This window comes from Stegodyphus dumicola, chromosome 7 (assembly GCF_044657685.1).
Source record: "Stegodyphus dumicola isolate Sdum_Otavi_A_Nest chromosome 7, ASM4465768v1".
Classification (NCBI taxonomy): Eukaryota; Metazoa; Arthropoda; class Arachnida; order Araneae; family Eresidae; genus Stegodyphus; species Stegodyphus dumicola.
In genome coordinates this window covers 50,808,604-51,096,961 of record NC_140774.1, presented here as the reverse complement: position 1 = coordinate 51,096,961, position 288,358 = coordinate 50,808,604, and the positions used below count along the sequence as shown (strand labels likewise).

The 288,358-nt window shown below is 33.7% G+C and overlaps 1 protein-coding gene across 2 annotated transcripts; it reads left to right on the top strand.

The window, feature by feature from the left end:
• The first annotated feature begins 108,709 nt into the window (after nt 1-108,709).
• On the top strand, nt 108,710-219,135 carry LOC118184438 (phagosome assembly factor 1). 2 transcript variants are annotated; one of them, XM_035354105.2, is made up of 13 exons: nt 108,710-108,926; nt 116,076-116,158; nt 116,249-116,332; nt 126,164-126,207; nt 130,830-130,909; nt 152,785-152,864; nt 155,909-156,006; nt 164,189-164,301; nt 164,391-164,467; nt 188,543-188,683; nt 199,228-199,425; nt 210,573-210,704; nt 218,298-219,135. In XM_035354105.2, exons 1-13 carry the CDS (start codon nt 108,863-108,865, stop codon nt 218,370-218,372), a joined length of 1,269 nt encoding a protein of 422 aa, XP_035209996.1. In that variant the 5' UTR covers nt 108,710-108,862; the 3' UTR covers nt 218,373-219,135. The 2 variants fall into 2 exon arrangements, with proteins under 2 accessions (XP_035209996.1, XP_085676311.1); XM_085820185.1 differs by lacking the exon at nt 108,710-108,926 and adding an exon at nt 110,570-110,724.
• Nucleotides 219,136-288,358: the final 69,223 nt, after the last annotated feature.

Here is a 288,358-nt window from a genome sequence, read left to right as displayed (position 1 = left end):
TGGCCTTTCAGAACTCCGTTGAGGCGGAGAAACAGGAAGAAGTCCGCGGGAGCCAGATCTGGAGAATATGGAGGGTGATCCAAAACTGGAACCTGGTGCCTGTCGAGGAATTGGGTTACATGGATCGCAGTGTGCGGCCGGGCGTTGTCATGGAGCAGATTCCACTGTCCATTCCGGTACTGTGGCCGAATCCGGCATATGCGTAGTAGCAGACGTTTCAAAATCCCCTCGTAGTACTTGTATTCCGCATTCACGGTTGTAGCCGCGGGTACAAATTCACGATGGATCAAACCCTTACCGTCGAAAAAGACGATCAACAACGTCTTGATCCTGGATTGTGTCAAACGACTTTTTTTGGGAGGGGGTGACGACGTTGAACACCATGCCATGGATTGCCGCTTGGTCTCCGGATCGTATTGATAGCACTGCGACTCATCCCCTGTAATTATTGTTTCCAAGAATTGCGGATTCCGGTCACACATGTCGATAAAATCTCCAGAGGTTTCCATCCGGTATTGCTTTTGCTCGTCTGACAGCGATTGCGGTACAAACCGGGCGCATATCTTACGTTTATGCAAATGTTTGCAACAATGGTGCTCACACTGTCTAGGCTTATCTGCAATTCGCCAGCTATCATTCTTAAAGATAGTCGTCGATCTGCCGCATCCATCGAACTCGTTCCACATTGTCTGGAGTTGTGCTTGTTGTAGGGCGCCCCGACCGCGGCTCATCTTTGACATCCTCCTTTCCGTTTGTAAAGCGTTTAAACCATTCATAAACACCCTTTTTACTCACTGCTTCCTGACCGTAAACTTTCACTAACATGTCATGTGTCTCCGTCGCCGTTTTGCCTAACTTGAAGCAAAATTTTATGTTTATGCGTTGCTCCATGTCACACTGACAATCTTTCTCACACTGACTGTGTTAAACTGCTCATAGCGTGCGTTTCCTCTTATCAGTCGTAAAATGGCCGTTAGATGGCTCTAGGTGACATTTCTCTCACTGCGTCTGCGTGAGTGCAAGATCCTAACCGGCGCGGTTTTTTAATTATGAGACCAGTCACCGAACTTTTCGAACACACCTTGTATTACCGGTAATGCATGAAAGGAAGCATTTATTAAATGCCTGGGCAACATAGACAGACCTGCACCTGATCGCCCCACAGCAATACCTCCTACATACATGTATGTAGGAGGTACTGCCCAGAGACGTAGTTAGGATTTTCAGCGTCCAGGGACAACTTCAGATTTCGCGCCTCCTCCTATTTGCCAAAATCATGGATGGCTAAAATGCAATGGGAATGCAGCGCCCGGGGCATATAAGCATTCTGCACTGCGCCACGTTCATCGGGGAAAACCCGTACCTGTGATTGGGCATACTTTCAGATGGCATCATTTTCTATTGGGGGATTCCGAGGATGGACGGCAAGAGTGACGGTCGCTCGTTTGACGAGCTCCCGCCAACTCAGCTTAATTCGGGGAATTTTAATGTGAATAATGATGTTATTGACGAAAATATGAGTGATACTAGGGATCAGGCTCCCTCTGTGCAATCTGCGTCGCCAGATGATGAGCGAATGAATTTGATTATACAGTTCTACGACTTGAAGCAGCAGTTTGAGGCCATTCAACGCCAAAAGAACTTCATGAAAAGGACGCCTTCACCCCTGGATTCAAGTGGATACGAGCAACTCGACCAGGCGGGTAAGACTCTCTTCCATAAAATTAACGACATCGCAAACATCTTAGATATCCCGATTTTTCACCTTCCCTCGAGCAGAGAGGAATTTCTTAATATTCTTGAGACCGAGCGTTTAACCAAGATGGCCGCCGCTCAATCAGCAGATCGTCGTAAGCAAGAGGCATCCAAACCCACCGGTCCAGTCGACGTCATCGCGGAAGGTAGCTCAAAAAATGCTACTCCTAAAAAGGAGAGGATTACTAATAAATATGAAAGAATTAGAAACTCTATAATTAATGATGGAACCAATGAAACAGAAATGGCTACTGAGAGTACCACTGAGGGAGAAAATTCCGAACAGGCACGGAACGTACCCCCCCCCCCCCCCACCGCAGCCAGAGATTCCGGCTATTCATCTCAAGAGCAGCAAAAACTGGAAGACACAAGTGTCTTTCATGAGAGAAATTGCCCCAAATTTACGGAGCATCTTGACTGGACCATATCTCAAAATTTTTGTACAAAAGAGTGGAGTTCAGGGAGGTCACCCGCTGGATGAAACAAGCCGGCATCCAGTTCAAAACTTTCGACCTAAAGCAGGACCGGCCAGTCAAAATTGTCATCAGAGGCCTCCCTGTTGAAACAGACGTCGGAAACATCAAAGAGGAAGCTGAGGCGATGGGATTTATAGTGCATCGCATCGTTCGGCTTACTCAGCCTGGCTCCAGACATCCTATGACACTTGTATATTTACAAGTTATCCCTCACCCCTTCCTCGATCATCTGTTCGCCGTCACTGACATGTGGGGCACAGAGATCAGCATTGAGCGTTACCGCGGCCGCAAGGGCCCTACTCAATACTTTCGGTGCCAGGGCTTTTTCCATTCTTCGGAACTCTGCACCTTTCCAATCCGTTGTGTCAGATGCTCTGGACCCCATTGGGCACGTGAGTGTACCAAAGGATTAGACGTACCTGCCACATGCTGCAACTGCGGTGGAGATCATCCTGCTTCGTATAAATCTTGTCTTTGTTACCCAGGTAATAAACGGGCTCGTGGTAAAAATTCCACGCTTAAGAATAGGGCAGCTGAACAGACAGCCCCCCGCAGGGTTCTTCTAAGCCCACAGCAACCGCTGAGACAAGACGTCCCATGCCTGCTCCCCCAAGCAACGTCAGTTCACCATCTTATGCACAGATGGTGAAGAACACCACCGAGCACGGATTCAAATCCACAAATCCAAGACTGCCGGTTGCAGAAGCCCCTGCAGCCCCAGCAGTATCAGCCACAGCAGAGTGTAGCAATGATTCCGACGATGTCTTTTCATCTACACTAAAATAAGCATATTCTGCTTCTTGCCTTCAAAAAAGCAATGCCTAAACTCAGGCAAGCAGATGCTTTAATGAGGGCATTTTATTTGTATGAAAGCTATGTTGAGCTTTCAACTTAATTTCGGCATTTTTAGACCCATGTCTTCTGTTTATCAGTGATGAACCCTTTTTAACGGCCTAAAATTCAATTATATGAATAACAGTTCAAACACCATTAGAGAATTGACCATTGGCACATGGAACGCTAATGGATTAACATCAAAAATTCACGAAGTTCGTGATTTTATAGTAGAGCATGATATTGACATGCTATTAGTCCAAGAGACTCACCTTATCCCAGGGAATACTCCCAAAATTGGGAATTATGACATTTACTGTACTGACAGGGTGTCACAGAGCAGAAATCTCAGTGGTGGCACTTGTTTCTATGTGAAGCGTTCCTTAAAGCATCACATATGATACCGTCCCCTGATTTAAATATTCTGGAAGCGACTATCATCAATATTTTCCTTCAAAATTCCTCCCCGCTGATAATAGTCTCAGCCTATTTACCTCCACAATCAACAGCACGTGAAGGCCAACGTTTCCTGTCAGTGATTTTGATAAACTCTTGAATGTTTCAAATCACCTAATTATTGCTGGTGATCTAAATTCACGCCATACCGCATGGTTTTGTCCAAATAGGAACAGGTATGGTATTAGTCTAAATTCATGGTGCCAGAGTAACCATGTACAGATCATAGCTCCTACCCTCCCGACTTTTTACCCTGTTAGAGGGTCCCCTGAAGTTCTTGATCTGGCTGCCTTTTATAATATATTTTTTCGGCATGAGATAAAAGTGATTCAGGAATTGGACTCTGATCACTAGCCCGTTTTGATAACCCTAGATATTCAAAATCGATACTCAAAATTAGAGGAGCAAGTCTCAACAAATTGGGAAGACTTTAGATTTATTTTGGAAAAAACTGCACTCCCTCCCATCAAAATTTCCAGCAATTCGGACTTTGACAGCCATATTAAAAGTCTGGAGTCTTTACTTAAAGAAGCGAGAGCTGCGGCTTCAAAACCACTTAAACACCCAGGTACTAGGCTTCCACCTGAAACCAAATACAAAATTAAACAGCGGAACTACTTGCGAAGAATTTGGCAAAGGTCACGAGATCCAAATATCCGTGCCCAGTTTCGCAAGATACAGAACGAGATAAGGACCGAAACCCGCTTATTAAAACAAGCGGATTGGAAAACATACATTGAGTCCCTAACGACTGAAGACAAATCGATTTGGCGCGCAGCCGCCCGATTACGCAAACATAAAACACCCATTCCGCCCCTTCAAACGGCCGATGGCGCACAGATGGCCTACACTGACTCAGAAAAGGCTGAAGTCATAGCTGACAGCCTTGCAACTCAATTCACACCAAGTCACGACTCCTACTGTAACCGCCCGGTTACACAGGGGCGCATACAAGCACGGGTTAAAGATTTTTTTAACACAACCCATCTCAACTGAACTCCGACCTACGGACCCTACTGAAGTTATGGTTTTCATTGACAAATTGAAACCTAATAAGGCTCCTGGCATAGATTCTATTTCGAATCGCATGATCAAAAACTTCCCTCCAATGTTTATCGTCTGGATCACGGTACTTATAAATTTAATGCTCATGAGAAGCTATTTCCCTGACTGTTGGAAAATTGCAGCAGTCGTCCCCATTCCAAAACCGGGACAAAATTTAAACTTCCCCGTCAATTACAGACCTATAAGTCTGTTATCCTCTCTCTCAAAGATCTATGAGTTTGTCTTACTTAATCGCCTGAATGAATTCTGTCGGGATCAAAATTTATTAATCCCGGAACAATTCGGCTTCCGACCTAAACACTCCACAGTACACCAGTTACTACGTGTAGTGGAATTCATTCATGAAGGCTTTCGTAAGCGAGAGAAAACTGGTATTGTCTATTTAGACGTTGCCAAAGCCTTTGGCAGGACTTGGCATGACGGAATTATTTACAAGTTCATGCGGCTTGGTTTTTCGGCTCATCTCATTAAAATTATTAACTCGTATTTGACTGGACGCAGTTTCCGCGTGCGAGTTAACCACGAATTCTCCTCTCCCCGCCCAATCAATGCCGGCGTAGCTCAAGGTAGTCTCCTTGGACCTTCAATCTTTAACCTTTATGTAAATGATATTCCTAAGGCCCCAAATATCGATCTTGCATTATACGCAGACGATACAGCCATCATTTCACAACATTCCAACACCCTCCAGGTAATCTCCCAATTGCAGAGTTACCTTTTGGCCCTTAGAACTCTGGCTCGGTCTGTATAAAATCAAAATTAATGTCGCAAAATGTGCCGCCACTATGTTCATCCGAAGAAATATCCCTAGTTTACCTAATTTAATGCTCTTCGGTGAACCCATTCCCTGGGTTTCTTCTTATAAATATCTAGGTGTTTTACTAGATTCAAAATTAACTTGGCAGCCTCACATTCGCAGAATCATAGCGAGTGCAACAGCTGTCAAAACCACCTTACGCTCCTTTTTCGCTACAAATAGCGACTTGTCACTTGATAACAAAATCCTGCTCTACAAATCTATGATAAGGCCTGTTCTTACATATGCGTGTCTCATCTGGGGCCCATCTGCACTGACTAACAGAAAACATGTTCAAATTTTTCAATCCAAATTGCTTCGGCAAATATTAAAAGCTCCGTGTGGTTCGTACGGAACAAAGAGATTCATAATGACCTCAAAATTATGCCCATTAATCGCTTTATACAGCGACTTTCGGAAAAAATTTTTCAAGAATATTCAACATGTTGCTAATCCTGTGCTTCATATGCTACCCATATATGATCCTGCTGTTGCTTCTTCCCGGAAAAGACCCCGAGCGGTTCTTAACCCGGAATATTCAGCTCTCCCATTTAAACGGGCTAGGTATGAGCGCACTGACGGCCATGTGAATAACTACCTCTCGTTCCTTAATCCCCCCCGCCTATAAAGTTCTTTAATGCACACAGCATTAACCTGAGGAACCCACTTTAACGTTTCTTTAATAAGAAACATCACAGCCTAAAAGGGCGGAATTAAATTATTTTAACTTTTGAAATGCCTTAAACTCAAAAAGATTTTTAAATACAGCTCTTTCCTTCCTTTAAAAAGGAACTTTCTCAGGCGTTTAACAACGTCATTTTCGGCCTTTAAATACCGCATTGAATAGCGGTCAAAAATGAAACTTCTCCCTCCCAGCTGATCACTGGCAGAACTACTTTTTCGACCTGTAACCAGGTTCCCCCTCCCTCCTACCCCTGAAGAAAGCGCATGGAGGTAGGAAGTCCTCCATGAGGTCCTTTCCTACCTCCATGAGAAAGCGCATCGGAAACGATTGCTCTCCCCTGCGTATTCTTCGCTTCTGACGTATGCAAAACACGATTATCAAGGTTCAAGGAAACTTCACCTTTTATTTATCTAGTGAAACTTTTTTAATGACTGCCCCTATCTAAATTATTTCTGGCCCTTTTTCGGCACAAAATTAAGACCTTCTGAGTTTTTTGCCTGTCTCAGTGAGAAGGCACTTATTCCAAATCATTCGGCTTCTCAAAATTTTTACCCTATTAGACAAACCCGTCTTTTTGATGATCTAAATTCCTTTGAAGATGTGGAGGTAAAGGCGTAATTGCCTATGAACTCCGTAAATTGCACTTCCTTGATCCTTGATCCTTGATTTTTCTATTGGCATAATGACATTTAGGCGGGATTCTTAGTGTTTTGTTTTCGTTGAATGACGCGCATAAGTGGCGCGGAAGCGGGAAAATTATCGTTTGTTTCCTTCTGTTTCATGGAATAATAAAATTATAAAAACTTTCAAAGGTGCTGTTAAAATCAGAAGCAATATTAAGGGCTTAGATTTTATAAATAGGCGAGTTCATGAATTTAGAGCAAAACCAGAACACGATGATCTCGATCCAACTATAAATGCATTCTGCGCTAGTAAGTATTTTATTATTATTGCAATTTTGTTGCATTCTGTTCCTTTCATATTGCAGAAAATAATTCCTTTGCAAATGTTATGTTGTTACCATGTTAATGTCCACGGCTTTCACATTTCTAGCATTCTATATTAAATCAAAGAAAAATGTGCGTTCAGTATTGTCCCTGAATTAAATACACGTGTATAAAAAAAAGAAACTTCCTTCTCTGACTAACATTATTTTTATGTAAAGGTATAGAAGACGTTACACATTAAAATATGGGCAATATTCATAAAATAATATTATTCAATTTAAAATACGTATCTCTATTTCTCTGTTCCAAATCTACTATATTAGTCTAAATTCAAAAATAAATTTAATTTTTTCAGACATTATAAATATTGTGAATTTGCTGTGTACTATGTTAGCTCCCAATATCGTTTTTGCTATTTGTGAAAACTGACTTGTCTCATGTTTTGGAGATTGCATCTGCAGAGAAGGGTATATAGTGAACATGAAATAATGTATTAATAATCATAACACCTTAAATATGGGGGATTTTAAACTAAGAATACATTTATTAAAAATCTGTGCAATTAATACACATTTACGGAGCTAGCACATAAAGAAATAATACTTTTTTACTCTAGGGGGGGAATTGCTACATTTTTTTTATATATATTTAGATCACCACACTATATAAAAAGTGTAATCTCATAGCAACAAAAATACAACGCACGTAATAATCTTTTCGGTACTGCTATCAAAATATAAACAAACGGTAGGTACCCTCGAGCCCAAGCAAAGTCAAGGCATTCCTAAGCGTAGAAGAAATAATGTCATCGGAAGCCAAATCCAATCATGAGGAGGGATTTTTTTCACCATGTGCGTGGCGCGGTACAGAATGCTTATATGCGGGCGGGAGACAGATGTCCTTCCCCCAGCTATGCCACTGGATCGTCCTCGATATCGATAGATTTTGACAAAACCTATGCCAAAATAAAGTTCATTTTTTGTCTAATTTTTAAAATAGATTCATATTTTATTTTATATTGTTTTCTCGTGTTTATTAGCCCAAAGAGGCAATTTGCCGAGAAGGGCTATTAATTTCGTTTTGGCATTTTGCGTCGTCCACAATAACGGCGGTTCACTTCCCTGGATTTTATTTAAAGAAATTAAGTAATGAAGAATCTGCATGAATGTAAGTATGTTTCTCGCATTGTGAAAAAACAACGATACCTGGAAGACATCAGATTTTGAATAACGTAGTCCACCACTCGAATATAGGCGTATTATCTATTTCATATTTTGTAAAATTTTAATGAATTTTTGATTAACAAACTCAACGATTTCAAAGCGAGCAATGGCAACATTGCACGGAGAAAAAAAATTATCTCCAGCGCGCGAGACTCTGTATCAGAAATTCTAAATATATGCTGTTTTAAAATATTTTATGATATTGCTATTTAATTGAATTTTATGGTTTATGGGCGACGAAAATGTTATTTAATGAATAAAGGTAACACACAAAAAGTTAAAAAAAGCCTCTTTGAGCGTAATATAAAATCTGAAAGCTTTCAGATTATTTACTTTTTTCTTTAACTTTGATTAACTTCATTTCAATAAAAGTCTTTTCATGACCTTCTTTTATTATTTTGTCTAAATAGTATTAATCATTGCTCAGAATGCACTTGTTTTCATTGAAAACCTTTTCAAGACTGTCTTTTAGTACTTTGCTATAATAGCATTTATTTTTCTATGCTAAACATTATATATAATCCTCTGAAAAATATGTATAACATTTTTTAAATAAACCTTTTATTTCATATTTTGCTCCCAAACGCCAAGTATCCTACCTACTACCCAGATATTCTATAAACTGCCTGCTTCTCATATATTGCAAGTAATCTTTTTGGAACGCTTTGCGTTTTTTGTCAAATTTTGTTTAAGATTACATAAAGATCCAAGAGTTTTAATTGTATACTTCATTATTAACCTTAATTTGTGTCTTTATTGTAAATACTCGTATAGGTGTAGTCTTGTAAACCAGTGTTTCTCAACCGTCGGTCCGCGAAATATCCAGCTATCTATCCAAAACCCAAAGTGTCATCGGCCGATAACCGATATTACAGCAGCACCCTGCATTACCTGCATATAACAATAGTTTTCTAGTTTAGAAAATAATATGATCGATGATGAAAAATGTAACAAACTGGCAACTATGTACACTGCTCAAAAAAAAGAGGGGGGCAGTTCTATATCTCCCGTTTCACTGGGAAAATTGAGGAAATTCAAATTGCGTTCTTCATGTTTCGAAAGAGCGACTCAGGATATATATTAGATTTATATATAGATCTACTCTAACATAGTTATTTTGACACGAAATCGGACTTTTTCTGAAATAACATACCACATTTTTTCCATATTTCGATTCCACGACTCAAATTATGCCTAAATATTAAATTTTGTAAAATTCGGTGCGAAATTTACGGAGAAATTCAAGAATTTATGTGGGCGTATTTTATTCAGTTTGCGCCAAAATTAGTTCACTTGGCGAACTTCTTAATATGTGGCAATCTATTTTCATTTCCATTTTTACATAGTGCGTGAGAAGAAAAAAAGACTCAATCGTTCCTTCTTTCAAATAATGTTCTTTATATTATAATTTTAATGGTAATTGTTATTAATTTTAAGCAATTTTTTCTTTTTTGAATTTCATTTTAATTGTTCAAGTTGCATGGTTTCTTTCGAATAACTGTTTTAAAAATTTCTATTTACTCATTCGAACTGCGTAGTTTAAATCAAAGGTGCATCGTTTATTTTAATTATTTATTTATTTTTTTTTTCAAATAGTTTTCTTTATAGTATATTTTTAGTCACAGTTACTATTTTAGGTAATTTTTAAATTTTTAGACTTTTATTTTAATTGTTAGTGCTGCATTGTCTCTTCAGATAATTATTTTAATATTTTCTATTTATTCGTTCGAACTGAGCATTTTAAATATATTTATTAATTTTAATTTTAATTTGATTTTATTTATTTGAATTGTGTTTCTTTCGGAAGAATACTTTGTAACCCAGACTACGAAGCATTTGAAAACTGCATATATTAAAAGAGAAAACACAGTAAAGCACAGTTAACACGCCTTTCAATGTTCCGTTCAGAAAAGATATACAGTCAAAAGTCGTTAATCCGGACTCGCCGGGACTTCGACGATTCCAGATTATCGATTTTTCGGGATTATAGATCATCAGTTTAAATTTGTTAAGATAGCATGCAGAAATTATAAAATTAGAAATATGAAACCGTAATTTATGAAATAAAGAACAATTATGATCTAAAGGGTATCAAAATTTCAAAAAGAAAAGCTTAATATTTATTTGTTTACTTTATTAAACATTTCTTTCAATGAAAGTTGTTTAAGTTGCTTCGTTTTATGTGATAATACTTTCTCTTTAATTCTATAAACAGACATAATTTCTTCTTCAGTTACAAAGTTCGGCTGTTCAAGTCCTATAATTGCTGTATCGAGACTACGAAGCGTTTGAAAACTGCATATATTAAAAGAGAAAATACAGTAAAGCACAGTTAACACGCCTTTCAATGTTCCGTTCAGAAAAGATATACAGTCAAAAGTCGTTAATCCGGACTCGCCGGGACTTCGACGATTCCAGATTATCGATTTTTCGGGATTATAGATCATCAGTTTAAATTTGTTAAGATAGCATGCAGAAATTATAAAATTAGAAATATGAAACCGTAATTTATGAAATAAAGAACAATTATGATCTAAAGGGTATCAAAATTTCAAAAAGAAAAGCTTAATATTTATTTGTTTACTTTATTAAACATTTCTTTCAATGAAAGTTGTTTAAGTTGCTTCGTTTTATGTGATAATACTTTCTCTTTAATTCTATAAACAGACATAATTTCTTCTTCAGTTACAAAGTTCGGCTGTTCAAGTCCTATAATTGCTGTGTCGAGACTACGAAGCGTTTGAAAACTGCATATATTAAAAGAGAAAATACAGTAAAGCACAGTTAACATGCCTTTCAATGTTCCGTGCAGAAAAGATATACAGTCAAAAGTCGTTAATCCGGACTCGCCGGGACTTCGACGATTCCAGATTATCGATTTTTCGGGATTATAGATCATCAGTTTAAATTTGTTAAGATAGCATGCAGAAATTATAAAATTAAAAATATGAAACCGTAATTTATGAAATAAAGAACAATTATGATCTAAAGGGTATCAAAATTTCAAAAAGAAAAGCTTAATATTTATTTGTTTACTTTATTAAACATTTCTTTCAATGTAAGTTGTTTAAGTTGCTATAATTTGTCAAACGAAATTTTTTCGTTTTCAATAACCTCTGTGTCACTTTCTTCACTATCGGAAGCGAATTATAATGACGAGGAATTTGATTTAAATCATATCAAAGACGGAGTACATCGAGATGAAATACTACATTTAGTAAGGAATTATAAGCCAAATAAAATAAAAACATCTGCCCTGAAGATAAGGATAGTGCTGACAGATCAACTTCCAATTCATTGCGGGCCGCGGCGTTTCCCCCCGCCCTCGCCGCAGAGCAGCGTGAAATTGATAAACAGATTTCGGAATGGTTAGATAAACGAAGGATATGCCTTTATCCATTTTTTGCAGCAATTCCACTTTTTTGTTTAATGGACTTCGAAACATACTTTCGCTTTGTAGATCCTTTACATATTAGTAAATATATATCGGAAATTCTATTTGACATAATCGAAAGTTCAAGCTTACTTTTATAAAATTGCTCTAACAGTCTGTGGTGATGGCGATAAGGAGCGCGCCTTGCGCCCTCCGATAAGTGTGGCAACCCTAGAGGAGAAGTTTCTTACGAGTAGCGAGCAGAGCGAAACAGGCAGGCTGTCGGGCAGTGTGCGCGAAGTTCCTAAATAAAGCTTAATTTTTATTGTGCACTATGTCTTGTTAATATTATATTAATGCAGTAAGAACATAATCTGTGATATGGAATTCGAGGATTGGTGGTAAAAACATAACAGGAAATCACTATAATGGTAACCCGGACTGTGTTAAATCGTATGAACAGTTCTCAAGCACTTTCGGTTTTGACTACAAGCCATCACTCAAGATCTCCAAACCAGAAGTAATGGATTACATCGATTTTCGTCCTCCGGATCACAGATGAGTACTAATTATAGATCATTTTATAATTCTGTTTTCTACTTATCATTTAATTTCATTTTCTTTAGTTAAATTTTTGCTTTTATTTTGGCTTAAAAACCTTGCACAATGTCTGATGTTCATGCCGTATTACTAAATATAATTATGTAGTTTCTCATCTTCCTCCAGATATCGCATCACTAGTACGGGATTTACTTATGAAACCAGACCCTATTGATCCATATGCAAAGCTTAAAACTGAGTTAATAAATCGTTCAGGAGAATCTTCTCAGCAAGAAATTCGCCAATTATTATCTGGAGAAGAATTAGGTTCTCGAAAACCTTCCGATTTGCTTAGAAATATGAAACGTCGAGCAGAATCTTTAAATGTTCCTGATAACTTAATGTTAGAATTATTCCTTCAACGTTTGCCTTCGACTGTTCAGTCTATTTTGGCAGCGGTTTCCAATTTAACTGTAGATAAAGCTGCAGAAATTGCCGACAGAATTTTAGAAGTAAATCCAACCCCAGGGACTTGTGCCGTTTCTCGCACAGTCGATCAGTCTCTTGAGGATAAATTATTTAAACAAATAGAAAAATTAAACAAACGTATTGATCGCATTTCTCTTTCTCGTGGTCGCTCGCCAAATCGCGGAGATCGCAATAAGGAGAGAAGCAATTCCAAAAGGAGAGATTATTCTGTTTGCTGGTATCATAGACGTTTTGGGAAAAAGTGTAGAGATGACAAATGTACAAAACCTTGTTCATGGCAGGGAAACGAAACCAGCAAAGAATAGAGGCGACTTATTCTTTGCCTCAAGTTTCACGTCGCCTGTTCGTTCGTGACCGTAGAACAAACCTTTCATTCTTGGTCGATACCGGCTCTGACGTGTCCTTACTTCCAGCAAATAATTCTCAAAAACGGAATTCGTCCCAACAAACACTTTTCGCTGCTAATTCTTCTACTATTCATGTTTATGGTCAAAAAACACTTTCTTTGGATTTCAAATTAAGACGACAGTTTACATGGACTTTTCTTATAGCAAATGTTAGTACACCCATTCTTGGAGCAGATTTTCTCCATTTCTTTGAATTGGTGCCTGATCTCAGAAACAAATGTCTCAAAGATTTAAAAACGCATTTTAAAACCGTCGGTTGCGTGAAAAATGCAAGCATTTATTCAGTAAAAACTGTATTTAGTGATACACCATATCACAAAATTTTAAAAGAATTTCCTTCAGTTACTAGATTACCAGATCCTAACCAACCTGTTAAACATAACACCGTTCATTATATCATAACTAAAGGTCCACCTGTGGTTGCAAAACCTCGTCGGTTAGCTCCAGATCGCTTAAAAATAGCAAAACAAGAATTTCAAACTATGATGCAATTGGGGCATTTGAGACCTTCGAGCAGCAAATTATGCATCCCCACTTCACATGGTTCCAAAAAAGGGAAGTCTGGAATGGAGACCTGTAGGAGATTATCGAGCATTGAACGCTCAAACGATAAAAGACAAATACCCTATTCCATGCTTAGCCGATTTTACTGCTGCATTGCACGGTACTAAAATTTTTAGTCATGTCGACCTGATTAAGGCATACCATCAAATACCAATTAACCCAGCCGACATCCACAAAACCGCCATATGCACACCATTCGGTTTATTCGAAAGTACCCGTATGCAATGCATCCGCGACTTTTCAACGTTTTATAGATGAAGTCACGCGGGATTTAGAAGGTGTTTACGCTTTCGTCGATGACTTGCTCATAGCCTCTAAAGATTCTGAGGAACATTGCAGGCATTTGAAAGCTTTATTTTCCAAACTTCAGGAATATGGACTTTGCATAAATGTTTCAAAATGCACCTTTGGTCAAACATCTATTGATTTCTTAGGTTTTCACCTTAGTGAAAACGGAATTGAACCTCTTCCTGACAAAGTCAAATGTATTTTAGAATTTCCTCAACCTACCACTCTCACTCAGCTTCGCCGATTTCTAGGCATGTTTAACTTTTATAGATGTTTCATACCTAAAGCAGCACATATTCTTTCTCCTTTAATAAAATTGTTAGAAGGCTATATGAATAAAAAGAAATCTCGTTCTCGTGTTTAGGATTCATCCCCACAATTAAATTGGAACGAGAATGCTGAACAAGCCTTTATTGCTGCCAAAAATGCCATTGCTCAGGCTACCCTTTTGAGACACCCTATTCCCGGAGCCCAGCTAAGCATCTGGGTAGATGCCTCAGACGTCGCAATAGGCGGCACACTTATGCAGTTGTCTCAACAAACATGGGAACCTATAGCATTTTTCTCTATGAAACTCAGTAAAAGTCAACAGAAATGGTCCGCGTACGATAGGGAATTATTTTCTATTTATTCTGCAATTAAGAAATTCCGACACATGTTAGAGGGCAGAAATTTTATAATTTATACGGATCAAAAACCGTTAATATACGCTTTTAAACAGAACCCTCATAAATGTTCACCTCGACAATTGCGCCATTTAGATTTTATTTCTCAGTACTCTACTGATATTAGGCATGTGCAAGGTTCAAAAAACGTCGTTGCTGACGCTCTTTCAAGAATCGAAATTGATTCCATAACAAAATCTCCATTTTTGGATTTTAAAAAATTTTCGGAAGCTCAACGGCATGATCCGGAGGTACAAGACCTTCTCAAAAACAACACATCATCTTTGAAACTGGAATTTAAACCGTGCCAATATTCTGATGGTAATATTCTGTGTGACATATCAACAGACATTCCTCGTCCATTTGTTCCGAATTCCTTTCGTAGACTCATCTTTAATCATCTGCATAATCTGTCACATCCAGGAATTGCAGCTACTACGAAGCTTATTTGTTCTCGTTATGTATGGCCCGATATGAAACGTCATATCAAAAATTGGGTGAAATCCTGTGAATCTTGCCAAAAATCGAAAATTACTAGGCATACTAAAGCACCACTGGGCACATTCTCTCTTCCTGATGCACGTTTTTCAGAAATCCATATGGATATCGTCGGACCGTTACCTCCATCAGAAGGCAACGTGTACCTTTTGACTCTAATAGATAGATTCTCCAAATGGCCTGAAGCCATTCCCATCCCGGATATGAAAACGGAAACCATTTGCAGAGCCATCTTCAACTGTTGGATATCTCGTTTTGGATGCCCATCGATCATAACAACAGACCAAGGTTCTCAAATGAGATCCGCACTTTTTGCAGAATTCACGCGCATTTTGGGTACGAACAGAATCACAACAACAGCCTATCATCCAATGTCAAACGGCATTGTTGAACGATTTCATCGACATTTAAAATCTTCTCTCAAGGCTCACGAGACCAATAACTGGACTGAAACACTACCAGTTGTTATGCTTGGTATTCGGACAGCCGTAAAGGAAGATCTACAGTCATCTTGTGCTGACCTGGTGTACGGCACAACTCTCAAGCTGCCTAGTGATATGATAACGTCATCTAAGATATCTCCGTATGACACACAATTTATCACGAATCTTCGGCATAGAATGCAACAGTTGAATCCAATAGCAACATCTGCACATTGCCAAGAAAAATGTTACGTAAGTGCTACCTTAAAGTCGTGTACGCATGTATACTTACGTGTCGATCGAGTAAAGCCACCTCTGTGCCAACCATATACAGGTCCACATAAAGTTCTTTCTAGAACGGACAAAACTTTCACAATTGATATTAACGGTCTGAAATCTACTGTGTCTATAGACCGTGTGAAACCAGCCTATTTGCTTTCGGACTCTAATTTGCCTGAACTAAAAACAAATAAAGACTTAAAGACAGTTCAGCAGAATAAATCTGCAAACGAACTCTCTAAGACACAAACTGTCACCAGGTCGGGAAGACATGTTCACTTCCCTAAGAAACTTGCTTCTTACATAACAATTTAAAACACTTTTTTAAAATTCATATCTTAACATATTTCTTGTTATTTCATGTTTATTATATGTGTCAATACCTTGTTATATATTGAATTGCATTTTGATCTTTTCTAATTTTATATTCTAATTTTGTAATCATAAAAAAAATACCCGACAACACGGATACTCTGAGATAATTTCATAACCTATGTCGTTCCTTTGAATAGCCATTAAAGGAACTGGGGGGAAACTCTGTGGTGATGGCGATAAGGAGCGCGCCTTGCGCCCTCCGATAAGTGTGGCAACCCTAGAGGAGAAGTTTCTTACGAGTAGCGAGCAGAGCGAAACAGGCAGGCTGTCGGGCAGTGTGCGCGAAGTTCCTAAATAAAGCTTAATTTTTATTGTGCACTATGTCTTGTTAATATTATATTAATGCAGTAAGAACATAATCTGTGATATGGAATTCGAGGATTGGTGGTAAAAACATAACAGGAAATCACCATAAGTCTGCAAAAAATAATAAGCCGGATCCAATTCGAAGAGTAAGAACAACGCAATCTGCAACATTAACTGAATTAGATAATTTTAGCTTAGCTTATACCGTCTATTATACATTAAAAGCGCATGCGTAAACGTATTATGCGCATGCGCACACGCATATTCGCAGCCGTAAAGGTCTTACGCGCATGCGCAGAAAATTTGTAGCTTTGAGGTCCGGATTTTGGGTGTCCGAATTAACGACTTTTGACTGTATATATATATAAATAAGAGGGATGTATAACCGACATTTTAACTTAAGATGACTTGCATGCACTGCTTTAAACAGTTTTATCATTGTGCCCATTGCTCTACACAATTTTATCCTACATTTGGTTTCTGAAAATGTTATTCATATTTCAGTCAAATATGTTATTTTTGAAATCGCAAGAATCAAATATCATAAGATTAAAAAGTTTAAAATTAAAAAAAATACAAATACTAAATTTTACTTTTTCTTCTCTTTTTCTTCATGCATTCTGAAAGTATATTAAAAGCATCCAACTTTTCGAAACATCTTGGTATTTCTGACAATCATTGTATATATAAGTATTGCCTTCCATTTCATAAAGGCCCACAAACCGCCGAACGGTAAAGTCGCTGAACACTGGTAGTTCACTCTGGGTTCCGAATACCGGTAAACGGGCTGGTTGCATGGGCGTTTTCGTGGATTTTCTCATGTATTTCCCTTAGAAAGTTCTTCACGAAAGCATCCTTCCTTTTAGGCAGATAGCCCTGCTTTGCCGTAACTTAGTAATCCAATTCAATCCATTTCATCAGTATTTGGTCAGAGCCTTTATCCTTCTTTAGAGGCTAAGCATTTTGAAGGTATGATATGAAAGGAAAGACAGGTTTCATCAAGAGGTTTGAGTTTATTTAATTATGACAAAGCACACTAGGGCTATCTGCCTAACGCGAAGGATGCCTTCGTGGAGGACATTCTAAGGGAAACTGGCTCCTATATACTTTACACATGGGGAAAGCTAAGGAAACGTCGATGCAGCCAGCCCGTTCGACGGATTCGAAACTCGGACCGAAAATACCAGTTTTTAGCGACTTTACCGCTCGGCCGCTGTTTCATCAGGAGGGGAAAAAAAAAACGTCTTTAGGTGACATTCACATACATCACTGGATAAACTCCTGAATCTTCAAATAATTCGACTGAGAAATCACGGGATTCTCCGTTTATGATACGATTGATGTTCTATAACGTAAATTAAATTTATACAACCTTATAGTCTAAAACCATTTGCTCTTCACTTTAATCTGCAATGATATCGTTTTGTCTTTTCTGTTAGCCCCCCCCCCCACAAGCTCAATTGATGGTATTTTCTGGTGTACACGTTCAAGTGTTTTCTCTTTGAACACCTAAATTCTTTGAAGTATCCTGAAAGTATATTCAAAAGCGTCCAACTTTTTGAAACATCTTGGTATGTCTGACAGCCAAATTTCCTTGCAAATTGTTGCTTACTTTTCTCCCTAAATTTCTTCTTTCCTTCTACAGCTATTTTCAGTGCTCAGACAAGAAAATTAAGATTTTTCGATTGCTAGACTTCCATAAATTTTGCATTCTTGACAATTTTCTTAAAATATCAATTACATGAATTGCGTTTCAGGTGAAGACAGCTTTTCATTTTCTAGTCATTTTAACTATAAATAAAGTTTAAAGCGAAGTCCAAAGGATAAATATTTTTATTAAAAGATTTTTTGCTGAATGACTGTAAAAAGAAATAAAACTGTCCAGCAGTCTTTATTCTGTACCACCGAGTGACCCGATTCTTATATCGGCTGAAACAATCCAAATCATATTAAATATCATGTTTTTTTTTATACAATCTGTAACGCGAGAGAAAAATTAACTTCTTAAAACATTCTTTCTAAGAGGATTAATATAAAAATTTATATTTATGTATATATTTTTTAAAGCTGGGACATGAACCAAACTGTCACACTTTTAAAGTTTAATTTACATGGTGGTTATAATTAAAGTTCCACTTTGAAATGGTCATAAAAGGAAAACTACCGGACCAAATGTTATCAAACTTGGGAATCGTGTAAAGGAGGTTATGGGAATTTATTTTCCGCGGGAAAAAAAAAGAGTTCAAAAACTCAAAACCAGGAGAAAAATGGCGCTGTATGCAACATTGTTAAATTAAATAAGACATGAAAACATCGGTTTAAAAAGTGTTTAATCGTTTCCGAAACGTGTTAAAAAACATGTTTAATGTAGCGTACAACATTTTCCGAAAGCAAGTTAAATCCTGTTACTGCATTCTCAACAGCAGCTCTTAGCATATCAGGAGGAATTTTACGGACATGTCGGTGTATCACATTTTGTATTTCTGCCAAATTGTTTAGATTATCACCATAAACAGTGCTTTTGAGATAAAAAAACCATAGCCAAAAGTAACAGAGGTTGAGGTCTGGTGGGAAGTGTCGGCCTATAAGACGTTTCATTCGTGAAATGTTGCCTAAGTAACTGTGCGACACATGTGAGTTGGGACCCAACCCTGCATAAAAATCGTAGTATCTAAAATGCCACGTTACTGCAGTTCATGTATCACAAAACATTTTAACATTGACTCTAAGCGAGCTGCAATCACAGTGGTCCAGCTGTCGACTGCTCTTCAGAGAAAAATAGTTCAGTTATGACTAGCTGTCATTCCACACCAAACGGTGTTTGGTGTGGAATGACTGCTATGTGCTATATAATCGAATGCAGTAGGAGAATGCTATGGAACTAGGTAGATAACATGAGGGATTTCTTTGGCCCAAATCGATTAAAAGCGTTTTGAATCAGTATCTTCATGTTTTAGGGCCGAATTCAGGCTTCAAAAATTATAAATTAACGATCTGTAAGAAAACGATTTCCAGACTGAACGCACTTGTGCGAGTGATTTGCGATCTCACATTTTTTAATCGCTAATTCGTGGTTTTCATGGACGAATTTCTCCCTTACACGGATGCGCACTCGACTTTTGTCGAATTTAACGCCTATAAATGATAATTTGCTTACTTCGAAGTTTCTTAAGGGTATACAACATATTAAACCCGTGTAAAATAAGGTTAAGTTAGATTCCGACTTATATTTCGTGTAGCAATATTGCATACAGCGCCATTTGCCTCCCAGTGGTGAGGTTTCGAACTTTTTTTTTTTTTTTTTTCCGCGGAAAATAAATTTCCATGACTTCTTTTACACGGTTACCAAGTTTGATAACATTTGATCCAGTAGTTTTCTTTTTATGACCATTTCAAAGTGGATCTTTAATTATCATCATCATCATATAAATATACAGATATTATTAAATTTTAATTTGAAGCTATGCGTTATATGTATTACCATGGTAAGATTTTCGCTTTTATGGATAAAATAAAGAATCGAAGCAAATATACTTAGGGTAATGGACCAAAACTGAAAAAATTTCCCCTCCCTCCGAAAATAAAATATTGAAACTTCGACCTTGAATTTAGTGAATTATCGAAATATTCAATTTGACTTATTTTCTAAGTCCTGGTTCCGACAACAATTCCGTCAAAAATTCCGAATTACTGAAGCTGAAATAAAAGGCTTAAAATATATTCACTGTATGTTAATAAAGTAATCAGAGTGTAATAAAAATAGATTATAGAATTTACGCTGATGCAACTTTTTGTCTGAATGCACAACATGTAATGGAAGAGAAGTTTTGTAGAGATCTGTTTTTGACATGCCTCTAAAAGTAGATGTCATACTCCTTTTGTCGCTTCAATGTCAAAAACTTTCCTTTGAGAGAAACTTTAGTTTTTGGGGAAGAAAAATAATCACAAGACAAATTTGAAGAACATGCAGGACTATCGAGTACACATACTTATTTTCGGAACACAAGTGGTTCTCCGGTTGGTTATTGAATAATGAAGAGATGTATTGCCATGCAATACAAAACATTTGGAATACGTTTTCTGACTGAATAAGGTAAGATTAAAAGTCATCTGCTTAATTCACAGCCATTTACAAGTCAACTACTCGGGCAATTGCAGAATCGTTTTGATCCTGAACTTGTAAGACAAACCTAATATCACTGGATTTAAACACTTCTTTAATCTTTCGAGAACATTCCTTCTTTAGCTCATATTCCAAGAATATTAAGTGAATACAATTATTGCAAAAGAAATTGAATATTCATTTGCGTTACGGCTTGGTAAATTACTAACGAGTTAGCAAAACTTAAATTCTGCTTTTTGTGTCTAAGAATACAACAATATTTTAAATATTTACAAATAAAATATTAAATTGGAGATTTAATTGGAGCCTCACCAGTTGCCTAGCATTTGAAGATTGTTAAAATACTAATTATTTGTTTCAAAGTCTAACCCAAGGCTTGCATGGTTGGTTTTCGTAGTTTTCTAGGTTCTCTTTACAAAGTTTCTCTATGAAAGCACCTTAACCAAATAGCTCCCATGTTCTTTCTATGTTCAAATAACCAACTAACCTAGTTTAAGCGCGATTTCCAAGTGAAGTTACTAGCAAAACCCGAATACTCATTAAAAATCATGTAGCTTGCCAATCGGGAGTAACATGAAAGAATAATTGAATTGCTGTTACGGTACGCTGTTTCTAAACTTAGATTGTCATTCCTTAATTAAATATAATTGATTTTTAACTTCTACTAAAGCTGACGGTAAGAATTGAAGTGTAAATAAATAATATCGTTTGCAATCTTGATTAATATAAAATTAGAAATATTTGGAGAGAAAAATATTTCCATTCAGACAGAAAGTTTTTTGAAATATCTGCAATTACGTTATAAGAAGGATTTATTAATAACCGAAATAATTACTTATTATATTACTGATGATTAGAATTCAGTTCTTGACAATTACATTCTAAATTAGAATTTTAAGGGTATAATGAAAATACGCTACGCATAAAAAAACATTTTAGGATAAAAAATGAGTCGATTTTTTATGTTTAAAAACCTCTTAAATTCATTTAATAAACATCGTACCCTCGTTGTTAATAGAATCCTGAATGCTGGTTGTCGTTTATATAATTATTCTTACTTGTCCACAGAATCTGCTGACTTATCCAGCCATTAAGTACCTGCAGGTCATTTCTACATAACCATTGAACTTCCATTAATTCGGTCTCTGGAGGGTGTATGTTTATATCATAATTTGACTTTTATAAAAATGATTATTCTAAATCTTATGTTTCTATAAAAATATACTGTGCTTTAAAAATATGGATGATAGTATCGGCCGCTCTTTCAACCACTTCATAAGCAACAGCTTGTTTATAAATAAATTATGCAGTTAATGTCATAAAATATTTTCATAAAATTCAAATAAACATAAAACGAAAGTTCTCAGTTTTGGACAATTCGATTTAAACGAAGTTAAAGTAAAGTAGCAGACGATAAAACGCCGAAGATAAAAATTTACTCTTACAAATATTTTTTTAAAAAATCTGATGTGTACACCACATGACTTCCTTGTACGGAATATTAAATTATACGCATTTTTTCTTGCATTTCGTTTAAACTTATTGGATTGAATTAAACCTACTTTGCCGACAGCGCATAAACCACAATAGAATAAATGCATTCTTTAAAATTCACTCTATTTGTTTACCATAGCGACACTCTGGCACTAGGTTCACTTAACAGTATTATATTTCGTTCATATTATAACTCAGAATGCACAAAATTTATATCATTTAAAGAATTATCTAATCGTTGCCACATGCTCTATTCAAATACTATAATAAAGCTAGAACGACATATAAAAGAAATTAAGCAAACAAAACAAAAAGAAACAGTTTTTCACAGACGATTGAATATTTCTCATTCAATTAATTCAGTTCACACTTGGCGACAAGGCAAAAATACATAAAAACTCAAAATATGTGTATTAAAAATTACGAAGTAAATCTTAAACATTTATTTCCTCGAAAAAATTCCAGAAAGCATTAAGCATGATTTAAATCGCAATAATAAGTAAGGGCGTTATCTTTGTTGTTACGAAGCTAAGTTTTTCTAGATTGGCAACAAATTCACTACTTTGCTGTTTCAAATATAAACAAGTAATGACCGCCATTAAAAATATTATTAGGCTTAGCGGCACTTAAACACCTTTAAAATTGTTGATAATTCTACAACTATAACATGCAGGCTAACTAAAGGCATAAATACCTTAACCGGAAGATAAGAACAACACAATTCAATCATTTTTAAAGCAAAAAATGTACAATTTACAAACATATAAGCGTAAAGAATTTGAGATCACTGAGCCGGTGACAGAGTGGATATATATATAAATATTTTAACAAACATGTATACACGTGAAAAAGCAAATTAAAGTTAAAATAATGTGCAAACATATAAAAGAATTAATTTTCGAACTAATCTACAATATCATTTAAATTTAGATAGCATAAATGTGAGAAAGGGATTTAATTGAAGGTAAAGTAAAATTGAAGGTATGTTATTTAGTAGTGGATCTAATTGCAAATGTAGCTTGTAACAATGTCATGACATATTGGTATGTGAAATGAATATGATCAAATGATAAAAGTAGCTAAGTAATTAAATAGTGAACGTGATTCTAAAATGTAAAGAATGAGATAATGTAAACAAAGGTAAACAATGGTTAAGAGGAGTAACATCAAATTGATAATGCAATATCATTAGTAGGTGATAAATTGAATTTTATCACATGTGAGTTATAAATTATATATGTCAAAATTTGTTTTATGGAATCACATCTGTAGTGATATCTTAGGTAAGAGTAAACCTGCATGAGTACGTAAAAGAATAATACTAATTTAGGAATGTAAAAAATGTGTATCACAAAATGTTTAAAGTGCTGTGTTTTCTCAAGTAATGTGAAATATGTGGATAATGCAACCGAAATGCATAGAGTGCAGTTATTTTCAAGGAATATAAAATATGGAGGTAGTGCTCAGTTGTGTTCAGTTTTGGACAGTGATGTCATGTGTGCAGTGACGGGACTCTTTTTTTTTTCTTCGGGGGGGAGGGAATGTGAGAACACAGATTTCTCACGGTGAATAGTATATCATCATCGATACTTGAATCGTTATCGCGCGCTGCCACGTGCGTCGCATGCTTATTCACAAAGCCTACAGACCGTTTCTTCTGCTGTTTTCTCCGATTGGTTAAAACAGAAAACGTAGAGTTACAGAATCTAGTGCTTGGCGACTTTTGGTTCATCGCCTTTACAATTTGTATCTAACCGTCGTGTAACAAAAGGTGTGCATAACCCGCCGGAAAAACCGCAGCTCAGCAGTAACGAGCGTGGGAAAGATTCTCAGGCTTCTAGATTGCCGGTTCTATCCCCGCTCGTAGCTTACGTAAACTCTGCTCTGCATGGATTTATTTTTATTTTAACTTTATTGAATGACTTTGTCATTATTTGTCTTTTCACCTTCGGGTGCGGTGTTAAAAATTAAACGCTTTTTATTTTCTCTATTTTTGTTAATGTTAATTTTTCTTATTTTTGTTTACTGGTTTGTACTCTTTGTAGTAGGTACCAGTAGCAAGATTACGATCCAAGATCCCGAAAAGCATTTCAATAGAAATAGCGCATAATTGAATAAAATATAATTTTAGTTATACTTACTCATAATTTAGGTAAAAGAATAGGCATCCGACGCCCTTAAATGTTTACTGAATGTTTTCATTTGGTTTATTTTTTAATATTCCTTTATTTATATAAATTGCTCTATGGAAATTTACACAATAGACTCTTTCTAACAGAAATGACGAAAAAGTGCATATGCCATGGACCTTATAAGAGATAGACTAACCCAGTAGGCGGGGGGCGCGTCACCGACATGTCGGCAAGAAAGAGTAGGGACGATCTGGTTTACTTTAACATTGAAACCTATGGCGTTTGTATCACAAAACTCTTTTTAACTATTAAATGTGATACGTTGTATAGTGATGAGATTATGAAAGCCACAGTTTTTTTCCAAATAGAATTTAATATATCTCATTAAAGCACTTTTTACTCATTTCGTGCATTTTTTTTTCACGCGTAATTCTTGTACAAACATCTTTACTTTGGTAAAAACTCAAAGCACAAAATTTATGAACTTAATTTTGCATAAAAATAAAGTAAAATTAAATAAGATTGATAGTACGTGATACTTTGAAATAAATAAGGTAAAATTAAACAAGATCTGAATATTTTTTTTTTAATTTAATGAACATTTTCAGGCAGTGATTTTCCAAACTATAATAACATTCAAAACGATCATATTTATTTGATTATATGATCATTAAATTATTAACATTAAAGTGGATTAGTTATTTTAATAATTCTTAAAATTCGGAACATAAAATTTTCTGAGCGTAATGAAGGAAAAAAAAAAAAGATAAAATAAAATTTAGAAGCACTCAGATTTTATATTATGCCCAAAGGCAACCTTTTTTTAAAGTTTTGTGTGTTACCTATATTTATTGAATATCATGTTCTTCGCCCGTAAACCACATACATTTGAAAACAGCATATCTTTAGAATTTCCGCTCTGGAGATAAAACTGTTATTTTCCGTACAGTGCTCGCTCTGAACTCGTTGAGTTTGTCAATCAAGAATTCGTTAAAGTTTTACAAAATATGAAATATATTGAAAGAAATTCGAAATTCGGCAGTCCAGATGCCCATGTTGGGGTGGAGGATTACATTATTAAAAATTTGATGGCTCTAGATACCGTCGTTTTTGTCACAGTGCGAGAAACATACATGTATTTATGTAGATTCTTCATTATTTAATTTCTTTACATATAATACAGGGCGATAATATTTGGTAACAACAATTTGCAAGGAGACACGGACATTTATAGCAAAACAGCGCAAAATGCCGCTTCGAAACTAACAGCCTTTCTAGGCTACCGCAGCTTTGGGCAAATAAATTAAATGAACAGTAAATAAAAAAATCTTATGCAAAACTAAAAATAAATTAAAAAAATAATAACTATAAAATAAAAGCAAAATTAATTATTACGGTTAAATACAATTTTAATATTAGAATTATTTGTATAAAAAGTTTTAAGGAGTCAAAGGTGTTTATCACTATGATGTATTATGAAATATAATTGAAATAAAATTCCTTTATAGAAATTGTGCTATAATACTCATCTATAATTTTAAAAAAGCAGCACAATTTAGAATTTTAAACAAAACTTTCAAAAATTCGTTTTTAAATATTTTAGTATTTTTTACTTATTTACACCAATAAAAAGCATAAAAATTGCAAGAGAAAATTGCTTCTTTGAAATTTTCTATTAGTTCAGATTTAAAATATTATTTTCTAAAAGAAGAAGTTACAAATTTCCTTACGGCATAGGAAAAGCTAAAAAAATATCCAGCCCTGAAAGCATGCAATAGCTTCATAATTATTTGGAACGTTAATTATGCTTGACAAATATGCGAAATTTTTTAAATCAATCTCAGTTTCAAAAATAAAAATATGTAGAAATTCTAATTTGTGAAATGAGGCGCTACAACCAGATTTTTCTCGACAATTATACACGCTGCCATAGGCAACCAATGTTAAATTTCTGCAAGTCGTCCCTACTCCTCCTTATGTGATCAAGGTGACAGCCGGCAACGCCTCAGACGAGGGAGAAAACCCGTTTGGGTTAGTCTATTTCTTATAAGGTCCATGGCATATGCTATCTCCATGTAAACACCTTCTTTTTGTAAAAGAATTACGTACTTTTAAAAGTTTAAATTCAAATACAAATAAACTATTAATAAGATACGTAGGTTATTTAAAATATATTCCACACAATTCCTCTAAGCTTTCATTCATAAACTAAAAGAATATCGAATGAAATAAACGCTGTTTCCGTTTGTTTGGCGTTAATTACCACGCCTACAAGGCGATAACTCGCCATTCCAAATATGACCGTCAAGCAGATGTTTCATCCAATGAGAGCAGACCGTAGAGAAATGGTCTGTTGGCTTTGTGAATATGCGCATCGCATTGGATAAAAAATGGAAGGATTGGTTTGTCTTTCTCTTCTTCTGCCTGACGTCGTATTAACGAGTGTGTGGGCCTTCGGGCCACACACAGCTCTCGCTATCGTTCTCTGTAAAACATCGTGTAATCGAGCTGATATTCCTTTGCATAAGATAGAGGAAAAAACGTGTCCTTGTACGAAGAAAGCTGCATAAATGAGAATAAGAACTCAGGTAAACTTTACTGGTTATGCTGCGAGTTAAAATTGTTCCTGTGCTGTGATTCAATGTGTATAATCCTGATAAATGGATTTTTCGAAGTGACGACCATGTGCGTCAAATTCAAGTATTTGTACAAGAAATGTTCCCTCTTCTCTCGCGAATAAGTGCACCGCCTATTAAGCTTTTTGCAAGAAGCTGATAAGTAGTGTGTCATCGATGCTTTAGGATTGAAAATTTTAGTATACAGTAAGAAATAAACGCTGTGAGAGTCCCGTAGGACTAACAAGTAGGACATGCTGAAAAGCGTTCATGAATGGTTTTTTTTTTTTTTTTTTTTTGTAACGTATATAATCTAGGCTAATCAAGAAAAGTTTGTTTTGTGATTTAATAAATGTATATTTAAAAGAGAGCTACTGACTCATGCATGCCTTATTGGGTAAGTCATTTTATTCTTATTAAAGATCATGCAATGTACTAACCACTAAATTTTAGTTTAACTATTTACGCGGAATTAATTTGTATTTGATACTATTAGTATCGTTACATTTAGGCAGTCACACCAACAACACCACAATAAGTAAATCAAGTGCAAAACCAAAACATGAAAATAAATCCACCAATTTAGCAAATTAAAATTAATCTAAATTTTTTTTAAAAATGCATAAGTGAATGACTGTTGAGCAGGCAGGAGACAGACTTATCAAGGGAAAGTTGCCTCCAAACCTAACTCTTCAATCATTCAATTCGTGTTTCGTCATTCATGCAAGAAAGGATAAAAGTCAAAACCAAAAGTAGTGAAGAATATCCAAAAAGAAATACCAACTAAGTGGTACCTTGAGTAATTAGCAATTAAAAATTAAAGGTCTAAAGGAAAATACCAATAAGGAAGTATTTTGAGAAATAAGCAAAGTAAAGTGTAGTATTAAATTAAACTTTTTAAAAAATTAAATTTTCCAGAAAAATTAATTTAGAAACCAATGCATTTTAGAAACCCTTGTCTACAGAACCTCCCCGACACGAATATGCATATTAATGAAAGAGGAACTAGACAAATTAATATAAACCAATAAGAAACTAAAAAGAACTCATTCATAATTTATAAAAACAAATATATACTTAAAAATATAATTACATATCTAGAAAATACTTAAATACTACATAAAAAATGCTTAAAAAATACTTAAAAGCAAGTAAATAGTATTTAATTCTAACTTACCTACCATATAAGCGTTGGGGTCTGCAAAAGTATTTCCTAAGTGATGTAAGTGTGTTCTGCAAATTATATAGATGGCGCTAATGTAAGTAAAGTTGAGTAGCTAATCTATATGCTTTCCCAAAATTTCATAAATCACCAATCAAATTTATATTTATTGCTAATGGTTCAAATAATTATAAAAAGAATATAGATTACGTATTTGCAATTAAACTTAAAAAGATCTGTAATTTAATCCAACAACTCGTTAACAAACAACACAACTATAGTTGGATTATTTATAATAATGCTCCAGTTCTCAGCAGATTTAAAAGTTTAGAAATCAAGAACATTAACTGCTATGACTTTGAAAACCTTTATACTTCTCTACCATTAGAAGAAATTTTTACTAGTTTAATGCAACTCCCACAACTTTTTCCTGACATACTTGACATCCTTTGTATTGAAAAATGGAATACTTATCTGAATTGTGCATTATTTAATAACTCCATTAAATTCAATAATAAGATCTTTCAGCAAGTGAGAGGAATTACTATGGGAGGAAACAGTTCTACACAAATATGTAACCTATTTCTTTTTACTTATGCATCTAAATTCCAACTAAGTTTAAATAAGAATGAATTAAAGCTATTTGCACATACATGTAGATACATCGATGATATTATAACTTTCAATAATAATTCTGCTTTTGAACAATTCAAAATTTACCCAAATAGTTTAACACTTAAAACTGATACGAATCAAGATACTATTGAATACCTAGACCTGCTAATTATTAAACACAGCAAAATTAAATTATATGATAAAAGAAGGAATTTCCATTTTCATACTATTAAGCTAATTAATTGGAACTCTAATATCTCTAGAAAAGTAATAGAAAACACATTTCATAGCCAAATAATCAGAATAAAAAATATATGTACTGAAATAGAGGATTTAAAGGAAGAAATAATAAAGCTAATTAATGTTCAAGTTGATAACCAAGTACCACCAAAATTTATTAATTTATATATTAAAAAGGCAGGCATTAACTTTACTTTATAATTTTTTAGCTCTTTATGGTATGATAACATTACCTTAAACCTTAGCTGGAGGGTAATGGAGGATATACAAGAGTAAAGGAATTATCTTCTAAATTTTTATTGTAAATAAATTTGTAAATATGTATATTTAATCAATACTGGATTCTTTCCTTTTACTAATAAAGGGCCAACTCTTTTCAAAAGTCTCAATTATAGCCCGAATTGAGTGAAGATTTTAATCTTCTTCTAATTTTCCATACTTTAGCCAGTATTTAGTAAAGTTTTGATATACCAGTTGGAATCAAGATTATTAAAACTTTCAATATTTTCTTTCTTTAAATTTAGCTTTTAATAAACATTTTTTAAGGAATTTTTGGGAAATTTCTGGGAATTTTCTTTTTTAACTTACTTTTTCTTTCTTTAAATTAAAATTTTTTTAGGGATTTCTTTTCAAAATTTGAATTTTACTTGAAAAAATTTGGGGAAATTTTTTAAGACATTTTAAATTTTTTAATTAAAATTTAAATTTAAATTTTACTTTAAACCTTTTTTATAATTTTAAACATTTAAATTTACTTAATTACTTTATAATTATTACTTTTTAATTTGCAATTTTCACAAAAAAATAATTTTTTCACTTAACGTTATTTGCATTATTTACACAATTTTGCAACAGAACACACATTTAGCATTACAAACAAGTTTACATTGATTAATTCACAATAACCATTTGATTGGCTCAGCTACTAAACTCCCTACCCATAAATAGTTGGTCAGTTAAAATTAAAACTTGAATTACATACTTTTAGGATATTCTTTGATTTTTTCTAGATTTATATTATTTAAATATTTTAATATTAAAGATTGCAACTTGGCACTCAACTTTACTTACATTAGCGTCATCTATATAATTTGCAGAACACTTACATCACTTGGGAAATACTTTTGCAGACCCTAACGCTTATATGGTAGGTAAGTTAGAATTAAAACTTACTATTTACTTACTTTTAAGTATTTTTTAAGTATATTTTATGTAGTATTTAAGTATTTTCTAGATATGTAATTATATTTTTTTTTATAAATTATGAATTAGTTCTTTTTAGTTTCTTATTGGTTTATATTAATTTGTCTAGTTCCTTTTTAGTTTCTTTTTGATTAATATGCATATTCGTGTTGGGGAGGTTCTGTAGACAAGGTTTTCTAAAATGCATTGGTTTCTAAATTAATTTTTCTGGAAAACTTAATTTTTAAAAAAGTTTAATTTAATACTAATTTTCACTTTGCTTATTTCTCAAAATACTTCATTTATTAACTATACTTCTTTATTACTATTATACTTCTTTTATTGCTAATTACTCAAGGTACCACTTACTTGGTATTTCTTTTTGGACATTCTTCACTATTTTTTTTATCATTATTATTATTATTATTATTATTATTATTATTATTTTATTTTTTATTTATTTATTTATTTATTTATTTATTTATTTGTTTATTTTTTTTTTTTTTTTTTTTTTTTTTTTTTTTTTTTTTTTTTGACTTTTACCCTTGCTTGCATGAATGACGAAACACGAATTGAATGATTGAAGAGTTAGGTTTGGAGGCAACTTCCCCTTGATAAGTCTGTCTCCTGCCTGCTCAACAGTCATTCACTTATGCATTTTTTAAAAAAAATGTTAGATTAATTTTAATTTGCTAAATTGGTGAATTTATTTTCATGTTTTAGTTTTGCACTTGATTTACTTATGCTATCTGAATTTAAATGATATTGTAGATTAGTTCGAAAATTAATTCTTTTATATGTTTGCACATTATTTTAACTTTAAATTTGCTTTTTTACGTATATACATGTTTGTCAAAATTTAAATTTCATTCCTTGCAGCAATGGCGCAAAGAATTAATTAAATTTGTATTTATTCAATATATATATAAATATATATTATAAATATATATATACGTTTGGCGCGGCCGATTGCAACCAAAATTCGCGGTGCACATCTACATGTTATAGTAGTAATATATACAAAATTTCAACGTTCTGAGGCTACTCGTTTTTGAGTTATGCGAGATACGAACGTACATACGTTCGTACAGACGCCACGAAAAATTCTCTTCAGAATTCATTTTAAAGCAGTTTTATAATTTTTTGGAGGAAAAGAGTCTTTTCTTCTGTCCTTACGTACAGATATCACGCAAATACATCGTTAAATTGCATTCGAAAGCGGTCAAAATGGATATTTTCGTTGAAATATGCTACCTGAAATTTTTCGCGATTACAATACTTCCTTTTTACTTCGTACAAGGAAGTAAAAAGAAGAAAGAGAGAAACTTGAAAAAATAGTTAAAAATGTGAATAATATCATCTATAATTTTAAAAAATAGCTTTTCATATAGTATTAATAAATATTTATTACGCATCATTGAGGAACAAAATTTCATATAATTAATTCTCCGTAAAATTTTATTTGAAATTTAAAGTTAAAAATAGCTGTGGCAATTCACTGTAACAAAAATCCATAAACCACTTTTGGCGTTTTTATCGCTCAAAAAAAAGATGCCAAATTTCAAAACGCGAAAATAAGTAAATTCGTGTATATCTTAGAAAATTCTGAACAAAAAAAGTCTAATTTTTTGCAGGTATGCTTAGAAATACACCTACTTTAAGAAGATGGTAAAAATTTTATAGGTTATATTTCAAAAAATGTTTTGAAAAATTTATAAAAATTATTTAAAAATAGAAATTTTAAAATTAAAACACAAAAAAATGGGGGAATTTTATTTGGAATGAACTTAAATTTCGGAATGTGAAAGGAAAAATCAAAAATGTTTTATAAAAAAGAGATATTAATAAATATTTTCCAAATTCAATTAACATTGAGGAGCTAAAATTTTGAGAGCTAATTTTTTAAAAACTACACGTACGATTTTTTACAAAACTTGGCAGTGTGGCATAATTTGAGTCGTAAAATTGAAATATGGGAAAAAATTGGTATGTTATTTCAGAAAAAGTCCGATTTTGTGTCAAAATACCTAAGCTAGAATAGGGCTATATATAAATCTAGTATATATCTAAGTCACGCTTTCGAGACATGAAAAACGCAATTTGAATTTTGTCAATCAGCCCAGTAGAACGAGAAATATAGAACTGTCTTTTTTTTTTTTTTTTTTTTTTTTTTTTTTTTTTCCAGTGTACATGTAAATATATTATCCACAAAGTGATATTTTTCAAGCAGGCCATATAATATAGGTTTTGATGTACACTGCTCAAAAAAAAAAAAAAAAAAAAAAAGGGACAGTGCATTTGGTGTATTTAATTATGGCAAAGCACACGAGGGCTATCTGCCTAAAGGGAGGGATGCCTTTCGTGGAGGACTTTCTAAGGGAAACTGGCTCGTATACACGTTACACATGGGGAAAACCACGAAAACGCCCATGCAGCCAGCCCGTTCGCGAGATTCGAACCTCAGACCGAACTACCAGTGTTCAGCGTCTTTACCGCTCGGCCGCTGGTGGGCCAAGGGACAGTGCAATATCTCCCGTTCTACTGGGCCGATTGACAAAATTCAAACTGCGTTTTTCATGTCTCGAAAGCGCGACTTAGGATATATATTAGATTTATATATAGCACTATTCAAACATAAGTATTTTGACACAAAATCGGACTTTTTCTGAAATAACATACCAATTTTTTTACATATTTCGATTCTACGACTCAAATTATGCCAGAATACCAAGTTTTGTAAAAATCGTACGAATAGTTTTTAAAATATTAGCTCTCAAAATTTTAGCTCCTCAGTGTTAATTGAATTTGGCAAATATTTATTAATATCTCTTTTTTTATTAAACTTTTTTGATTTTTTCTCTCACATTTCGAAATTTTGGTTCATTCCAAATAAAATTTACCCATTTTTTGCGTTTTTTTTTAAATTTCTATTTTTAAATAATTTCTATAGATTTTTCGAAAAAATTTTGAATTATAACCTATAAAATTTTTACCATCATCTTAAAGTAGGTGTATTTTTAAGCATATCTGCAAAAAATTAGACTTTTTTATTCTAAATTTTCTAAGATATACACGAATTTACATAATTTCGCGTTTTGAAATTTGGCACCTTTTTTTTATGAGCGATAATAACGCCAAATGTGGTCTATAGATTTTTGTTACACTGTATTGCCACAGCTATTTTTAACCTCAAACTTCAAGTAAAATTTTACGGAGAATTAATTATATGACATTTTTTCCCTCAATGATGCGTAATAAATATTTATTAATACTATATGAAAGGCTATTTTTTAAATTATAGATGATATTATTCAAATTTTTAACTATTTTTTTTTAAATTTCTCTCGTATCTTTTCTTTTTTTAAAAAATTTAAGAGTAAGTTTTTGTAAGAGTAAATTTTTACCTTCGGCGTTTTATCGTCTGCTACTTTACTTCGTTTAAATCGAATTGTCTAAAACTGAGAATTTTCGTTTGATATTTATTTGAATTTTATGACATTAACTGCACAATTTATTTCTAAACAAACTGTTGCTTTTAAAGTGGCTGAAAGAGCGGCTGATACTGTCATCCATATTTTTAAAGCACAATATATTTTTATCGAAACATAATATTTAGAATAATCACTTTTTATAAAAGTCAAATTATGATATAAACATACAACCCTCTAGAGACTGAATTAATGGAAGTTCAATGGTTATGTAGAAATGATCTGCAGCTACTTAATGGCTGGATAAGTCAGCAGATTCTGTGGACAAGTAAGAATAATTATATAAACGACACCAACATTCTGGATTCAATAAACAATGAGGATACGATGTTTACTAAATGAATTTAAGAAGTTTTAAAACATAAAAAAATCAACTCATTTTTTTTTCCTAAAATGTATTTTTGTGAGTAGCGTATTTTCATTATATCCTTAAAATTCTAATTTAGAATGTAATTGTCAAGAACTGAATCCTAATCATCAGTAATATAATAAGTAATTATTACTGTTATTAATAAATCCTTCTTATAAAGTAATTGCAAATATTTCAAAAAAACTTTCTGTCTGAATGCAAACATTTTTCTATGCAAATATTTTTAATTTTATATTAATCAAGATTGCACACCATATCACTTATTTCCACTTCAATTCTTACCGTCAGTTCTAGTAGAATTTACAAATCAATTATATTTAATTAAGGATTGGATTGGATTATTTAATTATGGCAAAGCACACGAGGGCTATCTGCCTAAAGGGAGAGATGACTTCGTGGAGGACTTTCTAAGGGAAACTGGCTCGTATACACGTTACACATGGGGAAAACACGAAACCGCCCATGCGTCCAGCCCGTTCGCGGGATTCGAACCTCGGACTGAACTACCAGTGTTCAGCGTCTTTACCGCTCGGCCGTTGGTGGGCTATTTAATTAAGGAATGATCATCTAAGTTAAGAAACAGCGTACCGTAACAACATTTCAATTATTGGCGCCGTATCTTTCATGTTACTCCCGATTGGCCAGCTACATGATTTTTAATGAGTATTCGGATTTTACTACTAACTTCACTTGGAAATCGCGCTTAAACTAGGTTAGTTGGTTATTTGAACATAGAAAGAACATGGGAGCTATTTGATTAAGATGCTTTCATAGAGAATCTTTGTAAAGAGGACCTAAAAAACTACGAAAACCAACCATGCAGCCTGGGTTAGACTGAGCAGTAAACAATCAGTATTTAACAATCTTTTTTTTTCAAATGCTAGGCAACTGATGAGGCTCCAATTAAATCTCCAATTGAATATTTTATTTGTAAATATTTAAAATATTGTTGTATTCTTAGACACAAAAAGCAGAATTTAAGTTTTGTTAACTCGTTAGTAAACTACCAAGCCGTAGTGCAAATGAATATTCAATTTCTTTGGCAATAATTGTATTCACTTAATATTCTTGGAATATGAGCTAAAGAAGGAACGTTCTCGGAAGATTAAAGAAGTGTTTAAATCCAGTGATATTAGGTTTGTCTTACAAGCTCAGGATCAAAACGATTCTGCAATTGCCCGAGTAGTTGACTTGTAAATGGATGTGAATTAAGCAGATGACTTTTAATCTTACGTTATTCAGCCAGAAAACGTATTCCAAATGTTTTGTATTGCATGACAATGCAAAGCATTTGGATTTCATTTTTCAATAACCTGTCGAAGAACCGCTTGTGTTCCGAAAATAAGTATGTGTACTCAATCGTCCTGCATGTTCTTCAAATTTGTCTTCTTGTGATTTTTTTTTTCTTTTCCCAAAAACTAATGTTGCCTCTCAAAAAAAAGTTTTTGACATTGAAGAGACAAAATTAATATGACATCTACTTTTAGAGGCAAAAACTGATCTCTACAAACCTTCTCTTCCATTACATGTTGTGCAGTCAGACAAAAAGTTACATCAGCGTAAATTCTATAATCTATTTTTATTACACTTTGATTACTTTATTAACATACAGTGAATATATACTAAATCTTTTACTTTAGCTTAAGTAATTCGGAATTTTTGACGGAATTGTTGTCGGAACTAGGACTTAGAAGATAAGTCAAATTAAATATTTCGATAACCCAATAAATTCAAGTTCGAAATTTCAATATTTTATTTTCGGAGGGAGGGAAAATGTTTTCAGTTTTGGTCCATTATACTAAGTATATTTGCTTCGATTCTTTAATTTTTCCATAAAAGCGAAAATCTTACGCATGGTATACATATAACGCATAGCTTCAAATTAAAATTTAATAATATACAGAGTGGTTATAATTAAAGTTCCACATTGAAACGGTCATAAAAGGTAAACTACTGGATCAAATGTTATCAAACTTGGAAATTGTGTAAAGGAGGTCATGGGAATTTATTTTCCGCGAAAAAAAGGAAGTTAGAAACCTCACCACCACGGGGGGGGGGGGAAATGGCGCTGTATGCAATATTGTTAAACGAAATATGGGTCGGAATCTAACTTAACCTTTTGTTAAACGGGTTTAATATGTTGTATACCCTTAAGAAACTTTGAAGTTGGCAAATTACCATTTAAAGACGTTAAATTCGATAAAAGTCGAGTGCGCCATCCCTGTAAGTGAGAATTTCGTCCGTGAAAACCACGAATTAGCGATTAGAAAATGTGAGATCGCAAATCACTCTCACAAGTGCGTACAATCTGGAAATCGTTTTCTTACAGATCGTAATTTGTAATTTTTTAAGCCTGAATTCGGCACTAAAGCATGAAGATACTGATTCAAAACGCTTTTAATCGATTAGGGCCAAAGAAATCTCTCATGTTATCTATCTAGTTCAATTGCATTCTCCTACTGTATTCGATTGCATAACAGTCATTTCACACCGTTTACTGTTGAATGACAGCTAGTTTTATAACAGAGCCATTTTTTTCTGAAGAGCAGTCGACAGCTGGATCACTGCGATTGCAGCTCACTTAGAGTCAATATTAAAATGTTTCGTGATACATGAACTGCAGTAACGTGGCATTTTAGATACTACGATTTTTATGCAGGGCTGGGCACCACCTCAAGAGTGTCGCATAGTTACTTAGGCAACATTTCACGAATGAACGTCTTATAAGCCAACACTTCCCCTCTTCCCACCAGACCTCAACCACTGTGACTTTTGTCTATGAGGTTATCTCAAAAGCACTGTTTATGGTGATAATATAAGCAATTTGGCAGAAATGAAAAATGTGATACACTGATAACATTCCTCCTGATATGCTATGTGTAACGTGTATACGAGTCAGTTTCCCTTAAAAAGTCCTCCACGAAAGCATCCCTTCCTTAAGGCAGATAGCCCTCGAGTGCTTTGCCGTAATCTAATAAACCAAACCAAAACCAAACCTGATATGCTAAGAGCTGCTGTTGAGAATGCAGTTACATGATTTAACTTGCTTTCGGAAAATGCTGGACGCTACGTTGAACATGCTTTGTAACACGTTTCGGAAAATATTAAACACATTTTAAACAGATGTTTTCGTGTCTTATTTCCTTTAACAATATTGTATACAGCGCCATTTTTCCCCTGATGGTGAGTTTTTGAACTCTTTTTTTTCCGCCGAAAATAAATTCCCATAACCCCCTTTACACGATTCCCAAGTTTGATAACATTTGGTCCGGTAGTTTTCCTTTTATGACCATTTCAAATTGAAACTTTAATTATAACCACCATGTAAATTAAACTTAAAGTTTAATTTAAGTTTGACAGTTTGGTTCAAGTCCCAGCTTTAAAAATATATATATAAATATAAACTTTTATATTAATCCTCTTAGAAAGAATGTTTTAAGAAGCTAATTTTTCTCTCGCGTTATAGACTGTATAAAAGAAACATGATCTTTAGTATGATTTAGATTGTTTCAGCCGATATAAGAATCGGGTCACTCGGTGGTACAGAATAAACCCTGCTGGACTGCTTTATTTCTTTGTCATTTAGCAAAAATATTTTAATTAAAATATTTATCCTTTGGACTTCGCTTTAAACTTTATTTATAGCTAAAATGACTAGAAAATGAAAAGCTGTCTTTAGCTGAAACGCAATTCATATAATTGATATTTTAAAAAATTGACAAGAATGCAAAATGGAAGTCTAGTAGTCGAAAAATCTTAATTTTCTTGTGTGAGCACTGAAAACAACTGCACAAGGAAAGAAGAAAATTAGCGAGAAAAGTAAGCAAACATTTGCAGGGAAATTTGGCTGTCAGACATATCAAGATGTTTCAAAAAGTTGGACGCTTTTGAATATACTTTCAGGATACTTCAAAGAATTTATTCGTTCAAAGAGAAAACAGTTGGACGTGTACACCAGCAAATACCATCAATTGAGCTTGTGTTAGCAGAAAAGACAAAAACGATATCATTGCAGAATAAAGTGAAGAGCGACTGGTTTTAGACTAGTATATGGTTGTATAAATTTAAATTACGTTATAGAACATCATATCGTATCATAAACGGAGAATCACATGATTTTCTCAGTCGAATTATTTGAAGATTCAGGAGTTTATCCAGTGATGTATGTGGATGTCACCTAAAGATGTTTTTTTTTCCCTCCTGATGAGACAGCGGCCGAGCGGTAAAGTCGCTGAACACCGGTAGTTCGGTCCGAGGTTCGAATCCCGCGAACGTCCTGGCTGCATGGGCGTTTTCGTGGTTTTCCCCATGTGTAACGTGTATGCGAGCCAGTTTCCCTTAGAAAGTCCTCCAGGAAGGCATCCCTCCCCTTAGGCAGATAGCCGTAGTGTGCTTTGTCATAATAAAATAAACCAAAACCTTTGGATGAAACCAGTCTTTCCTTTCATCTCATACCTTCAAAATGTTTAGCCTCTAAAGACTGATAAAGGCTCTGACGAAATACTTCGTGAAGAACTTTCTAAGGGAAACGAGCTGTCATACGCGGTACACATGAGAAAATCCACGAAAATGCCCATGCAACCAGCCCGTTTACCGGTGTTCGAACCCCGGAGTGAACTACCAGTGTTCAGCAACTTTACCGCTCGGCCGTTTGTGGGCCTTTATGAAATGGAAGGCGATAACTTTATTTAAAATGATTGTCAGAAATACCAAAATGTTTCGAAAAGTTGGATACTTTTCAATATACTTTCAGAATGCTTAAAGAAAAAGAGAAGAAAAATAAATTTTTTCTTAAAATTTAGTATTCGTATTTTTTTTTTTTTTTTTTAAATTTAAAACTTTTCAATCTTATGATACTTGATTCTTGCGATTTCAAAAATAAAATATTTGACTAAAATATGAATAACATTTTAAGAAACCAAATGTAGGATAAAATTGTGTAAAGCAATGGGCACAATGATAAAACGGTTTAAAGCAGTGTATGCAAGTCATCCTAAGTTAAAATATCGGTTATACATCTCTCTTATTTATATATATTTTTTCTGAACGGAACATTGAAAGGCGTGTAAAACTGTGCTTTACTGTATTTTCTCTTTTAATATAGTATGCAGTTTTCAAACGCATCGTAGTCTGGGTTACAAAGTATTCTTCCGAAAGAAACGCAGTTCAAATAAATAAAATCAAATTCTGGAAAATTGATATTAATAAATATATTCAAAATGCTCAGTTCGAAGGAATAAATAGAAAATTTTAAAACAATTATCTGAAGAGACAATGCAACACAAACAATTAAAATAAAAGTATAAAAATTTAAAAACGACCTAAAATAATAACTATGAAGAAAAATATATATAAAGAAAACTATTTGAAAAAAAAAAATAAATAAATAAACGCTGCACCTTTATTTACGCAGTTCGAATAGGTAAATAGAAATTTTTAAAACAGTTATTCGAAAAAAAAAAAAAAAAAAACGTGCAACTTAAACAATTAAAATGAAATTCGAAAAAGAAAAAATTACTTAAAATAATAAGTTATAATTAAAAATATAATATTGTTCCGTCTTTTTGGTAGATAGGTGGCGCTCTTGATGCGCGCCGATGAAAAATATATCACTTGACGCTTGAACATGAAGAATGACGCATGTCATATTTATTTGATGCTTGATTATGTTTCATGGCCGCTATAGGCGGAAGTAATATAAGTAATATAAGTTTATCGTTAATAAATGTTATTTCTATGTTCTGTGAACTCTTGAAATTTTGATTTGAAATTCTAATGCTCTCCCAACCTTGACTCCTGAAACGAAACGATCTTTGAATTTATGACTCATGAAGAGAGACACCACACATTTTTTTGGTGCCGAAACCCGGGAAAAGGGGAATTACCTTTTGAAAGGTAAGACTTTTGATTCATTTGTTCTTGGTATCGATCTTTGAAAAAGAAACATAATGGATGATTTAGCAAAAGAGAAAAAGAAACGTGCTATTGTACGTAGTAAAGTTACTACACTTCTAAATAAACTTGAGAAATTATTATCGGAAGAATTAAGTAAAGAACATCTAGAAGATCTAAATTCATCATATGAATTGTTAATTGAATACCATGATAAACTTAAAACTCTTGACTCAAAGATCGATGCTCTCATAATTGATGAAAAAGAATATGATAACGAACTACTTGTATGTGAAGAGTATGATGAAAAAATTATAACGTTTAAAGCTAAGATTGTTAGTAAAGTAAATAAAATTAACAGTAATGAAGTTGTTGAAAGAAGGATAATTACAACTAGTAATGGTATTAGTAGTACTCTAAATGGTAATAATGTTGTTACAAGTAGTGCTTCAGTAAAGTTACCTAAATTAAATATTGAAAAATTTGCTGGTGATCCCAGTAAATGGCTCGAATTCTTTAATTCGTATGATAATGCTATTCATTCTAATCCAAGTTTATCTAAAATAGATAAGTTTACATATTTGAAGAGTTTATTATCTGGTTCAGCATATAATTGTGTTTCTGGTTATGCTTTATCTGAAGAAAATTATGATCTATGCATTAAAAGTTTAGAAGAGAAGTTTGGTCGTAAAGATGTTATTATATCAAAATTCATGCAGATGTTGTTACAGTTAGAACCAGTTAAAAGTTCTTCAAATGTTTTTGAGTTAAGAAAGCTCTATGATCAATTACAAATCTGCGTTAGAAATTTAAGTAGTTTAGATGTTACTAGCGGTTCATACGGATATAGAATTATTGAACCCAATAATTCTTAAATTGTTACCTGAAGATTTAGCTCTTGAATTCCATAGAAAAAGAACATCTAACCAAAATATAGAGGTAAGTGAATTAATAGAATTCATTAAAATAGAAACTGAATGCCGAGAAGCAAGTATTTTGATTAATAGCTCAAAAGGTAATAAATACACAAGGGTTAATCCTAAACAAGGGTTAAAAAATTATAAAGTCAAATCACAAGCTTCTGCTTTTAACACATCGGTAAAAATGTTTTGCATATTCTGCAAATCAAACGAACATACATCTGCCGGATGTTTGAAATTTTCCGACGAACAAAAACGAAAGAAATTGAAACATGAAGGTCACTGTTACAGATGCTTTCTAAAACATTTGTCGGCGTTTTGTCAATCAAAAATACAACCATGCGAAAATTGTAACGAGAAAAATCATAATAAACTTTTCTGCCGTTTGAAATCGAAAGAAATGGAAGATGTTAACTCCGCAGATACGCAAAATAAAACTTTAGTATCTACTTCCCACTGTAACACTCTAAAACCTGAAAATAGTGTGCTTTTACAGACATGTTCTGTTATTGCTCAAAGCAAAAATAAATCGAGAATCGTAAGATTATTAATTGATTCAGGTAGTAAACGAAACTTCATCACCCACAAGTTAGCGCGCGATTTGGAATTGCAAGTCATTAGAAAAGAATTTCTAACAATTTATTCGTTTGGAAATCAGCGCGGTAACTCGCAAGAATTTGATGTATATAGTCTAAAAATAAAAAATAAAAACGATGATCGCTGCCTTGTTGTAGAAGCTATAGAGATAGAATTAATATCATTAATAGAATTCCAGCCGCCATCAACATGTCAAAACATTAAAGAATTTATGACTAAAAAAGGTTTGGAACTTTCGGATACAAGTCCCGTTAATGAGAACATAAATATTCTGCTTGGCGCGGAGCATTTCTGGTATATACAAACAGGAAGTAATTCAATGATAAATGATGGTTTGTTTATAGTACCGACCATATTTGGATACACAGTGATGGGTAAAGTAAAAAATAATAATAATCGAATTAATGCGTTGTTTTTATCTGCCGTTGAAGGAAGCACATTTGATTTGCAGTCATTTTGGAAATTGGATTCGATAGGAATTGAAAATGAAAACAAAACATTTTAGGAAACTGATTTGGATACTATTAAGCATTTTAACGACAGTTTAAAATTTAATAACGGCAGATACGAAACAAAACTCTTTTGGAAGGACAATAAATCACAACTCGCTGATAATTTTTTCGTTGCTAAACAACGATTTCTAGGATTAAAGCATAAATTAAAGGGAAATGATTTCCTATATAATGAATATGATAATATAATTAGAGAACAAGTTGAAAGGAGGATTGTTGAACAATGTAAGTTTGTTGAAAATGAACCTAACTGTTATTATATGCCTCATAGGCCCGTTATACGTGAAGGAAAAGTAACAATAAGAATAAGAATAGTTTATGATGCCTCTTCTAAGTCTGAAGGAGCTAAATCGTTAAATGAATGTTTGATATCAGGCCCTAATTTAAATCCTAACTTGTTGGATATAATTTTAAAATTTCGCGTACATAAAGTTGCATTTTGTGCAGACATAGAGAAGGCTTTTCACCAAATTCAAATTGATAGTGAAGATAGAAATTTTTTAAGGTTCTTGTGGTTTGATCATTCTTACGACGATAGTGACAATAGTTTAGGCTTTAAGGTTTTCCGAATGTGCCGAGTGCCGTTTGGAATGACAACAAGTCCGTTTATTTTGTCCGCCACTATCAAACATCATATTAAGGGTTATGAAAAGAAATATAGCAAAGCTGTTGACATGTTAAATAAGTTCTTATATGTTGATGACCTTATCCATGGAGCAGACTCCGTTGAAGAAGTTTTCTCATTATCAACTGATGCAGTTAAAATTCTTCAAGACGCTGGTATGAACTTAAGAAAATTTGAATCAAATTCCGTATCTTTAAAAAATCATTGGCAAGATATTGGTTTAATTAATAAGGAAGATAATTTGGATAAGAAAACGTTAAAGGTGCTGGGAATAATTTGGGATTTGGATGAGGACACATTGAAATTAGATGTACAAAAACTTTTACAACCAGTTGACTGGAAACACGTTACGAAGCGAAAGGTACTACAGATTGTGGCAAAAATTTATGACCCAGTTGGATTCATTGCACCCTTTGTTATCAGAATAAAATTCTTATTACAAGAATTATGGGAATTGGGTATTGATTGGGACACAATTTTGCCCAGTTATTTGAGTGAAAAATTTAAAACTTGGTACTTTGAACTTGAAGTTATTCTCAACTTGTGTATTCCTAGAAAATACATATTAAATGATGAATGTGTAAATTTCGATAAAATAGAGCTTTTTTTTTTTGTGACGCCAGCCTCAAGGGATATGGAACTGTTGCATATTTTCGTTATCCTGATTCTTGCTGTACGTCTTTTGTTCTTTCAAAGAGCCGTGTATCCCCACTTAAAAAATTAACCTTGCCTCGTTTAGAACTTATGGGAGCCATTATTGCCGCAAGAATAGTTAAATATTTAAGGAAATTGTTTAATATCCAAGAAGATAATGTATTTTGTTTTAGTGACTCTAAAATTGTTCTTCACTGGATCAGGGGTACCGCTAATAAATGGAAACCCTTTGTTGCTAATCGTGTACGTGAAATACAAGATGTTGTATCACCTTCGCAATGGAAATACTGTAAGGGAAATGACAATCCGGCTGACATAGTTTCACGTGGATTAAGAGCTTCTGATCTAGTGGAAAATAAACTTTGGTTCAATGGACCAGTGTGGTTAAAAGAGAAAATTTTACCTTCATCATCTTTTGATCCTTTGATCGAGCCTATGGTGGAAGAGGTACAGGTAGAACAGCGTCAAACTACTGTATGTTCTGTTATTAGCCAAGAGGCTGAATTTGAATTAACATCCAGGTTTTCATCCTGGAAAAAATTGAAACGCGTAACTGCATGGTGTTTAAGATTCTGCCACAATATTAAACCTACATCTTTAAAACTCAAGGGTTTTTTAACAGTTCAAGAATTGGATAAGGCAAGCAATTTGATTTTTAAAATCATGCAAAATTCCGAATTTAGAGAAGAAATTAGACTTTTGAAAGCAGTGAAGAAATTGAATCTCAGCAGTAAAATCCTGAAATTAAATCCTTTTCTTGATAGAGAAGAAATTCTTAGAGTCGGTGGTAGACTCTGTAACTCGAATCTTTCAGAAAACACAAAGTATTCAATCATTCTTCCCAAAAGTCACCAAGTTACTGAATTGATAGTCAAACACTTTCACGAAATGAACCTTCACGGAGGAGCCACATTAACATTATCTGCTCTGCGACAGAAATATTGGATCTTTAATGGCCGAGAAATAGTAAGAAAAATAATTTGGAAATGTATAAAATGTTTTAAAAATCGAACAAGCACATCCAGTCAGATAATGGGCGACCTACCTGCTTCTCGCGTATTGCCGGATAGAACATTCTCGAATACAGGACTAGATTTTGCAGGCCCCTTTTTAATTGAAGCTAGGAAAGGAAGAGGAGGAACGAGATATAAATGTTACGTTTGCCTTTACATATGTTTCACCACAAAGGCCATTCACCTAGAAGTGGTGATCTAACAACTGAAGCATTCCTAGCATCTCTGAAAAGATTTGTGTCACGCAGAGGAAAACCCAAGAAAATCTTTTCCGATAGAGGAACCAACTTTGTTGGGGTTGATCGAGAATTAAGAAGATACATAGCTACACTTTCCTCTGACGAAGCATTTCAAAACTACCTGAGCGGTGAAAATATTCAATGGATCTTCAATCCTCCTGCTGCCCCTCACTTTGGAGGCCTTTGGGAGGCTGGAGTGAAACAAATGAAGATTCACTTAAAGCGGACTATTGGTACCCAGGTTCCAATAGTCCGCTTTAAGTTCCAATATTCCGCTTTAAGAATTTCACACCTTAATTACACAGATCGAGGCGTGTTTGAATTCCAGGCCAATAGTTTCCATCTCATCTGACCCTGAAGATTTTAATCCTTTAACACCTGGACATTTCCTGATTGGGACTACATTAATAGCAATTCCTGAACCTGATCTTACAAATAATAAGCTAACCCCTGCTGAAAGATGGAAATTGACACAGCAAATTTTCCAGAGCTTTTGGAAACGTTGGTCTAGAGATTATCTTTCACAATTACAAGGGCGTACCAAATGGTTGAGGGATAAACCAAATTTAGCCCTCAATGACTTAGTCTTGATAAAGGACGAAAATTTGCCTCCATTAAAGTGGCGACTTGGACGAGTAATTGAACTATATCCTGGTGCTGATGGAAAAGTTCGTGTTGTGAAACTAAAAACTTTATTGGGCGAAATGAAGCGTCCTATACATAAACTTTCCCGCTTACCATTGAGTGAATAAGACTCTAAAAGAAAAACAACATTAATTGTATATTCATAATTTGTGTCTTTATTATTATTATTAATTCAATTATGTTTCAGATTCAGAGAATGGACCACAATTGTGGATTATGGTAATTTAGTAGTTTCATTATTTTGTTTTCCTTCTGGAGATTGTAAGTATGTTTTATTTGTAAAATTTTGTGCTAAATTTAATGTTGTTATTCAATTTAAATTTGTCATTATGCATTTTTATTTTATATGATATACTGTTGAACTTTTGGAAAACTTGTTTAAATCTAAAATTGAAGATCTTTATAATAATGTTGTAATGAACCAATGTTCATCGGGGCGGAGTATGTTCCGTCTTTTTGGTAGATAGGTGGCGCTCTTGATGCGCGCCGATGAAAAATATATCACTTGACGCTTGAACATGAAGAATGACGCATGTCATATTTATTTGATGCTTGATTATGTTTCATGGCCGCTATAGGCGGAAGTAATATAAGTAATATAAGTTTATCGTTAATAAATGTTATTTCTATGTTCTGTGAACTCTTGAAATTTTGATTTGAAATTCTAATGCTTTCCCAACCTTGACTCCTGAAACGAAACGATCTTTGAATTTATGACTCATGAAGAGAGACACCACACAAATATAAAGAATATTATTTTGAAAAAAGGGACGATGGTGACTTTTTTCCCTCTCACGGGAAAGGAAACTAGGTTGCCATATATTAAGAAGTTCGCCAAGTGAAGTATTCTTGGCGCAAACTGACAAAAAAGTGCCAACATAAATTTGTGAATTTCTCCGTAAATTTCGCTCCAAATTTTACAAAATTTCATATTTAGGCGTAATTTGAGTCGTAGAATCGAAATATGTAAAAAAATTGGTATGTTATTTCAGAAAAAGTCCGATTTTGTGTCAAAATACCTATGTTAGAATAGTGCTATATATAAATCTAATATATATCCTAAGTCGCGCTTTCGAGACATGAAGAACGCAATTTGAATTTCGTGAATCGCCCCAGTAGATCGGGAGATATAGGACTGTCCCCTTTTTTTTTTTTTTTTTTTTGAGCAGTGTACATGCTTGCACAGATATCCAGTTTCTCAACGTATTGGGGCAGTGCTCCGCAACCTTTTCTCACCTGCGACGCACAAAAAATCTTTCTGGAGTTTCGTGGCACACCAAAGAGTTCCGAGTTATCAAGGAAGTGCCGAAAAAATTCAAATGCTGACACACTTACAATCACACACACAAACACACAACAGTGAAATATATAAAAACATTTAAAATAGACATTATTAAGGAAAAAAAATTGTCATTGTGTATTAAATACATGTTACAAAATTGCAAAATGTCAAATACATGTATTTGATTGCGGCACACCTATATCCTACTCATGGCACACAGGTTGCGGAGCACTGTATTAGGGGATATGCCATTCAATAATTAAGATGCTGAACTTTGAGAAAAAATAATCAGCAAGAACCTTAAAAACACCTTTAAGAACCTTCCTGCTAAATTTCAAAATTTTCAGAAATCTGAAACAAAGAAATTACTTAAGTATAACTTTACTTATCAATACTCAAATTCGTATGAAGTCTCTAGCTCAAGAAACAGTATCAATTACATTTGATAGACAGAAATAATTCATATTTAAACCAACAGTTCCCAACTTGCATTAAGAAAAAAAAAGGGGACAATAAAATCTCAAACCCTTCAGATTTTATATTACACACAAAGGGACCTTTCTTAATGTTTTGTGTGTTACCTTTATTTATCATATTCTTCACACTTAAACTATATAAAATTCAATTCAACTGCAATATCACAAGGATATTTAAAAATAACATATTTTTAGAATTTCGGATAGACAGTCTCTTACGCTGGAGATAATTTTTTTTCGCACAGTGTTGCCACTGCTTGCTTTCAAATCGTTGAGTTTATTAATCAAAAATTCAGTAAAGTTTTACGAAATATGAAATAGATAATAAAACAAATTCAAAATGCCCAATTCCAGTGCCCAAGGAAGATTACATTATTCAACATTTGATGGCTGTAGGTACCATTGTTTTGTTACAATGCGAAAGACACACATACATTCATGCAGATTCTTCGTTATTTACACTCATGTCCATAAATTAAGAATAATGCAAAATCAGGCAAAGGAAGAGTTAGAAGCAAAACAAATTTGACTTATTTGTAAAGCTTATTTATGAAACAAAAGGTAAAGAGCAAAAAAAGATTCTATATGTTTGATATTATTAAAAAAAAAATAGCGATTTTTTTTCTCCCTGGAGCAAATTACAAAAAAAACCTATTTATAAAAAACCAATATTACATGGTTGGTATGGTTCTTAATACATTGTATGTCTCCCAGACGATGCAATACAGTCCGTACAACGCCTAGGCATGCTGAGTATCAAATTATCGATCTGATCTTAGGGGATATTACACCACTCAAAAAGCAATGCTCTCCGAAGTTCCGGTAGACATGTAGGAGGAGATTGACGGGTTGCAACTCGTCGGCCAAGCATATCCCACACGTGCTGTACTGGATTCAAGTCCGGTGAGAATGCTGGCCAGTTCATACGGGTGATATCCTCCGATTGAAGGCATTCGCTTACGATGTTTGCACGGTGAGGACGGGCGGTGTCATCCATAAACACAAATTGTGCGCCCATGGCGCCTCGAAACAAACGTACATGTTGTTCCAGAATGACGTCCTGATAGATTTGGCTTGTTATGGTTCCAATTTGAACATGCAGGCCAGTTCTGGAACCCAGAATAATTCCACCCCAAACGAGCACTCCTGCACCACCGTAACGGTGTCGTTCAATGATGTTTTCTTGGTGGTAACGGGTATCTGGAGCTCTCCATATGAAAGTCCAGCGAAACTCAGACTGCAAGCTAAACCTGGACTCGTCGGAAAACATCACACAAGCCCAGTGTTGCGGTGTCCACAATGCATGCTCTCTACTCCAGGCTAACCGCAGGCGACAGTGAGTTGCAGTAAGTGGAACGCATCTGACAGGTCTACGAGCATATTGACCAATCTGCCCTAATGGCTGAAGATAGCTGACGAGACAGGTCTGAGGCTGTGCTCCGCCTGTTTCTTTTGGCAGTATCTGCCAAATACCGGTCCTCATTCGGCGTTGTAACTCTGGGGCGACCTGTGTTGTAACGTCTACTGACATTACCATCATCTTGGAATCGTTGCCAAAGCCTGGAGATGACACTCTGGGCAATTCCAAGTTCGTCTGATACTTCCAGTTGGGTACGCCCACATTCCAGACGGCCGATAATTTTACCACGTAAAAAATCATCCAAATGCGTCCTTTATGTCATAACTATTCGGTTATTGCACTGAAATGCTTATAAAGCGCCTGCGAACAATTTTACTTCTTTGCCTTATTCCTTATATATAACTCTCTTACACTCTCGTCATAGTGACGTACCATCGGTGTCATCTGGTTACTTCCTTAAATTTACATATGATTCTTGATGTGTGTAGTGATTTTACAGGTGATATATTCATTTTAGAGTTCGATTTCCGCGTGACTCCGAATTATTTAATTATTAATAATCTTAATTTATGGACATGGAGTGTAATTTCTTTAAATATAATACAGAAATAATATTTGGTGTCAACAATTTAAAAAGTGATACACCATTTATAGTGAAATGCCACAGAATGGTGTTTTGAGACTAATAGCCCTTCTGAGCTACTGCCCCTTTGGGCTAAAAACTGATGTATTTTTATTAAAACATAAAACACAAAATTGAGTCAATTTAATTTGGAATGAACCTAAATTTCGAAATGTGAAAGGAAAAATCAAAAAAGTTAAATAAAAAAAGAGATATTAATAAATATTTGCCAAATTCAATTAACATTGAGGAGCTAAAATTTTCAGAGCTAATATTTTAAAAACTACTCGTACGATTTTTTACGAAACTTGGCATTCTGGCATAATTTGAGTCGTAGAATCGTAATATGGAAAAGAATTGGTATGTTATTTCATAAAAAGTCTGATTTTGTGTCAAACTAAGTATGTTAGAATAGTGTTATATATATAAATCTAATATATATCCTAAGTCGCGCTTTCGAGACATGAAAAAAAAAAACGCAGTTTGAATTTTGTCAATCGGCTCAGTAGAACGGATAGCACTGCCCCCCCCCTTTTTTTTTTTTTTTTTTTTTCAGTGTACCTAATCGCCTTTCATAAATTGCCCATGCCGTACACTTAGTACACCAGTTAGTGTGCCCCTGTCTGCTTTGAGTATAGCTGAATATCTATCGTAGTGTTTATGGCGTCTTAGGTTAGGTTTCGCTTTTTATCTTGCTTATATTCTTCTGCACGCTTGGACAACTGAAAACTATACATCAGCGTAAGTTTTTAATAACCACTGGATTTAATACTGTGCTATAACAACTATTTCTTTAACTTTAGGTAGATTAAAAATCAATAACTAGGACGAGTAAAAAGGAAACGAAAGGCACATTGCTAAATTTCGTGCAATGAAAGGATTCTCTAAAACCAAATACGTCGTCCGCCCCTTCGAATAAAGATGAAAGTGAATATGGTCCACAAAAAAAAAAAAAAAAAAAAGAAAAGAAAAGAAAAAGAAACAGCTTTGTAAGGCACTATATCACAGACTATTTGAAATATGGTTTTGTCCTTTGGCCACAATCAGAAGAAAATTGTCCAAAACCTGAATGTGTTGTTTGTAAAGATATTCTTTCCAAGGAAGCATTATTATAAATTCCGATTATTTCAGTTATTGCTACTTGAGGGCGAGGACAAGTGGCGCTTCAAGCGTGGTAGATAAGGGATTCTTATTCGTTTGTCAAGAGACCGTCACTGATCTGTTTTTATATGCAAAGGTTTTTGCGATTTTTTTTTTTTTTTTTTTTTTTTTTTTTTTGTAATAGTATGTGATTTTTCTCAATTAATTATATATGATAATTATACTGATGTGTAATAATTACAATATTTACTTATCTTTATATTTAAATATGATTGTAGGCAAATGGTAATAAGAATATTATAATAAATTTATGTAGTAATTCTTGAATACCTTGTAAAGGTTTTGGGGGGATTGGGGGGGAGGAACCACCGGTACGCGAAATTTTTTCGGAAGTTTTACCGGTCCGCGGACCAAAAAAGGTTGAGAAGCATTGTTGTTATGTTCTCAAATTTGTTTTCATTAAATACAAATTTCATGAAACTTTTTAATTATCCACTTTAAGGGTAAAACATTAAGGATTAATAATACTTTATTAATATTAAGGGTAATTTTTGAGTTAGGGAGAAAAAAGGAAAGTTTTCCCCCTTACTATTAAAAAATAAAAAAAAAAAAAATTCTTCCTTTTATTATTCTTAAACTGACAATTCGAGAATATTCTAGAACTCGGAAATGGGATAAAAAAATGTAAGATTCGTTCCTTCTCTAATTATAACAATTAAGATGTCTGAAGAGTGATGAATTGTTTTGTTTTTAATTCCCGAGAGGTATAATTTTTTTTTTTTTTTTTTTTTTTTTTTTTTTTTTTTTTTTTTTTGTTAGCGGTAAAATTATCTCAATTTCAAATAAAGGTAAGAAACAGGCCGTACGTTATTACCAGTCGACGATGTATCAGATCTTTTATTCCTTTTTAATGTTACAATCGGCATTTGCTGTAACTACCGCCATTGTAGCCACTGTTACCAGAGTTTCTACATTTACGCTATGTTATTTTTTTACCTCATATATGATCGGCCAGAGCTAGAAAAAAATTTAGGTAATTAAAATTTAATTTGATGTATAACGGGTAAATAATATGTGCTAATTATATTTGCTTACTATGTAGGAAAATGTAATGCAAGTGTTTGAATGTGTAGCAATTTTGCTACGTAACAGGATAATTCTTTTTTATTTACTATGTATAATGCTACAAGTAAATCACTTTCAGGTATATTACGTTGAAATCTAAAGCTTCTAAAGCTTCTTCCCCGCTCAAATCTCTAGCCCTCTCTAAAGCTTCTCCCCGTCCAAATAATCTCTATCCCTCTTTCTCTCTTTTTTTTTTTTTTTTTTTTTTTTGTAGCCCAAACGGCGTTAGCCCAGAAGGGTATTGATTTCGTTTTGGTGTTTTGCGTTGGTTCACTGTAAATGCCATTTCACTTTTCAAATTGTTGCCACCAAACATTAGAGCCCTGTGTTAAATTTAAAGAAATTAAATAATGAAGAATCTCCATAAATGTAGATATGTTTCTCGCATTGTGATAAAACAACCCAGAGCCTTAAAATTTTGAATAACGTAACGTTCCACCGAATATGGGCATCTGGAAGCCCTAATTTGGAATTTGAAATTCGTTTTATTATCCATTTAATATTTTGTAACACTTTAATGAATTTTTGAGTAACAAACTCAACGACTTCAAAGCGACAAATGAAAAACTGTACGGGCAAAAACAAAGAAAAAAAATTATCTCCAGCGTGCGAGACTGTGTATCGGAAATTCTAGAGATATGTTCATTTTAAAATTATTGTGCGATATTGCTGTTGCATTGAATTTTATGCTTTAAGTGCAAAGAACATGATATTTAATAAATAAAGGTAACACACTAGAGTTTAAAAAAAGTCCCTTTGGGCATAATTTAAAACCTGAAAACTTTTAGTTTTTTTTTTTTTTTTTTTTTTTTTTTTTTAAGTCAATGAAAATACGCAAATTGAGTAACCTTCGCTCCATGAACTGATAAAATCACATTTGTTTACCCGATTGCATTCAATTCATTTATTTATTTACATAATGATAAGTAATCAAGCAGCCGGCTGCTATGTCTTCTAGCTTGAAAAAACAATCATGTTTTTACTTAGAAATTTGGCAAGAAAAGCTCTCATTTCCATCTTTCAGCAGAAATTTTTTTTTTTTTTTTCTTATTTTTAGCGCAACAGCGAGAAGTGTTACGCATTTTCTTTATCAGGTGTTTTCCATTGCAAAGTGACGTAATACCAGCTGGATCATTCTAGCGTAAAACAGATGTTTGTTTTGACAGAGGACATTGAATTTATTGCTCGGATGAATTAATGGCGATATGTTTTTCGCACTTGAGGGTGTTTCCTTATCAGTTCTTTGGCGTTTGCACAAAAGCAAATTAAAGCATATAGTGTTGTGGTTCGGCTATGTTTTGTATCCGCGCCTTTAAAAAAATCTTTTGAAAAACAGAAAAAGTGCCTTTTTCTGTTCTATAAAAACACCGCCTAAGACTCTGACAGAGCAGAATATTTTTTAAAAGATATCTACAATATTTAATTCTTTTGATTAATAAAAGTTCAGTGAAATGTTTTTATAATTATTTTTCGCTATACATTCTGTAAATTAATTAATAAAACTGAATGTCTATATGCTGGAGATACAAAACTGAAATTTGTTAGAAAATTTCCTCAAATAATTTTTCATTGTATCAATAGGTGACAGTTATCACAAATATCTTCTTTGTCAGCAGCTGCAAAAGAAACCCGCTGGTCAGAATTTTCAATTTAGAGAATCTTCAACTTTTGACTGACATTGGTTTTATACATAGAAAAGTACTATATGTTTCAAAGGAAACGGTATAGGTTTCTCTTCTTCAAGGGCCAAATAAATACATTCTGCTTGTAATTCTGCTGCATAATGAGATCGCAGGAATGGTTTAAGAGATTCCTTGTCCTCTCGCAAGGATGCCTATATAAGTTCCTCTCATCGATACTTCTTCGGAATTCTGTTCATGAGATTCCCTTTAGAAGTATGTTTTGAATATTCTTGCCATCGACCATTTCGTTTCAAAAAGAAAAGTTTTAGGTGCAATAATTTCGTATAAATACAGTTTTCAAAATGGTTTAGTTTTTGCTAACGAAATAAATAATAATCATATATTAAAAGGTGTAATGCAACATTTGTGCAATAAAGTACATATAATGGTTTAAATTAAACAAATCTAAAATATGTGCCACATTTTCACCTAATTTAAATGCAACGCATATCTTAATATCAGCATACAGAAATTTTAAACATGTGAAAAAAGAGCCGATACCAGTTATTTTGCCATACATTTCTGGTCTAATATTTTCTTGATTTTACAGTTTTGTAGTGCAACAGGTTGTAAATGTTTTGTTAAAAACTATATAATACCATTGGTTTTGAAAATTACTTTTGCTCAATTTAAATAAAATATACCTTCAATAATGTGTCACGAACTTAAAATCACATAATTTTTACTTTTCTTGGGTAATGTTTTTCTTAATCAAACTTCATTAAATCAACTTATTTCTTGCTTTTTGAGCGGTAAACACAGTAACTTATTTCTCCAATGTGCATTCTGCCCTTCTGTTGCTACTATAGAAATACCATCTAGGTTCTCCTTCACTTCTAAAATCGTAAGTAATTTATTATTAGCTTTAGCATTGGAAAGCTGTGTTCTTCCTGTAAATAATTATATGCGCAAACAGTTTAAGTACAACTAACACATCATGAAAATGTCTTTAAAATTCTTTTCATAACTGCAGGACCGGATTTAGATTTGACGAGATTCTAAGCTACTATTCGAGATATGGGGCTCTTTATGAGAGACATGAGTCAATTTTTTTTTTAAATTTATTTTATGGGATACGCTACAATTTTTCTGGGGCAAGAAAGTGGGGGCCCTAAGCCCTATTTACGTATAAGCTTCGGCACTGCATAGCTGTACTGCTGTACTATTAGACAGTTCTTGGTATTTCATTGTAACAAGGGGAATACATTTTTCATTCAACAACAATATCTGATACTCTCAAACTTACAGGTTTGTTTCACGTCTTTGAGAGCATTCGCAAGCTTCTTAAAATGTTATTTAAATATTTCTTTTAAAGAAGAAAAGGTGGTGTCTATTAGACATCGAAAATATTGATTCTCTGATAATTTTGCTTTCCTAAAATCAGCTCATGATTAATTTCATAAAGAATTACATTTTTAAAAGCTCTGTATGTCATACGTAAGATATTTGAATGGAATGGGATACAATCAATTATCTTTTTTTCCTCCCTTAAACATTTTTAAAAACATATGATTCAGAGATCTTCAGGAATATCTTGAATTGCGTTTATAAGATTCATTTCGATATCTAATTGCACAATCTTTTACTGAATGCATTATTAATTTTATTAGCTTTAAGAAATTGTACCATATCAGGAAGCTCAAAGAAAACTTAAACATTGTCATCTCTTTCAGCAGACTTGGTATCTCACATCTCAATAAAACTAATGAGACCGTAAATTTTTTTAAACTTACCTTAAATTTGTAATGATGTTCAGGTCGGTACACTTTACAGATTATGTACAGCTTCAACACTTTAAATCCTCACACTTTATCTTGTTCAACAAAGTGGTTTCAGTGTCAAATATGGATGACGTATCAGAATTTGAAAGTGCGTCAAAGAGCAAAAAACGTAGTAAACAATCTTTTTATTATATTAAAGAATTTTAATACATTTTTTGAAGATTTTTATTACTTCAATTAGAGCAGTGCCTAGCGTTTTTTTAACCTGAGGCATAAAGTTAAATACGCGCCGTTAAATTCAATCAAATTAATTGTATCTCTATACTTTTATATTCCATTAAATTGGCTATTCTAAATTTTATCATAACTCGTAGCGCTATTTGCAACCATAACTTCATGTGTTCAGAAATTTAATGCGTGTAAATTTTTAAATTAAAGCATTAAAACTTACATTTTTGATTAAAATAAAAAAAAAAAGAAAAAAAAAAAAAAAAAAAACTGAAATGTTTCATATTTTAAATTACGTCCAAAGGGGCGTTTTTTAACATTTTGTGTGTTACCTTTCTTTATTAAATATCATGTTCCTCGCATTTAAACCATAAGATCCAGTGCAACAGCAATATCGCAAAATAGTTTTAAAACGAGCATATCTTTAGAATTTCCGATACAGAGACTCACGCGCTGGAGATAAAAATGTTTTTTCTGCACAACGTTGCCATTGCTCGCTTTGAAATCCTTGAGTTTGTTAATCAAAAATTCGTCAAAGTTTTAAAAAATAGGAAATCGATCATAAAACAAATTTCAAATTTCAAATTTGGTCTTCCACATGCTCATATTCGTTGGAGGATTACGTTATTCAAAATTCGATGACTCTATGTACCGTTGTTTTATCACAATACGAGAAATATACATACATTTATGCAGATTTTTCATTATTTAATTTCTTCAAATATAATGCAGGACTCTAACATTTTGTGGCAACAGTTTGAAAAGTGAACCGACATTTATGAGTCCGACGCAAAATGCCAAAACGAAACTAATAGTCCTTCGGGATTCAAATCCCTTTGGACTAAAAAATCTGAAATGTTTCAGATTTTAAATTACGTCCAAAGGGGCGTTTTTTTAACGTTTTGACTGTTACCTTTATTTATTAAATATCATGTTCTTTGCACTTAAACCATAAAATTCAGTTCAAGAGCAATATCGCAAAATAATGTTAAATTAAGCATATCTTTAGAATTTCCGATATACACAGTCTCGCGAGCTGGAGATAAAAGTATTTTTTTTTTCTATATAACGTTGCCATTTCTCGCTTTTAAAGCATTGAGTTTGGAAATCAAAAATTCTTTAAAGTTTTACAAAATATAAAATCTATAATAAAACAAATTCCAAATTTGGGATTTCACATGCCCATATTCGCAGTAGGATTTCGTCATTCAAAATTCGATGGCTCTATGTACCATTGTTTTATCACAATGCGAGAAATAGACAATCATTTATGCAGATTTTTCATTATTTAATTTCTTCAAATATAATGCAGGACTCTAACATTTTGTGGCAACAGTTTGAAAAGTGAACCGACGTTTATGAGTCCGACGCAAAATCGCAAAACGAAAACAATAGTCCTTCAGGGACAAAGCCCCTTTGGACTAAAAAGACGCACAAAAAAGCGTTATCCCGAATGGGAGAAAACTATGTATGCCCATACCTTACAATAGAAATATGTAAACTATTAACTTTTAGCACCTAGTGATTGACTAGCTGGAGCTCCAACGCATTGCAACAGGGCATGCGAATGGTATATAAAACAGAAAACATTCCAATGCCAAGACAAAGTTACCATGCGATAATGGCTCCGTCAACCCACGTAGACTATATCAGTGCCTCGCGGACGTTTGGGCGAACAGCGTGAGCAAATGTCACCATTTGAGACAGGATGTGCAACTGAATTTAAGTAAGAGGGTCAAATCGCAAGATCTTTAGATATTTGGCTACAGTTCAAAAATGTTAGCAGGAATAGGTGAACCATGACCATACAGAGTGTCAAGAAATAGCGATCGACCATGGAGGGAAGAAAGTTCCAACCTCCATGTTACTTCCTACGTCCGTACGATCAACCGAGAGAGCAACGATAGAGAGCGAGAACAGTGATAGTTCGATCGACATTCACCTTATTCTAAAGAACCTTGGACATTCACAGGTCCTGATGCGTGACTATCAACGTTTGGACGTGTTACCGAGACACTTGTGACTGCAGTCAAAGAACTTAAAGGTCAGAACCTAGGAGCTATTTGCTGCGATGACCATTCATAGCTGCGATGACCATTCATAGACAAATGGGGGGGGCTGAGGTAACGGATGGGACGGGAACCATTGCGGATGTATGATGCATTTGACCTGAGATCCCAGGGACTATAGTAGAACTGCATTCAGCACTGACTCTCGCTTCGAAGTGAGCCACGATAACGCTTCTGGAGACGTGTCAGGCCAGTGGTGAGATGCGAACTTGACTGTCTTCAGCTACACTGGTGAGCAGCTGGGCTGACATGAAGAGTTTTAGCTTTATTGCTCACTCAGTGGAATCATGTTTATGTGAATTTTTATGATATTCCAATAAAAATTTGATTTTTATATCTACACTGCGAAAAAAAAAAGACTGGGACAGTTCTATATCTCCCGTTCTACTGGGCCGATTAACGAAATTCAACTTGCGTTTTTTATGTCTCGAAAGCGCGACTTAGGCTATGTATTAGATTTATATATAGCATTGTTCTGAAATAGGTATTTTGAAACAAAATCAGACTATTCCTGAAATAACATAGCAATTGTTTTCCACATTTCAATTATACGATTCAAATTACACCAAACTACCGATTTTTGCAAAATTGTTTTTAAAAAATTAGATCTCAAAATTTTAGCTCCTCAGTGTTAATTGAGTTTGGTATATATTTATTAATCTCTCTTTTTTTTATTAAACTTTTTTTATTCTTCCTTTTATTTCGAAATTTAGGTTCATTGCAAATAACATTCGTCCATTTTTTATGATTTATATTAAAAATTCGTATTTTAAAATAATTTTTATAAATTTCGAATTATAATGTATAAAATTTTTACCATCATTTTAAAGTAGATGTATTTCTTAACATACCTGCAAAAAACTAGAGTTTTTATTCAAAATTTCCGAAGGTATACGTGAATTTATATATTGGCGTGTCTTGAAATTTGGAGTTAACAACATCAAATGTGGTTTAGGTACTTTGTTAAAATTATTTGAAAATAGAAAGGAAGTGACATTTTTTCGCTCATGCACAATGTAAAATGCTAGGAACACTGTGACATTTTTCCCACTCCTGCACAATGGAAGGGGAAAGAAAATCGGTTGCCATTGTGGTGAAGTGGCCGAAACCGCTAGGCAAACCCTGGGTTGTGACACAGGGTTGGAATGGACTTCAAACTCAAGTTTTAACAATAACATGAATTTTAATAAGATGAATACCTTAACAGTTGCATATTTTGACAATATGGGACTTGAATATATTTAGTCCCATAATTTCAGAATTTTGTTACAGGAAAAATGCTCTAACTCATTATACACGAGGAATGATCGTTCTTAGCAGGCCCACATGCCCATAGTTCTAAACAGGAAAGTTTTCTCTCTTTTCAGAAAACTACCTTATATATCTCCCTGTGTTTACTTGCGCTGAACTGCCGGGGGGCAAGATTCTTTCACTCATACATAACAAAGTGTCATCTCGAGACCCTGATAAAAAGATTTCTTTTACCTCTTTGTCCACTGGAGCGACCTTCCAGGCTGCAACCGGAATCGTCAACAAAGGCATAGGATTTCACCACGAATATGAAAACTATCGCACTTTGAAAACTCATCCTAGACAAAGAACCTTTATGCCACCTTATCACGCAATATATTAAGAAGTTCGGTAAGTGAAACTTGGTGCAAACTTAAAAAAAATGCGCCAAATTAAATTTTTTAATTTCTCCGTAAATTTCGCACCAAATTTTAAAATTTTACAAATTTAATATTTAAGCATAATTTGAGTCGTAGAATCGAAATATGGAAAAAAATTGGTATGTTATCTCAGAAAAAGTCCCAGTTTGAGTCAAAATACCTATGGTAGAATAATGCTGTATGTAAATCTATTATACGTCCTAAGTAGCGTTTTCGAGATATGAAAAACGCAAGTTGAATTTAGTCAACTGGCCCAGTAGATCGGGCGATATATGACTGTCCCATTTTCTTTCTCTCTTTTCTTTCTTTCTTTCTTTTTTTTTTTTTTTTTTTTTTTTTGAGCAGTGTACATGCTTGCACAGATATCCAGTTTCTCAACGTATTGGGGCAGTGCTCCGCAACCTTTTCTCACCTGCGACGCACAAAAAATCTTTCTGGAGTTTCGTGGCACACCAAAGAGTTCCGAGTTATCAAGGAAGTGCCGAAAAAATTCAAATGCTGACACACTTACAATCACACACACAACCACACAACAGTGAAATATATAAAAACATTTAAAATAGACATTATTAAGGAAAAAAAATTGTCATTGTGTATTAAATACATGTTACAAAATTGCAAAATGTCAAATACATGTATTTGATTGCGGCACACCTATATCCTACTCATGGCACACAGGTTGCGGAGCACTGTATTAGGGGATATGCCATTCAATAATTAAGATGCTGAACTTTGAGAAAAAATAATCAGCAAGAACCTTAAAAACACCTTTAAGAACCTTCCTGCTAAATTTCAAAATTTTCAGAAATCTGAAACAAAGAAATTACTTAAGTATAACTTTACTTATCAATACTCAAATTCGTATGAAGTCTCTAGCTCAAGAAACAGTATCAATTACATTTGATAGACAGAAATGATTCATATTTAAACCAACAGTTCCCAACTTGCATTAAGAAAAAAAAAAGGGGGGCAATAAAATCTCAAACCCTTCAGATTTTATATTACACACAAAGGGACCTTTTTTAATGTTTTGTGTGTTACCTTTATTTATCATGTTCTTCACACTTAAACCATATAAAATTCAATTCAACTGCAATATCACAAGGATATTTAAAAACAACATATTTTTAGAATTTCGGATAGACAGTCTCTTACGCTGGAGATAATATTTTTTCGCACAGTGTTGCCACTGCTCGCTTTCAAACCATTGAGTTTATTAATCAAAAATTCATTAAAGTTTTACGAAATATGAAATACATAATAAAACAAATTCAAAATGCCCAATTCCAGTGCCCAAGGAAGATTACATTATTCAACATTTGATGGCTGTAGGTACCATTGTTAGTTATAGAACTGTCTTTTTTTATTTTTATACTTTTTCCGCAGTGTACACAATTTTTGTATATACTTGACACACATACATGATATACTTGACAGAATGTCATATAAATATTAGCAGAAGTTTTGATGATACGTACACAGAATATAGAATGCAAAATGTGGAATACAAATGAAGAGTTTTATCAGGTTCAATGTTCTGCCTTACTTGCTTTGGGAACATTCAAAAACCTGACTCGGAACAGGGAGCTTACTAAAGCTATGTTCAATAAATGTGGGAAGTAGACAAGATACACAGGAAGGGTATACGAAGCCCTTTATTTTTCACTCTTTACAATGATACAATGATTTCCGGACTTCGGAATACAGAAACCAACCACTTGTGGTCTAAACGTAAGAATATAAAAATATTAACTAAACTCTAACTTAACTTTGGAATAACAAACAAGGGCCTCCGAGAAGATTGGCCGTATATTAACAGGAAGACGTATGTAGTACAGAGCACTGTTAACACTACAATACGTTTAAAATTATTAAGAGGATTAAACCTCTGGCCTGGAAGGCAACCAGCAACCGAGTAAAACTGCTAAGGCAAGCGGCCTGCTTCTACTAACTCCTTCCTCTCTCTCGCTTGGCAAAAAGCCACAACTTAAGTACTTGGCGTTCGCCAGACAAATTTGCATAAATAAGTTAAAGCTTTTAATTCTGGCCGGAAGTAGAAAATAAGAAGTGACAGTAAAGATTTAAAATAAAATAAACGTTAGTAAAACTTATGATCCTTACATACTTCCCGCCAGAGTTAATTAGTTTGAAACTGAGGTCTAAAACGACCTTGTTGAAAACTTTTAGCTCTAGAATCTAACGCGAGGCCAATCTTTTACAAACATTTCTCACTAGAAACTAGAAATTTAAAAAAAAAAAATTGTTTTTATATTATCAGCTCCATGGACAATTACTTTTCATCTGTATTGCATCTAAACAGGAGCTATTAGTTGAAATCTGTTCCTTCCAGAGACTAGTTTAATGAAATGTTACACAATTAAATGGCAAGTCACATGAATATTTATATTTCTCTTAACATTCTTATTTCATTCATGACTTTATTTAATTATCTCTCCCCGTGCTCTCTGACATGTGTTGTAAAAGAAAACACCAAACACGAATGTGTTTATGTACAAGTGTTCAACACTGCCGCCTACAATCAAAACACTAACGTGTTAAAATTCAACATAACAAGACCTCGTAACACACCTTATCTTCATCTCTAAACCCTGAAAGTGGCTAACTCTGAAGTGTAGCGTCAGAGAGCCTAACTACATTCATTCAACCTTTAACACATATTCACAATAATTTGGCTCTTTTTACAGTCACACGAATAAGTTTAAAATTTTTTTGGCATTACTTTCACTTTTAACATATCACAGTATTTCTTAACGCTTAAAATAACAGTTCACATTGTATATAAGAACATATTAACATGCCGTTAATTTTACGCATTTTAAAACATACATTAGTAGTACATTGTTAACTTCTATTCTTTTCCAAGCAAGTGCCAATTCTTCTACATTGAAATACTACATTTCAAAAGTCTTTCAGACTAAAACTTCTTCCTTGCCAGAATGTTTTAAATAAAATTTATACAATAACTTTTACAATATTCAAGTATTTACACATTCCTATTATACATCAACTTTAGTTTTACTCGCGAGTAATTGAAAAACATAATACCAAAATAGGTAACAACTCATTTCTCGCCTTTTTGGCGATAAAGGTAGACCTCACATGAGGTAAAACGTCTTGAAATCTGCCACTTGCAGTAAGAATGAAAGATTAACTTAAGTTTGCAAAGTAACATAAAATTTTACTTATCTTTGTGATATTCGGACATTCTTTTCTCTGCCCAGTCCTGGAAGGTAGCGAAGATTCGTGTTTGATTTATCCTCCTTCTTGTGCGGGCTCGCCCTTCAGTTTCTTCCTCTAGGAGCTTTCTTTTCCCTTCAGTTCGGTCACCCTTGAATACCTTCTTTTTCGCCTCTGCCTGTGGTCTTGGCCGTTTGATGGCTGCTGGTCTTGGCGGAACCGGGGCACTTCTCTCCCGTTCCTGCTTGGATCTCGTTGCTGGCCGTTCAAATTTTCCTTGTATCTTTTCCTCCGCCGCTGGTGGTCCTTCCGCAATTCGGCGACATTTGCTGCGTAGAGTCCTGTCCGATGAGTAGATCTTCCGTTTGGGAGCCGGGTTATAGTTGCCGTTATTTCTCCTGGCTTTCTTTGCATTCGTCGTACTTCTCCCTTCTTCATTCTGGGGGTGGTCGTGCGCTCTCTTTTCTGGTCGGTGGAACGGCTTCTTTTTCTTGTTACCTTCAATTTTCCAACGGGGAAACTTTCTTTTGCTCCTGCCTCCTAATGTCTTGCCCTTGTGCTTGTCGTTGTTCCACCTCTGGAGCTTGTGCCTGCCGTGCCTGCCGTGCCGGATCCTGCAAAAGATCTTTAAATATTTGCATTTTATTACGGTCATAGTATGGTTTTATCTGGTCAGTGTTTGCGGAGCATGTTTCACCATTCCTGCCTTTTAACACCACTACAGCCTGAGTTATTTTTTCTATGATATATGGTCCTTCAAATCGTGGAAAAAATTTGGCGGTTTTATCTTCTGGTGCTGAAGAAAGTGAATGCTTAATTTTTAATACTTCATCTCCTACTTTATAAGTTACTCCCCGTCGTTTCAAATCGTAATAGAGTTTTTGTTTTCTCTGTGCTACTTCAGTGGTCTTTTTTGCTTCTTTAATTAATTTTTCTATATCACCCATTTTAAATTCTGGGGCTCTTTGTTGAACATAAAATAATTTATCTAACGGCGTTATAATCTTTCTGCCTAAAAATAACTCAGCAGGAGTTTTGCCCGTTGTATCATGTTTTGCGGTCCTAAAGGCGAAAGCAAATTCATTGACATAGCTATCCCAGCTTTTATGAAAACTTTTAACATAACTACGGATAATTTTCACTATATTTCTATTGACCCGTTCCGCTATATTTGATTGCGGCCGATACGGGACCATTTTTAAATGACGTATGCCCAGTTTTTTGCACGTCTTCAAATATATTACTTAAAAATTGAGGACCATTATCCGATATAACTTTTAGCGGCGCCCCGTATTTTAAAATATATTTATTTAAAATAGAATCAGTAACTAATTTCGCGGAGGCTCGTTTTAAGGGAACAATTTCGGTCCACTTACTAAAATGATCAATCATAACAAGGAGATAGCGACTTTTATTTAACTGACTTTTTGGGAAAGGGCCCAATAAATCGATGCCAATTATTTCATTTGGAAAATCGGATTTAATACTATTTAGAAACCCGGCCGGGCGGAAATTAATATAATTAACTGCTTGACATGTTGGGCAGGACTGGACATACGCCCTTGTTAACTTTTGCAGTTCAGGAAAATAGACTGCCTCGCGTACGCGTAGGATAGTTTTTCGAATACCAGCATGAGAAGCTAATGGGCTGTCGTGTAACTCCTGCAGGATATTTAATCTAAGACTAGCTGGGATAACAGGTCGAAAATCATTGTTGGAATTTGTAGTTTTTGTATAGAATAATAGACCATCTATTAGTTCGTAATGGGCCGCCCTATTTTTTATCGCCACAATATCTTGGTGGCTAAAATTTTCAGGATCCTTTAAATACTCATAAATGTTTCTAAACTCAGGATCCTTACCCAGTTCGGTTATTACAGTTTCTCGGGAATTTATTGTACATGCTGTGAGCATTGCCACTTTTACAGTATTACCTTCTTCATCTATTTTTATTCTGGATAGGGCATCTGCTACGATATTTTCCATTCCGGGGGTATGCTTGATTACCAGATTATATTCTTGTAGCTTGAGTGCCCATCTTATTAACCTTGGGGATAAGTTTTTCCCTGAGTACAATCTAGTTACCGCCGCATGATAAGAATACACTGTTATTGGCGCCCTTCCAAAATAGACTCGGAACTTTTGCACTGCTAACAGAACTGCAAGTGCCTCTCTCTCGGTCGCGGAATAATTTATTTGTGTTTGATTTAAAGTTCGACTAAAAAATGCCACGGGCTGCTGATTTTGCGAAAGTACCGCTCCTACCGCATAATCCGAAGCATCCGCTGAAATTTCTAAATTCTCATCCTTTTCAGGAAATTTCGAAACAGGGGCTTGCGTTAATGCTTGCTTTAATTTTTCGAAAGCACTATTGGCTTCGGCCGTCCACGAGAATCTTGCCTTTTTCTTTTTAATTTTAACAATGGTTCAGCAATAGCTGCAAAATCTTTTATAAAGGACCTATAATATGAGCAAAGTCCTAGAAAAGAAGAGAGCTTCTTCGCCGTATTTGGCGGTGGATACTTTTGCACAGCGATTATCTTTGATTCGTCTGTCTCGATTCCTTTCTGAGATATTTTGTAACCTAAATATTTTAATTCAGGGGCTGCAAATTTGCACTTTTCGACATTAACTTTTAGACCGGCCTCAGTTAATAATGAAAACACCTGTCTTAAATCCTGTACATGTTGGTCCAGATTATCACTAGTAATAATGATATCGTCTAAATAGATAAATGTGGACTTTCCAAGAACAGGCCTTATCACAATGTCCATACATCGCTGAAATGTTGCCGGTGCCCCTGAAAGGCCAAACGGCATACGCAGGAATGCATAAGTGCCAAACTTGGTTATAAAAGCAGTCTTAGGCACGTCCTCCGGTCTAACCCCTATTTGAAAATAACCAGTCGTTAAGTCTAAAGTCGTCATGTATTTGGTAGACGTTATGTTCCTTAGAATTTCTTCAATAATAGGTAACGGATATACCGGATATTTAGTTATGGAGTTTAATTTACGATAGTCAATCGCTAAACGCCACCTTTTTGGATGTGTTAATGGATAGTCATTGTTTTTCTTACATAAAACCACCGGGCTAGCATAACTACTTGAGATGGGCTTTATGATCTTTTTCCGTAACATATCTCTAATGTGCCATTCTATATTTTTTTCTTTATTCTTATCATACCGGTATGCTTTGTGGCGAACTGGCAGTGAATCTCCGGTGTCGATACTATGGTTAGTAACTTGAGTAAATCCTGGAATATCACTAAATAACGAAGCAAATTCACTTACCACTTGTCGGATTCTTTGTTGCTCTTCCTTAGGCAGGTGGTCAAGGTTTAACATTGGCGGTTCCGTTTTTTCTTCTCGAACTGGTTTCATCGTCAGCTTAAGGGACGCTTCATTAAAATCCAGCGTTGCTTCTGCCTCTGAAAGAAAATCTATCCCTAAGATAATATGTGCTTGCAGATTCTTTACTATAAAAAACATAACCTTTACTTGTTCGTCCTTGATACGGACGTATAGCGGTAATTTACCTATGCACTTGCATCTTTCTCCTTGCGCAGCTAACACTGTCGTATTATCCGAATTATATATGCGGTATTTCCGAAAATACTTCCTAAAAAAATCTTCTGCCGCACAGGAACACTGCGCGCCTGTATCCAGGAGTGCGGTGGCTGCGATGTTATTCACCAACACTTCAATCTTTGGAAGAGTCAAATTTTTCACCATCACTGTATTTAACTTGAAGGAAGAGGGCTTTTCTTGGCCTTCGGATTTCCGCACCCTCCTGTCAGCAGAAATCCGTTTTAGTTTAAATCTTTTTTCCTTTCCATGCTTTCCTTCTTTTTCCACTGGCCTTGAGACTTTTTTCCTGGATTGCTATTGAACTGTCGACGTTCGCCGGCTGTTTTTGAATGCTCGGGTTTCCTTGCCCACTGATTCGCTTTGCTTCCGTAGCCGTGTGCTTGCCTTTGCTGTGGTCTTGGCTCACCAAACTGGTTTCGTTGTTGATATTGGCGTCTTCTTTCAATGTCCGCCGTTCTTCGACTTTCAAACTGGATTGCTAGCTCAAATAACATTTCCAGTGTAGTCGGATTCCTTAATTCAATAAAGTCTTGTACTAGGGGAAGTAACCTCGGCAAAATCACTTGAATTATCTCAGGATCCCGACGGTTTCCATACAAGAGTTTGAAGACGTGAAGTTTTCTTAAAATAAAGCTTGAGAGATTTTCAATTCGTTTCTGGTATATGCTGAAAAGTTCCGTTTCTAATTTCGCACGATCGCTTACGACAGGGAAGGCTTTTACTAGGGCAGTCTTGAAATTTTCGTAAGTATAGGTGGGACTTCCTGCTTGACCCAAGAGACTTCTGCCTATACATTTGAACCAATTAAGCGCTTGGCCCCTCAAAGCGCTGGTAGCTAATGTGACTTTCTGGAACTCGTGCACGGAATACATCATGAAGTGGTCATCTAGTTTTTCCAAAAAACTGGTTACTGGTGAGTTTCCATTAAATGTTGCTTCTGGTTTCATCGCTGCGCGCATGGTCTGGACGATGTAACCAAATCCTTCCAGGGCGGCAGCTGGCATTTCTGGATTCTGAGCCGCTTCTGCAGGCAGCACAGGTCCTTCTTGAAACTCGGCCATGGTTATTCTTCTTCGTGGGCGCCACTATCGGGTTCAATGTTCCGCCTTACTTGCTTTGGGAACATTCAAAAACCTGACTCGGAACAGGGAGCTTACTAAAGCTATGTTCAATAAATGTGGGAAGTAGACAAGATACACAGGAAGGGTATACGAAACCCTTTATTTTTCAATCTTTACAATGATTTCCGGACTTCGGAATACAGAGACCAACCACTTGTGGTCTGAACGTAAGAATATAAAAATATTAACTAAACTCTAACTTAACTTTGGAATAACAAACAAGGGCCTCCGAGAAGATTGGCCGTATATTAACAGGAAGCCGTATGTAGTACAGAGAACTGTTAACACTACAATACGTTTAAAATTATTAAGAGGATTAAACCTCTGGCCTGGCAGGCAACCAGCAACCGAGTAAAACTGCTAAGGCAAGCGGCCTGCTTCTACTCACTCCTTCCTCTCTCTCTCGCTTGGCAAAAAGCCAAAACTTAAGTACTTGGCGTTCGCCAGACAAATTTGCATAAATAAGTTAAAGCTTTTAATTCTGGCCGGAAATAGAAAATAAGAAGTGATAGTAAAGATTTAAAATAAAATAAACGTTAGTAAAACGTAAGATCCTTACAAGTTAAATACAAAATTTTGATTATATGCATTATAAATAATATAGGATTTTGATGATATTGTTGCGTACATACAGGTTCGTATTGCATTGAATGCAAACGGGTCCGATGATAGTTTAATAAAATTAATTTTATCAAAGGAAACACTTCAACGTTCTGAAATTTTCCACAGAAATACTCACATAGGTGTTCACAGTATCACAGAGTGCAATGAATAATTACATTCCAAATTACTAATAACGTTAAGCACAACGCAATGTAAAGCGCATCTAAAGAGAAAGCTAACCGGGAGATAATATCTCAGTTCACCCTGAACTAACAACTCAGAAGAACAGTAACAACTAACTAACTAAATTAGACCAGATGCTTTCTCTCCAGCCTTATACAGTTTTCAACCGGTCACCGAGATATTTCTAGTACTTTCTTCTTCTCGAAATTACTGGAAAGCAATAAGAGGGTTGAATTACGTTTGCAGCTAATATAGTTTTGTTTTGTTTTATACGGGCGCAGCCCTTCCGCCTGGTCTGTTGAACCCCATGAAGAAAAGCGGGCGCAACCCCTCCAACAACAAACGACACGAGCCGGCGAGCCAGCCGTGTCAAAAAAAAAAAAAAAAAATCAATCCAGCAGCCTAACAGAAAGAAAAGAAATTTAGGTTAGTATACTAAAAAGAATAACACGGCACATAAAAACACAAAAACATTTAAGCTGTCCCTGGACCTTTGCATATAAAGTCTTTCTCTCCCTTTAAGGGTAGTTTCCATAAATTGAACGCTTTCAGTATGTTAGCTTGATCAATCAGAGATACCGATGACATGTTTATGAGAATTGATGACTTTCATAATGTCTTGTGCAAATTTTACTCCTTTTTTATAATTTTGAATCATTTCTCTTACACTTCCGATTCCATGTAAGGCTCTTACCCTCCCGGTGAGTGTACAACTTTCAATAAAATGAATGCAGTCACCAGCAGTATCACATTTAAGGCATAAATTTACCCCCTGGAGGTGGAATCTCTGTAAGTACATAAGAAAGCGTCCATGCCCTGTTACTAATTGATTATAGTCTTTATCGCAAAATATAGGCATATTCTTCTTAATTATTATATTTGACAAGGCCTCTGATCTTCTAGGAGACACATTCCATTGATCAGACCAGGTTTTATACATGTGATCTTTCATTTTGCTAATTGTAACTTTTTTAGAATGTTGTAGATCACCTTCAGAGATCCCATTCCCCAGGGCAGCCTCCTTTGCCAGGGAATCCACCCTCTCATTCCCAGTGATACCAATATGGGCCTTTACCCAATGAATATTGATTGACATTTTATATTTTAAATTCATATAATCATTTTAAATTTTATTCATGATATCATTTTTATGGTCCGGCCGAGAGAGGGCGACGAGTGCTGAATAGGCATCCGAGTATATATGAACTGTACATTTATAGATCAAATTGGATTTAACCCATTCCAAGGCTTTATAAATGGCGTATAGCTCTGATTGATAAACTGAATTATGTTTATCCAGTATGTATTTTTGATAATGGATCTCCAAACCATAAAAATATACGACAAACGCACATCCCACACCTTCCTCGAAACCGGACCCATCTGTATAGATTTCAAATTTGCTGGTAGGCAATACATTGCAATCAAATAAAATACCATGTCTCTGTCTTGGATGAATCGAATTATTGTCAATTTGGGCAAATACGTTGCTTTCAACCTGGATTCCATCCAGAATAAGAGAGCTTTCTATTGAATATTGTAATAAGAATTTATTGTAGAAAAATTTATAATGAATGGAGGGGGAACCCCGGCCAAAATACATGCGACTTCAGATGAAACTGTTCTAAAGCATCTAGTGATAATCAGAAGCCATCCTCTTTGTATTGAATCAAGCTTAGTTCTTAACCTGACAAGCTCCCCTGCCCGGCGGCCCCAAGCTCCGATACCGTACATAATCTTAGGTATAATAACATCGTCATACAGATTTTTCAGAATATCACTCTTGACCTGTAAAGTATTAACATTAAATTGAGTCCTGTAGAAATTTAAGATCTTGTCGGTTGCTCTATGGATATTCTTAAAATGTTCTATAAAAGTCAGTTTTTCAGTGTGACACCCAGATATTTAATTGTACTATAAAATTTGATGTTTTTGCCAAGAAACTTAAGTCTTGGATTCCTTACTTTTTTCCCTTCTTTTGGGAAAAAAATTCCACAAGTTTTATCCATGTTAAATAAAATATTTTCTTCTTTAGTCCAACTAATTAGAACGCGACCCAGTTTCCTGAAATGGGACTCAATTTTATCCAAAGAAACATCATAGATTAAAAATAATAAGTCGTCTGCGTAACAATAAGTAGAAATATTGGGTATATTTACATCCTTGAGCAAATTATTTACAATAAGACCCCAGAACAGGGGAGCGCTACAGGAGCCCTGGGGACAACCTTTATTCATGGCATATTTAATGTTGAATTCTCCAAGTTCTCCCTTGTAGACCAAATACCTGTCTCTGAAGTAATCCTTGACTGTGTCAAACATTTGACTTGAAAACATCAAGTTTCTTTAATGTATACAAAACAGAAGACCATCTTACTGTGTTGAATGCACCCTGGACATCAAACGAGACCAGGGCCACATGATAAAGTATTCGTTTACATCTTATTTCTTCAACTACTTTATAAAGCGCAAGATCTGCACTTCTGCCCTTACGAAAGCCATATTGAGAGTCTGAGATATAATTTTTGCTATTAATAACAAATTGAAGTCTATTAGTTATCAGTTGTTCAAGTAACTTACCCATAATATTCAGTAAACATATCGATCTAAATTTATCATTTGTTTTCGGTATAAGAATCAGCTCTCCAGTTTTCTATGCCTTAGGAAATATATTCAGATTCAGACATTTATTGTAAAGAAATAGCAATAAGGAAGGGCAGGACGAATATAATGTCTTAACAATAGTAACCCCGATCCCGTCCGGCCCAGGGGCAATTTTTTCACGAAAAGAGGCAATAGCAATATCAATTTCAGTGTATGTAAAGTCCTTTTCTTTATTAACCTGGGATTCATGTAGAATACTTTCAAACTCAGTGTCACTAAAGTTTTCATCCAAATTCAATATGTCTTTTACAAGTCCTCTACAGTGGTCTTCCAAAGTGATATCTTCCTGTCTTTTATACAGGATAGTCTTTTTTATCCCTTTCCCTGCGGCAATTTTGTAGAATTGATCATAATATTCTTGGCTTCGCAAAAATAATCTCTGCCTAAATTCGTACTTTGTCCTTTTTATGGTCTTTTTGTATAATGCCAAGTATTTTTTATAATTGACTTTCCGTGTTAATCTCAAGGAGTCAGACAGACCCGGAACCTGACTGCTTTTCCTAAAGGCTCTAACCTGACGTTTCAATTTCTGAAGAGTCGGAGTACCATGTAACATCATTGTCTTTTCTCCTGGTTTTCACAACTAGTCTTCTTGCCATCTTCCTCTGAATACGCAATTCCATATCAAAAATGATTTTATTCAACTCCTCAGCATCTTGACAGTTGTTAATATTATCCTCCAAATCTTGAAAAAATGGAAGTATACCCTTTATGAACCTCCCAACTCTGCCTTTATGTCTAGAGTAGGTAACACGACTTTCTGTCGATTCATAATTACTATCCAAATTGACTGAAACATAGCGATGGTCACTCAAAGATTCACAGTCTAGAATCTCCATATTAATGTTTTCCATGCTTAAGTCAGCTGAGCCCAGAACCAGGTCTGTCCAGCCTGTTCCAACAGGAGAAACGAAAGTAGGTGGTGAATCACTTTCATTAAAAAGAATCAACTCCAACTGTAAAATAAATTCCGTAGTTAACAATACCCCGTTTATCAACAATAGAGGCCCCCCAATTAAAATGTTTTGAGTTAAAATCACCAAGAATTAAAAAACTATTGTTAAAATCTCTCAACAAGTTCTCCAATTGAATTAAGTGTTCACTGATATTTTCCGCAGGAGAAATGTAGACCGAGATAATAGAGAACATTTCCCCTTGTTTGACACAGGTAATACAAGTAATAATGTCAGAAACATAATTGACATAGAAATTTATATTCGTATTGGTAATAATAATCGCAGACCTGCCGTTTTTGACGTTCACTGATCTCCATTCATTTTTCTGATATGCCAGGTTGTCCCCAATATAATAAGGCTCCTACAAAGTCAGGATATCAGGCATGTATTGTATAATCTTTTCTAAGCATGTAAGCTGGGCAGATGCAACAGCACAATGATTGAGGTTAATGTTTAAGATCTTCATAGTAAAATCAATATAATTTAAGATGATATAGATCAAAATAAAACAGTATACAATAAAATTCATTAGCTAATATGCAAATCTCTATATACAGTTAAAACTCCAATTCAAAATTAAAATTTCTATATACAAGTAAAAACAGCTATATACAAAATGTAGTCACTCGCAACCGGAAGGGAACCAGAGCACCCAATCCCCCTAGAAAAATCTTGAGCAGGAACAGTATTCAGACAAAATAAACAAAAATATAAAATTACAATATTTAAGTCCCCATCGCAGTGCAACTGTTCAATAAAATAAAGATCAAATGTCAAGGTGATCTTTTAAAAATCTAACTTCTTCTTTATAAACCGGACAAGAGCGTGAAAAGGAATCGTGAGCACAATCATAGTTAGTACCGTATCTCTCGTTATACTCTAAACAATTACCGCAACCAAGATTGTCATTTTTACAGTCTTTTTTCTCATGATTAAGAGAGCAAGTTGAACAACGTAATTCAAATTTGCAATTTTTTCTAGTATGCCCAAAACGTAGGCATTTAGAGCATCTCTTAGGGTTCAGGTAGAGACGCGCGGCGTAAGATTTCCAACCGAGTGCCAGTCTCTCTTCTTCGAGAACTGTGCTTTGGCAATCTGAGGAAATAACATAAATACGGTGAGTAACACCTTTTTCCTCTGCAGGAATTCGAAACAGCGCTCTGGCACATTCTCCAGAACAATGACATTCTTCTTTCAATTTCTTCATAATATCTCCATCCTCAACATGATCTCCCACATTATATAAAATGATCTTAGGTTTAATAAATTTGTATTTTCTGGGCCTTACAATAGTTTTCAATTTCTCTTCGTTTAGAATAGCCTTCTCCAGAATAGCAACCTCGTACTTATCCTTTAATTTTACGATTACATCTCCGTTCTTTCGAGTAAACGAATTGACCACTCCAATACCCAATCTGCCAGGATCCAGCTGATGGGTTATTTCATCGTAAATATCAATCTGTTTATCAGTTGGTCTAAGTAAAATTTCGTTATCTTTTCTTCTATCCCTTTTAATCTTTTTTGCCATATCTTTATTCTCTTTTTCTGCAATTACTCTTACTTCCTCCTCCTCCATCTTACACTCATCAGCTGCTCCATCAGCATTTCTTATTGAAATCAGGTCCTTAATCTCTCTAATCTCCTCTAAGACCTGGCTCATTCCCTCATCTCTCCTTCTGGAATTCTCAAAGTCAATTTCATTTGTAGAACATCTCTCTATCCATTTAGCAATAAATGTCAGGCCAGAAGATAAATCATGTATGATATTCTTGGCAATTCGTTTATCTCTCATAGTTTCAATAGTATCGAAAAGACCCTGAATTACTCCTAAAATATCGGACTTTCGAACATCTTGTTCAGGTTCTCTATAACTTTGACTAAGACTATCTTTTTTCGTTAATAGAGACATAGTTTACACTTCTTAAATCTTGGTAAAGCACTACGATAAGGGGACTATATTATAAAATCAAAATTTCATGAATTCAATATCTTAAAACTGAATAAAAACTTTCTATAATACAAAACACTCAAACAGACACAAAATCCTACAGCATAAATGATAATATAATTTTTAAAGCAAAAAGTAGAATTTCAGTGCAAGAATTCAAAAAGTTACCCAACGGGCAGGAAAGTTTAGATTTTGGCGCACCAAAATTGGTTCACCTCTTCCTCAGCGGGTGAAAAGTCTTCAGTTGATGGAGCACCAAGTTTTTCTTTTTTTAAAATATAATTCAAATAACTTGCAATGAGACTTCTTAAAACAATTCCTCAATACTTCGAAACATCAAATGTTGGGCAGTTACTTCTAGTAATAAAATAATTCAAAAATTTTTAATCACCTGGCAAAAGGTCTAAAATTACAAGTGCAAAACAAAAGATCCAAAAATATAAACACTTGGCAGCCACGCTAAGCCTATCTTCGAAACATGTAACTAAGAGTATCCAAAAGTTTTAAAATAGCAGCCAGAATTTAACATAAACTTGTACAAGCATAAAATCAAGCATTTAGATCAAAAGCACGGTAAAAAAATACCATTTGCACGGACTTTTAATACTAAAGTTACCGAAAACAGCACTACCGTATGCAAATGAGCTGCTACGTGGACTTGAAATTTTAAACTTCTTCAAACCTTGTAGAAATCCAACATCATGCACAAAGTAGCACTTTTCCATAAACCAGAACTCGTAAGCAATCATGTAAGAGCACTTTCACCAAATAAAAATCAAAACACACTGTAAAATAAGCAATTTAAGAATCACACTTCAAAACACCAAACAACATGGCAGGCAACCTGCGCAGACCATATAGTGATCAATATATATCAATCATATAGCAGCTAATATAGTGATCAATCGCATTTATTCAATTACAGTACCTATTACGGTGATACAGGAACAGGACTTAAATGTCACCAAATGGTCGCTGAGTTTGGCGATTTTACGCGATATCTTGCCAAATTACCGAAATACGCATTTACTCAATGTTAAATACACTTGCCCTTGTATTCTTACTTTTCCAGCATAGCTCCTCTCTTTAGATTTTTCAAGTAGTCAAATGTAATAATAGTTAACAGTTCATAAATGATTCACTATTCATAATAGTTCACAGTACATAGATCTATTAAAGTTTATTTATTTGATAACGTTAATAATTAGTTTGAACTAAGTTCTGGTAAAGATGTGGTAAAGTCTGAAGTTAGACTGGAGTAAGTTTCATATTTGCAGATTGAAGTTATGCTGTCGTGAGATGATGCTGATTATGTTGAGATAATGCTGATGTGGAATTATGATGCTTTGATTTATACTGCCTTTAGATTATCAGAATTTCCCATGAGATATTATATTAAATTTTGAAGTTTTTTTGCGAAGAGGTTTACTTTTGAGTAGTTGTTTGAACCATCCTTGGGCATTTTCGTTCGTAAAAAGGACGAAAGTGGAGGTTTATAGTGATTTCACATACAAACAGGTAATAATTTATCATTCATATTGATCCACATATGCAGTTCTCTGTATGATATGATACAAGCCGAAACGAAAAAGATTTGAATTGGAGGATCCATGTGCTATTACAAGATATTGTTATGAAATGTACAAACGCGGTGAGATAGCTTCTCCGCAAAGCAGTTTGAGGGTTGCCATAAAATGGCAAGGTAAGGCCGGGTTGCCATATTTGAGGAGAAATCGCCCATTTTGCGACAAAAGTGGCGATAGGCCATGGAGAACCTTTTGGAACGAATTCTTACCGGTTTAGCCCAGAATGTTCTCTAACATCAGTCAAAAGCTATATAAACCCATGTTCTCGAACATCAGTCAAAAGCTATATAAACCAATGTTCTCGAACATCAGTCAAAAGCTATATAAACCCTGCTGGTACGCGGAGAGTCAGTTAGTATCAAGTTGGTGTCTCGTCTAGCAAGTCAATCCCTGCGGAGTCGATCGAGTTGACAGCCGGGCAGCGAGTGCCTAGTGGGTCGTCGAGAGCACCGAAAGAGTCTCGTAGTGTATCGCGGTTAGTGTATCGTCGAGAGAGTGTGTTAAGCTCCGGGAACGACTGAATGAGTCGAGTGCATCGCGAGTTGCAGCGGGGAGCGTCTCGAGAGTACGTGGAGTTCCGAGAACGACCAAACAGAGTCAGGAGCTGTACTGTGGTGCTTTGCAGTGAAGCTGTCTCCATCGTTATAGCCTGATAACCTGAAGGCTGTGTCGCTGATTGTTCCAGCGATTGTATATTAGTTCTTCAACGACTGGAACCTGATTTTGGAGCTGTCCTGATTAGTACTGGCTAAATAAAGTGTGTTTCGATACTTCATGAAGTGTCGTCGTTATTCGCTCCAAATCCACACGAACCTCGTACGAAGGTGAAATAAAGGAAAGAAAGTAACGTAACAACTTGGTGTCAGAAAAAAAAAACCGCAACAGTATGTTATTGCGTTATTTTTTGTAACTAAATTTCGTGTTTGTTTTGGTAGGAACATAAAAGTCCATCTTGAGACGATATGAATTTCCACTGAGAAATTCAGTCTTAATTTTAAAAGTGATATTGGATTTGGTAAATAGGTAATTGCTGTTGTAGTATTATCTGCTGCTTCTTTTGCCAAGTTATCTGCCATTTCGTTGCCCAGTGTTCCTTTTTATAGGGGCACGTATCCAATGTAGTAGGTTTTTGTCCTGTTGGAAAATATGTGAGAAAATATTGTATATCTTGAACCAAAGGAGAGCGACAATGACCAGCTATTTCTTAAATGCTTGAGGCACTGTCAGATATTATAACACTGGTTATTGAGAATTGCTTTGCATGTGTTATTACTTCTCTTATAGCCAATGGTTCTGCTTGAAATACTGAATTTGTATGATTCAATTTTGTTTTCCAGGTTTGTATAAGATTATTGTTTTTGACAGCACAATGAGCACTTCCTACGCCTAACTCTGTTTTTAATCTATCTGCAAAAATTTGAATTTGATAATGATCTATGTTTGAATTTACTATTGGATTTTCTGAATATAATTTATTTGAATGTAAGTTTATATTTTGTTGGAGTTCTTCATATTCTTTTGAGTGATATATATTAGGAAATATAGCTTGTCTGTCGTAGGCGTGCAACTTTTGTTTTAACAGCTTCTTTTTGTAAAGTTAATTATTGGTGGAATACCTGAAATGATTTGCAGAGAACTGGTAGGTGTTGTTTTATTTGCTTTTGTTATTTAATAGTAGAAAAAGCCGTTATATTGAAGTTAGTTTTATCTTTTTGCATATTGATTCAGATCTGTGCTCCAAGCAGAAGCGCCATGTAGAAGGATCTTCTCTATTACTGTAGTATACCAAATTTTTTTATGTTGAAAAAAAAAAATTTCCCAGGTTCTTGCTAAGGTTATTTTCATTGAGTTTGATAAAATTAGAAGTTTATTTTTGATATATTTGATATGTTGATACCATGAAAGTCTATTTTCAAGCAGGATATCTAGGTAAAGTAATGATTTTACTGTTGCTATTCTATCTTGTGCTATTTTAATATTTGTATTTTGGAGGTTCCCTATTATGGTGCCCAAGATCCTTGTGGGCGTCATTTTGTAGATTTTATTTAATTTTACAAAATTTGATTCCACTATTTGATGTATATTGCAGAGATCAGTTATAAAAGAAATCTTTTAATAATAGGAATATTTTATTTCAGCTACACAGCCCGATAACAAGAAATTATGGTATGTCATTTCATTTGATAGCCGGTCCCCTTTGTTTGTCAACCATGACACTCTTACAGCGCTGCAGTACGTCGACGATGTTCTACACGCCGTTATGTTGCCCTTCCTCTCATGGACCGTGCGGTAAAGTCGCCGAGTGGTAAAGTCGCTGAACACTGGTAGTTCGGTCCGAGGTTCGAATCCCGCGAACGGGCTGGCTGCATGGGCGTTTTCGTGGTTTTCCCCGTGTGTAATGTGTATACGAGCCACTTTACCTTAAGGAAGTCCACCACGAAGCCATCCCTCCCTTTAGGCAGATAGCCCTGGTGTGCTTTGCCATAATTGAATAATCCAATTCAATCCTCTCATGGACCCTTGGATTTAAACATTTCGACAGGATAATGCCTAGCCACACCTTTCTGCTGCTTGTCTTCGTGCTTCTTCAATACTTTCTAGAACAGTGGTTCTTAACCGGGGGTGCGAGAATGTAATTTTGGGGGTGCGGGAAAAGCCCGTACCTAACCATAAAAATTATTAAATACAATTTATTAAATTTCTTATAATAAAATATTTGAAATCTGCAATATTGTCCCCAATATTGAAGCTCATAAAAGTTGGTAGCACCTAGCTCACTTATCGGCAAAAGACACAGGAAAGAGCCGGTGCCGATGGGCGTATACACTACGCTACGAAAAGGCATGAAACGCTACAAACGAACGCGAACAGGTAGCTAGGTGACGAAGAAAAGAAAAAAACTTTGTGGGAATACAAGCGGAGAACGTTATCCCAGCTTGCGCATGCGCTGAGTTCAATATGTGCTACTCCAATGGAATCTACGGATTCACAGATTTGTATCTGCATCTACTGCGCCTGTGTTAGGTTGAGTCAAGTTGAGTCAACTACTGCGTCTGCGACATGTGTATTGTGTATTCTGACTTGTCCAGAAACCTCTGGAGACTAATACGTTCTTAATTGCCCGTTCAAGCCGAATAGGATTCAGTGATATTACAAACGTAAGAACATTATATATATTATATTACATTATTTCTAAATAATTAAATTGATTATAGTGAGCCCCACTATGTCAAAAAAACGACAATGGAACGATAAGTATGCCGGTTATGGATTTACCTGCACAACCGAAAAAGATGGCACGCAACGACCGCAATGCATCTTGTGTTCCAAGATATTTTCAAATAGCAATCTCAAACCATCAAAGTTATTAGAGCATTTCAACAATCTGCGTTGTGGCGAAAAAGCGCATAGCATGAACAGCTTGAAGTCAAAGAAGGCTCGGTTTGATACCAGTGGAACTACCCTAAAATTGTGTGGACCAGCAATTCGAAAACCTTTATTAGAAGCGTCATATCAAGTGGCATATTTATGTTCAAGGAAAAAAAAAAAAGAAAGAAAGAAAGAAACCTCACATGATCGCTGAAGAGTTGATTAAACCTTCTGCTTTAATTATTGCTAAAACAGTTTTAGATTCGGAAGCACATAAAAAAATCCAACAGATTCCATTATCGAATGATATTATACGATCGCGAATACAAGATCTCAGTGAAGATATTTTAATGCAAGTCATTGAAGATATAAAAATCAGTCCACTAAAAATAAGCATGCAACTGGATGAGTCAAATGATGTTGATAATTTTAGCCAACTTTTGTTATTTCTCAGGTATGTGAAGGAAAAAGAGGTGATAGAAGAATTTCTATTTTGTGAGCCACTGGTAGTGAATACGAGAGAAGGAATTGATGTTTTCAATTGCATCAAAGATTTTTTTGCTAAATATCAATTACCAATGAATGTGTTTGGCTCAATATGCACTGATGGAGCCCCAGCAATGTTAGGCAAAAATTCAGGATTTTTTTCACACATGAAAAGAGAATTACCGGAAGTTATAATAACGCATTGCATATTGCATCGTCATGCACTTGCGCCGAAAGCATTGCCAGAAAGTTCATCTAACTACAGCAAACAACATCTAACTATAGTAGTAAATGTAGTAAAATACATCCGAGGGCGAGCGCTTAATTATCGCATTTTTCGTGCATTTTGCGAAGAAATCGGGCTGATCCTGACTGATCATAAAAATCTTCTATATCACACCGAATACGATGGTTATCTAAGGGTCGCATGCTTAACAGAGTTTTTGAATTGCGTGAAGAAATTATTCAATTACTGACTAGTCAAAACTGTTATTTAGTAAAAGATTTTGAGAGTAATGATGCAATGATGAGGCTAGCCTACTTAGCAGACATATTTAGCCATTTAAATGAATTGAATCTATCAATGCAAGGATTTGGTATAAATATGGTAATATCTAGTGAAAAATTATCTTCATTTATAGCAAAATTAGAAATTTGGATACGTCGAGTAGAAAAGGGGAATTTTGCAAACTTTCCCTTGCTTGATTCTGTTATTGCAAAAAATGAAAAGAATACAATTATACCCGACATGTAATACATTTGAAACGATTGAGTGAATCATTTTTCTACCGGAAATATTGCCAAAACTCAGAGATGGATACTGGATCCATTTCTGTTTGACTTAAATTTGATGGATGATAGTAATCTGAAAAAAGATCAACTTATTGAAATGCGAGCAAGTGGACATGTTCAAATGGAATTCGAACAATTAGAATTGCAACAATTCTGGTGTTCACAGTTACAACGTTATCCAGAGTTGGCGAACGAAGCAGTGCAGTTACTCTTACCCTTTGCTACCACCTACTTGTGCGAAATGGGATTTTCATCGCTTTTGCATATAAAAACTAAAGCGAGAAATCACTTAAATGCAAGTGATGACTTAATGACTTACGCGTATGTCTTTCAAAAAAGGAACCTCGCTTCTTCAGTATAATAATAAACAAACAACAACAGACTAGTCATTAATAAAAATAATATTGTTTTGTATTTAAATAAAATGTACAATGTTTTTCAATAAACAATAAGTTTCTCAAAAAATGTATTTTTCTAGACTAAAAAAATTAAAACACATTTTTCAATGGGGTGTGGAGATGTATTTTCAGATTCAATGGGGTGCGACTCTCTAGAAAGGTTAAGAAACACTGTTCTAGAAGGAACGATTTCCAGATATCTCCCCAATAGGGCTGTGATGGGTAGGCGCACATCTAGGACATATTCGGGTTGCGATGAGCAGGCGTCTCCGACAGTCTCTGGATAGTGCCGAACAGATTCGCAAATTGTAACGTGTATCGCGAGCAGTCTCGCAAGAAGACATCCGCCAACTCAAGCTTCATAACAGCGAATAACAGTTTAATGGTCAATAGATTCGAATTGGGCATCACTATTGACTCTTAAGGGGGAATACATAATAATTTTCGATTCCAGCTAATTCCATATCGCGTTTCGTCAAAACAGACAATTGAAACTGTGCACGAAACTTTTTGAATATTAACTAAAAAAACTTAGACAAAAACTTTAGTCTCAATTCTCTGTTTCATTTCCCGACGCATCCGCTTGAAAATGCTAATGAAAAAACGCATTAATGGTGTAAGAAAAAACTATACAGATTGGCCTGGTTACGCAAATGTACAAAATAAAATAAATAGCAATTTGCTATTAGTCAAAAATACAAGATTTTTAGGGAGGACCTACTAGCTTATAGAGTTTAAACTCTGTAAACGAAGGAAAAAACTAAAAACTAAAATTAAGAAAAAGCGAAGAAGAAAATTAAAGAATTTAATGGGTCTTGCTATGACCAAAAATTAAAACAAGGGAAAGAAAATTAAAAAGAAAAAAAAAAAAAAAAAACACCTTGATCGGCGACATTTTCTGTTAAGAGCCAGGTTTACTCAAATGGACGATTGCCTCCAGAAAAGATAAGAAAGTAGCCAACCAACTAGGCAGGATGACGTAAAAGGGAAAGAAACGTCATGATGAAAGAGCCAATGAAAAGTGACCGACCGTTGGCACAAACCTGACTCGGTGTAAGGGGGGTGACAATCTGCTGAATGAAGAAATTGATCAAGATGGCGTCTTGCTCGACGAGTTTTAAGTAAGTTGGGTAACGCCACGGAAAAAAATCTCTTCTGAATCCATTTTAAACCAGTTTTATAATTCGTTTGGGGAAAAAGAGCACTTTAACCTCTCCTTACGTAGAGATGTCACGGAAAAACATCGTTAAATCTCATTCGATAGCGGTCAAAATGGATATTTTCGTTGAGATATGATACCCGAAATTTTTCGCGATTACAATACTTCCTTTTTACTTCGTACAAGGAAGTAAGAAATGGGAAGGATAATTCTATATCTCTAATTTTATTGGTCAGATTGACGAAATTCAACTTGCATTTTTCAGGTCTCGAGAGCGCGATTTATCACATGTATAACATTTATATTGTTACGTTATTTTCTTCTTCACCTTCGTACGGGGTTCGTATGGATTTGGAGTGAACTATTTGATGGAGTATTGAAACACACTTTATTTACCTGTATTAATCAGGACAGCTCCAAAACACTTTTTACAGTCGTCGATGAACTACTATATACACGCTGACACGATCAGCGACATAGCCTCCAGGTTATCAGGATATCACGGTGGAGACGGCTTCACGGCAAAGCACCAGAGTACAGCTCCTGACTCTGCTTAGTCGTTCTCGGAACTCCACGTACTCTCGAGACGCTCCCCGTTGCAACTCGCGATGCACTCGACTCTTCGGTTCAGTCGTTCCCGGAGCTTAACACACTCTCTCGACGATGCACTAACCGCGATTCATTAAGAGACTCTTTCGGTGCACTCGACGACCCACTCGGCACTCGCTGCCCGGCTGTCAACTCGATCTACTCCGCAGGGATTGACTCGCTAGACGAGACACCAGTTCGATGCTAACTATCTCGCACGGTATGCGAGGATACTCTCCATACTGACTGCGGACCAGCAGGGTTTATATAGCCTTCGGCTTGTGTTCAAGAACATTCTGGGCTAAACCGGTAAGAATTCGTTCCAGAAGGTTCTCCATCCGTCCATGGCATATCGCCAATTTTGTTGCCAAATGGGCTATTTCTCGCAAAATGTGGCAACCCTGCCTTCCCTTGCCATTTTATGGCAACCCTAAAACTGCTTTGCGGGGAAGCCATCTTACCGCGCCTATACATCTCGTAACAATATATAGCATTGCTTTAACATAGGTATTTTGCCACAAAATGGAACTTTTTCTGAAGTCACATACTGATTATGTTTAATAATATCGCTTTTTACTTCCTTGTACGAACTAAAGGAAGTATTGTAATCACGAAAAATTCCGGGTACCATATTTCAACGAAAATATCCATTTTGATCGCTATCGAATGTAATGTAACGATGTTTTTGCGTGACATCTGTGCCAAACTAAAATAGAATAAAAGACTCTTTTGCCCCAAACGAATTATAAAATTGATTTAAAATGTATTCAGAAGAGATTTTTATCGTGGCGTCTGTATGTACGTACGTATATATGTATGTATCTCGCATAACACAAAAACGAATAGCCGCAGACCGTTGAAATTTTGTGTATATGACTGTTATAACAAGTAACATTCGAATCGTCTAAATGAATAAGATATGTAATAGATAATGTTACTAAAAACGTTAGGGCTTTAAATATTTTAAAGTTTGAGAAAAATAATTTATCCGACATTCTGTTATTAAATATTGTACTTCAGAAACTAGATTTTGAAACGCGCAAACAATTTGAATTAAGCATTAATGCTACGGAAGTTCTTACGTTTGATGACTTAATATCGTTTTTAGAGAAAAGATGTCAGTTATCGGATAACATTAACTGTAGTGCTAATAAAGTGAAATATCCCTTAGAAAAAAGTTCGAAACCAAAGGCTCCGATGATTAAAACCGATAGTGTTTCGATTTGTGTTATAGTATGTAAAAATAATAATCATCCACTGCATAAAGGTGATTCATTTTTAAAATTAAATCCAAATCAAAGATATGAAATAGTTAAAAACCATAAATTGTGTTTAAACTGTCTCAGTAAGGAACATTTAATCGCAAAATGCGATTCTAAGTTCAGATGTTCGGAATGCCATAAAAAACATCATTCATTAATCCATCGCCTGCTTAAAAATGGCGCCATCGAACAAAAGCTAGACAAAACAAAAACAGAAGCAGCGAGTGACGAAATTATAAACAAGAACGCAGATATCTCTAATAAAAATCAATCAAGTTTTCTTTTGACACGCAGAAAAAACGTGTTATTAGCGACTGCAATAGCATATGTTTGCAATTCAGAAGGAAAAAGAATTCCAGTTCGCGCAATACTTGATAACGACAGCATGAGTTGTTTCCTGTGTGAAGGAGTTGCTAATTTGTTAAATATAAAGAAAGAAAGAATTTATGCATCTGTATCTGGAATTAAAAAGAACGTTATAAATATTAATTATCAACTAGATGTACAGATTTCGAATAAGAATTTAACATATGTAAGATCAGTTAATTGCTTGGTTATTTCTAAAATAACCAATGTAACTCCTTCAAGGAGTTTAGATGTGCAGTCATTAAATATTCCCATTGATATTGAATTAGCGGATCCGCAATTTGCAGCACCTAATAAAATAGATATATTATTAGGAGCCGAATTGTTCTTTGAGATTTTAAAATAAGGAAAATTTCAATTAGAAAGTCAGCCGTTGATATTCCAAGAAACAGTTTTTGGATATATCGCGTCTGGTGCATACAAAAGTAACTCAGAAGTAAATTATTGTGGTTTAATTCTAAATAGTGAAGAACGAGTTTGTAGGGTTATATTTATTTTAACTAACATTTATTTCAAATTTAAACTATCTTTCCTGTCAAGCCTTACTTTCCCCTGGAATTGCCAATGCCAGTGTATGTAAATTTTAGTAGAACGCGCAAAAGTATTCAAAATTGTCAGCGGAAGTAATCTGAGTTAAATAGAAGGAAAACGAGTTCGAAAGTATGCTTTCTTGCTTCACGAGCGTGGAGGTGGCTTGGTAGAAATTGAAGAACCACGCGTTTCGGCCTGTGTGCTTGCCTCGGTAGATAGTTAAATCTTTCAACGTAATATTCAGAAGTTTTCTGAATTATCAGCGGTATCTTAGAACGCGGTTAGGTTAGTTACGTTTAGAGAGACTCGTAGGTAGTCACTTGTTATTATTCATTTTTAGTTTCTTATTTTTATTTTACCGCCGGGTCGGCGTAGTTTGTGAGCGTCAAGAGCACGCATCTGTAATTTCTAAAGTTGAATAAAAAGGGATTTAAACCCTTCTCAAGACTTTGTATACTTTCCAGTTCATAGCAGTCACCACTATTTTTGCATGCTGGTAGGAAGCGCGCAACATTACATTGGCGCCCGAACACTTGTCGAACTGAAACGGCCGAAAATTGGATGGAAGCTGCTGGACAACAACAAGAAATGGCAAGCCAATTGGAAGGATTTGGATACCTGGTCCAGACGGTCCAGCGTCAATCAAGCCAAACGTCAATTTCGACGGAAAAAATTCGCTGGCGATATTTCTAGAAGGCCTCGAAAATCACTTCCAGCTCTACCCTGTGCCTGAAAGACAAAAAGTTGCCATCGCCACATCTGCACTAAGAGGACAGGCCTCGCTATGGTGCAAGAATATAGGCAAATTTTTATTAGGGGAATTCGGAGGCCAGACATATACATTTGAAAATTTCAAAAAATCGTTATTAAAGGCCTTCCCCATAGTGAAAGACCGAGCAAGGCTAGAAGCCGAACTATATAGTTTTTATCAACGGAATATAGAAGAATTGACGGACTTTATTCTGCGAAAAATTAAGCTGACGGATATGCTGTATGGGAAGAAACCCGACGCGGAGATTATTGAAATAATCTTACCAAGATTGCTACCTGCTGTTCAAGATTACTTCGAAATTAGAAACCCAAGCACATTGCAGGAGCTCTTCGAATTGGCGGTAAAGTTTCAAAATCGCAGAATAGCGGAAAAAGCTAGAGGGGCATCGTATTCTCAAAGTATCCGAAGGCAATCTTCAAATGAGCAGACCAGAAATGCAAACCTCTCTTATGGGGGAAAGAGCTATCAAGCTAACTCATCGAAGCTCGAAGGTCAAGGCCCAAAAAGGAAATTTGAAAACAACCGTCCGCGTACCCAGAAGGCAGAAGTTGAAAGGAAAGCTTTAAACGAGTAGAGGGGCCTGGGAAAGCGAGGGTCCAGACCGCGGAAGTTTTGAGAAAACCCTCAAGAAGATACTTAAATACGGTCATCGTAAAAAACTCACAATTACCAATTATACAAGTCTTGGTTGGCGATGTACCAGTAGAAGCCCTCATCGATACAGGAGCAGAAGGTAATTTTATGAGTGATATTTTTTTAAGAAGAATTTTAATAGGTTACGATTATTTAAAAATAAAAACACAGAAAATCATAGCAGCGCAAGGACAAACTTGTCACTGCATTGGAAAATTATCTTTAAAAATACAGGTTCAAAACGAAAGCCTTAAAGTATTAATTTTTGTAGTAAAAAACTTGCAAAGTCCACTTATTTTAGGTATGGAGTTTTTAAAAGCCGCGAAGGCCAAACTGAATTTTCAGGAAAGTTCTGTAGTGCTGGAGATGGATCGGAGGGTGGTGGAACCAGTGGAACAACCGCAAGTCGACCTTAGCCATTTGAATGACCATGAAAGCCAAGCCATCCAGCAAGTGGTGAGTACTTTTTCAAACTTGTTTTCAGAACAGCCTGGTAGTTGTGAAATAGTTACGCATGAGATACAGTTAACTGCCGACAAACCCTGTAGGACTAAACCTTACCGCTATGATAAACAGAAAGAGCAAATCATAGAAGAACACATTCAGGAAATGTTAAAGAACCAAATAATAACGCCCATAAATAGTGAGTACGCGAGTCCAGTCGTACTGTGTAGGAAAAAGAACGAGTTTCCTCCTTCGGATAAAAGGACTTGGAGGTTTGCTATCGATTACAGAAAACTTAATAGTGTTACTAAATTCCCAGTTTACCCTTTGCCGGTTATAGAGGAAATTATTAGAAAAATTAAATCTACAAGATACGTGACTACGTTGGACTTAACGTCTGGCTACTATCAAATAGCTATGAGACCCGAAGACATACATAAAACCGTGTTTATAACAAAATCGGGCACTTATGCATTTTTACGCATGCCCTTTGGGTTGTGTGGGGCCCCGTCAACATTCCAGAGAGCTATGGACATTGTTCTAAAGCCTGTCCTAGGAAAATCGACTTTAATCTATCTAGATGATATAATTATAACGAGTAGTACATTCGAACAACATATTAAAGACCTATATAGAAGAAGCTTTTAAATTATTAAAAGAGGCCGGTCTTACAATTAACGCCTCAAAATGCAAGTTCGCAACTAAAGAACTTAAATATCTGGGTTATAAAATTTCGCAAAAGGGTATAGAAACTCAAGATTAAAAAAAAAGCCATCAAGAATTTCCCACCTCCCAATACCGCCAAGAAACTTTCTTCTTTCCTTGGGTTATGTTCTTATTATCGGTCATTCATAAAAGATTTTGCTAATATTGTTGAACCCTTGTTAGTAATTAAAAGAAAGAAAAGTAAATTCACGTGGACAGCAGAAGCAAATACCGCATTTGAAAGGTTAAAAGAAGCGCTCATCAATGCCCCTGTTTTGAAATTCCCGGAGGGGGACGAAAACCTGGAAATTGCAGCAGATGCGTCGGACTATGCTGTAGGTGCTGTTCTCATGCAAAACGGCCATCCTTTGGCATTTTTTAGTAAAACGTTGAACCCTACACAAAGAAATTATACAGCTACAGAGAGAGAAATATTAGCAGTATTAACGGCTGTACACAAATTTCGAATTTATTTCGGCAAAGCGCCAGTAACAGTCTTTTCGGATCATGCGGCTGTTGGTAGACTTTACTCGGGGAAAAACCTAACGCCCAGGTTAATAAGATGGGCTTTAAAACTTCAAGAATATAATCTCATAATTAAATATAAACCGGGTAAGGAAAACAATGTAGCTGACGCACTTTCTCGTATAAAACTGGACGATGAAGGAAATGAACTCAAATGCGCTGTGTTGACTTCAAAAATTTTAGATTCTAGAGAAACAATTATTGCTGAATTCAGAGCTGATCCTGAATTTGGAAGTATCTATGCATATTTGAAAGACCCCGAAAGCTTTGAGCACACAGTTATCGATGCGATAAGAAATAGAGCAGAAAACTATGAAATAACAGATAATTTATTATTTTATACGAAAACAACAAACGAAAATCTCGAGTACAAACCAGTCATCCCAGCCTCGCTTAGATTAAGCATTTTGAAGGAATTACACGACGCTAAAACAGCGGGTCATTTAGGGGTCAGAAAGACTTTAAAAAGGGTACGCGAGGCGGTATATTTCCCGCAATTATACAAAATAGTAACTGCGTATGTCCTGCAATCAATGTCAGTTAATAAATGATATTAATTACAGCCGGGCCGGGTACTTAAATAGCATTCGCGCTACATTTCCGAATGAAATTTTAGGCATAGATCTTCTTGGTCCTTTCCCCCAGAGTGAGTTAAATAAAAATCGTTTTCTTTTAGTAAGTGCAGATCATTTTTCAAAATGGACAGAAATTGTTCCACTTAAACGCGCGTCAGCCAAAACAGTCGCAGATGCATTCTTACACAGATACATTTTAAAATACGGTGCACCGATAAAAGTCATTAGCGATAACGGTAAACAATTCGTTAGCCAAATATTTGAAAACGTTTGCATTGGACTTGGCATACGCCATATCAAAATGGTTCCGTATAGACCACAGGCAAACATAGCAAAATGAGTTAATGAAAATATTGTAAAAATAATTCGAAGTTATGTTAGCACACATCACAAGCGCTGGGATGGCTACATAAATGAGTTAGCTTATGCTTTAAGAACGGCAAATCACGATACTATGTGAAAAACTCCAGCAGAATTATTTTTAGGACGGAAGTTAATTACGCCATTAGATAAATTATTCTTTGTGCAACAAAGAGAGCAAGAATTTAAACAAAAATATGTGCAAAAGCTCATTGACCAGGCGGTTAAAAGCTCGGATACGGCAAGAAATAGACAAAATTATACTATGATAGAAAACGCCGTGAAGCAGATTTTAAAGTTGGGGATAAAGTGTTGAAGCGGAAATTTTCTTTATCAAGTGCCCCAGACAATTTTACTGCAAAGTTAGCTCCAAAATTTGAAGGCCCCTATGTAATTCAGGAAATCATGGGAGTCGTATTGTACCTTAAGAACGAGAGAGGGGAAATCTGTAAAGCAAGTCCCGACCAGGTGAAAAAATATTATAACCAAAATGATTTTGAAATCCTTAAAATTTTCTTGCAGGACTCAAGCGTAAAAGAAGTAGAAGGTCCAGAAGTAAGGTCACCCGCTCCACCACCCAAGAAGCAGAGAACTGAAGAGAAATCTAGCCCTTCTACAAGTCATGCGACGGTACCGAAAAGAAGAAATGAAAACGTTCAGACTCCAGCATTTAAGAAATACAAGAAAGCAACGCCGCCGCGTAAAGAAGCTTTGGTAAAGAGGAAAAGACAACTTACAACGTATCGCAGTAGAAATTCTGCATCGAGGAGAACGCTTCCAGGGCCAGAGTGTCAGGTGCAAACAAGGCCGCCGTTCCCGAGAACGAAAAGACAGCAGGAGGAACGAAAAGACCACCACCAACAGAAGAAATTCAAGCATGATTCCAGACCGGAGGACGCCAAGACCAGCCGTCCAGGGGCAAAACGGAAAAGACAGCAACCCGACGACTACCACTCCAAGAGAACAGTACGCAGAGGGCGAAAAAGAAATATCAACATGGACGACACTCGAAGGACACAAAGGAGACGACTGACGTCGATGAATTCCATATCGTGGGAGCAGTTCTGCCAGAAGAGGATGTCGGAGTTCCAATCATCGAAAACTCAAAGATAAGTTAAAATCTTCTATAAAATTTTTTTCTTTTGTTCCGAAATGTTATGCGTAAATACGAAGTTCTATGTTTTGACGGAAGTCAATTTGTCTCGGTTGAGACTTAGTTTTGTTTTACTTTATTTAGCTAAGGCAAAAGTATTATTTTCTTTAAGTATAAAATCTAAGAACAAGCAGTTTCTGTTGGTCGAAAGACTAATTCTGTTATGTTAAAGCCAAAATTTGGCCGAAGATAAAAATAACTTCGTATTCTTGTATTAATAAGAAATTTAGTTTCAGTGCCGCCAGTTTGGCGAAGAATGCGTAAAGTAAAAATATATTTTTCTCTTATTCATTTTATGGTAAATTGTAAAAATCATATGTATTAGAATTTTGTAAATATACGTAAATACTTGAAAGTTATGTAAAAGTAGAATTTAGTCTAGAAGCATAAAATTTTAGATGCTAAAAGTAAATGCTCAAAAGAAATGAATTCAAATTTAAGTATTAAACTGTAGATAAAATCATGCTTTAGAGCGAAAGCCTGCATGTCTAAAGATAAATGAGGGGGAATTTAGAATGAATGTGTTTTGTAGGGTTCTCCACCTACACTTGAATTTTAAGAATGTTAAAATAGCTCATCGAGTTTTAGAATGTCGAGTAAGGTGTGTCTATTTGGTCGTTGAATTCTAACAAATCATTGTGGTTAGGGGAAGTGTTGCAATACTAAAACACGAATATTCCCGTTTGACACCACACATGGTGGAGAGCCAGGGTAAAGTTAAATTCATGTTTGAATACTTGAATGAATGTGAATTAAGCAGTAACTAAGGAAAATAAATCGATCAAAAACAAAAACTTATTCAGTGTCAAGAAAGTGTAAATTATAATGTATTTAGAAAGATACTGATACTTATTCCCTCCAGATGCTGGAAGGAAGAGAACAGATTGATTGCTGAAGTCCAGGAAAGGTTGCTGTAAGAAGAGAGGGTTTAATAAGTATCTACAGAAATTTATTCTACCTTTTGTGAGAAAACAGTTTTTTTATGTAAACGAGGCTCTTAAATTTTAGTTCAGAATTGTGGAAACTTTTCAACAGGTCGTTTCTAGGACCTGTTTCCAAGTTTACCAAATTCTGGCAGCGGCAAATGTAAGGTTATATTTATTTTAACTAACAAGTTTAAACTATCTTTCCTGTCAAGCCTTACTTTCCCCTGGAATTGCCAATGTCAGAGTATGTAAATTTTAGTAGAACGCGCAAAGTATTCAAAATTGTCAGCGGAAGTAATCTGAGTTAAATAAAAGGGAAACGAGTTCTTTCTTGCTTCACGAGCGTGGAGGTGGCTTGGTAGAAATTGAAGAACCACGCGTTTCGGCCTGTGTGCTTGCCTCGGTAGATAGTTAAATCTTTTAACGTAATATTCAGAAGTCTGCTGAATCATCAGCGGTATCTTAGAACGCGGTTAGGTTAGTTACGTTTAGAGAGCCTCGTAGGTAGTCACTTGTTATTATTCATTTTTAGTTTCTTATTTTTATTTTACCGCCGGGTCGGCGTAGTTTGTGAGCGTCAAGAGCACGCATCTGTAATTTCTAAAGTTGAATAAAAAAGGGATTTAAACCCTTCTCAAGACTTTGTATACTTTCCAGTTCATAGCAGTCACCGCTATTGTTGCGTGCAGGTTGGAAGCGCGCAACATTACAAGTTGAAGAAATTTTGCAAATATTTTGGGAAGTTGAATACATTGAAAATATCGAGGATGCTTTGAGTGAAGAAGAAAAATACTGTGAAGAACATTTCAAGCGTACTCACTATAGACAAAATGATGGAAGATATGTAGTTCAGTTACCCATAAGGGAAAGTGTAGAGTTAGGAGAATCGGAAAAGCTGGCTGAGAAAAGATTGCATCAAGTGTGGAATCGACTAGAAAGCGATTCGAATATGAAAATATTATATAAGAATTTTATCAAGAAATATAAGGATCTAAATCACATGGAAGAAGTTCAAGAAATTGATACATCGACATGCAATTATCTTAGTCATCATGGAGTTTATCGGCCAGAGAAAGCCTCTACTAAACTTCGCGTTGTGTTTACTGCATCAGCGGCTACTGGCAATGGAAAATCACTTAATTTAATATTAATGAAAGGGCGAATACTTCAAGAAGTTTTATTTTCTGTTATTATTAGGTTTCGAAAGTACAACTATGCATTTGGAGCTGATGTTCAGAAGATGTACAGACAAATACTTATTGAACCTTCTCAACGAAACCTGCAGTTGATCTTGTGGAAGAAATCAGTTGGTAGTCCTGTGCAGACTTATCGTCTAAGGACTGTAACATACGGAACAGCAAGTGCACCATTCCTTGCAACAAGGGTGCTGAAGCAGTTAGCAACGGATGAAGCAACTGACTTTCCTCATGCCTCAAGAGCCATACTGAAGGACTGTTACGTGGACGATATTATCACTGGAGCTAATACGCTGCAAGAAGCCAAGGAGTTGCAGACACATTTAACCTGTCTTCTAGAACGTAGTGGAATGCAGTTACACAAATGGTGTTCAAATAATCCAGAATTATTGAAGAATAAAGAAAGTGTAACTCAGGATTACTCTTTTCAAGTTACGGATAAGCCTTAGATTACAAAGGCCTTAGGAATGTCATGGAATACGTCTACAGACTGTTTTTCTTACAATTTAAATATACTTGACATTGAAGAAACAGGAACGAAAAGAAATGTCTTATTAACAATAGGTCGCCTCTTTGATCCGTTAGATTTAATTGGACCTGTTACGAGAAAAGCTAAAATATTTCTACAAAAACTTTGGCTTCTAAAATTAAATTGGAATACACCTCTTCCTAAAAATTACTTTGAAGAATGGAAGGAGTTTCTGCATAGTCTCAAAATAGTCAACGATTATCGCATCCTTAGATTTATTCTAACCAATGGATTACAGCAAGTAGAAATTATAGGATTCTGTGATGCTAGTTAGAAAGCCTATGGTGCTGCAATTTATGTGAAATGTATGTCATCTTCACATGAATGTTCATCAAGACTTCTGTGCAGCAAGTCTCGTGTGTCACCTCTGAAGTCAATTACCATTCCTCGTTTGGAACTTTGTGGTGCAGTTCTGTTGGTAAAACTAATGAAAAGAACATTAGAGGCCATTCAGCTGCCTATGGTCAAGGTGTATTACTATGCCTTGACCATAGGCATTATGCCTATAGTAAGGTGAAATAAGGAAGATGAAAGTTCATGAATTTAGGTAAAACACACAGTAAGCAATTCAAAATCTCGATGAACGATGCGTTGAGTCGTGGAGGCTGGCTTAGGAAAGTAAAATCGTAAATAAAAATGTAAAACAAAGTCTAAATGGCTTTGCAAGCTAAAATAACGAAGTCCAATATTTTTAAGATGCGTAAAAATATAAAATAAGATTCTTGAATAAATAAATAAGAAATAAAATATATACGGTGATACGTTAAGCTGGATACAAGTTCCTACAAGTACCCTATTGATCACTTCAGGTGTATCAAAAATGGGCAAAATTTGCAAAGCATCATACTCTACGCAATTAATTTCACCTATAAGTGGCGCTTTCACTCATTAGGTGATATAGAAAGGTATTGTGATCTGAATCTATGTATCCGAAAATGGAGTTGCTAAGCTTTTCTAAAAGATATTTTTTACTTCATTCAAGAAGGTGTAAATTCTCGCGGTATTACTGAAGCAAAAGAATTTTAAAAGAGGATCATTTAGTCACGTACGGAATTAAAAAATCAAATTTACAAATTTTAGCCTCGTGGTTAATCTCTATAGCGTGTTCATTGCACGAAATTGAAGGATATGTTGCTGTTGGGAAAGGTGACTAAAATAAATAAATAAATAAAATAAATATGATTAATGTTTCTGTTCTGTTAAAATAAATATAATTAATGTTTCTGTTTTTATAACTGGTATCTTCGTTCCTTAACATGAAATGATACATGCTACAATATATACATTACTAGCGGAAGTATCCGATGCCAGTTAAGTTAGATTGAGAGTAATGCATCTAACAACACAGAGAACGATACCGCTGTAATCCTTCTCTAATAACGATGCAAAAAATACGATTCATAGTCATACATTTTTGAGTCTGATGCTATATGGAACCCACATAAAAAATTTCGGTAGAAAAGTAAGCTAATTCTCTCTCATTATGTCAGCAACAAAGACAGGCAGTTTTTAACGATTTTCGTCTAGTATTTCTAAATCAAATGGTCGTAAAAGTTCAAGTTCCATCCAATATTTCACCTATATTCAATTTTAGTCGATTAAATGTGGCAAAAAATTAGTCATAGTTGATCAGAATCCAATAATGCGAACAAACAAACAGACATTCTTCTTTATATGTATAGATTTTGTAAAACTTACAAATTTTTGATTAACAAACTCTACGATTTGAATGTGAGCAGTAGCAAAACTTTTCGAAATAAAGAATTTTTATCTCAAACGCGCGAGACTGTTGCCGCTCGAAAAAATGAGTGCGAAAATGAGCTCTTTCAGAGTTTTTAATTAATATTTCGGCTGATTAAAATCGTACGAAGATGGGAACAGTCGAAACGGCTTCCCACGAATTTTTAGAATCAGGAATAATGCATTTAATGTTTGGCAATGCTATTTTTATTGCATCGTAAAACTTAGAAATTTTTTATTAACAAACTAATTTGAAAGCGTGCAGTGGCAACAACTTCCGAAATAAAGCAGATTTTCATCTCCAGATTGCGAGATTGTTGCCCCACGGAAAAATGAGGGCGAAAATTATCGTTTTCCGAGTTTTTAATCAATATCTCTTATTTAACTACTTTTGTTTTGGGGGGGGGGGTAAAAGTGGACGTTGACCTTTTCCAGGACCCAGAAAGAATAGTAGAAAGTTTGGTGACGATAGCTACAGTTGTGACTTAGTTATTAGCTAACAGACTTTCTTCTTTATATTGCAAGATCTACTTGCTTATCTTCTAAGTAAAAACTGTACGAGTAGTAAGTACGTGCAGGAACTACATAGTGAAAGGGTTAAAAGTACCCTGTGTTAAACTTTAAAATTCACAATGTGTCGACTTGACGCTAACACACTAGGCCTCACTCGGGCGATAACTAAAATAACAGGAACTAAAGTAAAAATTCGAAGATATTAACAAGTAGTAGAAATTACTCTGCAGGGTTCAGATAAATCCTGTTACCTAAAATCACGTCGAAAATCTAGTGGCAGCAAAGTAATAACTATTCCGCTTCATTAACTAGCAACAACTGCAGAAATAGAAGCTCCCGCTACAGAGGTGACGGCGATTGTCCAAACTCTCTAACTTACCCCTTCTAGAACTCAGTATTTAAACCTTTTCTCCTCAAGGTAGAACTTGCATTACTTCACGCGAGCTACCAAATTTAAATATTCTGGCATTGACAATTAGGAGAATGGAGGCTTATAGGAAAGAACATAAATTTAAATTAACTTGGTTATTTAAAATAAATATAAATCCCTACTATATATATAGATAATTTGAAAGTTTCAGGTAATTCGCTTTATAATTTTTATGAAAAGTAAGAAATCAATTGTTACTATTTTTATGAATTGTAAAGGTGTGAAATAAAGTAATGCGTTTAGGTATTAATTATTATTCATTTTTAAGTTTTTGGAACTGTTATGAATATAATTTCTGCATTTGATCAAGATAAACTGTTCTTTTGTTTAAAACCGTTTGCATAAACTTACAAATTTCACCTATAAAAGTAAGTAAAATATTTACATAACTGAACGCGTGGAAAGACGTATCCAAAAATTTATACAGGCATATTTCTGTAATTCAGATTAATTCAAGGCAATTTCTTTGAGATTCATAAATATGAAACAAGCATAAACTGAAATTATTAAATCCACATAAATCTCTTTTATTTTTATTGATATTTATTTTCTTGTTGTTATAAGGTTGTTGGTTTTGAAAAGAATATATTTAAGTTAGAATAGAATTTAAATAAGCTTTTAATTTTTTTAATGGAACTTAGAGGGTGTCTTTCTGTTTCAGCGATTTCTGTTTCCGCGGTTGTCAAAAATGTTCCTGTTTCTGCGAAATCATCAATCTTTATTACCCCCCTGCTCAAAGGGGTTACATAGTGGGAGGCCGAGTGGACCTTTTCCTCTCCCGAAATGCAGGAAAGCAAAACATTTTTAGGTTTAGGAAAAAGAATTTTTAGAACAAATAATCAAAAAATATTTACGATCTCAAATCTTTGCATGAATGAAGCTAATACTGTATTTAAAATGAGCGAGAGAAAGATGTTCAATCTCTGCGATGATTTTGGCAATGACCTGAAGGATCGTTTCTTAAATAAAAAACAATATTCTTCCAAAATTATGCATAAAGGTGAGTTATAATAAAATCTTTCAGAACAAATATTCGTTCTAAAACGAAGTTCAAAAATGACGTTTGTTCTTCTAAACCAACTTCCGCTTTAGTTTTGATTGCGCCTTTGCAGCTTTTAATTCTTTCATTTATGCAAATCCAATAAACTACATTTTTCTTATTTCTATTCCGAATTCGATACTGATAACCTTTATAAAGGGCTAACGATTTTTTTTTCTATTAATTTCAAAAATGTCAAAAACATCCATATTACATCCATATTGATTAACATAAGATATGAAAATAACAGCTAATATTGTAGCAGAATTATAAATAGAACGAAATAAAAGATTTCGTGAGTAGCCTAAACTTAACGAAGACTGACCTTTTCACAAAGAAACTGCCCAGCTCTTTTTACTGACTTATCTTAACATCCTCGGAGGAGAATATACTCTCCGATTTTCGGGAACAGGAAGAATTTTGAAAAACGCGGAGAAAGAAATCGCGGAAACAGACCTAATTCACTTAGAGATGCATTGAACTGAGAAACCATCTAAATGAACCATCCCTTAACCCTTTGCAGCACAGTGTCTCCGGTCTGGACACACCTAAAAATTTCCTTCTGTACGCACAGGAAAATTGAATGAAAAAAGATTTATAGGTTACTCTGAACCTTCTTTATTTATAGTAGACGACAGCTCAACACAAACCAGTCCATATATTTTAGCCATGTTTAGTTTTTTAAGACCCTCATTTTTCAAAGAAATCTTCCAGATTTTTTTTTTAGGGTATAAAAGGAATTGTTTCGAAAGAAATTTCTATGTTATTTTTTGGCTGTATGCTAATCTCCTTATTCTGTATTAGTTTTAAATTTTTACCTTGAAATCTTGCTTAAAATCAAACGACGAACCCTAGGTGTGCCCAGACCAGGTTCACAGATAATCTAGGACAACTGAGTGTCTGTATTCTTTGTTTTCTCGCATCTCATCGGTCAGTTCATTGACAACAATGCTCGTTTCAGCACTCTTTTCGAAGCTCTATTCAATCAGTGTCCCACTTTGGGCACACCTACAGAATTAAAACGATAAGTGCTATCTTCACAAAATTTTACTTGTGTACTCCCCTAGGCCTAATCAGAGTGCTTACCCTTTTTTTAAATTTTTTTAAATTTTTTTTTTAATTAATACTCCGACTTTAAAAGGTAGTGTGCCGGAAAGGGTTAATTATCTGTCGCTTTTGACATGTATCATGCAAATCTATATTTGTTTAGAATTTTAGATTTTCTGATTCCATGAAGTTATTTGATTTAAAGAAGCTGAATCAAAATTAACAGTTTCCACGAAAGCAATCTCCTCCCCCCCAAAAAAAATCTTCTAAAATTTGATAAATGAACAAAAGTTAAAATGTGTTTTTTAACTGAGATTAGGAATTGGCATATTTTAAATTTACCAATTCTTAATTAAAAAACATAAATATTATTAAACAAACATCATTTATTGGCATATTTTAAATTTTTAAAGTATGCCAATAAATGCTTTAAAAAAGGAAAAAAATTAAATACTATTTGCATCAAGGGTACTATTCTGTTAGAGTGGCATCCGTTAAAAAGAAGAAAAACTGAGAAGAAAACAATCCTACAACAACATGCCAAATATAGTGGTTCGAGATTTCTTGCTAGCCCAAAAGGACAATTTGCCCAGAAGGGCTATTAATTTTTGGCATTTTGCGTTGATTCACTATAAACCAAGGAGACCTCCATGCTATAAACGAATTACTTTCTAAATTGTTCCCACTAAATATAAGAGCCCTCTGTATTATATTTAAAGAAATTAAATAATGAAGAAACTGCATAAATGTATGTATGCTTCTCGCATTGAGATAAAACAACAGTACCTAGAGCCACCAAATTTTAAATAACGTTCGTCTCCACCCGAATATGTGCTGATTTCTCAAAGCCCAAATTTCAAATTCGGAATTTGTTTTATTATCGATTTCATATTTTGTAAAACTTTAAGGAATTTTTGGTTAAGAAACTCAAAGATTTCAAAGCGAGCAACGGCAACGTTGTACAGAATTTTTTTTTTTTTTTTTTTTATCTCCAGCACGCGAGACTGTGTATGGGAAATTCTAAAGATGTGTTCATCTTAAAATTATTTTGCGATATTGCTCTTGAACTGAATTTTATGGTTTAAATGCGAAGAACATGATATTTAATAAATAAAGCTAACACACAAAATGTTAAAAAAAAAAAAATTAAAAAAAAGACTCTTTAGACGTAATTTAAAATCTGTAGCCTTTGAGGTGTAAGATTCTCACTAGTGTATTTCTCAGTTACTGTAGATAGTGACGAATCTTAAGAACTAGTTAGCGAATAATCGCTTAGTTCGTGTGACAAGAAACAACAAGAAGGAAGGGTAACTAACCCTTTATTATTTCAATAAGATTTAACAAAACTCCGTCTTGGAGTGTACAATAAAAGCCGACACGGGCTTGAACTTAAGAGACTAAAAATGAAACTAAAACTAAGATTAACTAAAGAGATATAGCCGAAGCTATCAAGATTCTAATCGAGTTGGCCCCTTAACTCTATTTGACTACGAAGCTTATCAAGGGCCTGAGTACGGCCGAGCGTAATAACAGCTTTGAGAGAGAGAGAGTCTAGCTAAAAGGCAGACGCGCGCAAATCAGAAACTCTGATCCTCTCTAACTCTGCAAGTAGACTTCGCGGTTTAAATACCGCTCCTCCTCATTAAGTATTCAGAGTGATTCTAAAACTACATTCTGGCTCGAAGTAATAAGTTGAAGTTAAGAATTTGACAGGAAAGGAACTTAAAATTAACTGTTCATAAAATTAACATAATCCTTACAGAGGGTTTTTTTTTTTTTTTTTAAATTTTTGTTTTGTTTTGTTTTTTTGTTTTGTTTTTGTTTTGTTAAAATAATAAAAATAAATTTCAATTAAAACTTCCTTTACGAACAACGTAGTATTGTATCAACAAAAGATTTCCAAAGCAAATTAAAGCTTTCATACATCGTGATAGGATCCTGAAGGAGAGAAATCTAGCTATTTTAAGATTAATTCTGGATAAGGATTCAAATACAGAAGTACACATTGCAACAGTAGTGACATATCTAAAAAAACTCCCCGTTAGTTGAATGACAGTCTATTGGTTAAGGTATGCGTTTCATTATACCCATAATATCCGGTATCGGTATGCAGGCCCGCCCCGACAATAGGTGAAAGGTCGTGCAGCGCACGACAGTGCCGAGTCAAAAAGACGCCAGGGAATCATTAAAACAAGCAGTTCGTCTCGCTGCCTGTATGAACAGGAAAATTGTCTTATTTGATCGCCCCTCCGGTGGTCGACTCAGGCAAAACCTGGGAAGCTACTAATTAGGATCTGTACCTGGGCAGTTTCGGCCACGGGTGTTTAAAATCAGTCTCCACGGGACTAGAGTCATCGCTGGAGATGGCTCTTTCAGGTTCGACAATGACCGTATGGTACTTTCTTGTCCGTTTCGTTGGTTGTGGTAGAGCTATATATAGTCACAAAGTCATGGTTGTCCGGGACGAAACACCCTGTCAATGGAGTTGGCGAATTCAGCGAGCCTTTAAACTACTTGAGCTTTCCAGTGGGCGCCTCGAGCCTCAAAACTGCATATTCATATCCTTCCTTGGTTTCAACTTGGGGGCGCGTAAAGCGGACATCTGTATACCATGACGTAGTGTTAGCAGGCCAGAATGGTGGTCCGGTCTATCTGACACTGTTTAAGCGACTTCGTTCTGCTGTCCTGTTGATGGCAGATGTGTTTACCATACCTCCAGAACGAGAACGGGAAATGTGAGTTGCTAGGTGTTCCTGTTGACTCAGCTTAGCTCGTCGGCTCGGCCGATAGGTTAGCGGTTTCTTGGATCGCCTCTAAGGGTTGGGATATTTAACTGTGTTTAGGCAGTCTCGAGCTTGCCAGGTCTGGACGCCCTTTCCTCCTACCACACTGTCTGACTTGACCGAAAGTTATAACAATAACAACAAGCAATCACCAAAACAAAAAATCACAAAAAAGATAAATGTTGCACAAATTACTACGATCGCAACAGTAGACACAAAATAAGGACTAAGCAATTTGTGGAACGCGTCTTCAGACCCGATTCGGGTGTACCCTTACATACGCATCGGCATTAAGTATTTTGGTTTACATATATTTACAAGATCAGCTCAATTTATATGTCAAAAACTGCAAAAAGCATTAACTGATAAAAATCAAAGCGATATAAATAGTATAAATCTTATGCATGAATTGCAACTTTTGCAAACTTTTGGAGGAAATGTAATATCATCGGTTGAAACTACGCTATAGCATTAGCAACAACATAGCGGTGTGCAGAAAAGAATTTTGGATATATCCCTAGATATCAGCCCTAGAGCATTTTTTGTGCCCTGTTGTAATCACAGTTTGAACCTGGTCGTAAACTATGATGCGAGCAACAATTTATTCAGTGCAAACTTATTAGAAATCTAAATTAATTCAGTGTTCAGCCATATATTTAGTATCCAACGCGTTTAGTATTTCGCTTCGCTGGCAGTGTTACGTTTTTATATGTTGTAGCTGACCAATGCTCACTTGCCTGACCTATAGTGAGCCCAAACCCACGAAATTCCTCGTGGCAAGGAATGTAAGATACGCCTGTCGTTGGCAACGGCCTTGAGCACCGTACAAGTGACAGTGCGATTTAGCTCAGCTTCGCCCCCAATTTTGATGGAGAGCACCCTGGGGGACGGATCCGAGCCTTCTCCCATCCCTCTTTCCTTACCACCAACCTTTCGAGAGGACTTTCACCTCGCATATTTAGAGTTCCCCCATGCAGCACGGACACTATACATTTACAAACATCCATGTCTTCTCCGGGTTTCAAACCCGGGCTCTTCGGCACGGGAGTCAGCAACGCTAACCACTATACCGGTTAGGTGGTTTTTTATAACATAAATGTATGTATAATTCTTCAATAAATATATTTGAGTGTGGCTTTTAACAAAGCACAAAAATGTTTGCATATTTAGACAAAAGATAAAATGTAATTCTTTTTTTTTTTTTTTCAAATTATTATGTTAATAATGCTTCATTTTAAATGTTAACCATAAGTAATGTCCCTTTAATATCGTCACTACATAAAGGCGCGCGCTAGACATTTGCACGACGGCGCCGATTAGGCTTGGCGCGGGCCTGTCGGTATGGCTAACGTTATGGCATAATATTGCGAGTTTCGCAATGTGTCCGGCTCAATAAAAAATGTTGACCTCACGGCACTTCACGTAAAAATACATCAAGTGAGATTCCCAGAACAGAAAATTTAATAAATGTGGAAGAGAGGAGAACGTTTTTTCCTAGGTTTGAGAGATCAAATCAGAGTTCTAATGGATTGGAACATGAGATTAACGTAATAGTACAGATAAAGACGGATACACAAAATACCAATAAAAACTTCAAATAGGGATAGAAAAATAACTATATACAAATACAGGGGTGCGTGTATAGAGTTTAGTTTGGAAATTAAAATTTCTTAGGAGATGTGCAGCATAAGGATGTAATTCTTTGTCCTCTTGTAAAATTTCGTATTGAAACATGTTAAAATTCGTGAGATGGTTACAAAGTAGTAGCTTATTTGTAGAATTTTCCATTGGTTTTCTTGAGGAACATATCAATAGTTTCAGTATTGAGGTCCTCATGCAATCTTTGACTGCACACTTAGAAGTTGTTGACTAATGCTCACTTGTCTGACCTATAGTCAGCCCAAGTCCACCAAATTCCTCCTCGCCAGAAGCGCAAAATACGTCTGTCGTTGGCAATAGCCTTGAGCACTTTACAGGCGACAGAGCGGTGCACTTACAAGTGCACGTTAGTAATAATGCGCAGATGTTTACTTTGAACTAGTTGCAGCTTGAGCAGGTCATTCTTGATTAGTCCAAATCGGTGAAGTATAGATAAGGACGGGACGCACAACTCAGATATAAATGAGATGTTTCTTTCTTAACTCTAATTTTGCAATAATTGGAAAAGGGACTTTGATGACTTTTGTTGCTTTATGCTTAAAATTTTCGATATGATCCTTTCAATTAAGTTTACTATGGAAAGTGATACCAAGACATTTGGCTTTGCGAACGTTTGGAATAATTTCATCAAAAAGAGTCAGGTTTTTCTTAGGCAAAATATTCATGTGCTTTTTACAAATAATTAACCATTGAAATTTGTGGATATTGATGAATGTTCCGCATTTTGTGCACCAGTCTTCAATTATTGCCGTGTACTGTTGGAGCTTTCGGATCGTATCGTTCGCGTTTGCTGATTCGACTGCCAAGTCGGCATCATCAGCATAACAGTCCATAAAATAATTTGTGTCATTTACTGGTTTGGGAAGGTCCATCACATAGAAGAGGTAGAGGATAAGATCTAATATAGAGCACTGTGGAACTTCAGCTGTGATTTCTTGCAAATCTCATTATGCTTTACCAAAATAGTAACTGTAAATTTCCTATTTGTAAAGAAATACATGATTTTTAAGGAAATATATGATATATACACTGGGAAATCAGGTTTTTATACATGAGAACATCTAGCCAATCGAGATTGGCTACATCAGAAAACCAAGAGCCAGATACTACAGGTTTATTCACAAAATTAGTTTTGTATTGCAAATTCTCTGAAACGCATTCAATTACACTGCAGAGTTCGAGAACTGGAAAGGACTAACTGAAAACTCGATCTGGTATTAACATTTTGGCAGAAGTTTAGGAAACATTCTTGCTTCCTAGATTCAGGTCTTCAAAATGGACAGCCCTTTTTACCGCATTATTATCAGATATGTAGAGGGTCCTGGATTCTTGCACTGATTTTCAGCTTGTTGATATGGAAGGACTGCATCGATGTTCTTTACGCGTTGCTAAGATGGAAAGAGTTTATAAATCATGTTTTTTGCATGGACGCGTTGCATGTTGTTTACACCAAAGCGAGATTTCAGATGTTGAGTTCTTTCTTTTTTCGTGGGGAACCTGTGAGGCAGAAACACCTTATATGATTTTTTTGAGTTGGATACAGTTAGCTTAAACAAGCTATCGGAAAGAAGTCATTGGAAGGGAACTGATGTAATTGCTTCAGTCAATTTGTACTTATAGCTTCTTCATGTGGAACAGTGTTTGATACACCTGGGAGAATAGACTGATGCCTTATCCCGAATCGAACATAGTTGAAAGTTTCGAAATATTTTAGAAAGTGACTTATTCGAGATATAGTAATTGTTTTTACTTTTAAAGAGATTCACGCACTGTAAATTCAAATCTCAAAGCTGTCTAACTGAATCTATGTTGTCAAAGTAATTTTGAATCAAGAGGTCTCAAATGCTGAACAAATAAATACAATACACACAAGAGATAGATGTAAATATACATAATAAAAACAAAAGCCTACCGAATAACATGACAAAGTAAACATATCAGACTTCCATGATTACATTTGGATTGAGAATGCACATAGGTCTTTTTTTATTAGTATCGTTCTTATAATCATAATTATAAATTCGGAGTTCAGAGTTTACTTATAGTACGTAAACGAATGTGAAACTGTCTGGCCAGGTGGTGGTAAAAACTTCTCAGTGTCATTAGGCCTAGTTCCGGATAAATTGCATTGTTTCTAATATAAAACGGTGAGTTTGTAATTTACCGCAGAACAACATTTTGGGCGGTTTGTGGTTTTCTACGTAGAGCTTTGCATGAAGAAGCCCAGACTGGACCAGCGTAACAGAGCATGGGACGCAGAATGGATTTATAAATGAGTAACTTGTTATCTTTAAATAGAACACTGTTTCGGGCAATTAAGGGATTGAGTAAGTTTTGACCTCTAGAGTTGGCGTTGTGCTCTGAGGTCTTTGGATGGAAATAAAAGAATAAGCGCTCTTGCGCAACTTAGATTAGTACCTAAGTTAAACAAAAATCAAAATGTTATTTGCTATGGGAAATGAAAAATAAAGTTGGTTTCTTGAAAATTATTTTCAAAGTATATAGATGCGCTAACACTAGAATTATAAAATGCGTTGACAGTAATAATATGGGTTGAAGTAAGATACAAACAAAGTCCTATTCCCGCTTTGTTCGGGAGCAAAGTCCATTTCTTTGCAAGTTATATGAAAGTTGAATACATAATAAATGAAAATGCAAAATGATGTAGAAAATTCAAAACAAAGTCTTAATGCTTTGCCAGTTGAATGACAAGTCTTTAGTCTGATATATGTTGCTTTGATGACATTTAGTAACTGTGAGCAGGGAGAAAAACGACGTTATTGCCCTTTTGGCCAGCGCTGGCGAAGTTAAATATGCAGAGTTATGATAAATAGTATGAGGACGCTTGAAATGATGCCCAGTTTTAGGATCATAATTTACGAATTGTGTGATATGATGATATTCTGAATTTTGTACACTTCTGGAGAAGTTATGCGCGATAATCAATATATAATATTGTGCATGAGGAATTTTTAAATCCTGATGTATCTGTTGATTTCTGACAAACTATGGTGAATTTGTTAGACCTCTAAGAATTTTATTTTGGAAGACGATGATCTTGAGACGATAATATTTCGGCGCGATGGCCCAACATGGCTCTGCGTAGAAAAGTATTGGCCGAGTAAGATATAAAGTTCTCTTAATATTGAGATTCAATTTTGATTTTCGCCCAATTAAACTGTGGATCGAGGCGGCGTTGGCCTCTAGTGCATGTGTGTGATTTTGAAGATGTTATATGACTGAGCTAAGAAATGCATTTTGAGCAAGGATCTCTGTGTCGTCAGTATACATTGCTAGTCTAGTGTTGGGTATATCGTTCACATAAATATTGAAAGTGTAGACCCTAGTGGTGACCTCTGGCACACGCCAGCTGAAACAGATGTTTAGTGGAGTAAGTGTTAGAAAGGAGAACTACAAAGTGTCTACCTGTTAGGCAGGATTTAATTATGTGTGTAATGTAATCTGGAAAGCCCAGATGCAGGTTTATTTAGTTTGAAAATAGGGGTGATTTTAGCTGTTTTCCACTCCTGTGGAAAGTATTCCCATCGAAGTATAGTATTGAAAATGTTGGTCAGCTTGAATATTAACTTGAGTGGTAGCATCTTCCTTATCTGGTTGTTGATTAGATCAATACCGGGGCTCTTGTTGTTCTTTAAATTCTTTAAATCACTATGTTTTCTTAAGGCATCATTCATTACTCACTGAAAAGGAGAAGCTGCATTCTTTAATCCAAAAGGCATCACCTTCCAACGGTATTGGGAACGATGTGTCTTGAATGATGTTAAATCACGACTTTCTTCTTCTAAAGGTATTTCCCAGTAACCTTTCAAAACATCTAAACAGGTGATAATATTCGCGTGTCCAATGTTATTGATTAGATCAGTCATATTCTCCATTGGGAAATCAACAGGCTTGGTTACTTGATTCAACAATCTGAAATCAATACATAAACGCATACTTCCGTCTTTCTTGGGAACACATACAAGTGGGTATGCTATTTCAGCATCACTTGGCTCAATAAGACCCAAGCTCTCTAATTCCTCAATCTGTTTATCTACTCCAGGTTTCGAAAATTCTGGAATCTTATAGATATATGGTTTTTTTCTTTCAGCTCCAGGTAACAACCGAATTCTATGTTCACCAACGCTGGCTATTTAGATTTCACCAGAAAATAACGGGATGTGCTTGAGTAAAAGCTTGTGTAATTCCTTTTGTTTGCTACCCTCTAAATGACTAATATCCACTTCGATGTCCCTTCTAGTTGCAGCGCAATCCACTTTATTTGGAGTTGAATAAATTTCCCCAAACTCAGAATCATCTTCAAATATTACTCCCACAGTTTGTACTCGAACATAAAATTTTCTTATTTTGTTTACATGAACATGCCGCACACTCTCATTGGGTAATTTAACTTTATAAGAATGAGGATTTACTCTTTCAACAATTTCACCTGGACCTGTCCACCTGGCATATAACTTGTTGCTAGAGTCTGGTATAAGTAAATATACCAGATCACCATTTTTAAATTCTTTCATACTTTTGCGACGGTTAAAATAATATGCGTAAGCTTCTTGTTTTTCCGCGGTAGATAAAGAAGCGAGGTCAGATGCTTTCTCTAAATTTATCTTTAATTCTTGTAGATAATCAACTGCTGAATTACTCAGATTAAGAGGTAATGGTATTTCACCATGATGATTTTAACACAGCTAAGGGACCTCTAGCTTCACGACCGTACATAAGCATAAATGGAGATACACCTGTAGTGCAATTCGGAACTTCACGATACGCAAAAAGTAAATAAAGTATGTGCTTGTCCCAATTAACAGGATCTGTGCGAATTACATGATGTAACATTTGTTTAAATACCCGATTCCATTTTTCCACTGAGCCGTTTGATGCTGGGTAACCAAGGGTCGAAAAACAAGGATGAGTTCCTAACTTTTTTTCGAATTCTTGAGTTAATTGTGAGGTAAAATTAGTGCCTTGATCCCTACAAATTATTTCTGGAATACCGGTTCTCATAAAAATATCTAAAAGAGCATCACAAATAGCTTTAGCGGAAAGATTTTTAGTATGACTTCTGGCCATTTTGAATGATTATCTATCTAACACAAACAATATTTATGTTTCCTTCTTGAAGACGGTGAAATTTCACCAATAATATCTATATTTACTGTATGAAAGGGATATGGCGCGCGAACAATGGGAGTAATCGGAATTTTATCCGATTGTCTTTCCTGACTTTTTAATTGACATCTTTCGCATGTTCTACAATAATTTTCTATATCTTTGGATATGTTCGGCCAATAAAATTAAAGCTTAATTCTTTCTTTAGTTTTCCTCGTACCTAAATGATTTCCGAATATGGAATCATGAGCTAATTGAAGGACTTTATTTCGATAATTCTAGGGCAAAACTAACTGTTGTATGTTTTCCCCACATATTTTTTCTTTATGAAATAATAATTCGTCCTGTAAAAAGAAATTATTCTTTCCTAATTCTGCGTCCTTAAAAGAATTTATTAATGTTTGGCAGTTTCTCTGATCGACCTTAAATTTATTCGATTCCGAATAACTGTTTAGTCTTTCATCATCCTGATTCGCAACTGTTCAACATTTGACAGTTCAACGGCGCCAACCTTAGGTTGGTTTTGTTTGAGTTTCCGGTTTTGTCTCTGGGAAAACTGTTGATTCATTCTCGTCTTCAAATATGCGATCCCATACATCTGGTGTAATTAAACATTGAACATTGAGCTTATCTGTCAACGCGTAAAGAGCTTCTACGCGCGAATATAGACAACTATTTGGTTTTTTGTAATAAATGGGAATAGTTGCTAACGTTGCCTCTATGACGTCGCCAAATGCAGAACTTAAAATGATTTTACCCTTACTTTCTATTTTTAAATCAGGAATTAAGGTAGTGTTCAAAATTGGTATTTCCGTACCTGAATCTTTTATACATTGTACTTGCTTCCCTGAAATGTAAATAGTAATCTTTTCCAAGGAATAAAAATCAAATTTTCCGTCGGAACACTCGCGTTTTTGTAAATGTTTAGAATTTACATTTAAAACAATCGCATGTCCTTCGGTTTACTTGAAGTGTTAACTTTCGGTTTGACCAGGACATTATCGTTCTGTTTATTGGGTCTCTCAAATTTATTTCGCCTGTTCGGGCAATCCTTAGCCAAATGTAAACTGCTACTACACACATAACATTCTCGCGGTTTAAACGAATGTTTCTGTTCATTTACCACTGAATCTTTTCTTAGCGCTGGTGGAATATAATTAGAGATTTTGTTGCATGAATCACGAAAATTAATGCGTTTTTCACCTCTTATGTCATCAAAAGATTTACCTTTTGCGATGAAATAAGTGTCGCATTCCTTTGCTAGTTCTTCTGGACGTAGCCAACTTTCACCTTGTCGAACTGCAACATGGCACGCTAAATCACTATCCAATGTTTGAAAAAGTTTGTCAGAAATTATTAAGTTAATTAAAAACTCAAAATCATTGACGCTTCTACTTTTACAATAATGGATCCAACATGATCTTAAACGAGAGGCGAACTGCAAATGAGTTTCCCCCCTCAACCTTTGAGCTTGGCGAAAAAATTTTAAACATATAATTGGCGATGGTTCATATTCCTTAAGGATTAAAGATTTAATTTTTTCATAATCTTTCAAATCATCATCTTTAATATATACTAGAATATTAGATTTATCACCCATCAGTTTAAGTAAAATTTCAGACTTAAACTCATTTGGTACGTTCTTATGCTTAAAAGCCCTTTCTATTGAATCAAAAAATAAGTTCCATGCTTCACCCTTTTTAGGTACGGAAAGCGATAATGCCCGCACAACTTTCAAAAGCTTATCTAATGAAAGTGTATTTTCTACATTGTTACTAGATTCGTTGTTATTATTGATTTGTATTAAATGCAGTTTCGCAATTTCTTCTGACTTTTTCCTTTCTTCAACCGTAGTATTAAGGAATTCAATAACAAAATCTTTATCTTTCAAATATTCTTTAGAACTTAAAAGCTTATCTTTTAATTCTACGCCTTTTAAACTAGAATTGGCTTCTTCACCGAGTTCCTTCAACACGGAAATCAAATCACTTTTAACTACTCCTTTAAAAATATTTAGAAGAAATTTTCCTTAAAATTACAACAAAAATTTCTCGCCTTTTCTCAAAATTCAGTCACCTTCGTTCGCTCTGGTTCCCGAAAGAGAGCGTGCTGTAATGGCTTCACGGTTTAATACAGTACCATTAGAAAAAAAGAAACAAACATTTATTAAAATTAACGTTCAAAGAATAATAGTAAACTCGGAGCAGTATTTCGCTCCTACAACATAGCGAAATCTACCACCTTCCTCCTCTGAGGCTAACATGCAACTCATTTTTCTCTCACTTGCTGGACTTTGGCAGGCAGCTGATTGGCTCACCGCAGCCAGATACATGACAATTGTAATTTATATAAAAATTGCTAAACATAACGGAATGTATGCCTGCATCGCTATTTCGCTACCGACTTATCGCTAAAGCATTATTTCATCTCGTTTGGCTGTTCAAACGTAATTTTCTATAATGAATGATGCCTTTTCTTTGAAATATTCAGAATTGGAATTCAGAAGTGCAGAATCGCTCACTTACTTGTTTGCCCTTGTAAAAAGGGGCAAACAAGTAAGTATAATAACAATTGGATTTTGTCAATAAGTATAATAACAATAAGTCAACAATTGGACTTTTGTCAATTTATTGTACTTTTTAAATGAGAATAGGTCGATGTGTACATAGATGAAGTCAAGGGGGTGCGCAGTGCCATTTTTGTGCAATTCTGGGATTTTTTTTTTAAGTGAAAATAGGTCGATGTGCACATGGATACCCGGTATGTGCAATTCTTAAAAACGCGTCTAAAAGTGAGTGATTCTACACTTTACCCAAAATTCTATTGCCGACTTTTCATCATAGCAATTCCCAAATTGTTAAATCCATAGGAGATCAAAAAAGGATTTACAATCAAAAAGGCATTTAAAAGTTAAACTAGTATTTCAATTGAGTCTTAAGAAATATAGAACTATATAAACTTACGCAATCTGAAACCAGCGCGTACGCTAGATTTGGCGTGCTGTGAAATGGGCGCGTTTGCTAGATTTGGCGCTTTTCCGCATACATTTTCGCTGCAATTTTTTTACGGCCCTCAAAACAGAAGAGTACCCTAATTTTTAACTTCCAGTGCATTTCTAATCTTCAAATATTAGGATCTTTTTTTTTTTTTTTTTTTTTTTTTTTTTTTTTGATACAATAATATAGATTTACGAATAACAGTAATTTACCTGTATCAAAGCAATGCAAGAATCATAAATTTTGGTTTTTGAAGTTTTAGAGTAGCATAATGAGAATTTTAATACCACCAGTATAATTTTGCATTTCTAATCTGCCATTTTAGTGATAAACATATCTACCGCGTAAACATGGACCTGAGGATTAGCTGTAATGTTTACCAACAGAACCGCGTGTGTTGTTCTACAGAACAGGATAAGCTTTGCGCATGCTTCGAAAATATTGCGCCTGTGATTGGATGTTGCATAGTACTCATGTAAGATGGCTGCCTATGTAATGGTTGTGTAATGAAGTTGTTCATCTGAGGTACATAAATATAACTAACTTTTATTCCAAGACCATGAAATCATGAACAGATGATACTACTCAATAAGAAGGCTAGTTTACGTTAGTGAAAAATGCTGGAGCTGGAAGTTGTACCTGAACGTTCCCTAGGGAATGAACAGTGGGAGCTGGTTTTGGGTAAGACTTTGTTTTGAAAAAACATTTCGCTGCGCACAGCTGACATTGTATTGTCACCTGGACAGTGTTATCAGCTGTAGCAAACAATGCAGGTGTAGCATTAAATAAGACATTGTTTTGTTGCTTTATATAAGTTAGTTCTTAGTAATAAATATTGCGTTCCTAATATTTTTTTTTTAATTTTATTTTTTTATTTGAAGCAATTTATAAAGTTAGGAAAAGTTTAGAAGTCACATTTGTCAATGTTTATGTTGCCTGTTGTGTTTTACTGAATGTGGGGGCAAATATTACCTTAATTCACTTCACCTTTTTGAGCATACAAATATGTAAAATCGATGATTTTTAAAGCTATTTATTTTACAAGCACGCAAAGATAATTTTTCCGCCCTTAAGTATCGTTGTTTGGGAAGTAGAGAACGACATTTATAAAAGTTCTTTATTCTGGGGAACGATTTAACTACATTTATGTAGCATATCATATAACTTTAAAAGATTATTTTCTTCTCAAATGTAATTAAAATTTTTGGCTATTAGAATCTTTATTTTATGTAAGATCGGGAAAAAATAATTATTTATTTTTAAGTGTATTTTTTCTAATTATATTCAGAATTTAATGGTCCAATAATTAATTGTCAATTGTTGCATGATTTTAAACTACCTTAAAGTTTTAAGAATAATGAGAAATTTCATTTGTAATTAAGTAAAAATGTATTTATGTGTTGTGGACTATTTGAGCTTTTTTGGGTTTAAAACTGGTTTTGAACCCAAAAAAGTTCTAATAATGTAATGTTCTAATAATCATTACAATATATTTTAAAAATTTCATTGCTGTTTAATATTAAATAGGTAAACTCTATACATACCTTTTTCATTTAAAGAATGATGCAATAGAAATTAATTGCAAACATCCACATTCTTTATTAGAAAGCAGTGATGATTTATGAAAATTTTAACAAAGATTTTGCATTGGATCTTATGAAAAACAATATATAAAACTCTAAATCTTAGATTTGTTGTATGGTGAAAGATTTTGTAGCCATGTTTTATTGCTGAGCTAATTAATGGAATTTCATACATCACCTCCTTGTAGAACAATTTGGCACCCAACAATAAATATATTGAAAGCAGTTGGCATTTTTCAATGCTTTTAAAATTTTAGATTATCAATTACATTTTTGTCCAAACTTAAATGAAACCATATGATATCCTTATTCTCAAGAAGAGAAAGATTAATGTGAGACAAAGTATGATTGTGTCACATACAATGGCTCAAACTTATATTTTTAGAATTTTTTTACACAGATCTTGTGCTAAATATTCAAACAGTGAATTATTTTCGGCTCTACACTTATATGCGCCCTAAGATCACCAAATGTGGTGATATGTGTTCTGCACTGCTTTTTGGCACGATTGCTTGTTGTATGGCAACTCTTTTGCTGGAATATTTTAATTGCTCGTTGGTTCGTGTCGTGCATGTTTTAAAATGGCATATGTTGCAATGAGAGATGTGGTTGCAAGAGGGTCTGGAAGATTATTTTTAGTGGTTGTGCATGATAGAACGGAGGAAACGCTGATGATAGAAGTAAGGAAATGTATTAAAGAGTGGATTGAGCCTTGTACAACTATTTTTTTCGGATGGCTGGAAATCTTACAAGGAAAAGAAGGTTTTGAACATTTATTTGTGAACCATAGTATGAATTTTCTGGATAGTGTGTCTGGCTGTCATATAAATACGATAGTGATTACGTGGTGGCATGAAATTAGTATTTCTGCTGTTCGAAAAAGGTATTCATTCATGGTAAGTGCATTTTATTTTATTCTTGTTCTTATTTTGTAGAATGTTATGTTCATTGTTATTTTAGTATGGATTTCTGTCATTGTTGTTTTTTTGAACTGTATGAAATTTATTAGTTTATTTTCTTGATTAGTGCCTAGATTGTGCAATTCGTAGATGTTTTTTAAAGTTGAAACAGAACGCTGTATACATGGTATTCTTTGAAATTTATTGTTGTTATGTTAATTTATTAAAGCCAGGTGTGTGTATTTCGTAGATTCTTTCGTTTCCTTGATTGTGCAATTCGTAGATGTTTTTTAAAGTTGAAACAAAATGCTGTGTACATGGTATTCTTTGAAATTTATTGTTGTTATGTTAATTTATTAAAGCCAGGTGTGTGTAGTTTGTAGATTCTTTTGCTGTCTAGATTGTGCAATTTGTAGATTTTTATTTTTTTTTAAGTTAAAAGGTATCGCTGTGTACATGGATTCTTGTCAAGTATTTTTGGCTAGAAACTTTGTTTTTGCTATCCAAATTTTTTGTTTTTGTTTCTGATTTTTAGCTTAAATTGTATGTTCAAAACGTGGTTTTTGGAGACATTGTAGGCTTAAAGTTCGAAATATAGACAAAAAATTTAGATTGTAATATGGCACCGTGGAGAAATTTGGTGACTTGAGAATGCATATAAGAGTAGTTCCTTATTTTCTAATATTACATTTTCTCTTTATTTTAAAAATCGCCTGTTTAAAATAAATAAGTCAAAAATCATCCAATGTATTTCTTGGAATAAAAAAATTTGTTCACAAAGTGGTAATCAGTAACTTGATGATTTGGCCACTTGAAAATTTTGTTGTGATGTTTCTTGTTATATTTTTTATTTTAAATTAAAGGGCCCACCAGCGGCCGAGCGGTAAGGTCGCTGAACACTGGTAGTTTGGTCCAAGGTTCAAATCCCGCAAATTGGCTGACTGCATGGGCTTTTTCATAGTTTTCCCCGTGTGTAATGTGTTTACGAGCCACTTTGCCTTAGTAAGTCCTCCATGAAGGCATCCATCTTCTTAGGCAGATAGCCCTCGAGGCTTTGCCATAATTAACCAAACCAAAACTATTTTAAATGAAAGTACATCTCAAGAATTAGTCTGCATTTTCAAATTATTACTTGTTTAACAAAATGTATTAACATTTCCATATCTGAAGTGAGCATGGCAAGGTGCTAAAAATTAACGATAAATTAATGACAGAAATTTAACAAATCACCATCACAGCTTAAGATTAGAAAAGTGCTCAAAATACCCAAAAAATCATTGGTGCAAGCATGTAAAGCTGAGATTTAAATCTGAAAATTGTTTTGCCTATTGTTAAGCACAAGGATGGAAGCATAATAAGTTAGGGATATATCGCTCCTCTGGGATGAGAAATTTAGCTTTTATAGAGAATAACATGGATCAGCATAATTATGTATATATTCTTAGAAAGCACCTTCAAGAAAACTTGAATGCAAAATAATTCAAGTTCTGTTAAATTAATGATCCTAAACATACAGCCCTAATTGTTTGTTCATGGTTATTATACAACTATCCCAAAGTTATCAAAACTCTTCCCTATTCTATGGATTTAAATCATACTGAATAGGTATTGAATCAGTTGTGGGGGGGAAAAGTTATTTACATATTATCCTGTCAGCTACAAAACTGTCGCCAAACAGTGGGATTCATTGTCAGTTATGGATTAGTTGGACATAACAACATTTGTAAAATCTGCGCTTTTGTTTGGTATAATTCCAATTGATTTTGGGGTAAAAGTATATTTATGGGTACCCCTTGGCGGTACATGGATACTGAGTTTGTGCAATTCTTTGCCTTGTTATTTTGGCTTTGTGTAGTGCCGATTTTTGGGTATCTCATGTACACATCGACCTATTTCACTTAAAAAAAGTCAGAGAATTGCACAAACTAGGCTTTGTGCACTCCCTTGACTTTGTCCATATACACATCGAACTATATTTATATTCACTTTAAAAGTCAAAGGAGCAGCCAACAAAAAATATATAATCTCAATAAACTACATTTGAAATCAAACAATGAAATAACATAAAAAAGGAAATTCTTCTTTGCACTACACAAGGGAAATAGCCACTTACCTTATTTACGAATTAACACGTCTTCAGTCAAACAAATTTCCTTAATAGCATCCAAAAACTTCTTAGAATTATCTGAACTAGAATGTGTACACTGGCATCAGCACATAAATTCACAAAATAAAAGTCAAAAATATCCTCCGTAACGCCGTTTGACCATATGCATTTCCTTCCTACAAACAGGACACCTAATAATGGCTACTAAGTAAACTTTCATTTACACACTGGTCAAGTAATGCTCTTTTCCCCTTTCTTTCCAAATCATACAGAAACTTCAAATTAATCTTACCACATTCGGCCATTTTACCATCTAAATTGCAAAACAAGCAATATACTTCCTAACTAACACACACACACACACATACCGCAAGCCCTTAGGAATTTACTGCAATTATGCAACTGATTACATCATAATAGGGTTTCCATAATATTCAACTACTCAGGCTACCATAAATGAAACAACAACTTCGTGATAATACAAGGGGTACCCTTCTCCCTACTCTGATTTTCGATAAGCCATGTTTTGTTTTTATAAATTAACTGTTGTTGCTGTGTTTTTTCCTTCTATTTTGAAAAACATTATTAAAATCTGGCACCAGTCTTCTGCAGAATAGTCTTCTGCAGAATAAGAAGCAAGGATTAATTTCAAAGTTATGAAATCGTACCATCAAAAAAATTGTGGATTAATAGTCAGCTGAATTGGAACTACTTTGATAGGATATTTACCAGCCTTTATGGTTCGATGGTAGCCATCTTTCGCGGTCCAAGTACCAAAAAGAATAAGGAAACATGACTTAGACAGCTCTATTAGAAGTATGGAGGAATGATTGGAAATGGAACATTTTGATGAAAAATTAACTGAGGCTAATCTTTGGAATATGGTAACAGGTAGTTTGGCGACATTTTGGTAAGGCGATAAAAGTTACGAGTTAGGACTTTAGCAGTGTACATGGATCAAGTTAAGAGTGTGCGCGATGCCATTTTTGTACAACTCTGGGATTTTTTTTAAGTGAAAGTAGGTCGACGTGTACATGGATACTGTGTATGTGCAATTCTTAAAAACGCGGCAAGCAGTGGTCGATTCTGCACCTTCGCCCAATTTCGCGCGTAATCTTCATCATGATTAAGCACTTTTGTTCCATAAAAGTTCTAGCATAAGTGTAATTCGGCTAGCAGATTATTCGGGGGGAAATGTTGAGTAAAAAAAAAAAAAAATGCCTTTACTTCGTGAAAACAAAATGGCGTCCAAAACAAAACTAGCCAGTTGCTGTAGCAGGGTTGGTCGCAAAATTTTCGCCAAGTTACCATAATCCAAAGATTAACCTTAACTGAATCCATGTTAGAGCACATTAAAAGTGTAATTTTAAGTAAAAGGTATCCAACAAAATATTGCATGTACTATTATTTTCATGTTTTTATTCAGTATAAATTATTTGTTCAAAGTGTCTGAATACAGACATTGAGAGAGTTTATTTTCAGAACTTTATGAATAAACTATTTTTTTTTAATCAAAAACATTCTGAATAATTTTTTTGAAAGCAAGCAGATTGTAAAAAGGATGAACAATAGTATACGTGAAATTAAAAGTCATTTTGCTGGTATTTAGCGAGTGATATTTTCAAAGGAAACTGAAAAATACAAGTATCCAAAAACAAATATGACCCACTATAAGACATGTATTCCCCCCCCCTTGGACTAAAGGAGGTAATTGGCTTACAAATAAGAGACCACATTTACAAAAGCTTGCTTGACCCCCATGCTCCTCACCACTTGTAGAAGGTAAATTTCAGTATTAATTCCGTCTAGTGAGTCCATTTTCTCTGCCCAGGCTCTTCTTAGACTGTCTGTCATTAATACTATAACTACACTAATCATAAGCTTCATTTTTTTAAAAACTTTCATATTTAAGTATATGGTGCATAGCAAATATGTTTTATAATGGTATGAGTAACTGAAATGAATGCTGATGCAAACATAAGAAGCTGCAGATGCTTCATGTTGCAGTTGAACTTTAATAAAGTAAGACTGGTACTTTTCCTTTATCTGCCCGTAAAATCATACGAACAAAGTAATGTGATATAAAAAATAAATTTAATTATAAAAAGGGTGGAAGAAGTGTTGCTCATGTCAATTAGTTTTTTTTTTTTTTTTTTTTTTTTTGTCCAGTTGGAAACTGTTTCCCTGTTGCCTCTGTAATGTAGTTAAAATAATTCATAATATAATTAAAATAATAATTATAATGTGTTGTTATATTATATTACTTGTTCTTACTATTTTATAATATTGCGAGCAGGAAGACTATGCTAAAACTGAAAGTAGTAGAAAAGTATTTTTAGAAAATGTGAGGTAATAGTGAGGTTTCTGGTTCATGGCAGCTGAAGAACATCTGTTATTCTATATAGCCATGTATTTAAATATATTTAACAGAACAAGGCAGGAATTGTGTACCATAAAAAATTGAAATGTAGTTAAGATGAATAAACTAATATTTTGCTGTAATATAGAATCTTATTCTAGTAGAGAATTAGAGGGCATATTATCCACGTAAAAAGTATAATGATGGTTAGTGGCTTGTTTTATTTCTGTTTTGTGTTACATATTTATATACTATACTTTAGCATTAGACATATTAAAAGTGTTGTCTTTTGAATTTTTAAGGAAAATTTGCTTTAAAGTGTAAGATAAAAAAATATAGACTATAAGACAATTCAGCATTACTTTATTCGAAATAAAAATATTGTTGCACTTCTAAAATAAATTACACTTTTCTGTCAAGTACATTTTTAAATGCCTATAAAAGCAAGAGCACAGCTGGTTGTAAGAATGAGTCTCCTGAAAAATAACTGGAGTGGAAATTACTGTACATTTAAAAATGGTATATGTGGGGATTGGTATTGGACTTCCACAGGGGTGAAATGTGCTTTAACCCTACACCCTTGGTGACAAAATTTTTTGGAAATATGGTGGTTATTTTGATGAATAAATATCTTTTCACCATGCTCTTACTATGTTCTGAAAAAAGTTTCAACTGAAAAAACAATTGAATTTTTAGGGCAATTACCAAAGTACTAATGAAAATAATAGTAATAACAATATATTTATATTATGTCTATTATAAGGCTGCTTCAAAACTGCAAATATAATTTTGACTGTTTATCTGTAGGGGAAGTACATATTCTTTCAAATACTGTTAGTCATTTTAAATTAAGTAGAATTAACTCAGTTTCATTTTTTCTAGGGATGGCATTCAGCCAGGTTGTTCATATTTTACAGCAACAGTTTCAGTCAGTCAAAAATGTCCAAGTACTTTACAGTGAATTGGTATAGTAAACATTTTTTTTTTTAACTTTTGTTTTTTAATTTTTTAAATTTTAACTGCATGTGTATAATTATATTTATTGCATTTTTCAGAACCCATTAGTAATGGATTTGATTATAAATCTGTCTCAAGATGGTATTCGACTTATATTCGATCCATTGTCTCAGAGGCTAAAGGTATATGGGACTGCTATTTATAGTTTAAATATTGTTAGAATTTCATTGTCAGATTATACTTTATTATTTTACATTTACTATGCAAAAACCTGAATTAAACTAATGGATCTGAATTTTTCTTTTTCTTTTCTTTTCTTTTTTTTTTTTTTTTTTTTAAACTAGAATAGTACAAGTTTAATTTGTGCATTTTTAAAAATAATTTTGATTACTTCTATGATATTTTTAAAAGAGCAATATTATGATATAAGAGAGTTAATGCATGAAATATTAAAAAAAAAATTCAGATTTCAGAGATTGGTACTATCACATAATCCACCCATCCGTACCGCAAAGTCACCAGTTGTTGGCAACATAATTTTTTGTTATTTTAACAAAAAACAGTAGTCTTTTTTAAAAAAAATGGTGCTATGTTGAAAATAGCAATGAACTAGCAAAATTAAAAAAGTAAAAAACACATGTAATAAAACAGTAAAAATCATGTAAAGCAAACTCCATAATGAAGCACTCAAAATTTCATGAAACAGTAACAAAATAATTAAATATAAAATGCAGTAAATCCTTGTAATAAAACACATAACTTTATATTTTCTTGGTCTTCTGTTTGTGTGTGCAGCAATTCATTTTAACTTAATAAAACATCAGAATTGCAGAATTCTCACCAATGCAGAGCAAATTGGCATGGCTTTCCTTGTACACATTGACCTGATTTAACTTAAAAAAAAAAAAAAGAGAGAATCGCATTTATTCAGAAAAAACTATTTGTCAATATCACCTAAAAAATTTTAGAATTTCATCTAAGCTGTACTTGGGCACACTTTTAAAAATTTAGCACACAAAGAAAATTAAGAAACACACACACAAACATGCTGCTAATCAAAATAATAGTAATAATAAATCAGTAATTGTAATAATTACAGTTTTAAATAAATCATATTAAATTTGTTTGTTATATTGCAGCATACAGCTGTAGGAAATGGTGCTGTTGTGCTTGCTCTGTCTCTTAATGTGCTAAGTAAAATGCACATTGTTAAAGAGAATTTAGCACATGCTGCATTGTTAGCAAAAGTAGCTAATAATGTGTTTTTTGCATTGTACTGTATGTCCATGCATTTATATATAAACCATGAAAAATTTTGTGAAAAGAATAAAAGCAGCAAGGGATTTTAAAATAGTGTAACTTAATGAAATAGTTGGAACAAAGACACCAAACACTAAAAATAAACTGTGAATTCCATTATGGAAAATGTTTTTATACAACAAAGAAAATGAAGTTATTTTATTTATTGTCATGTGAACATGGAAATAATGATTTTGTTAGTGATGAAATGTAGACAGATGATTAAAAAATATATTTTTTAAAACAGTATTTAAATAGTGAATCTGGTGTAGACAGCATAAAAAATTAAGAAGAAAATTTCCCTTTCTACTGCCAACAGAATTAAATATTTGTTAAATAAGATCCTGAGTGAACTTCAAAAGGAAAATCCATTCTTTAAAAAATGAAAATGTGAATTGATAATATGTTACTAACAATTAAAATGAACATTTTCTTACACACTGCTTTAGAAAATAAAGCTATTACCTTTAAACTATAAAATGAAGTTAGGTGAAATAGTTTGCATAGGAGGCAATAAAAATTATGAAGATTTAATAAAATATTCCTTCTTCAAAATATTAATTGAAGATATAATCTTGTTTCAAAATATTAATGTTTACAAAAACTAGAAAGTACTGAATTGCATTCAAATTTACATCCTATGAATGAATGTTTTTGAAGAACTTCCAGTATTATGTAAAAATTTTCAGCGGTGCGATCTAACATTAATTGATGCATTTCACTTTGCTAAAATAAATTTAAAGAATAAGAAATTGAATATAGTGATGTGGAGTAATACAGTCAAAATTCTTCCTCGTAAAGATTGAGAAAAAATATTGAAATAGATGCAGATTTTTTGTTGTCTTTTATAAATTTAATTTGCTCTCATCTAGAAGAAATATTTCTTTAAAATGAAGTACAGGAATGAGTAATATTTGATTTGACAGCATCAAGTGCATGTGTTTTCATTCATGGCACAGAAGAAGTCAACAAATTATGTGTAAAATACATTAACATATTAACAGGTAAAACAGCATTGCTACAAGAGTGTAATAACTTTAAATTTATCATGTGTAGAAAAATTAAGTGCAAAACTGATAAAAAAAATAACGGACATTACAGAATGAACATTTTTTTTTTTAACTTTAAAATTTATGGATATTGGTGGAACATTTTGGCATCTAGTGTTGACTGTGAACATAATTCAATGAATTTAATAAAAAATAAACAAATCATTTGAAAGAAGATCACTTAGAGATGTTAATGTAAAAAAATTGTATGTACATCGTGGAAACAGTATAAATTTGGAAAGCATATATAGTTAAATTTTAGAAACAGAAGAGAAAATATTTAATATATAATTGTATAAATGTAGCATTTATTGACTGATATAAATCTGAACATTATTACTACAGTACAAAGTCTTTAACCACTTGCACTAAAAAGACGTGCAATGCACGTCAAGATGCTTTTGTCTCAAACCGCGAGCGACGTGAACACCACGTCGATAGGCATTTATTGCAAAAATGAAAATAACGTGGTGCACACGTCGCCTAATAACGAGATTGTTTATTTCTCGAGTTACAGCTCTAGATTGCACTCGCAGATGCGGAGTAGCGTAAATGAGGCACTTTACCGCTTGTTATATTGTAGCGCACGGCACCACAACCATGAAGTTTAGTCATAGCGCAAGTGGTTAATCCGGAATGATCTATAATCTGGACCTCAAAGCTACAAAATTTCTGCACATAATACGATTACGCATGCGCGTTTAATGTATAACGGACGGTATAAGCTAGGCTAAAATGATCTAATTATCTATTTCAGTTAATGTTGCAAATTGTGTTGTTCCTTAATCTTCTAATTGGAGCCAGCTTATTATTTTTTGCAGACTGTTAGAGCAATTTTATAAAAAGTAAGCTTGAACTTTCGATTATGTCAAAAAGAGTTTCCGATTCTGGAGCTGCCAAAGGATCTACAAAGCGAAAGCGTGTTTCGGTGTCCATCAAACAAAAAGTGGAATTGCTGCAAAAAATGGATAAAGGCATGAAGAAAGTGACAGAGAGGTTAGTGAAAACGAAAAAATTTCGCTTGACAAGTTAGTTGGTACTCTCGGCACAGCAATTAAGGACTTGAACAGCGGAACTTTGTAACTGACCAAGAAATTATGTCTGTTTATAGAATTAAAGAGAAAGTATTAGTACATAAAATGAAGCAACTTAAACAACTTATATTTTATATTGAAAGAAATGGTTAATAAAATAAATATTGAGCTTTTTTTTTTTTTTTTTTTTTTTTTTTTTTTTTGTTTGTTTGTTTGTAAATTGTGATACCCTTTAGATCATAATTGCTCTTTATTTCATAAATTGCGGTTTCATATTTTTAATTTTATAATTTCTGCATGCCATCTTACCAGACTTAAATTGATGATCTATAATCCAGAAAAACCCTAATCCAGAATAGCCAAAGTCCGACGAGTCCGGATTAAAGACTTTGTACTGTATTAGAGTTGTATTTTAGTATATAATTTTGTTATGTTTACATATATATTAATGCATTAATTTTTGTAATTAAAATCAAGTTTTTACATATGTTTTTGAAATAATGAATGTTATTAATATAAATTTAAATATAAAAGAATAAAAAATAAAAGCTATGCAAACAGTTCTTATAGTTAAAAAAAATTGCAAAGATCAATATAAAGCTGAAGATCAGTAGTCAAAAATTAGAGTGAACGTTGCACCTAAGAAGAGATAGCAAAATACATTTAAGCTGTGAGATTTCTATATTACTGTAACATAGAAGATAAATAAAAGTTAGCCAAATGCATCATTTCATAAGCACTTCATTACTTTAACAATAATTATGAAACTCAATCTAGACAGTATTTACATTTTAACAGCCAGTAGATATTGTTTAGCTATCTACTTTAAAATTTCTTCGAAACTGTATTTTTGCTTTCCTTCCAGATACCAGACATTTTTTCCTAGTGAATTTCTCTAGATAACTTGGACTATTCATTCATTTGTAAAATAAAACTTCATGGGATGTGCATTTCTTCATTCTACTATTACTAGGCAAAATGGCATATTTGTGAAAAATGTAACATTTTATTTTTCATTAGCTGACAAACTCCACAGTTTCATTGTGATTTGTTACAAGGAATAAAAACCACACATTAATAACACACAGAAATCACAAACAACTCTAGAATTCCCAAATCACATGCATTTCGTAGGTTGCCAGATAAAATACTTTTTTCATAAAATTCTGGGTATTCTATTCAGGCCCATGCCAACAATAGGTGCAGGGTCGTATGGTGCATGATGGCGGTGAGTTAAAAAGGCTCCGGGCAGTCATTAAAACAAGCAGTCTGTCTTGCTGCTTGTCTGAACAGGAAAATTCTTGTTTTATTTGAATGCTCCCTCCAGGGTTCGACTCAGGTAAAACCTGGGAAGCTACTGATTAGTATCTGTACCTAGGCAGTCTCAGCCATGGGTGTTTAAAATCGGTCTTTACGGGACTAAAATCATCTCTGGTGATGGCTGGCTCAGGTTCGACAGGGACCATATGGTACTGTCTTGTCCGTTCCATTGGTTGTGGTATAGCTATATAGTCAGATATTCATGGTTCTCCGGGACAAAACATCCACACCAGTGGAGTTGGCAAATTCAGTGAGCCTTTAAACTGCTTGAGGTTTCCAGTGGGCGCCTGGAACCTCAAAACTGTATATTGATATCCTCCCTTGGTTTTCCCCTGGGTGCGCCTAAAGCTGACATCTATATACCATGATGTAATGTTAGCTGGCCAGATTGGTGGCCCGGTCTGTCCAGTAGTCACCGCCATCATGCACAGAGTGACTTTGATCTGCTGTCCGGGATTGGGGCCCCTGTTGATGGCAGATGTTTTTACCTTTCCTTCAGGAGGGGGCATGGAATGTGAGTTGCTGAGTATTCCTGTTGACTCAGCTTAGTCTTAACTCATTGGCTTGACCGATTAGTCAGCGGCCTCTTAGATCGCTTCTAGGGGTTGGGGCATTTAACTGTCCTAGGCAGCCTCAAGCTTGCCAGGTCTGAGTGCCCCTTCCTCCTAGCACACTGTCTTATTTGACAGGAAGCTTATAACCAGGGCAGGAGTTTATCTGTGGTGTTCTTTTCTGTCTGATTTGAACGTGAGAATATGTGATGCCGATGCATATGTAAGGGTAAACGGTGCCGTAAGATGCATTCGACAAATTGCTTAATCCTTATTTTGTGTCTGCTATTGCAGTCGTAAGTAAATTTGTGCATATTTATTTATTTATTTATTTATTTTTTGTGCTTTTTTATGACTGCTTGTTGTTATTGTTATTCTACATAAAAAAAAAAAAAAAGGTAAGTGCAGTTACATATTATGGTAAACTTAGGCTAGCTTTTCAGAAAAGCGACGATTTGAGCATAATTACTCAAATTTTTTTTTACATTAACCATTTGTTTATTAAACTAAAAATTATTATTTTTGGAGAAAAAAGGATTGACATATTTATGGATACCAGAATTTAAAATATACCTATTAGAGATTTGAAGGGAAGTAAAAATATACAAGGCATTTTGAAATTAAAAACTGCCAATTTTTTTATTTTTAGCGATATGGAAAAACAAAAGAAAATGTTTCATTATTTCATTACGTCTTAAATACATACTTTAAACTTTCCAAGTGTTATACATAATAGTTCTTAAAATAATTATTTTTAACTTTTATTTTTACTTCCACTTTTCTGCCTTCATTACCCCCAGATGTCAGAAGAAAAACAGAAAAAAACTGTTTGGGTATCAGAATTTAATGAAGAAAAAGAAAGCAAGAGGAAGACTTAATAAACGAGGACTTTAAATTTACTCAGTTTTGCCCAAAACCAAAGAATACCCAAGCTGATGCTACTAGCACTAGTTGTCCATCAATGTCTTGGCTACCATTGAAATTACCAAAGGAACCTAATAATCAAAGTGTTAGAAAGTGTTTTCACCTGGGAATTACCTTTAACTTCAATGCAGCTGGTCGAAATAACTGAAGTGACTAGTGAAAAAACTAGTGAAATCTACAATTGTTGCATAGATGCGCATTTGCTTGATGATTTCGGATTATGCCAAAGTCCATTATTGCTATCCCAAGCTCAAGCCCTAACAGAAAATGGTTCTGGATGTTATCAAAACCTGGTTTCCAGCTTCAGTTTCCCAAAGACAAAAATGAACATAATTTTTTTTAGATGTGCTTTTATGGAATCTTGCCAAATAATGAAAGAGCTAAAAGGGATTCGTTGCTAAATTGTGCTGAAAAAATTTCGGCAATTTTTAGCAGAATTAATTTAGGTAATTCCCGGTTGAAAACGCTTTCTAACACTTTGATTATTAGGCTCCTTTGGTAATTTTAATGGTAGCTGAGATGTTGATAAAAAACTAGTGCTAGTAGCATCAACTTGGGTATTCTTTGGGTTTTGGAAAAACTGAGTAATTTTAAAGTCCTGCTTTATTAAGTCTTCATCTCGCTTTCTTTTTCTTCATTAAATTCTGATACTCAAAACGTTTTTTCTGTTTTTCTTCTGTCATCTGGGGGAAAAGGAAGGCAGAAAAGTGCAAGTAAAAATAAAAGTAGAAAATAATTATTTTAAGAACTATTACGTACAGTCAAAAGTCGTTAATTCGGACACCCATAATCCGGAATGATCTATAATATGGACCTCAAAGCTACAAACTTTCTGCGCAAGCGTCGCGTAAGACCTCTAAGGCTGCGAATTTGCGTGTGTGCGGGCACAAAATACGTTTACGAATGCGCGTTATGGACGGTATAAGCTAAGCTAAAATTATCTAATTATCTATTTCAGTTAATGTTGCAGATTGCGTTGTTCCTTAATCTTCGAATTGGATCCGGCTTATTATTTTTTGCAGACTGTTAGAGCAGTTTTATAAAAGTAAGCTTGAACTTTCGATTATGTCAAATAGAATTTCCGATTTATATTTACTAATATGTAACGGATCTACAAAGCGAAAGTATGTTTTGGAGTCCATTAAACAAAAAGTGGAATTGCTGCAAAAAATGGATAAAGGCATATCCTTTGTTTATCTAAACTTTGTTTATCTGTAACGCCGCGGGGCGCAATGAATTGGAAGTTGATCTGTCAGCACTATCCTTATCTTCAGGGCAGATGTTTTTATTTTATTTGGCTTATAATTGCTTACTAAATGTAGAATTTCATTTCGATATACTTCGTCTTTGATATGATTTAAATCAAATACCTCGTCATTATAATTCGCTTCCGATAGCGAAGAAAGTAACAGAGGTTATTGAAAACGAAAAAAATTCGATTGACAAATTAGTCGGTATTCGTGACACAGCAATTATAGGACATCAACAGCGGAACTTTGTAACTGAACAAGAAATTATGTCTGTTTATAGAATTAAAGAGAATGTATTATCACATAAAAAACGAAGCAACTTAAACAACTTACATTGAAAGAAATGTTTAATAAAGTAAACAAATAAATATTAAGCTTTTTTTTTTTGTAAATTTTGATACACTTTAGATCATAATTGTTCTTTATTTCGTAAATTACGGTTTCATATTTTTAATTTTATAATTTCTGCATGCCATTTTACCAGATTTAAACTGATGATCTATAATCCGGAATCGCCGAAGTCCCGACGAGTTCGGATTAACGACTTTTGACTGTATAACACTCGGAAAGTCACTATTTGAAATATTTTACCTTCTCAAAAACTGAGTATATCTTAAACCATCGCTGGGAAAATATATGAACTATTAGATCAATACCAAATAATTCAGGAGAGAGGAATACTCTTTTGTTTATTAAAATAAATAAATAAAATTTAAAGTATGTATTTAAGACATAATGAAATAATGAAACATTTGCCTTCCGTTTTCCATATAACTAAAAATCAAAAAATGACAATTTTAAATTTCAGAATGCCTTGTATATTTTTACTTCACTTCACATCTCATATAGGTATAGTTTAAATTCAGTGGTATCTGTAAGTATGTCAATCCTTTCTTCTCAAGAAAAAGAAAAAAAAAGAAAAGAAAGAAAGAAAAAAAAGAGTTTAATAAGCAAATGGTTAATGTTTAAAAAAAAAAAATTGAGTAATTATGCTCAAATCGTCACTTTTCTGAAAAGCTTATCTAAGTTTAACGTAATATGTAACTGCACTTACCTTTTTTTATGTAGAATAACAATAACAGCAAAGCAGTCATAAAAAAAAATTTAAAGATAAATGTCGCACAAATTACTGCGATTACAACAGTAAACACAAAATAAAAATTAAGTTATTTGTCGAACGCGTCACCCTTACATATGCATTGGCATCACATAAGATCAGCTCAACTTACGTCAAAAACTGCAGAAAGCATTATAACTGATATCAATAGTATAGATCTTATGCATAAGCTGCAGTTTTTGCAGACATTTGAAGTAAATGTAGTATCGACGGTTGAAACCCTAAGCTATATTGTGGTCAGCAACATAGCAGTGTGTAGAAAAGAATTTTGGATATATCTCTAGATATCAGCGCTAGAGCATTTTTTGTGTCCTGTTGTAATCACAGTTTGAACCTTGTTGTAAACAACTCTGTTAACAACAATTTATTCGGTGCGAACTTATTAGAGATGCAAATTAATTTGTTTTTAATTTTAAGATAATAAATAGTGTTAAGCAATATATTTGGTATCCAATGCATTTAGTGCATTATTTCACTTTGCTTGCAGTGTTACTTTTTTATAACATAAATATAATTCTTCAGTAAATATGTTTTTGTGTGGGTTTTAACAAAGCACAAAATGGTTGCACATTTAGCCAAACTGAAAGATAAAATGTAATTTTTTTTGTTTCTCATATTATTATGTTAATAATACCTATTTTAAGTGTTAACAATAAGCAGCTTCCCTTTAATATTGTTGCTGCATAAAGGCACTCGCTACACATTTGCAGGATGGCTCCGATTAGGCTTGGCACGGGCCTGAGTCTACTTTGGCAGCATAGCACTTTGCCCAACAATTCTTGTCATGGTTGGATGTATAATGCAGTAATACTCAGAGATTTGATCTTAAAATACTTTTTCTCATTTCATGCTAAAAAAACTGTATGGTTTCTTAATGTTATTAAACTTCATACAAAGTATTATTAATTAAAATTGTAATATTAATGTATTATTTTCAAATAAATGAAAAAAAAAAAGGTTGGAAAATAGTCTGATAGTTTCTAAACACATTTTTAAGTGTCATATATATGTATGTATGCTTGCAATTTGGTTATGCTTATTGCTGTTCATGCAGTGACTTCAATTTGTCACTTTGCTTTGTGAAATATTTAATTTTTTTAAATGAAAATTTAAATTCATTTTAACCGAAAATTATGAAAATATGTAGTGGAGTCAGAGTTATACACAACATCATAAACATGATAGGTTTTATTTTATTTATGGTTTATAAAAAGCTTTATGGCTCTAAGGGTTAAAAAATTAAAATTTCCCTGTTGCAGAGATTTTATTCTAGATATCTCTTATTAAACTATTCTATGTGATAATTACTGTAATTTGTATTCTTTAGTTTACCCAAAATTAATTTTTAAAAGAGTGAAAAAATGACTATACTAAATAATATGCAGGCATTGCTAATTTATATTTTTGTATTCGAGTTCCATTATTTATTGGCATCATTATAAAACTTTGCACCTTTGATTTCTTTTTAGATTATTGAAGTATATTGCATGAACAAAACAAAATTAAAATATTGGTAAGTTTCCTTTCCTTCACCTGAAATAAAATGTAAAGTATTTTTTAAAGTAATATGCTTCCAATCTGTAATCATTTATTATTTTGACTCTTAACTTCTTTAAACCAGTGGTACAGCTGTTGATTAGGAGAAAAATTATTTGCTTTAAAGCTGGTTATGGTACAACTGTTGCACCAGCATTTTCATTCCTTTTATTCAAGAATCTCCTGCCTTTTATTGCTTTAGCTGACAAAGGGATTTGTGGGTGGTCCATGGTCATAGTAGTTCATGGTAGCTGCTGGCTGGACATTGTTCCTTATTCTTAATAGTTTGGCTCTATTTTGGTGAGGACTAACGATTTTATCTTGCAACAGTATAATGAAAAATAAAGTAGAGATATTTCATTACTAAAACATTAGAACTCTGTGTAGCGTTTGTTTGTGACTATTTCTTTATTATTATTATTTCTACTATTTTTTATTACTCTCAGAAATCTCAGACAGGAAGAAATGCATCCCTGATACAAACATTACAGAACAATTTAAATTTCTTTTCAACGCACTTTAAAATTCCCTAAATCAAATTGTTTTATGTATTTAAGATTAGGTCATACTTTAAATATGAAATTTCATAATTAACTAATTAATGTAATTAGTTAATTAACTAAATAATGTAAAAAATTTGATAGATTATCCCGAACTGTTGGTTTTATTTTATACTTCATGTTACAGATGTAAATTACATTGCATCTTGAATATTTTGGCGCTTTTCTACCTTGGTAAAATAAAATATATTCAAATCAGTTTTTCTTAAAAGCTATTTCCATAAAGGCATACTACTTTCCTTTGGCCGACAGTGCAACATACTTTGTTAGATTTAAATAGCCGACATTTCTTCTAACTGTTTTACTATTTCAACTCATGATAATTAAATTACCAATGAAAAATAATTATTGCTAATTGTATTCGAATATGCAGAGCTGGTAACTAAGCTTTACATACTGTAAAGCACTGCTTTCATTTCCCAATTTTTAATAATGCCATTATGAGCATAAAAACTGTGTGTAAAAATACAAATGCATATGTATTGATAAAAGATTACCTAAACTGATCGGAGATAGTTATTTTTATGTCAAGATTTAAAAAAAAAAAAAATGTTTTTCAAACAAATACTATGTTACAAAATTAAAAGAATTCAAAATATAAAATAGCTCATCATATTTAAAAATTCAAGCACAAATATGTATGTAGCACAAAATACTTGTATATATATATATGTAAGAAAAATGAAGAATATGTAAAAGATTAAATTAGCAACGTAAATTTCCTTTCTCAATTCTAAAAATAGTAACCTCTCTCTGCACCGTATCATTTCTAGATTAATCCATGTCATATGACTCTTACATAATTCTGGTGATGTAAATGGAACTAAAACTCAAGCAGTGAATGGTAATTTTACAGTAATATTAACTATCCATTAAAAATGGATTGAGAATCAAAACTAACTCAGTCTGGATTAAGATTTCACCTTCATAACGCACTTGCTTTCTATTCTACGCTTTGGCTTAGCTGGACTACAGTCTGTTTGTTCATCCTTTCTTAATGCAAAATTATCTAAAATATAAGCTTTTTGGAATAGGCACAATTAATGTGCCAACTTGCCTGTGGCCGTAACATGTTTGCTGAAATAAATAATGAAGATTTAATCTGCCTTTGCTTCCACTTTCCTATTCATTATGGACCAACACTTCATCAAAATTTCTGCTAGTCATTACTTCTAAGTTTGTTAAATCCTTTGGGGTTTCCCCTGCACAGGTTCGAATCCTATCGACTAAACTATAATAAAAACAAACTCAGTGCATCAAAATTAAATTTTTCTCACAATTAGAAAGTCTATTTACATAAAATAAGTAAGAAATTTTAAGGCAGAAATATGCAGGGAATCCATCAGAAACAGGCAGAGATATGTCACATGAGTAAACAGTATAAGTCTTCTGATTGGCTGCTGAGATGAGTATGCAAAATCATGAATATTTGCTATTTACAAAATATTCAAGTGCAGTAACATAAAAAACATATTTGTATAGTACACCATAAGTTGAAACAAATATAATAAAAGAGGTATGATGCGAATGGGTGCAGTGATATATGTAAACTTTGAGGACTATATATACGTCATATGTAATTGGCAAATTTTTGTGTTTTCAAGTGGTACCATAATTAATTTACCTCTCTAAGAAAACAATATCAAATGAAAATTTGACATCTCTTATTTGAACTCTACTGGTACTGAGTATGAGTACTGCTTGGCGTGAAAGAATAATCTTCATTCATATGATGGCAGTAAATTAAGAAAATCTTTTGGTTTCAAAATACAGTCAAAAGTCGTTAATTTGGAGACCTATAATCTGGACCTCAAAGCTAAAAACTTTCTGCACATGCGCCGCGTTGACACATGCGCATAGGCGTTTACGCGTGCGCGTAAGACCTTTTACGACTGCGCATATGTGTGTGCGCAAGCGCAGAATACGTTTTCGCTTGCGCGTTTTATGTATAACGGACTGTATAAGCTAAAATTATCTCATTATCTATTTCAGTTAATGTTGATGATTGCGTTGTTCCTTAATCTTCGAATTGGATCAGGCTTATTATTTTTTGCAGACTGTAAGAGCAATACTATAAAAGTAAACTTGAAGTTTCGATTATGTCAAATAGAATTTCCGATTCTGGAGCTCCCAAAGGATCGTACAAAACGAAAGTATGTTTCGATGTCCATCAAACAAAAAGTGGAATTGCTGCAAAAGATGGATAAAGATATGAAGAATGTGACAGAGAGGTTAGTGAAAATGAAAAAATTTCTATTGACAAGTTAGTCGGTATTCTCGGCACAGCAATTAACAGGACTTGAACAGCGGAACTTTGTAACTGAACAAGAAATTATGTCTGTTTATAGAATTAAAGAGAAAGTATTATCACATAAAACGAAGCAACTTAAACAACTTACATTGAAAGAAATGTTTAATAAAGTAAACAAATAAATATTAAGCTTTTTTTTGTAAATTTTGATACCCTTTAGATCATAATTGTTCTTTATTTAATAAATTACGATTTCATATTTTTAATTTTAGAATTTCTGCATGCCATCTTACGAGATTTAAACTGATGATCTATAATCCAGAAAAATTGATAATCCGGAATCGCCGAAGTCCCGACAAGTCCGGATTAATGACTTTTGACTGTATAAGTGAATTCAGTCTTATTCTATAGACTTCTTAATGCAGAAGATCAGCTGAACTTGAATAGTTTCATAAACCATCAGATTGTTGCACATGTTCAGGAAACAGAAGTATTGTTATTTTTATGTGAAGATCATGGATGGAAGAAGGATTATTATTCAGTCCAGAATTATATTAAAATAGATAGACCAGACATTTGATACACAAGGCAGTGATGCATCATAGTGTCATCAAAATAGAGGAGAGTGTCCCATGAGAAAGTATTTTTAAGCACTGTTCACTGATGATTACTGCATGCTATCATCAGTGAACTTGCTTGGTTTTCATTTCTGAAACTTTCTTTGACTTCTGCAGTAGACATCAGCAACCTGAGGTGGCACAAAAAGTGAAAATATAGATGTGTTTCTGTAAACCAAGAAAAATGTCTGAAATCCTGCATTAAAGAGTGTTGTAATAACCCTAGCATGTACATCTTGGTTTAGAATCTTGCACAGAATGTACATGCTTCATACAAGCATTGCACAAAATGTGCATTGCTTTCTGTATGACCAACATGGGCCAGTTCTTTCTTGGCCTGCATTATCTTCCAGTTTCTGCCCCATCAAGCATATGTGGAATATATCTTGAAAGTTAGCCCATATATTTGCAATGACAGCTATCATTGTCATATTGTGAATGCATTTTGGATCTGTATGGAATATTCCCCCCTCCCCAAAAAGTCATCCAGAATGTTTATCAGTCAGTGCCATATGATGTGTAATCCATTGTAGCAACAAAAAATTGGTGCACCAAAGTATTGAATTTAGCTAATTCCTTTTGACAAACTGATTTGTCATTTTAATCCTTTTGTGCTTTGTATCATGTCATCATTCTCATAAATATCTATCTGTCTTGTAACTTACATCCTTACTGGTTTTAATTTTACTGAATAACAATGTGTGTATTTTAAGTTTCTTCTCTACCTAGGAAGTAGAAAGTAGTAATGTGTAAAAATTTTAAATGTTGCTGTATAAAAATAAATGTTACTACATAAATAGAATTAATACATTTTAGTAAACAGGTGTTAAGAAAAACAAAAGAAGATTAGGAATTTTTATTTAATTATTAACCTGTCTAGATGTGGCATTTTGTTGCTTCTGTATCGATTTTATTTAATTCTATCTTGGAAATTTAGCTTTTCTAAATGCTTGTCATATAATAATAAAATTAATTAATTATTCCTAAAACAGTAACAGAAGGTATTCATGTCTCTTCCCCAAATGAGGCATTAGTATTAAAGAAGTATATCAACTGTCCTGTAGGCTCACAAAATTCTCATTGCATTCAAATTTTCCATTCTAAAACAGTTAAAATACTGTATGTGTGAAAGAGAAAATAGTATCCTAATTTTTCTGAATTTTACTTATAGTGGCAATGTATTTTGTTCTCCTGAAGTACCACCCACACTGGAACAGATTGATCATTCATTTGGTGCTACTCATCCAGGTGGTGAGTATTTAAGAAGTTTATTTTGGTTATGTGGTTTAATATCAGATGATCAGTAATAGTTTGGCTAACGAATTTATTGTAACACTGAATTTAGGACAGTTTGGAATGTAAATGCAAGAATCTTAAAAAAAAAAAAAAAAAAAAAAATATCAACAAAGATGTAAGGTATGGCCAGTCAGTGTGTTTTCTTTCATTTCTTAGTAGCATTGTATTTTTAAAATTGTCATTATTTATTGGTGTTTTATTCATGAAAATATTTCAGTTATCACCATAGAATAATTTGTTGAAAGTTCGCTTTCTTCCATTGATTAAGCAACAAAAAAGGTGTATAAGTGAAAGTTAATATGATTTAAGCAGTAAGGATTATTAATGAGGGATAGTAGATATTAATGGAGTTTTTTATTAGTATCGAATAGGTGGGAATATTGTTTAGCAAAAAGGTCTCTACTCTTATATTCGGCCTAAGATCACCAAATGTGGCGATATATGTTCTGCGCTGGTTTTTGGTGTGATTGTTTTGGGGATGATGTTGTTTGTATGAAAACCATTTTGACGTTGAAACTTGACTCTTTTGCTATTGCTCATTGATTTGTGTCGTGTGTGTTTTGAATGGCAATGATAGACGTGGTGGCAAGATTTCAGTTGCGTGTTTTAGGTTGTGTTGAAAGTAAATTTAGTATTAAAAGTACGATGTTGGAGTTGTTAACGAGTCTTTTGTTCACGGGTGTGTGAGGATCGAAGTGTATTTTTGGAATTTCTGTGGGACTTTTAAAACAGAGTCCAAAATGCAGAGCTGCTATGAGAACTCGGACGAAGAAGGGCATTTCTGATAGTTCTTGTGTGGATTTAAATCAAATACTTGCTGTTAAAGTATGTGGCTGTCAGTGGAGTTTAAGATTTGGATCGTGGTTTTCGTGTAGTAAGTTAACTTTGGAGGAAGTTTTTATCGTTACTTTCGAAATTTTGAATCTCAGAAAGACATGTGATATAGCAAAATCGTGGCACTTTTGTTCACAGACATTTTGTGACTGTCGAAATTTTATTAACAAGTGTATTATGGTAAGTGCATTTTATTTGAATGCACAAAATGAGATCTCAGTTTTTAATTATATGCATATTTCTGAAAATAGATAATTTTACATCTTAGCTTGGGGAAACAATAGATATTCATGCCCATTATATCTAAAAATCTGTCTGGCATTATCTTAAGGCATACCTATAAATTTGAAATTGTAAAAAAGGAATTATCTTTTAACTCTTATAATAAAATCCATATTAATTACTTTAAATATAGCATTGCATCATGGGTTTGCTTTAGAATCAGAAATTTAAAACAAAACAAATTATGTGGTATCATATTGAATTTCTGCTTCTGTGTGCTGTCTGAATACAAGCATTATTAACAACATAGTGCATTTTGCAAGGTCAAAGGGAAACACTTTTTCCCTGTTCTTGTCCTGCAACATGAAAGAAAGCCAAAAAATTTTCCCTATCTGCATGTGGTACACTTATCACATCAGGTGGAAGTATTTGTTTTTTAGCATTAAATTTGGCTGAGTTCATAATGAACGCTAATGCGTGTTTTCAGCTTCATTGTACTGTACATTTAAGTTTAAAGTTGTTTGGTTTTGTTTAAATTTGTTTATTTAAAGCAGACTTTTTAAAAATATTTATTCTTATTTCCAAGCTTCTTTCAAAGTTTTTAATGATATTGAAGTCTCTCTCTCTCTTTTTTTTTTTTTTTTTTTTTTAGAAATTTAAAGCATGACTGAAAATGAAACTGAGGGATTTTTAAAGGGCTTAATTCAACCAATGGTTAGATTTTGATCATCCTCTAAAAAGTAAAATTTACTTAAAAATGGGGAAATGTAAGGAGCATATGCAGTAATATTAAAGATAAAAACATGAGACATGCAAATTACATAATGCAAAAAAATTAGCTAATTAGCTTATGACGTGAAAGAAGTTAACTTTTGCCATGGTTAGTTGTAAGTTATGAATTTAATCATTTCGATGTGTTATTAAGATTTATTTGAAAACATGAAACATTTCTCTCCAATTTTAAGGCCTTAAATTCAGCCATGTCTGTTTTTGGAACTTCTAAACTTTTTGAACAACATCATAATTCTAGTCAGAATGCACTGAAGCTTATATAAGAGAAACAACATTGAACAACTGAATTGCAACATTAACAGAAAATATTAAAGCCACATTTTTCTCTTTCCTTGGGAAGAGCAAAATATATGAGAAAATTTCAGTAATTAAGGAAGAAATTTTTTTGTCAAAATGTAAATCCATCATAGGAATTTTATATGGGTTATATTCATTCGGTCAAAATGTTTTTAAGCAGATAAGAAGCCAAAATAAAAATGCAGCGATGGCTTTGTGTGATGAATACTAATAAAATATTTACCTTTTTTTTATTGTCCCCTTAGACTGTAAAATAGTTAGCAGAAACTGATTGCTAGTCTGAAATGCTGGATGAAGGTTTAAATCCCATACAATGCTTATTTATTTGTCATTTTGCCATCTTGCGAGTGTAATGTCGGACCATCCCTAGTAGTGTACCCTGTGCAATGTTCTCGGTAATAAGAGGGTTAAGTGACTGATCATCTCAGCTGTTCATAATACTTAAGAAGTAAGCATTTGTCAATTAAAAAACAAAAAGAAAGAAAAACTAACTTTAAAATGTTTTGACTTTAATTTTTGTAAGGGATTAATTCATTATTTGCTTAACTATTATTATCTTAATTTATAAATATTTTATCTCTTTATTCATTACTTATTACTTTATCCATTAGCTTTTTTTCCTGTTCTTGATGACATTCTATCTTCCAACATTTCTAATTTAAAAAATTAATCCAAGTTTAGAGATTTTCACATACGGGCAGCAAAGAATACATATTTTCAATAAACCAAGCAAGTAAAAATATATGTAAAACTTTTATCAAGATGCGATAAAAAAAGCAATAAAATATCACATCAATTTGTAATTTATATACCTGCCTAATGAAACAAGATCTGCCTTTAGAGACCGTGATCAGTCTGCTAATTCAAGTAATAGATAAAATTGTGCAAAATTAATAAATTTAGTTAAGAGCAGAAAAAGGTTGACACAAATTAGTGGGAATATGTCTTATTGCGTAAATTGATTTTATAAATTGCAGTTTTAAAAAAGTCATATGAATGCTATATAAAGGAAATAAACACTTTTCAGTTTAATCAAAATCGTAAAAACAACCTTGTATTTAGCATACGTATATTGAAACACTCAATCGATTTCGAGGGCAGCTAAAGGTCCCTCCTCATCAGGAGAAAGAAATACCTAGAAAGAAGAAGAATAAAGGGGAAGGAGTCTCAGAAACACGTGGTCCTTATCAGCACTGCACGTGGTTATAACCGGATTTTTAATCAGAGTTACACTGGCCGCCTACTTTTACTGAGCAAGGCTATCTGATCAAACATGTAACACAAAGGACAAGAAAAAAATTAGCGAAGTTAAAAATAGGGAGCGAGGGGCAACTGCACCTTCACGCTCAAAATCTGAACTTCGAATAATGGAAAGCAACCACAGAACGGAATGTTATGCCCTCTGGTAGTACCAAACGCGAGGAGGTAACGCCATCTATCGACAAAAATAACTGAATTAAGATAGTAGAATTTTAAAGGCATTAGGAAGGACAGGATTGGACTTCAAATCATTAACTAAACCTGCTAAATCTTTGTGAATGTGAAAAGCCTCAAGAAAATCCAATTCACCTATGGAAGAAGAAGATAATTTTTGCAGACCCAAAGTCAAAATTATGGTTAAATGTCCAACTATGATACACTATTGAAGACTTGTTAATTTCGCCTTTTCTGACATAAGATTCATGTTCCTTGATACGAAACTTCAACGCTCTTTTTGTTTGGCCAATATATCTTAAACCACACTGACACGATATACTATAAATTCCCCGAGAATTCAAGACAGAAACGCAATCTTTTAGAATCGAAGGGTGAATTTTATTAATAGGGGAGAAACTGACATGAAAATTGAATTTCTGGAGAATCCGTGCAATTTTATAGCTAATAGAAGGATAAAATGGAATCACGACAAGGTCATTAATATTATTTCTAACAGTGGAATGTCTTCTTTGATGGAAATCTGAAAATTTTTTAACGGCTTTATCAATAATCACGGGAGAAAATCCACGGTCAATTGCAACTGCTCTCAAATAATTAAGTTCATTGGTAAGCAAAGATTCAGAGGAACAAACTTTAAGCGCGCAGAATATATAATAGTAAAAAGAAGCCATTTTTTGCTTAACAGGGTGGCATGACTTGGCATGGGGTGGTAAACAAACTGCAAAGGGTTTACGGTACACAGTGGTACCGTCGGTTCCGACTATCGGAAGTGATTGGCTATGTTATATGATTGGCTGAGCGTGAAGGTGCTGTTGCCCCTCACTCCCTATTTTTAACTTCGCTAATTTTTTCTTGTCCTTTGTGTTACATGTTTGATCAGATAGCCTGACTCAGTAAAAGTAGGTGGTCAATGTAACTCTGATTAAAATTCGTTTCTAACCACGCGCAGTGCTGATAAGGGCCACGTGTTTCTGAGACTCCTTCCCCTTTATTCTTCTTCTTTCTAGGTATTTCTTTTTCCTGATGAGGAGGGACCTTTAGCTGCCCTCGAAATCGTTTGAGTGTTTCAATATACGTACGCTAAATACAAGGTTCTTTTTACGATTTTGATTGTCACATTAGCGTGTTTCTCTTCTAGTTTACTTTTCAGTTTATTTCAATCAAAAAACATAGTAAGTAGCCCAAAAAAAGCCAATATGCAAGATAAGGAAAATTAAAGATCCCCCCTTTCAAGCAAACTATGCCCTGAAAAATGTGAAAAAAACTTGATTCTAATAATTAAAGTTCTTTTGATCTTTATGCAAAGAAATTTTTATCTTTTACTCTAGTTTTTCTAAAGTTTTCTTAAATGTATTTAATATTACTCCTATGAATTATTTGAGTTGAATTTTCTCTATTTTCCCCTTAAGATTGGAAATAAATATTTTCGTAAATTTCTATCATATATAAGTAAATAAATACAAGTGGCATTCATAGCACGAAAAATGAAACTTAAAAGATCATCAACTTTACCTGCATCAGCATTAAATGTACCAATATTTAACTTTTATACGGTATTAAGATAAAATAATAATTATTAATACTATTTATTTACTGATTATGCTTAGAAATGTATATTGAGATAGATTTAGCAAAATTGAATAATGTCTTTAAATTTGGTGAATATGTGCATTTCATTATATTACATATTATTATGCAATATTTGACAGTATTCGAAATTCCGTAGACAGCTTTCTAATATATGTAATTTAAACTTCATTTCATTAATATAATATTTTAAATTAGGTCTTCAGAAGTATGCCCTTTCTGAAAATTCAGGATACATGATGTCTGCTTTCTAAAAATTGTTCGTTATATTTTAAGGGGCATGGTAAAAATCATTACATCAAATTGTGTGATCATCCTCTTCTGGTTTTTGTATTTTCTTTTTTGTATATTCTGGTTTTGTATTTGTGTTTTGTAATTTTAAATAATTTTATTTGTATTAACTATTTTTATAATTTGAAAACATGTATATATGTTTATCAGTACTTTTCCGTTTTGCGGACGCAAATCTGGCCAAGCAGACTTTATTGGTGACAACATACAGTATACACAATAAAAATGTTAACAAATGTTAGTTCTTAAGAATTTTTTATTTTCGAAGCATAAACATTTTAATGTCATTAAAAGTTTTGCAAAAAGCCAATAAATAAAGACAATAAATTCTAAAAAGACATTAATTTAAGAATTTACTGTGCTTTTATGGCTCAACATCTTGATTCGCCGGTTCATATCACATGATCCCAAGTGATCTGATCTCACGTAAACTATGCTAAAAAAATCTAATTCTCTCAGTAATTGTCTACATTAATTTCAAGTTAAATCTTAATTTGAAATACAAGATTAAATGAAAGAATTATTTCAATTTGTACAAATAGCTTACTCAGAAATTATGTGAAATGGCAGTGCTTTACTTCACTAGTGCATTCTCATTAGAATTGATGAATTTTAACCCCTGACTTTGCCTTTTCTATATTTTCGCCTTCGGGCGAGCGGTGTGATTGCATTCTAATTGACTTAATTACTGTGAATGGCCTTAGGGCATAAAATTGAACTATCTGGTAAAAATTCTATATAATTATATGGCAGTATTGAAAGAAACAATCAATCTGATAAGAAATGGCAGTGACTTGTTTTGAAAATAACGCGTAAGAGGTTACCAGCGAGGATATTCTGTTTGGCATCAGTTGTACCATTATTGGTGACTTTCTTGCCTGCGCTGGCAAAACAGAAAAGTACCTATTTATCTTATTCAACTATTACCATAAAACCACTCTCTGGAAAGATTATAAGATGCATTAGTGTTGGAAAATTCGTCCTGAACTGGAAAAGCTTAGGAAAATGCTGTCATTTTTTGCTAAAAGGCATTTGCTTAAATTTTTGGCTGTAATGCATTTGAGAAATCTGGAAGTCCTTTTAAAATTTAATATACTTCATCCCTTTATTGTTAGTGGTGCTGTCAAGGAATTTATGATATATGTGTAAAGTTGATCTTTCACAACTTTTGCGCATATTGTTTGCATATATAGTTTTATAGTTCTAATGTCTTGTTAAAATTCTAGCATTTGATTATAAAATGCAGTACCAAAGAAAGCATTTGTTTTTTTGCCATTAGGTAATCATGTATAATATTGCTCTTAAATGCACAACTACGTAGCACAACTTTTACATGTATTATATTTTTATTAGGAGTCATTGAAAATCTTTCATTTCTCATTCCTTAAATGAACTTCACTTGTAACTCATCGGACAGTACGACAGGGTTTAAATAGAATAACAAGTACAAACTTCATTGTTTGTACTTGTGATGTGAAATGACATATGTGAAATAAAGACTTATAAAATCTGTCTGCCCAAAATTTCTTGTACATGGTTTATGTCAAGTGAAGAGTGAAATGAGATTTTGATTCTGTCCCTTCGCAGTCTAAATTATTATGGTATTAAGCAAAAGTTATATCATTTCTAGTGCCTGTGAGTTCTTTCATCACAACGCACAGTAAACTTTTGCCAAGTGCAGATGTGCAGAAAATGATTTTGCATATATGCATAACTTAATTGTTTTCATTTAATTTATCGAATGCTAGAATTTCATTCATATGCGGTTCATCGTTCATGCAGCAGCATTATTTGCTGGCATCTTCTGTGGCCAGAAATTATGTACAATTTCAAAAGATTTCCCAAAGAAATCATACAAACTGCAAAAGCAACTGTCAGTGAATGATTTTTCAGACATGAAGCAGAAGTGAAAGAAAGAGTTTATTGTGCATAGCAGTTTTTTCCCATTTGGTATTCTTCATTGTCTTTTTGCTTAATATCAACAAACTTTAGCAAATGAAATAAGTGTGTCAAATATAGGCATTTGAAAAAACTATTATAAGAGGTGGGGAACATCAAAATAAACTAAATTATATGTGTTGATTTCTAGCATAGAATAACAAATGAAATATAATGTCATGACATTCTTTGCTTTTATATATATATAAGAAAAACTTTAAAATTAGTGAATTTTAAAATTTATTTAATAGGACTAAAAAGTAAAATCCTGTGTTATTGCAGCAAAGATAATATTTAATAAAGTAATAAAGAATATAAAGGAAATTATCTCCTAGGTAATTCAAAGTGAAGTTTAGAAAGTAGGTGTGCACAATTGTGGTGGTAATTGCCCATTTGCTTTCTAAATTTCACTTAATATTTCTTAGGAGACAACTTCCTATAAGTACAAATATTATAAAGATGTAATTTCTCTTTTCTCGCTTTTATGCAGGGATTTTTTTCATTTTATTTGTATAAAATGATGATGTTGTTGAATTTGCTTTTGCACTCACAGACAAAATAATTTCAAATTAATAAATTCTGAAAGCAAATTCCAAATAATTCCTTAAAATTCTCTTGCTCAATTAAATATAAATGTTTGAAAAACTGCTACTATAGAGTTTGCATGTATTCTTTGGGAGTATACACTCTTAAACTCTGCATTGAAGACTAGAACAAAATACTTCAGAAGACAGGTTTAAATAACCTTTTTATTAAATCTAAATTAAGAACAAATGCACAAACTTCATGCTCACAAATCACCACCACTTGTGGCTACATAACAAAAAGTAAGAATGTAACAAATCACTAGAAAATTAAGATTCTAATTACTAGCTCCTTAGCGTAAACTAATGCTAAATGGGCTGCACACAGCAAAGCTGAGCTGAGGAATATCACTAAAACGTGTCAAACACCTAACTAGAGAGCTAATATGAAACTCCCAGCATAAAACATCTGAATTAAGTCCTCTGCTACTCTTTTAAACTCTTGAAATGCAGATTAAATACTGTTTCTGAAACATGTTTAAAAATTTACATCTACATCATACAAAATTTACATTCCGGCAGAAAACTGGAATCAAGAGAAACAGGAAAGCTCAACTAAAAATAACTGGTTAAAATAAAGTAAAATCTTATACTACAAAGAAAACTACTTCAATTTTGTATGCATTCATATCATTGATGGAATCAACATCTTAGCACTCGGTCATTCCAAATTACATCTGAGTTCCTCACAGAAAATCTGAATAAATGCATGGAGGAAAATATCACACAGATCAATCTAGCATTCTTCCTGTGCTCTGTCATGTTTCAGTGACATCCTACGTATTGTCTGGGACAATTTTTTCACTAGAGTGGGTGCAGAATTAAAGTAAAATGCTTTATTTAGATCAGTTATATTGTTCTAACAGTTACATTTTGTTATTATCTGAGTTATCAGATAGCATTTTCTAACATTCTCCAGGCTCTATCTATATTTTCCCCTTTAATTTCTTTTGTTAATTTTCTAATTAACAGTTGCTTTTCAAATGCTTATTTCAGAAATGAAAATATTAACTAGCTACACGGAATGCAAAACAAAAGGTATTTTAGTGTCTTAATCTTTTGTTTTTATTCTTGTGGAAAGACATATGTGGAGAGGTCAAAAAGTTCATTGATTTTCACAGAAATAGTTTAAATTCTCAATTCATTTTATTCTTTTAGGAAGTCTATGCAAAACTTTTTTAAATAATTGCTATTACTGTTGTTGCATTTCTTCAGAAGACAGATTATCATTTTTAGTGCTAATAAAAGAATTTGCCCAACTGCCTTGTCATTAAAGTGTTGACATCTTCATGAATATTCATGATTATTAATCAGTATTTGCAAAGCAAAATCCTTTGCCTTGGTGTGATGATGTTTGTGCCTTTATGAAGGCTGCTTTTAGTCAAGTTAGAAACTGCTCTTCATAAAAGGGCCAACTTTTTTTAAACTTGGGTATTGATGTGAATATTTCTACTTTCAGAACATACATATGGAGTCTGCGACCTTTATGACTAACTACTGCTATACGTTGCCATAACTAGAGGGGGATCTGCCCTAGGCGGCACATTTTGAGAGGCAGCATTTTTTGCATGAAACATTATTTTTTAGGGCTTTATCATATGGAACAGTGAGAAACATAAATAATAAGATTCTGAAATACAGTGTAAATTGGGGGGGGAACAGTTTTCACTCAGGGTAAAGTATTCAGCAAAATCACCAAGAGGTTTCAGCTGCTACATATCCTTGAAAATGAAACAGGAATCAGAAGGGCAGTTGAATTCTTTCTTTTTATTCTAAAATACAATCTCCAGAACAAAATTCCAGATACATTTATATTCTCCAGAACAAAGATACTGTAATACTGTTCCAAACTTTCCTCACAATTTCTGTAAGTGCTGCTGGTGGTAAGAAAAGTTTTTTAAATTAACATAATTTAGAAAGTATTTAAGATTTATAAATGTTATTTTGTATTTAAAAAATTTATCTGTATGGTCTACATTATAGCAAATAGTGCAATCAAGTAATCGTCTACTATGTTATCGATGATTTTAAGAACAAAATAAAACAAAAAAAAAAAAAAAAAAGAGCAAAATAATAGTATAACATTAAAATGTTTGTATTGTGTTTCTATAATTATAAACTAAATAAGCAGACTATAAAAGAGAACACAAATAATTTTATTAACTGTAATTACTAATTAAGTACTAGCACATGCTCTGGCATGTTGTCCCAGAGACCTCCAGTGGCCAAGTAAGAATCGCTCTTTCTCTACAGTAGGCAGCATTGTATTCTAAGGTAACATGTTGCTGCTGTTGAAATTTCAAATTTCAGTATGTAAATTAAGCATAAAATGTAACAGTTTTAGGGGCAACTAATTGTATATTGTGAATATGAAAGGTAACAAGTAATTTTGTTTTGTGAAATATAGTATAAAATGATATAAACATTATACAGAATGTAAACTTAATTCACTATGCTAAAATCTTACTTATTGTTTTAAAACAGTTCCATTTCAATATAAAGCACAGTTTTCAATAAAAACGAAATAATGTAAAGCTAAGCATTGTTATCCTTAATAGGCAATAAACAAGTTATACTAATACATCGAACATGTAAACAATTTAATGTTTTCACTTTTAACAGCTCTGGTTTTATTATCTTTACCAGGTAAAACTTCTATAGTTCTAGTTAAAGACATTTAAATTGGGGAATATTATGTTTCTTTAACACAACTAATATACCTTCCTTTAAATATTCTTTATTAATAAACCATTGGTGCACTGTTGAAGATGATCAATTTGCCATCATTTTCAAATAATTTCTGTGAACTTCATAATAGCCAGCAATTTAGAAACATCTATTATCTGTAAGGTGGAACAGATTAGGCTCAGGATAAGAAGTAATGGAACTTCCAGTAAAAATGATTCATTGTTAAGGCCTCAAGATCATTTGGATATGCTGTCAAAGGTAAAATTGGACAAATATTGAAAATACCTTCAATCTGTGTGACAGTAGTCTAGAATTCTTTTAAAGTCAATTTATAAATGCCCATTATATTCTGAAAATGGTATTTAAATGACTTGCTTCATCCATTGCTAACTGCTTTAGGACTCTTGTTGCAAGGTATGGTGTACTTGCTATTTCATATATTATAGTCTTCAGATGATAAGTCTGCATAGGGGTACTAGTCGATTCTTTCCATAATATCAGTTGCAGGTTTGAGATGGTTCAATAAGTATTTGTTTGTAAATCTTTTTCAGCTCCTAGTGAATAGTTACACTTTCAAAATATAAGAATAATATAACATAAATCTTATTATGGTATTTGTTCGTTTATTAATATTGAGCTAATTGATTTTCCATTAGTAGTAGCCACTGATGCATTAAACACAGCGTGAAGCTTGGTAGAGGTTTTCTCTGTGCAATGAACTCCGTAATGACTGAGATAATTGCAGGTGGATGTTTCAGTTTCTTCAACTTCTTCTATGTCATTTCAATCATATTCCTTGAAAAATTCTTGTGTAAATATTAATGAATGATGTTTTATATTCACATCACTTTCTAATTGATTCTGCACTTGATGTAATCTTATCTCAGCAAGCATTTTGGATTCTCCTTATTCTGCACCTTTCCTAATGGGTAACTGAACTGCATATCTTTCATCATTTTGTCTATAGTAAATATTCTTGAAATGTTTTTTACAGTATTTTTTTCATATTCAGCTTCCCAAAATCTTTGCAAAATTTCGTCAAACTTTTCTTCGCTATTCAGAACTAAGCCATAATAATTTACTTCTGAGTTACTCTTTGTCTGTACCAGATGCGATATATCCAAAAATTGTTTCTTGGAATATCAATGGTTGATTTTCTAATTGAAATTTTTTTAGTTTTAAAATGTCAAAGAACAGTTTGGCCCTTAGTAACATTTAATATTAATTAGTAACATTTAATGGGTTAATTAGTAACAATTAGTAACATTTAATGGGTGTATTTTGTTAAGAGTTCCAAATTAGGAATCAGCTAATTGAATGTCAATGGAAATATTTAAGGACTGCATGTGTAAACTCCTTGATGGGGTTGCATTGGTAATTTTAGAAATAACTAAACAGGTAATTAATCTTACATATGTTAAATTCTAATTTGAAATCTTTACATCTAACTGATAATTAATATTTAAAACATTATCATTTATTCTATATAAGGATGCATAAATTCTTTCCATATATTTATCAGATTTGAACAGGACGTATTTCTGTTTCCAAGAATGGCATTAAATTGAATTCTTTTTCCTTCTGAATTGCAAGCATAAACTATTGCAGTCTTTAATAACAATTTTTTCCTCCATGTCAAAAGACAACTTGATTGATTTTTATGAGAACCCTGTGCATTCTTGTTTATAATCTCGTCGCTGGGTATTTCTGGTCTTGTTTTATCTGACTGTTTAGCCATGGTATCATAGCTGAGTGGGCGATAAATTAATGAATGTTTTTTAGCATTTGGAACACCTGAACTTAGAATTTCATTTTGTAATTAAATGTTCATTACAGTTAAAACAGAATTTGTTGTTTGTAATTGTTTCATATCTTTACTTTGGATTTAATTTTAAAAATGAGTCACATTTATGTAGCAGAGTATGATTATTTTTATGTCACACAAGTTAGAATACTATTAGTTTTAACCATCAGAGCCTTTAATTTTGAACTTTTTTTTAATGAATATTTCTTTTTACTGGTATTTGATTAATATTATCTAATAACTAACATCTTTTCTCTAAAAACAAAATTAATTCAACAAGTGTAGGAACTTCTGTAGCATTAATGCTTAGTTTAAATTGTTTGCTCGTTTCATAATCTAGCTTCTGAAGTGCAATATTTAATAACTGAATGTATGATTAATTATTTGTCAGATACTTGAAAACATTCAAAGCCTGTACATTTTTAGTGGCGTTGTCTGCATATTGTTACGTTATTTTCTTTCTTCACGTTCATATGGGGTTCGTGTGGATTTGAAGTGAATAATGATGACACTTGATGAAGTATCAAAACGCACTTTATTTACCAATCTTCTCAGGACAACTCCAAAATCACTTTTTCAGTCGTCGAACTGTTATAAACATGCTGACACGTTCAGCAACACAGCCTTCACACTGTCAGGCAGTAACGGTGGAGACAGCTTCACTGCAAAGCACCAGAGTACAGCTTCCGACTCTGTTTGGTCGTCCTCGGAACTCCACGTACTCTCGAGACTCTCCACGTGATGCACTCGACGATACACAAAAGTATAGCTCTTGACTCAGCACAGTCTAAGACAAAACTCGGCGATGCACTAAAAGACTCTCTCGATGCACACGACGACCATCTCGGCACCAGACTTTGAGACACTCGCTCAATAACTATCAGCTCACTAGACAAGGCACACACACTCCATGAGAGAGACATGCACTCCCTCTGACTGCAGACCAGCAGGGTTTATATAGCTTTCGACTTGTGTTCGGGAACATTCTGGGCTAAACCGGTAAGAATTCGTTCCAGAAGGTTCTCCGACCGTCCATGGTATTTTGCCAATTTTGTTGCCAAATGGACGATTTCTCACCTAATGTGGCAACCCTGCCTTCCCTTGCCATTTTATGGCAACCCTAAAACTGCTTTGCAGGGAAGCCATCTTACCTCGCCTGGGTTTTCGAGTGCACCGAAAGAGTCTCGTGCAGTATCGCAGTTAGTGCATCGTTGAGAGAGTGTGTTGAGCTCCGGAAACGACTGAACCAAGAGTCAGGAGCTGTGCTCTGTGTGTCGTCGAGTGCATCACGAGTTGTAGTGTGGAGAGTCTCGAGAGTACGTGGAGTTCCGAGAATCACCAAGCAGAGTCGGGAACTGTACTCCAGAAAGCAGAGTCGGGTGCTTTGCAGGAAGCTGTCTCCACCGTGATAGCTTGATAACCTGAAGGCTGTGTCGCTGATCATGTCAGCGTGTTTATAGTAGATTTTCGATGACTCTAAAAAGTGTTATTGGAGCTGTCCTGATTAATATTGGCTAAATAAAGTGTGTTTCGATACTTCATTAAGTGTCGTCGTTATTCACTCCAAATCTACGAACCCCATACAAACATCTAATATAATGTAACAATATCTTATCCCCTTCAATGACTGAAAAGTTAAATTACATGAATCCATTATTGGCTTTATATGTGTCTCAATTAAGATTCTTTTATCTTAAAGAGCTTTAAATAGAGGACTGAAAGTATTATCTACAGTTTCAAGATTTTTTGCTTCATCAATAAATGTAGCCTGTAAATAAGAGCTTATGAACTTCTGTTACTGAGTATCATTCACAATAATATTTTCGAATCACAACTTAAAATTTTTTCATTTGGTATATTTGCCAGAAAATTTAAGAATTGGTAATTCTGGCAAATGTATTTTAATTTAGAATAAATTTACTACAAACACTTTCATGTTAAGAAAGTACAATAGATGATAGAATTTCTTCAATTCCTACCTCCAAAACTTCCGTTTTTCTCTCATTTTAGCAATTTCTTCATTGAAGGCTGTGACATCTTTGCCAACACTTTCAAAATATCTGTTTCCTAAGTTGCTAATGTCCATTTGAATACTTTGAAGCAATCTATGCTTTATTTGAACTTTGTTTTTATTTACACTTATCATATCCTTTAACTAAGTTTTCTAATCTAGTTAGTTTCGCTTTAACACTGTTTTACTTCTGTATAATGCCAGCATTTTGTGATGTAATCCAGCTTAAGTCCTGTGTATTATATTTTTATAATTCTAAACTAATGGACTGTATAAAAGAGAACACAAACAACGTTATTAACAATAATTCCTAATTAAGTATTAGTACATGCTCTGGTATGTTGTCTCAACCGAATCCAGTGGCTAAGTGAGAGCTTTTCTTTCTCTACAATAGGTGGTGCTGTATTCTAATTTAACATTATTAAAATTAAAATGCTTTTATTGTAGATAAAATAAGCATATGCTTCAATTTATTTCCTTTATGTCATTTTGACACCTTTTTAGTTATTGTTTGTATATCAAAACGGGCAGCAAATACTCTAGCTACACTGGTGCTGTTAGCCCATGGGAACTTAGGGAGTTTATTTATTTTAATTCTGCATCTTTTACTTCTCAATATTCTACCTAATAAATTTATGCATATCTAATAAATTAATCAGGCTGATTCTGTCCATGGAAGCTTAGAGTATTAGTTTATATCAACCTTGATTTCCCCCCCCCACACACACACATTAAATCCATGAATTTTATAACTAAGTTGATTTTGTTAATTGGGAACTTTGGTAGTAAATTTATTTTAGCATCCTCTTTATGTAACCTCTTCAGTCTTGTATCCATTTTAGGGGGTGCAATAGTAGATGTATGCCTGTATGCATCAAAATATTTAATGAGAATCAAGGTAATGTTATAGGACAGTCCTGGAATAATAAAAATGATTTTTGTAAGTGTTACAGGTAATAGAGTAATTGAAATGAAAAAATGCATCAAACTTGGCTTGCTTATTCCCCCTTCCCAAAAAGTGATGAGAAACTGAGTTTCTAAAGAGAAGAAAACTGAGCTGAGTATAACAACTATTTCTGTGATGTTGATTGGACTCTTGGGCCAGCATATAAATATATTCATTTGCATTTAATGGTAACATATTGTTAAGCTAGACCATCATCATATTTTCATTAATTTTTGCTTGGTATGCCATTAAATTCTTTTATGCAGTTTTTCATTTGCTTAGAATGATTGTAATTCTATCCACTGAAGTTATGGTTTGTGATTTTATAGTCAAGATAATTCTAGAATTATTAAGCACGTAAAAAAATATTGTATTTTAGCAAATTTAGGACATATGGTAATGTTATTAGCAAAGACCTTCATTAATTATGTTTTGTTCTTAATAAAAAATGTGACTGTTCAAATTTTTTACATACAGTTATGCTATTAGCTCACATTGTATCCCTTTAAATTATTTTGACACTTTCTTTAAATCCTTAATTAATCTTGTAATTCTGTAAAGCTTTCATAAATTACTCTTATAGCAGAATCGCAGGTTTAAGGGGTAAAAAAATCTGAAGTAAGTTGTTACCAATCAACACTATGCAAATATATTACAAAATGTAATTATTTCTAACCTAAAGGGGCATACATTGGATTTTGTGTTATTCATGCAGTGTGGAACATGTAACTTCTGTTGTTTTCTTATAAGATAAATATTACTGTTGAGCTTTTGGAGAAAATTAATTGATGAATCTTTACTTTTATGTGAATGTACAAGAATAAGTAATAATTAAAGTGAGCTTTTATGTAAGTATTATTTACTCTTGTATTTTTTATGAATGCTCATGAAACTTGAGAAACTGTGAATTTTGGGTACAGAGATACCTAAAGTCACAGGTATACGAAGATCACTGTTATGGAGGTTAGTCATTAAACTGAACATTTTTGTTACTTGATGTGGTTGTACAAAATGGAAAAAATATCCTGGAATGTTATTATCTGAATTATAGACTGCTGGTAACATTTGCTGTTGACCAAAGTTTCTTGCTCTCAAACAAATTATCACCAAAGAAATATGAGCTGGCATAACTGCTAAGCATTAACTTGTTGATTTATTGTAATGATTATTGTTTCAGTGCATTCAGAAAGAGTATTGAGCAGTTATTTCTAAGGGAGTTATTTCTTTATGAATTGTTGATGGAATTTTATGGTTCATGATGTCTAGTCAACCTTTAGTTTTCACAGAGATGATATAACCACCAAGACTTTCCAGTCATGTTACTCTTAGCATTATACAGTAAGCAATTCTTTCATTCAGTGTCTTACACTTTTAGCTTCTGTGCATCACACAGATCCCTTCAATTTTTGTGCATCATACGCCTCAGATGTCAAACACTAATAAATTAGTTCCTTTAATGTATTCCACAATTTATTTTGAGCAGTATATTATATTAAAATATTCTTTACTTATATTCAATAAAGAAAAAGTGGGTACTTTCCTCTTAACAGAGTACAGTTTTCTGAATGTGTTAGTCTATTTAAATTATACCATGAACAGCCGTGCAATGATACATATAATGTTTAAAATGTGCAATATTGATATTGTGCCATGTGCTCAATAATTTGTTTTTGCTTAAAAAATCTTCAGAGAATTGTACAAATTCAGCATTGCATAAATTAAACATTACTGATAGAAACTAAAATCCCAATGCCAAAAAAGGGTTGTGTTAGATAGCAAAATTTTGGAAGTGTGTTTGCACATTTGAAAGACTATGTCTATTCAAATTTTGCACTAGTTGAAAATGTGTTGTGCTAGTGGTGCCACTATAAACATGCAAATCACATTTGCTTTAAATATGTAATGTAAACTTCGTGTGCTTTATTTATCTTCCGCATTGGTTGTTCTGTGCGGGATTTGAGTCAAGAATGTCTTTAAGGAGATGAAGAAGGCATTACCAGTAGCTTACTGAGTTTGAACAAGGCCATGTAATAGGGTTACAACAAGGTAGATTTTCTTTTCAGGATACTGCAGAAAGACTTGGTAGGAATGTATCCAACAATAGTCAGGGGAAGATACTGTCACCACTTAAATGAAAGACCGCCATATGTCTGTGACACATTACATTACGTCTGCAGCAGACATTCGAGTGTTTGTTGATGAGTGACACGGCAAACTGTAAGAAACCAATAACTTGAGGCACAGCCCTGAGTTAGACATTCTATAGGACCATATTATTAACTTATTGGAGGGCAGAGTAGAGATCTTTTATGTTCTCAGATAAGAGACATTGTTGTCATAGTGCCAGCAATAACCATATATTGGTTAGAAGGAAACTTGGTGAGTGCTTGGAACCAAGCTGTCTGAAGCATGGACACATTGGAAGGTGTTGTGGTCTGAGGAACAATTTTGTATGGCAATAGAACCACTCTCATCATTATACCACACTTATTAGCAGTAAATTCGTATCTCAGGCTGGTGATTGCACTGGTTGTGCTGTCATTCCTGAGCAGTATTTTAGGGTGCATTTTCCAGCAGGATAATGCTCGTCTCCTTGCTCCTATCACCCAATGTGCTTTGCAGAGTGTCGACATGTTGCCTTGTAAGATTGCCTGATCTTTCTCCCGTCGAATACATATGAGATAAGACGACAAAGCTAGTTTCATCCCCAACCAACACAAACCATTGCTTATTTGACTGAACAGGTGCAATGGGCATAGAACAAAATGATATACTGTGCCTGTGTGACACAATGCATGTACTCTCTAGTCACCATGTTGAATGCATGCCACTTGTAGAGTCTTCTTGTGTGTTTTGGGAGCATACACTGTAGTCCCTACTGAAAAGACGAAGTAGCAAATTCTTGCTATCTCTTGGAAGAATAGATGAATGCAAATGAAGGTGTAACAACCTTTTTTTATTTTAATGAAACAGAACAGAAAATGCACTCACTCGGTGTTCACAATTAAACCACCACTTGTGGATGAGTAACTTGAACAGAAAATGATTTTTGCAATCATAGTAAATTAAAGTTTAAGTACATGACTGACTGCTACTTTATATAAACTGCTTAATCGGCTGCACACAACAAAGCTGAGCTTAGAATATCAATGTTATCTAAAGTAAGTGGCTAGCACCAACTGTCTTGACAACTACAGAAATTATTAATATAGCACCATTTCACATTTGAAATGGCTCTTCTCATCCATGCTTTAATCTTTGACCTTGAAAAATTGATCAGGTAAATACTTTGCCTAGATTTCATTCCTCTAAACTGATTTCTTCTTGGTACTGGGATTTCATTTTCCATCGGTGTATTATCATATTTATTATTTATAAAATATTAATTTTTTTCATAAATCTTTATGCATTATTATGGTTGACACCATCTAGATAGATTTTGCTCCAATCATTAATTTTGAAACTAAGTGGCACCCCATTAGCAGAAAAGTGTCTAAATTGTGTAGAAGGAATTATGTAGTTTGTCCTATATGTAGCTTTTCCATACTTCTGTGAAAGGTTGGCAATTGTAATACCATTATTATTTAATAACCATTATGCTTAAAATTATTCATTATTTTGCCTGTTGTATACTACCTTGGTTTTAAATGTATATTTGAAAACTGAAATTTAAAAAAATTATCCAGAGAAATGTATAGTTTTAAAAATTAGAATTTTAGCTTTATTGTAGCAAATGTTTGATTGCTATTCAAATATGTTTCTTTTACTAAAGAACAGAAAAATATGATTATTTTTAATTATTTTTATTGAAGCTTATTTTAATTGTTAAAAACTAAATCAATGTTATATAAAAAAAACTTTATATACATTAAAAAAAAAAAAAAAAAAGCTTTCTACTGGAAGAAAAGTTCTAATTCTTATAAAGATCAGTTTCTATGTTTGATAAGTTTCTAAAATTTTAGCAGAATTGTAAAGTTTGAAAATTGTATAAATGCAATTGGACTGACTGATTACAAAAACATGTATGCAAGTAAAAGTAAAGAACAAGTTAAGCTTGGCATGAAATTTTAAGTAAATCAATTTTGCATATCAATATTGTATATTTTTCCCTTCTGAAAAAGAGATTCCTTATGTCCTCAATATCAGTAGTAATTAAAATTTATGCCAATCTGAATTTTTTCTCTAATTTGACATATTTCTTTTTCATGTGTATATATGTATGAGTATTCTATTTTAATAATGCTTTTTCTTTTGGTCAAATAGAAAATTTATACCTAAAAATGATAAATTTAAAGGCTTTATCAGCATCTGTTTTCGTTCATATTGTGCATTTATTTAATTTCCATAAACTATGGTAAAAATTATCCACTAGCAAAAGTACTTAAAACATGCTTTTGCAGGTTTCAAAGACTAAATCTTCATATTTGAATTATTTTGCTAATCTAATATATTTTTATTTTTCCTTTTATTTTTTGTTTTATTATTGATTAACCCATTAACCACCAAAACTACAATGAATGATTTTTTTCTCGTGAAAATAATAACAAATATTAAATTAAGCATTTATAACATAAATTTACATTAAAAATTTTTAAAAAAATGCTCTTACCTGTGGAAAAAGCGAGTGTTGTGTTCCTGCAATGTCAGCGGAATAAGATTATGAATGTTTAGTCAATAGGATTGTACTCGTGCGATGTTTCCTTTGAGTGGAGCACTGGATTACTTTTTATCTGTGTAACGTTTTATAAACCTACAAATCACTTTACTTGCAGTTGGTTTAATATTAAAATATGCATTATATTTCTTTTACAAATACAGATTATTTCAATTGAAAGATTCAAGCATGAAAAGTTTCACTACAATTATCATGTAAAGCTATTCTTCATATTCTGGTAATTTCGGAGCTGTCGACTTACCTGAATAAATATCGAAATGAAACACGTATCCATCAGATGACACCTTGCTTTGTCTCCAAATCTTATAGGTTTCCCTTTTAAAAACATCTTTGCTGAATGTTTCCCTCGATAAGGAATCATTTGCTCGTCAATACTCAGATCGTGGGAAAATATACCAGATTGTTGGAATTTCTTATTCAGTAAGTTTTGATATGGTCTCACTTTATATAACTTATCACTATTGTCAGCTAAATGCAAATTCTGCTTCATATTCCTGTGCTGCAAACGTTACATCGATTCTCGTACAATAGGAACAGAAATGTCTTGTCAAGAGACCAATACATTTCTTCTTGAGGTACCCCATAAGCAATAATATTCCAATAAATCTTCTCATATAGGCTTCAGATGCAATAAATTTTGGGCGATTTTTTTGCTGAGCGTATATATTTGTCTGTTCAACGAGAAGAGAGTAAATGTCTGAAGCAAAAAGAAAATTGAAAATCTCTCCACTACTTTTACATTGTATTTTGTCTTTTATAGTTTCTCTTCTATCTCTTTCTTCATTTTCTTTCTGAGACATAACTGATGGTTCCATTTTTATCCATTTCAAGTTTTCAGTTTTCTGCTTTTTAAACTTTTTCGTATGACTACCACTGCTTTTAGAAGGCTGAAACTTACTTCTTACGTGAATTATAACTTCCCCAGCAGTATTCATTCGGTAAAATATCATTATTTAAAACATTGCCATCCTCTTCATCACTAGCTTTTACAATTTCTGGGAGAACAACAACAATATCAGTTTCATTCTGGTCATTATTAACATTATCATCATCTGTTTCTTCAACAAAAAATCTTTGAAGGGCTTCTTCTAATGTAAGATACCTCGTTCTAGACATTTTTAAAGCAGCCACAGCATGGACCAGAACATCGAAAGGAATGAGTAAAAAAGATTACCCGTTTCCTGCTGACATTGCGTTAGCGCAACACCTGTTTTTTCCTTCCTTCCCAACACAAATATAAACATATGATTGATGTAATGTTCTGATATATGGTGACCTTGACTAAAAATATATCACTCATAAAGACGGCGATTCTTTCGTTAAGTATTTTCGGCAAAAATACCGGGTCGAAAATTTTGCTTATGACATTATTATAAACAAAATGATTGTTGAAGGAAAATATTTTTTTTTACAGAAAAAATCTTCATAATATTCCCTACACAAAATCATATGCAGGTATAAAATATCTTAGCTAGTTATGCATTTATTTAGACCATTGCATCAACGCAACACCAGTGGCTAATGGGTTAAAGAATTAGACAAAAGTACTCATAAGCATCAGCAATTCATTAAATAATGTATGTGTTTTACTTGTATTAAATTTACTTATTCATTCTTTAAATTTCCTTTTCTTGTTACTTATTATTTTCAGTTTATGTGGGTAGCTAATATGGAAATTTTTAAGTTTCTCTCTTTGCATTCATATCAGGATATTTTTATTTCAGAATATCATTCATCGCAGCAGGTTTTTGTTTTAAATTTCCGTGGCCTCACTTTTGCCTTTGCCATAGATCCAAAATTACAGGTAAAGATTCTGTTTTATGCTTCATTATCAAGAACTGAAAATCTGTGTGAACTAATGCTCCTTCTATTCCTAGCAGTGTTCGAATTCATATCAAGTAGTTTAGAGTCCTGATTTTTAAACATGCCATTTTTTCCAATGTAATAACAAAAATCTAGTTCATAGTTATTTTAATCAAAAAACTTCAGTTAGTGATATCATGTAGATCATTTAGTAGATGAAAACAAAATATAAATAGGTTGTATTTCAGCATCGTAATCATTTACCAATAAATAAATTTTTACTTTATCTGATCTGGTAACTTAACAGCAAATCAATATCAACCTTTCCATATGAAATTGAAACCAAATTGAAACTTTATAATGTTTAGGTCTACCACATTGGTAAGAGTGAAATAAGAAGCTAAGCATTAAAACTAGAAGATCTGGTGATTTACTCGACAATCAAAAGATATAATAAAAAATTGGGAGTCTGTTGATAAAAGAAAAAGACTTGATAGCTTTGTTAATGTTACAGATTTGAAAATGCATAATCGTTCGGAGTATGAGAAAAATCTTGCCCTTTTTTTTTTTTTTTTTTTTTTTCCTCAGTGCCAATTTTAGGCTTGGATCATTGCTTATTTTTCAAGTATTTTTGCATCATCTTAAATGCAGCTTTTATTGAACAATTTATTAAGAGATAATTCTTCAGATTTTGGAAGATAAGCTTTCATCTATGTGTTCACACTTTGTAATATTTTCAAAAGATAATCCGTTAAAAATTTTTCAGATGCTTTTATTTTACTATTAGACTAGTGTTTTTGTGGATTGTGTGAGTTGCTTAAAACGTATCTGGAAGACATTATTATTTTATTATTAAATAAATTTCGAATGCCATCAAAACATCTTTATGACTATATGAAACAGTGCTAGCAAAATTCTTATTGGCTATATTTAAAAATACAGGGATGTTTATAAAATGTGAGATGTTTTCTGAGCCACAGCCAGCATTGAAATGCAGCCTTGTCGTGCATAATCTGGAATATCTGGTTATTTTTGCTTAGTTGTAACATGCATCTTTCATGGATTAAGGTGAAAGAACAAAAACATACATACATTGTGCCAAAATAAATTATTTATGGAATTTTAAAAGTGACAGTTTACCAGTAAAAATTTTATGTCATTTAAACTGGTTTTTCAGAATTACTAAAAAATATTCCTGTAAAATGTTGTATGTAGCAGGAAAGTTGGAAGTGAGTATGAGCGTGAAAATTCTTAAGTATCTGTTGTTGTTGTTGTTTTTTTTTGGGGGGAACAGGTGTAATGTAGTTACAATGACAATATGTTCACATAATTCATTATTTTGAATATAAAACTGATAAATAAGCAGCTATATTATCTATACATTTGCAAGAAGAAAATTTACTTTCATAAGCATTTAAGTTCATTTGCATTCTTTTCAGGCATTAAATATATTTCACACACATTTTCATTGTTGAAAAAGGAAATTGCTCTTTTTTTTTAGCTTTTTAAATCAAGGGGAATAATCTGAATTCATAATGTTAGGCCCACTGATTGCATATCATTTACTAGCAAACCATGAGGGAGGTATGTGCAACTTCTGTGTGTAAAATGTGAACTTTTCCTTTTGAAGTTATCGGGTTTTTTTTTTTTTTTTTTTTTTTTTAAATATTAATAGATTATTTTTTAAATGTAGGTGATTTATCTCACAATGTTAATGCAATTTTTTAAGGGGGGAGGGTAAATTAAATCTTGTCCTCCCTGACTATTTGCTCCAATCTGAAAACAGTAATTATAATAATAACCTTCAGTTATGGGTTACTTTATGATCAGTTTTGATGGTCCTTTTTAGTCTATTCACATCTGAAGTTTAAATATTCAGACTTGTAGTTCGCCATAACCTTAAGTCTGATTGCTTGGAACTTATTCTTTCTTTCTTTCTTTCTTTCTTTTTTTTTTTTTTTTTTTTTTTTTTTTTTTTTTTTATAGCATGCAAGATTATTTGAATGCTAACACTGAAATTGTAGTCACTTGCAAGATACATTATTTAAAACTTTAATGTGGCTTACCATGTTTCACAAATGACAACATGTAAAGGTGAACTAGATGCATTTGAAGACTTATATTAAGAAATATCCAGTTTGTTGTATTCATGATCTGTTATTTTGCAACACCCACCATTACCAAGTACATAAAAAGATCAAGACAGTAATAAAGAAGGATGTTTCAGTGGTTCATAACATTGGTGCTATAGTTTCACAAGTGAAAATTAATCTATCATTAGTAATTAGTACATTTTATAACAAAGGTTTTCCTTGAATGTTATTAAATTGATTACAGAAATACGGCTAATCCTAAATATAAAAAGTAACAGTTAAAAAACCATCTGCTGAATTACTACCAATAAAGCTTTTAGTTATCATATTTTCTGACAAAACATGATACTTCTTAATCATTTCTTCTTTGCTTTCACTTTTTTGACTCTTTCACTTAAAATGCTTCTTCAATATATTGCATGGAGTTATCACTTCAATATATTGCATGGAGTTATAAATGTTCACTAACATAAATAAAGCATAAACAAAAGGTTTATGCTTTATTTATGTTAGTGAACATTTAGCATTTGCTTATGCAGCCAAACCTTGATTTGACAGATTATTGGAGACTAACTGTGCAATTCCTTAAATTAAAATGTCTTAATTCCAAAATTACAAATATGGAAAGAAATATAAAAATGTTATACTCATTAGATTGGAAAACAAAGCAATGACCAGAGATTTATTAATTTCCAGTTTTTATTTTGTTCTTTCATTTTATCTATTGTATATAAACAAAAGAAGTAATATGACAAATTTTAAAATCAAGGTTTGGCTGCAAATGCTATGCTGAATCAAACGTTTTATATATTTTTATGTGCATAACTGACACTTTTGTTTCATCATAAGTTTATAACTTCATGTATAAAAAAATTCGTACTTTTACTTTTGAAAGTACCAATTTTTTTTAAAGTAAATAAAATTTCTTCTTCTTTCCCTTCCCCTTTTTTAGCCTAGATATGCCCATGGATTAGGAAGTCTTCAGTTTGGAGCATTCCCTGTTGTGTCCAAAATGTCCATATATAGTGGTAATAGTCTAGCAGAAACAAGGTATTTGCTATTAAAAAATATTACTTTGTGTAAATTTTGATAGTATTGAATGTTCATAAAAGTAAAATAGAAAATTTTATGACAATGATTTCACCATGGATATAGAATTTTACAGTTTTGGAAACAAAATTTAACTCTTTCTACAGTGTTTTTATAAAGTCCAATTTAAGAAAAAGTCATAATACTTTTAATATATTAAATGCAACGTGTTCCATACCTTTTCATGTGTGCAGTGTATGAAGCTAAACTTGACCCTCTTTCTAATGATTGCGTTTGGCCTAGCAAGTGATGCTGAGCATATTTTGCCATTCCTTTTCTATAAAAATATATAGCAATTTTTGCATGTGAAAATACATTTCATAAAAGCTGCAACTTCTCATCATAAGTTTTTTTTTTTTTTTTTTTCCCCATACTGTGCAGGTGATTCTACTTTACTCAGCAAATTTCTAGGGAGAAATAAACTTCTCTAAGATAGGAGTTGGCCCTATTAGAAAATAAATTTACTGACTTAGATAGTTTTTTAATGTATACTTGCAATCAAAATAAAATATTCTATTATGTTTTTGGTAAGTTTTTTTTTAAACCTTAGGAAATAACTACTAAATTATAGTTAACTAATAAAACTATATTGATATTGCAAAATTTGTTGACTGCTTTGTTGAACTTAAATTATTAATTGTTCTCATCTCAGTTTAGGATATAAAAATGCAGAAAATTTCATATTTAATTTATAAAAGCATAATAACCTCTTAGGTATTCTGCTTTACAAGGACCTTATGAAAAGTTAAACTTTTATGTTTTTTAAATATAAAAAATTATATATTTTTTTAATATTTTTTTTTATTTTTCTCCCCTCCAAGAACAGTTACCATAAAATTCTCTACCTTATGTATCTTGTAACTAGAAGCATTTGTTTAGGAATATACTGGGTCTGATAACTAAATGACATAATTTTATTATGTCTGAGATAAAATCATGATTGGTCAAACAATGCATACCACCTCATTAGCCAACCTTTCTCTATAATCTAGCAGCATTCCAATGCTTCTTACTATGTGTAATGGGAAGTGAGATAATATTACTGCATAAGCAGCACGGAATAAGTACTAATTCTTGTCTTAAACCCAGAAATAGGCTTATCAAAACAGTTAAGCAAATTAAGTGAATGTGTAGGAATGGTTTATACACAAATATTGAGATGGTTTTCATGATTCTAAAGTGGTACTGAAAAAATTGAATGTGAAGTTAGGTCTGGACATCCAAATTTTGTTTATAATGGGAAATTTACTCTGAAAGTTAAAGAACTTGTATAAGAAGATTATTGTTTAACTGGGAGGATGATGGCATTTGAATCTGCTGTTAATAATAAGAAGAAGAATCAAATTCTGTTGGGAAGACTTGAGCTATAAAAAAAGCATCTCACTGTTTGTGCCATATTTTTTTGTCCGGTGGCCAAAATGTGATCACACCAAAGATATCTTTCAAACAGTAATTTCAGAGAGATAAAAATAGCAGAAAAATAAAAATTCCTTGAAGTCGATTGTTTTCAGAGGATGAAATGTGGTACTTATCTATGCTACTTCAAATTAATGTGATATTCTGAATGTAAGTCCCTATCATCACCGAAATGGGTGGGGTGGATTGTTTTTAAAATCTGAAAGAAAAAATAATTTTAGTGTATTTCTGTGTATGCAAAAGAATTATTAATTATGAATTGCTCTAGAAAAACAAACTTTGAATGTAGTGAATTGTAAAAATGTAGTAATTTATTTCAGCATTTAATGAAAAGGGTTCTCTAGTCATGTTCAATTCAGCACATGGTAGTTGGTTCCTTCTTCAAAATAATGTATCAGCTCACGGCAGTTATTTTACAGGACTTTTCAGCCAAAATACAAATATCTTCTTGAAGGTAAGTTTCCCATGATCCATAAAAAGAAACAAAATATAATTACACAGAAAGATTTATTGCACACAATAGAGCAATATTTCCATTACTTCTCAACATAAGAACCCCCAGAATTGTAACACTTGTCTTACCGTGGATTAGTTTTTGTAGTTCAGTGTCATAAAAGTCCATCACTTGGGAATGGAGCCAGCATGTTACAGTTATCTGCACGTCTTCATCTGTAGCAAAGTGATGCCTAGACTAAATAACTACTAAATTATAGTTAACTAATAAAACTATATTGATATTGCAAAATTTGTTGACTGTTTTGTTGAACTTAAATTATTAATTGTTCTCATCTCAGTTTAGGATATAAAAATGCAGAAAATTTCATATTTAATTTATAAAAGCATAATAACCTCTTAGGTATTCTGCTTTACAAGGACCTTATGAAAAGTTAAACTTTTATGTTTTTTAAATATAAAAAATTATATATATTTTTTATTTTTCTCCCCTCCAAGAACAGTTACCATAAAATTCTCCACCTTATGTATCTTGTAACTAGAAGCATTTGTTTAGGAATATACTGGGTCTGATAACTAAATGACATAATTTTCTACAATTGCAAGTCACTGAGAGCAGTATCGGGACTGTAGAGTGAATGATCAGACACTTCCTAATGAAAATTCTGCAGCATATTTTTTGTGAAATTTGCGATATGCAGGCAAGCATCGCCATGGAGCAACACATCACCAGCACTGAGCATACCATACTTCTTGTTCTGAATCGCTCGTCAAGTTCTCTTGGGCTGCACAGTAACATTCACCATTCACCATAGCACCCTCAGCAGGAAGTCAAGCAAAATGCTTTTCCTGTCCTAGAAGACCACGCACATCAATTTCCATGTGATGCATTCTGCTTGACTTTGGTCTGATACAGAGATCCACTGTGATGTCAATGCATTAACTGCAACTTGGTTTCTAGGGTAAAGTGAGCAACCTATACCTTATCACCCTGTAACAATCCTGTGGAGGTACTCATCACCTTCAACATGGTGTCACTGCAGAAAAGTCAATGCTGCTTCCATGTGTTTCATGTATTGTTCAGTTGTAAGGTTCTTCAACATTCACTTGGTGCAAAATTTTCTGAACAATTCATGATGATTTCATGCACCATAGTTTGTAATACCCATTGGAAATGGCTTGTGAGTTCCATAACCATAAAGTGACAATTCTGCAGAATGCACTGCTGCATCTGCTCCACAATACCATCATCAATGAGGGATAAGCCACCAATGATGAACCATCTGCTTGTTCATCACATTTGGTCCATATACTAAACACAATTGATAATGGATTTAGATCGGCACTATCTTTTGTGCATTCAAAAATTTTGTCGTAGACTTCACCTTGCAGTTGGTGGGAGGAGAAATAAGAGCTGATATTCTTAAGCATAATGTAAGCAATCGGAAAATACAACTACAATAGCTATACCCACAAACCACCCAGCTTGTGCCTTCGCATTTAGTCCTTTTTGCAATGCCATCTTTTGTCATGTAGGAATCTTACTTTCCGGATGACTCTCGTATAAATATATGTGTAATGCCACCAAAGTTATTTCACAAATTTGGGTTTCTGGGATTATTTTATATGCCCCAACCTGAAATAATTTTTGAAAGAATACTTTTTTGCAGATGTTGAAGAGATTAAAAGCACTTTAGTGGAGAGTATTTCTTATTATGTGTAATGAGAAACACAGCACCATCTCAATAAGTTAGTGAGATAATATTACTGTATAAGCAGCATAGAGCAAGTGCTAAGTCTTCTCTTAAACTCGGAAAATGTGCTACTGAAACAGTTAAGTAAATTATGTGAATTTGTAGGATTGTTTCAAACACAAATATTGAGATGGATTTTGTGATTCTAAAGTTGTAGGGGGGAATGAAGTTTGAGGTGAGTCTGGAAATCGAGATTTTGTTTCTAATGTGAAATTTACTGTGAAAGTTAGAAAGCTTTATAGAAAGATCTTTGTTTAGCTGTGAGAAAGGTGCCAGTTTAATTTGATGTTAATGAAAAGAAGTTAAATCAGATTTTGTTGGGAAGACTTGAAGCTATATAGACAACATTTCACTGTTTGTGTCATATTATTTGTCTGATGATGATGATCAAAAGATGATCAAGCTGAATACACCAGAGAAATCTTTTGAACAATAATTGCAGAGATATAAAAATGAGAAATAAAAATTTGAAAGATAAAATATAGTATTTTTCTATCATCCTGCAGATTAATATGATATTCTGAATGGAAGTCACTATCATCACCAAAATGGATGAGGGGGATTGTTTTCAAAATTTGAAAGAAACAATAATGTTAGTGTATTTCTATGTATACAAAAGAATTATTCAGTATGATTTGCTCTAGAGAGAAAAATTGTCAATTTAATAATTTATTTCTGCATTTTGGCACAAAATGCAAAAAGTGTTCTTTGAGTCAGGCTCAGTTCAGCATGTGGCAGTCAGTTCCTTTTTCAAAATAATGTACTAGCTCACAGCAGTTATTTTACAAGAATTTTTGGTCAAATGTATGCATTTTGTCACCAAAGTTATTGTATAAATTTGTGTTCCTTTGATTATTTTTTGCTTCCAAAATTGAAATAATTATTGAAAGAGCACTTTTTTGCTGACATTGAAGAGATCCAGTGGACTCTAATGTAAAAGAATACTTGCAGGAATTTTGTAATTTTGTGGGCGATGTTAGATTATGTCACTCTGTTTATCAATGAAAAAGGTATGTATGCACTTTGAAATAAAGGTAGAAAAAAGCAAATTATATCCTTCTGTTTTGTTTAATAATCGTAACCTCATTATTTAATTATTTAATTGTTTTGAAGGAAATAAAGCATGTAGCTTTTTTTCATGAGTATTGTGTATATTTGATGAAACTTCAGTATTAAGAAGCAGAACCTATTTTGAAAGGGGTTATAGACCATTTTTTTTTCCTCAGCAACAAAAAATCATTGTGTAATATTGAGTAGTTTAACTTGAAATAAGTAATATTTTATTCAGCTGAAATGAAGATATGTTAAATACCTTATTTACTTGTGTAATAGTCATACTTTTTTTTGCCAGTTTTTCATTGTGAAAAATCTAGGTACGACTTTTATGCAGCGGAAATAACTTTTGATGATTTTTTCTGTTTTAAAATGGGGGTGCGACTGTTACGTGAGTAAATACTGTAATAAAATTAGATACTTAGTATTTATTATTATGAAATTAGGTTATATTGAATCTTATTAATGAAATTTCATCAATATTCAAGGATTTAAAAAGTGTAAATGACTACCTTAAGCAATGTTTTTAACAGTTTAACAGATACAAATTTAATTGTATGGTTCGTAGATCAATATTGATTAAATTGTGGAAAATTTATAAGTATTTTGCCATTGTATGTTTTTACAGCAAAATTTCAAGTAAATTACTTTTTTTAGTTACTGTTTTTTTTTTTTTTTTATTTTTTTTTTTATTTAAAAATTTTAAAATAAAAGTGAAACTCATGTTAATATAGCCCCCCCCCTTTTTTCATATACAGAGGCTATTTTCCCCTCCATTTTTTTTTAATAACTGTGATTGCAAGTTAGATATATTTTTTCATTTCATTACTTGTTAGCTTTTCAATTTCTATTTCGATTTTCATTTCAAAGATGTATTGACAATGTACGAGTACTTCCTCTTTAGGTTGGGTTTGTCAGGTATCAAGCACCTCTGCTAAATAGCATTTTGTGCCAAAACAAATGGAGTTAGGAAGCACTCTATTTGTTTTGGTTGCTCACTTTGTTTATAAAGTCTGACAGTCCCTTAATAGAGCTGAGGTGGATAAGAAGGTAGGGGCAAAGCTCAGATTTTTTCCCCCTTCGCTATTTTATTTGTTATCAGAAGTTCAGGGTCAGTAGCCTGTTTCTCTGATAAATGTTTTTCAGGGTATACCTCAATGAGTACAGCCAACTTGACCACTGTAAGAGCCTTCCTGAAGGTCTGTCTTTTGTGGCAGTCTTCAGAGCTGTATTCTGTTCTATCCTTTGGAAATTGCTAATTATTCACCTTTCCTCTTGGGTTTTTCAACCCAAGCACCTTTGGCAATTCTTTTCAATTCTTGGCACTTTCAAGCACCTTTTTTTTTGGGGGGGGGAATTGGTACTCTATTCATTCTCCTTTTGATTTTATGTGGAGATGCTGTCATGCATTTAAGAGCTTCCTGCCCTTCTCCAGACTTGAGTAACTTGAGTAGAGGTCATTTCTACTTCACTCGATGAAGGATTCATTTTTGCTTCTTCAGTTGATTTCCTCCGAGTTTCCTTGTTTTGACAAGAAAGGTATACCTCAGAGGTTTTTGCCTGCAAAAGCAGAATTTTTAGTTATATTGGCATTTTCAACCATATATAACTAGAAAAGAAAGTACAGGATAAAAAAAGGCTACCCAGTATTTCCTGTTGCTGGGTAAGGTAAAATATTCTAGAAATTGCCAAGGTATACTAGAGGCCCTGTTAAGACACTATAACCACAGTGTCATTCGCTCTAGGAACGTGTCTCATAACCAGGGTTATGGGAGCAGTTTGTGGCTTCTTATTTATTATTTGAAGCTTTTCTGTTGGATAATACAGGACATCCGGCTATCCACCACCTGCCAATGCACCTGATAGCCACTCAGGCCCCAGGAAAGTACGAATGAGACTAATCCCAGTTTATCAGCATTGTTTTTCATCTTTTAAAAATCTGAGTCTTTCAAGCTGTTGTATCTTATCAATTAATCAGTTATGGTGCTAACTCAATTTCTTATTCTGAATCTTCTGATCATTTTTTTTTTTTCCTTCAGTGGCTTGTAATGTACCATATTAAGCTATAAGAAGTGTTAATGATGCAACATCTTTTGAGTGATTGCTGCACTATGCTTTCAGAGATAAGAACCCAATATTAGAAAGGAAATACTGGAAGAGGGAAGCATTTCTCAGAATCAAAACAATTCATTATTTCAAAATCTAAGTGTATATGACAGCAAGATTTTGAGATGAGCGTAATGACTCTTTTATGTGATCAGACCAAAACCGTAGAGCGGAAAGAATCAGACAAGCGCTAAGGTCAGGAGAATGGATCTGCAAATTCTCTAGAGTTATTTTGAAATCCCCATCAGCAGCTGAGTGTTTAAGACTTCTTAATACTGGTAGTTTAACCTGGTTTGTTTTGGATCCCAGATAAACAGGCCAGTTGCGTGGTTGGTTTTCATAGTTATCCCCATGTTTAACATAAATATGATTCAGTTTCCCTTGAAAAGTCCTTCCCAAAGGCATTCATCCTCTTAGGCAGATAGCCCTTACTGCTTTGCCATAGTCAAGTAACATACCTTGATTATTTGAATATGGAAAAGCCAGGAGGGCTATCTACTTCCTTTAGACATGACATACACATACTTTAGACATAAACCTCCAATAGACATAGAACAATACAATTCTTGAATGAATAGAAAAGTTGGGGAATGTTAAAATTTAAACCCACTTTTAACATGGGAGGAAAAACATTCTCTTCTTCTCTAAAATAGAAATAAATTTTTCTAGCATTTTTCCAACAAGGCTCTTGATGAGTGAACTCTTAAGAGAACTACCATTCCATTTTGTGAGATCACTGTTTGCTTGCTAATTAAAGTGAATTGGGTCTTTGAATCAGTTTACAAGAGAATTACCCATCCTTTATAGGGTTACCATATTTCTTGAAAGTAAAATATGGTAGACAAAGGGAGGGTAAAAGTGTACCTGTATGTCACTGTGTCTTCGTGTCCCTCATAGAGAAACAGTGTTCTTCGTATTTAAACATTTATTAGGAGGTTGATGTTGTTTCATTAATGGCTCCAATGAACCTTCCCTATCCTGACTTCTCTGTCCCTCCTGGAAACTCAACTTTATTGGTGCCTCAGATTGAGAGCAAGTGCCCTGTATGCATCTTGTTAGTTGACGTCACTTGTACATCACAGTACCATTGAATAAATATTTATACACATTATTGTGTGATTAATAATTTTCAGTAGCGTGAATTTTCCGTGAAAAAAGTTTTTTTTTTTTTTTTTTTTTTTTTTTTTTTACCAAACTATATCTTGGTTGTATTTTAGTTTTTGATCGAAATATGTTAAATTATAATTACGTAGTGCTGCATAATTTGCATTCTCTTTTCCCAATTTTATTACTTGCATTTGATTTTCTTTTCTCATTTTTGTACTTACATATAACATTAAAATTGTTTGTTCGTATTTTAGAGCTCCTGCATTACCAAATAATAGCTTCTGCAACCATTGTTACTTAGAAAAATTAGATGTATTGAGGGAAGGGGATGAAACTATTGGCATAAAACTTCAAATAATTACGGAAGGTTAGTATTTTTTACTTTTTTCAACTTTTTAATGTCACATTTATGCTAAAGAGAATTATAAATTTTAAAATTGTTTGTATAATTTACAGATTTAGGAGCAAATAAACTTTTGGAATTCCGTAAGCAGATTATGACCAAAACGATAAAATTTGGGGACTCAGCACAGGTAAGAAAAGAATTTAGTAAAACATTTATTAATGTCTGCTTATTATAATGTTATACAGGATGAGCATGAAAGGAATTTAGCAATTATATACTGATGTATTAATCACATGCATTATTTCCAGTTACAAAGTTTTGTTAATTAAGGTAGTCTCAATATTGATATCTGTGAAAATAATCTCAATATTGATTGTAAATTCTTATATGGTTTCTGTAGAACAATTGACCTGGTTAGAGAAAAGTTTTAATAGGCTTTAATAAATTAATTGCAAAATATAATTCATTTTTACAGCAAATTCAGTGAAATACTTGTAATTGACAAAATAACCAGTGGTATTTTTTTCCAGTAGGGAACTACTGCCAAATGAGACCTTCTTATGTTTAGTTCCATCCTAAGTTCAAAAACATTTTTGTATTTTCTGATTATCTACACCCATGTTGGGAAGTCAAAAAAAAAAAAAAAAAAGGCAAAACAGTATGTGCCAAAATAATTACATGGCAACCCACAGTATTGCAAAAAAATATTTATGTATTAACCCAAGTTATGCACATAGGTCATGTCAGTTTGGCTAGTACGTTTACTGAAGTTGTCAGATGTTGGGTCTGTACAATTCTGTGACTTTTTTGTACTGAAAACGGATCACGGTGTACATGAAAAAAACAAGAGTGCAAAGAAGATAAACGTTTTAACATTTACTTTTCTTAGTTTTTTAAATTTGATTAATTGATTGTTCTTGTATGGAATTATGAGCATGCCACCATTTTGAAAATGGCTGTTGCCTTTCGTGCAGTAGCTGGGTAAAACATTAGTCCCCTAGCAAATTAGCAAATGCTCTCCAGAGTTGACAGCAAGGTTGCGTCTTTGCAGTGGGAGTTATGGTTAATCCAAAAGTACCAAAAATTTTAACAGAATTTGATTGAAAATAATTGTTAAAAAGAGGTCCAAACTGGTAACCTTATTTTTAATAGCTTTATAAATTTTCCACATAAAGCTGCTTATTTATATATATATTTTTTAAGAATCTATTTTATAAAAATATGAATATTTTTCTAATTGAGTGTTTTGTTGCATGGAGACTTACAAAATTAAAATTTTGTGTTTGCAAAACTGACACTTTTACTGGTGCAAAAACTCTTCTCTTAAAGTTATCTCCTTTAAAAGAGTGACTAAACTTTATAGAGAAGTAAATAAGCCTAAGGCAATAAATTTTGTTACCATCTTTCATAAACATTCTATACAGGATGATCCTTTAAAAACTTTACATGCTGCTCTGGCAGACCATGACAGACAAATTTTATACAAGAAGTTTTGTCCAAAGTCAGAATCAGCCACCACTAGAACACAATATTCTTGAGTGTATTTCAAGAGTGGAAAGCCCGATCATTTCAGGCAAGGATTTTGCAGGAGAAGGATACATTGGCAGAGTAATGAGAAACTGGCCAATATGCATTATGTTTATGGATGCTGCGAAGCACATGTATCAAGAGCCCTTCCCAAATAAGTATCTGCTAGGTCATCCATCAATTGTACTGCAGATAGACTGAGGCTGGACTTTTCAGAGTAAGCATCCATATCAGTTGTCAGTGTCTCATGAATCGGAGCAGTTGAACAGGTCTTGGGTGTTCCTTCCTCCAGTGTTATGCACATGTTGCATAAAGACACACTACATCCTATTACATACAGAAACGTGGAGCAAAACCCCAACATGTCGCATTTGTATGCTGATATCTGCATAAATGTAATGTATAGCCAAATTTTCCATAATGAATTCTGTTTAGCAATGAAGTGACTTTTTCATAGGACAATGTCCTGAACTCGCATGACTTGCAGGTGTGAGTACATATGACAGTCCCAGGAATACACATGCTTATGGAAATCAACAATGTGTTTCCATAAACATGTGGCTTGGTAATATTGATGACTTTTTAATTGGTCCTTACCTGCTGCCTTAATGCCTCGACAGCATATTTATTGCATTTTTTAGAGGATGTGTTACCAAATTTAATGGATGTTGTTCAGTAGCTTCAGGTAGAAACATCCAATTTCAGCATCAGTGCACGAGACTCGATAAAACCTACCTTATCGCTGGATTGGCAGAAGCATACCAGTCACTTGGCCACATGATCCTCTGACCTGACTCTCATGGATTTCTTCTTGTGAGGATTGTCTGCTATATGAGACACCCACGATATTTGGCATTGACCTCTTAGCCAGAATCATGGAAGCAGCAGCACGTGTCTGCTACACACCTGGCCAGTTCGAAGAAGTAAGTAACCGACATTGTGAAGCATGCATTGCAATGGGTAGAAAGAATTTTGAACATTTTCTGTAACTATGATTATTTCCTTCATTTGTATCAATAAGTTTTTTTTATATAAATTCATGTTAATGCTGCTATCGGTTCCCTTTCCTTAATGCTGCTGCTGATCACCTTGCTGTAGCACTGCACAGGATGATTTCTGCGTATAACTTCCTATGCAGAATCTTTTAGGACACCTTGTATTTCAGGAAATGTTGGTGTATTTGGCAGTAATCATTTTTCATCTGATAAGAATTAATATCTTTATGCTGATCCTGTATTGCATTTATTAAATGAAATAAGCTCTTAAATATGTAACAGTCATATTATGATGACTGTTATATTTTTTTATAAATGTAAATGAATTTGAATTTAATAGTTGTATATTTTAAAGTATAGAGAATTTTCTGTGTATGAGTTTATATCAAAGAGATGAAAGAATATTTGATACTATCACATTATCTGCCTAATCTTGACAAGAATCAAAGTGCTTAAGTGTTGCCAAAGTAGGTAACCCAGAAATTTACAAAAATGTATCTGTCTGGCAACTCACTAATGGTTGCATATGGATTATACCAACACATAATACTGTTATCTTGCTGGCAGTAATAATTTGTGCGGTTTTGAAATTCGAGGGGATTACCTGTGATTTATTATGATTAGTTTGTGGATTTTTTTCCCTGCTAATGAGAAAGAAAGTATAGCCGTTTTTTCAGAAATGTGGCATTTTGCATAGTAATAGAGTGTCGGAATTTTCATTTTGTAAACTTAATTTGTCCAGTTCTCTAATTTTTTGTAAGTTAAAATAGTTCGATGTGTACATAGCGAGCACTTCCAGTTTGCTTTGCAGTACCAAGAAAACTGAAATTCTCTATTTTTTCAAAGTTAAAACAGATCATTGTAGACATGGAAAAAAGATAGTTAAGTGTTTGTTGTGTTTTTAATTTAGTTAATTTGTTGGTGTGTTATAAAATTTTGAAAGTTTTGTTTTGACGTTTCTTGCATTTTTAATTTCTTTAATTCATTGTTGTTTTATGTAATATTCAGCATGCCACCATTCTTTAAAATGACTACTGTTTTTCATTTGTTAGGTTGACAAAAAATTAGTTACCAATTATTGCCGACTTTGGAGAATGGTTGGGCGGATAATGTTAGAGTACCAAATTTTTAAATGCAGTACAAAGTCTGAAATCTGGGCTTCCAATAACCCGCAGGATTTAATATATATATTACCAGCAATTTTTTTCAACAGAGGAGAAATAGTTTGAATTCGAGAGTAGCATTTCGCTTTAGCATATGCTCAATGCTTCTCACATGTGCAGTAGACATTTTTTCATAATAAAAAATGTGTAGGATCCTGATTCTTAATTTCACTTTGATACTAAATAAAACACCTCCATGTTGGAGAAACACAATAATTTATTAGCACAAATGTATATAATCAATAATTTGGATCTGTAACCCCTTTTTGATTGACGTCTCAAATCAAAACATTGTACCAAAGATCGTTGCTGATTTTACTCCTAGTGAATACCTTATATCCATGACATCAACTTGGCAAATAATTTTCTGTTTTTTTTTTTTTTTTTTTTTTTTTTTTTTTTTTTTTTTTTTGCTTTCATCATTTCTTATTTCCAGCAGCTTGAGAAATGACTCATGCAACTATATATATGTGTGGGTGGGGAGTTGAAGATGATATCCTTAACACATTAAAGGCGGGAGTCGTAGTACTACGATTATCTCGACTGTAGCTTAAAGGCGGGAGTCATATTAGTACGGTTTGCAACCACATTGCACAATCCATGCGCCACTTTAATTTTGTATTTAGTATGTTTTGTGGTTTGAAGCTTTTTGGTTGTTCAAATTCTACTTATAGTAAATTTTGAAATCCTTCAATATGGTTTCATGTGAAAATAAAGATATATATGCAGACGATTTGATGGACATTGAAGAGCCACAACCTGGTACATCAAACTCGGCACCACAGACTCCATGATATAAAATTTATCCGTCTGGACGTCTTTCGCTAGACATCAAAAAGCACAAATTAATTCGGATAGAAAATAAAGGCAAAAAGCTATATGCCCAACGAAACTGCGTAGTTTGTGCGGCACATAAAAAAAGAAAGTTGACTTGCTTCAAATGCGAGTTTTGCAATGCACCTCTTCACTGTGGCGAGTGTTATCAACATTATCACATAAAAAATACTAGATTCTTCTCATAAATATGTACATTAAAACATTTTTTGTAAGTAGTGTTTAGTTCTTTTTTAATATTTCTTGTAGTTTTAAGAGTTTAAATAAACTTTTTAAGTCTAAATTTTTTTATGATTACACAAAATATCGCCCGCTCTGGAACGAAAAACAAGGCGGGGCGGTCGGCGTGTTACTTTCATCAAGATCCGCCTTTAATGTGTTAAGTAAACTCTTCCACATGTCTTCCAGATCACAAAACATTTAATGAATAATAATAGAAAAGCTACAGATTTGAATTAAGTAACAGTACCGTTGTGCGTTCTTGTGCTGGTTAGATACAAATACAGTTCTGCATGACTTTAAGTATTTAAATAGCTACTCAGTGCCTACTCACGCTTGCTATTTTAACAGAGTTTTTTTGTTCCCACCTTCGCATGGAATCAACATCTATCCGACATCATCGTCTTTCGCTTTGCCCTCTTTGTTGGCACACACGTGATGCCTTGTGTTGGCTGTGTTGAACTAACTGATACCACAGCTCGCCAATCCTGACTCTGTTTTTGGCCTCAAAAACACGGATCAGCGACACTATTACATCAAGACAGCACCTGAAAATAAATTTTAAAAGAAAGATAGAAGTGCGGAAGAACTGTACACAGTCCTAAGCAGGAACAGTCCAAGGCTTCATGTGATCAGCTGCTGTAGTGGTATTGCTAGGACCTTCATGTTGTCCTACTTTTTCCACTTGATACCAATCTTTGCCTTTCCTCACTGTTACTCAGTACGGACCGAAGAACTTTGTCCGTAACTTCAGGCCACCTCCATACTGCGTTCTTTGTATGGCAACTAGGTCGTTGGCATTGTATACCTGTGCCTCTTTTCTCTTCTTGTACGTTTTTCTATCTCTTTTGAATTTTAAGATGTTTTTCCTTGCTTCCTCTCTCATATCTTCTGGATCTTTCATCATAATATTTGTTTCTTCTTCTTTGAGAATTTCCATAATCTTTTAAGTCATCTCGATTTCTCATTTTAACACCAGGAGGAGCTCAAATAGAGAACTGTTTGTGCTTCTGCTCATAGTGCTGTTCAAAATCCATTGTACATCTCCAACATATTTGTACCACTTGGTTGGATCATTTATGGATAATTTGGATAGAACTGGAATCAGAGTCAGGTGGATTTTTTCCACCTGCCCATTTCCTCTAGGAACGGAGGTAGTTGTAAATATGTGCTTGATCTTCTCTTGACTACAGTAATCTTCAAAGTCTTTAGAGGTAAAAGCCATACCTTTATCGCTTATTATTATCAAAGGATTACCGAAAGTTGATTGTTGCAGTTTCAGCTTCTGCAATGCCTCTTGAGCTGATGTAGACTTTACTGGATAGAGCCACACGAACTTTGTAAATGCATCAACCACGATCAAGATATGATTGTAGTTCTTATTTGTGGAAGATAATGGTCCTATAAAATCAATATGAAAAGTGTTCAAAGAGATACTATCTTTTGGTATGGGATTCAGCAACCCTTCGCCTTTACCTCGTTTTCTGTCATACAAAATACACTCTACACAATTTGAGATAACTTGTTCAATTTGTTTTCTAAGGTTAGAAATATAAAAGTCCATTTTCAGCAGATCTTCCATTTTAGGCACTGCGAAGTGTCCCTTGTTGTGGATACTATGTATGATTTCTAGCTCCAATGCTTCGGGTACCAAAAGTAACGCACGACCAATGTCGAACTTGTATAATACACCATTCTTCACTAGGAAATCTTTCTTTAGTCCTTGCTCGACTAAGGATTTTAGCAACTGGAGACGCTCATCACTTCTTTGTGCACATGCAATTTTGGCTGTAACTTCTCCCTGAGAATAGGTAACCATTGTGACAGCGTTTCTACTTAAACGAATCCACATGCTTCATTTGCTGCCCAGATCTTTGAACAATTTCGTATTTAAATTCTTCTAGAAGTAACACTCATCTCGCCACTTTAGCAGTTAAATCTTTCTTGAACATAGTCTTCTTTTAGGCATCACAATCACTAGTTGTTCTGACCTTAGATCCTAAAAGGTAATTCCTGAATTTCTTTAGAGCTTCCACTATAGCTTAAACTTCAAGCTCATAACTAGAAAGCTTCTCTTGTTTAAGGGTAGTTTTTTTACGCATGAAGTAAATGGGGTGTAACAATCAATCAATCAATACATGTATTGCCAGGCTATCGCTAATATATACGATGTTGCTTGCTCAATGACAAGTCTGCTCAAGGGGCACATGATGTAAGAAGAGGTCTGAGATGAAGAGAGGGGGGACCATACTTCACAAGGTTTTAGAAAACCAAACAAGAATGAAGACCAGGAGAAACTTGATAATAGTGTGGGTATCTGACTGATGTTAACATAACATACATAAGAAAATGTATAAAATGCAGAAAATATACAAGATTAGGCCCAAAATGGACTCTTGAGGTACATTTGCGTTGAGTCTTTTCTGAACAGAATTATCTTTGTCTATACAGTCAAAAGTCATTAATTCGGACACCCATAATCTGGAATATCTATAATCTGGACGTCAAAGCTACAAACTTTCAGTGCATGCGTCACGCTGACGCATGCGCGTAAGAACTTTACGGCTGCGAATATGCGTGTGCGCATGCGCAAAATACGTTTACGAATGTGCGTTTAATGTATAACGGATGGTATAAGCTAAGCTAAAATTATCTAATTCAGTTAATGTTTCAGATTACGTTGTTCCTTAATCTTCGAATTGGATCCGGCTTATTATTTTTTGCAGACTGTTAGAGCAATTTTATAAAAGTAAGCTTGAACTTTCGATTATGTCAAATAGAATTTCTGATATATATTTACTAATATGTAAAGGATCTACAAAGAGAAAGTATGTTTCAAAGTCCATTAAAAAAAAGTGGAATTGCTGCAAAAAAATGGATAAAGGCATATCCTTTGTTTATCTAACCATTCTGAAATCTGTTTATGAATTTCACGCTGCTCTGCGGTAGGGGGGGCGGGCTAACGTCGCGGCGTGCAATGAACTGGAAGTTGATCTGTCAGCACTATCCTTATCTTCAGGGCCGATGTTTTTATTTTATTTGGCTTATAATTCCTTACTAAATGTAGTATTTCATCTCGATGTACTCCGTCTTTGATATGATTTAAATCAAATTCCTCGTCATTAGTTTAATAAAGTAAACAAATAAATATTAAGCTTCTTTTTTTTTTTTGTAAATTTTGATACCCTTTAGATCATAATTGCTCTTTATTTCATAAATTGCGGTTTCATATTTTTAATTTTATAATTTCTGCATGCCATCCTACCAGATTTAAACTGATGATCTATAATCCAGAAAAATCGATAATCCGGAATTGCTGAAGTCCCGACGAGTCCGGATTAACGACTTTTGACTGTATTTACAAAGAACTTCTGATTTTTTATAAAAGAATAAATGAGTAGTATAAGATCCCTGTTAAAATCTAAGCAGATTAATTTGAATATCAGCCCCTCATGCCAGATGCGGTCGAAGGCTTTTGCCATGTCTAGCATGAGTAAGGCTACTTTCTGATGATTGTGAAGCGCTGATCCAATAAATTCATTGAGGCGGACAAGCTGCTTTGTCGTTGAGAGTGATTTTCTAAACCCGAACTGTTCGGGCGGTAATTTGGCCAGATAAGGATCTACCTTTTTTAAAATAATTCTTTCATAGATTTTGCTTAAACCAGGCAAAAGACTAATAGGGCGAAGACCCTCAGGTTTAGTTATATCGTTACCTGGCTTAGGTAGGAGAATGACTTTAGCGACTTTCCAACTCTTAGGAAAATTGTTATTCACAATGCACGTATTTACGATACTTGTGTATTTTGCGACGATATTTAAAGGCAGGTTTTTGATGGCAATATTTGTTATTTCATCGTAACCTGGCGCTTTCCTGTTCTTTAATTTTCTAATAACATCTTTAACTTCATTTGGAGTAGTCAGATCAGGTTTGCTTCTCAGACTTGGACTATTGACCCGGTCATGTATAAAATACTGTATGTCAGAGGTCGCAAGGATCCATGTTTGGCATGAACTGCTTTTCCAGATGGTCTGTCATAATTTTTACTTTATCTTTATTAGTCACAGCAATTGCATCATCATCGTAAAGTAGCTTATTTACAGTAGGCCTATTCTTTAGATTCCTAGTAAATGACCAAAAAGCATTTTTTGGTTCGTTGAAGCTGGCAATTTTATCATTCCATCTCTCGTTTGTATAGTTATAAATATTCTCCTTGATTGTCCTATTAAGTTTGTTAACTCTCTTTTGATATTAGGGTCCCATGAGATGCACCATCTTTTCCTAAGCTTATTTTGCTCCGTAATCTGGTTGCGAACAAACCAAGGAAGCCTTTCCACATTCTGATCAGCAGGGAATTTTGTCGTAGCTCTATTGTAAGCTGTGAGAATATTATTCGTAAGCGTCTCAATGGCTAAATCAATATCACTGAAATTTTTCGGATTCCCGAAGTTCAGGGTGGTTATTAAGAAGGTAATCATAATAAATCTCCCAATCTGTAACTTTTCTGTATTTGGTGTCATTGCACTGATTCGTTCCTAGCGTACAATAATAGGGATATGGTCAGACGTATGCTCCTTTTTAACTTCCAGATACATGGGTATTGATGCGGTGGCTAATATGATATCTAAAATATCTCCTCATCTAGAGTTATCTGGCAAGTAAGTGTATTCTGCAGGAGCGGAAAAATAGATTGGATAATTATTAATAAAATCACAAAACTGCCGTCCATTTTTGGTCGATCTTCGACAACCCCATTCGACATTTTTTGCATTTAAATCTCCTCCTGCTATAGTTAGTTTATCAGTGGGTAGAATTTCAGCAAGTAAGTTCTCATTGAGTCGGTTATTTGACAGGTTGATACATGGAACTAAAATAAACCACTCCAAAGAGAGGGAGTAGCACAGAGACTGTGACTATTTTGCAGCCTTTCCTTCTGTCTTCGCTGATTAGACAAGCTTGAAGGGATCTCTTTACAAAAATTTCGACACCCCCTGCACCTTTGTGACTCAATTTATCACACCTAAAACATTTATAATTTGGAATGTTCAAGTTATTACTGGGACAGACATGGGTCTCAATCAGAGCGATGTCGATATCGTAGGTTAGAAGAAAGTTTTGAAGCTCACGAATTTTATTTAATACGCTGTCATGAGCTGAATTGGAGCTCTTTTAAGGTTGTGTTGGCCCATTATTTGAACTATTAATTGTGTTGTTCTCCTGACTGGTTTGATTCATTTCTTTGATTTGTTGTGTAAATTGGATAAAAGCCTGCGCTTTTTATCACTGAGACTAACTCAGCTAAGTCACTGAAAATTTTGCGGACCTCATTAATAGTGTCCAAATAAATACCTGTGCAAAGGGCTTGCAAGAAAGATTTACCTTCCACAATTCTGCTGGAAGAAGTTTGCTGCTTCTCATTTTTTTTTTCTTTGGAAATTTCTCACACCCCTTATAACTTGTGGTATGAGATTGGCCACAGTTTGCTCACACTGGTGGTTTTTCCTTATTTTCCCTGTCAGGGCAGTCTTTAATAAAATGCTCTTCTCTGCATTTTACACATCTTGGTTTATAGTGACATCCTGCCTGTGTGTGATTAAAACCCTGACAGTGGAAACATTGGATAGGTCCCTGTCTGCCTTTATACTTGACAACATTTATTCTGAGATCACAAAGATATTTTTCATAATAAATTGCCTTAGAGGCCTCATTCTTTGGTAATGTAACTAAGTATAAGGGAAGTTTAATAACTTTGCCTTCTCTCCTTCTTGACATCTGTTTAATCTCTAGTACTTTATATTTTAAGTCTTCAAGTTCGCTTTTTATATCCTCTATTTCAGTGCTGAGAAGCAGTCCTTTCAACATTACTTTGAGATTTTTGTCTTCTGGAAGAATGTATGAATGGTGCTCAACACCTAATTCTTTTAATAATTTAACAATCTCTCTGTAACTGTCGGAGTTATTAGCAATTACTTTCACACCATTCCTAATATTTATCCCGATAAAGTCAAATTTGTGTTGATGAAACATTTGTTTAAGTTTACTGTATGTATGTAAGATATAACAAAATATGATAGCTGTTTCAAAAAATAATTGGCAACCTCAAAATTAACATTCTAAATTTGGTGATCTGCCCCTAAATTCATCTCTTCTCACAGGTTCCAGATTTTTCTATCTTACGTAACATTTTAATGCAGGTGCCTCTTGTCCAATCAAATTAATTTTAATTCTGAACTCTGAACTGAAACCTCTCCCACTCCCACCCTTCTTCCTCTGGAGTTCTATGATACTTTATCTTTTTCCACATAGTTCTCCTGCTGGCAAGACGCTTTTAAGCCATGCTGCTGCTGCTTACTTACTTAAGATGATGTTCTACTTCAAAATGCAACTTACTGTATTCAAATGTAATTAGGAAACATCTTGTCTGAAAAAGGATGATTTGATAGGTGTAAAAAAATAAAGATTGTGATTTTTCAAGATACGTTGTGCTGAATTGCGTCGTCATGCTTTACACTCTGCCACTACGGTCTTCTCAGTCATCTGCACAGTATCATGGGCTGTTAAAGTTCCAGTGCCTTCATCTACACATTTTAAAATCATTACATGTATATCTATTTTCTTTTAAAATAATTGGAGGTAATCTGATGGGTTTGGTAATTTCAGTATTAACTGCAGGAGCAGTATTACCTATGTCTGATTGTACAAACTCACATCGAGTTGTGTCCATGATTACATTATCAACAACTGCGGCATTTTCCTGTGTATTACTAGTAGTTTCATTAATAGTCTTATTAGTGTTACTATTTGTCATGATTATTGGTGAAATAATTTGTGTATGTGAGGTAAGCTTAACTTTCTTAGCCGTATGGCAGAGAATTTTAGTTCGGACTGCCTGATCACCATGTCTATGTTTGGGAATATCATCATCTGAGCTAAGGTCCTTATCTAGCGTGAGTTCCTCATCAGCACTAGCTGTGGTATCTGAGTGTAAATTAATCGGACTTATAGCTCTTTTGTTTTCAGCATAACTTTGGCTTGTACTAGCAATAGATGTGACTTGATCCTTTTTAATATCATCCTGCTTAGCATCAATATTTTCAGATTGTTTTTGTAAGGCCTGTATCATTTCTAGTGAGCTTATCAAAACATTGTTGAGTACTTCCACATCAGTTAGTGAACTATTCCTATCCATGGTGCATTCTAGTTCTGAAATCTGGGTATGATAGTGTTCAACAAGCCTCTCCATGCTCATGCATGAAAAGGTAAGCAATCCAAAACCAAAAAAAAAACGGAGTCCTATGCCCCGGAACAGAGCACTGGCTCGACGGCCTTCTCTGCAGACGGATGCATAGCCGGGTAGCACTTAAGTCACCTGACAATCGCCTGAAGCGAAAGCTTGGGGGTATGGGGTGTAACTGTCCATCATCTGACTTTTGTAGCAATACAGCACCAAAACCATGACTGCTTGTGTTTGTATATAATTCTAATGGTGCTCCTTGTTTAAAAATATGAAGAACCGGACTTGTCGATAAAAGTTCTTTAAATTTGTTAAATGCTTCTTTTTGTTCAGGCCCAAATTTGAATTCTGCTCCATTACGAAGATCTTTTAGTTGTTTCGCTATTTTTGAATAGTTGGCAATAAATTTCCTAAAATAAACAGTAAGACCCAAGAAGCTGTGGATCTGCTTAAGGTTTTTGGACTCCAGGAAATTTTGAACAGCCCTGGTTTTTTTCACTAAAGGAGCGAATTGTACCATCCTTAGTAATATGCCCGAGAAACTCTCTTTTTCTTTTCAAAAATTGGCATTTCTTAAAATTGATCTCTAACCCGTATTCTTTGGGTAATTCCGAAATGCATTTTAACTTTTCTGAACCTTCTTTCTTGTTTCACGCTGGAATAATAAAATTGTCCATGTAAGTAACAACAGTGTCATCCCAAATTAAATCTCTAAACACATTATAAATAAATCTTTGGAACACATTAGGGGAAGTGCACAAAAGGTGCTTTTAGGAATTCGTGCAGACCTGCATGTATAAATGAATGCCAAATATTTAGTGCAGTTTTTCTCTACTGGAACATGAAAAAAACAATTTTTTAAGTCTAATGCCGAAAAAAACCTTTGCTTCACCCAAATGATCTACTTGTGCCATGGGAAAAGAATCCTTAACTACGTTTTTATTTAATTGCCGGAAGTCAACACAAACTCGTGTCTTGCCCGATTTTTTTTCTACATAAAACAATTGGCGAAGCATATTCTGAACAAGATGGCTTTATAATTCTATCCCTTAACCACTCTTCTATTTGGTCATTGACAATTTTTTGATCAGCAAAAGGAATTCTCCTCGAACCGTGAGAAACTGGAATTTCATCTCTTAATACTACTTTCATCTTTAGGTCTGTAATGCAAGGCTTTTCTAGTGTTTTATACTCTTTAATAAGAGTGGAAACAGTATTGCATAATCCTTAATATGCAATAAATCTATTTCATTGTCTCCCTCAATCATCACTCGATCACAACAGATGTGTGCTAAACATGAGGGAGGGGGCAAAATACAGTCAGTTAATCAGCTCATAAATCATTGCCTCCTCTAGTTCAATTTGTTTTGCGCTTTCGCATAAAGAAAAAATAAACTTAGCCATTTCGGCTTTAACCACGTGACCAAAACACTTTTTATTTCTATTAATCCAGATGGTATTTTATCCTGAAAAAGAGATTTCTTTACAGCTATCATTTCACTCCCAAAATCTATTAAACATTTTATTTTCTTACCATCAATCAACTATTCAATAAATTCTAACTTATTTGTAGCTGCATTATCAGACCCAATCTTTAACCCAGATACCTTTTTTTGAGATGAATTTTCCTCTTTTACCAAATGTTTGGGGAAATTTCTCGCAAAATGAAACACTTCACCTTTGTTCCCACATACATAACAAATACCTTCTGTTTTGCTACTAGTCTGATTTACAAGCTTCTCTGAATACTTGAAATTGCTGTGTGCTTTTCTAAGAATGTTTTTGAAAAAATTAAGTTTTTTGTGGAGTTTCGATTTGCGTGTTAGTGGTATCAGCTAAAGACTTACCCCTGGATGAATAAAATAAGTAGTCACATTGTCTCCCCAATTGATTAGATGGAACCAACTTTGACCCTCCTGAACACTAATTTGTTTCTTTGTTTTAAAATCAAGCGTTGCATACAACTTATCAGATGCAATGAGGCCACACAATTTCTTAAAATCGTCTACTTCTCTTAACCTACAATAATAATAAGTTGCACCAAGTTGAGATGCAAACTGAACATGTGATTCAGATGAATGTCTCTGCGCATTTTAAAAATTATTCAAACATTCATGTGGTGTCGGTTGAAATTCTTTCAAGATTAGTGCTTTTAATTTATCATAATCCACGTTTTCTTGTTCAGAAGCATATGTTAAAACATGATTACATTTATCACCTAATAAATTAATCAACACTTCTGATTTTACCTCAACTGGTAAACTTTTAGTAGTAAAAGCTTTCTCAAGTGACTGAAAAAACAAATGCAGAGCTTCCAGACTCTGAGGTACAGCTATAGTTAGTGTTTTAACGCTTTTAATGTTATTTTCTAAAGATGCTGGTTCAGAATCTATAAACACAGCATGATTGGCATTTTCACCAGCCAGTTGTAGTTTCAGTTTTTAAAGCTCAATTTTCTTCTTAACCTTTTAACTGTCATGCCCAAAATAATCTTGGGAACAGCACTGGCATTCCAAAATGTCACCCCCTAATATTAATTGGGGTAATTTTTTGTTTTGAATGTGTATTGTTTTACCCGAATATATATCATGAGAAGTTTATTTTGGCATCAATTCAACAGATAGCAGCACTTTGCTGAAGGTTTCAAAGAATAAAGGTTAAAGTCCAAAGTGTGGAGGTTTTTTTTTTTTTTTTTTATTGTGAGGCAAACATTTCATTTTTTGAAGGAAAAGAAATTGACAATTTATGCACCCAAATCATCAAAATAACTTGACTGTTAAAGGGTTAAGCTGAGCTAACTTAATTCTTTCACACTCTAATTTCTCTTCAGTCACTTTGTTCTTTTGATCCTCTGCAACAGATTTAATGATTCCACAAACAAATTCAGGATCATTTTTATAAATGCGAGCATTCTCAATGATAGTTTTAATTTTGATTACTTTCGCTTAAGCCGGCACTGTTAGGCTTAATTCTTCTGCGATTATTTTCAAGTCTTGTTTTCTGATATTATTTAATACACTCATGATTACAATAGTAAATTAATGAAGAAAAATAATTTACCTTGCTTGTTTCTTGGTCGGATCCTGGCTGAGCCCCAGATTTTCTATGGGTGGGGAGTTGAAGATAATATCCTTAAGTAAATAACACTTCCACACGTCTTCCATGCTACAAAACGTTTAATGTATAATAATAGAAAAGGTACAGATTTGAATTAAATAACAGTACCGTTGCATGTTCTCGGGCTGGTTAAATACAAATACAGTTCTGCATGACTTTAATTATTTAAATAACTACTCAGCACCTACTCGCGCAGAGTTCTTTTGATACCACCTTCGCGTGGAATCAACATCTATCTGACATCATCGTCTTTCGCCTCACTCTAGCTGTCGGTGCACACGTGATGCCCTCTGGTGGCTGTGTTGAACTAACTGATACCACATATATATATTTTTATATATACATTAATAATTGAATGACAAATAGCATGGTAACTTTTTATGCTGACATTGTTTGGTGACATTTGCAAACTTTAGCGAATGTGCTGTGAAGTCTTGGGTGTGTCAGTGGCGTAGCAAACATAACTGGCGCCCAGGGCAAAAAATCTTTTTGGTGCCCCCCCCAAAAAAACTTTCAGTAATATAATGTATAGAACATATTCGTAATATGAAAATAATGCAAATAATAATAAAAGGCTGAATCTGCCATAAAATACTCAAAAATATATTAAGAATAGCCACTACCTAACTACACTAGCCTTGGATTCGGAAGTGCATCTGTGTCGGCGGAAAAATCAGACATACAACGATCTAGAATTAGTTAAAAGCGTGTTATTTATTTTACATATTTATATAAGTGTTTTTAAAAAGTACGATTTTTAAACAATTAAAAGTTTAATATACCTTATAAATAGATATGTGGCTACTTGCCTACTACAACTCAACTCGGCCAGTCTGGTAACCCATAGCAACCAAAAATAAAATGATATTTATTCTATTCAATTTTTATTATTATTTAACGATCTGTCTCATTATACTACCATAATTGGTGATCCGTATTTATTACGAATAGCAACCTTCAGTGTTGCACGAATATGGTGTTTATATGTCAAAATTCTGAGCAACAGTACGTTATCCAGTGTGATGAGATGCAAGTAAGACATTTCACCTGTGATTTCAAGCATTGTGCCACATTCGGGTGAGTCAACATATTTCTGTCATAATTTCAACGGATATATGTATCGTCAGCTGCATTTGAGCCGCCAATTTTTCTGATTTCAAGTACCAAAAAACTGTGTCACTATATACATATTGATTTTTTTTCTATACATATTATTATTGTGCATATTTGATTGATCTAAAGTGGTTGAAAACGATGCTGCTTCACAAATGGCGAGAGTGGTTGTTAAGCCACCTCCTTTTTGTTGCCGAGACCCATTGTTATGGTTCATTCATTTGGATGCGCAGTTTAAATTGAGTCACATTACTGGCGACGAAACTCAATTTTATACTGCCATTGCCGCATTAGAATCAGAGGTACTGCAATCAGCTCATGAAATAATTTTAAATCCACCGGCGATGGACAAATACAAAACTTTAAAAAAAAATATTTGTGTTTATGAAGAATCCGAGGCAGTTAAAATCAAGCAGCTGTTGCATGATTTAGAGTTGGGTGATATGAGGCCTTCTCAATTGCTGTCTAAAATGTCAGACTTAGCCGCCAGTAACCTAACGGATAGCATTCTTAAAACATTATGGATGAATAGACTCCCATCTAACATGCAAACGATTTTAGTGGCCAGTAGCGAGCCACTTAAAAATCTTCTCGAAATCACTGATAAAATTCACAAGCTAGCCATTCCAGCGCAAATACACGCAGCGCAGGCTCCTGGTCCAGGTATTGTGGCGTTACAGGCTCAAATTGATGATTTGTCCAAACAAGTTGCTCAGTTAGTAGCCATCCAAGCTGAACGTTTTCAGCGCAACCGCTCCACATCACGTGGTCGAAATACACATTATGAAACCACTGAGGAAACATTATGAAAGCCCTCCTCCGGGTATTTGTTTTTACCACCGCAAATTTGGAAACAAGGCAAACAATGCCCACCGTGTCGTTAGAACGACCAGGGAAACGAGAAGGACCGTTGCTCGAAGTCGTGAACAACAGCGGACGAAATTTTGCACGCTGTTTCGTCATCGAAAATAATTCGGGCTTAAGGTTTCTTGTAGACACCGGGCCTGATGTTTCTGTCGTTCCACCACATTTTTACGAACAAAAGCATCTTACCAAGTTACAATACAAACTTTTGGTGAACGCCTGATATCTGTCGATTTAGGATTGCGCCACAACTTCCAATGGCCATTTATTATTGCTATTGTTTCAAGTCCTATTATTGTAGCTGACTTTTTACAAAAATTTTCTTTGCTTGTCAGTCTTAAGAATCGGCGTTTGATAGATTCCACAACCAACTTAACTTATCCGGGAGTAATTCGCAACAGTCAAGATTTGAGCATTAAAGTGATTTCGGGTAACTCCCCATGGCATGAACTTCTCAGAGAATTCTCTACAATCACATGCCCAGTTATGGGTATTTCTGAACCTAAGCACGACGTACTACATTATATTGAAACTAACGGACCTCCAATTGCCGCTAAAGCAAGACGCTTACCTTCAGACAATCTTAAAGCCGCCAAAGAGGAATTTCAATACATGATGGAACAGGGAATTTGCCATCCTTCAGAATGTTCATGGGCCAGTCCGCTCCATCTAGTTCGGAAACGAAATGGTAAGTGGCGATTATCGCCTGTTGAATGCGGCTACAATTCCTGATCTTTACCCAGTCCCACACATTCAAGACTGTATGCTAATTGTAGAGGGATAAACTATTTTTACAACCCTTGATCTTGAGCGGGCGTATTACCAAGTGCCCGTTAACACAGCTGATATTCCAAAAACTGCAGTTATTACGCCTTTTGGACTATTTGAGTTTCGGATTATGCAGTGCTGCTCAAACGTTCTAACGCTTCATGAATCAGGTGTTAATCGGTCTCGACTTTTGTGTATCTTATTTTAATGGCGTCTTAATCGCCTCCTCTTCAAAGCAAGAACACCTATCACATTTGAGAACAGTTTTTGAATGTTTTCAAAGGTACGGTGTCAGTCTTAATCCTTCCAAATGCGTTTATGGCCAACCAAGTGTATCCTTTCTTGGTCATGAAATTTCCGCCGATGGCGTTCGACCCCTTCCTGAGTCACTGCTATCCACAATATGCCCGAACCATCTACAGTGAAGGACTTAAGAAGATTTCTTGCTATGCTCAATTTTATCGACGTTTCTTACCTCATGCAGCAACCATACAAGCATCTCTAAATTCTTTTTTGGTTGGAAGCAAGAAAAACGATAAACATGTTATAACCTGGACCAGAGAATCTCACGAAGCGTTCCAAAAATGAAAGAATGTTTTAATTTCGGCAACAAATTTGTAGTATGGACGTTTATAAGGTATTTCTCCCGCTTTCCTAGCGTGGTGTAGTGGGTCTGCACGCTGGGCCGGTACTCCAGAGGTCTGCGGTTCGATTCCCGGCGAAGACGGTTGCTAATTTTTCAATCTCTCTTGCTTCCAAGTATCCTAATGTCTCTACAGTGGCGCCCGAACTAAAAGGGGTGTTGGATGAGGATTCTGCACACCCAGAATTTGGCAATTGGGTCCCCTAAAACCCCAATTGCCCTTTAAAAAGGGGAGTATATAAGGTATTTCTCCCGCTTTCCTAGCGTGCCTTCGTGGTGTAGTGGTTCTGCAGGCTGGGCCGCCAGTACTCCAGAGGTCCGCTGCTCGATTCCCGGCGAAGGCGTTGCATATTTTTCATCTCTTCTGCTTCCAAAAAAATAACCTAATATTTCTACACGTTTACGCATCAACAACAGGTATAGAAGTAGTTTTACAACAGAATGATCAAGAATTATGGAGACCACTTTCATATTTTTCTAAAAAACTCTGACCAGCACAAACCAGATACAGCACTTATGATCGCGAGTTATTAGGAACTTATGAAGCTGTCAAATATTTTTGACATATGCTAGAGGGACGCGTTTTCATGATCTTCACAGATCAAAACCCCTTAACGTATGCTTTTCAACAGCGTTCAGATAAAGCTTCTCCTGGTCAAATGAGACACCTAGACTTCATAGGGCAATTTTCAACAGATATCCGTTATATTGAGGGTTCGCAGAATATTGCAGACACCTTGTCTCCTATTGAAGAACTAGCTGTTCCTTCACCAATTAAACTTTGCTGCCCTTGTGGATAAACAACACCGGGATTCAGAAATACAAACCTCTTTCGAAAAGCAAATCTTCCACCAATCTCAAGTTGCAGCCTATGTAGCTGTCACCTGAAAAATCACTTTATTGTAATGTTCAGGATTCAAGATTTCAACCTTATGTTCCCTCCGGGTTTCGCCATGCCATTTTTAGTCAGTTACATCGTCTGTCACATCCTGGCATCAAGGCTTCGAGGAAACTGATACAGCAATGTTTCGTATGGCCTAGCATGCGAAAGGACATAGCCAACTGGACATGTTCGTGCTTGGAGTGCCAAAGATCTAAAATTGTCAGACACACCACCAGCCAACTTAAAAAGTTTTACTTCCCCTCATCTCGCTTCAATCAGGTGCACCTCGACTTGGTCAGGAACTTATATTTATTAATAATAATATAATACATGTATACAATTAATTACTATGTATACATTTGCCGTACCTTGGATGAAGCAAATTTATCATTTACTTCATTGAAGTCGATCCTTTCAACTTTTTCTCTTTGCACACTTAAAAATGCTAGATAACTTAGGGGATCTTGTCCCATCGTTGATTGTAAATATGTGAAAATTTATTTTAATTTGCTGAACGAACATTTATAGCTAGCATTTGATAATGAAATAGTAAGGAGTATTTGAAGTGCGCCTCTTAGGTTTTGAAAAACATTTTCTCCATAGATCTGTAGTGGACTTTTAGGTTCCGTTTCTTTTCTACTGCGGAGTAACGCCATGCAGTCACATTCACTGCTCAAAACAATTCGGGAATATTGTGGGTTCGGTATGAAATAACCATATAATCGACAACCTTTTTGAACAAAAGGAAATAGAAGAGATTATAAAGGAAAATTATAACGTTTACAAAGTTGGGAATATGCAAATTTAGTCTGTGACGTCGAAAACTATGCATTTTAGATAAGAAGTAAGGAGTCACTTGCAGTATTCCTTTTGTAATAGGAGATTAAAAACAATTGACAAGCGTTGAATGCTTCGTAGCAGTGAATATACGATGTCTCAGCAAGATGACTTAGTTGAATCGGTAGCCAGGAAGGCCATCAGTCGTTTACATGAGAGTCAAACGCAATCCATTGTAGCAGAAGCATTAGGATTTTCCCAAAATGTCATTTCCTATGGAATCGGATTTTGAAAATTAAATATGTTTGAGAAATTCCGGACAAGGTCGTGTTATCGTTTTAAAATAAAAAGCGGGAGATATACAAGCATTTCGTTTAAAGAAATAAAAATATATCTCTTCTTTGGAGAAATAAAGTGATCAGAAAGAATGTTTTGGTTGATGTACTGCAAACATTTTATTACACATTTTATCAGAAAACTCAAGAAAATAAATAATTAATTATATTACAATAGTTATTAATTTTAAATATATTTTCCAGAAATCGATCAAAATAAAAACTGAAATTTTCAGGAAAATCTTGTTTGGAGACCATTTGGCGCCCCTCTACGAGCAGCGCCTGGGGCATCATGCACCCCCTTGCCCCCTCCTCGCTACGCCACTGGGGTGTGTTGACAAGGAGAAATTTTTTTATACACACAAAAAAAGATTTTGTAAATGATATTTGTGGGCCAAAAGATTACATTTAATGTTATTTGAATTAATATCTGATTTATTATACAGATAAGCCTTATGTATATGTGAGGATTTATTTATTTGAGATTATACAAGCCTTAAGAATGTGCAGAAAATAGACATAAATACAGTCAAGTCTTTAATCCGGACTCGTCGGGACTTCGGCGACCCCGGATTATCGGTTTTTTAGATTATAGATCATCAGTTTAAATCTGGTAAGATGGCATGCAGAAATTATAAAATTAAAAATATGAAACCGTAATTTATGAAATAAAGAGCAATTATGATCTAAAGGGTATCAACATTTACAAAAAAAAAATGCTTAATATTTATTTGTTTACTTTATTAAACATTTCTTTTAATGCGCACATGTGTATGCATATTTGAAATTAGAAAATTGCAACCAGAAAACTTTATGATGTGTATTCGTGATATTTATAATGACGAGGAATTTGATTTAAATCATATCAAAGACGGAGTACATCAAGATTAAATACTACATTTAGTAAGGAATTATAAGCCAAATAAAATAAAAACATCTGCCCTGAAGATAAGGTTAGTGCTGACAGATCAACTTCCAGTTCATTGCGCGCCACGATGTTTCCCCTTCCCCGCAGAGCAGCGTGAAATTGATAAACAGATTTCGGAATGGTTAGATAAACAAAGGATATGCCTTTATCCATTTTTTGCAGCAATTCCACTTTTTGTTTGATGGACATCGAAACATGCTTTCTCTTTGTAGATAGATCCTTTGGCAGCTCCAGAATCGGAAATTCTATTCGATATAATCGAAAGTTCAAGCTTACTTTCATAAAATTGCTCTAACAGTCTGCAAAAAATAATAAGCCGGTTCCAATTAGAAGATTAAGGAACAACGCAATCAGCAACATTAACTGAAATAGATAATTAGATAATTTTAGCTTAGCTTATACCGTCCGTTATACATTAAAAGAGCATGCTTAAACGTATTATGCACATGCGCAGAAAGTTTGTAGCTTTGAGGTCCGGATTATAGATCATTCTGGATTATGGACGTCCGGATTAAAGACTTTTGGCTGCATAAAAATTTAAATAACTAAAGGCATGTAATTCAGACTTAACTTATGCAGTTCGCTATAGAAGCAAGACAAAATTTAGAGGAGCGACATGTCATTAGTTGCCAATTTCATGATACGTCATCAAAAGTGTATAGCAAATGCTGGTAAGTATTAAATCCATATCCAAGACACTATGATTGTGAGGAATTTAAGTTCAGTTAACATAGAAAATTTTGTTGTCCTTAACTTTCTAATTTTATCCAGCATGTTATATTTTTTGCAAGCTGTTATTATACCAACTTATGAAAATTAGAATTTGAATTTGTGAAAAAAGTTTCTATTTCTGGAACTGCTGTAAGATTTGTTGCGAGTAATGAATAAAGTATCAAGGAGGCTATTGAGAACGAAAAGATTTCAATAGACGATTTAATAGAAATTCCTGACATGGCAATTGCAAGACTTGGACAGTGGAATTTTGCAACTGAACAAAAAATTATGTCTGTGTATAAAAGTTTAAAAAAAAAAAAAAAAAAAGCAACTTACATCAAAATAAATGTTTAATGAAACAAACAAATATTGAGCACGTTTTGTAAATTTTGATTCCCTTAAAATTATAAATGCATCGTTATTTCATATTTTTTATTTTATTGTTTCTCTATGTCACCTTACTAGATTTAAATTGGTGATCTAAAATCCAAAAAATTATAAAATCCAGAATTGCTAATGATCCAGAATTGATGAGTTCAGATCTCAGATTTTGTTACTTATATAGTTTCAACAATTATACTAAGAAATAAATTTTAACTTTCTGATTTGTGTATCAAACTACCCGTGAATACTGAGAATATTTTTGCCATTGAATTCAAATATGAAATAGGGATTATTCTGGTATCAAATTTTTTTAAACATCATTAAATTTGTATAAAAACATTAATTTTGTTTGTGCATTGTGAAAGGAAATCATTTAAAGGAAGCAGAGTACTCTAGATTTTTTTCCTGAGTGTCAGATACTGTTCAAACACAGCGTGGAAGGAATACACACCCAAAATAAATAAAATAAAATAAAAACTTTTTAAATCCATGGTTTATGTAATTTTGTAAGTTCATATACTATTTTTTAAGTTTTCTTTTTCTGTTTCTCAAGAAAGCTTTTGTAAAAATTCTTAAAAGAGTTTGTCTTTTTTCAGCTAAATTCAACTACTGATTGAAAGTGAGAAACAATAACATATGCAATCATTCTGTATTCTTTTATTTAGTTTTTCTAAATATTGACAAAAGTAACCAAATTTCATGACAGCAGGAGCAGCATATTACAACTCAGAAAAATTCAAGAACTATTTGATTTCTGTACTGTTATAAACATAGTAAAAGAATTTTAATAGAAAAAATATTTGAAGTAAATTAATAAGAATTTTGAATAATTGATATGATTGTTTTATAAATGTAATTGAATATTATAGGCTTTTGCTGTATGTTCTCCATTCTTTAAATAGGGAAAACAAACAAAACAAAAACAAAAAAAAAGTTCTCTGGTTTCCAAATTTGTTTTCTAATTATAATTGTCAGCTGAATAGGAATAAATTTAAAGCTTTCTTTGCTATAATATTCTTTGCTGTAAAGAGCTTTTCATTTGAATGAAAAATAATGCAATCATTTGTGAAAACAGAGCAAGCAGATTTTCTGTGCTTTTACTCCTTATGTATTCTATTCCTTTAGAAAAAATAAAACAGCACGTGTTGTGAAATATTTCTATTCAAAATATGAAAATAATTAGAAAATAAGCTACCAGCTTATACATCAGATTTGTTTTAAAAGTTATACTTTGGTTTTTGTCACAATTATTAGAAAAATTGTGATTGAAATTATTAAATTTCTAGTATGCTTAGTATATTACGTTAATGCAGGTTTTTTCTTACAAGCCTGCTTGATTGCTTTGATGCTGTCACAGGGCATTAGCTTCTCCAAACTCCTTTGATGTACTAAATTGTTTGAAGAACTGAACGGCTTTGATGCTACCACAGAGCACATGCGACAATATGTCCGATTATAGCTAATAATTAAAGGAAGATCCATATAACCATTCAAAAGTAAAATTTACATATATATAAAATTAAAACATTCATAAGCAGTACAAGATTTTTTGCGTTGCTTGTTACTCTGTCTTTGGGAATTTAAAAAAAAAAAAATGAAGCCATTCAAAGCTGGATCATTCCTTTTGAATAAACTTTATTATATATGTGTCTATATCTCTGTGTCTTGAGATAAGTATTACTTACAGTGCCTGTGGTACAGTTACTATAAGTAATACTTCTGTGCTGTGTTAAGTTTTGTTTATATGACTATTTTATTTTTTAGGATGTTACTAGTGCATTAGGTTCTCCAAGTAAAGTCTTTTATAAATCTGAGGATAAAATGAAAATTCACTCTCCTAATTCCCACAGATATAGGAAATGGAGTTGCTCAGATTATTTCTATAACTTTTTCACATTAGGACTGGTGAGTAGCATGGTCAAAAGAATTAAATGTTTATTAAAATTCAGAGGTAGATTAACTTATTTTTGGTTATCCCAATTTTATATGTATAATACCACTATAATAATTCTATCTATATGCGTAGGAATCGGAATACAAGTTTTAAACAACTTCTAAGTTTATTAAAAGTTTTTAATAGTTTTTTCAGTCTTCTTAAGAATTAGCATTTCCGAGTTTCCATTTCAAAGAGATGATCATAAATATGAAGTTAATAATTTATGTAATGTATATGTATATAAGATTATATTTTTAGTATGTTATGGTATTGTGGTTATATGTGTTTAAAAAGAATGTGTTATATTCTTAATATAAGAAAAAATGTAACATTTGATTAAATCACTGCAAAGGTTGTGCTAAGTTTAGACAAACTACTGCAAAAAATTTTGTTAAGATTCATGCATATTTGTATCTTTGTAACAGTAGCATCACTGTAAAATGTGGCACTTAGAATCTGACAATCTAGAAGCCTGTTTGGCCCACATCACACACACATTTGTTTCACACAAACAACGGTTTTGAACAATTTTTCTGCCTGGTTTACTATTGAAAGAAAGACATGCGATTTTTTTTCCTTTCTTTCCAAAAAAATTGCAAGTTGTTCATTTTCAGCCAATCAGCTATCGGCTTCGAAAAGCTATTAGTTTGTTTGTAATAGAGAACAAGTTTCCCTTGTGTTAACACCAACGTTATCTGTGGTAATTGGCTATTGTGACAAAGCAGAAAAATTGTTCCAAACAGTTGTCCTTCTGAAACAAACGAATGTGTGATAGCAGTCTGAGAAATAGTGTGGTGGTTAGAGAAGAGGGATATTAAATCCTATCATGCCCTATTCTCTGAAGTGTTGTTGAGAAAAACAGGGACTAGTCATTTAGCTATTTGAAGGTTTTGTATTTAAAATACATTCTACTCTTCCTTTTATAGCAGTATGTAATTCTAGTTGTCTGTTATTTGGAACAAATATGTTTTAAAATCTTCAGATTATTTAAGAAAAATCATTTCTGTTAAAGCACAATAATTCAAAACTTCAGTTATAAGCAGTCAAATGAGATTATAAATATATGTGATGTTTTGAAATGAAGGTAATAAATATTGAGTCTTGTAGATGTGATAACAAAAGCTTGCAGTCATGGCAAATTTAAATATTCCTTTCTATTTAAGTTGCCATTTGCAGCCACAAATAACTTGGCACACTAATTGTGCCTTGTCCTAGAAATCTTTTAGATATTATTACACTAGAAGAGAGCAGCACCATAGCATCTAATTAGCAAGAGAAGCAGAAAGCGAGTGGGGAGCATTCTAGACACAATCTGAGTTCATATTGAGTTATTTCAGTTTTGATATCATTTGATTGGCTGAACAATAGTGCTTTAAAATTATTGTTGGCTGAGTTTCAGATCACAAAACCATCTGCATCATCACCCTTATTTTAAAAAGTCATATAATGCTATTAATTTTTAATGTTGCAGGTTAGAGAGATTTATTACAAGCAATTGCTAGTTTTGGAATGGAAACGGGAAATATGCAAATTAAAATGTAGAGTTAGATTATTGCAATTTAAAGTTAGAATTCCAATTTACATAATGTACGTATATTTATAACCCCATCTAATTATCATTTCTAGGTAATATTTATCAAAAATATATCTTAAAAATGATTATGAAATGTATCCTTTTTTGTTGTCCTGCAGTACCAGATCCTATATTTGTTGAAGATTCGTCAACATCGCTAGGGCTGTTTTAGATACTTTTTGCCTTATTTTACCTTTCTGCACATATTTTTGGACAACATAATAACATGTAATGTATAGTTATAAAATAATTATAGATGCATGTATTGAAAACAATTATTAGATACAGTCAAAAGTCGTTAATCCGGACTCGTCGGGACTTCGGCGATTCCAGATTACAGATCATCAGTTTAAATCTGGTAAAATGGCATGAAGAAATTATAAAATTAAAAATATGAAACCGTAATTTACGAAATAAAGAACAATTATGATCTAAAGTGTATCAAAATTTACAAAAAAAAAAAAAAAAAAAAAAAAGCTTAATATTTATTTGTTTACTTTATTAAACATTTCTTTCAATGTAAGTTGTTTAAGTTGCTTCGTTTTTTTATGTGATAATACATTCTCTTTAATTCTATAAACATACATAATTTCTTGTTCAGTTACAAAGTTCCGCTGTTCAAGTCCTATAATTGCTGTGTCGAGAATACCGACTAATTTGTCAATCGAAATTTTTCCGTTTTCAATAACCTCTGTTACTTTCTTCGCTATCGGAAGCGAATTATAATGACGAGGCATTTGATTTAAATCATATCAAAGACGAAGTATATCGAAATGAAATACTACATTTAGTAAGCAATTATAAGCCAAATAAAATAAAAACATCTGCCCTGATAAGGATAATGCTGACAGATCAACTTCCAATTCATTGCGTGCACGCAGCGGTGTTAAAGATAAACAAAGTTTAGATAAACAAAGGATATGCCTTTATCCATTTTTTGCAGCAATTCCACTTTTTGTTTAATGGACTCCGAAACATACTTTTGCTTTGTAGATCCGTTACATATTAGTAAATATAAATTTGAAATTCTATTTGACATAATTGAAAGTTCGAGCTTACTTTTATAAAATTGCTCTAACAGTCTGCAAAAAATAATAAGCCGGATCCAATTCGAAGATTAAGGAACAATGCAATCTGCAACATTAACTTAAATAGATAATTAGAGCTTAGCTTATACAGTCCGTTATACATTAAACGCGCATTCGTAAACTTATTTTGCGCACATGCACATGCAAATTCGCAGCCGTAAAGGTCTTACGTGCATGTGTCAATGCGACGCATGCGCAGAAAGTTTGTAGCTTTGAGGTCCGGATTATGGGTGTCCGAATTAACGACTTTTGACTGTACGTGATTGTATTCATGAGCATGTTGCATCTCTGTTTTGAATTTGTTCCACGTAGACTCTGATAGTGAACTTCACATCTTTTACAGCTTATTATTGTATCTCACTTAAATATTCAATATAGGAAAGTAGAATGAAAAATTATTTAATTTTCTACATAAAATATGTATTTCTTTCATGATTTCATATAATTGCCATTTTATATGAAATTTACTTTTGCTTAAGTTATAACTGCCTGGATGGCATCTTTTTGTTTTAGATTTAAATAGTATATGCAGATAAGATATATGAAACATATTATTTTAGTATTTTAGCATATTTAAGTATTTGGAGTATTTAAGCAATTTTCAAATGCTGTGCTTTGGGCGAGTGGTAGTTGAAGATCCTAAGAAACATGAGCAATTTCCCTTTGATTCCCTATCTACTGACTAAATGATCTGGCTGCTTGAGTCAGCCATTTCTAAATATAGGGCAATTCCTCATAGAAAATCCTTCACAAATATATCGTTACCTGTAGGCAGACAACTGCAATTTCCTGTAATCAGATAATCTATTCAAGCATTTGCATATACTTTATTTATCTCCTTAGATGTGTCATAAACCTTCTCTAAGGTCAATGGCTCCAGACATTTTAATTTATTATGGAGATGGTTGTCTTTAAGAAGATGACAATTGGAGGTTGCAAATTTCAGTCTGTGGTATGAATTTAAATATTGGAGTCTATTAAAAAATAAACTCTCTTGAAGTCTGTTAAATAAAAATATTGAAGCAAAACAGGAGTAGATCAATTTTTTAATAATGCTACATTGATATTATTACAAATTAATCTAAATGTACAAAGTAAGGAAGTCCAGGAAGTAAATAATTTTTAAAAAAAGATTAACAGTTTGTTTTTATTTACATTTTAATACAGAAAAATCTACATCTTAATTTACCTTTTGGCATATTCACCATTTAAATAAAAGCATGTGTCATACCTTGGCACTAACTGCAACATACCCGTTTCGTAGAATTCGAGAGCCTAGAACTTGAACCAGTTCTGAAGGTTTATCTTGATCTCATCATCACTTGCAAAATGCTGGCTGAAAAATTATTTGAGATGAGAAAACAAATGGAAATCAGATGGAACTAGCTGTGGACTATAATGAGGGTGACAGAATTACTCCCAGTAATATGAATCAAGCAGATTAATGTCATGCATGTAGTATGCGGTCATGAACTGCCATGCAGGAATATAATACCAGAAGTCAGCAGTCTACACCTTTTGTTTTGTATTATGTACCATTACCTCTTCATGCCTTGCAGTAAGCAGTAGCACTGATTTTGTGCTTCGTTCTATCCAGTTTATTAGCAAAATTCCTTGACAGTCCTAAAACATGATGCACATGATGTTTCTTAAAGAAAGAGGTAATTTTGCTTTCTTGGGTTTCGTGGGAACCAGTATGCTGCAATTCCAGTGACTCATGTCATTTTAGTTGTCTCATAACTAATACATGTTTCATTGCCTGTGACAATCCTTTCCATGAAGTCATTTTATTCAGTCCCATAAGGCTGCAAAAACTCTGAGGCTGCTCCCATGCTTTTCTGTAGTTGAACATTTTTTTGTGCTTTTGGTACCCTACATGAACAGTTTTTTGTAGTGTAAATGTTCAGTGACAGTTTCATGTAATAAAGATCATGAAATGCTTTGAAAATTCATTGACAAGATTGAAAAAAATTAAATGAACAACTCTTAATGCTGTATTAAGAGTTCTAAACGTAACTTTAATCCCTTCAGGACAGGTGCATCACATATGCATCAGCAACTAATCCTCTTACCAGATGGCATGCCGCTTAGTACAACTAACCTTGGAGATGTGTTACGGCAGTGCAATGCATTGTGCGATGCACCAGTGCATCACCCGGCTGCTAGTGACATTTGGGGCTGATTGCATATATGACACACCCGTCATATATGCGGAGGGTTTTTAGTTCAGCAAAATACCATCACAAAGGGGTTAAAAATTTTTGTGATTTTTCTGTTGAATTTTATGTGTCTGTAAGTGTTAATAAAAAAGTGAAAAGACAAAAAAAATAAAAATAAATTAAGTATGCTATCCTGTTAAAACTGAACACTGATGTTATGAAGAGAGTTTACGGTTTGAAAGTCATGGCTTGATAAATATTCTAAAAGACATGACCAGTGGCATAGCGAGGGGGGCAAGGGGTGTATGATGCCAAGGGCGCCAAATGGTCTCCAAACAAGATTTTCGTCATATCACTGTGTTGTTTTCGGGGCAGGAGTGCCAAAAAGGTATTTTGCTCTGGGTGCCAGTTATGCTCGCTGGACATGATTCCACATTGCTAAAACACAACTTCATTAACACAATGGGAAACTTCTACACGAATACATAAACATTCTTACACTCGAGCTAAGGGCAATATGTGTGAGTTTGTTGGTTGTGCCTGCGATAATTACGAAAACAACATGACTGTCATTTGGTGGTGCACGCAACTGAACATAAGACTGCCACAAAGTATGCTGACAGTGACACACAAAAGGGGTTGATTGCAAAATTTCAATTTTAAGATATACACATTCAAATGAAAGTTAGGCCCACCAGCGGCCGAGCGGTAAAGTCGCTGAACACTGGTAGTTCGGTCCGAGGTTCGAATCCCGCGAACGGGCTGGCTGCATGGGTGTTTTCGTGGTTTTCCCCATGTGTAACGTGTATACGAGCCAGTTTCTCTTAGAAAGTCCTCCACGAAGGCATTCCTCTCCTTAGGCAGATAGCCCTCGAGGCTTTGCCATAATTACACATAAAAATCAAATAAAAGTTACACTTTAAAATGTATGTACAAAAAACAAGTAAAACAAATTAAATGAATAGCAGTATACGAGTAATAATAATATACTTAAATTTCTATTTGAAATATGTCACAATACAATACACATCATAATTAAACAAAAATAATGAAAATATAATAAAATAGGAATTTTAAGCAGCTCCCAAATGTATGCAAAAGAAATGAATCCAAATAGTTATATACTATAACTTTTGCAGGCGACCACAAGAGAAAAAATTCAATGATATTACAGTGATAAGTTTTTTGGGAACATGAACACGACATCCAGTGTGAGTAATTACTTGTTTTGGAGCAATGTTTGAGTCTATGCAGACTTTTTGCTGTGGAATCTGAGGAATTACAGGTGCATCTATACGTTCCGACAACATATATGCTGGTTTTAAGATATCGATTGAACTGTAATGTTTTTGTTATTTACCTTAATAATAAAATTTTTGTCCATTCGTTTAACAATGACATGAGGACCAGTGTAAGGTGGAGTTAGAGGAGGATGTAACGTAGGAGAAAACACTTTTTTTTGCCTTCCAAAACTTGCATGTAGTCCTGAATATAAGAAACTGGATAGTTGTTAGGCAAAGTAACTGCTTTAAGAAATCGGTAGTCCCCACAAGAATGCCAGTCACCATTTTTCTTGGGAACCATGTGTAGTGGACTGGCCCTAGAACTTTTTGAGGACCAACAAATACCCTGTCCAAGCATATATTTAAATTCTTCTTTTGCGGCACTTAATTTCTCAGGAGGGAATTGCCTTTCTTTGGAGCAAATATTGGTGGTCCAGTGGTCTCTCTCTCTATGTGATGCAAAATACCTTGGTCAGTTATCTGGCTACCGAGCGGATGACATTAGGATACTGCTCAAGTAGTTTGTGGAAAGGAGAATTACCGGCAATTAATTTAATTCCAAAATTAGTGGCATTTCCAATACCACCTATAGCAGACAATTGTGTGATTGAGTCGAGTAAGCGTCAATTTTTAATGTCGACCAAAAGAGAAAATTTTTGCAGAAAGTCAGCATCAATTATTGGGTGCAAAAATAGGCCATTGAAATTTGTGATGCAAACCTAAGTCTAAAGATGTTAATATCTCTCCAAATGTTGCAATTTTTGATTGATTAGCTGCAAATAAGTTTAATTTTCCTGGCGGATGTTTTGATTTGACAAAAGAGAGAGGTACGACTGAAATTTCTGCACCTGTATCGACAAGAAAGCGCCTGTCTGACAATTTAGCAGTTACAAATAATCAACTAATGCTCTGGCCACTCGTGGCTTCGAGCGATGTCCCACTTAGTTTAAAGAGGTTTGTTGGAATGTGCATGGAGGCTTACACTTACGCACTTTATCACCAAATCATGATTGATGGGAACAAATTTCTTTTTTCTCACTGGACTGTGTGCATTGGTAGTTCCTATTATGTTGGTTCCTTGACTTTGATCTGCCACACAGGTGATACTGAGATTGTGTCTGTAAAGCTGCAACCTGTAATGATAATTCCTGGATTTGTTGCTGGAGCAATGAAATATCAACACTGGGATGCTGTACTTGATTAATTGCTTGTGGCTGAAAAACATCATGGATTTTGTCTGCCGTCTGGGAGAGATTCTCGTTACTAGTAGCAAGAATAGCCTGGATATTGCTCGGGAGACGGATGAGCCACGATTGTAAAACATTCAATTTAAAAGTGTCACCTGCAAGTTCCTGCATTTTTGACAATAACTGGGATGGGTGCATATAACCAAGTTGCAAATCTTGCAACAGCTACGTTAGTTTGGTATTTTCAGACTCCTCACTTAAATTAATTTATTTTTCAATTCCTCATATTTGTTATCCGAGGATGGTTTCAGAACTACTTCGCGGACTAATTGTAGAATTTCGGTGTCGAGGGCAGGAATTATGGTATAAAATTTCTTGTCATCACGTATTATACCTCGAAGCTTGAATTGGGCATCTAATTGGAAAAAAACAAAGATTGGGATCATTACAGCAAAATGCGGCGAGTTTTACAGCAACATGAGCCATTTGCTTGTCATTAGTGGTTGGGGCATCACTAGTAGACATTTTAATAATACATATAAAAAAACACAGTTGGAAAAATGTTGCAGTTCAGAAATGCATTTGCAGGGCATGTGAAGCAATAAGTAATTGATGTTAGGACCTGGGTTCAAATGATCTGCAGCATGATAGATACATAAGAAAAATAAAACTCACCCACTTGACAAATGCACACATATACTATTAATTTTGTGGAAATAACTGGTGCAAAATTTCACAAAAACACCTTGATGCACAAAACTTATCCAGTCGTGTGTTGCTGGAACCTAATCATTGACGAATATATTGAAGTAATCCAAGACGCACTGTAACACAAAAACATGCACTGAGATGAATTTTATGCATGACCACCAAACACTATAATAGAAGAAATTCTCCTCTTTTCTTGAAATAGCTCGGATTCATTCCAATTAAAAAACACGTGCATAGGTCACCAGTGTGCAGAATACGACAATTAATATTTGTAGAGGCCTGGCTATGTTTTTAAGGTTTATTGCATACATGCTATTATTTATTCTATGATGGCATTGTAGTGATGCTGGACTAGCAGAAGTAGCTGACTTAGAAAATAAATATAAAAATCTAGTGCTTTTTCTTCTAATAAATGCACATGCTTCCAGATTATAATCTTCATTCAAGCACAATTGTATGATGGATTAACACACATAGAGATAGCTGACTTCAAATAATAAACATTTAATAACAATAATTACCACATAACTACTCATTACATTAACATTGAAGATATTTGCATCAGTGCACAAATACGACCGAGCGCGACCGCGACAGAACGTAAAATGATTTTAGCGCATCCCAAAACTCTCAGTTACAGTTAGAGATTCGGGCACACGATTGGCGAGTAATGAAGACAAGTTCCTTTAGTATCGCCACACTGTTTTTCTTTTGCAAGCATTTTAATATAAGGCTAATCACAATGATTTTAAAGTTTATTGCATATATACTATTACAGTCAAAAGTCATTAATTCGGACACCCGTAATCCGTAATGATCTATAATCCGGACCTCAAAGCTAAAATCTTTCTGCGCATGCACATAGGCGTTTTACTCGTGCGCGCAAGACATTTACGACTGCGCATATGCATCTGCGCAAGTGCAGAATACGTTTTCGCGTGCGCGTTTAATGTATAACGGACGGTATAAGCTAAAATTATCTAATTATCTATTTCAGTTAATGTTGATAATTGCGTTGTTCCTTAATCTTCAAATTGGATCCGGCTTATTATTTTTTGCAGACTGTAAGAGCAATTTTCTAAAAGTAAGCTTGAACTTTCGATTATGTCAAATAGAATTTCCGATGCTGGAGCTCCCAAAGGATCTAGAAAACGAAAGTATGTTTCGATGTCCATCAAACAAAAAACGAATTGCTACAAAAATGGATAAAAGCATATCCTTTGTTTATCTAACCGTTCCGAAATCTGTTTATCAATTTCACGCTGCTCTGCGGGGGGGCACGTCGCGGCGCCCAATGAACTGGAAGTTGATCTGTCAACACTATCGTTATCTTCAGGGCAGATGTTTTTATTTTAGTCGGCTTATAATTCCTTACTAAATGTAGTATTTAATTTCGATGTACTCCGTCTTTGATATGATTTAAATCAAATTCCTCGTCATTATAAATATCACGAATACAAATCACATAGTTTTCTGGTTGCAATTTTCTAATTTCGGCTATGAGTAAGGTATGCTTTACGCATCCGCACGTTAAAAGAAATGTTTAATAAAGTAAACAAATAAATATTAGACTTCTTTTTTGGTAAATTTGGATACCCTTTAGATCATAATTGCTCATTATTTTATAAATTACGGTTTCATATTTTTAGTTTTATAATTTCTGCATGCCATCTTACCAGATTTAAACTGATGATCTATAATCCGGAAAAATCGATAAACCGGAATCGCCGAAGTCCCGACGAGTCCGGATTAAAGACTTTTGACTGTATTTATTCTATGATGGCGTTGTAGTGATGCTGGACTAGCAGAAGTAGCTGACTTAGAAAATGAATATAAAAATTTAGTGCTTTTCTTCTAATAAATGCACATGCTTCCAAATTATAATCTTCATCCAAACACAATTCACATACTGAAGCAGATTAAGCACTGAAAAAGGTACACCTGTTTTTTGATAAGGCAAATGTTCATATTTTTACAGTTTTTAACTTTTAGTATGAAAGAGAAGCTGCAAATGGCATGCTATATAGTTAAGTGTGAAGAAAGTGATGTTTAATAATAAAGAGGCAGGAGAGTGTAGACAACAAAAAGTGTTAAAAATAGTGAAGTTAAACTTCCATTTTAATTTTATTGACTGATTTATGTTTTGATTTGTCAAATTTAACATTGTTATTGACTGACTTCTGTATTATGTAAGTACATGCCTTATGAGCATTGCATAGGAATCATGTAACAGGAATTAATTTGAAATGATGTGCTAGAGAGAGATTTATTATAAGTGTGTTACTGTTTTTAGGGAAAGGAAACTTAAGGGACTGTTATAAATTCAAATTATCTTGCATGCATACATTATCTGAGTTAGTTGTCAAAATAAAGTCAACTGATTGTAGTAATCTAAAAATCAGAAATGAATTGCCATTATTGTGCAAAAAAGTAATTTTGCATTTTTTTAAATACTTTTTGTTATTTCGATATAAATATGTTTGTAATATTACTAATAACTTCAATTTTTTAGGATGTTCTTTTTGATGCCAAAAGCCATAGGGTGAAAAAATTCATACTTCATACAAATTATCCTGGACATTATAATTTCAATATATATTTTCGTTGTAACTTCAATCTGCCAATAGAAGTTAAACCACCTTCTGAATCAGAAGATGTGACACTAGTTGATGTATCTGATAAGAAGCATATAATCACTGCATTTACAAAAGTGAGTTCTAAGATGTATTTTGTGTTTCTTTAATGAAATAGTCATTTGTATGATTTTTAATATGCATTGAAATGAGAATAATCAAAACATAGTTTTATATGATCTGGTTTTTTCTGTCTCTCAAATTATAATTGAAATAGAAAACTTTGGATTTACTGCAGCTTCAGAGGGATCGCATTAAATGCATTTGAAGTAAAAAGAGTGAAATATACTTCAGAATACAGAACATTTAGTTTAACCAATTACTCAGCACCAAAGAATATGTAATCATCTTTCTGCTTGATGTTTGTGGAACAGTGCTGACTTAGGCATCTTTATAGCCAATTTTTAACTTGAAAAATACAGTCACTGTAAAGATACCAGTACTGTTATACGAAGGCACTGCTATACAAGAAGTTCGGTGCTCATATTAATAAAGCAAACAAAATCCTTATTTGCACAGTGGTGTCCCTAGATAATGGAGCCAGCACCTCTGCTATTTGTAATGGCTTTTTTCAAGTTAAAATCTCATGAAAGTGTGGGTACCCTTATGCTGAGGCAATTTTATCATGGCTAACACTGGCCAATTTTTATAAAAATCTCAGCATCTAAGTAACAGGACTTTACTGTGAAGGCATTGCAATTATTCAAGCCTGTTGGGCATACCCAAGTTTGCATATTTGGACAAAACATTCTAGACTGTCAGCACATAAGTTTTAAAGATTGCTGTCAATAAAAATTATATTTTCTAGTTTTTCCACCTGTTTGAAATACTTAAAATTATAATTAAGAAAGAAAAGCATTTCAAACATTATAAGCATTAAAACTGGGATACCTATATAGTGATGCTCTAACATAATATTGCCAACACCTTTGTGGAACTTCCTCCTCATTCATCAGACTTTCAAAGTGGGGCCTTAGCCTAAAGGTATCAGTTCTTTTATGAACTTTTTTTTTTATTCAAAAGTCCTAAACTTCATAATAGTTCCGTATTGTTATGCCAGGGTGTAGCTGCAAGTGTATTCGTATATGGTATGAGCCTCTCAAACCAACTGCAAATATACTTATATGTATGTTTACATACAAATACAGTGAAACCCTGTTTAACGCAGGATTACATTCCATCAAAGTAGAGCATTATATGAAGTAGCATTAAACAAGGTCATCTCATCATGTAAAAAAATAATGGGGTTAACTAATGGGTATAAAATTTAAAAAATTTTCAAGTATCAAGTTCATTAATTTTTTATAACAATACAAAATGAAAACTTATTTCTTACAAATATTGAAACATAGCAAATGGATATATGGGAATTAATAAAATTTTAAGTCACCATTTAATATTTTGGATCATTCAGATTTTTCTTCATTTCAAATTTTATGTTTTTGTATCAAGAAGGTATCAAATGTCATTTGCATTTTTCTTTGTGCTTTGTAAGAAGTTGTCAATAAGGTGACATTGCATCCATAATATATACACACATACCCCCACCCCACCCCCCATCTTGACTCGGAACTGCTATCAAAATCTGCGTCACTTTCAATAAATAAGTCCATAATTTCAGTTATGGAAGCTAAACTGGTTTTTAGAAATGTCTTTGAAAGTTTTTTTTTCCCCTCTTCATCAGAATCACTTTTTTTTAATATTTTTGTGTTCTTTTTGATCTACTAATTCCTTGAACTCATCATTAGGAAGACTCTGCTGTTTCATGCAAAATTCCTTCGAGATCTTTCCCATTTACTTCACCTAAACCTGTTTGTTTTGCTAATTCCACTATTTCGTTCATATTCAAAATCTCTAGTGTCACCGTCCTTGTTTAACTCTTTGGAAGACCATATTGGCCCAGACATCCCTTCATTCAAATTATCAAAACCGCCCCAAACGGCGTAAATTTTCGATGTTGTCTTCCCTCCTCTAAGATATGCATTAGCAGGTGCAGTTTCTCCAAATACATTGTATCAGTTTATTGCAGACAGCTTTGTCCTAAAAGGATTTATTATTTATTAGAAGTAGAAAGGATGTCATTTGAAACCTTCACTCTTCTTTGTGCGTTAATGAATAGGGAGGAAAGGAAATTGCTGTGGCTCTCGAAAACCATTTTGGGCGGTTCGGTATTTTAACATACAGGTTAGTGAAGGCTTTGAGTTTTAAAGAGTTAAATCTTGGCAAATGTTTTTTCACACTTCTTTCATACATTTTCTTGTAAACTCATTCCAGGAAAGATTTAGGTTTTTATAGCATCCATGATATTAAAGTTCCTCCAAAAATCTCTTATTGATTTTTATCAACTCCATCTGGTTTTTCAAACATTTGTCTAAATGTTTGCTGCACATAATAAATAACCTTTGAAATTTGATATAACACCTTGATCCATCGGTTGGATTAATGCAGTTGTGTTAGGCGGCAAGAAAACCACTTCGACTGGAATGCTTGTTATTAAGTCAGATAAATTCATTGTGTGGAGTCCATTAAAAGTAGCACTTTTGGTTCAAGTTTTTGATTTTACAATAGCATTTAACAGACGGGCAAAAATTTTCAATGAACCATCTCTGGAAAAATTTCATAGTCATCTATTATTTTTTATTGGATTCCCAAACTACAGGTAAAGTTGATTTTGATATTCCTTTCACCGCTCTTGGGTTTTGGGAATGATAAACAAAAAGTGGCTTTAATTTGAAGTCTCCATTGGTATTAGCACCCAGGAGAAGTGTTAAGTGATTTTTTACAGTTTTAAATTCTGGTGCATGTTTTTCTTCACGGGATAGATATGTATGTTTCGGCATTGTTTTCCAAAATAGGCCCATTTCATTGACGTTAAAAATTAATTCTGGAGGATAGTTTCCTGGTTCAATTATTGTTTTTAATGTTGCTGAGAATTCAGCCGCCGCTTTTATATTTCATTTGCTGCTTCTCCTGTATTCTGTACATTATGAAGATTATTTCAATGTTTAAATCTATTAAACCATCCTCAACTTGCAACAAAAGTTTCAGTTGTGTCACCTGTTTCAATCTGAATGTGATTAAAAATTCTTGCTTTTTCTATTTTAATAGCTTGCCTTAATGACATATTGCTTTCAGTTTAGTTGTCAGTCTGTATAGAACGTCATTTTCCCATCTCCTTTATCGTATTAGTTCTAGAACGGGTTATTCTAGTTGCAGACATTTTTGTAGTTGTCATTGCTGATGACACTTGTTTTTTCTTTATTCTTGGAAATTGTCCTTATTGTTGAAGCTAATAAGTTCAATTCAACATTCGTGTTCACCACTATTTAATCTTCCAATGACTTCCGTTTTAGTTTCCAGCGAAATGCTTTTTCTTATTGCTTTATTTTTGTGTTTCTCATTATCACTCCATACTAAAAACTAAAAATTATAATATTTATCACTATGGCAATCATTACATTACATAAGTTTATACTTACAATACAGCAACAAAAGTTTGAAATAATAAAAATAATGCCATTTCAAATGAGATAAAGAGAGAGTATAATTGATAGATAGGATGCAAAATTGCAGTAGTTCAAATGATAAACCTGTTTAACAATAATGCAAAGTCACACTTCCAAGAAATTAAAAAAAAAAAAAAAAAAGTCAAAAGCATTTCTTATTGGGTAGATTCATTATTTAAATCACATAAAAGGAAAGATTTCACTGAGCAAACAAGTAAGTGGTTCTATTAGTTGGCCACAATCCTTTTCAAAAATAAAATTTTGAATTTTTACATTTTATTTTACATTTATCAAGTTCCTGTTATTTCTAATGTGTAAATCTGCTTTAATGTACAAGTGCTTTGGATTACAAACACATTTCTATAATGAACTATGCTTGCAAACCAAGGCCCCTTTGTATTTGAAGTCGGTTTTCTCCTGTGATTATAAATAAAAAGATCTTTAAAAATTTATATCTTTCCTACATCATAAAAGACAGTATAGCTGCTATGAGAAACAACTGTAATAAATTTAATTTAGAAGTCAAACAGCAAAAATCAGCGTTATGTTTTCAAATTTTCACAGGACTAGTTTCGATGGTTTTACCAAAACATCATCCTCAGCTGCAAAAGCGCAAATGAACAAGATAAGATATAATGATTAGAAAACGAAAGAAAGCCTGAACAGGAGACAAAGCTACTGGTGCCATCTGTTGATAAAACCAGAACTAAAACATAATTTCTTTAAAACCTGAAGGCAAAGATGGATTGGAATTAGGGTCGTTAACTACAGTCATAAGTCGTTAATCTGGACACCCATAATCCAGAATAATCTATAATCCGGACCACAAAGCTAAAAACTTTCTGCGCATGCGTCAATGCATAATGCGTTCACGCATGTGCATAGGGGTGTGCGCATGTGCATAATACGTTTACGCATGCGCGTTTAATGTATAACGGACGGTATAAGCTAAAATTATCTATTTCAGTTAATGTTGCAGATAGCATTCTTCCTTACTCTTCGAATTGGATCCGGCTTATTATTTTTTGCAGACTGTTAGAGCAATTTTATGAAAGTAAGCTTGAACTTTCGATTATATCGAATAGAATTTCCGATTCTGGAGCTGCCAAAGGATCTATCTATAAAGAGAAAGCATGTTTTGATGTCCATCGAAAAAAAAGTGGAATTGCTGCAAAAAATGGATAAAGGCACATCCTTTGTTTTTCTAACCATTCCGAAATCTGTTTATCAATTTTTATCAATTTCACGCTGCTCTGCGGGGAAGGGGAAACATCGCGGCGTGCAATGAACTGGAAGTTGATCTGTCAGCACTATCCTTATCTTCAGGGCAGATGTTTTTATTTTATTCGGCTTATAATTCCTTACTAAATGTAGTATTTCATCTTGATGTACTCCGTCTTTGATATGATTTAAATCAAATTCCTCATCATTATAAATATCACGAATACACATCAAATAGTTTTCTGGTTGGAATTTTCTAATTTCGACTATGCGTAATGTATGCTATACGCATGCGCGCATTGAAAGAAATGTTTAATAAAGTAAACAAATAAATATTAAGCCTTTTTTTTTTTTTTGTAAATTTTGATACCCTTTAGATCATAATTTCTCTTTATTTCATAAATTACAGTTTCATATTTTTAATTTTATAATTTCTGCATGCCATCTTACCAGATTTAAATTGATGATCTATAATCCGGAAAAACCGATAATCTGGAATCGCCGAAGTCCCGACGAGTCCGGATTATGGACAACAGAAATATTTTTTTTAATGTGAAATGCCTCTAGAAAATCCAGTTCACCAATGGAAGATGTTTTTTGAATAATTTTGGCAGCAGAAAAATTGAAAGTGTGATTTTCGGAGCAACAATGTTGAGCAACAGAAGACTTTTGTGTTTTCTTTTTTCTAATATATGCCTCAGGTTCCTTAATGCAAAATTTTAAGGCTCTCATAGTTTGGCCACACTGGCACACTTGGTTTTAGTAAATTTAAACCACACTGGCAAGGTATCCTGTAAATACCCCAGGAATTCATGTCTGGAATAGGGTGCTTGAGTATGGAACTCGGAATTTTATTGATGGGAGAATGAACGACCCGAAAGTTAAATTTCTGCAAAATATGTGCAACTTTATAGCTAATTGATGGAAAGAAGGAAATGACAACAGAATTTTTATAATATCCTAAAACAAGAGTGTCCCTTTTAGTGTGTTTAGATGAGAATTTTTTAACTGCTTAATTAATAATGTTGGGTGAAAAGCCCCTGTCAATAGCTATTGCTTTTAAATAATTTAGTTCTTCATCAAGGGAGTTTAGAGGAGCAAACTTGAAAAGCACGGAAAACATAGGAATAAAATGAAGCTAACGTTTGTTTAGTAGGAATGACGTGATTTGAAGTGTATGGTGGAAGGCAAACCGATGAAGGCTTACGATAAACCGTAGTACTGAAGTTTGATGTCTTACATGTGACCAGAATGTCGAGAAAAGGAAGAGAATTGCAAGTCTCAAGTTCAAAAGTGAACTGAATAGCAGGATCAATGGAATTCATTGTTAAAAGTATTTAAATCATCTTTATTACCTTCAAACAGGGTAAACGTATCATCTACGTAGCGGAACCATACCGGGAAGTTTAAAGTTTCAAACAATTTTGATTCATAATAATGCATGTAGATATCAGCCTGGATGGGACTGAGGGGGGTTTCCATGGCTAATCCGTCAATTTGCTTGTAATATTTATTTTGGAAAACAAACTGCATTTGTTTCAGAGTTGAGTAAGAGAAATTAGCTCATCAATTTCGATGCAAGAGAAATTAAATTCGCGAAGTCTGCTTTCTAGACATCTTAATGCACCCTCCACTGGAACATTACTGAATAATGATTTTACATCAAAAGAAACCATGAGTAAATTTCTAGGAGAAATGCTTTTAACCTTTTTTTAAATGTAACTCTATTGAATCTTTTATGGTGTAAATGTTATTGTCTAATAGAGTTGAAAATCTAGAAACTAAATAGTTAGCTAACAGATATATGACAGTACCTAAATTTGATACAATAGGGCAGAAAGAAATACCACTTTTATGAATTTTGGGAAGAGCATATAATCTGGCACAATTTGCGACAGATGGGATAAGCGAATGCTTTAAGTAAATGTAAAAAGCATTATTTAGTTTCTAGATTTTCAATTCTATTAGACAATAACATTTACACCATAAAAGATTCAATAGAGTTACGTTTAAAAAAAAGGTTAAAAGCATTTCTCCTAGAAATTTACTCATGGTTTCTTTTGATGTAAAATCATTATTCAGTAATGTTCCAGTGGAGGGTGCATTAAGATGTCTAGAAAGCAGACTTCACGAATTTAATTTCTCTTGCATCGTAATTGATGAGCTAATTTCTCTCACTCAACTCTGTTTGAAACAAACGCAGTTTGTTTTCCAAAATAAATATTACAAGCAAATTGACAGACTAGCCATGGAAACCCCCCTCATGGCTGATATGTACATGTGCCATCCAGGCTGATATCTACATGCACCATCCAGGCTGATATCTACATGCATTATTATGAATCAAAATTGTTTGAAACTTTAAACTTCCCGGTATGGTTCTGCTACGTAGACGATACTTTTACCCTGTTTGAAGGTAATAAAGATGATTTAAATAAAGTTTTTAACAATGAATTCCATTGCTCCTGCTATTCAGTTCACTTTTGAACTTGAGACTTGCAATTCTCTTCCGTTTCTCGACATTCTGGTCACACGTAACACATCCAACTTCAGTACTATGGTTTACCGTAAACCTTCATCGGTTTGCCTTTCACCACACTTTAAACCATGTCATCCGACTAAACAAAGGTTAGCTTCATTTTATTCCTATGTTTTCCGTGCTTTTCAAGTTTGCTCCTCTAAACTCCCTTGATGAAGAACTAAATTATTTAAAAGCAATAGCTATTGACAGGGGTTTTTCATCCAACATTATTAATCAAGCAGTTAAAAAATCCTCATCTCAACACACCAAAAGGGACACTCTTGTTTTAGGAGATTATAAAAATTCTGTTGTCATTCCCTTCTTTCCATGAATTAGCTATAAAGTTGCACATATTTTGCAGAAATTTAACTTTCGGGTTGTTTATTCTCCCATCAATAAGATTCTGAGTTCCATACTCAAAGACCCTATTCAGGATATGAATTCCTGGGGTATTTACAGGATACCTTGCCAGTGTGGTTTAAATTTACTAAAACCAAGTGTGCCAGTTTGGCCAAACTAAGAAAGCCTTAAAATTTCGCGTTAAGGAACATGAGGCATATGTTAGAAAAAAGGAAACACAGAAGTCTTCTCTTGCCCAACAACGTAAATCAGACTTTCAATTTTTCTGCTGCCAAAATTATTCAAAAAACATCTTCCATTGGTGAACTGGATTTTCTAGAGGCATTTCACATTCAAAAAAAAATCTTTCTGTTCTAGTTAACAACCCTAATTCCAATCCATCTTTGCCTTCAGCCTTTAAAGAAATTATGTTTTAGTTTTGGTTTCATCAACAGATGGTGCCAGTAGTTTATCTCGTATCCAGGCTTTCTTTTCTTTTCTTATCTCATTCATTGCGCTTTTGGAGCTGAGGATGATGGTTTGGTAAAACCTTCGAAACTAGTTCTGTGAAAATTTGAAAATATAACACTGATTTTTGTTGTTTGACTTTTAAATTAATATTTGTTTATTGTATCTTAATTGTAATAACTTTGTTGAGGTTCTATTTTACCCCCTTATGAGTCGCTAAAGTGTTCGGATTCGTTAGGGAAATTTATCTTTCAGACATTTTTTTCACTTATCATTGATTACTCAAAAAACATCCCGAAAGCTTCTTCATTTTCTTGAAAATTTTAATGTTAAAAGAAATAACCTTCTTTATTTAGTTAATGACATTAATTCCAGTTCTTCCAACACTCAAAATTTTAAAGCCTTTGCTTTTTTTTTTTTTTTTTTTTTTTTTTCATTTCTACAAAACAGTTTAGCTGTATATTTTCTCACTCGATTGCTTGTGCTTGGCGTTTTATAAATATCGGGTTTCAACGAACGTTTGCTGCCACTGCAAATATTGTCTGCGGAAACAATTCACATTGCCGTGTTTAATCATTTTCTGTCGAATGAGTTCTGCTATTTTAAAGAAAGAGACTTACTTTAGAACACTGTGTTATAATATTTGTAAAAAAAAATATTGTTGCAGTGAGGTACAAGGTGTCTGAAATGGAGCTATCATTCTACCAGATTAGAACCATCATTTACTTCTAACCCTCTTGCAAAGTCGACTATAGAATCACAAAATCATGTATACAGTTTTAGGTACTAATGTCATATCATATGACACTGTGAAGGTTTGGTACCGAAAGTTCAAAAACAAGGACTATGACATTCAAGGACCAGAGCACTCTGGATAACCTACTGATGTTGATGAGGCCTGCCTGCGAGTACTTGAAAATGATCAGTATGTGCCCATTCAAAAGTTTGCTAAAGAGTTATAGCTGCCATGTCCATTAGTCACACTTTGCATTTTATAAACTTCATATGCAAGCTGAATCGCTGGGTGCCGCACAAGCTAACTCAAACAGATAAGGACAGATGTGTTCGGGCCTGTACTAATCTGCTCGAATATTAACACAAAGACAAAATTTTGTACAGTCAAAAGTCGTTAATTCGGACACCCATAATTCGGAATGATCTATAATCCGGACCTCAAAGCTTAAAAACGTTCTGCGCATGCGCTGCGTTGACACATACGCATAGGCGTTTACGCGTGCGCGTAAGACCTCTTGCGACTGCACATTTGCGTGTGCGCAAGCGCAGAATACGTTTTTGCGTGCGCGTTTTATGTATAACGGATGGTGTAAACTAAAATTATCTAATTATCTATTTCAGTTAATGTTGATGATTGCGTTGTTCCTTAATTTTCGAATTGGATCCGGCTTATTATTTTTTGCAGGCTGTAAGAGCAATACTATAAAAGTAAACTTGAACTTTCGATTATGTCAAATAGAATTTTTGATTCTGGAGCTCCCAAAGGATCGTACAGAACGAAAGTATGTTTCGATGTCCATCAAACAAAAAGTGGAATTGCTGCAAAAAATGGATAAAGACATGAAGAATGTGACAGAGAGGTCAGTGAAAACGAAAAAATTTCGATTGACAAGTTAGTCGGTATTCTCGGCACAGCAATTAACGGGACTTGAACAGCGGAACTTTGTAAGTGAACAAAAAATTATGTCTGTTTATAGAATTAAAGAGAAAGTATTATCACATAAAACGAAGCAACTTAAACAACTTACATTGAAAGAAATGTTTAATAAAGTAAACAAATAAATATTAAGCTTTTTTTTTTTTTTTTTTTTTTTTTTTTTTGTAAATTTTGATACCCTTTAGATCATAATTGTTCTTTATTTCATAAATTACGGTTTCATATTTTTAATTTTAGAATTTCTGCATGCCATCTTATGCAATATAAACTGATGATCTATAATCCGGAAAAATCGATAATTCGGAATCGCCGAAGTCCCGACGAGTCCGGATTAACGACTTTTGACTGTACTGGATTGTCACTTGTAATGAAAAGTGGATTTAATTCAACAACACAAGCCAAAAGGGGGTGTGTCTCCACCTAGTGGGCCCGTTCGCAGTGTCACAGAGCACAATTTAACTAACAAAAAGATCATACTTTTTACCCGTGGTACTATCCATAAAGAATAGCTGGAAAAAGGTTTAAAAAAAAAAAAAAACTTGACAAGGAGGTTTACAGTGAGATGCTAGTCTGTGTTGATGCTGCTATCAAGGAGAAACGTCGAACTGAGTTTTGGCACAAAATGTTAATGTCCCATCAAGATAATGAAGACAACATGTGTATGCATTCACCTGCTGGACTCTGTATGAATTCAAATGGGATTTTTTGCCACAGCCATCATATAGCCCTGACATCGCTCCTTTGCACTTCCTACCTTTTTTCACACAACCAGCTACATCTTGCTGTGCTACCTTCCATTCTGCACAGGATTCCTGAAATGAGGTTGATCTGTTTTTAAACTCATGGCCACCAGTTGTGTTTTGAAAGTTTTCGAAAACTATCTAAACATTTGCGGATGATAGATTTGGATGGTGATTACTACCTGCACTTCAGGTACTGCTTTCATTTTGTTTTTCTTCCTAACTTTATTGAGAACATTTTTTGTCAGAAAACTTTTGTTACAATCAGATATTTCCCGTAATGGAAGTGACAGTGCTATGTATTTTGTTGTAACATGAAATTCGGATACTAAAATATAGCTGAAGTGCCAATAAATTGTGTTTTACTATGACACAGAATTTGTAAAGTAAAAATAACAACCCCTAATAAAAATTAGCAGCATCTGATTTCAGATGTTAATGCAACAAAGATGCATGCAAACAAAAGAACAGTATTATAAAATCTGAAAAGACTAGATTGATTATTTTGAATATAATCATTGATAATTTTATTTAAATTTATTTAAAAATAAACCTTTTATGCAAAGTTTATCCAGGCTGAACCAATGTGAAAGGACATAAAATTTGATACTTTATGATACTGAATTAGAATATTTCACAAAGCTTGATTAAAACAATATTTTTGCCTTGAAATTCTGCGGTGTAATTGACAGATGCTTTGATAAATCAAAATTGTTTTTTTGTATTGTTAAAGATTTATTTATTTTACTTTTTTCAGTGGGATACAATGGAAGAACATTTAAAGAAACCCTTGGAACGCCCTGTTGTTTTAAACAGAGCATCAACGCACAATGCAACGAATCCATTTGGATCCACATGTTGTTATGGTTACCAAGATATTATATTTGAAGTAGGTTTTTAAATATTCAGATTATTTTAATTTAAATACACATCTTGTTTTTTGCATTTTAAATGTAATACTAGTGAACTTTTCACTACTTATGAATTTTGGTTTAAGTATGGATATGATATTGTTGTGCATTTGGGGTTTGTTAGAATCTTCTACCTCCTACCAGGTGAGATAAAGAGGAAAAACTTCAACTTAAAACAATAACACTTTTTATGGGAAAGAACAGTTGTGGGGAATGACTATTTTGCCATGAATAATATAGACTTGAATGGAAAAAATATGGAAATGAAGAATCACAGTAATGACTCTGAATCTATAACATATGACTTGACAATGATGATTAGGTTGAGTTTCTTCTAAGACAGTAGGAAAAAATCTGATGTGTACACCACATGACTTCCTTGTATGGAATATTAACGCATTTTTTCTTGCATTTTATTTAAACTTATTAGACTGAATTAAACCTACTTCGCCGACAGTGCATAAACCACAATAGAATAAATGCATTCTTTAAAATATGCTTTGTTTACCATAGTGACACTCTGGCGCTAGGTTCACTTAACAGTATTATATTTCATTCATATTATAACCCAGAATGCATAAAATGTATATCATTTAAAGAATTATCTAATCGTTGCCACATGTTCTATTCAAATACTATAATAAAGCTTGAACTATGTATAAAAGAAATTAAGCAAACAAAACAAAAAAGAAACAGTTTTTCACAGACGATTGAGTATTTCTCATTTAATTAATTCAGTTCTCACTTCGCAAGAAGGCAAAAATACATAAAAACTCAAAATATCTATATTAAAAATTACGAAGTAAATCTCAAATGCTTATTTTCTCGAAAAAATTCCAGAAAGAATTAAGCATGATTTAATTGGCAATAATAAATGAATGTGTTATCTTTGTTGTTGCGAAGCTAAGTTTCTCTAGATTGGCAACAAATCCGCTAGTCTCCTGTTTCAAATGTAAACATCAATGACCGCCATTAAAAACAGGCTTAGCAGCAATTAAACAACTTTAAAATTGCTGATAGTTCTAAAAATATTGCACACAGATTTACTAAAGGGATAAAATCCTTAACCGGAAGATAAAAACAATATAATTCAATCATTTTTAAAGCAAAAAAATGTACAATTTACAAACATATAAGAGTAAAGAAACTGAGATCACTGAGCCAGGTAATAGAGTGGATATATATATAAATATATTTAAATTTAAACAAATTTAAATCTAATTTTTAACTTCTAATTTTCCATACTTTAGCCAGTATTTAGTTAAGTTTTGATATACCAATTGAAATCAAGTTCATTAAACTTTTAATATTTTCTTTCATTAAATTTAAGTTTTAATTAACTTCCTAAAGGAATTTTTGAGAAATTTCTGGGAATTTTTTAGAGGTTTTTTAAGGACTTCATTTCAAAAAATTTGGGAAATTTTACTTTAAAACTTTAATATTAAAACATTTCAGTTTTTCTTAATTACTTTAATTTTTTGCAATTTTCACAAAAAAAATTTTCACTTAATTTTTTTACACAATTTTTCAACAGAACACACATTTCACATTACAGACAGTTTACATTTTATTCACGATACCACTTCACTTTATTTTCCTTCAAGCAAACTTACATCTCTTGATTGGCTCAGTTACTTAACTCCCTATATAATTGATAATTACTACCTTTGGGATTTTTAATTTTTAATATTAATGTTTACAAAAAATTTTTTACTATAACAAAGATAGCAGCTTGACACTCCACTTTACCTACATAAACGCCATCTATATAATTTGAAGAACACACTTACTTCTCTTTCACAACACTTTTGCAGACCCCAAAACTCATAAGTAGGTAAGTTAGAATTAAAACTTACTATTTACTTGCTTTAAGTATTTTTTAAAATTTTTTATGTAGTATCTAAGTATTTTCTAAATATGAAATTATATTTTTAAATGTATATTTGTTTTTTTAAAAAATTTTGAATTAGTTCTTTTCGTTTCTTATTGGTTTATATGGATTATGTTTAGTTCTTTTTTAGTTTCTTTTTATTGATATGCATATTCGTGTAGGGAAAGTTTCTGTAGACAAGGGTTTCTAAAATACATTGGTTTCTAGATTTTTTTTATTATTTTTTTATTAAAAAAATTAATTTTTTAAGAAAGAGTTTAATTCTTGACTTTACTTGCTTGTTTCTCAAAAGACTTCATTAGTATTTTCCTTTTTGAACTTTAATTCTTAAATGTTAATTTCTAAGGCTACCACTTTATTGGAATTACTTTTGGTTTTGACTTTTACCCTTGCCTGCATGAATGACGAAACACGAATTGAATGATTGGAGAGTTAGGTTTGGAGGCAACTTCCCCTTGATAAGTCTGTCTCCTGCCTACTCAACGGTCATTCACATATGCATTTTTTAAAAAAAAAAATTGTTTAATTTAATTTTAATTTATTAAATTAGTAAGTTTATTTTCATGGATTGATTTTGCACTTAATTTGCTTATGCTTCTGAATTTAAATGATATTGTAGATTAGTTCGAGAATTAAATCTTTTACATGTTTGCACATTTTTTTAAAAAATATTTTGGCTTTTTTCCTTTTTTTAGAATTTAAATTTGCTTTTTTACTTTCATACGTATTTGTTAAAAATTAGATTTAAATTTGTTTAAATTTAAATTTCATTTCTTGCAGCAATGGCGCAAAGAATATTTAATTAAATATGTATTTAAATTTAATTTTTTAATTAAATTCAATTTATTCTTATAAATATATTTATATACGTTTGGTGCGGCCGATTGCAACCAAAATACGAGGTGCACATCTACATGTTATAGCAGTCCTATATACAAAATTTCAACATTCTGAGGCTACTCGTTTTTGAGTTATGCAAGATATGTACGTACGCACGCACGTACGTACATACGTTTGTACAGAAAAATACGTTCATACACGAAAAATTCTCTTCAGAATTAATTTTAAAGCAGTTTTATAATTTTTTTGAAGGAAAAGAGTATTTTATTCTGTCCTTACTTACAGATATCACGCAAAAACATCGTTAAATTGCATTCGATAGCGGTCAAAATGGATATTTTCGTTGAAATATGCTGCCTGAAACTTTTCGCGATTGCAATACTTCCTTTTTACTTCGTACAAGGAAGTAAAAATTGGAAGAAATGGGTAGTGTTGTACTCATGGCACTAATAAGGAAGTTAACACTCCAAATTAAAAAAATAAAGTAAAAAGAACAAACTGTGTAATAGTGAGTGAATTATATACAATTCCATATTCATCTATATTACCCTCACTTCACTCCTTTGCAGGGAGGAAGCTAATTCTGGATGGGCTACTTCTTGAAAATTGGAGAGCAAAAAATTTTAATCCTTATTAGTTACATAAGAGCTTACTAACACAAAGAGTAATTAATTTGCAAATAAATATTTTAATATTTTAATAATCAAAGTAAAAAATAATTCTACCTCTTAACAAAAAATAAAGTAAAAAATATGGCTCAATTCTTATTCATTTATTTATGTGATACTTTATTGAATTTTTTGTGCTAAATATTTTGGCAAGCTAAGAAAATGATTACAGTTTAGAAATGTTTTTAAATGAATTTTTAAAAAAATCTTCAGTTTTGTAGTTTTCAGATTCTTATGCCATTTGTAGTATATTAAATCCTGCAGTACTCTAGAAAGGATTATGTATGGTTTCTAAAATATGATCTGAAATTTGTATTATAGTGGTTAAAATTATTTTAAACTGCCTTTTGAGTTCAACATGATTTGAGAAAATTTTCCCTGTTTGGGGATTTATCTATCGAAAATTGTGTTCTTTCTCAATATTAATCATGATATTAAATTCGTTTGTTCTGGATAAAAAAAGTTTATTACCAAGTAAAGATTTCTTTAGAAATATATTAATTATACACATAACTAATATTAATTATGCTTATTAAATTATACATATAATATAAATATATAAACTATTAATAATACAGTCAAAAGTCGTTAATTCGGACACCCATAATCCGGAATGATCTATAATCCGGACCTCAAAGCTGCAAACTTTCTGCGCATGCGTCGCTTTCACGCATGCACACAGGAGTTCGCGTAAGACCTTTACGGCTGCGAATATGTTTTTGCGCATGCGCGTTTAATGTGTAACGGACAGTATAATCTAAGCAAAAATTATTTAATTCAGTTAATGTTGCAGATTGCGTTGTTCCTTAATCTTCGAATTGGATCCGGCTTATTATTTTTTGCTGTTAGAGCAATTTCATAAAAGTAAGCTTGAACTTTCGATTATGTCAAATAGAATTTCCGATATATATTTACTAATATGTAATTTGTATCTACAGAGCGAAAGTATGTTTTGAAATCCGAAATCTGTTTATCAATTTCACGCTGCGGATTGGAAGTTGATCTGTCAGCACTATCCTTATCTTCAGGGCAGATGTTTTTATTTTATTTGGCTTATAATTCCTTACTAAGTGTAGTATTTCATCTCGATGTACTCCATCTTTGATATGATTTAAATCAAGTTCCTCATCATTATAATTCGCTTCTGATAGTGAAGAAAGTGACCCACAGGTTATTGAAAACGAAAACATTTCGATTGACAAATTAGTCGGTATTCTCAACACAGCAATTATAGGACTTGAACAGCGGAACTTTGTAACTAAACAAGAAATTATGTCTGTTTAATAGAATTAAAGAGAAAGTATTATCACATGAAACGAAGCAACTTACATTGAAAGAAATGTTTGATAAAGTAAACAAGTAAATATATATATATATATATTTTTTTTTTTTTTTTTTAAATTTGGATATTCTTTAGATCATAATTGTTCTTTATTTCATAAATTATGGTTTCATATTTTTAATTTTGTAATTTCTGCATGCCATCTTACCAGACTTAAACTGATGATCTATAATCCGAAAAAATCGATAATCCGGAATCGCCGAAGTCCCGACGAGTCCGGATTAACGACTTTTGACTGTACAAGAATGCCACATTTGAATGTTATAGTATCCTAACGTAAGTGCGTGCAGTATGAAAACTGTTATGCTTATTTAATAATAATAAAAAAGAGAATTCAAAATGCAATTGTGCTTTTTCTTTTTTTCTGGAGGCGTACAGCAGATACATTTCTTGCACATGAAATTGCAGTAGTTTGAAAAAATATTAATTTTGTGTAGAAAAAACACTAACAATGTATTTGAAAATGTTAATAAACAGTGAATTTAAATCAAAATGTCTTGCATAAAGAAGGTTAGCATATAACATAGAAGTATACTTTATTATGGAAGTACATGTCTGTATTTGATGTAAAGTAACAGATTGCACAAGTATCCATGTTACATAATTTAAGACATAAAAAGGAAAGTCAATTTATTAGGTCTTTAAAAACATGTTTTTATACATTGCTTAAATTTCATTACATCTGGTATTTTTTATATTGTATTCTGAGTTGCCCTACCTTTCCATCATAGACTACTTTTTTCCATAAATAACATGATCTATCTGTGCCCTAGATAAATAGAAACTAATAATTCAGTGAGATACACTCGAATAAGGAAAATCGAAGAATGCTTCCTAGTATGATGCCTGCTCTAATACACCACTTATTTACAAAAGTGTGCTAGAGAAATGTTGAGTCTTGCTACCTGAACAACTGCCTGTTATTACCTCTTTATTGTCAGAGTTGGATTTTATGCATGAATAGATTTTTCAGTTATATCGCATCCAGTGTTCCAATGGAATTGTGACTGGTAAATGTAGTGGCTAAACCATACATTAGAATTATCCACTATGCTTCTCAAATCTGCCCTAAACAATCCTAGCCTTAAGACTTGGTACACTGTTATCTATGAAAATCTTACCATCCTTGGGACATATGAAGTCTAAACAGGGTTCTAAATAGTCACTAAGCAGTTTCTACTTAATGACATGTTTAGGAAGCCCAAAGACAAATTGTACCATGAAAATAAACACTTGTCACCAGCTTGGGAAGTGCTTTGTTGATAGATTAGCTCCATAATTTTTGGAGATGTCATTTAGAATTGAATTATTGCATTCACAAGCTCTCATGAGGTATTTTGGCCAGTGACATGCTGTTAAACTGCTGCATTGAGTCTCTTGCTGCTATATCCCTTTTAAACTTCATGGCACTTTCATAGATTTAACATCTATATATCACTTACAGTGTTAATTTCACTTAATGTCACATACCTGTCAGCATTAACAGTTTTGGTGAGAGATCACTGATCAGAATCATTAAGCATTTGCTTATATGTTAAGAATGGTGCTGTCTGCTGATGTGTTATCACTGTTGGGTGGTAATGTCATGAATGAGATTTTCTCAGCAATAATTCTTAGTGGCATTGTGTCCCATGACCTGCTATTAGTAAAGGTGCTTATCTGAGCCTTTTGCTGATAAATCCCTTAAATTTCACAACATTCTCATGGATGTAACTTTCATGCTTCCTACATTGTTAATTTCACTCAGTATCACATGTCAATCAGCATTAACAGATATCAGAAATCAAAATCATTAAGCACTTGCTAATGTGTTATCAGTGATGCTATTTGCTAATGTGCTATCATGTTGAGTGGTAATGTCATGAGTTGGAAATTCTAAGTAATTGTTCAAAAGGCATAAAAACTGAGTGTTTTGTTTCATCAAGCTAGAATTCTGCATTCAAAAGCAAGTAGTTTATGTTGGCCTCAAATGGGAAGAGAAACATGAAAATGTGATACTTAAAATTAGGCAAACAGTAGTCTTATTTTGGCTTAGATTTTCAATAAAACTATTTTGAGGATGATCAGACGCAGGTCTCTCTTCTTCAGGAGCAAACATTCTGCAAAAATATCTTTTTTTTTTTTTTTTTTTTCTGTTGCAGGAAAGGGACCTTATAGTTAAATAAAATGAAATAATTTACCAAATAATAATGATAAATTTGAAGGCCAAAATTTTTAACCAACAAATAAAAGAGAAGCAGAACCAAAATTTTGCTATTCTTTATCTAGTGTAAATACCATAATCTTTGTATCCCCTCTCCTTTCTTTTTGTTGCTAACATGTTATCTGCCTTCTCTTTTCTACTGCCAATTGTAAATTCTCTGAATATAAAAAAAAATTAGCTAAGAGTTATATGGGACACATGCCTTGTGTCAGTATAATTATAATTATTTCAAGAATGTTATTCACCAATAAAAAAAACATGTTCAGTGAAACACAGACCACCTTCTATGTGTAATAATATCCTGCTTTCATCATATTTATTTATAACAAACTCAAAATTTTCTTGATGTCTGATAATTCTCTTTTAACTCATGCAATGAAAATGGTGCCCGAACGATTGCATATTGCTGTGCCATGAATTGGCATTGGAGTGCAAGTGAGGGGTAGCTTGTGATTGATTTAGAAACAAGTGGCAGTCAGTATGATAAGCAGCCTTATTCTGGTCATTAATTTGATGTTTGTAATAAACTTGAGTGAATGGTTTACTGCTAATTTTCAAAATAATTAATATAAAGAATGAACTTCTAATATTTTATATTAGAAACTAAGTAATATATATTCTTTTCAGGTAATGCCCAACAACCATTTAGCGTCTGTAACTCTGTATCAACGTAAAAAACATGCAAGGAAATCTGATGTATGACACATGGTGTGTTAGGTACAGGTTATGGATTATAATATTTAAGCATTATTTTGTTGTACGCAAAAGACTTGGAGATGTCAGATGTGCTCATGAACATCAATTTGTTTCAAAGTTAATTTAACTGTTTGCTACTGTGGCTTCGAACAAATTGTATTCTACTCTCCAAAAATATTTAAAACTTTCAAATATGGAGCAACTGCCTTTGTATTATATAATCTCATCAAGACTTAAAAAAGAATTGTGTGAATTTTTTACACATTTTGTCATTCTTACCTTTTTAATATGAGTTGTTATGAAATCTATGACCAAGCCAAAGCGTTAATTTAAGATAATAGACTGCTTTGTATGTTAGTCATTCTGAGAATTTGAATTTTATGAAAATGTTGTCTGTTGTGATACACTTTAAATTTCACACCATTTAATCATTCAATTTAGTTACTGAGACTTCATTTTTAAAGCACATAGCTGTTCTATTTATGTTTCATTAGTTGTTACTTTTGAATGTATTCATGAGAATATCAGAAATATTGGTCTCAAGTCATTTAATGAAAGACCTGATTTTTATTACTTTTATTATGTGAATGTTTAAGTGATATATGAATTTAGTTTGTTTTGTATCTTGTATGATAGCATACTGTTTGATCTGAGCCAAAAATAAATGGAGCCGAATAATGTATATTCATAGTTGAATTTTTATACTTATTGTATTTACTTGTAATTTTTTATAAGTTGCATTTTGATGCATAAACAATTGTTTAATGTTCTTTTTTGTTTGTTTTCACATGCCTAAATCTCCCACATGTACTTTACAGAATATATTAAGTGCCATATAAATTTGATCTTTGTATGAAGTACAAGATGATTTACATTATTATTTTTCTAAAGGAAATGAACACAAATTTAGTACAGTGACCCCCTCCCACTTCAAATTCTTCTCAATCTGATGTTTTAAAGTGTTAGATTTTTTCAGCGTTTACATTTTAAATGCAAATATTTGATTTCATTGCGTTTTTCAGCTAAATAGCTTGTCCACACCTTGAAGATATTATTAAAAGTATTTGGGGCCTAAGTTTGGTGAGTCTAAGCAGAAATTAGTCACCAAAGACATCAATATTAATTACTTACTTGAAAAATTTATTATGCTTAAAATTTTGTCAAATTGTTTAGTTTTCCATTTTGTTGCTGACCTTTTATTTGATAAATGTAGTTATGGTAATATCCTAAAAATATTTTCTGAGGAGAAAACTTTAGAATTGGAATTGGGAACACTTTAGGAATTGGGTAAAACTATGAGGAAATTGAAATCTATAGGATTACTACAATAGGCAAATACTCAAGAGTTAACAATATCAAAAGAGACAAGTTTTACTGCAATGATCTGTGATAAATATATGAGATAAATTTGTTTTTAGTTCTAATAGAATTAATGTCTTGTAGAAGGAGCATCCTTAGCATAGTACATAAAACTGAGTGCAACAATTGCATTCAGTTTTATGTACTATGCTATGTTTTATGTACTACAAGAAATTACTGTAATAATTACAGTTCCTTGGGAATGTCAGCAGATGTATGCAAACTGTAATACACATTAGTATATACATTTGATTGATTTTATTGGAGATGCAGCATATGATTATCCATGCTTTATTGTCTATGTCAACTGGAAAATCACCTGCAGTCTTTTGGAACTTTCATCTTCCAGTCATATGAATAGGAATTGTTTGCATCATAAACATGTTTTGATAGTTTAGCAGACAACAAGGGATTGGTCATTGTAACTGTAATTTTAAAGATTTTCCATCTTTGAAAAAAATTATATTTTATTCACATGCCTATAAAACTTACTAAGCTAGTAAACTTTTTGAAAAGATGGACTCTTGGTATCATGGAATTTATTACAGTGAGGGAAATAAATAAGTGGGAAAATTTTTTTTAACATTTTAAAAATCAAATTTCTGAGAGATGACAATTTTTTATGCAAAAACTTATCTATTCAATAAAACAAAACATCACAAATTTTCCATTAAAACTTAATGTGCAAGTGCATTAAAAATGGGACATACTGTTTATGAATAATTTACTGAACAGTTTATGAAACTTTATATACCAATATGAAACTTCAACAAAAAAAAAAAAAAAAAAAATTGTGTCCATTTTTAAATGTAGTATGTTATTTTAAGTACACAGTACATGAAATAATAAATAATTGTTTTATAATGTTAGATTATGTACTGAATATTTTGCAAATATTTTTTAGGCAATCAAGAAAATAAGTTTAAAAAAAAAATTATTCCAGATTAAGCTGAAAATGAAAGCACTTTAAGTTTTTTTTTTTATTATTATTATTTGTGTGTGTGTTATAACTAGAAAGCATTTTTGATATATTTTAAATATTATATTGTACATTATGGTAAGCAAATTAAGGAGCTATAATGAGATTTGTCTTCAGTTCTAAACTTGATTTTTATATGTATTGTGTCATGTACTATTTAAAGTATACTTTCAAAATCAGCTGCACATGTCTGCAGTAATAGTGATAGGAGTTTCCATTATTACCCTTTTAATTACCACAACACTAGTCTTGTGATTGAAAGATAAATTAAGTTCTGTTGTGTTTTGAAAAGGATGAAGAATTATTAGTCTACGTGATATGATGCCTTCACAAAAACATTTAGAGTTCTTCCTAGAAAGCTAAATGAACTAAAAGCAAGAAGAAAAACCATTCTTTTAGAAGCAGATTTTTTTCAAGCCAAAGTACTCTGTCCAGAATTAGGACAAGCAGTAAGAAAGTAGAGTAATCCATATTTCAGGTTTTGAATTTAGAATACAAATTTCCTAAAAATATATGAAATCGTAACACTGACAAGCTAGTAGCTGAAAAATGCAGTAAATTATCTACAAAATTTATATGATACATGGAATTTCTGTTTTCCTTTTAAATCAAAACATATTGTAATTGCTAGCAAACATTTTTAAATTCCAAAAAATATTTGTTATATGCATTATTTTCATTAACATAAGTAGTTAATATGGTATTTGCTTGCGTGCGAATGTTCATACTTTGCTTGTAGCTAAAGACAGCAATAATTTTTATTACACAGGCAATGATTTGTAATTTTCTAATTTTATAACTTATTATCTATGCAATTAAAATTAAGAATTCTTAAAATCTTCTTGGTAAGCTAATATACATTCCATACTTTGTAAAACCTTTTGGTATTTCAATTATTTGAATTTTAGATGACACATTTTTAAGCTATATCAATTATTTGATGTAACTTACTCTCAGTTACTTGATGTAAAACATTGTGATCTTTTATTACATTTCCAGTAAAAATATTTTCTTGATTGTCTGGAGCACCTGTTCTGCTTGCAGTAAAATATTTTATAGTCATTTTACTGAAAGTTTCAACTAATGGCAACAGGTAACACTGAATTTGAATTATTTTAATAAATTTATAAAAGTAAAATTGATATTGAATTGTATGGAAAAAACTGGGAAAGGAGCAAATCTGTGAAATAAATATAATTTCATAATCTTGAGATGTGAGCTTAGAAGAGTTCAAACGGTATTAACATGTACAGCAGAACTTCAGCTTCATGGTTGGTTAATTGATCAAAGTAGAATACTTAGTGGACACATTGTGTAATGAAGGATGTCTGCAAGTAGGGTTTCCAAAAGAAAAGCAACTAATCTAGGGTGAAGGTAAGGATTTTATTATTTTGATGAGAATGTTACGAGTCATTGATTCTGAAATATACAATATATTGTAATTTATTGTTACATATTCATATAATTAAAAATTACATTGAAAAAATGAACAATACATTGCTAATACGAATAATGTACTTTTGTAGTTGTGCATGAAAATGTCTAACTTTGCAACATACTTGATGCCAGCCTTTGGTTTCAGCAGGATGTTGTTACACCATAAACTAGAAAGGTAAGCAATAATGCTTTTCAGGGGATGATCCCTAGCAGGCATACAGGCACCCTCCACGTTGCCAAATTAAAAAAGAAATACAGCAAATTTAAAAAAAAAAATTGTGATGCATTAAAAACTTCAAGTTTTTATCAGACACAAATTTAAACTTTGTCATAAACCGAAGAACATCTTTCAGTTTTAACAGAATTTCAACTGATTAGCAAGGATTTCATGTAAAGCTCAACAGCTTTGTTCTTAGTTATAAAATCTGAAATAAGAAGTAATAGGAAACAAATTATTAATCATCTGAAGCTAGATAATCCAGAAGAAAGGAAAAAGAAAGGCGCTTTTTTTAAAACAATGCTTAAGGTAGTATTAGAAAATACAAATTCTTAGGGCATACAAAATCCTCTCTTCTCAAATATGGCAAACCACACGAGAGCTATTTGCCTAATGAGAAGAATGCCTGTGTGGAGGAATTTACAAAGGGAACTGGCTGGGTTTGAAGCCTAGTCAATCTACCAGTATTCAGAGGTTTTTTTCAGTACTTAGCCACTAATAATGTCCTCCATACCTTGAAAATTTATAATTACTTTTTGTTTCATTAAACCTTTCTTTGATTTCAGTTATACTAGTAATTATAACAGACATATAAAATGTTGCTTTTAGACTAAGTAAACAGTGTAAGTTTCAATTTTTGTAACTAACAAAATTCTATTTTATAATTAAATTTGTAAAATATTTATCTTTCTCTTCTTATGAAATTTCTTAAATAAGTTATATTCTTGAAACTTTAAAAATTTGCTCAAGCATTTCTTTTCATGTCTCAGACTTTTAAAATACAACTTTTTTTTTTTTTTTTCCTTCCATTGGTTTAGAAATTCTGTAGGAAAGGGTTATAAAGTTAAAACTTCCATTAGGTTTTTTGTAGCATTTTATGCTGCACATTGCTTCAATACAGACAGATTTCAGTTCATAATTTAATTGTACTAAAAGCAAGCAAAATTTTAGCCATGCAGACCCACAAGAGGCTAAGACTTGAATTCTGGGAGTTTGACTCAAACCCAGGTGAGTGGGCTAGCTGTGTAGTTGGTTTTTATGTTGAATCAGTTTCTTTTAGAAAATCCTCCATGAAGGCATCATTTTACCTTGGCGGATAGCCCTCATTTGTTTTTGCCATATTCAAACAACCTAAACTCTGCATACATTCTTTCTTTTTGAAATATATCATCATTACTCTCTAAAATAGTATGTCCGTCAGTTATGGTTTACCTTAAATTCTTAGAATCTATAAAAGGCAACTTAGAAGAAACTCATTTGCTTTGCTCCCTTGTAGAAATTAACATCTGTATGAATTCATATAAATATATAGTTTTATATGGCATTCTTTTTATTAATTCCATTAATATTTTTCTGTGTTAGGAAATTGATCTCACAGAGCTATAAATCTTTAATGAGTATATGAATTATTCTACTGTAAAGCATCAAATTTTAATTCTTTGAGAAATTCAGTATACTGTGCTGATTATTATCCAACATAGCTTATTGAGTCAAGAAACCACAAAAATTTACTTAATAGCTGTCAAAATTTACTTACTAGTTACTTCACAAAATTTACTTACTAGCTCTCAAAATTTTAATGAATGTGATTAATTTAGATATGACAATGACTGTAACAGCAGTGGATCAGATTTGAATACTATTTGCATGACATAGTAAATGTGGTGTAATTTATCGTTTTTAAACTTATGAAAGTAAAACAAACATCATAATAATTTCTAATAATGTATACTGCGCAAAAAAAGGGGGGTCACAGTTTCATATCTCCGGTTCTACTGGGCCGATTGACAAAATTCAACTTGCGTTTTTCATGTCTCGAAAACGCAACTTAGGATATGTATTAGATTTATACTCGTATATAGCATTGTTCTAATCTATTTTGACACAAAATCGAACTTTTTCTGAAATAACATTTCCCCCCCCCCCATATTTCAATTCTACGACTCAAATTACGCCAAACTACCAAGTTTTTTAAAATCGCACAAGTAGTTTTTAAAAAACTAGCCCTCAAAATTTTAGCTCCTCAAAGTTAATTGAGTTTGCTGTATATTTATTAATCTCTCTTTTTTTTATTAAACTTATTTGATTCTTCCTTTCACATTTCGAAATTAAGGTTCATTCCAAATAAAATTCATCCATTTTTAATGATTTATTTTTAAAATTTGTATTTTTAAATAATTTTTTTAATTTGTCAAAAAATTTTTTAATTATAATTAAAAAATTTTTACCATCATCTTAAAGTAGATCTATTTCTAAACATACCTGCAAAAAATTACGGTTTTGTATTCAGTATTTTCGAACATATACATGAATGTATGTATTGCCACGTTTTGAAATTTAGCATATTTGTTGAAAGTGATAAAACATCAAATGTGGTTTAGACACTTTACCCAAAAATTATTAGGAAGTAGAAACGATGTGACTTTTTTTCTGCTCCGCCATAATGGAAGAGAAAGGAAAATTAGTTGCCACATATTAAGAAGTTCGTCAAGTGAATTATTCTTGGCGCAAACTAAAAAAATTGGGCCAAGATAAATTTTTGAATTTCTCCGTAAATTTCACACCAAATTTAATAAAATTTAATATTTAGGCATAATTTGAGTCGTAGAAATATGGAAAAAATCCGATTTTGTGTCAGAATAACTATGTTAGAACAATGCTATATATGAATCTAATATATATCTTAAGTCGCGCTAAAGGCATGATAAACGCGATTTGAATTTTGTCAATCCACTCAGTGGAACGGGAGATATAAAACTGCCCCCCTTTCTTTTTATTTTTGCACAGTGTACTTGAAATTTTACTCTGATTTTTAATGCTTCCAACGAGAACACTTTGGTAATATATAATAACCTTACCGTAACTTCATGTCAGAAAGAAGACGGTCCTAATTTTAAATTATCAAAACATAGCAGAGTCCAATTACAATAAACTACGTCTCACATTTGCATTCCTCACATTGCCAATTATTATTTCTTACATTTGTGTTGCACATTATAAATACCAAAGGAAAGTAATATGTAATTAATAATGTGAATTTAATTCATTGTTCCTTTATTTGAAAAACAATAATCAAAACTCTGTCCATAATAGCAATTTTATGACAGGTTTCTAACTAGAAATACGAGATTTTATATGCACTGAAACATTAATAGTATGTTGTAAGCTAAACTAATAAATTTTAAATTTCTGAGAATTAAGCTTTTCAAATTTACTTCAATTTCCTTCAGTGTTTTTATTTAAATGTTTTATTTCTATATATTTGAAAATAAAGGTAATGTGGTATAAAAATCATGAAATGTGTTTAAATGCGATTCCAATTAATACGAGGATGTAAGTTTGAAGGAGGGATAAGGGAAACAATTGCATAAAAAGATATTAATTCTATATATTCTCTAAGATCTTTTAAGAGATTATATATATATATATATATATATATATATTAGGAGGTATTAAATGTAAAGCTTAAAAAATCAATCAAGTTAAAAGGAATTTATTTTAGTTAAAAAATTAAAATCAGGTATTTTGCGATTGTATAATCATGTAATCAAGTAAAAAATTAGGTTGTTTTGGAACAATTCCGTTCCAACAAATAGGCGCCCGCTTTGTACGAGTACATCAAATTGAAAATGCATACTACCTAACCTTGCTATATCCATGGGCACAGATGAGACATCATTTGTGAAATTCACTAAATTTATGCTATATTGCAGGACATTATGCGAAACTTCCATGTATGACTGCAAGATTTTTAACTGTTCTAAAATAATTCTGACTCGGTAAATTCATTAAATTGCAGTATACTCGGTTAATCTTCAGATTATGGTTACTTGGCGATTTTTTGGCGAAAAGTTGGCGACCAACCCTGCTATAGCAACCTGCTAGTTTTGTTTTGGACGCCATTTTGTTTTCACGAAGTAAAGGCATTTTTTTTTCCCCCCAACATTTTTTCCAACAATCTGCTAGCCGAATTACGCTTATGCTAGAACTTTTATGGAACAAAAATGCTTAATCATGACGAAGATTAGGTGCGAAATTGGAAAAAAGTGCAGAATCGCGAACTGCTTGCCGCGTTTTTAAGAATTGCACATACAGGGTATCCATGTACACGTCGGCCTATTTTCACTAAAAAAAACATCCCAGAATTGCACAAAAATGGCATTGCGCACACTCATGACTTTATCCATGTACACTGCTAAAGTCCTAGCTAGTAATCTTTATCGCCTTACCAAAATATCGCCAAACTACCTGTTACCATATTCCAAAGATTAGCCGCATACTCTCCTCTTGTTTTAAACAGTGCTGATGTATTCAGGTTGTCATTGCTTTATAAAAAGTAGACTATTTATGTGAAACATCTATAAAGTCAAAATGGCATAATGTAAAGAGGCAATAATCATTATTTAATACGGGATGAGGCTTTTAAGTTTTTCCAGGTATTGGAGAAAGTTATGCCACCATAACAAATTTATCTTTAATCCTAAAATAACGGTAAAAGAACTAACTTGTAGTATACGGATTGAAGACAGCTTCTGCAGATGTCCCAAGTGGCTGCATGGTATTCTCTCCCCCCAAAATGCGTTAGTGATACACTTTTTAATACATAGACAAATAAAAAGCATTTAAATACAAATAATATACGTATGATGTATTCTTGCTTTTCAAAATTTAGAAGAGAGTGAGTACAACACTAGAAACCATAAAGTTACAGCAGTGACAATGGAATGTTTTTGGAGTTAGAGATTTGGTAGTGGAACATATAAAGCCAGTGGTATAGTATGAAAAAAAAAAAATCTGATGTGTACACCACATGACTTCCTTGTACGGAATATTAAATTATACGCATTTTTCTTGCATTTCATTTAAACTTATTGGATTGAATTAAGTCTACTTCGCCGACAGCGCATCAACCACAATAGAATAAATGCATTCTTTAAAATTCACTCTAGTATTTGTTTAGCATAGCGACGCTCTGGCGCTAGATTCACTTAAAAATTATTACTGTAACTAAATTTGTATTACTGTTAGTTTGCGCGCAGTGCTTCAGTACAAATTTTAAATTTTCGGAAAATACAGTTATTTTTTTCTTTATAAAACAAATTCTTATACACTATTAAGTAAAATAAATCAAGAAAGATAATCATCTATGTATAAAGATGATACACTGAAAATTTCATATATGTATGACAAAAACAATTTGACATATTAAAACTCGAAAATCAGCTAAAATTCTCACTTTTTGTGTTGCGCAAAACTGATGACTCCCCTTCAGTATTATATTTCGTTCACATTATAACTCATAATGCACAAAATTTATATCATTTAAAGAACAGAATTATCTAATCGTTGCCACACGTTCTATTCAAATACTATAATAAAGCTAGAATGATGTATAAAAGAAATTAAGCAAAAAAAAGAAACAGTTTTTCACAGACGATTGAGTATTTCTCATTTAATTAATTCAGTTCTCACTTCGCGAGAAGGCAAAAATACATAAAAACTCAAAATATCTATATTAAAAATTACGAAGTAAATCTCAAACACTTATTTTCTCGAAAAAATTCCAGAAAGAATTAAGCATGATTTAATTGGCAATAATAAATGAATGCGCTATCTTTGTTGTTGGGAAACTTTGTTGTTTCTCTAGATTGGCAACAAATTCACTAGTCTCCTGTTTCAAATGTAAACATCAATGGCCACCATTAAAAAAGGCTTAGCGGCAATTAAACAACTTTAAATTTACTGATAATTCTAAAAATATTGCACACAGATTTACTAAAAGCATAAAATCCTTAACCGGAAGATAAAAACAACATAATTCAATCATTTTTAAAGCAAAAAATGTACAATTTACAAACATACAGTGTCTCACAAAAGTGATGGGACACTTGTGCTTTACAAAAGGAAACTGTAGTAAAATAAATTTAAAAAACATGTAAAACTTTTTTGTGGGTGTGTTTCATACTTAAATTTAGTAACAAATATTACATAATATACATTTTCTTAAAATATTAATTTAATAAAAATACAATTGTACAGAACGTAGCAAAAAATGGCTCACATAAGTGATGGGACACTTACTTTTCCATGAAATATTTATCCAAAAATTTTACTTTTTAAAAGGTTTTAATATTTTGTTGGATTTTCTTTTACTTTTAAAACATGATTTAATCTTCTTGAGATGGATTTGATTAATTTTTTTGTGATTTCTGGAGTGATTTTACCCCATTCTTCTTGAAGCACCGATTTTAATTGTTGTTTTGAAGAAATGGTGTGTTTGCGAATTCTTGATTCCAATTCTTGCCAAATATTCTCTATGGGATTTAAGTCTGGAGATTGTGGTGGTTTTTTTATTATTATACTGTCAATAAAAACATTATACTGTCAATAAATCCATTATACTGTCAATAAAAACAAGATCACCAACTCCAGCGGACGACATACGCCCCCATACCATAACTCCTCCTCCACCATGTTTTACTGTTGGCACCAAGTTCTGTTTGCGAAATTCTTCCCTGGGCGTTTCTTCACACCAAGATTCTACCGTCAGAACCAAATATATTAAATTTACTCTCATCAGCAAATATAACTTCATTCCAGTAATCAGAGTTCTTATTTATGTTGGATTTTGCGAAAGTCAGTCTGAGTTTTCTATTCTTTTCACTTACAAAGAATTTTTTCCTGGCTGCTCTACCGTGATATCCAGCAGATCGAATTACTCTTCTAATGGTCCCAGGATTAACAATTACTCCATATAATGCTTGTAAATCAGCAGCAACTTTAGGAGCACTCATTCTTGGATTTTTTTTTAATATTTCGAAAGATAATTCGCTTTATTCCATTGGATAGCTTTGATGGTCGGCCAGGTCTTCTTTTATCCTGAAACATATGATTCTTTTTATATTGTTTAATGATATTGAAAACTGTTGAATGACTCAAGTTAACTGTTTCAGCAGTTTCTCTAATAGATTTTCCACGTTCAATATGCAAATTAATAACTAATTTTCGAATTTCAGGCAAAGTTTCTTTTCGTTTAGCATTCATGGCTGCACAGAGCTAAAAAACACGAAAATTCCAAAACAAACTGGAGAGAAATACTGCAGACAATTTTATAAATTATTGCCAATTGCTTTTGAATAAAAATAAAAACCAAAAAAAAAAAAAAATATTTTTATTGTAGTACTTATTAGTATCTAATGGTGTCCCATCACTTATGTGAGCCATTTTTTGCTCCTTTCTAAACAATTGTATTTTTATTAAATTAATATTTTAATATTTTGAGAAAATGTATGTTATGTAATAATTGTTACTAAATTTAAGTATGAAACACACCCACAAAAAATTTTTACATGTTTACATGTTTTTTTTAATTTATTTTATTACAGTTTCCTTTTGTAAAGCACAAGTGTCCCATCACTTTTATGAGACACTGTATAAGAGTAAAGAAACTGAGGTCACTGAGCGGGGTAATAAAGTGGATATATATATAAATAAATATATTTATATACGTTTGGTGCGGCCGATTGCAACCAGCAGTCCTATATACAAAATTTCAACGTTCTGAGGCTACTCGTTTTTGAGTTATGCGAGATACGCACGTACGTACATACGTTCGTACAGACGCCACGAAAAATTCTCTTCGGAATTAAATTTAAAGCAGTTTTATAATTTCTTTGAAGGAAAAGGGTATTTTATTCTGTCCTTACGTACAGATATCACGCAAAAACATCGTTGAATTGCATTCGATAGCGGTCAAATTTTTCGTGGCATTTTCGTTGAAATATGCTGCCTGAAACTTTTCGCGATTACAATACTTCCTTTTTACTTCGTACAAGGAAGTAAAAATGACCATATCACTGAATCAACAATTTTATTCCTATCTGACTATTGGAAATAAAAATAATTTGGGCTCTGACAGATGGCAAGGCTTGGAATAAAAAAAAAGTGTATGACTAACACATTTTGGGGGGAGAGAATACCATGCAGCCACTTGGGACATCTGCAGAAGCTGTCTTCAATCCGTATACTAGAATGGAGCACCGTTTATACGACGTTTCATCTTGACGCCGATTCACCCAATATTTATTTTAATAGTAAAATATTTCTTTTATACCTCGTTTTTATTTCACTAACTGCATTGGTTTTACATTTCGTAGGCCCACCTTTCAAATTCAAGTATTTTTCACAGAAAGGGGAATTGGAGAAGAAAATAAGGCATGAGATTTCGCAGTCTGGTACAGAAGTTGAAAAACCAGTTTATGAATTGAGGTAATACTTGAAAGAAAAAAATAGACACGGTTTTTCCTTTTCAACAGAAAGCTTTGTTAAGTAAACTAGGTGAGGCGGAATTAACTATTACAGTAGATTCCCTCTTAACCGGATCTCCGCTTCAACTGACCGTAATTAATTTAAGTAGGTAAATAAAGAATAAGCAAAAAAATTACAAAAGTTTGAAAAATACGTAATTATGTATTTTAAATATGAAATAAAAAATAAATAACTTTAAAAAAAACCCACTTTGTGCATTATTTGTATCGCACACCTCCTCTTATTCAAAATACAAGGGTATCGGAAGGGAAATTTAAAGAGACGGTATCGAAGAAAGCTTTAAACCTCTGTTTCAGTGAGGAAGCTAACTGATTCAAGCGTCATCGATTTATTGAAAGCGATTAATATACGAGGGCTATCCAGAAAGTAGATTACGTTTTGGAATAAAAAAATAAACAAAGTATAGGAAACAAATTTTATTATATACAGATGAAAGCCACACTCAAATACTACTTTTCTACATAGTCACCATACAAATTAAGGCATTTATCGTAGCGATGTACGAGCTTGGAAATTCCTTCGTCGAAAAATTCGGCCGCCTGCGCCTTCAACCACTTCGTTACCTCTTCTTGCAGCTGTGCGTCGTCATCAAAACGCTGCATAGCCAGCCACTTCTTCATTGCTGGGAATAGGTGGAAGTCGCTCGGTGCCAGGTCGGGACTGTACGGCGGATGAGGAAACAACTCCCACTTAAAAGATTCAAGAACTTTACGAGTGACATTTGCCGTGTGGGGCCGGGCGTTGTCGTGAATCAACAAGATCTTAGAGCTCAACATTCCTCTGCGCTTGTTTTGAATTGCTCTTCTGAGTTTTTGGAGAGTTTGGCAATACCTTTGAGAGTTTATTGTAGTGCTTCTTTCCAGGAAGTCCACCAAAATTACACCTTTTCTGTCCCAAAAAACAGTCGCCATCATCTTCCTTGCCGACATTGTTTGCATGCATTTCTTGGGTTTTTGGGGAGAACTTGTGTGCCCCCACTGCATTGATTGCAATTTCGTTTCACAGTTCACATGTTTCACCCATGTTTCGTCACCAGTAACGATGCGATCGAGTAAAGAGTCACCATCCTTATGGTAAGCGTCCAAAAAGTTCAACGCTGCAGCCATTCGCTGATTTTTGTGGTCCTCTGTCAAGATTTTTGGAATCCATCTTGCACAAAACTTGTGGTAACCAAGCTTTTCGCTGATGATTTCGTGCAACAAACTTCGCGAAATTTGTGAAAAACTCAAAGAAAGTTCCGTTATTGTGAAATTTCGATTTTCACGGACTTTAGCATCGACTTTTTCGAGAAGTTCGGCGGTCACTATGCTGGGTCTCCCACTTCGATCTTCGTCGTGAACATTGGTTCGGCCATTTTGAAATCTTATGACCCACTGACGCACTCCACCTTCAGTGATAATGTTGTCCCCATACACTTCACGAAGCTGCCGATAGATTTCTATCGGTTTACAGTTTTTTGCAGTCAGAAACCTTATTACTGAGCGCACCTCGCAGCTCGCGGGATTTTCAATTAACGCAGACATTTCAAACCGTCACAGTATCTGAACGGAGCACAGCACGAACCTCTCACTAGCACGGCTAGATGCAGACTGAGCTGCGCAACGCTCTGACCCCAAGATGGCCGCGCTAGCCCCGCCCCTAGCGGACACAGACGGAAACGTAATCTACTTCCTGGATGGCCCTCGTAAAAGAAGCTATTTATATAATAACTGAACAATGGTCAGAGGTGGCTGAATCTACAATCTTGCGGAAACTTTGGTCACCATATCCAAGAACCGCAGTAGGAGAGGCATTTACCACATTTGAAGAGACAGACTTTCCTACTAACAACTTTGTCTCATCAAATGTCTCAGTGGATGTTGATGTTGAAAGCATGGAGCGGTGATGACCGCCAATAGCGATCTTCAACAAGAAACTTTATTAGATGATGACATCATCGGAGCTGTCGCTGATGTGGTTTAGGATGACAGTGCGACCTCTGTCTTATCACATACAGATGGAGCAAAGGTATTGGAAAAAGCTTTATGCTATGTGAAACAATAGACATTGGCTTTCTACATTGATATGATGCTTAAAAAAAAAGGGGGGGCGGAGTTTTGCAGCGAATCGGATTTCCAGCCTACAGAAGGAAAAAAATGACTGAATTTTTTAATGATTCCTACTAATGGTACGAAAACCTTTTGTAATAATTTGACACATTTTATAAATGCTTATTTTAACTATTAAAAAGAGCATTTCTACCAATTAAATAATTTTTTAAGCAATTGGATATTCCTGTCACAACACTAAAAATGTTTGTTTATGATTGAAGAAAGAGCAAAAATTTGTGGACAGGTGAGAGCAAATCCGGACACCTGGGCGCCTTGCATAGATAATCGGGTATCGTCTGCTCGCAACTACATAAAGCTACACTCTGAAATTGATTATGTAAGACATAATTTGATCATATAGTATATGATCATATGATATTCATAACTTCGTTATATAAGACATAGTTTTTGATACGCAAGTTTAAATAAAGAGCCAAATTACACATTACAAATTACACACAAAAATACATGTTGGTTACTTTATGCTGTACTTATAATATACAAAATACAGATAACAGATTTGAGGACACAGTACAGTCCATACTACTTTTGATTAAATAACTTATTGCTGTGAATATAACATAGAAAGTACAGGCATCTTGTTTGGCAACCCACAGCGTTCTATACATGAAGCACAGTACATTTCATACAAAGCAATATTCATAATTGCTGTGCTCAATATCTTTCATCACGTTGCTCTACATGCGCTAGACACATTATATATTGTACTTGCCATACACACTATACTATTTACATTCTATGCTCTTGAATACATTAAGTTGTAGTACTAGTTATAGTTACCATGCTCCCTGTGGCTCAAAGCATACGAACACATATATTTTACGAGGTACTATACACAATGTGCTATACAATACACACTATCCTCAATACGCTGCACAATATTCTTTTTATAATACGCACATGCTTACATTATTACACCCATGCATTAATGTACTCATTACAAATACACATAATTAAAACATTTACATTTGGATAATATTATATCATATTTACATTTGTTTTGCGTATTCTCAGCCTAATGTTACTTTCCGCACTGACTCAAGATGGACTTCTGGCAGAAGCCACTGGAAACCAGTGTACACTGATGGGCTAAATCTCTTCGAATTGAAGTCAATACACTTATTGTGGACTGCATAAATCTAGTCCTAGTGCTTCAAGTCTGTTCATAATGCTTTTGAGCTTCCTGAGCTGAGCCGACTACTTAATGAAGAAGCGTTTATACGTAATATAAGTATCAGGAAGCCTCATGTGCCATGGCTCCATGAGAGGGCAAGCCCTAACATAACGGTCAGATTTACTTACTTCATTACAGACACAACGGTCAGTTGTTGTTGCTATTCGCCTTTCATAGAAATATAAGGGAAATGGCCCGTGGCCTGTGATGAAGCGGGAAAGTAAAGGAGCTGAGATGTGTCGAACTTGTTCAAAGAAATTGCGTGTTCAAGATGGAAAGTTTCCTAAGGTCGAAGCCATTTTGCTAAAATTTTTCATTCCGTGTCGTGCATACAATATTCTAGCGAATGGTCGCATGCTAATCGAGAAGTCAAAAGAAATAGCACTTCGATTGAATGTGAAGGAAGCTTGCTTTTTTCAACTGGATTGCTGGATTTTATCAATTGGATTGCTAGCTTGCTTTTTTTCAACAGCTGCATGGAATCTTACGTCATATTATATATAGAATCATAAAGTGTTCCTGCTGAGTCGGTTGAAGAGTGTTCAAGAATTTATCCAGCAAAAGAGATGGATATGAATTAAAAGATATTTTTAATGTCGATAATGCTTTGATTTTTAATGCTGTTTTCTTTAAACTTATACATCGGAGAACCCTAGCTTTCAAAGGTGACCAGTTTCATGAAGCTAAACAAAATAAAGAACGTCTCACTGTTTTACTTTTTGCAAATGCTAATACTACGGAAAAGATTACTTCTTTAGTTATAGGAAAGTCAAAAAAACCAAGGTGCTTCAAAAATGTTAAAACTCTACCATTAGACTATAAAGCATATAAGAAAGCGTGGATAACTACGGACATGTTTTACAGAATGGCTCAAAAAAATAGACAAAATCGTAAAATTGTAAGTTTTATGGATCAGTGTACCGCCATTCTCAAACGACAGATTTCTTGCAAAATGTGAAAGTTCTTTTCTTCCCGGCAAATTGCGCTAGTGTAATACAGCTTTTAGATTTGGGTGTCATTAAACGTTCTACAGTCAAAGGCTGATTCAAATAACCCTTCAAAATAGAACTACAGAAAAAAATTAATATACTTGAAGCTATGATTATGATTTCCTTGCTTAAACTCAAGTGAAATCACAAACAATTAAAAAGTGTTTTATTAAAGGGGGAGTTTCGAAATCAAGTGAAAGTCTTGGCGATGAAAATGATGAAGAAAGTGATTATGGATGAAGAAGATTGGAAACTACTGAGGTTAGACATTACAATCGAGAAATACATAAACTCAGATGCCAATGTAATCAGAGCCGTTCGTAGTAGGGGCCAAGATGATGCATAGCATGTGGTCGACCAAATTTAAGGGCGGGGAAATGATTCCATATTCAAAATTTAATTATTTCGGAGTGCTTAGCACCTTCTACTTCCACAGCATAAAATTAAAATAGCGTGCAGGATTGAGAAAGGATACATCATAGTCGCTAGGGCAACACAAAAGTAGAGGAGAATAGAAAAGCGTTTAAGATTAATAGGCTTCTTGGTGACATGGAAGCTAAACTATAATGATAGCAATGCATGGGGAACGAGAATGATTATCAAACATATTATATTTCGGTAAAAAAGGGCGGTTAATTTTAATATGCACGAGGGCGGCCGACTGTCTAGGATCGGTACTGAATGTAATAACTTCAGACTTATGTGCAGTTGAAGAACTGATTGAAAACATTTTACGAGACAATCTAGCAAGGATGAAGGTGAAGAAATATTTCCTCATTCTTTTTCAAAATGCTATCTACTGCATTGACACCCTCGGAAATTTCTTTGTATGTAATACTAGAAGAAACAAACGTTTCAGGAACTGAATTTGTTTCATAGCGCTTTGCATAAGATTCAGAATCAAAAGACACGACACGTCAACGACAATTGCAAAAAAGTCTCTGAAGTAATAAATTAAAGAAAAAAAAATCTGAAAGCTTTCAGATTTTACATTAAGCCCAAAGGTGCGTTTTTTTTAACGTTTTGTGAGTTACCTTTATTTATTAAATATCATGTTTTTCGCACTTAAACCGTAAAATTCAATTCAACAGCAATATCACAAAATAATTTTAAAATGAGCATATATTTAGAATTTCCAATACACAGTCTCGCACGCTGGAGATGCAGCAAATGTTTTAATCCAGCAAACGAGGACACTTAAAAACGGTGAGTTTAATACGTTTATTTTTAGTTTATCTAGATTTTTCAGAGCGTTGTTAAATATATTGCTTTCAATGATTTTATTATTTTTGTTGCTTGAATCCTGCAATTATGATTAATGTTTCAAGCGATTTTAAAAAATGGATATCAAATGACAAATCGGGCTTATGACCACATGGCCCTCGAAAAATTTCCAAAGTTCCCGATAGTCTCATCCGCCCCAGGTATATAAATATGTATTATCGACTAATACAGCAGTCTTGTTTACATGTACCATTTTTATGTTGTTATTAAGAACTGTGACATTTTTAGTCACTAACTTTGTTAAGAACTGTAACTCTGAATCAAGTATCATCAAATATAATCTGGTCTGCCATCCTTATCCTAGATTGTAATATGGTAGAAATAATGATCTGCTGGGATGATGCTCAAATACCGAGCAGATGGCTTCCTGCTTAGGAGAGAAGTCAACTGGGCAAAGCAAAAATTCGAGCGGTGTAATAAATTTAAATAGGTTATTAAAGTAAAATTCAATTAAAGGACATCTGTTCCCATCAAAGGACACCACACACCAGTGCGAAGCGATGCAGTAAGGTAAGTTGTTATGTAAAATTAGAGGAAGGACACAAAAGACAGTCAGAGGTATTATTCACCGCTATCCTATGGGTTGAAGCTTATCAGTATGGTGCAATGTAATGTGCAGTTCAAATGGCTAAATGTTCATGATATATACGTGTTAGCTTAGCGTAACAAAAAGTTTTGGAAAGACTCTCCTAAATACATTTCTAACATCAAAATCATTCTGAAAATAATTTCTAATATGAATTAAGTTTTCGTAGTGTAGAGTCATTAGGATTTTTAAAGCAGGAGACATGAAAACTGAGCAATATCCTCACCGGGAATCGAACCTGGACCTCTCGAATACCCGCCGAGTGTGCTACTGTTACACCATGAAGGCATGCAGAACGGAGGGAGAAAATGCCTTATATACTCCCCTTTTAAACAGCGACTGGGGATCCAGTCACCAAATCCTGGTGGTCAAGAATCATCATTTCATTTCTTCATCATCATTATAGTTCGGGTGCCACTGTAGAGTTATTAGGATTTTTTAAAGCAGGAGACATGAAAATTGAGCAATATCCTCGCCGGGACTCGAACCTGGACTTCTCGAATATGCGCCGAGTGTGCTACCATTACACCACGAAGGCAAGAAGAAATATCGGATGTGGCAAAATGTCGAATAATTAAAACTTAGATAATGATGACAATATATTACATATTGATTTAAGTACAATTTTAGGATTCATCATAACAATAAAATCTTAAAAAAAAAAAAAAAAAAAAAAAAAAAAGCAGGATGCTAACAGAACATTTATGAAAATTCTAAAATGAAACGAACTTCTATACGAAGTTCCACTTAAGAAAAAGAAGTTATGTATAGAATTACCTATAAGTTTTATATGTTAATGCAAAACTCTGTGTAGAGCGTATTGGGCAAAGGAACGTAAAGAGTGCTTTGTCAAGCAAGAGTAGTTCAATTACGGTTATATTATTCTTCATATAACGTAACAAGATGCATGAATTTTTTTTTATGTTCATTACGTTTGTAGCAGTGTATGTCCAAAATTTTTGGGCGTTACATTATATTACGTTACTATGCATCCTTTGGTAGGTGTTACCACCGAGTGAAATGTAAGGTTTTTGCATGCGAGCTGACGCATAGCCATTTTTTATAATGCTGCTACTCCGCAAAAGTTTCTTTCGGACTTAAACTAACGGCCTAACTAATGACTTAATATACTATGAGATTTAAAATCAATAAAAGCACTTTAGTTTAAAGACAAAAATCATACCACGATAATTGAAATACAACAATAAATAGATTCAACTGATATTCGGCTCAAAATTACAAATTAACACGTTAACAGAGCTTAAATTCAACTTCCTATAATACAATAATATGTTAAGTGCTTAAAACGACAGTAGATTAGAAAATTAACCCGTCTCCAAGTTAATTCAATTTCTAAACGTAAATGCTAACAAAAAGACAGGAACTCGCCCGAAACAGCACAACTTTCCAATTAGTAGGTAAATATGAGAGTTTGAGCGCTCCTGGATGGAGTTGCCGAACTCTGCCTCTAAATTTATGTTCTCGCTCGTAATTTAAATTCATATCGTTTGCATTTCTAGGGCTCACGAAAAAAAAGATTTTTCAGAAAACCAACCAGAGAAGTAACATGTTCATAAAAAAAAAATCTCACACGGTGAATTTAGTTGTGTGTCGTAGCGTTCCATCCTACTACGTGTATAAAGGAACCATTGGGATTGAACAGCATTCGTAGTTTCTACGTTAAAATTGCATTAACATAGAATTAACTAACACCAGCAGAGATGGTAAAATTTTTAGGTACCTACTCGAATAAACAAGATCCTGCATATTCAACTAAACTAATAGCAGGAGTGATATAGAAATAAGCCATGTTTAGATGTTGGGATGAAATTTTGTCTTCAGCTCAACCACTGTTTCCGGAGACAGGTGTTCATCACATGTTATAATGCGTTCAATGACTCAGTTTTGTAGTGTGAGATCAGCAGGAAACGCTGTCACGCAATTTCTTCCACCGGTTGTTATCTTATGCCATGATTCTCTTTTTATTAAATTAAATCCCAAATTTCTGCTTTAGCGGGTAGATGACATCTGATGGAAGTTGCATAACTATGATAGTATTTCTGTCTTCGTCCGCGATGTTATCGGCGGACATCGTCTTTTACAGCATCTTCCATCACACACATTGATCGAGTTTCACTAACGTTTTCAGCCCATCCGTATCGACACTTGCAAGCTTATTGATTTTGAGACGATCAAACAGATCGAAATTTCTGTCTCGAAATTCGTTTAGATCAACAATAGCATCGATGATGTGATATGACATAGGTCGTGATGTTTCTTACTACACTTTCTTCGACTTAAGAGGTTATCACACATGGCTACTGCCCCTGCTAGACGGGACTTTTCTGAGAAACGAGATTCTGGTAGCACTGGTTTAAACGAGAGGATTCCTAGAAAAAAAAGATCCCCGCCTAGCTACGGAAGCATGTTGCGGGTACGCGGGATTTTTTCAAATCTCACCAAAATTGTCTCGGGTCCCGGGGAGACAACCAATCAGACGAAAGTTCTGCTTCTGAAGGATCACGTGATCCCTATTTGAGCGATAATCGATTACTGTTTGGCGTTCAAGTCTTTATAGTAAGTGAGCATGGTAACCTAGCTACCTGTGTTTCCTGGAATTGTGCGGGTTCTGAGAATTGTCCCTTTCGACGTCAAGTCCCGCGTAGCTGAAACATAATGTGATTGGGACCTTACAGAGCAAGTGTTATAAGAAACATCTAAGGATCACGTGATCCCTATTTGAGCGATAATCGATTACTGTTTGGCGTTCAAGTCTTTATAGTAAGTGAGCATGGTAACCTAACTACCTGTGTTTCCTGGAATTGTGCGGGTTCTGAGAATTGTCCCTTTCGACGTCAAGTCCCGCGTAGCTGAAACATAATGTGATTGGGACCTTACAGAGCAAGTGTTATAAGAAACATCTGTTTGCTGTAGGAAGAAATAAACAGAACATGTAACGGATGCTTATCCTCTTCTGCGTTTTTGTTTAATGCTATGGAGGCGTTTAATGTTTCGGCTTTTACCGGTCAACTGATCTTGATTGAAGTCTTCTGTTTTCCCATGTTATACAAATGCCCTATATCTCCACATTGCTCCATTGTGAGCCACATTTAGAATTAAGGCAACTCGTCATTGGACGTTACTTTTTTTTCCAATCCATTTCATAATATACATGAAATAGGTCTCTAAAATTTCATTCGCCCATTCGCTAAAATATTACATACAAATTTTTTCGCGTAAGCTTCTCTGTGGGTAGGTAGGCTAGTAGATAGATAGCATTTGACTCTGTTTTATTTATTTACTTATTTTTAAATCTGAGAGCTTTCAAATTTTACATTACGCCCAAAGGGGCTTTTTTTAACAGTTTGTGTGTTACCTTTATTTATTAAATACTAGCTGTACCCGCCCGGCGTTGCCCGTGCATTTAGAAAATGCAGATAAGTGAATAGCGCAGGAATAGTAGTGTAGGACATGTAGACTGTCTCTCTCTCTTCCCCCCCCCACAAGCTACAAAAAAGAAATGAATTGTAATTAATCGATTTAATGTATCGTCAAAACAGCAAACTAACGCTAGAATAAAGAAATCAATTGTTACAATCGAACGTTATTTGAAAACAAATAATAATATCAGTGAGTCAAAAAAACCGTGATTAATTAATTATAAATAATTTTTTTTAAATTTTTCTAATTCAAAAATCGAAAATCGGGCTTCGAGGTCTGGTGGCCAGCCCCTTTGTGCTTCCGTATAAAAAATTCCAGGTCCCTGCGTGCGATAGATTTGGCTGGAGAGCTCGGTCAGACAGACAGACACATTACACTTGCTTTTATTATTATAGATCATGTTCTTCGCACTTAAAGCATAAAATTCAGTTCAAAAGCAATATCGTAAAATAATTTTAAAATGAGCATGGCTTTAGAATTTTCTATACACAGTCTCGCACGGTGCAGAAAAAAATGTTTTTTCTTTTTTTTAATCTCCAGCGTGCGAGACTGTGTATAAAAAACCCTTACAGTGTTGCCATTGCTCGCTTTGAAATCGTTGAGTTTGTTAACCAAAAATTCGTTAAAGTTTTACAAAATATGAAATAGATTATAAAATAAATTCCAGATTTGGGCTTCCAGCTGCCCATATTCGGGTGGAAACGTACGTTATTCCAAATTTGATGGCTCTAGGTACCGTTGTTTTATTACAATGCGTAAAACATACATTTCTGCAGATTCTTCATTATTTAATTTCTTTAAATATCATACAGGGCTCTTATATTTCTTGGCAACAATTTGAAAAGTGAACCGAAATTTATAGTGAACATACGCAAAATGTCAAAACGAAATGAATAAGTCTTTCTAGGCAAATTGCACTTTGGACTATATATATATATATATAAACTAAACTTTTTTTTAAATTGATTATTAATAATTTCTTATGTTATTCATTCTATGAAGTCTTCTAATATCTTCCATCAGAGACAGCTCTGAGTTTAGATGTCATTAGTATGAAATTACATGTCCAGATGTTGAAATACTCGGTAACTAATAATTTTCTGAATTTCATTCTTAAGATGGAATTATTCTCATGTCGAGGATTTGCTGTCCGCTAGTACAGTTTATTTAGGATGGAGATCTGACGCAGTTCGAAGTATGAGTAATGTTACTATATAATGTAATGTTACTATACGAGAGTCTGAAGACGACTATTAAATTAATTCTTACTTTTAGAAGCAATTCTTTAAAATTAAAAAAAAAAAAAAATGGAACGTTTTGATAATTTGGAACAAAGTAATAAAAAAAACGGGACTTTTCTCTTCTTCTTTTCTTTTTACTTCCTTTTACGAAGTAAAAGTATTATAATCGCGAAAAATGTCGGGTATCAGATGTCAACGGAAACATCAATTTTGATCGTTCCTTTTACCAAAGCGGATTGTAAAATGAATTTGAAATGGATACAAAAGGGATTTTTTTTCCCGATATCTATACGTACGCACGGAATAATATAAAATTTATAAAAAAAAAAAAAAAAAAAAAAAAAAATTCGACAAATAACGAAATCTAACTTTAAATGCGATCTCCCGGTTCCTACAATTATATTTGGGAAAGTTTTATACTCGTTACACACATACATACAAAATAAAAAATAATTTTAAAAAGTGCGTGTGTATTTGCGTGTGTGCTGCTTAACTTTGATTGAAAACAGAAAAAGTTTGTTAAATCGAGAAATTCGATATATAATAGCACTATGCAAAACTGACAGGATTCGAAAAGGAAACAACAGCAAATTATAGCGTCCACCAGCTCAAATTACTTCAAGAACAGAGAAATAAATTTTGCCGTTATATGCAACAGTTAAAATTATTATGGACGTTTTTGTAACAACAGATGAACTATTAGAAGAAATAATTTGTAAGTTTTTTCCATTAATAAAAATAATATATAGACGCATGAGGTAGTATTAAACCTTTCAATTTATACTATAAAATTATTATTATTTAAGTTTTGTTTGCGTCCGATATCAGATGCAGCAGAATAAGAAATCAATTTCTAATCAGCAGTGATTAAGTAGCCCAAAAGGAAAATCTATCATCAATCATCAGTGACCGACATGGCGCTTAAAGAGTTAGTTATAAAAATTATGGGTGTTCATTGTAATTAATTTTAATCTGTTTGAAAACTGAATCGAATTTAGGTTTTTTTTATTTTTGTATATTAAACTGATAGTTTCAATTGGATGAATTTCATATAAAACCACCTTTTACTTTTTAATAAATAACAAAGTACTTTTACTACTTTTGAAAGATGGTTTTAAATCCAAAGATGAATTCATATTACAACAGATCCTGAATTATAGTTTCGAAGCGTACAAATTTAAATTTAAAAATACTAACAAATAACCAAGACAAGCACAAATATACATGACGCAAAACTTGAGAAGACTTGTGTAACTAGAATAAGTGCATGTTATACATTTCAATGTAAAGTAATGAACCATCTGCTGTCGCCGCTTATGAAAAGATTAACAGCGATGTCTTAAAACCTAATTCTTCGATAACTGATACTCTTTTTATATTTTCAATTGATAATTTTCTCAGTCATTTCGGTTTCGTGCAATATTCATAAAAATATTGCATGGTTATATCGCCAAAACGGTGCGTATATTTTTAGAACCCTGCCGCCTGTTCAGTTCAAGACAAGATACGCCTCGTATTTATAACTTCAGAAAATAGTTTATTTCTTAGCTTTCATTCAAAGATTATGCACATACAAAAACTGTTTTTTAAACAGAGAAATACTAATATTTAGAAAGCTTAACAAAAGAATAACACGTATGATATAGAATAAGTGGGGAAAATATGATAATTATGAAACTCTATTGAAGAGTTCACAAAAAGCAAGAACATTTTATGCGACTTGTTAATTTTTAATCTTCCGGTGACTACTCCTCTACTTTGAGCTGAGGACCGGATTCTCCCTTTTCATGTTAATCCTTAATCATAATTTCTTCCCCAATTATCCCACACTGGCCCAAATAGCAATTCTCACTCAAATAACAAATGGAATTACATGCTTTAAAGAAATAAGCTGCCTTCGCAATCCTGTTGCTGATACTTTCTGTATTAAAGATATTCGAGATAGAACTAGAGGTTCTTCAATTTTAAGGACTCACAACAACAGCTGTTGACTTAACAAAGGATGCTGCACAACCTAGCAAACATCTGCTATACTAGAAAATCAACAAGGGTTGCTATGGTAACCTGTTCCTCCAACTGCTTTCGACCCTGATCTTGAAGATATCAACAGCATTTGTCTGATAGGACTTGGCCTCTAGTATCTAGTGGCGTCTTGTCTCGGATTGTGGTAGACATTTAACAAGGCTTCGATTTCTGTAGAGGAGAAAAAATACAGCTGGAAAAATCATCTGAATTAAGTCGGGTGAAGAAATTTCGGATAAACCACGATCAAGCTAGTTTTCATAAAAAGTAGAAACTGTTCCATATTTGCTCTTATAATTTTCTACGAAAATGTTATTTCATGGTTCTATTTAGCATAGTTAATCAATTTGAGTAACTCTTCAAATTAATTTTGATTCTCTTCTACCCAGCCGATTTTACTTAAATTCTGCTCACATATATATTTGTGATGACAATACAATATTCCATGGCATTATTTTTTTTTTTAATTTTCAAAATTCCGTATATTTTTTTCCGTCCCTCCTTTCGTATGTGTATATTTTAATTGTTGAATTTTTCTCGTATACCTTTGTTTAATAGTGAAAATTCATGACAGAGGTTTCACTCTTGCACATCGGAAAGTTAGAAAAATGATTTATCAAATGAAGCATTTTGGGAATCTGTAATGCCACTGGCAGATTAGTGATTTTAGTGGTTTTTCAAAAATCGGTACATTTTTTAAGCTATAGTTCGGCTATTGATGCTTGTGACAGATTTTTTATTTTAATTATTAGAGCTTCATGATTTTGAATGATGATAAGATCGAATTTTTATATTAGCTAAACCTATAATGACTTAAATGTAATCTTACATTCTCGGGTAGAGCCGAATGCCTTGAAAGAAAAGCGACATCAAGTATTTCGTTGCTTTCCTAATTAATTTTCTTACGTTCAAAAGCAATGATTTTTTACTGCATTTTTTTCCCTTCTGTGAACTATAGATAAAGTGTACAAGAATAAAAAAAAAAAAAAAAAGTGTAATTATTTTATTTATTTATTTATTTTTTTGAGTTATCAAGTTTGATATAAAGGCAGTAAAAAATGCACATTTTAAGAGTGATTCTTGGTTTTATGTAAATAAAAGTAGAATCGTAGGGAAATTATATAAGAACTGAATTCGTACATAAACAGAAATTCAAGGAGCAACAGAAGGTATGGTCCAGAGAAATGATATATTTAAAAGTGATTTACTTAAATTGCTCTCTGATAATTTTTATTTAAAAAAATTCTTCCTCTTTTATAGAAGCTTCACGATTTTATTTTTAGCCATATATAACTAAGCTTACTGGGATTGCTAAAAAATTTAATTTCTGTATTATATATATAAATGTAAAAAATAAAGTCACCCAACCAGAAGAGTTAGAACACACTTTCAACTATATTGATGATATTATTACATTCAACAATAGCAATCTTATTAAAATTAGCAACATCTACCCCAAATGTTTAAAACTTAATAAGACAAATAAAAAACAATTAGTTGTAGATTATCTGGATCTCAGTATTCTAAATACTATTTCATAAAAGAAAAGAATTTAATTTTTCTACAATTCGTCGTATAAATTGGAACACCAACATCTCTAAAAAAGTAATAGCAAATATAATTTTTAATCAAATTACCAAAATTAAAGAAGTTTGCACAAAAATTAAACAACAGAAAGAAATTTTTTTTTTATTTATTATTATTATTATTATTTTTTTTTTTTTTTTTTTTTTTTTTATTATTTTTTTTTTTTTCTAAAATTTTACAAGAAAATGAAATTTCAGTTAACTTCATTAACAGTCTACTAAAAATACTGGAGTTCTTCACAAATTACAATTTTTTTTTAAGTAATGAATTTTTCATCTGAATAAAATAAAGGATTTTATAGTTTGTATTTGTATATATTTGTATTACTATACAATTTTTCTTATATTAACAGAATTACTTTTACTTAACAGTTACTTTTATTAACAGAGGGCCTACTCTGTTCTAAGTCTGCACGAGAAGCCCATGACATAAGGACTTTATTTTTGCCTAACCTTTGTTCCTTTTTCTTACTTCACTACTATACATTCACATCTAAAAAATTTGCTTTATTGCTTAATTTTTGATTAATTGTGCTTAGAAAAATTTGCTTAATTTTCAGCAGCAAATTGCGTGGGAAAATATTGGGATAATTTTATTATAACATAATTTTGTTTCATTTTGTTTTAATTATGTAATATATCCTCTCCATTATTGTAATAAGACTGCGCCATTATTGTAATAAGATGACTTGAAAGTTGCAACGGATTGACGATGATTCTCTGCATTATGACTGCGTAGTTAGCAAGATGACACTCGAAGAACACACACAAAGCTGAATTTCACACATAATTTTATTCTTGATAATGCACATCATCAATGTGGCTGCTCTATGTTACCCCCCCCAAATTTGTACAGCTTAAATTTTAAACAATGGAAGAAATCTGGAAAAGTAAACTCTGCATGGCTAGCGGCAAGGCGACACAAGCATTTAGAGAAGTAGAGGCTGAGCGACATGTTGTCAGCAGGTAGGCGAAGAGGCGAAAACGAGGAAGCTTAAGCAAAGAATGTATACATATTCTTTGGCTTAAGTCCCTATCACATATACTTCCGCTACGCGGGACTGGACGTCGAAAGGGACATTTCTCAGAACCCGCGCATTTCCACAAAATCTACGTAGCTAGGATACTATTTTCACTTAGGTCCCAATCACATTATGTTTCGGCTACGCGGGACTTGACGTCGAAAGGGACAATTCTCAGAACCCGCACAATTCCAGGAAACACAGGTAGCTAGGTTACCATGCTCACTTACTTACAAAGACTTGAACGCCAAACAGTAATCGATTATCGCTCATATCGGGATCACGTGATCCTTCAGAAGCAGAACTTTCGTCTGATTGGTTGTCTCTACCTGGGACCCGAGACATTTTTGGTGAGGTTTGATAAAATCCCGCGTACGCGTATCCGTAACATGCTTCCGTAGTTAAGCGGGACTTCGCTTCAGGCGGGGATCTTTTTTTCTAGGAATCCTCCCCTTTAAACCAGTGCTACCATCTCGTTTCTCAGAAAAGTCCCGTCTAGCAAGGACTGTAGCCATGTGTGATAACCTCTTTACTAAACAGACAGTAATCGATTATCGCCCGGATTGGAATTGCATGATTCTTCAGAATTAGAACTTTCATCTGATTGGTTGATCTCTTCCCGGGACAGAGCTGCAGACGGAACATTTTCGGCGAAGTTTCAAATACCCTGCCTAGTCGGAACATCGTCTCCGTAGCTAGGCGGGACTTCGCTTCCAGCGGAGCTATTTTTTCTTACCATAATCTCGTTTCTCAGAAAAGTCCCGTCTAGCGAGGACCTTCGCTAGATATGATAACCCCTTTAGACTTAGACTCCATATTATATCGAACTATCATAAGCATTGCTGAATGCAACGTTGTCAGTTCCTGAAATAAAGCCCGAAGGCGCATGACGTATAATGAGCACCGGACGTGAAGAAAATCTCGCATGACGTTGAGGAAGATGTCGGAGTTGAGGAAGATGTCGGAAGAAACTTCTGCTTTTTTGGTGTTGTCTTACTCTTTGCTTTAAGCTTTTTGCGTGCTTGCTCAGAATATGACGGAATGTTTTTCTAGAGTTAATTCTACGGAAAACTGTATCGCTGCTATTCCTACGGATACTTCGTTAATTTCTACAATGAGTGATTCTTCCTCGTGCGTGACCGCTGCTAAGCCTACCTCGTGGGGAGAAACAATGGATACCTTAGAGTGTTCAAATTCCTTACCTCCTACTCAGCCAAGCTGTGTTATTAATGTGCCTATGGATATGGATTTACTGGAAAATGTGCAAGAACTAAATCTTAGTGATAAAAATATTTTACGTCGGCTTCGGGAAATTGATTTTTTGAGTATTCAACAACTTGATGCGGCGCGTGTCGAGCGCGCGATTAAGTGCTGTGCTATTGTAGTGAAAAAGCTCCAACTCATCGCTGATACTAATCAGCAATTATATTCGCGATACGTGAGTGAACTCTCCACGGATATACCTACGGATACTAGAATTTTGCTTCAAAAAATCAGGGATGATATTGATTTAGCCAAGGAATGTGCCACCACATTACAAGGTAAGTGCGCAGTTATGATATCGAATCGATCTGATATTAAGCAAAAAATTTCTAATAATTCTGTTCTTAATTCTAATCTGAATAAGAGAAAGAATGATGGTAACCTAAGTGATTCTAGTATTGAAGATATTTCATTTAAGAAACCTACTAAAACCAGCAAGGGGCTCAAAAGAGTTACCTCTAAAAATAATATAGTTCTCCAAAATAGATTTGCCGAACTGGCTGTAAGTGAAAATGTTAATCATAAAATTGTGTGTAATGATAATAATAATTCTATGCATGCTAATAATAACAGTGATAATTTATTAAATGCAAATGTTAATGATGCTGATGTAAATAATATTAGTGATGTAAATGCTACTCCAGTTAGAGTGCAGCAGCAGCCTAAGGCACCCCCTATCATGGTCAAACCTAAAGAAGGAATTAATTATTATGAATTTCTAAAGGAACTTAAGACTCAATTACCGAATTGTACCTTTTTTGGCCGCGTTAGCGGTGAATTTCTCAAAGTTGAGCCAGGTACTCCAGACGACCACCGCACACTAAGTGCATATTTCATTAGCAAAAAGGTGGAGCACTATGTTATTAATGCAAAACACAAGAAACCTATAAAAGTCTTAATCCGTGGCTTACCAATTGATGCAGACATTAATATTATAAAAATCTCTCTTGAGGATTATGGTTATAATGTTTCTAAAGTTGTCCAACTGTCACGTTTTAAAACGAAAGCTCTTATGCCACTTTATCAGGCTCAAATTTTGCCATGTGAAAATTTTGAAAAAATTTATGAAATCAGTAATTTAATGTTTTTTCATATTAAAGTCGAGAAATATGTTTCAAAAAATCAAGTCCCTCAATGCCACAATTGCCAGAAATGGCACCACTCGTCGGAAAATTGTTATGTTGCTCCCAGATGTGTTAAATGTGCTGGGTTTCATAAGACTGGTGATTGTGATATTCAGGGACGCTTAGAGACACCTAAGTGTGCCAATTGCCTAGGCCCACATACAGCGTCCTATAGGGGGTGCCCGAAATTTCCTACTTACAAAAAAAAGCAAAATTCCAATGTTCAAAAAAATTCAACTGTTAGGCCTGGACTCAGTTTTGCCCAAGCCGTAAAGCCTACTCAGGCATTTATACCAACTGCCAGTACTATTAATGTACCTACAGCTGCAATTTCAGAAGGCAAATCGTTGAATGCTGATAATTCGTCCGCAGTCACCACTGCTGCTGCACCTGCCCGTGTTCATCCAACCCCGAGACCTCTCATGCCTAATTCCAATAGTCAGTTGAATGATATTCAGTCACTTTTTTCTGTTATGAATGAATTCCAAAGAGAAATTGGCACTAATATACCTACTTTAATTCAAATTTTCAATAAACACTTGCCACAACTTAGAAGTGCAAACACATATATGGAAAAGATTTACATTTTGTATATAGTAATGGAAGAGGTCAACGGGTTAGGCGAACACTCTATTAATGGATAATTTGCTTACTATTGTGACATGGAATGCAAATGGCCTAAGGCATAAGTTACACGAATTTCAATTGTTTATAGATCAGTACAACCCTGATGTCTTACTCCTACAAGAACACAAGCTTAGTCCTACCTTTTCTTTCAGCATACCCAATTATTCTCAGTACAGACTGGACAGAGCGAGAAGTAACAGTCGCAGCCTTGGAGGGGGACTCCTCATTCTAATTATGCGCTCCATCGCTCACCACCACACAGCATTACCACAGCTTTTAGCACTTGAGGCTTTAGCTATCACAATCACTCCACTCACTTCACCACCAATCACTCTTATCTCCTCCTACGTACCAAGCACACATAGATCACGAAGGATAATTTCGCAAGATTTTGTTGCCCTATCCAGACTCAATAACAGAATTATATTTGGAGGAGACTATAATGCACACCACCGCGAGTGGAACTGCAGATATGACACATTCCTGGGACGTGTATTACTCGAATTTGCCGAAACGGCTGGGTTTACCATTGCAGCTCCACAAAACCCAACACGTTACGATCAAGCTTCAGCTTCAATACTGGATTTTTTCCTGTTGAAGGGTTGTGCCTCCAAACATGTTGAAGCTCTGAACGAGCTCTCTTCGGACCACAATCCAGTTATAATAGAGCTGGACGTCTCTGTTCGTAACTCACCACTCAAAAAGGCCTTTATCACTAATTGGACTGGTTATACCAAAGCCTTAAACAACACCACACTGTTCATCCCAACACCTCAGACGAGTGATGAGTTAGACGCACTAATTAGCACCTTCACCAACGAATTGCAAACTGCTCTGAAAAACAATAGTACCTGCACCACCAACCGACCGAAGAAATGTAATAAGCTGCTCATCAACCTCATTAAAAGAAGAAATGCTGTAAGGAAACAGTGGCAGAGCTCACGTTATCCTCCTGACAAAACATTGCTCAATCAGCTTAATCGACAAGTCAGATTCCTAACACAGCAGATCGCAGACCAAGACTGGGCTACTTACCTATCATCTGTTTCCAACGAGGATAACTCAGTCTGGAAAACTACCTCCAAACTGAAAAGATGCCACACAAACATTCCGCCCTTAACTGGCCATGCAGGAATCGCATACACAGAGACTGAGAAAACTGAGTCGCTTGCCGATCACTATGCTACTCAGTTCTGCACAAACAACATTTCACACCCTTACACAGACAATCTTGTCACAGAAACACTCTCCAACTACTCAACACATCCCCACACTACCAACACCTCCCCTGTACTGCTTGAGGAGTTCTATGGATACATCGAGAAGCTGAAGACTAGGAAGAGTCCTGGCCTGGACCAAATATCAAACAAAATGATCAAGAACATGGGACTTCACATGCTGTTAAAGCTCACAAAGATCCTCAATCACATGCTCTGGCTGGAACATTTCCCCGCACTCTGGAAAACGGCAGTCATCACTCCGCTACCCAAACCCGGCAAGCCTGCAGAAGATCCTGGGTCATACAGGCCTATCAGCCTTCTTCCGGCACTCAGCAAGGTTGCTGAGCATGTGATCATGAACAGACTGCTCTCATATGTGGAAGAACACAACCTGCTGATCAACGAACAACATAGGTTCCGCCGAAAGCACTCAACTATCCACCAGTTGTATCGGGTGACCGAACTCATTTCCAAAGGCCTGAATGACAAAACTACCACGGCAGCACTGTTTCTCGATGTAGCCAAGGCCTTTGATCGTGTCTGGCACAGGGGCCTACTCTACAAACTCATTAACCTGGGCATACCAGGGTACATCACACACATCCTTCACTCTTACCTAAAAGGTAGAAAATTTGTCGTTCGTGTTAATAACACTATCTCCACCCCCAGGCCCATTAGGGCTGGGGTCCCCCAAGAGTCCCTTCTCGGCCCCCTCTTATTCAACCTTTACACGAACGACATCCCACAAACACCCAATACCACACTGGCACTCTATGCAGACGATACTGCGATTCTCTCTCAAAGTGCATCTTTTAGCTCAGCCGTCACAACATTACAAAACCACATACACGCACTGGAATCATGGCTTGTCGCATGGAAAATCCAAATTAACGTCCAGAAATCTGATGCCATCCTCTTCACCAGACTACGAAAGGACATCGACAGAAGCATCACGCTCCATATGTATGGAGAGCCAATCCCTTGGACTAAGCAAACCCTTTACCTAGGCGTCACCTTAGACGACCAACTCACATGGGCCCCTCACATTACACATATACTATCAAACTTCCGAGCACGTAAAATTACACTTACCCCCTTAATTGCTCGGAGATTAGCATTGTCTCTAGAATGCAAGTTACTGATCTATAAGGCTATTTTGCGTCCCGTGCTCACCTATGCGTGCCCCGTTTGGGGATATGCAAGCCCCACTGCAATAAAAAGGATTCAAACTACGCAAAATGTTATCCTACGAGAATTTACCAAGAGCCGCTGGTTCATACGTAATAAAGCTATCCATGACGAAACAAACATTTTAGAAATACAAACCTACTTCGCTGAAATAGCAAAGAAATTTTTTGAAAACATCAACAAAGTTAACAACCCCACAATTCCAATTCTATATTATGACCCCACCAGCAATGTAAATAAAAAGAGACCTCGAGCGGTGCTTCGGCACCTCCTCTAGGCCGTCCCCTTCTGCGTAGTTTAATCCAAAAAAAAAAAAAATGTTCTTTTGTATTTTTATTTTATCACTGCATCATATCTAAGATTTATTTTGGTAAACCTCATTGTTTTATTGTACATTTAAAACACATGTCTATTTATGTCAATTTCTTGATTCGATATCATTCTGTGCACTTGCTTATACTTCTCTCGCACCACATGCGTACTGCCCCCTGGGGTAGCAATGTTTCTCCTCGGTTCCTCAGATGTCCGTCAACTCTTATGCCATTATGCCTGTCTACGAACTCTATCACTCTATCCATGGACTGTTATGTAACTCTGCTCATTTCTCCTACATATTAGAAAATCGGACACTTTATTATTCACGGGGTAACGCACCTGCGTAGGAACCCGATTTGCAAGCCCACCAGCTTTGCCTGAACCGAAGAGAAATCGGAGACAAGGGCAAAGAGAGGAAGCTGTGACGCAATTAACCTTTTATACCATTTCATATCACATGACAGCTTAATGTCCAGATTTTGGGTTCAGATTTCATTGATAAGTGTGCAATGCAGCTTAGATGACGGATCTTTTTCGTTTAGTTAGAAAAATTATTGCTCTGTTATTTTTAGAATGAAGACAGAAGTTAAAGGGCTATTATTTATTTATAATTTGAAAGATGGATATTTTGTATTTTACCTATTAGATATTTTACATATTTATAGAGAGAGAAAAAGTAAGAAATTTCGAACCAATTTTACACAATGACCTGAAAGAAGTGAAGTTCAATACAAATAAATTTCAAAATATCGTATAAATATGCAAAATAAGAATTAAAGAAATGTGAAACTACAACCTAAAAATTATAAAAACTAGAAAAAATGTAAAAGAAGAGGAATTCAATCAAATCTGATATAACGTTATCAAGAGGAGGATAAACCAGACTCAAATACAGTCCCCCTTCACTTGAAAACCACTGCGTTTCGGTATCCAAAATTAGCTGATGAACTATTCTAAAGTATTTAATTATAACAGTTCATCTGAAAATTTTGAAATCCTGCTCGCCGCAGCGTAAGAATTCAACGTCAAATCAAGCAAAAGAATAAAAATTAGAAAGTTTTTACTGAATTTATAATTCCAATAAAGTAGAAATACACAAATTCAAAATAAAAATAACAAAAATAAATAAACCGAGAGCATGAATTAAAAATTTATTTCAGAGGACGAAGAAGCAATCCGAGAGCGAAAAATATTAAACACATCCAAATGGAAAAAGAAAAAAAAATCTCAAATTAAAATAAAGTAGATAATTAAGTATATATTCTTTCTCATAATGTAAGATTAAAATTGAAAAAAATTGAAATTAAAATGTAGAAATACAAAATCTACTAGAAATTTTGCATTTCTCTGCAAACGAGAGCACTGTAATCAAACTACAGATTTCGAAACAATAAACAGAAACGTTAGATTCAAAACTGACGCTAAGGGTTGCCAGTTTGGCTTCATTGAAACAAACTGGCGATGCCGAGTTAGAAATATGCCAAAATGTGAATTTAATGCATGTAAGAAATTTTTTTAGTATTTTATAAAAGGAATGTGTAAAGTAAAGGGAGAAAAGAAAAAAAGGTTAGAAAAGTAAGAAGTCTTTATGTCATGGGCATATCATGACGACTGGAATATAGTAGGCCCTCTGTTAATAACAGCAAAGTCAAGATAAATACTTCCTAATCTTTGCTTCTTTTTTTACTTTCCTTTACACATTCTTTTTATAAAAAACTAAAAAAAAATCTTACAAGCATTAAATTCATCTTTTAGATTTGTAACTCGCCTTTTCCAATTTATTTCGGCAATGAAGCCAAACTGGCAAACCTTAGTATCAGTTTTGAATTTAATGTTTCTGTTTTTTGTTTCGAAATTTGTAGTTTGATTATATTGTTTTCGTTTAATTTCTAGATAATTTTGTATTTCTTCATTTTAATTTCAATTTTTTTCCAGTTTTAATCTTACGTTATGGGAAAAAATATACTGAATTTGCATTCAAATTTGACATTTTTTTCATTTGGATGTGTTTAATATTTTTCACTACCGAATTGTTTCTTCGTCAATTAGTGCAATTATATGTGAAATTTTGTATTTTGCTGCGTAATGTAACGCGAAAACTCTTAAAAGAGAAGCTAAACCGGAAAAGTAAGAGTACAGGGAAATAACCGGAAAATAACAAACCTATTATTTTCCATTGAGTAAATGAGTATCTCGGTAATTTGGCGAGATATCGCATTCATATAAACGATATTAGGGCATTGAGTACAATTCATTGGATGGTATGGGTTTGTGGGCAGGGGGGGCCCAAGAGCGATGCGCAGTGCAGGGAGAAAGTTATGCCACATACGCATGACGTCATGTGGGTGACAGCGTTAGTTCTTGGCGTTTGTTTACTTTCGTTGCATCAACAGTTTGATTTGATTTGTGTTGTTAATTTGCTATTATACCTAGGCGGAAGTGGCAAATTGTGCTATAGCGTTGTGTCAGAATTATACACGTTAATACGTTTTTTGGCGGAAAACACTCTTTACAACCAGATAAAATAACTATTTTTTAATGAATTTATGTAGTTTTCATACATAACCGTGATGTAATTTTACATTTATTTTTCATTTTACTGCTATTTTACATTTAAATTGAAAAAATTTCTCATTTTAAATCATTTTTTATCATAATCTTCATTTTGTGTATGAGACTCACATCGTAGTGAGATATTTAAATTCAGTGTCATTAACAAAACTGAGTACCTGAATGATTAGTTAATAAATTCGCGTATCCAACTTCATTCACATGTTTTGGTTACTTTCTTTACATCCCAAACGTAATTCTATGTATTGAAGCAGCGTCTGGGTTAAGCTTTGCGAACTAAGTAAACTGAGACATGCCTCACCGTGAGGAAAGAGCAATTTCTCAACCAGACTATGATGCAAACATCGAATGAGTGAGTGACATATTTCCTTCAGTGTTATTTAACTGATGCATACAGGTATGTGTGGTGTAATTTAATTGATATAACTTACACATGTTTGAACCTGAAGGAAAACAAATCTGTGTATAATGCTAGAATACAAATAGCGAAAGAGTAAGTAAAATATTCTGTTCAGTGTTATTTAACTGCTGCATATGTTTTAATTTTGATTCCATATAACTTGTTTTTAATTATAAGAGAAAGAAAAATAATTCAATATTGAACACATATTTCGAGTATAACAAAAGTATTTTAAGAAACAACCTGATAAAAATACATTAGTAATTAAAAATATTTAATTTGTGTACAGACTGAATTGAAATTAAGATGTGGTGGTGTATTTAATTATGGCAAAGCACACTAGGGCTATCTGCGTAATAGGTGTGATGCCTTCGTGGAGGACTTTCTCAGGGAAACTGGCTCGTATACACGTTACACATGAGGAAAACCACGAAAACGCCCATGCAGCCAGCCCGTTCGCGGGATTCGGACCGAACTACCAGTGTTCAGCGACTTTACCGCTCGGCCGCTGGTGGGCCGAAACTAAGATGTAGGGCAAGTTTATTATTATTATTGTGCGTATATGTGTAAGAAAATGTATTTTAATTGTTCCATTTTTAATGTATGGAAGGAAGAATAGGATGCTAATATCGAAGATTATTTACTATAGCAAATAATCACGTCAGGATAAATGTTATATAGAAATCTTGGGAGTGTAAGGGATTATAAGAGTACTTTTAGATTATACTGAAAATATATGCACTTCTGCTAAAATCTGAAGTGAATCAGTATGAAGTGACTTGCAAAAAGAATGCGATAAGTATACTATTTAAAAGTATAATGACGGATATTAAGAAATTTGTAGAATTTTATGGTATTTAAATATGAATTTGTTAAGTCAAATCTTTTTATATAGATTTTTGGTTGAGATATGTAATTTAAACTGAAAAACACGATCATATATTTCTCATGGAATGTCAAAGTTCATTTGTATTAAAAAAAGTGCATGAGCAATGAAAATAAATAGAATAATACTTTTTGATTATGTTTTTACCATGGTCTTAGCAGTTATGCCATCATGTGTTCTTTTCAACAAGATTTATTTAGTGCAAACAATACTACGAAAAAATATTGAAAAATACCTTGTTTTACAATATTTATTTCCCTTAATTAACTTAAATATCGTTTTTCATTTTCTAATGATTTCCTTTACGAAAAGAATTTAATGTTTACAATTATTTTCAGCATTCGTACGAATTCTGTGCATAAAATAAACATTTTCTTTAACAAAATACTTAATCGGAAAGTATATACCCGGTATTTCCGGTGTATCTACCACATATAAAATGATCATTTTGCTTTAGTTTACATTTTTTCCATTACCAAAATCATGTAGCAGACGCGTCGGCCGATGCATCTTGTCTCCCGGGTGACGTCACTACCAGCAACCAATGGCACGCGTTTTCCGTTCCTGGCCTAACCTTAGTATATTAAAGAACCTTGGTTTGTGGGTATGAAAGAAATTCAAAAGCAACCAGAATTATTAGTTTTATGGAGCTTCTTATCACAAAACAGAAATAATAATTCATGATTTTGAAAATTCCCATAACAAAGATCTAAAAAATTGGAATCTGAAACTTTCATAACACTTTTTATCGCCTAGAAGAAGAGTTTTTCCATTAAATTTTAGTTAAAAGAATATTAAAAAAATTCTAAAAGCTCTCAGATTTTATATTAGGCCCAAAGGGGCGGGTTTTTATTTATTTATTTATTTTTTACGTTTTGTGTGTTACCTTTATTTACTAAATATCAGGTTCTTCCCACCTAAACCACGTATAATTCAATTCAACAGCAATATCACAAAATATTTAAAAACAGCATATCTTTAGAATTTCCGATAGACGGTCTGGCACCCTGGAGATATATTTCTTTTTTCCTCCCTGTACAGTATTGCCATTGCTCGCTTTGAAATCGTTGACTTTGTTCATCAAAAATTCGTTAAAGTCTACAAAATGTGAAATAAATAATAAAACAAATTCAAAATTCGGTCTTCCAGGTGTCCATGTTCGGGTGGAGGATTACGTTATTCAGAATTTGATGGTCCTAGGTACCGTCGTTTTTTCACAATGCGAGAAACGTACCTACATTCCTGCATATTCCCCTTTATTTAATTTATTTTAAAATAATACAGAACGATAATATTTGGTGGCAACAATTTGAAAAGTGATTCAGCCTTTTACAGTGGTTCAATGCAAAATCCTGTTTCCAGACTAATATCCCTTCTGAGCTAACGCTCCTTTGGGCTAATAAAAATTATAGAATTATTTTGATTCTTTTTCTGGAATAAAAAGAGCATCTTCTGTTGCCAGTTATAAAACTAAATTTTAATCGTTCAATAAAATTAAAACTTTATTCAAAATAAATTTAAAAACCGGCATTTTGTTTTGGAACATATATTACTACTTGAATAAAGAAACACCTTCATATTTACGTATTTATTTTTTAATTATTGTTCATTGAACGGGAGTTGGTTTGTTCCCCTTGAAAAGTCAACTAATTTCCGATCAATGACAATGATTACATGCATTTAATTTAATTTTTCCTTTTATGATTGAAATTTTGTTATTCATGATGATTTAACATTTTACTTTCAAGTTACTTCAAAACATCTTTCAAAATATAACTTACTTGTATGGATTCACTCTTTTAAAATATTTCTACTTTAATTAAACTTAGGAGATAATATAATCAATTAATCAATATTGTTTAGGAAATAAATTATTATTAACTTACTTTGCAGCAATTGCGCAAGTAGTATTAACTTGTTTTCGCACTAAATGCATTTAAGATCATACCACATATATACAGTGGTGGCCAAAATTGTGGACACTTTTGGAAATTTTTATGTTTTTGAACTTTGTATGCTCATAGAAAACATTACGTTTCACAAAATGCAAACTTGTATATATCATTTTAAAGAGAATTTATTACTGAATTTAATACAAAACACAAAATTCAATTACTTGCAATACAAAAAAAGTTAAACGATAATAGTTATCGATATACATTAGATAGTGATGATTGCAGTGAGTTATCAGTACTTAGTAAGGTACCCTTTATTTTTGATTACAGCTTCACATCGACGTTTCATTGAGCTGACAAGAGTTTTAAGCTCTTCTTTCGTTATTACATGATGCCAGGAAACAATTATAGCCTCAATTCGTTCCCTTTTATTTGATGAGCGCCTTATTCAGACAAGAGTTTTCAAACGGTGCCACAAATTTTCGATAGGATTGAGGTCAGGACTGTTTCCTGGCCATGACAACAATTTAATGCTCTTTGTACGAAACCACTCTTCCGATATTTTGGCCGTGTGGCAAGAAGCAGAATCCCGCTGAAAAATAAACGAAGCATTGTTGGGAAAGAGATCTCTGATGGAAGGTAGAAGTTTTGGTTCTAGAATAGTGTCAATGTATTTTCTGGCATTCAGTGTCCCATCGATGACATGAAGGCGACCAGTACCATCTGCTGACATACATGACCAAATCATAACATTAACTGGGTTCACAGTTGCTTGAATACAGTCAGGATGTAGCTCTTCTCCTATTCTACGTCTTACATATTTTCGTCCATCACTTCCGAATAACGATATCTTAGTTTCATCACTCCATATAACTTGTGACCACTGATCATCTGTCCAATTAATGTGTTCCTTTGCCCACTGTAGGCTTTATTTTCGTTGCTGAAAATTAAGATAAGGCTTTTTTCGTGGAATTCTACCTCTCAGTCCAACATCTGTTAATCTTCTCCTGATTGTTCTTGAACTGACAGAAACACCAGCATCATTCAGATGGCCGCTAATGACATTTTTCTATCTTGGAGACATAGTCTTTTTATTCTTCTGTCATCAATAGATGTGGTGCACTTTTTCGGCCTTTTCCTTCTTTGTTTTTTATTGAATTTGTCTCCTGGGTAAGGTACGAACTGCGCCAAATTTGATCGAAGATCCTCGTCCCCCACTTTTCTAATCCACGAACTGCGCACGTTTCCTGTCCCCCATTTCTTTCCCAAGAAGATTGGATGCTACAAAAAGTCATCTAGCGCCATTAATGGGACATTCTATTGACACTGCAAGACTTTATTTTCGTTTATCAATATTGTAAAATTTGTGCATGCAAAACAAATATTAATTTAAAGTCTAGCGTGTGCTAATATAAAAATGAATTTATTTTACACTCATTTTAAAGTTTTATGATGCTTAAAGGAATGATGAGCCAGATCTATTTTATTCTCTGTAAGAATTAAAAACTTTCCAAGTTGTAGATTTTAATCGCTGATTTATATATATATATCAGTTTTGATTAGTAAAATTGATAGATTAATGATATACACAAAACTGATACATAATCAACGTATCAAATACCGGATTTGTAGGTCACCTTAAATAAGTTTCTTCTCTAGATAAATATTAACAAATCTTCTTAGATAGCAGAATGGTTTTAACTTTTAAATTTACCATTTTAGGTAAACAGTTCTAATTTAATTAAAAAAATTCTCTTCATTAAATCTAAAAATTGGACTTCTCAAGTCGTTCTAAATTCACACTAATATTATTGCAATATATTCCCGTATTAAGCTTTCCATTTTTAATCATTGAAGTTATTTTAAGGTTATTTAACTTTGTTACAAATTCCATATTTTAATACTAGAAACGTTTAAATATTTATTCCGTTTTCCACCTGATGTAGTTTGGCATACATTTAATTTCTAATACACATTTAATTAATAAATTAATAATTATGAGCGTCATCAGAATTTTCATAATTAACAAAAAAAAAATCAAACTTCCTTATATTCATATCCTGGGATTTTCAGTTCCCTTTTAATCCATTCCTTTTTCACATATTATTGCACTATACTCAAGTTTTCATGTATGTAGAATTTATATACTTTGTATTGTATTTATGCCAATTTATATTTAAATGATAATTTTTACAAATTCTTGCATCACAACTCTAGTTAACAGAAGATGTTTCTAACACCTTGGCAAAGCTTAATCTTCAGCATGTAGCTTATTTTCCAACCTAGTTTCAGGCTGAATTATTTGTAAAATTAATTACTTGAAATTTAATAAAGTAAAAATACTTTTTTAATTTATTCTTTAAAAGTATTGCAAAAATTTTCACCTTTACCTTAGCAATATCTTTTTACAAATCCCTCTAATAAGAAAAAATAAGGAAAGAAATTAACTCGGTTTCAGTGATTGATACCTCGGTGCAAATTATATGTAACCTTTTTCCAAAAGCATAGAATTTATATAGTATCAATAAATTAGGATTATTTCTCCATCTAATTTTCTTAACATGTTTATTCCAGAATTTTCTTTTCACACTGTAGCGCTTAACTTTATGAGTTTTCTATAATCATTCAATTTCTCTAGCCATGGCAACTTTGTATACCTTCTGGCAAGTAGTTATATTTTTAACCACTGTATTTTAATTCCTGTTGACTATCAGTACATTATTCACTTGTTTCAGAAGTGCAACTTTTATTTTATACGCAAATCTACGTAAAACAGCATTAAAACTTCAGTTATGCGGAGCTCCTGATCGATTGCTTGTTTTAGATTGAATGAAATTAAGCTTAATGTTACTGTTAATTAGCTTGTTATTAATTTAATTATACTTTTCTAATTAATTACATGTTCAGATGTTTCCAAGTACATAACTCAAACTTTTGCATCCCAATTTTTAATTTTTGGTTAAAAAAATAAACTTTTATTTATTGAGAGGCCTGATTGATTATATTAATTTGCAGTATTGTTTATCTAATTCCTTTCTTCTAGATAAATTTTAGAAAAAACTTCTTAGCATAATAATTTAAATTTATTTACAATTTATACGTCAGTGTTCCAAATGCATAGTAATGTTGTTATAATAGATTTCATGCTAAGCTTTTTTTTTTTTTTAATTTAACTAAATTTAATTTCTGCAAACATTTACATGATTAATTTAGTTAACAAAAAATATTTTTAGCACACTTTAACACACTTTGATATGGAATGCTTTATAATTATTTAATTTATGATATTATTATAATAAATGAAAGGTGTTTGTAATGCTAATATGTATGTTTACCAATACCTTTTATTTTCTTTGTTAGCTCTCGCATTTATTACTGTTATTCAAGTAATTAGCCTGCTTGTTAGACACTTTTTACTTGTTCTAGTCTAGTCTAGTCTGTGCAACTATAGCCGAAATGTTGCGCGGCTGCACAACTTGTCCGGCTCATGAAAATAAGCCCTAAGGGCACATGACGTTGCAGCTTCTTGACAAGTTTAGAGAGGTCAAAGGTGTCTACAGGGGGCGACCATGCGTCGCAAGGCCGTAAAGGCGCGCACAAAAAGAAAATCGCAGAGCAGGAGCCGTGAGGTTCTGTGTGAAATGTTTGTGTTGTACACAAAGAAACACAGACAAAAATCCAACAGTTTCAATCATGACATTTGAAATTATGACATATCATAAGAATAAACATATCATACTTTAATACATATATATTACAGAAACGTAAGAAGGAAATACATAAAATACAATTGAAAGATAAAATGCAGATAAAAATAATTACACTATATACAATATGTACAAGAGCAGTGAGTACCCATCATGAAAAATTCTTACGTAGGGAAATTTGAGTCCCTGGCGAGGTGGGCCGCAAGTGGTCTTAACGATGCGTCTTCATCAAGAATCATGTAATCCAATACATTGAGATCAATGACCTGCTGTGACCTGCTGTGAAAGTGTGCACAATCCTGTGCCTTATTAAAGAAATTGTTGTTAGCATTATGCAAGTACATCTCAACGGGGTCAATTTTCAAGTCAAGGTGCAGAGTGTGATTTGACACGTAATAATGTGCATTAGCTATCATTCGAAGAGCTTTATTTTGTAATATTTGTAGCTTCTCTATCTCCTTCTTCTGAACAGTAGCCCAGGCGGGAGAGGCATATGAGAAGATAGGACGAATGATAGATAAATAAATGTGTCTTTTCCTTTTTAAGTCTAATTTGGAAGTCGCAAATAGAAGCGGCGTGAGGCTTCGTAAGACTCCGATAGTTTTTCCTCTAATGCTGTTAATATGTTCTTTCCAGAGGAAATTAGAACTATATTTTAGTCCGAGGTAAGTAGCACTTTTAACAACAGGCACTACAGTGTCAAATAGTATCAGTTGTGTTGTCAAGTGATGATTCATCTTATTTTTCTTAAAGATTAGCAATTTGGATTTATCAGCATTAATTGCTATTTTCCATTTGGCGCACCAATGTTCCAGCTTAGGCATAAATCTTTGCAGTTTCTTTAGTGCAAAATTCGGTGCCCCAGACTTTACAGCGAAAGCTGTATCATCTGCGTAGCACCCCATGAAGAAGTTCTGATCAATGTGTTCAGCAGGTAGGTCTGCTACGTAAAAAAGATAGAGTACGGGCCCTAAAATAGATCCCTGTGGGACCCCGGCCTTTACTTCTTTTAAAATCGATTTACTTTCTCCAATTTGAATGTGGAAAGTTCTGTTTGTCAGGAAAGAATAAATGATTTTAATCAGCGCATCACTGAACTTTAAGCTGATTAATTTATAAATAAGCCCCTCATGCCAGACGCAGTCGAATGCCTTCGCCACGTCCAGCATGAGTAAGGCAACATATCTCTTGTTGTGCAGTGCACTGCCTATGAATTCGTTGAACCGAACTAGCTGTTTTGTCGTGGAAAGTGCTTTTCTAAAACCAAATTGTTCTAGAGGTAGCTTATCCATGTGAGGCTGAATACGGCTAAGGATGATTCTTTCTAGAATTTTACCCATACTGGGTAACAGGCTAATGGGTCTATACCCTTCTGTTTTAGTAAGATTTTTTCCCGGTTTAGGGAGTACAATCATCTTAGCAGATTTCCAGATTTGTGGAAAATAACTGTTATACAGGCAAGCGTTTAAAATGCCTGTGAACCTGTTGACCATGTTAATCGGCAGCCACTTAAGCGCCACATTATTTATATTGTCCTGCCCAGGGGCCTTCCTGTTCCTGAGTTTTTTGATGATGTTAAGTATTTCTTGAGGTGAAGTGAGCTCAAGATGACTCTGCAAATTAAGGTTATCCATCCAGTTAGAAACTGTGGAGTTTACTAAGGTAGAAAAATCCTGATTAGATGGTGATGTGTTCTGGGTAAACTGCTTTTCAAAATGTTCAGCAAGCCTGTTACATTTTTCACTACTAGTAAGTGCAATCCCATGCTCATGATAAATTGGCCTGTTTACCGTATTCTTATTTTTTAGTCGTCTTACAAAAGACCAAAAGGAATTACTTGGCTCATTAAAGCTTTCAATCTTTTCATCCCATAGTTCCTTACGGTAAATACTTATCTGCTTTTTGATTTCTCTACTGAGCCTATTCATGTCTTTCTTAGTGTTCGGGTCATATGTAAGGTGAAACCTCTTTCTGAATTTGTTCCTGTCTCTGATGAGATTTTTAATTCTAGTTGGTAGTTTATTAGTGATATGCTTTCTTGGAATCTTTCTGGTGGCAGTGTCATAAGCGTTTTGTATATCTGTCGTTAGCTGCCTCGCAGCATGCTCTATGTCATCGGGAGTGCGTAATATAAGATTTGTGCGACTTTCAGAGAGAATTTCATTATATTCCCTCCAGTTCGTGGTATTGATAAGCTCTTCCATGACTTCTTTAGTCGTGCCAAGAGTCGCAATGACTGGGCAGTGATCCGAATCCAGATCCTGTAAGACCTCTAGGCTAAAAGATAGTGAGATGGTAGAAAGGAAGATATCAAGAATATCACCCGAATTACCGTTGTTGGGCAAATAAGTGTGCTCACTCGGCACATGTAAATAAACCGGGTAATTATTAATGAACTCCGACAATTTAATACCGTTATTATTAGTCTTCCTGCAGTTCCATTCTTGGTTCTTTGCATTAAGGTCACCCGCCAAAATAACCTGTTTGTTAATATCCAATATCTTAGCTAAGTAATTGACGTCGAGAATATTCCTCGGAGGATTATACAAGGAGTTAAAATACACATTTCCATAGTGCGGGAGATGGACAGATACCGTGACCAGCTCGTGTCCATTAAATCGCTCGTCATTGATAAGACAGGACTGTAGGGAGCTGCGGACAAAGATTGCGACCCCCCCCCACCTCGGTGACTTAGTCGATCGCATCTATAGCAAACATAATTCGGGATTTTCATCTGGGTACTTGGCGTAGCAAAAGTCTCTGTTATCATCGCCACGTCAATATCATGATCCCTGAAAAAGGTATAAAGTTCCGTAGTTTTATAAGCAATGCCTCTAGCATTCCATGTCATGATCCTAATAGGAACAAGCATAGGTCTAACTTGACCCATTAACGATTGTAGTGGAAGTTTTTATCTCCTGATTGTTTTCATGAATTCCTCTGACCTGCTGTGAAATTTGAAAACCAGCAGTTTTTATAACGGAAACTTGTTCTTGTGATATGTAATTCTATTTATTTTTCTCTTGGCTACAATTGGCTTCGAAAAGTTAAATTGCAACCCTGTAAGCAGCAGGGGAAAGAAATTTTGATCGGCGCAGTTGGACTATAGCTCGACCCGGGGGGGGATTTTCATTAGCGCAGTTGGAGTACACCCGTCTCCTGATATCGTAAACAAAACTTTCGGACTCCAGATGCAGTCACTGAACCACCCACCTGTCTTGCAATTTCAGCATAGGAAAGACCACTTTCGCGTAACACAATAATATTACATCTCTATCTACGTGTCCAATCTACTCTTTTATTTGATGTCATTGCTTCTTGACTAAATATTAAAAATTTTTATAAAAATTCCTACTTGTAATTGCAGTGTATAAGAAACAGGCCCTCCTTCTACAGAACAAAGCAAAATAATGAATTGTTTCAAGTGTAAACATGATGTCAGCTTCTACTGGCAGTTACTAACATTTGATTGGTTCTCAGAACAAGAACAGTGATTGGCCAGGAAAGCTAGATATTACAGACCACTTCATAACTGTGTTTTTTATTTATATTAAAGTACATATAACTTTTTTTTGTATTGCAAATAATTGAATTTTGTGTTTTGTATTGAATTCAGTAATAAATTCTCTTTAAAATGATATATACAAGTTTGCATTTTGCAAAACGTAACATTTTCTATAAGCGTACAAAGTTCAAAAACATAAAATTTCCAAAAGTGTCCACAATTTTGGCCACCACTGTATATATATATATATATATATATATATATATATTTGAATAAAGTTAAGAAGTATATATATGCAGAGGAAACTAGTTTTTACGTTACTTTAAAATCTCGTCACGGCCATTTTAATTTTATTAGAAGAAAATGTTTGTAGGTTTTGTAGTCGACATAACATAGGGTTTTATAACAAAGCGTATTATATATTTATCACGATCATGGTATAAAATAGCACTTTTTGCCAAATGTTACTAAAAATTATAAATAAAATTACTTTATTATGATTCTTAAAGTTAACGAATAATGCACTTTTTTAACATCGACAGATGTTTTGCGTCGTCGACAATATTCTCTCATGTACATGATCTACATCTGTGTCAGGTAGGATTTGACTGTTAACTGAAAACAATGAGAAAAAACTTCTTTGAGGTGTCAAAAAAAAAGTTGACAAGAGCTAGTATCCACTTAGGAAATGTGATTTAATATGAAGAGCAAGAACAATTAAATGAATACATAAATAAAATTTCAACAGCATTACAAGGAGAATAAAGATATCGTAGTCAGACAGAAGGGTCTTCTATAGTTTATGTCATTATTAAACTCATAGGTAAAATCTATAACTGATATATTTTAAATGTTTAAATCTTTGATATGAATTTTCTTAGTTACTTTCTCAGTTTTCAAAAAATATTCAATGCCAAGATCCTGGTAGATCTCTAATTGTGTAAAATCAAGGAAGGAGTAGAGATCATTCTTAGAATAATATTCTTTTTTCATTGAATGAATTGAACCTCGATATCTATACTTAAAAATCAAGCATTTTAAAAGAGTTGAAGAAAACATCGTTAATGTTCAGTTGTCCAAATTTTTGCGTACCCAAGCTAGTTAAGTCTTATAAAGTTCATGTTATTTTGCGTCAAATTTGCTTGCCATTTAGCCTTAGGATTTGCCGTTTATACTTAAGATTTAGCATTTTCACAGTCAATCAGATAATGGGTCACGCAATTTCTTTTGGCTTGCTTGCAGACAGCTTTGTGCAACTGATAACATGTTTTGCATTTTGCCCTGTGGGTAGATGCTGATAGTGAATTAGAAAGCTTTCCTATTTCTAGCTAAAGATAAAGAAAGGAATATGACACATAATGCTAAAAGGTAATCGAAAATCTGGCTGTATTGCTTTGATAAGAGTACTGAGAAAATGTTATTTAAGTGTCCAAATTTATTTTATTAAAAAACATCCTATGTGAAAACCTCAGATTAAAGTCTAATAGCTATCCGATATTCATATTAAAATTCGGAACTAAGTAACTATACTAAATACTTACGCTAAGTAACTATATTTTATTCGTTTAATAGTGAACCTTTAGAAATTAAAAATGTAGAACACAAAATCATGTGTTTGAAAAAGACTGTTCAAAACAGCAACGCCAAATGTTAGTCAGGACACTTGCCATGATGTTATTTTATTTTAAACTGACGCCTTGTGAAGACCTCTGCACTCAGAAAACTTAATTATTCAAGTAGTAGCTATGCATATTTTGCATTCGGCAGCTTGCTGGAGATGTTCGTAACGACGGTTTTTGAAAATGAAATATTTTTCAACATCATCCGAAACAACTTATGTTTTTCTAGAACACAAAATAACAATAACATCTGATTTCGATTATCGCAACAATTTCTGTTACTTAGTAAACTTATTCGTTTACTTTGTGTTCTATTACTTAGCAAACCTCTTCTAGGATGCCTTTAAGAAAATTGATTTAAAAAATAGTATGGCTTTACCAATATCAGGTTCTGAAATGTGACATAACTGTCTAGATCAGTGGTGGCGAACCTGTTTGGAACCGCGTGCCCAAAACCTCTTTGATTAAATCCCCATCGGAAAGCGGTTTACCATGTTTTGCCAGGCACAGTGAAATTTCAAAGCTAGTCGTTGTTAGATGGTTTGTTTTAGAAAGATAATTGCAAAAAACAAACTTTCTGGTAAATATAATTCCTCAATTTCCCTTCAATAAACACCTTCCGTTCAGCTTCATCAAATTCGGCAATAATCTTATGGTTGGTGTTAAAGTGCCGACTGACACTAGATGTGCGACACACAACACTTTCCCCGCACAGAATGCATAATGCTTTCCTATTCTGATCAATAACTTCAAATAATTCTGTCCTGGTATCTTGAAATGATCTTCCACTATCAATGTTTAATTTTGCCCTTTTTTTGCTGAAGTCATTTATGAGGGTTCAAGACCAGAAGTATAGGAAACTGAAGTACAGAAAATAGTGAAAGTATTAAAACTCATCGACAGTCTGTAATAAATTTGAATTCGTTTAGCAAACATTAGCTGCTTCAACTGCGTATTCTTTGCAATGTAACATGATTGGCCTAAACAATTGAAACGTCATAAACTGGGTCAATAAATATGTATATCATTTCTATGGCGATATATGAAAATTTTATATCTAGGCTTAGGCCCTATGCCAGTGGCATTTTACGATAAGTAAGTGAAACATTCAAGAACAGGCTAAAACACTTATTTAAATTACATAGTATCATTTTATTATGATTATTGATTAAGAAATAATATATCAAGCAAGGTAGTAATTATAATTTTAAAAAAACCAATCGTGCCGGCTGATGAGGCTCTACGTGGCGACTGTGGCACGCGTGCCATAGTTTCGCCATCACTGGTCTAGATGCTTTAACGGATGTTCAAGCTGAATTTAAAACGGGTTTCCTTACACAATGCATAGTTATTCCAATCCATCACGTTATCATTTGGGGCGGGAGAAAGTTAATTTAATTTTTAAGAAAATGTGAAAGAAGAAGTATGAAGAACATAAAGGAGGTAATCTGTGTAAACCCTCAAAGTAATGAGCTGTCTCGAGATAACAAAACGGATACGGAAAATTATCATGCTTCTCATTCCTTTGTGATAACAGAGAGGAAAAAAAATGATAATTCGATTTCAAAAGATTCACTTTCGAGAAAAATATAGCTGTTTTTAAATGTGGAAATTTAGTACTTATTTATCTAGAGAATTCCTGTAATTAAGCATGAAAAATCTGACTTAAAATCTTTTGAATGATCTCCAGATAAGATAAAACATTTTCACAGCGCATAAATTCAAGGAAAACGAAATTTCATGCCTAGTTCTCGTTTGTTTTAGTTGTTAAAAAAATTCTTGGCAAGCGTAAATTAGGAAACAATTATCAGTTACTTAACAAGATCCAGTAAATATCTAAAGAGATTTAGTTCTAGACAGCTATGACAAATAAGTTGGAAATTTCAGTGTAGTCTAATGATTGGCATATGCCCCATCGAGATACGCGCTTGGACCTGAACACTTTATCTGCAAATGGTGTGAAAATATTACTGAAACACATTTTCCTCTATATCATTATACAAAAATCTTGATTTTCAGTTTTTCCTAGTTTATAAATTGTGATTTAGAATCTTATATGAAATAAGTTTTCAAGATAACTGATTTCTCATTGAAAATAGAAAAAGTTATATTTTTGAAATCTAATTGCTAAATTTATGTATTTTATGAAATAATTGAGATTTCCTTGCATGTTTTGAAAAATTTATTCAAGAATATTTCATAATAAATATTTTAAAATTATTCAAGAAAAATTCTTGAATAAATTCAAAAAATTTATTCAAGAATATTTCATAATAAATATTTTAAAATTAAATTTTTAATTATTTAATGTAGTGAAAAGATAAGTTTGTGGACGATGAAAGCATAAATGAAGGAATGCACAATGTATAACTAAAATCACACTAAAGTAATATATTAAAAAGAAATTTTGTGAAGATTAATAAGTTTTCACTTTTGGTACTATTTTAGCAATTAGCAAAGAAATTTTGCTATTTAAAGTCCCCCCTTTTTTTTCTTTCTTACTTTTACCCACCCCCAAATGAGTTAATAGGCGTAGGTGTAAAATTATCACATATTAGAAACCATAAAGCAGTTAAAACCTAATATAAGAAAGCAATGTTATATTGATGATCAGTTAGGTTATAGATTGGAAAAGCAGAAAATTCAGATGGAGGTTAGGATATTACAGATGATATTACACAGCCTTTCCCGACACTGACCATAGTCACGTTCGACGTATTCATTACCTTCATATCATTCAAATAACTAATAAACATGCTACAAACCGCTTTCGAAACATTCATTGTAAATTTCAGCAGGTTTTAAACTTTCTTACATCAGACAATCAATTACTTATACGCTGTTTCTCAATTGGATTTAATCGGTCTCACGCCATCTTGAAAAAGACAGCGTGAGAAAAGAGCTGATATTCGCTATTTAATTACCGGATATCAGATATATAACTTAGAATAGAATAGCTACAAAACTCAATTACCCTTGATTTTGTAATGCTTATCAGTGGATTGTTGAATATGAGTCGTTCAATGAAGGTTCGAATTCTGGCGAAGAGGCTAGCAGCGTAGGCGTTTTCGTAATTTTCCCCAATCGGTAACCTGAATGCGAGTTAATTTCCTTTAGAAAGTCCTCTACAACGGCATTCTTTTTTTTCGAAGTTACCTCCCATATTTTGTCTAAATGAATTAATTGAAAAAAAATTAACTATATTGTTTGAATGATCTGGATTGCTTTTTCTTCTTTCTCGTTATTATTATATTAAGTAAAATATTAAGAATAACCAAGGGTGGCGGCTCAAGCTGGTTTATGGGGGAAAGGCATCATTTACAAATCCATCTAGTTTTATAGCTCTAAGAGTCAGTTCGACTTTTTGGGAGAAATTTTTTGTATTCCTCAATTTCTTCGCGATTTCTTTCAATAGTAATACTATTGATTTTAAATTTGAGTTCTTGATCATCTATAGGAACTCCTTAAATTCTTGGATTTCAGCTACTAAGGATTTCCTGCTGGTTTTACTCAAGACTGCTTCACGGTAGGTTTTTAACTTACCGTTTTTGATGGGGAATCTTGAATCTTTTGTTAATTACTTTTTAATAGTTCCGTAAAATTTGGGGGTGGAACATGTTTCCGCTATTTCGAGATAGTTGACGCATATTTTGGGGTTTGCTACATGTTCGTCTCCGCAGAGAGAACATGTGGGTTTACGTTTCCTTTTTAATTTACAGCTGAAAGTCTTGTGATATCTGAGCATTTTAGACACTGCTCTTCTTTAAAACGTGCTGCTTGAGAATGTCCATATCGCTGACACTTGTAACACTGAATATTTTTTGGTTTTGGTTTTAATTCTTAGATCGAATATGCAAGGAAAACAGCATCTTGATTTTGAAGATAGCTTCTCCTTTTTTGATCTGGCCAGCTCAGCAAAATAAATCGGTAATGTCTTTACTTCGTCATTCGTTTTATGCGTAAACTGCCTAACTTTGACAACAGGGAAATTCATATTTTGTAGTTCTTTTGGTTGAGTCTCTTCTATATTTATAGACAGTTCTTTTAGGATTGCTTTGATGTTCTTTTCTTCACTCAGGAAAATGAATGGCAGCTTTAATGTGGAATGGCAGCTTTAATTCCACTCGTTGTCTGCTTAGGATGCGGTAATCATCTTGAGTTTTAGGAAAAATCTTTAATCCGTCTGAGCAAAAGACAGTACATATTCCTTCCTTAGAAACTTCCTTTAATTTTTCTCGAAATTCGATCCAATTAACAACAGTTTGGGTGATGAACAGCAGTGGAATTTTGGAATCTTTTTGTCAATAATTCACAGCACTGATTTCAGTTGGGTGTTTATATTATTTTCAGGTGCGGTGATAACTGCTTCATTGGGAGCTATCCGATCATCAGTGCTGTTTTCTTCGGTAAGGTTTGTAAAGTTGCGCGCTTCCAACCTGCACGCAACAAAGTGGTGACTGCTGAGAACTGGAAATAGACCGAAGTCTTGAGAAGGGTTTAAATCCCTTTTTATTCAACTTTAGAAATTACAAATGCATGCTCTTGACGCTCACAAACTACGCCGACTCGGCGGTAAAATAAAAATAAGAAACTAAGAAAAGAATAGTAACAAGTGACTAACTACGAGGCTCTCTAAACGTAACTAACCTCACCGCGTTCTAAAATACCGCTGATAATTCAGCACTCTGAATATTACGTTGAAAGATTAACAATCTGCCGAGGCAAACACACAGGCCGAAACGAGTGGTTCTTCGATTTCTAACTAGCCACCTCCACGCTCGTGAAGCAAGAAAGCACACATTCGAACTCGTTTCCCTTCTATTTAACTCAGATTACTTCCGCTGATAATTTGAATCCTTGCGCGTTCTACTAAAATTTACATACTCTGGCATTGACAATTCCAGGGGAAAGTAAGGCTTGACAGGAAAGATAGTTTAAACTTAAAATAAATGTTAGTTAAAATAAATATAAACCCTACAGGTTGTTGAGTCTATTGACCATCCGTAGTTCCGGTCGTTTTTCAGCATTATTTTCGGTTTGTTTCGTTGTTTTCTTTGAATGTTTCCATTCGTCTAAGGGTTTATATTACGCTTTTTCTTTTATTTTTATTTGGTTTAATTTATAATGTTCTCTCTATTCTATACTCGCAAGTTCAGTTTCCTTTTTCATTTTTGCTAGCTTTTCGTGTCTTTCTGTTTTTTTTTTTTTTTTTTTTTTTTTTTTTTAATGCACCTCCAATCCTTCAAAAGTAGGCATTTTTCTTTTCCACGAGGTCATTATTTCATCTAAGTTCATTTGTTACGAATTTATATTTGATTTCCTTGACGATGTCGATTCAGGAGTGGAATCTTCAGAATCATAATTAGTAAAATTATTTCTCGTTTTCGAATAAATTCAAAGTCTTACAGAGAAATCAGTTTATCTCTACGAGGCATGATGCCTCGTGGCTGATTTTTTGTAGACAATATTGCTACTTAGTAACACTGCTAAGGTTAGAAAAGATGCAGTAAGCATGATGTCACTTGAAGCCATGATATGTCAACAACATGACGTCATGACTTGTCATGGGCGCCATGCAGCGTACGGATAATGAAGCATATTGTTAAATAAAATTACACTGACTTTGAGAGCAAATATCAACGTCCGGAGGCTTAGAAAAGTGACTTTAGGCATAATTTGGGTAAAATACTGTTGCAATTTCCACTGGTGTCTAGGTTTAACTATGTCGTATAGTTACCATTTACATATCTTCATGTACCTAGATTTTATTCGATTGGAAACAATATTTGCAACCCTTGTGATTTTTCTATGTTCTAAGTGGAAAATCATTTAAGTTATAAAATTAGAACGAGAGACTTATAAGCATTCAATGATAAAAACTAACATGTAGACAACACCGATTAGAATGTAAAACAAAACCAACCGGAAGCTCGCCTATAGCAGCGGCCATGCTAAGTTGTGACGTTTCATGGCTTCCTTTTTTATTGCACGAGGTCGTACGAAGGAGGCTTACTCGATTTATTCTAACCTCTTTGGACACGGCTTACAATAACACAAATGCCTGTGATAAGAGAAATCAGATCTTTGTGGCGAAGATCAGGCTACTCCGTTGTTAACGAAAGCGTTCAAAGAGTAGTCTTCACAGTCGAATGACAACATTCTGTCAGGCATCTCATTTCAATCGAATTCTTTTATGCTTTCCCCCTTAAAGAGTTGATTAACTGTACCTTTTAGTTTCGGTTACAGCTAGCTCTGTTGATTCTAGAGCATCAAAATGGTTCTCTGTAACTTTACTTGGAAAGTATTTTATAAAGGAATAAATAACAAAATCAAACAATCGATATTTAAACTAATACTATTACTGCAGATATATACTTGAGACTTTCAAACCGAGATACTGGGATCATCAACCGAGATACTGGGATGGTTAGCAAGTTGGCTGGATTGCCTTGTTGCCAGAGACAACTTTATAACTTCGGCTGGGAACTTGTCCCTGATATCTGACCTTATGCTATAGAGAAGAAAAAATTTCTTCTGTCACAAGACGACTTTCTAAGGAATTATAATAATTATTACTATATGTAAATAAGAGGAAAATTTATTAAAGACGAGTGGACTAATCGCTTGAAACTGTCTTTCTTATCCTTATGTATTTATGTACCTCGAACTGCGTTTATTCGGGCCCTTTCATAATTATGCGTTTTTCTTTTCTGACACCAGTTGTTATGTTATTTTCTTCCTTCACGTTCGTACGGGGTTTGTAGATTTGGAGTGAATAACGACGACACTTGATGAAGTATCGAAACACATTTTATTTGCCAGTATTGTCATGACAGCTCCAAAACACGTTTTACAGCCGTCGATGAACCACTATAAACACGTTGACACGATCAGCGACACAGCTTTCAGGTTATCAAGCTATCACGTTGGAGACAGCTTCACTGCAAAGCACCAGAGTACAGCTCCCGATTCTGCTTGGTCGTTCTCGGAACTCCACGTACTCTCGAGACTATCCAGGCTACAACTCGCGATGCACAGAGCACGGCTCCCGACTCTTCGGTTCAGTCGTTCCCGGAGCTCAACAAGCTCTCTCGACGATGCACTAACCACGATACACTACGAGACTCTTTCGTTGCAATCGACGACCCACTCGGCACTCGCTGGCCGGCTGTCAAAGCGATCGACTCCGTAGGGATTAACTCGCTAGACGAGACACCAACTCGATACTAACTCTCTCGCACTCTATATGACGAACCTGCATTTATCCATGGCGGCCCGTAGAGCAATCACAAAACATCCGATGGTTCAGTTTTCTAATGCTATTTATTATTCGTTATATTTACATATTTACAACTGTCCTATTGTTAGGTGGACTACCTTCACAGAAATCATGTTGCCTAATCAAACGACATTTCGTTTCTACTTACATGCATTGCCCTACTGCCAAGCAGCGCCCTCTACTTCTCTCTTTACAACACTCCCCACCTGTGAACTCTTTAAGTTCACAGAAACTGAATACAAAATAAACCATAATTTCTAAATCAAACACAACATTTGAATACTATATAAACTACATCAAATTACAAATAACAATTAAGTAATGTTTAAACACGTTAAATCAACTTATAAAGTAATTACTAAATAAGAAACATTATACTAAATCAAAATTCGCAATAATTATATAAACTAAACTACATTTAGCAACAATCAATAAAGATACTCAGAAGATGATATATGTGCAAACAACAAATTAGATTATTACACTGTAACTCTTTACTACTAATTATGCACTTCAAGGTTGTACAGCAATTGTACTGGTCTCTTTAGATTACCTGTTTGAGTTTTAATGAGACAAGATCGAATTTGACCATCTCTGCCAGGATAAGTTTCTATTATCTTACCTAGTGTCCACAAATTCCTAGGTAAACGGTCGTCATGTACAAGGACTACGTCATTAACATTAAACTGACCAGACACTTTAGTAGGTGGACATAAATTCACAGATCTTAAAGAAAGCAAGTAATCCTTCCTCCACCTATTCCAAAAATGGTTTAACAAGGTTTGTTGATGTTTATACCTTTTGATCAAGGAATGACTAGACCCAATCAAGTCTTCTCTGCACACTCTTGTAACTGGAAGAGAAAGTAAACGTTTACCAATTAAGAAATGAGCAGGAGTTAGCGGTGAGGGTTCTGAAGGGTCATTGTAGACATACGTTATGGGTCTTGAATTAATTATGGCTTCGATTTCTACGAAGACTGTTTCTAGCTCATTCAAAGAGAGACTAGAACGTCCAACTATTTTCCTTAAACAAGTTTTGATCGTTCTAAAATGCCTTTCCCAGAACCCTCCCAACCATGCTCCTTTTTCCACAATAAACTTCCATGTTATACCGTGGGAAGAAAACAAATTTTGTACAGATGGATGTTGAATACACTTCCAAATTTTTCGCAACTCGAGATCAGCACATTTGAATGTCTTGGCATTGTCTGAATATATCGTTGAGCACAATCCACGACGAGAAATAAACCTGCGAAACGCAAGCATAAAATTCTCCACGCTCATAGAAGGGACAAGTTCTAGATGTAAAGCTCGAGTTGTAGCACATGTAAACAAAAGCAGATAATGTTTATTCTTGCTGTCCTTTGTAAAAAAGGGACCAGCATAATCCAGCCCTGTTACAGAAAATGGAGATGATTGAAGAACACGATCAGGTGGTAAAGGAGCGGTTTCCTGTGTACCGGCACGCACCTTGTATCGTTTACACAAAAAGCACTTACTTAACGTGGACTTGACGAATTGGCGTCCTTTTATGATCTAAAACTTTTCTCTAATATCGGCCAAGGTAGCTTCGACTCCAGCATGAAACAATTTGTTATGAGACTCAAAAATTACTAGTTCACTGTATCTATCTTTATAAGGTAACAGCCATGGGTGTTTTTCTTCGAAAGCAAAGTCGGAAAATTGAAGTCTGCCCTTTAAACGCAGAAGACCATGGGTATCCAATTCTGGGTTAAGTGAATAAATCGACGATGTCTTTTCTAAGCATTTTCCACTTGATAGATCTAGAATCTCTTTCGCAAAGTATTTTCGCTGTGTAACTTTTACCCAATAGAACTCAGCTCGTGAAATCTCAACAGAGCTTAATGGACCTTTCAATTTCACTGAATTTCGTTTTATATTGTTGGTAAACCGCATAACATAAGCCGTAATTCGATACACCTTCAGCAGCCTGCTGAATCACGTTAACTATAGTAATGCCGAAGATTCTACGTCTTGAACAGAAACATGAAGAGATGTTTGCACCCTTGCTTCGTTCTGAACGCTCTCCTCGTCGATGTTGGTCTGTTGATTTACTGGCCAAACACTTTCAGGTTGAGAAAGCCAGCTAGGTCCCTGTAACCAAAGGGAACTTCTCACAAAGTTAAAGGCATTTTCTCCTCGAGATAAAAGGTCAGCAGGGTTTTCACTCCCACTGCAGTGAAACCAGCATTCAGGATCCGTGAGTGACTGAATCTCTGAGACTCTATTTGATACAAAGGGTTTCCAGTTTCTTGCACATCCCTTTATCCAGTAGATAGTTATTTGGCTATCACTCCAAAGAAACTTTTGATGACACAGTTTAGGAAACAGCTTTGTCAAATACATAGACAATTTGGCGGCTACTAAAGCAGCCATCAACTCCAAACGAGGTAAAGTCATAGTCTTGAGTGGAGCTACGCGACCCTTCTTTGCGGTAATGAAACTGGTGCAAATAATGTTTTCTGAATCAAGGTATCTAAAGTATGCTACTGCGCCGTACGCTTTAGGGCTAGCGTCAGCAAATGCATGAAGACTAACATTAGATTTTTCACTACTACCAAAATATTTTCTCGGAAGAGAAAAATCCTCCAACACCTGTAATTCAGCTTGCCAGCGACTCCAGTCCTTAACTATTTCTAATGGAAGGGTATCATCCCAGTCCACACCTAATGTCCGAATTTTTTGTAACAGAATTTTCATTTTCATCACAAAGGGTTGAAACACACCAATTGGATCGTAAACTTTGGCCACCATTTGGAGAATAGTCCTTTTTGTGGCCTCAGCACTGTCATGGGATAAATTTCCTAAAAATTCGCAATTCAACTTGATCTTATCTGCTTCAGAGTTCCAGATCATGCCCAAAAATTTTGACTCTTTAGCTGGTTCTATGTTATAACCTTTTCCAATCCACCAGGAATTAAGTTCCTCGAAATTTGACCTTAATTTTCTCAAATTCATCTCAGCGTCTTTAAAAATCTTAACCGCGTCTGAGGATAATCGACATGCATCTTCAATAGTGTCTGCACCGTAGTATAAATCGTCTACATATAACGAGGAATCTAACATTTCATAACTTTCTGGATTTGTGCTTTTATATTTTTTAATGTGGAATTTTATCGTCATCGCTAAAATTGCTGGACTACAGCAAAGTCCGAATGGAAGACGTTTAAACCTTAAAACTTTATATTTTTCCTCACTATTCCCGAACCAAAGAAATTTTAAATATTCCCTATCCTTTTCTAAGATTCCTATCATTAAAAAGGCCTTAGCTAAATCTCCGCTGAAAGCAATTTCATATTTCCGAAATTTTAAAATTATGTCCAAAACCACGGGGATCAAACTAGGTCCAATGTCTAAAAAATCATTTAAGGACTTTACACCTTTAGTTCTAGAAGAGCTCGCGTCGTAAACAATCCTACAACTTGTGGTTTCCTTAGGTTTTATTATTTCCCTGTGCGGCATAAAATACGATGCCTCCGTTATTTCCTGTGAACACTTCTCAATTATACCCTCCTTCATTTGCTCTTCAATTACGGATTTATACTGTTGATAAATCTCAGGATTTCTAATAAGTCTATTTTTAAGACTTTCAAATCGTCTTAATGCGACTCCGAAATTATTTTCTAATTGCCCTGCTTCCGGTTTCCATAATAAACTGACATAGTATCTATTACCTTCTACCCGTATTTCCTTTTCAAAGCTTTGAATCATTTCCCTCATCTCGTCAGAAACCGCTGAGTCATCGGTAAGGCCCATCAAGTCTAAAGTCCATAACGATCGCAATGAATCAGTTACGCAAGAAGAAAGGTTTACTATTGCCGTGTTTTGAGGTACTATTTCGCTCTCTTTATCTTAAAGGCCAACTGGGACCCATCCAAACATAGTAGAAATCGCATAAATTTCCTTTCCTAATTGAATCTTTTCCCCCCTTACCATCTTCCAGTAATAATCCACACCTATTAGAATTCCAACGCTTCTTTTACATAAACAAGCGATTCGCAATCCGCACTCATTCATCATTTTTAGTGTTTTTTTTTTTTTTTTTTTTTTTTTTTTTTTGACGGCGTGGTCATATGCGCAGCCGTTATGGCGTCAGTGACGAGACAGCTGATTTTTATTTTGTTCTTTTGCTTCGCATCCGAAACATAGAATTCCACAACCTTATATGTTTTAGGTACTGCGTATTTCATTCCGAAAGAATAAATAGACAATGTTTCTTCTCCAACAAATTTTAAGTTTAATTTCTTAACTACACTAATATGAACAAAACTTCGTGTAGCACTACAATCGAAAATTAAATTAGTTAACTCTGACTTTCCCTCATAATGAGCTAACACTGAACAGGTTTGCAATAAAGCATTTTTCTTCAATGATTTATCACAAGGAACAACAGAAAGCGTGTGTTCCTTTGGGGAGTTCTGTGTTTCATCTACTGAATTATCTCGCGAACTTTCGCACAATTCTTTTATGTTTTGATTTGAAGCCGTTCGCGCTTTGTTACGATTTGAACTACTAGTACATAGTGATTCATGATGCGACTTAAACCCGCATCTTAACCAGTTAGTTTTATTTCTGCACGATTTCCAAATGTGATATTTTCGAAAACAAATAAAGCATCTATTTTCAGTACGTAACTTACACAATTTTTCTTTAATGCTTTTATCACAAGAAAATGAATTATGGGACTTTTCGCAGAAGATGCATGCACGATTATCAACAGCATTGAAACTGGCAGCCGTAGGTACATTTCTGTGAATTCTTTTATAATCAGACTTAGCATGTTCGAAACGTGGAGGCAAGGTATTTCTTTTATCTCGCGTCAATAAACTCGACGCTTCACGACATTCAATTTCCCGCTTTATGAAGTCCAACAAGTCTGAAACATTAATTTCTTCATTTGGGTTTTTCCTTCGATTAAATTCCAGAACGAACTCTTCTGGAATAGCTTTTAACAACACAGGTATTAATAACTGACCAAATGAACCTTTCGTAACTCCTTGCGCTTCCAAATTCCGAACTGCAATTTCGATTTCATCATATAACCTACGTAAAGCTTTAATATTATTTGAATTCCTTACTGGTTCTAAATTTAACAGTTTGTTCATGAATTGACTAATTATTATTTCTTTTTTCCCGAATCTATCCTTTAAATTACTCTCATCGTAATTTTTTGCATTTAATTCTAATGAAGATACTACATTACTCGCGGCACCTGTAAGTAATGTTTTCAAGTATGCGAATTTTTCTATCTTACTAAGACTTTCGTTTTTGTCTATAGTGCTTTCGTAACTGTTCCAAAACTCCATAAATTTTTCAGGATCACCTGAATATTTCTCTAAAACTAGTTTTGGAAGCTTTACCGTACTTTGTACATTTTGCTGTCTAACCAAGTTTTGTTCAGGATCTTTAATACTTATTTTATCCTCTTCCAACATTCGATTAATTCGTTTAATAGCTCGAAAACATTTTTCCTGATATTCCTCAGAACTAACTACATCCGCTTCTAGAGAATCTATCTCAATTACGGAATGAATTGCCTCGTCTAATTCTTTCAAATTACTTTTCCTTTCTATTAATAATTCATGCACTTCGCATAATTCATCTGTATCTTTCTTTGCTAAGCCATCCTCGACTTTCTTTAATAGTTTAGATACTACCGTTCTCAATGCGGTTCTCTTTCGTTTTAATCTATCTAGTTCTGCCATTATTTCGCGTTAATACACAAATGTACCTAAGACTGCAAATTGTCAAAATTCAAATCACGTTCAAAATTTAATAATAATCATGCTCTTACCTAGGGCATGGTCTGGACACATACTTCCTCGTGAAGATCACTTTAACAAATCCAAACATTTCCGTAAGATGCACCATTATGACGAACCTGCATTTATCCATGGCGGCCCGTAGAGCAATCACAAAACATCCGATGGTTCAGTTTTCTAATGCTATTTATTATTCGTTATATTTACATATTTACAACTGTCCTATTGTTAGGTGGACTACCTTCACAGAAATCATGTTGCCTAATCAAACGACATTTCGTTTCTACTTACATGCTTTGCCCTACTGCCAAGCAGCGCCCTCTACTTCTCTCTTTACAACACTCTATGCGGGCACACACACTGACTGCGGACCAGCAGGGTTTATATAGCTTTCGGCTTGTGTTCTGAGAATATTCTGGGCTAACCCGGTAAGAATTCGTTACAGAAGGTTCTCCATCCGTCCATGGCATACCGCCAATTTTGTCGCCAAATGGGCGATTTCTCGCGAAATTTGGCAACCCTGCCTTCCCTTGTCATTTTATGGCAACCCTGAAACTGCTTTGCGGGGAGGCCATCTTACCGCGCCTGTACATTTCGTAACAATATTAATTAGCAACCGAAAGGTACTGTTTAGTTAAATATGAAACTCAAAAATCCACGTGTGCGTACAAAAGACGTATATTAAAACACATATATGGTAAAGGCATGAGGAGTTGGCCGTTGTCGCGCGTATACCATGGAGCTAAGAAGTAAACTAATTCGACTACTTCTTGGTATATATTCGAAAATACACCACAATAGAGCAGTTCTACCGAGAATTGAAATCGGGGAGCAGATAATCAGAAAGTATACCTATTTATTTCAAGTAACTAATTTTACATGAGCACATCTCTTTAAAATTTTAATATATTCAGCATACTGACTTGGAATGGGGTGAAAAGTTGTAAAATACTCACAGAATATCATTTATAATTATCGTAAAACCGTTGCTCACGATAATTACTTTTATGAAAAGTTATTTTATTTTATTTTCAAAAAATGTGGGTTTAATTGTGAAATATGCAAAACTTCAACATGGAGGAAATTATCAAAATTAAAGAATAAAACCAGATTTCATTATTTCATGTGCAATAAATCAAAATAGTGATTCCTGCAATATGAACTGCAGATTAAACACATATCCAAATATTTCTTGCTATTCTCATGGCTGATGTCACAAACCGTTTTTAGAATCAAAAATATATATTTGGAGAGATCACCATGCTTCATCTCACTATATCAATGATCTGGACCTTTAGACGAAAGTCTAGGAATTTTCTATTATTAAACTTTTCTCGAGTTGTTATTGTAGGATGTGATTTGGATCATCCTGCCAAAGAATCGCGTCGGGACAACCTGCATTGATAAATGCAGGTTGTTTGATGACTGAAGTCCATTTGAAATTATCTAACTGATGACAAAAAATTTTTGCGTAAAATTATTTCAATACAACGTATTCTCTTTCAAAATAAACAACATTTTCGACATCTCCCGTGTTCAGAGGAGGAAAGCTTTCATAATGTTGCCCCGTCATAAAGATGCCCACACCCTTGTGCAGGTCAGTATCTAACTTAAAAAAAAAAAAAAAAAAAAAAAAAAAAAAGCAACCTTTGCGAAAAGATGAGGCAACATTCTACTTGCATCCTCACATTTACTAAGGTTGCTTTTTTTTTTTTTTTTTTTAATTCGAATCTGATCTGCAGAAAATCCCTCTTTGAATACAATCTTGGTTTTTCTGCAATGCTGGCTTCTCTTAAGTATTCAGTCGCTGCCTTTTTTCGAGTGACAATATCATAAAGAATCCTTTTATCATCTCGAGTCACGATATGCTTAAGGCCTTACTTCATTTCTTACGAATAGTGAAGCATAAATCGATTATTTCAAATATAAATCCATTTGGATACCAAACATCAACAAGAGGAACTTTCCTTTTTATTTCAAGACATCTATTGCTGTTCACAGAAAAACCTCAGTACCTTTATATTCTTTATCTTTCTTATTCTTCTTCCGCTTCACTATCACCCATTAAATTTAAATCTCAGGATTTCTTAAATCACCCTTAGAATTCAATAATAGTGCTCGAATATACTAAGAAATCTTCCAACTGGCTTCTGAACCATGTGCACGCAGGTAAGATTCTTAAAGCATGATACGGAGAACAAGCTGCTCGTCATATGACACTATTTATGAATCAAATTCTCGAAATCTTAATTCAGCAGAAGATATCAAGATTATAGCCATCCAAGATTCTGTATTGCTACTTACTACTCTACTCGTTGACTACTTCTTTTTTCTTTTTACTCAATTAGATATAGTATTATAAATATAAATAAGGATTTATATTATTAAGATATACATTTATTACTTCCAATTGGCGCAGTTTGTTAAGAGATGTAATTTTTAAATTACATTAAAGATCTTGATGTCACGTCGAATAGCAGCAGTCTGTAAAATTGGTTAGTTGTTAGACATGTGGAAGATTTTACTTTTCAACCTCTTTTAAGCTTGGATAATAATTTCACGATAATGTAATGTAAAATAGTCCAAAAATTTTGGAAAAAAGATTCCGTGAAAACATAGAGTTCTCTCTTGGCTTTCGAATAGGACGTTACTTCAAGATCAACACTGCTGAAAAGGACTGAGTAAAATTAATGAAATTTATTATTTAAAATGAAATTTCGTTATTAGTGATGGCTAGAAAGGACTTCGTCTTTAAATATGAATACACTATACTTAATTCATTTTTTCTATATATCTTCTGCATTTCTGCACAATCATGTTCCTAATAACTTTGTTTTTGTTTAAAATAGTTAAGAAACCCACTAGGTTCCATTCTTTGCCTTATACGAAGGCTCCATGCTCAAGTTTAAACTTGACTTTAACTTCGCACTTATATACGTGCAACAAAGCGTGTAAACGAATTATTCTTTTTTAACAGAAGTGTCAGATTCGATTCGAAATATCCCTGTAGTCTTTCATATTAAAGGCGATAGGGTAACCAAAAATTGATGGATTGATAATGTGAATAAAGATTAAAATTATTAAATAACGTATTTATTAAATTATTCTTCTAAGCAATTCGATTAAAATTAAAGATAAATAAATAAAAATCTTATTCTGCGCTGAATGACAATACTGAAAGTTAGCTTATTTGCATAGTCACTGGATGATAAAAATTAAATATCTTATATTTTGCACAATGGCAATGTTTTCCTAAGTCGCACGGATGACAAATGCATGGCAGGATAACGTAATGGCTGAAACATTATGGAGAGACTTGGTTAAAGACACATCTCATGTCAAAAGATCTGAAATTCCCGAATTTACATGACAATCGCATACAATTTTTGACGTAGATAAAAATCTCAGAAAATCCGCTAAAATTACAAAAATCACCGAGAAAATTCGCGTAACGATAAAATTATTGCTATAATTATAATCACTAACTAACTAACCCACTTTTCCCACAAGAAAAGAAAAAAGAACTTGCAGCCTGGAAAATGCAGATTACAATACAATATAAGATCTCAAAGTGAAATTTACCGCTAAATATTTCAAAGAATCGAAAAGTATGACTATTCATAATAATTAAAGAAACTTGCAATTTGATCTCCGTCTTCAAATTCTAAAGAATGAATTCCAAAATTCAAGCTACCAAGCACGGTATCCTAAGTCGTATTTTTTTCGCTTCCATACGAGACTTGCTACAAATATTATCGCAAACTAGAAGCACCAATTTCTATTTTAAACAGGACAGGATATCTGTGTAGGTTTGAGTAAATAATAGACTAGACACCTGTCTTCATTGCTTTAAAAAAGCAAAGAATATTTCACATTTGCAGTTTTGAAATACAAACCACCAGTTAATGAATCACGATTTAAGTTTACTGTAGGAATGTATATTAATTATTAATTTAATCAAGCTCTGAATTCTAAAAGAACTATCTGTACATTATTTCCTTCTGCAAGTTCTAGACATGCCCGTTCGTTCGAAGGGAAAGAGCTTTAAAAAGAGGCCTCAATACGGGGTAGGGAACAAAGAATACAATATCCAAGAGCTTCTGAATGATGAAAAAAAGAGATCACTTCTTCCCACCTATCGCCAGGTGCGTTGTACTCGTGACCTTGAATGGAGCAAGCACTCGTCTACAAATTCCATGCAGCAGACGGTATTAATATATCGCAAGTTGCTGCAGGTACGAGATGAAAGTTTCTTCAGTAGAAATCACTTGCAACCATGGTTACTCTCGGCATATCACTGGTTGGCAGTTCAGTCTCTCTTGTTTATGTCGCCGATTTTGTACAAGTTACGTAGTAATGCCAGGAATGAAAGCAGATGTGACATAAATCCAAACAAGTTTTCCATACACAAATATATCAATAACAAACAATTCATTTTCAATGAATAATTTAAAATCACATTCATTTGTGAGTAAATTTTTAATATGAATACAGTTAAAATTGATGACAAGATTACTGATATTCACGAATGTAATGTAATTTACAACACAGTTATCAAATTAATTATGAAACTATCATAGTTTATGACGTGCGAAACATTCTTACTGAAGTCTTTCTAAAAATTTTGGACAGTTATTTTAGGCTAACATGCATATATGATCCGTTTACTTTCGCAGATTTTGCCACAACACGAAACAAGGTTTTAAATTTATTTTCCTCGAAGTCTTGCAAATAGCTAGATCTCAGAATGTTGCCATAGCAAATGCATAAGCTCTTTAATTTATCTTTCGTATTGAATTGGTTCTTAATTGCTTGACAGTTTGAACAATTTAGAAGAAAATAAACGCGCTTTTTAATCATTTAAATTTTTATTTTATTTTTAATAATGTATTTAATTTATAACATACTCAACTAATCATTTATACTATACACAACGTTAACGGAATTAATAAACTATAATTAGTTAAAATGAAATTAAAGGCCTCATTCAATTGAAACATTTAGTGATCGTTAGTCGTCATACGTCATCAGTTGCGATTGATTTTGCTGTTTTGGTATTCAATTGAAACGCAACGATCACTCTGAGCTCGCGATCGCTCGTTCTCATAGCGATCACTTGGAACCCATCATTCCGCGGCAAAAAACGATCGAATCAATATGGCGGCTGTGTTGTTTGTGCTTTCACGAGGACAGAAATCAAGTGTGCTAAAGAAAATGCTTTAGATCTGCTGAGTGAGCAGCAACTTATATCAAAGTATAGGGTGTATAAGGATCCTAGCAAGGGCAGCCAACACATCATCTGTGTTGTATCCAAATTAAGTGCACTTGTTGCTAGTGGACATCGATTTAGCGTTGTGTTGTTTACATTTGTGTTGATGGATTGCTACCTAATTCAGAGAAATATGCGTGAATGCACTGCATCAAATTATTCATATCGTTCCAGAAATAACTTTAGTATGTTCTATTTCCCGAGAAATGAAGAAATACGAAGAAAATGGATAATTAATTCTTGTCCATTGGAATAGATTCCGATCGCAAGACCGTGCGCTTTTGAAGTATGTTTTCATAATTGTTAAAAAAATAAGTGTTCATGTTTCAGCGAAATGTGTATTATCATTTAAGTATTGCTAATTAATGACAAACTGATTTATATGTACAAAATGAATATCAGAATGTGTATAGTCAATACACAGATACCGACGGCGATTAGTAGATGCTGATGTGATTTTCTTTATTGTTATTATCGCGAAAGGACAAAGTTTAAATAATTATATTATACATTTGATTTCAATTTTGTGCGTGATTATAACTATGAAGTTCACTTTTTATTTAAATTTTAATGCGGGATTCATGGTTTAAAATCGTATGTTATTTTTTGACCTTATTATATTGTCGCCAAATCTGTCAGTCGGCACTCCAATGTAAAAAAAAAAAAAAAAAAAAAAATGTAAACATTGGATAATATGATTGAAATTATGCATTATATAATGTTTCCCTTAAAGTAACATTATTATATCGTATTTATATTCATTTTGAAGAAGGTAAGCATCAATTTAGGTATTTAACGAATAATTTTGACTGTATTTATACATCATGTAGACTGTATTTCCAGCTCTTTCATTTAACTGCGATTGCTGTCAATTTATTTTCAATGTATCAACATAAAATATGTTTTAAAATGCTGTACAAGCTTAGTCAGTGATTCTTAATTTAATTCAGACAATTTTTTATGTGTAATTAAAATAATTTAATAATATATGTTACTGTAATTTACTATTTTTGATTTTAATGTTTTAGAAATTTGCTAAATCAAGTTTATTTTTGTGTGACCTTACATCAGAGGCGCCAATAATAAATTTGTTTTGGCTTTCACTGCTAAAGTTTTTAATGAAAAAAGTATTACTGATGTAAAAGAATGAAAAAATGATATTTACTTCCTAATCAGTGCCTTATGATATTGAATTAACTTAAAAGGCTTCCTACTGTTTCTTAAGTTGCATAACGCGTTTTCATAACTTCTTGTCATCTTTATATTTTATTCGTCTATGTTATCAAATAAATATAAAAGGTATGTTTCTAATAAAAAATTCTTCCTTTCATAGCAGTGTTATGTACCATGATGTGATATGTGTTGGCGTTTATTATATAGTTATAAACATTAAAGTCATTATAGAGTTTTATGTATTTATTAAATATATGTAATCTATATCATTGTGTATTATATAATTTTCCTTTTAGAATATATTACATAGTATTTTTTGAGTTGTTAATAGAACTAACTAGGTGCATTTTTCTTTTCTTTTGCTTTAAAAGGTCTTTTGAATCGCTTTTTTTTCAGTATGCAAAACTTATTTGACCTATATTTTTCACATGTATATGATTTATGTGAATGGAATGTGTCTTTAAGGTTAGCTGTTTTCATAAAGGAATTAAAATAAAATAATACCTTTGAAGAATTTTCATAGATAAAACTTTGAAACAATAGCGCTGGAAAGCCAAAGATGGCACACCAAACGTGAACTGCAACCCTAAAGAACGGTTACGAGGAGTCAACTTGCACATCTGGTAGCTCTTTCATTGGTTATTTCGAAACAAACGCAACTTCCGACCACGTGACAAACAGCATCGCGCATCAAGTAACCTCTGGCAACCCCTACGAGTTCGACTGGTAGGGAAGTGTTTCAAATGAATACGAAAAATCACTCGCTTTCAAAAGTGATCGCTAATGCTGGATACAACGATCGCTGTTTGAGCGATCATCGTTGTTTCAATTGAATGAGGCCTTAATATTGTTTCCGTTTCTGATGGGTGTACACCAACTGCGCTGATGAAAATTCTCCCCTTGTCCTGATATAGTCCAACTGCGCCGATCAAAATTTCTTTCCCCCGTTGCCTACAGGGTTACAATTTTATTTTTCGAAGCCAACTGTAGCCAAGAGGAAAATAAAAATAAAGAAATATAATTTTTATAAATGAATAGTGGATTTGTTGCCAATCTAGAGAAACTAAGCTTCGGCAACAACAAAGACAACGCCTTCTTTTATTATTATTGCGAATTAAATCATACTTAATCCTTTCTGGAATTTATTCCAGGAAATAAGTGTTTAAGATTTACTTCGTAATTTTTAATACAGATATTTTGAGTTTTTATGTATTTTTGCCTTGTCGTGAAGTAAGAACTGAATTAATTGATGAGAAACACTGAATTGTCTGTGAAAAATCGTTTCTTTTTTGTTTGTTTAATTTCTTTTATACATCGCTTTAGATTTACTTTTGTTAATTGCTCTGTAACACAAAAGAAATTTTCAGAGGACTTGCAGAAGGTTTCGTAATACTCTTGCAGGCAATAAATTCATCTTTGTAACAACATGTGGGGCTACAAGGCATTCTTCATGAGCACAACTACTGGCTCGACCTTTTTCACCCCTACAACCGGAAGTCAGTGTATATTCCTTAAATAGCTAAATTTTCAATCAGTTCCGAACGATTCTTTGACTATCTTGGTGAAAAGTATATTTGCTTCTGTTATAAATTCAACCTTGAATTAAAATTGGCGTTATTTAAGCATTTTTACCTATGATGGAGTTTATTCGCAGTCAGGGAGGAAAAATTCTCGTTCTTTTTTCAGGACATAAATTTTATAAGGACTGTGGAAAAGCAGAGTACCAAAAATGGCGTTGTACAAGTAAAAAATGCAAAGCAACACTTTATCTTGATAAGACAAATAACGTGTTATCAAAATCTTATCTGTGTCACAATCATGAGCGTTGCAAGACTATTTCTAGACAAGTTGTTTCAAACGGTGTTAAAGAGAAAGCAGCGGAAGATACATCTGAAAAACCTCAAATTAATCAGGAAAGAACTGACTAGTGTTGCAGCTCATCATTCAGATATTGTTAGCAGCCATGATGTTCACTGTATTCGGAGAAATATGTACCGACAGAGAAGGAAAGTCCTACCTCCACTTCCAAAATGTATTTCTGATGTGCATTCTGCATTAAATGTAATGCAAGTGATATCTTATCGACACGAAAATCTTCTTCAGATTAATGACGATAGAAATAATATAGTTTGTTTTTCAACAGCTTCAAATTTAAGGATCTTATGTGACAAAAAAACGTTTTTTGTTGATGGCACTCTCACATTTTGCCCAAAATTTTTCTTTCAGCTGTTTACGTTTCATACAGTGGAAAATGGGCATTATATCCCACTTGTATTTTTTTTTTTTTTTTGTTACCAGGAAAGTCTACGGCAATATACGAAGCTATGTTTCAAAAACTGAAAGAACTCTGTTCTAACTTGCATTTGAATTTTCAGCCAGAAATTGTGGTG

Bases quoted from the DNA above. Each gene is read 5' to 3' on its own strand.
- LOC118184438 (XM_035354105.2), top strand. From the start codon at position 108,863: ATGCTGGAGCTGGAAGTTGTACCTGAACGTTCCCTAGGGAATGAACAG. The intron at 116,159-116,248 runs GTATAGTAAACA...TGCATTTTTCAG, and splicing joins AAGTACTTTACAGTGAATTG to AACCCATTAGTAATGGATTT. The intron at 156,007-164,188 runs GTATTTGCTATT...TTCGTATTTTAG, and splicing joins AATAGTCTAGCAGAAACAAG to AGCTCCTGCATTACCAAATA.